At 48.0% G+C, this 273,224-nt stretch overlaps 6 protein-coding genes, 2 non-coding genes and 1 pseudogene across 20 annotated transcripts; 2 read left to right on the top strand and 7 right to left on the bottom strand.

Moving 5' to 3' along the window:
- Positions 1–13,914: 13,914 nt before the first annotated feature.
- Positions 13,915–18,929, bottom strand: RPS3 (ribosomal protein S3). Its single transcript, XM_053560274.1, has 7 exons — positions 18,850–18,929; positions 17,632–17,762; positions 17,266–17,359; positions 16,192–16,286; positions 15,402–15,589; positions 14,739–14,935; positions 13,915–13,990 (listed from the first exon to the last, which is right to left on the bottom strand). Exons 1-6 carry the CDS (start codon positions 18,877–18,879, stop codon positions 14,742–14,744), a joined length of 732 nt encoding a protein of 243 aa, XP_053416249.1. The 5' UTR covers positions 18,880–18,929; the 3' UTR covers positions 13,915–13,990; positions 14,739–14,741.
- LOC128566179 (small nucleolar RNA SNORD15) lies at positions 15,031–15,176 on the bottom strand. The gene has a single exon (XR_008374469.1). It is a non-coding gene; the product is annotated as a small nucleolar RNA SNORD15 (small nucleolar RNA).
- On the bottom strand, positions 17,917–18,065 carry LOC128566180 (small nucleolar RNA SNORD15). Its single transcript, XR_008374470.1, has one exon. It is a non-coding gene; the product is annotated as a small nucleolar RNA SNORD15 (small nucleolar RNA).
- Positions 18,930–34,236: 15,307 nt separating the features above from the next.
- LOC128564531 (uncharacterized) lies at positions 34,237–63,419 on the bottom strand. The gene is made up of 3 exons (XM_053559978.1): positions 63,104–63,419; positions 43,365–43,485; positions 34,237–34,865 (listed from the first exon to the last, which is right to left on the bottom strand). Exons 1-3 carry the CDS (start codon positions 63,417–63,419, stop codon positions 34,571–34,573), a joined length of 732 nt encoding a protein of 243 aa, XP_053415953.1. The 3' UTR covers positions 34,237–34,570.
- On the top strand, positions 43,357–43,530 carry LOC128566242 (uncharacterized; annotated as a pseudogene).
- On the top strand, positions 63,160–147,478 carry ARRB1 (arrestin beta 1). Of its 10 annotated transcripts, none has more exons than XM_053561230.1 (18): positions 63,336–63,437; positions 104,747–104,862; positions 119,811–119,841; positions 122,246–122,306; positions 125,293–125,337; positions 126,113–126,309; positions 127,085–127,144; positions 128,028–128,095; positions 130,506–130,641; positions 131,669–131,753; positions 132,203–132,275; positions 133,942–134,079; positions 135,081–135,164; positions 136,274–136,297; positions 139,023–139,093; positions 139,905–139,956; positions 141,370–141,449; positions 141,586–147,478. In XM_053561230.1, the coding sequence occupies exons 2-18, from the start codon at positions 104,843–104,845 to the stop codon at positions 141,627–141,629; spliced, it is 1,269 nt and encodes a 422-aa protein (XP_053417205.1). In that variant the 5' UTR covers positions 63,336–63,437; positions 104,747–104,842; the 3' UTR covers positions 141,630–147,478. The 10 variants fall into 10 exon arrangements, with proteins under 10 accessions (XP_053417203.1, XP_053417209.1, XP_053417206.1 ...); XM_053561229.1 differs by lacking the exon at positions 63,336–63,437 and adding an exon at positions 102,210–102,352; XM_053561228.1 differs by lacking the exon at positions 104,747–104,862 and having other exon boundaries at positions 63,160–63,437.
- Positions 147,479–156,950: 9,472 nt separating this feature from the next.
- On the bottom strand, positions 156,951–159,101 carry LOC128565038 (heterogeneous nuclear ribonucleoprotein F-like). The gene has a single exon (XM_053561241.1). The coding sequence runs from the start codon at positions 158,812–158,814 to the stop codon at positions 157,630–157,632; it is 1,185 nt and encodes a 394-aa protein (XP_053417216.1). The 5' UTR covers positions 158,815–159,101; the 3' UTR covers positions 156,951–157,629.
- Positions 159,102–168,800: 9,699 nt separating this feature from the next.
- Positions 168,801–171,637, bottom strand: TPBGL (trophoblast glycoprotein like). Its single transcript, XM_053560925.1, has one exon. The coding sequence runs from the start codon at positions 171,413–171,415 to the stop codon at positions 170,249–170,251; it is 1,167 nt and encodes a 388-aa protein (XP_053416900.1). The 5' UTR covers positions 171,416–171,637; the 3' UTR covers positions 168,801–170,248.
- A 30,540-nt stretch (positions 171,638–202,177) lies between these two features.
- SLCO2B1 (solute carrier organic anion transporter family member 2B1) lies at positions 202,178–258,977 on the bottom strand. Of its 4 annotated transcripts, none has more exons than XM_053560922.1 (14): positions 258,738–258,977; positions 242,793–242,917; positions 241,110–241,247; positions 239,308–239,470; positions 236,310–236,543; positions 235,954–236,052; positions 233,359–233,549; positions 218,714–218,816; positions 213,927–214,284; positions 210,884–211,049; positions 207,683–207,846; positions 205,440–205,504; positions 204,977–205,097; positions 202,178–204,122 (listed from the first exon to the last, which is right to left on the bottom strand). In XM_053560922.1, exons 2-14 carry the CDS (start codon positions 242,892–242,894, stop codon positions 203,945–203,947), a joined length of 2,082 nt encoding a protein of 693 aa, XP_053416897.1. In that variant the 5' UTR covers positions 242,895–242,917; positions 258,738–258,977; the 3' UTR covers positions 202,178–203,944. The 4 variants fall into 4 exon arrangements, with proteins under 4 accessions (XP_053416897.1, XP_053416898.1, XP_053416896.1 ...); XM_053560923.1 differs by having other exon boundaries at positions 258,742–258,977; XM_053560921.1 differs by lacking the exon at positions 258,738–258,977 and adding an exon at positions 246,072–246,431.
- Between the last annotated feature and the right edge of the window lie 14,247 nt (positions 258,978–273,224).

Here is a 273,224-nt window from a genome sequence, read left to right as displayed (position 1 = left end):
GGTTTCCTAACACCTAGCTTAAGAAATAGATGGGCCAGGTGCGGTGGCTCACATCTGTAATCCTAGCACTTTGGGAGACTGAGGCAGGTGGATTACTTGAGCTCTGGAGTTTGAGAGCAGTCAAGAGTAAGACCTCCTCTCTACTAAATATAGAAAAACTAGCCTGGGTTTGTGGCAGGTGCCTGTAGTCCAGCAACTTGGGAGGCTGAGGCAGGAATTTGAGGTTGCTATGAGCTATTAATGCCACAGCACTTTATCCTGAGTGACAAAGTGAGACTCTGTCTAAAAAAATAAAAAAACAGAATAGATGGTTACAAATTCCACTGTAGGCTTGAGTCTATTCCAAAACCCATCCCTTCCCACACTCCTTCCAGAGATAGTTAAATTGAGATTATTATCCTTAAATTTGAGATTATTAGCACTGACTGCTAGAAGCCAAAGCCAAAGTGGGACTCCCTAACTCATGGAAGAGGCTAAAAAAACAGAACAAAAAGTTTTGCATCTCTGAGCAGCCATAGGGTTGAGAATCAAAGCAAACTATAGGCCCAGGGTGGAGGACACTGGAGCCTCTGAGAAGCCAACCACTCTGGCTTTGCACCTTGACCTGTGAGATCCCAATGTCAGTGTGGGGCACAGGCCCCTGATGCCATTATAAGGCAAGGGTTCTAAGGGCAGCAACATAATACTGCTGGATAGGAAGGGGTGGGCTCAGGCTCAGAGGCGAGAAAGGGAAAGATGCCAAAAACAGATTCTGTGAGGCTGAGGCCCAGCCCTTCAGTGTCTGTGCCTGTGCCTAAGGCCTGGAGGAGCTGGCCAAGCCCCATCTGTGGGTTCTCTCTCATTTGTACTTAGATTGTCTTTTGAAGAGGAGCTAACTGTCTGTTTCTTGCATCTCCCTCTAGGACAGAGCCAGCCCAGCACCCCTCCCCATCTTCCAAAGCCCCAGGGCCCTGTCTGCATGGTCCCTCCAGCTGGGGCTGGCCCATCACAGCAGGCACAAAAGCCTGGGTCCCAGCTGAGCTCCAACCTGCTGATTATCCCAGATTAGGGAGTCTGTGACCATCTGGACACAGTTGATAATGGCTGCAAGGGGAGGGGAGTGGGGTAGAGGCCCAGCCCCACGGTAATGGTCAGGACAAAGCAAAGAAGGCACTGTACTACTTGCCTACCCAGGTGAAAAGGTAGGGGCAAATCCAGGGCAATCTCTGCCTGAGGACATGGGCATGTCACCTGGACTGGACATGTACTGCACTCCAGGCAGTGGCCCACTTCTCCCATGCTGACTTTTCATGCTTCCAGTGCTCTGTGCATGGACCAATATCTCTTCTGCTTTGTCTACCTGGGCACACCTGACATCTTGACCCCCAGATTGCCCACCCTCTCCTTGTGCCCCTTATCTGCTGCCCCTGGCATATGGCCAAGCCTTTACATGTGACACACCCATAGGATAATGCCCTTAAATGCAGGAAAGGTGTCAGCTTCACCTCTGTGTCCCCAAGTGCCTGGAGCAAGACCTCCCATTGGCTACACTAAATCAAACTTCCTGAACCTCTCATAATACCTGTGAGGGAGGGACTACTGCCACCCATCTGTCCCCTCCCAAATGAAGAAACAGAAACTCAGAGTTGTGAGATGAGCTGTCTAAAGTCATCAGGCTGGTGAGTGGTGGCAGAGCCAGGATTCAAACCTGGGTCCAGCTATCTCCAAAGCCAGCTCTCTCCATACTGCCTCACCCAGTCTCTATGAATCTGATCAAGTGGTGTTGAGGGTAACACAGTTGTATAGAAGGAGGAGATACCTACCACCATTTCCAACATGGGAAACCTCAGCCCTATGGAATATCATCTGTGCCTTTAGAGGCCTCCAAATATATAATGGGAGACATGGTTCATGTCTCTGATAAGTGAGGCTCACAGAACACAAGCAAAAGTGACACCTCACGTGTTCTAGACAGTTGGTTAGACTAAGAGACCATATATGAAGGTTCTCCCTGGCTCCTGGTCCACTGCTCTTTGGACCCCCACTCCTAGTGAATGGGAGACTGCTACCATTCAGCGGAACCAGACCACAAGTCCCTAGCTCTGAGCCCTTAGGCTTTCAGGTCTACCATCCTCTCCCCAGCTGAGAACACAAAGACTTAACTCATGGCATACCGTTAGAAGCCATTGGACCCAAATTTAGTTTTGGGGTTTCTTTTTAAAGTAGTTCTGTGTTTAAGCATATTTTACTACTATTCCCCCCCCCCTTTTTTTTTCAGTTTTTGGCCAGGGCCGGTGCCCTATTCCTTTGAGCCACAGCGCCATCCCCTATTCCCCCTTCTTAATGATATTCTAAAGAACAAAGAGAAAATGTATTTTTTTTTTAAGACAGAATCTCACTATGTTACCCTCAGTAGAGTGCTGTGATGTCACAGCTCACAGCAACCTCAAACTCTTGGGCTTATTAAGCAATTCTCTTGCCTCAGCCTATCAAGTAGCTGGGACTTATAGATGCCCGCCACAATGCCTGGCTATTTTTTGGTTGTAGTTGTCACTGTTGTTTGGCAGGCCCAGGCTGGGTTTGAACTTGCCAGCTCCAATGTGACTGGCACCCTAGCCACTGAACTACAGGAGCCGAGCCAATGTACTTATTTTTTTTTTTGTAGAGACAGAGTCTCACTTTATGGCCCTCAGTAGAGTGCCGTGGCCTCACACAGCTCACAGCAACCTCCAACTCCTGGGCTTAAGCGATTCTCTTGCCTCAGCCTCCCGAGTAGCTGGGACTACAGGCGCCCGCCACAACGCCCAGCTATTTTTTGGTTGCAGTTTGGCCAGGGCCAGGTTTGAACCCGCCACCCTCGGTATATGGGGCCAGCACCTTACCGACTGAGCCACAGGCACCGCCCAATGTACTTATTTTTTAAAAAACAAAATGAAAGTCATTCTGGACTTGGCGCCTGTGGCTCAAGCAGCTAAGGCACCAGCCACATACACCTGAGCTGGCGGGTTCAAATCCACCCCGGGCCCACCAAACGACGACAGCTACAACCAAAAAATAGCCGGGCATTGTGGGGGAGCCTATAGTCCCAGCTACTTGTGAGGTGGAAGCAGGAGAATCGCTTGAGCCCAGGAGTTGGAGGTTGCTGTGAGCTGTGATGCCACACACTCTACCCAGGGTGACAGGCTCTGTCTCAAAAAAAAAAAAAAAAAAAAGTCATTCTGTCTTGAAATTACCATATGGATTTACTAGATTCTTTTATAAATCTAAAACACATTTTGATATCTTGATTAACTGTATTTTTTGTATGTCTTGAAACACTTTGCTATTTCTTCTTCCTAAAAATTATCTCATATCACTCATCACTTATTCCCCAACTATAATAAGTTAAGATTAAGACAGAAAGAAAACGAAAAAATGTTATTACCTAGAAAGAAGATGCAATAGTGAAATAAACCATCACCATTATATCATCCTTCAGTTTCCTAATTGCATTTCTCAAAATACTGTGTCATCTTTCAGACATCTGGACACATTTGAGAATTCAGGACTTTTCATTTTCCAACATGACGACAAAAGAGAAGAAAATTGACAGAGGAGGGCATTTCATACTATTAGACAAATCAAAAAAGGAATGAAGGACATAGTAGCATTCTAATCTCTAAGGATGATGGTGAAATGAGTCATATAAGTAAAATCCTTTCCTGAATTTTCTCAAACCTATAAATTGGCGAGTGAACAATATATTTCTAAAGACAAAAAATAAATATGGCATTTTTATTTATTTTATTTTTATTATTTTTTTGAGACAGAGCCTCAAGCTGTTGCCCTGGGTAGTGCCGTGGCATCACAGCTCACAGCAACCTCCAACTTCTGGGCTCAAGTGAGTCTCCTGCCTCCTCCTCCCAAGTAGCTGGGACTACAGGCACCCACCACAACACCCAGCTATTTTTTTGGTTGCAGCCATCATTGTTGTTTGGTGGGCCTGGGCTGGATTCGAACCTACCAGCTCAGGTGTATGTGGCTGGTGCCTTAGCTGCTTGAGCCACAGGTGCCAAGCCATAAATATGGCATTTTTATCCAGTTAAATCATTCAACAGGAAGGCTTTTATCATACAATATTTTGTGACAAAAGCCTGGCCATCCTGTTTTGCTAAAAAGTGATATCATAATATTCTTTCATCTTTATGGTTCCTATACACCAAGATTTACTTGGTAGTTTTCAAATGGAGACACGTACACACAATTTTGTGTACAAAATTGAAGAGAAATAGATGCTATAGAAATTTTAAAAATTTGCTGCATTGGTCATTACAACTTTTTTTTTTTTTTTTTTTTGGTACAATAAGCCAGGTTACACTGATTGCAATTGTTAGGTAAAGTCCCTCTTGCAATCATGTCCTGCCCCCATAAAGTGTGACACACACCAAGGCCCCACCCACCTCCCTCCTTCCCTCTTTCTGTTTCCCCCCCCATAACCATAATTGTCATTAATTGTCCTCATATCAAAATTGAGTACATAGGATTCATGCTTCTCCATTCTTGTGATGCTTTACTAAGAATAATATCTTCCACGTCCATCCAGGTTAATACGAAGGATGTAAAGTCTCCATTTTTTTAATGGCTGAATAGTATTCCATGGTATACATATACCACAGCTTGTTAATCCATTCCTGGGTTGGTGGGCATTTGGTCATTACAACTTTTAATAAATCTTCTTTTTTTTTTTTTTAGAGACAGAGTCTCATTTTGTAGCCCTTGAGCTCTTGGGCTGAGGCAAGGAGCCCACCACAACGCCTGGCTATTTTTCTTTTTGTTGTTGTTGCAGTTTGGCTGGGGCTGGCGCCCTACTCACTGAACCACAGGCACCGCCCAACTTTTAATAAATCTAAAATGAAAATGTTTGTTAATTATGAAGCAAAAAAAATGGGCTTTCTCAACAAAATTATGAACCATTAAATTTTTATTTTGAGACAGTCTTACTCTCGTGCCCTGGGGCAGTGTCATGGCATCATAGCTCATAGCAACCTCAAACTCTTGGGCTCAAGCGATCCTCCTGCCTCAGCCCCCTGAATAGCTAGGACTATAGGCACCCACCACAATACCAGGTTTTTCTATTTTTAGTAGACATGGGGTCTTGCTCTTGCTCAGGCTCTAGCTCCTGACCTCAGGTGAACCACCTGCCTCGGCCTCCTAGAGTGCTGGGATTACAGGTGTAAGCCACAGCACCCAGCCCCATTAAATTTTTTTTAAGTGTTGCATGTTGACAAGGCAAGTGCAAAAACAAGGCAAAACAACAGAACAAGGATGAGTTAGAGCCTATTTGAGATGTATGTGAAATCTGGAATTGGTAGTTAGAAAACAAATATACTCCACATTTCACAAATGGCAGTTGATTGACATAGAAGAGAATGCCCACTGGACCTCAACAGTTAATAGTGATGATGATTTTTCTTGTATGTTGAAGGTAAGACCAGAAAGCAAAAAATCCATCTCTTTTGGTCTCCTCCTGGCAAGAAAGCAGTCCTATTGCTGTGCCTACATTCTCCCTTCCCCTTCAAAATGCAAAAGCATCCTTATTTAAAGGCCAGGGGAGCTCTACATTCTCTCTTGGCAATTGAAGATTCAAAGGGTTCAGCTCTTTAGGCTCACCAAAGGACTGCAGTCATAGGCTGATCACGGGGCAGTTGATGGCCTGCTAGTGAGGGCAGGGTGGAGCCTTAACAGCAGTGTGCCCTGCTCCATGGACAGGCTGAGCTGTTTCTACAACATAGGACTGAGCAGCAGAGGCATGGTTTCACATGTGACTGAATTTCAGAGCTACTGGGGCTCAGATTTTTATTTGTAAAACTGTAAGTTTGGTATCAGGTAAGTTGTTCCCAATCTAGGATCTCATGTTACTTCTCAAATGGGAACAGAGATCTTGAGATATTCCAAGTATTTCTCAAACCCTAAGAAAAACCATACAGTCACTCCTAAGATATATTGCATGAGTTAATTTAACTCACATAAAATGGGTTAGTAACATAATCTGTCCATATGGGTAGGCTGAAAAGATTAAAGGAGATGTTTATAGCAGGCTCAGGGCATGTAACAATTATCTTCTTTCTCACCATGGTCATGCTGTTTATGTTATAAATGTAACTTTGATTAATAATAACAAAAAAGGAATGCTTTGGTAGATAAATTATCAAAATCTGATGTCCCTGAGAAAGAAAATGTAAGAAAAACAATCTTTGGATTAGGCACAGTGGCTCACACCTATTAGCCTAGCACTCTGGGAGGCCAAAACAGAAGGATCCCTTGAGCTCCGGAGTTTAAGACCAACCTGAGCAAGAGCAAGACCCTGTCTCTACCGAAAATAGAAAAATTAGCTGGGTGTTGTGGTTGTGACAGTAGTCAGAGGTTGCTGTCTATAGCCTGGACAACAGAGTGAGATTCTGTCACCCGAAAAAAAAATCTTCAAGGTTGAAAAAAATTCACTTTCTATAATACCTAAATCCTGCTCTGATGTTGGCAGGTCCTACTTTAAAATACAACAGCTGCATTTATACATAGCAACATTGGTGCCCAGAAATAAACAACAGGTGGAAAATTGAACAAGGCACAGTAAAAGGCCAAATTCACTTCTAAAATGGGGATATTGATACCTGCCCAGCTATACCCATATCCCAGAAGCAGCAGGGTCAGGGCCCTTGCAGTTAGGATCAGGAGTATCCATTATCATGAATTTAGCTACTAATAACATCCAAGAGGATATGCTTTAGTAATAGAACAGCTAACACTCACTAAGCACTTGCTCTGCGTCAGACACTGTGCTAAGCACTCTATAGGCAGATAACCAGAGGCTCAAAGGTAACCGATGTACCTGTGTATCTGGTGCTGAATCCAGACTGTTCGGGTTGAAGAGCCGAGTTCTTAACTGTTATGTTGTAATGTCTCCAAATAGAGATAATACACTACAATACACTATACATGATAACATCAGTAGTCCCAGCTACTAGGAAGGCTGAGGCGAGAGAATCACTTGAGCCCAAGAGTTTGAGGTTGCTGTGAGTTTTGACGCCAAGGCACTGTACCAAGGGCGACAAGTGAAACCGTCTCCAAAAAAAAAAAAAAAAAAAAAAAAAAGAAGGCGGTGCCTGTGGCCCAGTGGGTAGGGCACTGGCCCCATATACCAAGGGTTGCAGGTTCAAACCCAGCTCTGGGCAAATGCAACAAAAAATAGCCGGGTGTTGTAGTGGGTGCCTGTAGTCCCAGCTACTCAGGAGGCTGAGGCAAGAGAATCCCCTAACCCCAAGAGCTGGAGGTTGCTGTGAGCTGTGACGCCACAGTACTCTACCCAGGGCAACAAAATGAGACTGTTTCTTAAAAAAAAAGAAAAAAATATATATATGTAAGAAACACAGCAGGGAACATCTCTAAAGAGGCGAACTAAGGCTGCAGCTCAGCAGCAGGAGGGGTCCTCACTTTCCTTGTTTTGCTGTATTTAATGTTTACCATGAACATGAATAAACTATTTTAAAATATATTAAAAATAAACACAAAAATCAGTATCATCTTAATTTTATTGGTTATTAGATCCTTTTTATATCTGAAGCCCTGACATAAGAAAATGATGACTCTGAAGATTTCCCATGATCCCTAGCATTCAGTCTGAGCCACCTCCTGTCTTGCAGAGGAAAAATGGGAGGGCTGGGAGTGTGCTGGTAGCTGGCAAAGTCCTCAAAGACAGTATCCCCATCTGCACATCGAAGTCCTCTTCTTGTTCCCTCTTTCGAACCGTAGAACTAGGAAGGAATAGAGGTAGTAATAGCCCTGGCTTGGATAACGCTCGTAAGAACTACAAGTAAGCAAATTGTTCCTCTCAAGGCCCAACTGGGCAAGTAGGAAATAAGGGGGAGCTCTAGCCAGGCAAGGCCCGTGAGAAAAGCCAACCCGACCCATAATAGGAAACGACATTTGAACACTTAACGTATCAGTACCTGTGTCATCATTCAATTCTCACCATGCACCTTTAAGTAATATTGTCCTACTAAGAGCTGATGAAAATTAAGATCCAGATAAGTAAAGGTTCAGTGCCAGTTAGACATAGAGTTAGAATCTTAAACCTAGGCAACAGAACTCCTAAATCTGTACTATTAACCACTCTGCCAGACTTTTTCCATAGCATGGTGCCTCAGCTTGGCAATCCCATTCAATGTAGTTAACTCTGGAGGCTTCTGACCTAAATTCAGCTGGCAGGTAGCCAGCCAGTGGCAGACTCTCACATTGAAAGCTAAAGAAAAAAATGACAAAAAAACCAAGGGACCTACCACTTACAAGCTGGTGAGAGGCACTAGGCTCAAATGAAACAAGACGGCTTATAATACATTAACACTAGACTGTGACTCAGCTTCAAGTGCAGAAGGCCATGGGAATACAAGAGACAGATCAAGAGTTTAACACAGAACCATCTAATAATTCTATGTTCCTAGTAGTGGCCAGGGTATTAACAGGTACAGCCAGCTTCTCCTAATACCTATTCATTTATTCAGTCAGCTGACCCCTTATTTTGGGCCAAGGACCAGAGATGCATAAGACCTTGGTGCTCAGACTAATTAAACAGACACAGTGCAACAGGTCAGCTGTGTTCTCCTAGAGGTTAGCCTACGGAATGGCAGATGCACTGAGTATATTCATCTATGTTCGTTGCTATAACAAAATACCAGACTGGGTTGCTTAAACGACATAAATTTATTTTCTCAGCTCTGGAAGTTCTAAGCCCAAGATCAAAAGGTGCCAAGAGGACTGGTTTCTGGTGGGTGACCTCCCTTCCTGGCTTATACAGACAGCCATCTTCTTACTGGATCTTTACATGGTCTTTTCTACGCAAGGAGAGAAATCTCTGGTGTCTCTTCCTCTTCTCATAGGACAATCCTATTGTAACAGGGCCTTTCTCTTACAAATTTATTTAGCCTTAATCACCTTCTTAAAGGCCCTATCTCTAAAATTAGTCATATTAGGTTAGGGCTTCAACATAAAACTTCGGGGATGAGACTGCAAAATAATACAACTTATTGGATCTAAGTATGGAGAATCCTCAAAGAATTCATATTAGACCTCGCATTTGATCCTGCAATCCCTGGCATCCACCCAGAAGAAAAAAAATCCTTTTACCGTAAGGGTATTTGCACTAGACTGTTCATCGCAGCTCAATTTACAACTGCCAAAATATGGAAACAACCTAAATGTCCACCAACCAAGGAATGCATTAACAAACTGTGGTATATGTATACCATAGAATACAATTCAGCCATTAAAAGATGGAGACTACATCTTTTGCATTAACCCAGATATAATTGGAACATTCTTCTTACTAAAGTATCACAAGACTAAGGAAGAATCCAATGTACTCAATTCTAATATGAAGCCAGTAGACGATCTAATACATACCCACGTAAGAGAAAAACTCAGGGGTGGCACCTGTGGCTCAGTGAGTAGGGCGCCGACCCCATATACCGAGGGTGGTAGGTTCAAACCCGGCCCCGGCCAAACTGCAACAAAAAATACCTGGGTGTTGTGGCGGGTGCCTGTAGTCTTAGCTACTGGGGAGGCTGAGGCAAGAGAAAAGAGAATCACCTAAGCCCAGGAGCTGGCGGTTGCTGTGAGTTGTGATGCCACAGCACTCTACCAAGGGCAATAAAGTGAGACTCTGTCTCTACAAAAAAAAAAAAGGAGAGAGAAAAGCTCAAATCAATTCAAGGTGGAGGTGGATGAACAAGGGAGCAGGGAGAGGGGAAAAGACTGGGGGATGGGGGTGATCCCACTTAATGAATACAATTTTAAGGGACTTTTACCTAACAAATGAAAACACTAACTTAATTCTTTGTATCCTCAGTTAACCTGAAACAATAAAGTAAAAACATAAAAAAATAATAATAACTAAGAAAAAAACCAAACTTTGAGCGGCACCTGTGGCTCAGTGGGTAAGGCGCTGGCCCCATATACCAAGGGTGGCAGGTTCAAACCCGGCCCTGGCCAAACTGCAACAAAAAATAGCCGGGTATTGTGGAGGACACCTGTAGTCCCAGCTACTCGGAAGGCTGAGGCAAGAGAATCGCCTAAGTCCAGGAGTTGGAGGTTGCTGCGATACCATGGCACTCTACCAAAGGCCATAGGGTGAGACTCCGTCTCTTAAAAAAAAAAAACAAAAAAAAACAACAACCAAACTTTAGGGAATATAATTCAATCTGCAACAGAGTGAGAGGCAGCTCAGGGAAGGCTTTGCAAAAGCAAACTTCAAGTAAGTGCTACTGGAGCCAGCCACAAGGGTATAAGCAGTATAAACAGGTATTAGTCTACAAAGGTGAGTGCTGGGAGCTCCAAGTCCTTGTTTGGTCTTTCCTTCATGGCTCTGTGGGCCAGGCTCCTGATTCACACCTGTAATCCTAGCACTTTGGGATAACCAGACAGAAAGATTGCCTGATGTCATGAATTCAGCCTGAGCAAGAGCCAGACTAATTCTACAAAATAAGGAGAAAGCCTAAATCTCTGGCTGTGCCCAGCACCACACATGAGGCTAAGTATCTATACCTGCAGGACACTGACAAGGTCAGACTGCTTCACTAAGACTCAGGAGGCCCTGGATGAATTATCTAAGAACTCTCTAACAGCAGCTGTGGTATACATTAGGGAGCGGCTGTTCCTGTGATCCAGGCCTAGCTCTAACAAAGCCATTTGATCAAGCAATAAGCACTTTAAATTCTCCCTTACCACTTAAGACAAATTAAGTTTTTAAAATGTGCAAAATTATACTGTCTAGGAGCCAATTAGTATCAAAATCAAGATTAAGTTTTGGTGGGGGCTGTGGCAGAGTGGGACATACAGAGGGACTTCTGGGGTTGCTTACATTTTTTGATGGAATGTGGTTACTTGTAGTGAGGCTCGGTGCCCATAGCACAGTGGTTATGGTGCTCACCACATGTACCAAGGCTGGCAGGTTTGAACCCGACCTGGGCCAGCTAAACGACAATTGCAACAAAAAAATAGCTGGGTGTTGTGGCGGGCACTTTTAGTCCCAGCTACTTGTAAAGCTGAGGCTAAGGTAAGAAAATCGCTTAAGCCCAAGAGTTTGAGGTTGCTGTGAGCTGTGACACCATGACACTCTACCAAAGGCTACATAGCAAGATTGTGTCTCCAAAAAAAAAAAAAAAAAAAAAGATTTATAAGACCAAACCCCTTCCCACCCTTTCTGGCTACAAGACAGTTTAGAAGTTTGGGTTTTTTTAAATGGTTACCTAGGGATGTTCACTTTGATAACTCATCAAGCTATATATTAGCAATATGCATACTTTTCTCAGTCCTAGTCCAGCAAGATCATTTCTCCCTCCCCAAGGGGCTCCTCTTCATTTCCTTTGCTATAGCACCACCTGGTGGGAAGTTAACAGCACTTTTCCCCATAGAATAAATTTGCAGTATTTGCAATTTTAAAGTGGACCAAGGTCTGCAGAAAACTCAAGAAATTTGAAAGACCATCTAACTTAATATGCGTGAATACTTGTGACTGGCTATGCCAGTACTAGATTCTAAGACCTTAGACGATCAAGTCTTAACCCAGCAATCTGTGGTTGCTCAAATTAAACTACTTTCACTACAAATAATCTTATCACAAATGTCAAACTCAGAAATAAACGCAGGAACAAAGAAATTTAGAGGCCAAGGCAGATGGACTGCCTGAGCTCAGGAGTTAGAGACCTGCCTGAGCAAGAGACATTGTCTCTAAAAACAGCCGGGTGTTGTGGCGGGCACGTTGGGAGGCTGAGGCAAGAGAATCACTTAAGCCCAAGAGTTTAAGGTTGCTGTGAGCAAAATACTAACATATTCAGTAAAATAAAAGTGCCAATAGTTTTACCTATAAAGGATAAACAAAATATAAGAAACATTTCATCAGCCTGAGAAAGGGCTCATTCCTGGAAGTGCCAGGGTGAGGGAAAACACTGGGCATTGAAGAATGTAGTTTCTATATTCTGTCTTTCATTCCCAGCCCCAAGATACTACACAGTATATAACTAACCCACTCCCTAAACCTGACAAATGAATGGGCCACTGACACATTACTTATGCCACTGGTTAGAGAATTCAGTGGAGGGGTGGCTGTAGACATGCCTGGTCTCAATTACACCAACAAAAACAGTAAGATGTCATTAAGATAGAATCACTACAAACACCAAAGTTTCTTTCAAAAAGGGGAGGGAAGACCCATCAGCAAGACAAGCTTGGAGATCTGCTACACAACATTTATAGTAGCCTTCCTTCCAGCGGGGAACTTATTCTGAGACTCCTTCCCTTCAGATACCAAAATCCTTAGATGCTCCAGTCCCATTTTATATACTTGGTGTAATTGCACAAAACCTAAGCAACATGACACTTTAAATCTCCACTAGATTACTTTTAATGTAAATGCTATGTAAATAGTTAAACTGTATTGTTTAGGGAATACAAAGGAAGTCTATGAGTTCAGTATAACCATCCACTACCTTCTCAACAGTTCCAGTCTAAAGTTGGTTGAAACCAGATTTGAAACCCTCAGATATGCAGGGCTCTTGGTATTTGCCACTAAATAAGTGTCCACCTAAAAATAGTTAAGATGGGCGCCAGCCTCATATACCGAGGGTGGCAGATTCAACCCGGCCCCAGCCAAACTGCAATAAAGAAAAAAAAAAAATAGTTGGGCATTGTGGTGGGCACCTATAGTCCCAGCTACTTGGGAGGCTGAGGCAAGAGAGTCGCCTAAGCCCAGGAGTTGGAGGTTACTGTAAGCTGTGACACTACAGCACTCTATCCAGGACGATAAAGTGAGATTGTCTCTAAGAAATAAATGAATAAAAATAAGTTAAGATGATAAATTTTATTTTGTGTTTATAATTACAATAGCTAAAAAGAGAATGGAGGCAGATGCTTTTGTCAGTGTGCTCCTAACATAATTCATTAATTCATTATTAAGCCCTTACTATGTGCAACGTCTGCCCTTCTACAGCTCAGTCTAATTGAGAAGGCAACCAGAAAATCTAACAGTATCTGCTAGGCAGTCTCTGAAGCCAGGGTTATTTCACTCACCAGGCTACATCACCACCATCATGTAGCCAGCTGTATTGGCCTCCCAGACCCGTGGCAGCTATCATTGGTGAGTCTCCTCTCTAATCAATCAGAATCTGATTTATCATTGGTTTTGTAGGATTTTTAAGCCAACCTGTCCTTCACTAGTTTTGCTGAATAAACTAAGAGTGTCCAATTTCTTATAAAATAATGGATATCAGTACAAAATACTGCAAAACATCAGAATGTGGAGCTAGCCAAAACAGTGGCTCATGTTTGCAAACCGAGCAGAATGGAGGCTCACTTGAGCCTAGGAGTTCAAGGATACATTGAGTTACGAACTCACTACTGTACTCCAGCCTGGAAAACACAAGACCCTGTGTATAAAAGAAAAAAGATTTATACTGCTTAGATACATTAACCTCTGGCCTTAAATTCAGTGGTTCAATGTGAACCACTGAATATAAAGTCTATTTACACTTTATAGACATGTCGAGGATTAAATGACTATGTACCTAAAGAACATAGTATAGTACGTACATAAAATGTGGTCATTGTGTTTACTTTTTCATGTGCAACATGGACTTCCTTATGTATAAAGAGAAAAAATATCTCAAGTATCCTTCTAAGTCTACAATCCTTGAACTACAGAACAATTAATGAAGGTATACCCCCTACTAGCTTTCAACCTTCACTATCACACATGATTATTTCTCGAGTTAACTCTGCTCAAGTCCTTGCATTCTGGCCCTTCCTCACAAATATCACAAATATGGTTAAAAACAAGAGGATAATCAGTGCTCCACAAGCCAACACAATACCCACAGTCTGAATCCTGGATATATAGTCTACTCAGCCACCTTGTCTTTGTACAAGACTTTATTAAAGGTCTTTACAGAGCAACATCCTGACTCCAGATACATCTGCCAAGGAGAACCTGAAACCAAATAAAACATGTAAGTTAAGAGAAACTTCATTTTAGTTAGCAAGTCTCTTCATTTACCAAATGGGTACACATTCCCACTCGGGGTTTACATCAAGATTAAAGAATATACACAGCACTTAGGGCACAATCAAAAAACAAAACAAAGATGTGTTGGGCGTAAGATGGTTAGTGTTAATGTTTCACAGATGCTAAAGGGAAGAGAGCTAATTACTTCCAAGGGTGCCTTGAAAATCTTGAGTGAATAAAGAATGAACAACTGGCTCAGCACCCGTAGCACAGTGGTTACAGTGCCAGCCACATACACCAAGGGTGGTGGGTTCAAACCCAGCCCGGGCCAGCTAAACAACAACTACAACAGAAAATTGCCGGGCACTCTGGTGTGTGCCTGTAGTCCCAGCTCAAGCCCCAGAGTTTGAGGTTGCTGTGAGCTGTAACACCAGGGCATTCTACCAAGGGGGACATAGTAAGACTGTCTAAAAAAAAAAAAAAAAGCAAACAACAAAGGAAAATCCCTATTTGATATATAGTAGGAAAAGAAAGAACATCTCTTAGGAGAACAAAAGGAAAACAACACAGAACTGTGGTTAAATGGGGCATAGGCTCCAGCCTGTATTCTCCAAAAAAAAAAAGGCAACCCAATTTTTATTCAAATGCTCACTAGAGTGGAAACAAGTATTCACAGAAAGGAAAATAATAGAAAGGACCCCTATTGTGCCCCAGGAGGCCCCTGCAGACTTACCTGTTATGCTGTGGGGACTGGCTGGGGCATGGCAGGCGGCTCTGGCTTCCCACCCTTCTGTTCCGAGATAGGCGTAGTAGGCAGTATCTCATCTTTGGGTTCTACAATGCTCACGTGATCAGGCAAAGGTTTCTTAGGGCCAATCTTACCAGTAGGGTCCCAAGGTAGCATGATCTTCACCTTAATGCCCAACACACCTAGAGGACAGCACAGTTTAGATATAGCTGGGTTTTCACTGGCCTCTATACACAAAAGGACAAAAGAGTTTACTCAAGTATCCTTGGGTCTGGTCCCTTCTCAGACAAATGCCTCTAAATCAATCAATGAACAGGACACTTTTGCAAAAGGAACCCATGCACAGCACCACAGAACGTGGCACTGACAAGGACCAAGAGCAGAATGTGACCTTTCTGACTCGTCATCATGTCATCACTGAAGGGTATACAGATAACCAAGACAAGAACAAACCAACTCTTGGAGTTGACTGATACCATTCTCACAGATACCATTCTCAGCAATACCATTCTCACAGATCAATCAGCTAGTACAGACATGCCTGGCTACTTCTAAGATATATGCCCTCATATACCAAGGAATCTATGGAAAACCATATCTATCTAATAAGGTACCCTCTGTTCTAATCAATCCCACTTAGCTGCTCACCCTGTCGGAGCAACACATGGCGCACAGCGGTGTCAACATAGTAGTTAACAGGGTCCCCACTGTGGATCATCAAGCCATCCACAAACTTCATGGACTTAGCCCTCTGTCCTCGGAGTTTCCCAGACACCACAACCTCGCATCCCTTGGCTCCACTCTCCATGATGAACCGCAGCACACCATAGCAGGCTCTTCAGAGAAACAAGAGACAACCACTTGAGTTATTACCAAAGAATAACCAAATTTACCCACCCACCTCACAAAGATTTAAAAAAAAAAATAAGACTTAGTCCATGCTGACTTAGTCCCCTCCACTCTCACTCTGAGGTCTGGAGGCCTGTCCCCCAGGAGTCTGGATTCTTGGGTGATTTCTTGAGGGGCATGGACAGGGCCTGGACTGCAGCTGGTCAGTGCCGATACATGATACCTGATCCTTTAATGACCAGTCTGGTCTAAGAAATTGCATTTCTCTTCCATGCCTATCATACCTAATCTTAGGTTAAGATTCTTCAAGGAATATTATGTTAAGCTCCTCCTAACCAAGTACTTTCCAACCCTGCTGAATTTAGAGTATTAGAATCACCACAGAAGGCTAATATAAAAAAACAAACCCTGATGCCAAAGCCATACTCTAGGCCAATTATATAGGCAATCCAGTGTATCAAAGCACAGGCATATGCATTTTAAAAATACTCCATGTTTTGATCCAAAAAAGGACACAACTATAGCTTCTCTGTCTTTTGGCTAGGATCAAGAATAAAAAGGTATGACGATCAAGCCTCAGGACACTTACCTCCGTACTGCAAGGCCTCCAAGGAGTTTGTAACGCAGAGATTCTGCCTGGGCAATGGCACACAGACCTCTTGTGGCTACCTTTTCAGCATAAAGCTGTAAAGGAAGCAAGACACATCCTGTTACCTTCACCACTGTTTTCAACTAAAAGCCACCACGTCATAAAAGCATCTTTTTCTACACCATCACATATAGTAACTGTATATAGTATAGTCATTACCAAAGTTTTGAGATATCAACAATCAAGAAATGTAAAGGTTGTGCAGACATAAACAAATGAAGCCCTCCCAGCAACACTAATAAGCTGAGCAAGTTGAAACTTGCCTGGGGGAATCAGAAAAGATGCTATTAGAAGTGAAATAATGGATCTTAACAGTCTGTTCTCAAAAATTTTGTATTGACCTGCGTGTATTATTTCAGTATCCCTCAAGTACTAAACCACTAATACCAGCCACACACACAGTACACAATGACATAGGGTGAACCATTTCTCATTACACTCCCACCCCTGCCTCCTTCTACAGCCACACCGAGGAGACCAATGAGGTAGCCAGTCCATCACACACATCACTTCTATACCCAAATTGAATGTAAAATCCTTTAACCATCAGACACTTGCAGAATAGTCCTGTAAAGTTAAGCCATTTGCTCATTAAAAGAACTGCAACAGGCTCAGCACCTGTGGCTCAAGCGGCTAAGGTGCCAGCCACATACACCTGAGCTGGTGGGTTCAAATCCAGCCTGAGCCCGCCAAACAATGACAGCTGCAACCAAAAAGTAGCTGGGCATTTGTGGCAGGTGCCTGTAGTCCCAGCTACTTGGAAGGTGGAGGCAAGAGAATCGCTTGAGCCCAGGAGTTGGAGGTTGCTGTGAGCTGTGATGCCACAGCACTCTACCCAGGGTGACAGCTTGAGGCTCTGTCTCAAAAAAAAAAAAAGAGAGAAATGCAACAAAATACCAGTCCATTTGTGGTATTTATTGATCATGGAATAAATAAAGTCTCCAAGGTGATGTTGAGTTTTAAAAGTACCAGTCTAAAGAGCCACTATTGCAGACATAAGCCAGAACCACTCACCTCTACACTGCCCTCTGGGAAGCCAAACCTTTTCTGAACTACAGCTGTCAGTTCCCGAATGCGTCGACCCTTCTCACCAAGAACATTCTGCGTTCTGGGGGGAAAAAGTGACAATTCACGACTCTCATAAAATATTAGATATAACTTTACATCTTGCACATACACATAGTAGCAAAATCTCATTCATCTGCCCCATATCAAGTATAAATTTTAGATGACAACCAAAGTTGAATTTTTTAAAATGCAGACTTCAATAAATTATATTCACTATGGCTAGATTCACTGCTTGTCCATTTAAGTTTATACAGAATAAACCACCTTAGTATATACAATTATAGCTGATGGCCCAGTCAAGTGAGTTTTTACCTGGTGGCTAAGATAATGATTTCTGTCCTGGTTGGTGTAACTCGGACCTCAACTCCAGAGTAGCCATCTTCAGCCAGTTCACGAGTTAGAAACTCATTCAGTTCAGCTTTGAAGATGCCATCAGCAACAAACTAACCAAAAAAGCAAAGTTGAAAATTAGGACATGGGTATAACGCTCACTTTCCAGTCCATCAGTCAAAACATCCCTCATCAAAACTCAATAATGCCAACAAAGGAAACATCATCAATGGTTTCAATAACCTTTTCCAACAAGAACAGAGCAACCCTTCTCAGACAAATGCCTCTAGGTCATCTTTAGGAAGTCACTTCAACCAGGGCCTTTTAAACTGTGGCACAGAACATGGCACAGAGTAGGCAACCTGGACAAAGGTAACACCCTCCAAGTCAGACTCGTCATCATTTCTTCATTGAAGGGTTTGCTAAAAAGAGGGATCATTTATATTCATTTACACATGCAAAACAAAAAGCTGCTCTAAAAATGGGCCATTAACACTTTATTCAGCACAGCAGGGACACTGTGCTTACAACTTAACAGTGGACTAAAAACAAGCTGTCTCAGACCAGCCAAGTACCTAACATACCTATAAGCTTACCTCTACCTTAGCTGGCAAAGCCTCACGAGAGCGCTGTACATTTAATCTTAACATTGATTTATATATATATACACAAAATGACAAATCATCTATTTCTAAAGGTAATGATTCTTACACAGTTCTCTCCACGAAACGACGAAAAAGTTAACCCCGAAGAAGCTTTCACCCCAGGTCCCAGACGTAGCAAGCAATAACCGGTAGCCTTTCAACTGAGGTCTTGGGGTCAGAAAGATGCGCCCAGACTCGACAGGTGAGGCATGAACACATGGCTACTACCCCTTCGACATATTACACGTTTACCTTTTTCTTTTGGGGGGGGCCAATAAATGCTCACGAATACCTTCTCCGGGACAGAAGAGGCGTCCCACACTATGTTTGCACTCTACTGGGAGTCCGCGGAAACCTACCGCTCCCTGGCCACACAGCGCTCATCAGGCTCGGGCCTCACGCTCAATCTATCGACATCCGCAACCCTCAGGAATGCCAAGTTGCTTAAGACGCTTCCCGGGGAAGGGCATGGAGCTGCGCGTCTCACGGCAGCACCTCGGGAAGCCCTTAACCCGCACAGTACCGCAGTGCCCTGAGCCCAGCCACAGAAGCGCACCTTCCTCTTCTTGGAGATCTGGACCGCCATCTTGCCGCCGCGCGCTGCCCAAAGGAAAGGAAGTGGCCGGTGGGCGGAAGTAGGTATAAAGGGCGCGGAGCGACGGTAGCGAGTTACGCGGCACCGACTCCTGTGTGTTTATGGGAAATGTAGTTTTTTCTTCTCCTTAAGGGAGAAGAAAGTAACGGAGAACCCCGCAGGCAGAAACAGGAAAGGAGGTCCACCAAGCCCACTTCGGAACTGCAGGGGAGTTTAGAGTCCAATTCTCATAGTTGAAAAACAAGCAATGTGGCGGCGCCGGTGCTCAGTGGGTAGGACGCCAGCCATATACACCGAGGGCTGCGGGTTCGAATCCGACCCAAGCCAGTTAAAGCAACAGGGACAACTGCAACAGAAAAAAGAGCCAGGCGTTGTGGCGGGCGCCTGTAATCCTAGCTACTCGGAGGCTGAGGCAAGAGAATCGTTTAAGCCCAAGAGTTTGAGGTTGCTGTGAACTGTGACACCACAGCACTCTACCCAGGACGATAGCTTGATTGAGACTCTGTCTCAAAAAAACAAAACAAAACAAAAAAACAGGCAATGTGAGGCGCAGAGTTGGAAATTACGGGTATGAGCTTACACAGTAACAGAAATTAACCAGCATGGAATCCGGGTCCCCACACTTTTCAGGTTTGCACTGTAATGAAATTGCTGAAAACCCTCAATGAAATCCATTTAGACTCCTGCCCCCTTCTTCCTCAATCTGTGTCCATTTCCTATTTTCCAAATGATAATAGTAATATTTAATGTTTATTTAATGTCCTAGGGACTGTTCTGCACCTTTTATATTAACTTATTTACTCCTACCAGTTTCATAAAGTCGGTTACAATTTGTAGCAGAAGTTAACGTAGTGGCTCGTGTGCTCCTAATTGCTTTTCAATTTAAAACATTTCTTTTCTGGGCGGCACCTGTGGCTCAGTGGGTAGGGCGCCAGCCCCAAATACCGAAGGTGGTGGGTTTGAACCCGGCGCCTGGCCAAACTGCAACAAAAAAATAGCCGAGTGTTTTGGCCGGGCGCCTGTAGTCCCAGCTACTCGGGTGGCGGAGGCAAGAGAATTGCCTAAGCCCAAGAGCTGGAGGTTGCTGTGAGCTGTGATGCAACAGCACTCTACCGAGGGCGACAAAGTGAAACTCTGTTTCTTAAAAAAAAAAAAAAAAAATTCCTTTCCTTTTTTTTTTTTCTTTGATTACCTATGCTTTTGGTGTCATTTCTTAGAAACTATTTCCAATCCATAAAATTGAGTTTTAAGTGTTCCTTTTTTTTTTTTTTTTTTGTAGAGACAGAGTCTCACTTTATGGCCCTCGGTAGAGTGCTGTGGCCTCACACAGCTCACAGCAACCTCCAACTCCTGGGCCCAAGCTATTCTCCTGCCTCAGCCTCCCGAGTAGCTGGGACTACAGGCGCCCGCCACAACGCCCGGCTATTTTTTGGTTGCAGTTTGGCCGGGGCCGGGTTTGAACCCGCCACCCTCGGTATATGGGGCTGGCGCCCTACCAACTGAGCCACAGGCGCCGCCCTCCTTTTTTTTTTTTTTTATTGCTTGGGATTCATTGAGGGTACAAAGAATTAGGTTACACTGATTGCATTTGTAAAGTCCCTCTTATAATGGTGTCCCACCCCCCAAGAAGTGTGCCATACACCCTTTCCCATCCTTCCCTTTCCTCACTCCCTCATTTCCCTACCCACCACTATGTATTAGATCATCTACTGCCTTCATACTGCCTTGAGTACATTGGATTCTGGCTTCTCACTCCTGTGATGCTTTACTTAAAAGAATGGGTTCCAACTCAATCCAGGTTAATACAAAAGATGTAAAGTCTCTATCTTTTTAATGGCTGAATAGTATTCCATGGTATACAGACACCACAGCTTGCTAATCCTTTCCCTTCATTTTATTATGAAAATTTTCAGGCATACAGAAAAACTGTACAGATGGCTCATGCCTGTGGTCCTGGCACTTTGGGAAGCCATGGCAGGTGGATGGCTTGAGCTCTGGGGTTCTGAGATAGCCTGAGCAAGGGCGAGACCCCATCTCTACTAAAAATGGAGCTACTAGGGAGGCTGAGGCAAGAAGGATTGCTTGAGCCCAGAAGTTTGAAGTTGTTGTGATCTATGCAGCCAAGGCACTCTGCCCAGGGTGACAGACTGAGACTTTGTTTCAAAAAAAAAAAAAAACTGTACAGATATACATCAGTTAGGTGCTGCAATTAATATTTTGCTACATTTGCTTTATCAAATATCTATTCATCCCTCTAGCCACCCACCAATGCATCTGATGCATTTCAAAGTAAGTTGCAGACATTAGTCCACTTCAACCCTAAACAATTCAACAGTTTTATTTTAAATTTGAGTAGTTTCCCCTTGTTTAAAAATCAGGATAGTTCTCTATTTCAGGTTTCTCTTAAGAATATAGAAAGATGGGAGAAGATTTTTGCAGGTTATGCTTCTGACAAAGGTCTGATAACTAGAATCTACAGAGAACTCAAACTAATCAATAAGAAAAGAATAAATAACCCCATTTCTATGTGGGCAAGAGACTTGAACAGAAACTTCTCTGATGAAGACAGGTGCATGGCCTACAAACACATGAAAAAATGCTCATCATCCTTAATCATCAGAGAAATGCAAATGAAAACCACTTTGAGATATCATCTAACTCCAGTAAGATTAGCTCACATCACAAAATCCCAAAACTACAGATGTTGGTGTGGATGTGGATAGAAGGGAACGCTTCTACACTGCTGGTGGGAATGTAAGGTAATACGACCTTTTTGGAAAGAAGTTTGGAGAACACTCGAGGAACTGAAAGAAGACCTACCATTCGATCCTGCAATTCCTCTACTAGGTATATACACAGATGATCAAAAATCATGTTACAGGGTGGCGCCTGTGGCTCAGCTGGTAGGGCGCCAGCCCTATATACCAAGGTTGGTGGGTTCAAACCCAGCCTCGGCCAAACTGCAACAAAAAAATAGCTGGGCGTTGTGGTGGGCGCCTGTAGTCCCAGCTACTCGGGAGGCTGAGTCAAAGGAATCGCCTAAGCCCAGGAGTTGGAGGTTGCTGTGAGCTGTGACACTATACCAAGGGCAATAAAGTGAGACTCTGTCTCTTAAAAAAAAAAAAACACTAAAAATAAAAATCATTTTACAAGAAAGACATTTTCACCAGAATGTTTTTTGCAGCCCAATTCATAATAGCCAACACATGGAAACAGCCCAAGTGCCCATCAACCCATGAATGGATTAACAAATTGTGGTATTTGTACACCATGGAGTACTACGCAGCCATAAAAAGGATGGAGACTTCACATCTTTTCTGTTTACCTGGATGGAGCTGGAACATATACTTCTTAGTAAAATAATCTTAAGAATGGGGAAAAAAGTATCCAATGTACTCAATACTACTATGAAATCAATACATAACCACCTACACACTCATATGAGTATCAAAACATTACCATAGTCCAGAAAGTAGAAGAGAAAAGGAGAGAGAGGGGAGGGGAGGGGGAATATGGGAGGAGGGAGGGTATTTGGGGGGACCTCACCTAATGTGCATGATGCAATGGTACATTTCAAAACTATTAAGAAATGAGTATAATTGTGATGGATTTGTTACTTAGTTCAATGTAAGAATTTCACATTGTATATCAAAGCAGTACCTTGAACCCCATAAATGCATCAATGTACAAAGTTATGATTTAATAAAAAATAATTTTAAAAAAGAATATAGAAAGATCTAGCAAATGACCAGGCTCACACATTTCTTCATGGCAGGACTCTTCATCCCTGTTAAGTGAAAAGGGGCTTTTCAATGTGCCACAGTCCTTGCAGCCTCACTCAATTATTTTTTGGTCATAGAAGCTATTGGAGTGTTTAACTCCAGCTCTAAAACAACTCTGAGGCAAAGTGACCTGTCCTGTAATCATGGAATTAACTGAGTTCTGTGGGAGCTGAGCAGAAGGACCAGGGGAAAAAGAAAAGAAGTAGATGAACAAAGAGATAGCTAGCTGATCTGTATTAAAGAGGAATTGATGATTGGCCGGGCGTGGTGGTGCATGCCTATAATCCTAGCACTCTGGGAGGACGAGGTGGGTAGATTGCCCTGAACTCACAGGTTTGAGACCAGCCTCAGATAGAGTGAGACCCTAGTTCTAAAAAAATAGCTGGGTGTTGTGGCGGGTCCCTGTAGTCCCAGTCCCAGTCCCACAGGTTCGAGACCAGCCTCAGATAGAGTGAGACCCTAGCTCTAAAAAAATAGCTGGGCGTTGTGGCGGGTCCCTGTAGTTGCAGCTACTTGGGAGGCCAAGGCAAGAGAATCCCTTGTGCCCAAGAGCTGGAGGTTGCTGTGAGCTACGATGCCACAGCACTCTACTGAGGGTGACAAAGTGAGGCTCTGTCTCAAAATAAATAGACAAATAAATAAACAAATAGGGATTGATGGATTGAGGGGGAATTGAGAATGATCCGCTAGTTTCTGACTTCAGTGGTAGATGCTTGGTGACAGCCCTCACTGGAACAGGTTTTTGTTTTTTCCTCCATCTGTCATCTCCCTCTGCCCCTCCCTCACCTCCTCACCCACCTCCATGGTCAGTGGCACAGAGTTGCTGAAACCATGAGCTGGAGAATTCGCCTGTTCATCAAACTTTTTACTGCCACTGGGCCAGACCCTAGATTCTGGCTATGATGAAGAAAACAGGCTTGGTCCAGGCTCTTACAGAGCTTACCAGGAGAAACACATAAACTGTTGCAACCTAGTGGGATGAGTGAGATGGGTGTTATGGTGGAGGTTGTACCATTGCTATAGAAGCCAGTAGGAGAGACACAATCCTGAAGGAAGTGGCATTTGACATGGGAGGCTGGCAGGGAAGAGAAAGAGCCAGCATGAAGGAAGAGTATCATAGGAAAGGGAGTAAATGACTTCTCTGTGTGTTCACTAGGGATGTGGGTGCTGCAGGAGAGTATCCAACCTTGCATGCTCCAGTCAGAATAAAGTCACAGGCACACCTCAACTGGGCTTCTAATCTTTCTCGGTGAACTGCCCCCATTTCCTCATTCCAACATGCTTCTTTTTCTCCTACAGTATCTATGATAATCTTTGTCACAGCTTGAACCCCAGAACTTCCTCCTCACTCTCAGCAATCAACCTTGCCCCCCAAACAGATTGTTCAGGGAAGAACTGCCTATAATACTATGTGTTCCTAGCCACCCTTCCCTCCTTCCTCCCAGCTTTGGAAAGAGACCTTCTTCCTGCCAAGCTCAACATCCCCTTTATATTCTGGTTTACATTTTGTTCTGCTTCTTTGAGACTTTGCTCTAGCAATAATTTGCTCCCTTTCCTGTGATACTCTTCCTTCATGCTGGCTCTTTCCCTTTCCCCCCATGTCAAATGACACTTCCTTCAGGATTGTGTTTCCCCTAGTTGCTTCTATAGCAACGGCACAACCTCCGCCATACGCTCATCTCACTTATCTCACCAGGTTGCAACGGTCTGTTTATGTGTTTCTCCCAGTAAGCTCTGTAAGAGCCTGGACCGAGCCTGTTTTCTTCATTATATCCAGAATCTAGGGTCTGGCCAGGCTCAGGCCTAGTGGCAGTAAAAGTTTGATGAGCAAACAAAGCAATGCATGGATTCTGCTTTTTAGATAAGCTACTGGTTGAATGATTTACACAAATATATTTGCCAGTGCCACATCTCATCTGAGACATTCACAAAACCAAATTGGAGACTCAAAGCCCTGGATCAGACGGTGGCAAGTTTTCTGAGGTAAATGTCATCTCTTGAGGCTCCATGGTAGCTCATGTGCTGCTCTTCCCCAGCGACATCAGGGGGTTGCCTGCCTGGGTATATCATCTTCTGATCCCAGAAGAAAGCCCATGAGGAAGACTTTGTCTCTGTCATAATGCCCCATACTTTATCTAAGACTATTATAAGAAAAAGGCATTCTGTTACTCAAAATAACACTATAAAAATAGTAGTAGTCACAATATATTGAATTCTAACTAAGAGCAAGAGCTTTGGGAGGGCCTTTATCTCTCCCTGGGTAACCAAAATATAAACAAAGTTTTATCTGTTTAGCTTAGGATGTCACAGAACGTTCTTGGAATTGTGAAGAGAGGGACCGTGTGTCTGAGAACACATACAGCTTTGTGCCCACACTTGGGCCATGCCTAGGCCCCATGAGCACCACAGACGTACTTTCCTGAAATCCCTAAAAATCTAAGGTAAGTTTTGTCCTGGGTGAATGAACACAGCCCTCAGTTTCTAAGAACAGTTCAGTTACTTGAAAACCAGTGTAGTGGAACCTTATAGAAAGCGTTTCACTTCCCTGAATCCAGCTCAAAGAGCTTGGGTGAAAAAGAGATTATTTATTTATTATTACTTTTGAGACAGAGTCTCAAGCTGTTGCTCTGGGTAGAGTGCCAGGATGTCACAGCTCAACAGCAACCTCCAATTTTGGGGCTCAATCGATCCTTTTGCCTCAGTTTTTCTATTTTAGTGGAGACAGGGTCTCTCTTTTGCTCAGGTTGGTCTTGAACTCATGAGCTCAAGCAATCCACCTGCTTCTGCCTCTCAAAGTGGTAGGCTTACAGGCGTGAGCCACCACGCCCAAGGAGAGAGAATTTAAATAGTGAGAGTGGGGGTGGGCATACTGCCTCCTGCCCTGAGTGTATGGCTTCAAGTGAGGTAGGAGGACAGAGGAGTTTCTTCTATTCACCCAGGCAGTCAAGCCTCACTTCCCTGAGGGCTTCTCATGGGGTGAGCATCTAGCTGAAATGAGTGTTCAAAGATACGTGTTTTTTCGTACTAGACTCCTGAACAAGCTAACAACTGTATCTAGTTTCCAATCAAAGAATCATGGGTCAGTGCTAATTGTGGAAGACCAGATTTATAGTACTTTGGTCTGTACCGGCCAAATGTAGAGATTGCTATTCTAGGGTAATAGTGACTGTATTTGGTTGTCACTTACTTTAGTCTCTACTGCCCCCAGCAATACAAAATGATGTCATCACATTTTCATTGATTTCATTAAAATTGATCAGTGACTCACTCTAGGCCTCAAATTGAGTCTCTGCATATAAAAAGAATGTCATAGAATAAATTTGAAAAGATTATTTAAAACTGCTTTCGTGTCATTTCTAAAAGACTCACACTTCTGAATACCCCTATTTAAAATAAAAATAAGATCCATAAGATTCATTATATGGAAGAGTGTGATAAAAGAAGCATTTCCCAGGCGGTGCCTGTGGCTCAGTGAGTAGGGCGCCGGCCCCATATGCCGAAGGTGGTGGGTTCAAACCCAGCCCCGGCCAAACTGCAACAACAAAAAAATAGCCGGGCGTTGTGGCGGGCGCCTGTAGTCCCAGCTGCTCGGGAGGCTAAGGCAAGAGGATCGCTTAAGCCCAAGAGCTGGAGGTTGCTGTGAGTCGTGTGACGCCACGGCACTCTACCGAGGGCAGTAAAGTGAGACTCTGTCTCTACAAAAAAAAAAAAAGAAGCATTTCCCATTGTGTGTGTGGAGGGTATAAATTGATGCTTCTTTTTCCGGAGTGTAGCTTAACGGTATCCAGTAAAACTGAAGATGTCGCTACCCCTTGGTCCAGCAAAATTCCTTTTTACCTACTCCAGAAAAACACTTACATAAATGTACAGGGGAGTGGGCGCAAGAATGTTCATTATAACATTATTAGTAATAGTGAAAACCAAATTATAAACAGCCAAGAAGCTTTGCAGTAGAAAAACGGTTATAGAATATTAAGCAGTGATTAAAAAGAATGTGATGGATCTATGAACTCACATGAAAAGAGCACTAAGAAATGTCATTATGTGAAAAAAGCAACTTGCAGAAAAACAATCATATTAAATAAAATAAAACATCAATATGCCTGTAAATGCATGGGAAGATATATACTGAACTGATAGATAACTAAGGTTACCTCTGGGGAACACAGCAGTATTGGGAGGGTTAAGAAGCAATTTACTCTATTGCTTGACTTTTCTTATAATGAAAACATATGCATATTCATGTAAGTGTGTGACTTGTGAAATGAAAAGAAAGAAAAAAAAAAATGCAAGAAGCCACAAACCCAGATTTCTGATCACATGACCACTTGTGATACATGTGTCTTTGCCATCAACAAGGAATCCCATAATCCTTTTTTCTGAAAGTTCAGTTTCTTAACCAGTCTGTAAATCTATACTGTTCTATACTGTTCTACACAGTCCTACTGAGCACATGAGAATAGCTAGTCCAAGTGGAAAAGTGCTATCAATGTAAAATGCACACCAGGCTTTAAAGTATAAAAAAGAATAAAAAATATCTCCTTAATAATTTTTATTTTGGTTACATGATGAAACAATAACATTTTAGATTTATTGGGCCATGAAATAAAATGTTATTAAAATTAAGGCCTGGAGGCGGCTCCTGTGGCTCAGTGAGTAGGGCGCCGGCCCCATATGCCAAGGGTGGCGGGTTCTAACCCAGCCCCGGCCAAACTGCAACAAAAAATAGCCAGGCGTCGTGGCGGGCACCTGTAATCCCAGCTGCTTGGGAGGCTGAGGCAAGAGAATTGCATAAGCCCAAGAGTTAGAGGTTGCTGTGAGACATCATGGCACTCTACCCAAGGGCAATACAGTGAGACTCTGTCTCTACCAAAAAAAAAAAAAATTAAGGCCTGGTATATGGCTCACCCCTGTTATCCCCACACTGTGGGAAACTAAGGTGACAGGATCACTTGAGGCCCAGAGTTCCAGACCAGCCTGGGCAACCTGAGCAATATAGAGAAACTCTACTTTTACAAAAAAACTTAAAAATTACCCTGTAGTCCCAACTACTTGGAAGGCTGAGGCAAGAGAATCGCTTAAGCCCAAGAGTTTGAGGTTGCTGTGAGCTGCGATGCCACAGGACTCTACCAAGGGCGACATAGTGAGATTCTGTCTCAAAAAAAAAAACATAAAAATTAGCCAGGTATAGTGGATAGTGGCATGCACCTGTAGTCCCCCTTCACCCTCAAGAGGCTGAAGCAGAAGGTTCACATAAGCCTAAGAGTTCGAGGCTACAGTGAGCTTGATTGTGCCACTGCACTCTAGTGTGGGCAACAGAGCAAGACTCTGTCTCTTAAAAAAATAAGTAAAAGAAAATATTTAAAAAAATAAAAACACAAGCTCGGCACCTATGGCTCAAGCAGCTAAGGCGCCAGCCACATACACCTGAGCTGGTGGGTTCAAATCCAGCCCAGGCCCACCAAACAACAATGACGGCTACAACCAAAAAATGGCTGGTTGGTGACATTGCGACAGGTGCCTATAGTCCCAGCTACTTGGGAGGTGGAGGCAGGAGAATCGCTTGAGCCCAGGAGTTGGAGGTTGCTGTGAGCTGTGATGCCATGGCACTCTACCCAGGGCGACAGCTTGAGGCTCTGTCTCAAAATAAATAAATAAATAAATAAATAAAAAACACAATGTACATACTTTACTTTAACCATACTTCATTGCTAAAGAATGCTAGCCATCACCTGAGCCTTCAGCAAGTCATCCTTTTGCTGGTGGAGGGTTTTGCCTCGATGATGGTGGCTGCTGACTGATCAGGGTAGTAGTTGCTGAAGGTTGGGATGACTGTGGCAATTTCTTAGAACAAGACAACTTTGAAGTTAGCCACATTGATTGATTCTGTTCATGAAAGATTTTTCTGTAGCACGTAATGGTGTTTGATAGCATTTTACTTACAGTAGAACTTACAATATTGGAGTCAGTTCCCTCAAACTCTTCCAGTGTTTTATCAACTACATTTATGTAACATTCTATGCTCTTTGTTGTCACTTCAACAATGTTCACAGCATCTTCACCAGGAGCAGACTCTATCTTAAGAAATTATTTTCTCTGCTTATCTGTAAGAAGCAGCTCTACATCATTCAAGGTCTATCATGAGACTGCAGCAATTCAGTCACATCTTCAGGCTTTACTTCTAGCTGTCCTGCTATTTCCTTTTATTTTATTTTATTTTTTTAATTAAGCCTTTTGTACATAGATCATAAATACATTTATGCCCTTTTCAGTGTGTTGATTATTTGTACAGATTGGAGTGCTTAAATCATACTAATCAGCATAGCTTTCATCTCAGTTACCCATTTATAGCATTAGGACATGTGTGTTCTACACATGATAGAACCAACTTGTACTTGCAATGTGTTCCATTGTGGTCCCCCTACTATCCCCCCACCTCTTCCCCATCCCTCCCCCTCCCCGTCCTGCTATTTCCATCACATCTACAATTACTTCCTCCACTGAAGTTTTGAACCCCTCAAAGTCATCCTTGAGGGTTGGAATCAACTTCTTCCAAACTCCTATTAATGTTGATTTTGTACGTCCTCCCATGATCACAAGTGTTCTTAATGGCATCTAGACTGGTGAATCACTTTGCCCAGATCCATTAGAGGAACCACTATCTATGGCAGCAATAGCCTTACAAAATGCAATTCTTAAATAATAAGCCTTGAAAGTGAAATGACTCCTTGATCCGCAGGCTGCAGAGTAAATATTGTGTTAGCAAGCATGAAAACAACATTAATATTCTTGCAAATCTCCAACAGAGCCCTTGTGTGACAAGGTGCCTTGTCATGAGCCATAATATTTTTATTTTTTTTTAGAGACAGAGTCTTACTTTGTTGCCCTGGGTAGAGTGCTGTAGCATCACAGCTCACAGCAACCTCCAGCTCTTGGGCTTAGGCAATTGTCTTGCCTCAGCCTCCCAAGTAGCTGGGACTACAGGTGCCCACCACAACGCCCGGCTATTTTTTTGTTGCAGTTTGGTTGGGGCCAGATTTGAACATCCCACTCTCAGTATTTGGGGCCAGTGTCTTACCCACTGAGCCACAGGCGCCACCTGAGCAGTAATTTTTTGTTGTTGTTGTTGTTGCAGTTTGGCCAGGGACGGGTTCGAACCTGCCACCCTCAGTATATGGGGCCAGTGTCCTACTCACTGAGCCACAGTGCTGCCCCGGAGCAGTAATATTTTGAAAGAAATCTTTTTCCCTGAGCAGGAGGTCGCAACAGTGGACTTAAAATGTTCAGTAAACTATGCTGTAAACAGATTTGCTGTCATTCAGGTTTTGTTCCATTTATAGAGCACAGGCAGAGTAGATTTAGCATAATTCTGAAGGGCCATAGGATTTCAGAATAGTAAATGAGCATTTGGCTTCAATTTAAAGTCAGCAGCTGCATTAGTCCCTAGTAAGAGAGTCCATTCTTTGAAATTTTGAAGCCAGGCATTGACTCAATGAAAGTCCTAGATGGCATCTTCCTGGCCTCCTTTTTTTCTTCAGAGACAACAATATTGAAATTAGGCCACTTAATAACCCTACAACAACCCTAAGTGTTCAAGTAAAAGGAAAAGCCCTATTTCTCTCACTCTAAATCAAAACCTAAATGACTGAGTTTAGGCTCTGCGCCTGTAGCACAGTGGTTATGGCGTCATCTACATACACCAAGGCTGGTGGGTTCGAACCTGGCCTGGGCCAGCTAAACAACGACAACTGCAACAAAAAATAGCCAGGTGTTGTGGTGGGTGCCTGTAGTCCCAGCTACCTGGGAGGCTGAGACAAGAGAATCGCTTAAGCCCAAGAGTTTGAGGTTGGTGTGAGCTGTGACGCCATGGCACTCTACCAAGGGCAACATGGTGAGACTCTGTTTCAAAAAATTAATGGGAATAAAAATAAAAATAAATGACTGAGTTTAGTGAAGAAGACATGTCTAAGGCCGAGATAGGCAGAAAGCTAAGCTCTTGTGCCAAACAGCAAAGCTGTGAATACAAAGGAAAAGTTCTTGAAGGGACCTAAAAGCACTACTTTAGTGAACACAGAAATGACAAGAACATGAAACATGCTGATAAGAAGAAAGTTTTAGTGGTCTGGAAAGAGCAAACTGGCCACAAAATTCCTTTAAGCCAAAAATCTTATCTGGAGGAAGGTTCTAATTCTCTTTAATTCTTTGAAGGCTGAGGGAAGTGAGGCAGCTGCAGGAAAATGTATTTGAAGCTAGCAGAAACTGAAGGAAAGAAACCATCTCTATAACACAAAAGTGCAGGGAGAGGGAGCAAGTGCTGATGGAGAAGCTGCAGCAAGTTATCCAGAAGATCTAGCTAAGAACGCTGATGCTGACGTGGTGGCCAGATTTTCCATGTAAATGAAACAGTTTTCTTTTTCCTTCTCCTCCTCCCCTCCCTGCCCCCCTCCTCTTTTTTCTCCTAATTCCCTCCCTTCTTCTTCCTGCTCTGTTACCCAGGCTGGAGTGCAATAGAACAATCATAACTCACTGTAACCTTGAACTTGACATTATGATAAACCTGGAAACTATAGATTTTTTTTGAGACTTTTTTTTTTTTTTTTGAGACAGAGTCTCAAGCTGTTGCCCTGGGTAGAGTGCTGGAGTGTCATAGCTCACAGCAAGTCCCAAATCTTGGGCTCAAGCAATCTTCATGCCTCAGTTTTTCTGTTTTTAGTAGAGACGGGTGTCACTTGGGCTCAATCAATCCACCAACCTCGGCCTCCCAAAGTGCTAGGATTACAGGCGTGAGCCACTGTGCCCAGCCTGGAAACTATACATTCTTGAGGCTGCACTCAAGCAATCCTCCCCACCTCAGCCTCCCAAGTAGGTGGGACTACTGGTGCATGAGACCTGGCTAATTCTTTAATTTTTGTACAGATGGGGTCTGGTTATGTTGCCCAAATTGGTCTGGAATTCCTGACCTCAAGTGATCCTCCCACCTCAGCTTCCCAAAGTGTTGGAATTATGGGTGAGAGTCACGATGCCCAGACTAAAAACTGCCTTTTACTGGGAGAAGATGCCGCCAAGACATTCTGCACATGGAAAGGAAGGGACATACTTTATTGATTTGAATGCGTGCAAGCAACTTGGCATTTAGGTTTACATTGATTTTCCATGCTGTTGGTTAGTGAGCCCTTGTTGACAAGTACTACTCAACATGTGGCTCACACCTCTGCTTTTGGTGGAAGACCAGAAGACACCAGTACCTTTCATTCCCATTCACACTGGGCTTTATGTGACAACAGGAAAAGAGACCATACTACTATGATGTCTGGGGCAGAGAAAGCCCCTTCTAAGGAGAAATGTGGTAATGACTGGGCCAGAGATCAGACTGACAGAATAGAAAGATATGGCCAAGGGAGGGAAAAGGCCAAAGAGATCTCAAACCTATCAGGTTTTGTCCAAGGGTGTTGAACTGGGACCTGGAGCCCAAGGACTCCCCAAAAAGGGATGGGAAGGGAAGAGCAGTCTTAGTGGCCAGGAAGGTAAGAGAAACTATCTGGACTAATCTTGAAAGGGTGTTACTGAGTCCAGGTTAAGGATGGAGAACACAGGTGGGTATCCTGAGAATATGATGTGTCTATTTTAATTTTAGAAGGCTCTCCCAAAGCTATGCAAACTGAACTCTCTGGTGGTCACAACTAGGCAACTGTAGCAACTGTGTCAATTTCTTTTCCAGATTGAATTGGGGCTCTGCTCTCCCCGGTCCTGCTGCCATTACCCCTTCAACTTGGCTACTAACCAGGTAGGCATCTTTGGCAACCCCATTCAGGGACTGAGACAGTACATAACCGGAAGCAGGGGGTGGTTCTATGGGCGTGCTCCACAGAAATGGCAGGCAGGAGGCTGGCTTCCCAGGATTTGACAAGTGAAATACACACATAAATGACTAAATTTACTGTGTGACTTCACTGAGGTGACTGGAGAACAGGAATAAGATGGTAACAAGACAGTGCCACCAAAGGCCCAGCTTCCTACCTAGAGCAAAGCCATGTGTACTGGGATGGTTACTTGGAGGCAAAGTGGAAGGCAAGAGTTAAAGACTGGCATGCAGACAATGCTGTCCAGGGAGGTCAGGAGCCAGGGCACTTTAAATGCACAAAAGATAACAACAGGCCTGGGCTATGACAGAGACAGAGAGGGCTCTTTCTTAGAGATGAGTGCTGCAGGCTTTTGTAAAGAGAAGCCATTAGAACCATTCAAACATAGTTCTCCACACTCTGACTCTACAGATTTGTAAGGCCAGGGGTAACCTCCAAGTAACCTCAGCTTAACCGAGGGCTTCCCGAGAGAAATATGAGATGTGTCTGTCTCATGGGCATTGCAGACCTCTACACAGTCACTGACTGTCAAGTACTGGGGAGAATGCGGCACAATGGATCCTGCCTTCCCTGCTGTGGGGAATGTAAATTAGCATAGTTTGGTATCCTTGTGGACCATGGATTGTCTGTACATCCCAGTCACTGGGCAATGCCACTCCTTTGTATGCAGCCTAGGGCCCTGGTCTTCAGAATGTTGTGTTCACATTCTCTCTATAAGAAGTTGAAGGACGGGGCGGCGCCTGTGGCTCAGTCAGTAAGGCGCGGGCCCCATATGCCGAAGGTGGCGGGTTCAAACCCAGCCCCGGCCAAAAAATAGCCAGGCGTTGTGGCGGGCGCCTGTAGTCCCAGCTGCTCGGGAGGCTGAGGCAAGAGAATCGCTTAAGCCCAGGAGTTGGAGGTTGCTGTGAGCTGTGTGAGGCCACGGCACTCTACCGAGGGCCATAAAGTGAGACTCTGTCTCTACAAAAAAAAAAAAAAAAAAAAGTTGAAGGACATGGTTATCTTTTGTGCATTTAAAGTTATGTTGAACCTTAACATAAGTAGAACTTTTCTCCATAAGTTTAAACAAACTTGTAAAGTCTGTAATTTCCAGAATTATCGTAATGTCAACACTTTAGAGCAGTTAGGCACTCTTCAACATGTATCTGTAGGAATATAAATGCCACAGTGATTTGATACCTGCAATCATCACTTGAAAAATACACAAGTAAGTTTTTCTTGAACAGTTACATATTTTGTATCCTTTCATTTTCTCTCTGAATTTATATTTGCATTCCACACATACCCAGCTCTGGGAATGTCTTTGTGCCTCCTGAAAAATCCAGAGTCCCAGTGGAGGTGATCAGTGACCTCTTCCCCATTCACTCCCCTTGCCCTGGTTGACAGAGTTGACTCAGGTTTGGTCTAGCTGGGTAATTTTCCAGGAAGATCCTGACCAGCAGGGTGTTTTCCCAGCCCAGTGACCTGTTGAAATTTAGTTCCTTTTTACTACCTTCGTTTACCGGTGAAAAATGGTTCAAACCAGGGGCTTGGTGTGCGGGGGCAAATAACACTCTCAAATTCATAAAGAGCTGTTAATTATAAAACAAAAATTAATTTCATATAGTAATAACTACGTTTGAGTTTGTAATGTACTAAACACTGTTCTAAATACTTTATATGCCCTCCCCTACCCCATACTCCTCATGATTCAGTTTAACCTATTGTCTTAATACTAATCCGTTTTACTAACAGGAAACTGCCTTCTGAGACCAAAAATCTAGCCCCCTAAATCCATCACTTATTAACGTCCGGGAATTTGATGGAGTAGGCAATTTCGTTTTCCAGATGTAATCGATCATAACATTTCACCAACCAGAAGCCACAGTTGGAGAAGTTAAAAGATACATGAGACATCTTAATTGTATTGAAATCTAGAACAAGAACATGCGTTAAATTCTTTATGTCAAGTGCTTTTAACGAGCTAAAATCAACACAGGATAATACGTAATGGAATAAAAGGTTTGAGACCACGAAGTGTTTCAGGATACCAAGTCCAGCTCAGTCCCATCTTTGGAAACGGGACGTCTCTAAGCCAGAGGGCAGCTTGGCAGAGGAGCCGCTAGAGGGTGGCAGAGCGCAGCGGAGCCAGGTCTGCTGCAGGCACGCAGCGGGGGTCCCGCAGCAGGAACGAACCCACTTAAAAAGGCTGGTGCAGGGACCCTTTCTGCCTGCCAAACCGTCACCGCCCAGCACGCCCAGCACGCTGCTCTTCTTCACAGGAGAGCGGGGCGGTCGCCTGGAGCTGTTCAGTGTAATCAAAAGTGAGCTGCATAACGGCCTGATTTCGAGTTGTCTACTAGCCACATAAAAAAGAAAAAGAACAAGTGATGCAAATTTTAGTAGTTTTTATCTAACTCCATGTACCCAACATGTTAATTGTTTCAACCTGTCATTAACATAGATATCATTCAGATATCTTATATTCCTTTTTCTGTGCTAAGTCTTTGAAATATGATAAGTATTTTCTATTCACTGCCCCTTTTAAGTCCGTCTAGTTAAATTTCAAGGGCTCAGTAGCCACCTGTGGCTATAGATGGTTAATTTGGGTCCAGTTAGCACCTGCTATGGGATAAAGGGTTTAGGAGGATTCTGGTAAGATTTCAGGGAGATGGTAGGTCAAGGGCTTCTCCCAGCCCTGTTCACAGCCTTGACCTCTACCCTGCCGCCCACATCTCCCACATAATGTTCTTCCAGGCCTTACTGTCTCTCTCTTCATTCCTCAGCTTACCTATCCTGGTTCAGATCAGGAAACTTTTGTGGCTCCCCTATACCTCTGCTTCCCTCTGGTCTGAGACCAGGCTGTTCAGGATTCAGGAGATTAGAGAGTTGAGACAGCTGAACTTCAGAAGACTACAGTGATTGCAAAGGCAACACCATCACCACCACCAATTGCTTTTTTTTTTTTGAGACAGAGACTTACTTTGTTGCCCGTGGAAGAGTGGCATGTCATCATAGTTCACAGCAACCTCCAACTCTTAGGCTTAAAGTGATTCTCTCCCCTCAGCCTCTCTGGTAGCTGGGATGACAGGTGCCTGCCACAATGCAAGGCTATTATTTAGAGATGGAGGTCTCTCTCTTGCTCAGGCAATCTACTTGCCTCGACCTCCCAGAGTGCTAGGATTACAGGCATGAGCCACTGTACCTGGCCAGCAATTGCAATCTTGATCTAGTTTCCCACCAGAAAGGCAGATCTGAAAAGAAGAGCAGGTTCTGGAGACTCAGGAAGTCTGGTGGGGAATCCCAGTTGTGTGACCTTGGGAAAATACTCAAAGCTCTCTATGTGTCTTAGTTTCCTCATCTGTAAAATATGGATAATAAGAGTACTTGTGCAAGAAGGATGTGAGGATTAAATGAGATACTTATAATAAGGCTTGGTACATAGTAAGAGCCAAATGATTAACTTTGAAAAATCTACACTGGCATAACTGCATTTCAACACTGAAGAACAATTATTGTTTGGCAACGTATATGACAACTGTCAGAAAGTATCCAGCCATGTGATATGAGAAATGGAGTTAACAATGGCTGGATACTTTCTGGACAACCCTCATACAAACTACTGAGATCTGGGTGTGGAGGCTTATGCCTGTAATCCCAGCACTTTGGGAGGCCAAGGTGCGAGGGCCAGGACTTTCAGACCAGCCTCGTCAACCATACCGAGATCCTATCTCTATAAAAATTAAAAAGAACTAGCCAGGCATGGTGGGACATACCTGTAGTCTCAGCTACTTGGGAGGCTGAGGTGGGAGGATCATGAACTGGGGAGTTTGAGGCTATTGTGAGCTATGTTCGCGCAACTGTACTCGAGGTTGGGAGACAGAGTGAGACCCTATCTCTGAAAAATAAATAAATAAATAAACTCTCAAGAGCTCTGTCAGTGGCTGAGCTGCCAGGACATAGGCCTGCTACTGCTCCTATCAAACCCCTTCTTGTCTATGGTGCCTGGACATGGGGCACCTTGTCTATGGGGCTGTTATGACATCACATCCTGCCACCTCCATCCAAATAAAGCCCACACCCTGCCTACTAAAAAATTTTTAACAATACAGAGAAAAACATTAATTGGTATTTTTGTTTTTTTTGAGAGACAGTCTTACTTTGTTGCACTTGGTAGAGTGCTGTGGTATCACAGTTCACAGCAACCTCAAACTCTTGGGCTCAAGTAATCCTCTTGCCTCAGCCTCCCAAGCAGCTGGGACCATAGGTGCCCACCACAATCCCTGGCTATTTTTAGAGATGGAGGTCTCACTCTTGCTCAGGCTGGTCTTGAACTCCTGAGCTCAGGCAATCCACCCTCCTCAGCCTCCCAGAGTGCCAGGACTACAAGCATGAGCCACCACATCTGGCCTTTATCAATTGTTTAAAAACTCTTTTATTATTTTTATTTTTTATTTTTTTGAGACAGAGCCTCAAGCTGTCACCCTGGGTAGAGTGCCGTGGCATCACAGCTTATAGCAACCTCCAACTCCTGGGCTCAAGCGATTCTCCTGCCTCCGCCTCCTAAGTAGCTGGGACTACAGGTGCCTGCCACAACGCCCGGCTATTTTTTTTGTTGCAGCCATCATTATTGTTTGGCAGGCCCGGGCTGGATTCGAAACCGCCAGCCTCAGTGTACATGATCTGGGCTAGGCGCCTGTGGCTCAAGTGGCAAAGGCACCAGCCACATACACCTGAGCTGGTGGGTTTGAATCCAGCCCAGGCCCGCCAAACAACAATGATGGCTGCAACCAAAAAAATAGCCAGGCGCCTATAGTCCCAGCAACTTGGGAGGTGGAGGCAGGAGAATCGCTTGAGCCCAGGAGTTGGAGGTTGCTGTGAGCTGTGATGCCACAGCACTCTACCCAGGGTGACAGCTTGAGGCTCTGTCTCAAACAAAACAAAACAAAACAAACAAACAAACCAATTTAGTCGTTTGCTAATAAACAGCTACTGCTTATTTGAGTGTCAGGTGTTTTGGTTTCTTAAACATAATTTAACACATTTAATTCCTATTTTTCACGCCTGAGGAGACAGTTCCACAGCTAGGAAGGGGCAGAGGTAAGGCTGGCTCCAGAGTCTGACTTTGCCCTGTCCCACCTCGCTATAGTGCTTTGCGTCCCATGTAAGTGATCTCCCTCAAAGCAGCCCAAGCCCCTGTGCACAGCATGGGAGAGTCCCTCCCCACCTGCCTGCCTGAAGGCTGCCTTTCCTGCCTCAGCCCCAGACCTGCCTCCATTCTGTGCACACCTATTCTCTTTTCCCCATTTAATTTTTGGCCTCTGTATCTTTGTTGATCCCTCTTCTCTGAGCACCCTTTTCTGCTTTTCATCAGCAGACTTTGTTCCTTCGCTCTTTAGGCTTCACCTCAAAAGCTCTCATCTTTGCGAAGCCCTTTCAGCCACCCCACCCTACCAGAGCTGTGCTATGCTCTGGGCTTGTGTTTCCTGGTTCTTGGTTCAGGCGTCCATCCAGACACTATGAGTGATGCTGGAATCCAGATCCTCATAACAGGGTGTCAGCTTCCTGCATGGTGACAAGGACCAGGCCCAGGCCCAAGCTGGGAAGCTTTTTCTCTTTTTTGAGACAGAGCCTCGAGCTGTTGCCCGTAGAGTGCCGTAGTATCATAGCGCACAGCAACTCCAACTCAAAATTCTCTTGCCTCAACCTCCAAAGTAGCTGGGACTACAGGTGCCTGTCACAACGCCCAGGCACTTTTTGGTTGTAGTTGTCATTGCTGTTTGGCAGGCCCGGGCTGGATTATGAACCCGCCAGCTCTGGTGTATGAGACTGGCGCTTTAGCTGCTTGAGCCACAGGCGCGGAGCCATCCAAGCTGGGAAGCTTTGATAGACCAAGGCTTGATTTCTAGCCCTCCTTTGCAGTTGCCATAAACAAAAGACTTAATTCATTGTGCTTCAGAGATGTTATGAGTGTTTTCGGAAACATGTAAAGTTCCTCACACATCTTAGATGCTTCATAAGTGGTGGCTTCTTATTATCCATGAAATTTACTGTGTTAGATTTTTCTCTGAATTAAAAAAGTAGGTAGTTTCTTGGCCAGGTGCAGGGGCTCACATGTGTAATCCTAGCACTCTGGGCGGCCAAGGAAGGTGGACTGCTTGAGCTCATGTGGATTGCTTCGAGACCAGCCTGGGCAAGAGTAAGACCCTGTCTCTACGAAAAATAATAATACTAATACCAATAATAAATAATGGAAAAACTAGCTGGGCATTATGGCTGGCACCTGTAGTCCCAGCTACTCAACAGGCTGAAGCAAGAGAATCACTTGAGCTCGGAAGTCTGACATTGCTGTGACGTATGACACCACAGCACTCTACCCAGGACACAGAGTGAGACTCTATTTAAAAAAAAAAAAAAGGATAAGGGTGGCACCTGTGGCTCAAGGAGTAGGGTGCCGCCCCATATACCAGAGGTGGCAGGTTCAAACCCAGCCCCGGCCAAAAAACTGCAAAAAAAAAGAAAGTTTCTTTATAATCATAAAATGACATAATTAGTAAATTGATATAGAAGGCAATTTGGTAATAACTTTGAACATTGTAAATACACTTGTTCTTTGATTATGCTTCTGGGAAATTATCCTACAAGTATATTCCCATAGGTAAGAAATTATAACTGCACAAGAATGTTCACTATAGCAAAACATTGAAAATTACCATAATGTCCAATACTAAGGAACTCTTTAAACAAATTGTAATATGTCCATCAGATGAGATATTATGAAATCATGGAGAAGAATGAGATGCCTCTCTGTATATTGGGATAAACCATTTTCCAGGATTAAAAAACAAAGCAAAATGCAGAACAGTATGAAAAATGCTATAGTTCATTTAAAAATGAAAGACTAGGGCGGCGCCTGTGGCTCAGTGAGTAGGGCGCCGGCCCCATATACCGAGGGTGGCGGGTTCAAACCCAGCCCCGGCCAAACTGCAACCAAAAAATAGCCGGGCGTTGTGGCGGGCGCCTGTAGTCCCAGCTGCTCGGGAAGCTGAGGCAAGAGAATCGCGTAAGCCCAAGACTTAGAGGTTGCTGTGAGCCGTGTGATGCCACGGCACTCTACCAAGGGCGGTACAGTGAGACTCTGTCTCTACAAAAAAAAAAATAAATAAAAAAAAAAATAAAAATGAAAGACTATATATGTAAGTGCTTATATATACATCGAATATCTCTGGAAGGAAATACCAGAATCTTCTTTCAGATGTAGTCCCTGAATAGGGAGGGGGCTGTAGAGCTGGGCTTCAGATCCATGGAAAGGAGATGTACTTTTCTTTTTTTTTTCTTGAGACAGAGTCTTGCTTTGTCACCCAGGCTAGAATGCAAATGGCATCAGCCTAGCTCAACTGTAACCTCAAATTCCTGGGTTCAAGCAATCCTCCTTCCTCAACCTCTGGAGTAGCTGGGACAACAGGCACCTGCCACTCTGCCCAGCTAATTTTTGTCTATTTTTAGTAGCGATGGGGTCTTGTGCTTTTTTTTTTTTTTTTTTTTTGAGACAGTCTCACTTCACAGCAACCTCCAGCTCTTGCTCTGTCTCCCAGGCTGGAGTACAGTGACGTGATCAGCTCACTGCAGCCTCAAATTTCTGGGCTCGTGATCTTCCTATTTCAGCCTCCTGAGAACTAGGATTATAGGTGTAAGTCACTACACTCAGTGGTACAGCTAATTTTACAATAATTTGGGAGTATCTAGTAGAATGCACTTGCCCTGTGATCACATGATCCCATCTTCCAGTGTCAGTTCGAAGGTAGAGCTCTGTCCCCACCATACTCAACATCAGTCCCACAGATACCTCTGCATGGGTATTGGGACCCAGGTTGCAGGCGTTAGTCGAGGGAGACTGGCCTTGGTTTATCATTTCCAAGATTTTTTTTTTTTTTTTTTGTAGAGACAGAGTCTCATTTTACCGCCCTTGGGTGGTGCCTGTGGCTCAGTGAGTAGGCGCCGGCCCCATATACTAAGGGTGGTGGGTTCAAACCCAGCCCCAGCTGAACTGCAACCAAGATTTTTTTTTTAATACCAGTAGAATATACTCATGCATTACTATATAATTCATCTAGGGATTTTTTTTTTTCACTTTATCGCCCTTGGTAGAGTGCCGTGGTGTCAAAGCTCATAACAACCTCCAACTCCTGGGCTTAGGTGATTTTGTTGCCTCAGCCTCCCAAGTAGCTGGGACTACAGGTGCCTGCCATGCATTACTATATAATTCAAAGTTAAAATTTTTTTTTTGTAGAGACAGAGTCTCACTTTATGGCCCTTGGTAGAGTGCCGTGGCCTCACACAGCTCACAGCAACCTCCAACTCCTGGGCTTAAGCGATTCTCTTGCCTCAGCCTCCTGAGCAGCTGGGACTACAGGCGCCCGCCACAACGCCCGGCTATTTTTTGGTTGCAGTTTGGCCGGGGCCGGGTTTGAACCCGCCACCCTCGGTATATGGGGCTGGCGCCTTACCGACTGAGCCACAGGCGCCACCCAAAGTTAAAAATTTTTAAAATATTTTACAGATATGGGTCTAAGGAAATGTAGAGGAAAAGAAAAAAGGACATGAGAAAAAATATATTTCTATCACCTAAGGCAACCAACTTCACATTTTGGTAATTTTTCCTCTATTATATTTTTTATGCATAGTTTTTTTGTTTGTTTGTTTTTGGTTTTTAGAGACAGAGTCTCACTTTGTCACCCTCAGTAGTGTGCTGTGGTGTCACAGCTCACAGCAACCTCCAGCTCTTGGGCTTAGGCGATTCTCTTGCCTCAGCCTCCCGAGTAGCTAGGACTATAGGCGCCCGCCACAACGCCCGGCTATTTTTTTTTGTTGTTGTTGTTGTTGCAGTTTGGCCAGGGCCAGGTTTGAACCCGCCACCCTCGGTATATGGGGCCGGCACCCTACTCACTGAGCTACAGGTGCCGCCCCTTTTATGCATAGTTTATCCCTGTGCAGTGTTGAGAAAGTACACATAATATTGTATTCTGTTTTTCCCATTAACTTCACATCTTGGCATTGGTTAACTTCTGTGACATGTCTGTGAATCTCTCTCACCTCTCTTAATGGCATGGGGCTGGAAGGCAGGAAGGCCAGGGGTATGTGGTAAAGATGGCATGGTGGGTTCCCACAGGGCAGAGCTTCTTTTTTTTTTTTTTTTTGGCCGGGGCTGGGTTTGAACCCGCCACCTCCGGCATATGGGACCGGCGCTCTACCCCTCTGAGCCACAGGCACCGCCCTGGGGCAGAGCTTCTTAAATTGCTTCCGGGTACTGTGACAACCTGGTCTGTGTAACTCATGGTCTGGCAGGGAGCTGTCCTGTGCCCTGCAGAGTGTTTAGCATCACCATTGGTCTCTACCAAGTAGCAAACCCCTCCCCAGTAGTGACAACCAAAAATGTCTCTAGGGTACAGCTAACAGATTCAGCTAGTAAAAATACAAGGCACCTGGCTGAATTTGAATTTGGATTTCAGACAAACAGCAAATACTATTTTTGTATAAGTACATCCTAAAGAATGTACTGGGTAGAGAGCATACACTGAAAAATTACTTGTTGATCTGATATTCGAACTTAACCGCCCCTTTCCTCTCCCCTCCCGTGGGGGGTAAGGGAGCACCCTCTGTTGAGAACCAGCGCCATAGGTACCAGGCTCAAAGGAGAAGGGAGGCGGCAGCAGTGGCTCTGTGGGACTTATAATCTCATCCTGGGGACAAACACAGCAGGAGGCAACAGGAGGCTCAACCCTGCTTAGACGCTGGGCAGAGGTGAGCCTCCACCTCCTGGCTCTGCTTCTCCCTCCTCCTACTCCAACGGCTCTCCTCGGGGGTGTTGGTGACCTAGTCACACTCTGTTCCCCATGGGCAGGAGTCACTAAAACCAAAGGAGCAAAGTTAGCCTCCAGCGGGCCAGCAAGGGGCTGGTAGGGCTCCTGGGGTCTGAATTCCCTGAGCAGGAAGCACACCTCTGAGCCTGGGAGAGCTTTGAGGGAAGAAGCTGGGGGCAGTGGCCAAGACTGTCGTCCTCTGCTAAGTTTGTTTGCTGAGCATTCATTGTGTGCCAACAGGTGAGTCACTGTGCTCAGGGCGGTATAGAAGTGTGGGCAGGAGGTGAGGTCTGCGCTGTCTGGGAGGGGAGACTTATGGGGTGGCCAACCTTCGGATGAGCCCAACTGCTTTGGGGAGAAGAGGGATAACCAATGGGCAGTTCGGTCAGCTCTGGACATATATGGGGTCCAAAGTACCTGACACATGCAGGGCAGATGTCAAGGGGCCACTGTGGGTCTGGGCTCAGGAGAGACAGGTGAGTAGAAGCCCTGGAGGAGGGTGAGATAGCAGGAGCTGGCAAGAGAGAGAGGGGAGGACAAGGACAGAACTGGAAGACTCTGGGTTTCAGGCAACTGGGGAGACTTAGAAGAGATGGCCAGAGAGGGGAGTGGGAGTTCTGTGGGAGAGCCAATGGGGAAGAGAGTTCTCAGGGAGTGAGCTGCAGCTCTGCTGAGTGGGCAGGTGAGGTGGTGATGGTCTCCTGGGGCCATGAGCCTCCTGTAGCTGCAGCCCCTCAGACTCAAGCAGCTAGGTGGGAATGCTAGGGACACCCTCTCCTCCAGTCAGCCTGCTCCTGCTCACTCTAGCCTGCTTGCTGTTCCTTGGATATGTCAGACGGGTACCTGCCTCAGGGCCTTTGCACTTGCTGTTGCCACTGCCTGGATGAGATCCCAATACATTCTCCTCTCTTTCAGGATTTTGTTTTTTTTAATGTTATCTGCTCCATTAGGCCTTCCCTAGCAATCAATTTAAAATAGCAACATCCTACACTTACCTGGCAGGGGAGATAAAATGATCACGAAGGTGGTTTTCCAGGGCAGCTTGTCTGGATGTGCTGACCTCTAAGATTCTCCAAATGTGAGAAACTCGACCGCATAATTTGTGGTAGCAGGGGACTGAAAAATAAAAATAAAAAATAAATAAAACAGCAACATCCCCTGCCATTATTGCCTTATACCCTTCCTCACTTATTTTTTCTCCATAACACATTTGTCACTATCCAATAAAGCCTATACTAAAATTTTCTAAGGTTTTTTTTTTGAGACAGAGTCCCACTATGTCACCCTTGGTAGAGTGCTGTGGTGTCACAGATCACAGCAACCTCCAGCTGTTGGGCTTAAGTGATTCTCTTTTCTCAGCCTCCTGAGTAGCTGGGACTACAGGTGCCCACCACAATGCCTGGCTATTTTTTGTTGCAGTTGGTCATTGTTGTTTTAGCTGGCCTGGGCTGGGTTTGAACCCACCAACTTCAATGTATGTGGGTAGCACCATAACTACTGTGCGCTATGGGCGCTGAGCCTAAAAGTCTTTTTTTTTTTTTTTTTTTTGAGACAGGGTCTCACTATGTAGCCCTTGGTAGAGTGCTGTGGCATCACAGCTCACAGCAATCTCAAACTCTTGGGCTTAAGTGATTCACTTGCCTGAACAAGTCCTTGATTTTTCTCTCACCTGTCAAAAGGACTGTTTTTGTTGGTTGGTTGGTTGGTTGGTTGGCTGGTTGGTTGGCTGGCTTTGGTTTCATACTTCTGTGTGTGTATGTTGATATTTGTCTGAGGCAACTGTTTAACTTCAGGAAACAGGACATTGTAATTCCTCTCTGAGTCCCTCAGTGAGTGCCTGAGTAGGCATTAAGGCTTCTCCCTGGCCTTCTTGGGTCCATAAGAATGAGGAGGGAGGACAAGAGTTAAAATCTGGAGCCAGACCAATCTACGTTCAAATTCTGGCCCGACAACTTAATGAGGTCTTGGGCAGCCTAGATTAAAGTTCCCTTCATCTTGTGTTCTAGTCCCAACTGTTCTTCCTGCCCCCGGTCCCCATAACCAAACACTCCAATAAAGAGAGGGAAGGAGTAAAGTCCAGAACCCATGACTCAGATTAGGCAGGAGGCAGAGCTTCCATGACGGCAGTCTGTGTGCCTAAGGCAGGGCCACCTCCTTCATCCTCATGTCATATGCTCTTTATAGCAGAACCTCGGACCTACAGCTGTAGAGTATTTCTGAGGACCTTTTGTGGCTACAGCCCCAGCCACCTTTGGCTTCTAACCTAAACTTCCTGGATTGTCTGAGAGGTCCAGATATAAATTAGAGCACTGTTTGAATATCTTTAATCCCACCTGGCACTCAAGTATCCACAGCATGTGTAACCAGGGGAGCTCTTAATAAACTTTGGTAAACAGAAACAGAAAAATACAGACGATTTCTAGACACTAGACACCTGCCTCCATGTTTATGCTAGAATAGGTGATCTCAAATTTCTATATTGACTAGACCACCAAGAAAAGGTCCTTTAACCTAAAGAAAGTGGACATAATCTTTTGACTTTAAAGAAATTAAAGATTTGAGAGAGATTGAAACAATCTCAACTTGAATGTTATCCAATGGTTATTTCTTTTTTATAAAATAAAATCAGGACTTGTTCTGTCACCCAGGCTGGCAGACAGTGGCACGATCATAGCTCACTGTAGCCTAAAACTCGTGGGCCCAAGTAATCCTCCCACCTCAGCTTCCCGAATTTAGCTAGGACTATAGACATGAGCTAACACATCCAGCTATTTTTTTTTTTTTTTAAGTATTTTGACACAGGGTCTCACTATGCCCAGGCTGGTCTGGAACTCCTTGCCTCAAGCAATCCTCCTGCCTCAGCCTCCCAAAGTGCCAGATCATAGGTGTGCCCCATCATACTTGGCTTCCAAGGGTTATTTCAAAAGACAATAGGAATTAAGAGGAGGGATTTAGCCTTCAGTCAGAAACAAAATAAGAATTGCAGATTTGGGATGGTGCCTGTATCAGTAGAGAAGGAAATTAATTCCAAATCCTTAAACTGAGGCTGTCCAAAGAGAGTGTTCCAATGTACAATACGCTTTGTTGGATCCATATTTAAACAAACCAACCGTAAAAAGGAATAAAACATGACACATGTAGAGAAATATGAAAACTGATTAGATGTTACTGATTAGCCAGATATTTTTTCTTTTTTTTTGAGACAGAGTCTCGCTCTGTAACCCTGCCTAAAGTGTAGTGGCATCATCATATTTCATGGCAACCTCCAATCTCCTAGGCTCATGAGATCCTCCTGCCTCAGCCTCCCCAGTAGCTGGGAATGCCGGTGCCAGCTACCATGCCCTGCTAATTTTTTAAAATTTTTAGTAGCAATCAGGTCTTGCTCTTGCTCAGACTGGTCTCAAATAAGATTGGACAGATCTTGATAACTGTTGAATGATGGGAACATGACATTCATTTTGCTATTTTTCTACTTCTGCATATGTGTGAATTTTTCCATAGTACAGTAAAATAAAATAAGGCCAAAAAAGAAAAAACTGGAATATTTCAAATGTTCAGATCAAGTACTTCTCTTTCCTTATATATCATCGATTGCCTAAAATCAGGCCACATTTTCCTATTTGAATCACAATTTTCTGGTACAATTTTGTGTTTTTCCTGGAGTTTCTTGGCATCTTTCCTAGTCCTTTTTGAGAGAAGAAACGTGTGTGCCTTCTTTACCGTGTGACTAAGAGCTTCTAGCTTTTTAATTGTCTATTGACTGAAATTCACTTTTTTCTTAAAAACCTTTTAAAGATATTGTTACAGGAGCCTTCTGTTTTCCTGTTCTAATTTAAATCAGGCAAATGGTTATTTTTGCCAGGTTTCTTTTCGATGTATTTCTGGGTTAGTTTTATTGTTTCTTGGCTGTTATGTGGCGTAGGTGAAGCTCTAAGGAGGCAGAGCCTGAGACAGGGATTCTGGTGAAAGTGGTCAACTGAGGGGATAATGTCAGGAGAAGAGACGGGAGGGAAGCAGGATAGGGCAGGAAAAGAAAACTAAGCTAGGGCGGCACCTGTGGCTCAAAGGAGTAGGGTGCTGGCCCCATATGCCAGAGGTGGCGGGTTCAAACCTAGCCCCAGCCAAAAACTGCAAAAATAAAATAAAATAAAATAAAATAAAATAAAGCTAAGCTAGGAAGTATTCCTGGCTGGAGACTAGCTTCAGTCTGGTCCCTCTTTGTGGCAGGGGTAGGGATTGGGGTGAAAGTGAAGGTTGAAGTGGATGGGGAGAACATCTTGTGCAGCAACTCACAGCTGCTAGACAACGTCCCAGACTGGTGAAGGGTCACTAGCACCATCCACAGCTCCAAGATGCTCCACACCTGTAATCCCAGCTCTCCACATCTGTAATCCCAGCTCTCTGTAATCCCAGCTCTCCACACCTGGCTCACACCTGTAATCCCAGCTCTCTGGGAGGCCCAGGCAGGTAGATTGTCTGAGCTCAGAAGTTCCAGACCAGCCTAAGCAAGAGCAAGAACCCTGTCTCTAAAAATAGCCAGCGTTGTGGCGGGTCCCTATATTCCCAGCTACTTGGGAGGCTGAGGCAAAGGGATAGCTTGAACCCAAGAATTTGAAGTTGGTGTAAGCTATGATGCCATGGCATTCTACTGAGGGCCGTGGAGTGAGACTCTGCTGCGAAAACAAACAAAAAACCCGAGTGTGCTCCACTCTTACCCAGAAGGCTTGTTAAAACAGAGTACTAGATCCTGCCTCTAGAGTTTCTGATTTAGCTGGTCAGGGATGGGACCTAAGCATTTGCTTTTCTAACAAGTTCCCAGATGCTGCCTCTGTAATTATATTTTGAGAATCCAAGCAGTACATTATGTCTTCCTCTTGTTTTCCGAGACTACAAACTCAAGTAATTTTTTTCAGCAAGAGCGCATGGGAGATACTTGTTATTAGTCCTCACAAGTCTATTTTGCCCCTATGCTTGTTTCATAGTTTGCAGGCTATTGTTTTATAGCTTCTAGATTCAGCGAAGACCAATCATAATTTGACTTATTCTCTTATAGATACTTTAAAAAATATATATATATATATATATATTAGTGGCTTGGTGCCTGGGGCTCAAGCGGCTAAGGCGCCAGCCACATACTCCTGAGCTGGTGGGTTCGAATCCAGCCCAGGCCGCCAAACGACAATGATGGCTGCAACCAAAAAATAGCTGGGCATTGTGGCAGGTGCAAGATACATTGTGGCAAGTATCCCAGTTACTTGGGAGGTGGAGGCAGGAGAATCACTTCAGCCCAGGAGTTGGAGGTTGCTGTGAGCTGTGATGCCACGGCACTCTACCAAGAGCAACAGCTTGAGACTCTGTCTAAAAAAAAAAGGGATGGGGGTGGTGCCTGTGGCTCAGTGAGTAGGGCGCCGGCCCCATATGCCGAGGGTGGCGGGTTCAAACCCAGCCCCGGCCAAACTGCAACAAAAAAATAGCCGGGCGTTGTGGCGGGCGCCTGTAGTGCCAGCTGCTTGGGAGGCTGAAGCAAGAGAATCGCGTAAGCCCAAGAGTTAGAGGTTGCTGTGAGCTGTGTGACGCCACGGCACTCTACCCAAGGGCGGTACAGTGAGACTCTGTCTCTACAAAAAAAAAAAAAAAAAGGGATGGGTCTCACTCTGTTGTCCAGGCTGGAGTGCAGTGGTACGATCATAGCTCACTGTAACCCTGAAGTCCTAGGCTCAGGCAACCCTCACTTCAGACTCCAGAGTAGCTGGGATGATGCCACTACAGCCAGCTTCCTTCCTCCCTCCTCTCCTCTCCTCTCTTTTCCTTTTTTTTGCGAGACAGAGTCTCAAGCTGTCACCCTGGGTAGAGTGCTGTGGCATCATAGCTCACAGCAACCTCCAACTATTGAGCTCAAGTGATCCTCTTGCCTCAGTTTTTCTATTTTTGGTGGAGATGGGGTCTCACTCTTGCTCAGGCTGGTCTCGAACCTGTGAGCTCAAGCAATCCACCCACCTTAGCCTCCCAGAGTGCTAGGATTATAGGCGTGAGCCACCTCACACGGCCTCTTTTTTTTTTTTTTTTTTTTTTAAGGAAAATCTTACTATGTTGCCCAGCTTGTCTGGAACTCTTGGCCTCAGCTTCCTGAGTCTCTGAGATTATAGGCACAAGGCATAGTATTTGGCCCTGTTTGTTTTTAATTTCCAGCAGTTGTTATGCTTTCAGAAACCTCCCGAATCTCTACATATGCTTTCTGTTTTAATACTGTTCAGCATTCAATGGGCAACTTAATCTAAAAGGCATTCTTTGGAGGCTCAGCGCCTGTAGCACAGTGGTAACATCGCCAGCCACATACACTGAGGATGGCAGGTTTGAACCCAACCCGGGCCTGCTAAACAACAACTGCAACAAAAAATAGCTGGGCGTTGTGGTGGGCGCCTGTAGTCCCAGCTATTTCCGGGCCTGAGGCAAGAGAATTGCTTAAGCGCAAGAGTTTGAGGTCGCTGTGAACTGCGACGGCACAGCACTCTACCAAGGGTGACATAGTGAGACTGTCTCAAAAAAAAGACATTCTTTGGGTTGCTCTGGGAAATTTTTTTCTATGATTTCTCTGATTATTTTCTTTCTGAACTTCTCATTAGACAGATATCAGCCTTCTTGAATTGATCCTTTATGACTCAATGTTTTTATTTAAAAAATATGTTTTTTTCTCTTTATTCTTTGAGAATTATATGACTTTTGCTTCTGGATTTTTTAAATTTTGGATAATTTTAGATGCCTAGAAAAGTTGCAAAGATATGTTTCCTTGAATGTTTGCATCTTACATGACCATGGTGCATCAAAACTAAGAAATTAGTATTTGGGGCAGCGCCTGTGGCTCAAGGAGTAGGGTGCCGGTCCCATATGCCGGAGGTGGCGGGTTCAAACCCAGCCCCGGGCAAAAAAAAAAAAGAAATTAGTATTTGTACATTACTATTAACTAAACTTCAGATTTTATTGGATTTCTTTTTTTTTTTTTTATGTTTTATTATTATTTTTTTTTTGCAGTTTTGGCCAGGGCTGGGTTTGACCCCACCACCTCTGGCATATGGGGCTGGCACCCTACCCCCTTGAGCCACAGGCACTGCCCGATTTTATTGGATTTCTTTTTTTTTTGTAGAGACAGAGTCTCACTTTATGGCCCTCGGTAAAGTGCCGTGGTGTCACACAGCTCACAGCAACCTCCAACTCCTGGGCTTAAGCGATTCTCCAGCCTCAGCCTCCCGAGTAGCTGGGACTACAGGCGCCCGCCACAATGCCCAGCTATTTTTTGGTTGCAGTTCAGCCAGGCCCGATTTTATTGGATTTCAACAGTGTTTCCACTAATGTCCTTTTCCTGTGCCAGGACCCTGTCCAGTATACCAGACTGCATTTAGTCCTCATGACTTCTTGGTCCCTTCTGTGATAGCTTCTTAGTCTTTGCTTGTTTTTATTTTGTTTTGTTTATTTTAGAGACAGAGTCTCACTTTGTCACCCAGGCTGAAGTGCTACGGCATGATCATAGTACTCTGCAACCTCAAACTCCTGAGTTCAAGAGACTGTCCTCCCTCAGCCTTCAAAGTAGCTGGGGGTATAGGTATGTGCCACCAGGCCTGGCTAACTTTTAATTTTTTTTTTTCTTCTTATTTCAGAGACAGGGTCTTGCTTTGTTGCCCAGACATGAGGTCAGTGGCATGATCATAAGCTCACAGCAACCTCAAACTCCGGGGCTCAAGTGATGCTTCTGCTTCAGTCTTCTGAGTAGCTGTGACTACTTTGTCTGTTTTTAGTAGAGACAGGGTCTCACTCTTGCTCAGGTTGGTCTTGAACTCCTGGTCTCAAGTGATCCCAAGATTACAGGTGTGAGTCACTATGTGTGACCTAATTTTTTTGTTTGTTTATAGAGAGGCATTTTGTTCCCTAGCTGGTCTTGAAATCCTGGCCTCTCAAAGTACTAAAATGACCGGCATGAGCCATTGTGCCCAGTCTAGTAACCTTGATCACTTGATTAAAGCAGTGTTTGTCAGATTTTTCCACTTTAAAGTTACTGTTTTTTCCCTTTCTGTACTCTGTTGTGTGGGAGTGAGTCACTAAGTCCAGCACATATTTAAAGGAGGAGGGCCAATTAAGCTCCATCTGGAGGGAAAAGCATCTATGTACATTATTTGGTATTCTCCTTTAAGGAAGCTTTGTCCCTGCTCCCCCATGTATTTATTTATTCAACCATTTATTTAGGTCAGTGTGGACTCACGTTTATTTATTTTATACTTTGGGCTATAATCCAATATGACATTATTTATTTTGTTTCTCATATTGTTCCAACTCTGCTGAGAGTTCTTTCAGGTTGGCTCCTGTGTCCCTTTGAGGGACAACATTGATTAGGCTATTTTCATGTAAATGTCTAAAAAAAGCTTATTGTATTGGATTTATAGATCTATTTTGGGCAAAATTACAGATTAAATATTGAGTCTCTCACACCATGAACTTGGTGGGTTTTTTTTTTTTCTCGTTTATTTAGATCTTCTTTGATTTTTACCACAGTGTTTTCTGATTTTCAGTATAAAGGTAGAAGTAAATGTTTAATTAAATTTATTCTTGAGTATTTTATGGGTTTTATGCTATTGTAAATAAATTTTTAAATCTCATTTTCATTTCTTTCTTTTCAATGTGTAGAAACACAATTGATTTTTATATATTGACTTAATTTAATTCTAGTAGTTTCTTGTATTTTCCTTAATCTTTCTTTTTTCTTTTATGAGACAAGGTTTTGTTTTGTTTTTTTGAGACAGGGTTTCACTCTGTCATCCTGACTAGAGTACAGGGGCAGATCATAGCTCACTGCAATCTCCAACTCCTGGGCTTAAGTGATCTTTTCTGCTTCATGAGTGGCTGGGACTACAGGTACACGCCATCATGCCCACATCATTTTTCAATTTTTTGTATAGACGGGATCTCACTATGTCATGCTTAGGCTAGTCTCAAATTACTGGCTGATGATCCTCAGCCTCGGCCTCTCCACGTGCTAGAATTACAGGCAGGCAGCACCGTGCCCGACTTTCCTTCATATTTTCTATGTAAACTCATATCATCTGCAAATATAGACAGCTCTACTTCTTTTTTCTTTTTTTTTTTTTTGGTTTTTGGCCGGGGCTGGGTTTGAACCCGCCATCTCCGGCATATGGGACCGGTGCCCTACTCCTTGAGCCACAGGCGCCGCCCTACTTCTTTTTTCTTAATCTTTTATTTCTTTTTATTCCTTATTGTAATGGCTAGGATCCCTGGTTTTGTGTTAACCGAAGTAGTGAGAACTGAGATTCTTTTTTTTTTTTTTGAGTCAGTGTCTAACTATGTCACCCTCAGTAAAATGCCGTGGCGTCACAGCTCACAGCAACCTCAAACTCTGGGCTTAAGCGATTCTCTTCCTCAGCCTCCCAAGGAACTGCGACTATAGGTGCCTGCTACAATGCCTGGCTATTTTTTCTTGCAGTTGTCGTTGTTTAACTGGCCCAGGCTGGGTTCGAATCCACCAGCCTCGGTGTATGTGGCTGATGCCACAACCACTGTGCTATGGGCACTGGGCCAGAACTGAGATACTTGTTTTATGTTTGATCTTATAAGGAAAGTGTTTTACTCCATTCCTGCTGTTAAAACAAAATACTTTAGTCAGGGTCATTTCTAAACAACAGAATTTTTTTGCTCACAGTTCTGGAGACGGGTAAGTCCAAGATTAAGGCATCAGCAGATGGGTGGCTCCTGTGGCTCAAAGGGGTAGGGTGCCAGCCCCATATGCCGGACGTGGCAGGTTCAAACCCAGCCCTGGCCAAACACTGCTAAAAAAAAAAAAAAAAAAAAAAGACATTAGCAGATTTTATGTCTGGTGAGGACCTGTTCCTTACGAACTCCATTTTTTTGCTGCACCCTCACAGCACAGAAGGGGTGATGAACTCCCTCATGCCTCTTTTATGGCACTAACCACTTGCTATAAGCTCCACCTCTAAATACTACTAATACTAATGAGAATTAAGTTTTCAACATAAATTTTGGAGGGACACATTCAGACTACAGCAGAAAGCATTCAATATTTCAATTTTTAAGTATCCCATTATGCTGTAGGTTTTTCGTAGTTTACTTTATTAAATTGAGTAAGTTCCTTTGTATTGCTAATGTGCTGAGTGAAAATTCTGATCATTAATGGGTGTTGAATTTTGCAAAATGCTTTTTTTTCTGATTTTGTTGAGATTAATCATATGGCTTTTCTTCTCTAATCTATAAATGTAATCAGTTAGCTACTCGGGAGGCTGAGGCAAGAGAATCGCTTAAGCCCAAGAGTTGGAGGTTGCTGTGAGCTGTGTGAGGCCACGGCACTCTACCGAGGGCGATAAAGTGAAACTCTGTCTCTACAAAAAAAAAAAAAAAAAAAAAATGTAATCAGTTACATTGATTTTAGAATTTAAGTTAACCCAATATCTTGAAATAGAATCTTCTTGGTCATAATGTATTCCCTTTATCTTATTTTATTTATTCATTTTTTTGAGACAGAGTTTCACTATGTCACCCTCGGTAGAGTGCCTTGGTGTTACAGCTCACAGCAACCTCACACTCTTGGGCTTAAGTGATTCTCTTGCCTCAGCCTCCCAAGTAGCTGGGACTACAGGCACCACCACAGTGCCCAGCTATTTTTTGTTGTTGTTATTGCAGGTGTCATTGTTGTTTAGCTGGCCTGGGATGGGTTTGAGCCTGCCAGCCTCAGTGTATGTGCTGGCGCTGTAACCATTGTGCTATGGGCACCGAGCCCAAAATGTATTCTCTTTTTCCCCTATGGCTGGATTCAATCTGTCATTTTGTTTAGTATTTTTTGCATCTGAGTTAGTGAGGAATATTTGTCTATAGTTTCATTTGGTTTTTCTTGTAATATCTTTTTTAGATTTTGGTACCAGGGTTATCCTGGCCACATAAAACAAGTTGAGAAGTGTTCCCTTCTTTATTTTCTGAATAAGTTTCTTTACGACTATAATTAATTCTCTTTTAAATCTTTTTTAGAAGCCACCATTGAAATTCTCCAGACCTGGATATTTTTTTGTGGCAAGGTTTTTGAAAATAATATCATAGGTGGTTATGAACTCAGATTTTTCTATTCTTCTTCTGTCAATTTTGTTAATTCGTGTCTTAAGGAATTTACCCATTTCATGTAGGTTGTTTAACTTATTTGTATAAAGTTGTTCATAATTTCCTCTATCATCTATTTCATGTCTATAGGATCTACATGATATTCCTGCTTTCATTCATTTTTTTTTTAGGCAAGCATGGAACAAAGTTTATTGAGGAGGAGAAAGACAGGCTTACAGAATAAGAAAGTTTACAAAGCAGGATACTTTTGACGTAGATAGCGAATGGGCCTCCATTGCCAGGGCTAGTAGGCAGAGGCCTTTCATTCTTGATATTAGTAATTTGTGATTCCTTTTAAAAAAATCAGCGTTAATAGTGATTTAATAATTTTGTTATTTTAAGGCTGGGTGCAGTGGCTCACGCCTGTAATCCTAGCCCTCTAGGCCATGGTGGGTGGTTGCCTGAGCTCACAGTTTTGAGACCAGCCTCAGCCTCAGCCTGAGCCAGAGTGAGACCCCATCTCTAAAAAATAGCCAGGTGCTGTGGCAGGTACCTGTAGTCCCAGCTACTAGGGAGGCTGAGATAAGAGGATCACTTGAGCCCAAGAGTTTGAGGTTGTTATGAACTCTGATACCATGGCACTCTACTGAGACAGACAAAATGAGACTTTGTCTCAAAAAAAAATAAATAAATTGTTATTTTGTTTTCACAGTGCCAACATTTGGTTTTGATGATTTCTCTCTCTCTTCTCTTTCTTTTTTTTCTTTTTCTTTTTTTTTGAGACAGAGACTCACTTTGTTGCCCCTGAAAAGGTTCTGGGGCATCACAGCTTACAGCAACCTCAAATTCTTAGGCTCAAGCATTTCTCTTGTCTAAGCCTCCCAAGTAGCTGGGACTACAGGTGCCTGCCACAAAGCCCGGCTATTTTTAGAGACAGGGTCTTGCTCTTGCTCAGGCTGGTGTCCAAACTGTGAGCTCAGGGCAATCCACCAGCCTTGGTCTCCCAGAGAACTAGCTGGGACTACAGATGTATGCCAGTACACTTGGTCAATTTTTATATTTTTGTAGAAATAGCAGTCTCATTATGTTGCCCAGGCTGGTCACGAAATCCTGGCCTCAAGTAATCCTCCCACCTCACTGTCCCAAACTGCTGGGATTACAGATGTGAGCCACTGTGCCTGGATATATTGTCTTGATCCTTAAGGTAGAAAGTTAAATTAATGATTTTACTTTATTTTTTTGGGGGACAGAGTCTTACTATTTTGCCCTTGCTACAGTGCTGTAGCATCACAGCTCACAGCAACCTCAAACTCTTGGGCTTAAATGATTCACTTGCTTCAGCCTCCCAAGTAGCTGGGACTACAGGTGCCCGCCACAATGCCTGGCTATTTTTTGTTACAGTTGTCATTGTTGTTTAGCTGGCCCAGGTTGGGTTTGAACCCGCCAGCCTCAGTGTATGTGGCTGGCACTATAACCACTATGCTATGGGCGCCAAGCCCAATTATAGATAATATACTCTGGTGACTCTGAATTTTTCATCTTCCTGTGGAGAGTGTTGACTTTTGTTACAGCAAGTGGTTAAATTACAGGCTAATCGCTTTTAACTTGTGGAGGCTTGATTTTATGTGTTGTTAGGGCAGATCTCCTTAAATTTTTATTAACAGTTGAAAAATATTTATTCCAGCTTAAAAATCTATTATTGGTAACGTCATATAAAGTTTTAAGTTTGCCAAATTTGGAATAAATCTTTAATAAGTTTCATCTCTGAGCTGTAAGAAGATCTCAAGTTTATTTAGTTGGTTAGTTATGTGTATGCCCACCAGTCACAAATACTCTTTTATTTTTTAACAGGTTTGTTCTGGAGGACACCTCCCTATAATGTCCTATTATAGTTATCTTCATCAATGTCAGCATTTTATGTCAAATCTGGAAAATATTCAATTTTTTTCAATGTCTTCATTTTATTACTTTTTTTTTTTTTTTTGAAACAGTTTCACTCTGTGCCACCCTGAGAAGAGTGTCATGGCTTCATAGCTCAAAGCAACTCTTGGGCTCAAATGATCCTCTTGCGTCAGTCTCCCAAGTAGGTGGGACTATAGGCGCCTGACAAAACGCCCAGCTAGTTTTTATATTTTTAGTAGAGACGGGGTGTTGCTCTTGCTTGGGCTGGTCTCAAACTCCTGATCTCAGGTGATCCACCTGCCTCACTGTGCCTGACTGACAATTTACTATCAATCCACACTTTCCCTTTCTTCACTCTTGCCCTAGGCATTTATTTGTCTTCTTTTTTCCTCCTTTTCTCCTCTTTTGCCTTTTCTACACATTTCATGTAAATAGAATTACACAACATATGAGCTTTTGTTTCTGGATTTTTCCACATAGCATAATGTTTTTGAAGGTCATCCACATCAGGGCATATATTATTATATTATATACATATTTTGTGAGACAGAGTCTCACTCTATCACCCAGGAGAGAGTGTGGTAGCCTTAGCCTCGCTGATTGCAACCTCAAACTCCTGGGCTCCAGCAATCTTCCTGCCTCAGCCTCCCCAGTGGCTGGGACTATAGGCAGCTACCACAATGCCCAGCTAATTTTTCTGTTTTTGTAGAGATAGAGTCTCTCTCTTGCTCAGGCTGGTTTAGAACTCCTGAGCTCAAGTGATCTTCCTACTTCAGCCTCCCAGAGTGCTAGGATTACAGGTGTGAGCCACCACGCTTGGCTGAGTATATATTATGATTTCATTTCTTTTTACTGTTGAGTGGCATTTAATTGTAAATATCGACAGGTTGAGTACCTCTTACACAAAATGACTGAAATCCACTAAAAAAAAAATGACTGAAACCAGAAGTGTTTTGGATTTTGGATTCTTTTAAAAATTTTGGAATATTTGCATTATACTTACTGGTTGAGCATCCCAAATACAAAAATCTGAAACCCACAATGCTCTGATGAGCATTCCCTTGAGCATCATGTTGGCTCCAAAATATAAAACTCTAAAAAGTTTTGTATTTTTAGCATTTCAGATGTTAAATTTTAGATCTGGGATGTTCAATCTGTAGCACATTTTATCTCTCCCTTTTGTCCATCCCTGTTTTTGGACATTAAGTTTCCAACTGTTGACTCTTGGGTCTATTTTGTTTTGTCAGTTAAACTTGGCCCAAAACCTTAGCCTTGAGAAATAGTCTTCACTATTAAGGATGGCACTTCTGAGGTTTCAGTGGAAAGTCTGATGTAGTCCCTATAACTTAGAGAGACCCAAACATCCAAAATTTCCCTTGTGGTTGGAAACATCTGAAATCTCTGTCTCTCTGCTCACTTCTTACAGTGTTTTACTTTTATTATTTATTTATTTATTTATTTATTGAGTTAGGGTATTGCTCTGTCACCCCAGGTGGACTGTAGTGGCATCATCATAGCTTACTGCAACCTCCAACTTTGGTGCCCAAATGTTTCTCCTGTCTCAGTCTCTTAAGTAGCTGGGACTACAGGCACAGGCAACTGCACCCAGCTAACTTCTATTTTTTGCAGAGACAAAGTATTGTTCTTGCTCAGGCTGGTCTCAAACTTCTGGCCTTAAGCAATCCTCTTGCCTTGGCGTCCCAAAGTGCTAGGATTATAGGTATAAGCCATTACAACCAGCCTCAGCTTTTTTACCAGTATTTTCCACTGGGCTTCTTGGAGTCACCTCTGTGCTTGTATGGCAAAGGGTCAGATCAGGACTTAGGAAAAGTCTATATACATATCTGGGGTCTTATCCTCTCTAGGCTTCCTTCCTTTCCAGGATATCCTCTTCAATTTCTAGCCATTCCAGCATCCCTTAATGCCATCCTCTAATATCTCAAGCAGCTTTCGGCTTCCTCAAGATTTCTGCTTGAGTTCTAGCTCTCCTGCACCACACAGATGGGGGAAGTGCCCTTAGAAGGAAAGCATAGAAAATTACAATCTTCACCCAGTGTGGTTCCCATCTTCCAAGGGTGAAATCTGCTCCCATTTGGACTGTTCTATTTGTTCTCCAGTGTTTCCAAATCCTTGTTTTTATATTTTATCCATTGTTTACATTGTTATCTGGAGGAGCCTGGAGAATAATGCTCCACCATTGTCAGAGTCAGAACCATTTTCTCCCTGTTTTAGAAAACTGATGATACTAAAGCATCCTGGGAAAGGCCTCTCTGTTAGGAAGAGCATTTGTTCCCTGGTGTTGCCTCCCCATCCTGAGCTGTTATTGCAACTTAGTTGCATTTCACAGTGAGGTGGATTCTTGAATTTTTTTGGCCGCTCAGTCTCTAAATTATTTTCTTATGTTTGGGGAATTCTCCACCCTGTGAGTCTTGGAATAAGTCAAAGCCCTCCTCCCAATATGGAAATCACAAATGCCAACTGCACAGCTTTTCAGCATCATCCTTGCTGCAAGGGCAGGAGCACATAACCTAAACTTAACCCATCAAATCTGTGGGGCAACTTTGACTCAAAGGTGTAGGGCTAGCGAAGAATTTGTCCTGGTGACAGAGGCAGCAGGGCCATATCTAGTTTTTAGGGCAGCAACAGGGCTAGGTTTGGTGCTGGCAATAGCAGGGGTATGAGTTGTGGTGCCCATGATTCATCAGTAGCTACCTGAATACCTTGCCAATACATTGTTTATATGTTTAGATCAGCCAGAATTGGTTTTTTGTTGACTACAAATGAGATCCTTGAATGGTCCACTTAGTGATAAACACCCGTAATTCCACCATAAGAATATGGGGACTGCAGAGCTTGTTAGACAAATCTAAAATAGCTCCCGCCACTTTGGGGAGCTGCCCTGTCTCTGAGCCTGCTTCCTCATGATATGTCCCATCTTCCTTTCCAGTTCTCCCCACTTCTCTGTGCTTTGGCCCCAGATCCATCCAAATTCCCCTCAAGCATTGTGCCCTTCCCTTCCTCTCTAGCTTTGCAGGTGTTGTGTGTCCTCTTCCTGGAATGTAGTTATCATTCCTCCCCTGAACTGCTGACACCGCTTTCTAAGTGGTCTTCCCCTCTGCATGCCCTCTGGCCTAGGTTCAATCCGTTCTTCACACAACAGCCAGAGTGATGTTCTCCAAATGCATGTCTGAGCGTGTCACTCTCTGCTTAGCTTCTTCATCATCTTTGGATGAAGACCAAATTCCTTACACCACCCTCCAGGCCAGCGTGGTCTGGTATCTGCCTACTGCTCCAGCTTTGTTGGAAGGTAGAAGTCTGGGTTGGGTTGTTATGAAGTGAGGTGGGCAAGTCAGGATTCAAGGATCACATTTGGGTTTCTAGTTGTGCAGAGGTAGGGAAGCTCCTTAGTTTCTGAGTTCCTAATATCTCAAAGGAACATATCAGTCAGCTTCAAGTCCCTTGTGAACAAAGAGCTGAAAACTCACCCACGCACTCACTCACATTTACACACTTTAGCCTGACATTAAATAACTCATAGCTGGGCAAAGCTCTGCATTTGAGCCCTAGCTCTACCTTTCATTTGCTATGTTCCTGGATCAGGCAGTTTCCCTCTTAAAGCTTTGTTTAAAAAGCATGAATAATATTTCTTTTCTCATTTTTTTTTTTTTTTTTGTAGAGACAGAGTTTCACTTTATCGCCCTCGGTAGAGTGCCGTGGCGTCACACAGCTCACAGAAACGTCCAACTCCTGGGCCTAGGCGATTCTCTTGCTTCAGCCTTCCGAGTAGCTGGGACTACAGGCGCCCGCCACAATGCCCAGCTATTTTTTTGTTGCAGTTTGGCCGGGGCCAGGTTTGAACCCACAACCCTCGGTATATGGGGCCAGCGCCCTGCTCACTGAGCCACAGGCGCCGTCCTCTTTTCTCATTTTTAATAAGAAATTTCTTTTATGAGTGGTAAATTTCAGACATGTGACTCGCTGGAGTTGGGATGTAGTTGGAGCTGACCATCTCCTATAAGCTTCAGTTGTAGAATCCATTCGCCATTTAGAAAAACGCCCTTGCTGGTAGCGCCCGTAGCTCAGTGGGAAGGGCACCAGCCACATACACAGAGGCTGGCGTGTTCAAACCCAGCCTGGGCCTGCTAAACAACAATGACAACTGCAAAAAAAATAGCCAGGCGTTGTGGCGGGTGCCTGTAGTCCCAGCTAATTGGGAGGCTGAAGCAAAAGAATTGCTTAAGCTCAAGAGTTTGAGGTTGCTGTGAGCTGTGACACTATGGCACTCTACGCAGGGTGACAGCTTGAGATTCTGTCTCCAAAAAGAAAGAAAAGAAAAAAGAAAAAAAAGTAAAATCCCCTTGCTGTTCAGAGGGAGGATGTATTGCAAGTGGGTTTAGGCAGGAAGGATAGAGCTCTCCAGTCCTCTCAACCATGACTTCCTTGGAGGAATGCATGGGGAGGTGGAACAAAAGGACTGGCCCAAGCCTCTGGGTCATCCTGGATGCTCCACTGTCCACTGCCAGCCCCTCAGCAGGTACTATGTGCTCTGCCTCCAAGTTCATCCTGCAGCCCTTTACTCCGTTTATGTCTCCGGCCACTACTTGAGTCCAAAACCCCATCCTGAAGGCAATGATGGGATGTCCTGCCTCTGCTCTTGTCTCATACTATGTCACCTCTATCCAACAGACAGAGTGCCTTTAAGAATATAAAAGCAGGGGGTGGCGCCTGTGGCTCAGTCGGTAGGGCGCTGGCCCCATATACCAAGGGTGGCGGGTTCAAACCTGGCTCCGGCCGAACTGCAACCAAAAAATAGCCAGGTGTTGTGGCAGGCGCCTGTAGTCCCAGCTACTCGGGAGGCTGAGGCAAGAGAATCGCTTAAGCCCAGGAGTTGGAGGTTGCTGTGAGCTGTGTGATGCCATGGCACTCTACCGAGGGCCATAAAGTGAGACTCTGTCTCTACAAAAAATAAATAAATAAATAAATAAATAAATAAAAAGAATATAAAAGCAAATGCTAGAGAAAAAAGAATAAATAAAAGCAAATGCTGTTACCCAGCCACCTTAACCCTCCCCAAACTCCTCACACCAACTACAAGCTCTGCATCCAGGCCTGCATGCCTTGTCCATACCACATCTTCTTGTCCATCCAAGCCTGGGCACACTGTCCTTGTTCCTATGCTTCTGTAGTTCCTGCTCCCTCTGTCCAGGCAGCTCTTCCCTGGACTGTCCCTTCACATCACTGGTATCCTTTTTTTTAAGACAGAGTCTCTCTTTGTCACCCTTGGTAAAGTGCCATGGAGTCATAGCTCACAGTAACCTCAAACTTTTGGGCTCAAGTGATCCTCTTGCCTCAGCCTCCCAAGTAGCTGGGACCATAGGCAGCTGCCATAATACCCAGCTGTTTTTAGAGACAGGTTTCTCACTCTTGCTCAGGCTGGTCTTGAACTTGTGAACTTAGGCAATCCACTCTCCTCAGCCTCCCAGAATGCTAGGATTACAGGTGTGAGCCACCGCACCCAGCCACATCACTGGTATCTTATCTGCAGGTCTCAGCCCAAAGCTCATCTCCTTGGAGAGCCTTTTCCTAAGTACACTAGTCTCTATCATCACATTTCATTGCTGTTGTATTTCCTCCATAACCCTCATTACTGCCTGAAATCATATTATTGATATACAAAGAGTTCTCCTCACTATTAATTTTGATTATTCAAGGAATAAGTGAGTATGTTTTCCATAGAGCTTGACAATGAAAGCTAAAATACCCTCTTAACTCCTCTTCCCCTATCCTAGCTCCCTCACTGGAATGGATACTCCATTTATCCTGCTTACCACTGATCTGTATGTTCCTAGAACCACACATGGTATATCGTGGCTGCTGAATAGAGATTAAATCAAGGGTCAGATTCTGGTTCTACTATGTATGAGTTTCCCTTTGGGGAGGGCTGGAGAAAGGCAGGTCAGAGGCCAGGGTCCAGAGGAGGTTATGGGTTTTGGGGGAATGACTTAGTTTCTTTGATTTATGAAAAAGAGAAAAGAACATTTATCTTACAGAACTGTGACCATCAAATAGCACCAGGCACACCACACACACCCTCATGACATTTACAGGCTAGTGGGGATGGATGACCCCGGCTGTTGGCTCCACAACCAACAAATCTATGCAGTGCCCGCAAATGTTAGAGGTTAAGCTCTGCTTTCCGAATTGGGCCAGGAAGACCTATGTGGGTTACCCAAAACCACCTGCTGCACCTTTCTGGATGGTTGGTTTTACTCAAAAGTAATTTAAAACATTCTTTGTATAGTAGAATAACCACAAATATTTATTGAGTAGAATGAAGAATTCACCTGAATTTTAAAATTCAGAGGCTTTGGGCACCAGTATCTCCAGAACCACTGGAGATTATCTGATTTGGTCAAGCACATGTATTGTAGGTGGGGAAACTGATGCAGAGTGTGGCAGGACCTGGCCTCTCCAACCTGGTAAGGGGTCTCTGTTGTCATCCAGGTGGACTCTAGTCTGCTCCTTTCAAGATCCCAGAAGCCCCCACCCCCGCAGAAATAGCAGGTGGTTTCTTCTCCTTCCTCTTTGGGGGAAGGGGAGCCCGAAGGCCAAGGCCGGGAGGAAGTTTCTGAGCCTTAATCCATATTCTCCTAGCTCCTAACATTGCCCAGAAGTGGACTACCCTGGCTGCCCACCAGCAACCCCCACATCAAATCTGGACATAATTATAGTAATTATACTCGGATATCTAGGTAACTGCTCAGGTCATAATTACTGGAGATCTTTACATACCCACAATAGCATCAACGTAAATGATAGCTTCTTTTCCCTTTAATATTCCAATATAGGGTTACTATCAGGGCTAATTAGCCAAATCCCAGCAGTGAGGATTTGGTAAAGACCTTACACTCTCCCACTACTTGCAAAGCAGAAAGGGACCCCAGACAAAGCAGGGTCCCAGCCAGGATTTCACAGGCCATCAGGAAGCCTGCGGAGTGGTGGACTAACATCTCCTGGGCACCTACTGTGTGCAGGTACTCAGGGGAGGCCAGTAAACACAAGCGAGTTCTTTCAACCTATGAACCATTCTACAAACTGACATTGGTATTCCCACTTTACAGGGCTGGAAATAGGTCCTGAGAGGCCTCAGCATCCAGGGTCACCCACAGCAGGCAGTGGAGCTGGGCCTGGGGCTTTCCACTGTGCTACTGGCCAGGCCATGCTCCCAGGGCCAACAGCTCTGTTCCCTTCCTAATCTCCTCTTCTCACAGCTTCCTCTTCGTGGGCTGCAGCGGGCACCTCTTCTAGCCTTCCGTCCCTCTCCCACCCTCTCAGTTCCCCAGCATCCATGCAGTCCACTGCCCCTTCGGCCCTTTCTTCCTGTCTCTTTTGGGCGGTTGGGTGTTCTCTCTCCGGAAGGGGGGGTGGTTAGGGTGGGAGAGGGTGGAGCATGGGGTGAGGGCCTTGGTCAGGCAGCCCGAGTCTCCCCAAGGAGGGGCGTCGTGGGAGCTCAGCCCCGGTCCGCAGATCTCCCCCCAACCCCCGCACACACAATGGCTGTTCTGGCGTGTGCGGGAGAGCGCGCTTGCACCCACGGCCGTGCGCACACACGCACAACTGCACAAAGACGTGCACAGTCCTCCCTCCACACAGATACATTCCTTAATAGGCCCGCGCACACAGCCGTGCGCCCTCACGTACACCACACACGCACACGGGCACTCACCCGGTAGACCCCAAATGCCGACCACCGGGCCCTGACGCGTCCCGCCGCCCTGCCGTGCGCACACGCAGACGCGCACACACAGACACACGCGTACACCCCGCACACTTCCACGCCCCTGGCCGCGTCCCGGGCGCTGCGCGGCTCCGTGCGGCTGGCTGCAAGCTAGGACCGGGGCGGGGGCGGGGGCGGCGGCGGCGGGAGCGGAGGAGGCGGAGCAGGGCCCGGGAGCGGGCTGGCCCGCGCTGCTCCTGCTGGCCGGGGATTTTCCAGCCTGGGCGCTGACGCCGCGGACCTCCCTGCGGCCTCCGCGGACCATGGGCGACAAAGGGACACGGTAAGTACGAGCGGCCGCCCGGCCTGGCGCTGGTGGGGGCGACTTGGGCGAGGGCGAGGGCGGGTCTTCCAGCCGGTGTCTTGGCTCCGCGTTCGCGATCACCCGGGGACCTGGCACCCGGCTCGTCTCGTCTCCACCCGCGGCCTCCTGTGTGGTCTCTAGCGGGGGCCATGGGTGGGGGGTACCGAGAAGGGTAGGACCCAGCCACCCTCATGTGGACCGTAGCTCTTGGCCAGGACACTTGCTCAGTGACACCCAGCACTGGCCGGCAGAGGCAGAGACGCACGGGGCAGGTTGACACACAGGCACACTAACCGGTGGGCACGCACATTCTGGGACACACACTATCAGCCGCTGGCACAGGCTCATCACACACAGTGACATGCCGTCACACACGCTCCCTGGTACACATGCATCAACCAACCCATTCTTGCTGACAGCCGGTTGGCATGCACAGGTCACACTCCAACACACACCAGCTCTAACACACCCTTAAGCCCCGTACACTGATCCACCCATACATGCTGTCACCTGCACTTAATGTAACACTCTTGCAGGCACACACACACGGTCACCCGTACTGACAGATGTGCCACCCACACAGTGGAGAACAAGGCCACACCAACACTGGTCTCCACAGACACCTCAGACTAGTGTCCACACAGAGATTGGCATCCCACAAGCTGCCAGACCTTAGGGCTGCTGACACACTCATCCAGGCCCCCCCTGGAAACACACATACACACACGTCACACAGGGTGGAGGTTCCCCCCCCCCCCCCCCCGGGGAGCCTAGGAGGAACAAGTCCCGTCCATCCACTCTGTTTCCTTTTGTGTGACCTCCTGAGGGGTGGCTGGCCAGGGACTGGTTTGAACTGAGGGTGGGGAGAGGAGCTCCTGTCTTCCTAGAGCCAGCCCTGAAAGACTCTGAAAGGGAGAATCTATGCCTCTGGAATGGGAAACTGGGACAAAAGGAGAAGGGGGCTAGGGCAGGGCAGCCCCTGGGGCAGCCCTTCAGAGGAGGCGGTCCTCAGCAGAGGCTCAGCATTGTGCCTGACTTCCCCTTGCACCCCGAGGCCCAGCAGTCCTCTCCCTGGACTCCTCACCCTTTCTGCACTCCCCCCCCCACTGTTTTCTTCCTTTACCCTCGCTCATCCTGTGTTCCACTTTTCCTCCTCCCTTCCTTCTTTCCCCTCTGCCCTCTCCTTGCTTCCAACATTTATTCACTGAGCTCCTGCTGTGTACTAGGTGTAGCTGGGGGATGAAAGGTGTGCAAGACCCAGTTCTCCCCTGAAGGTGCTAACAGACTAGAGAAAAACCATTACAGTGGTCCTCACCCTTGGGGGCTACTGATAAAGCCATTTTTCACCCACTGCCATCTGAGAGTCTCCCAGCGGAATGAGAAAGATCTTTCAGAGATTTTTTTCTATCTTCCAGGAGAAGAAACTGAGGCTCAGGGGAAAAAGGCTCTTAGTGTTTAGAAACTGCTTCCCAGCCATCCTGCCACCTCTTCCAGAATGTTAATTTTCCTCTTCCTGTGTTCTGGTAGGGGAACCAAAGGGTTAGAGAAGTCACCTGACTGGCTTAAGGTCAAGAGAAGCCTGAGGCAGGGCAGAGGCTGGTCCATATCTCTGCAGCTGGCCTTTGGGCACTGTCTGGCTCCTCATAGGCCCCAGGTTTGAGTGCCAGGACAGGTGCCCTGCTCTGTGCTGGAGGCCTGAGGGGGGAGGCAGCAGATCATGGAGCACCTGCGTGCACCTGGATGGCTAGTCTCTATTGCAGTGGCTGGACAGCACTGTGACCTAGCAGCTCTGTCCTCACCAAATGTTGACTGAGTACCTTCTGAATGCCTGGGGACTGGGAATTAAGAGATGAATGAGTCTACTTTGTCCCCCAAGGATTTAGAACCAAGCAGGTGGTTATAATGCAGGGTGACTTGTGCTGTGGAGGACATAAGCAGGAGTCCCCAACCCAGTCCCAGGTGGGGGGCATGGCAAAGGAAGCTTTCTTGGGAAGGAAGGGTCATTAGAGCCACTGAGCTTCATCTGGAAGGATGAATAAACCCAAAGGTGCAGAATGCGCGAAGGTTTGGAGGCATGAAGCAACACAAGCCGTTTCAGGGCTGGGCTGGAGATGATGGGTGGGCCTTAAAAGGTAAACACAGGCCAGTCCCCAACAGCCTGGGAATGTCAAGCTAAGTAGAAGGGATTTTCTCCTCAAGTTGATTGTGATTCAGAGAAGAGTGTGAGGCAGTGGAGGGAGGGGAGCAGATTTGCATTTCAGAGAAATGCTTTTGGCAGCAGTAAGGAGGGTGGATGGAAGGAGCAGGGCTGGAAGTGGGGAGACCAGTGAGGAGGTCACCGGCTGGGTAGAAACTTGAAAACTAAGGCTGTGAACTCTGAACTAAGGCGGCCAGGAATGGAACTGAGAAATATGCATATGGAGAAGCAGGTGGGGTCTATCAGCTTTGCTGGACCTTTATTGGGTGTCTGGTATATGTTAGGATTATATGCATAATCTCATCGGATTCTTCCAGTGATCTGGTATCTTAGGTATTGTTGTTCCCCTTTTGCAGATGAGGAAATAGACCAGGTGAGATTAAGCATTTGTCCACTTCCATTTAGCCAGCAAGCATGTGAACCCAGGCCTGTTTGCCCACAAAGCCCTCTCTGCACACTTTTGCCTGGAGGGAGGAGCCCTTGTCTGGTTTATAGTTGGCCTCCCCAGAGACCCCCCACGTTTGCTTCCTTTCTGGGCCGTGCTGTCGCTAACTCATGCAACATGAAGGATCAGATTTAGACAACAGGAGGGACTTCCTGAGAGGCAATCAGATGGAATGGAATTTCCTTTCCTGAAGATGTTTACGAACTCTTCTTTTTTTTAGGGAGAGGAGGATAGCTGTGATGGGGACGTGTAATCACCAGCTCTCCGTGAACCTTGGCCGTCATTTCTCTTGGCGGTTAAGCCCTGTGTGACCTATCTTGGCTGGAACATGGGGAAGTCCTGTGGCTTTGGCCAGGGCTGCTCCTGGGGCTGCTGGGAGTGGTAGCATCATGCCCGGCCCACTGTCTCTGATCCCTGATTACAGGCCAATCTCTGGGCTTCATACTTCTCCATGGCTCACTTCCTTCCAGGTTTGAGCCTTCTTACCTGAGGTTGAAGCTTCCCACTGACGTTGGTTCAGGGCTTCAGAATTGTGGGCTTGCAACTCCCAAGGCTTCTGACACTTTGGGGTGGTGAGAGTGGAAGAATAGTAGACTGATAGCACACCCCCCCAGCTATCCTCCACTGCTGCCAGAATGGCCATGCTGATCATCTGGGTGAGGTCTGCAGAGCTGGGAGCAGCTTGGCAGTCTACTTTAGGCTGGAAGTTAAAGAAGCAGTCTACTTTAGGCTGGAAGTTAAAGAAGCTTTATGGAGGCTTCTGCATAGATGGGTCTGGATCTTGAGGTAGGGATCAAGGTGTCAGGCAGGGGTGTGAAAGTCTTTGGTGTAAGGAGTTGGAGGTTACTGTGAGCTGTGATGCTACGGCACTCTACCCAGGGTGACAGCTTGAGGCTCTGTCTCAAAAAAAAAAAAAAAAATTGAAATGCTGAAAGTCTTTGGTGTAGAGATGGTAATTGACTTGGGGAGTGTGGATATGAAGAGAGGACTGTAAAGGGTATCTGGGGCTTTGGAGAATACCAATGCCTGGGGATGGAGAAAGAGGGAGATTCGAAGGGAGAGTTTTCTGGGAGCCAAAGAAGCAGGAAAGGAACCACAGAGGATGAGCTGGAGCAAGAGCCTTCAGATTTAGCAAGAAGGCAGGGGCTGGTGACATGAGGTTTCAGTGGAGTGGTGAGGGCAAAGCTGCATACAGGGGGCAGAGGAGAGAGGGAGAGGCCCCTGTTTTGAGCCTCTTGGAGGAAGGCTGTGAGACCCTAAGCTGGGGGCAGTGGGAGGTAGGGGCATGGGAATCTGAAGTGGTTATCCCAGCCACCTCCTTCCTCTGTCGAGTGTCCAGAGGCAGAAGGCCACTGCCCTGTGTTGTCCTTTAAGTCTCAAGCTAAGAGATGGAGGGACATTGGTGAGGTGTGAGCTGGGAAGGCAGGGGCATCTGACTCAGGTGGAGGACTTGGGTAAGGCTTTCTGGAGGAGAAGACCCCTGAGGTGAGTGCTGGAGTATGAGAAAGGCCTAGGCAGAGGAGGGTGTTCTCCACAGAAGGAAGAGCCTATGGATTTTTTCTGTAAAATTTGGCTTCAGTCAAAAGGCTGCATGCAAGGATTCAGATGGCCCCATGTGGCCCAGAGCCCACAGGTTCCCCACCTCTGGGCCTATGCTAAGTTGCAGATTCTAGGTGCAGGTGCAGTAGTGAGAAATGAGACTGTAGAGAAAGGGGCGGCCCTGGGCAGCAGGCTGTGGGTACCACAGTGAATGCATTTCAAGGTGCTTCTTATTCATTCATACCCCAGATGCGTTCATTCCCCCACCTGGAGCTCCTTGTGGTTCGGGGCTATTTCTGTTTCCTGGTCGTTGGCCCATTATCTACTGCTGGGTCTGGTTCGTGGGAGATGCTTGGCACAAGTTTGTTGAACTGGACTGAACCCTTTCCTTCCTTCTGCTATCAGCCCAGGGACTTGCTAAGTGCTGAAATTAGATCTTTCCCATTAGGGAATCCTAAGAATGAAAGCAATATTTCCCACTTTAGACCAGGTGCTTGGAGAGAGGGATGGCGTCATGACTCCTCCACCAGATTGGGAAGTGGGATGTACCATCCCTATTATAATGGGACTCCTGGGGATGGGGCCTTGTATGAGCCCTGGGATTGGAACAGGTATCCTGTCTCAGATGGTTCCTGGCACCTCTCCTCCCTCCCATGTGCAGGATGGGTCTTGTCCCAGGGGTATTTGAGTCCTAGTAGAGAGTTGGAGAATGGATGGAGTATGGGAGTATTGGGACAGGGTGGGTTTTTGTTTTGGAAACAAAGTCTCTCTTTGTTGCTGCATAGTGGCCTGGAGTCATCATAGCTCATGGCAACCTCAAATTCCTGGGCTTAAGCAATTCTTCTGCCTCAACCTCTTGAGTACCTGGGACTATAGGCACATGCTACTACGCCCAGCTAATTTTCCATTTTTTGTAGATATGGGATCTCACTCTTCCTCAGGTTGGTCTTGAACTTCTGGCCTCAAGCAATCCTCCCATCTCAGCCTCCCAGAGTGCTAGGATTACAGGCCTGATTCACTGTGCCAGACCAGGGTGGCTGTTTTGAGAGAGGAACAAAGGCCTCCGTTGTCCCAGCCCTCTTTCCCTGCCAGGGTTCCTTGACTGGGTCATCTCTCAGGAGACGCAGCTCCTCCTCCCTGGGACTGGCCCCATCTTTAGTCCTACTTCAGAGAAACTGCTTGTTCCTTCCTAGGAGACCTGGTGCCAGATGAGGCCCTTGAGAGGCCAGGGCTCAAGAGACTGGGTAGACAGGTCCTCAGAGTTCTGTGTGACCATTGATGGAGCAGAGCAGCTTTCCCTGTGCCTGGAGCTGGTTTGGGGCTGAGCTGAGCCTGGCTGAGGCCACAAGGGAGCCATGGATCTCCCTCTCTTAATTTAAAGAAATTCCAGTAAGGGGAGGCACTGTCACTGATATCAGGTCAGCAGGAGACAGGACTTAATATCTGGGCTGTTAGTGATTCACCAAGCCATGCGTGGCCCCAGATGAGGCAAGAGGTCCCTTTTATGCTGACCCTAGACCTCTGGTCCCACAATAACCCACTTATAACTCACCCCTTTCCCCCAGCCTTGTGATCAATGGGCATGGACAAGTTTGGGCAAAGGGCCAGGGGAGGGTGTTGGGTTAGGCTGCTGGGATGCACCATCTCAGGAGGGTCCCAGACACATGATTTGTGACTTTGGGGACAACATTCTCTCTCTAGTCCTGGAGTCCCATGAAAATTAAATCAGCTGCATGTGAGGCCCTTCTCCTGTGTTCTGCTAGTGAGTAGTTGGGAAGTGGGTGTCCTTTCTTCTAGGGGATTGGATAGCTCAGTCCTCTGTCACAAACCAGTGAGACTGAGACTACCAGGGAGCACGTCCCGTGTGGGGATGGGTGGTGGGTGCTGAGGGCCAGGAAGGAGTTGGCTCCTGCTTGACAACTGCTTTCTCCCATGGGATCAGGCCCTTGAACCTTGTTCCACCTCTCAGGTCCCATGTCCTAGAGTAACTGATAGGTCCTTGAAGGTTTCATTTGATTCTGCTCAGGCTGTTCTCTCCTCACTGACACCCTTCCTTCTTTTCCTTTCAAGGCTCTGCTTGGGATCACCCTCCAGGAAGCCTTCTCTGAGTCTCCAGGCTGTTCTAGGGCACACAGCCCCTTCCAGGATCTGATTAGCATAGATCAGAATCAAATTGGCATGAGATTAGGCTCTGGGAGAACCAGATTTCCTGGTTTCAAATCCCACCTCTGATACTTACTAGCTGGGTAATGTCCCTGATTATTTAACCTTTGTCTGCTGTAACTCCCTCATGTAAAATGAGATAGTAGGTTTTTATGAGGGCTGAATGAGTTAGAATAGGTAAAGCACAGAAAGTTCCTAGCACAGGGTCAGTTACATCTTAGCACATAGATGACCTTCTACTGGACCTACCTCCCTCATCTGGTTGTAAGCTTCCCCAGGGAAGGACCATGTTTGATTCACTTTTTGAGGCCCCTAAGGCCTTTACAGAAGCCTGTATTATTGATGGCTCTCAGTACTTGGTTGGTAACTTGATCCCAACAATGCCTTTCCTATCCTTCAAGGCCTGGATCACCAGTGCCTTCACTGATCTCTAAGTGCTTTGTGACATTTTTACCATCTTCTCCCTCTCTCAGCACTTGTCCCTCCCTTTTTCTTGGGTCCTGGTTATTTGCACACTTGTGATGTCCTCTTGTGCGGTCAAGAACTTCTCAAGGGTACCTGGCCTGAATCTGCTTATCCCCAGCACCTGTGTAGACCTGGCATGGCGCTGAGCTCCATAAATATTTATTTAGTCAAGGAAGCTGAACATAGGCTTTTCATTGGGAGTGGGTACATGTGGAGAGTGGGCCCTGTGGCTGGTAAAGGCAATTGGGATATAGTGCTGACTTCAAAATATCTAAAAGTAGCACAGAGTCATAGGAATTGCATTATTCTTTGTGAACTAAAGGGCAGAGGTCACTGGATGATGGTTTTACTTTGCTGTTTTCCAGTGGGAGAGTGTGTTTCTAATGACCAGAGCTACCTGGCAAGTGGATTGGTAGCACACTGCAGCCTCTGGGCCTTTGCTCCTTTTATCTTAAATGCTGTGCTAGCTCTGTCTACTTCTTCCAGTCCTACTTCCTAGGAGCCCAAGCTGGGCTCCATTCATTGTCCGTATCCTCAGGCATTTCGTGAGCCTTTCCCGGGTGTGGGCAGTGGTATGGGGATGTAGGGAGTCCCTCTTTAGGATGGATATCCGGGTTTGGCTCTAGTCTGTCCAGTGTGGTTTGACCTGGGCTGAGGAGGGGACCTTGGCTTCCAATGACCCACTAGTGATCAAGGAGCTCTTTATGCAGCTGGAGAGAACTCCCTTGGCTAGCAGAGCATAGAGCTCCCCATTGGCTCCCTACTGGGCAAGTACACAGAACCCACCTAATTACTGGGGACAGAATTCTGGGCACTGGATCCAGCAGGCTGTGGTCATAATCAGCTAATTAAACCACCCAAGAATTGCTCCTTGGCCCAGAGGAGCCCTGAGACGGGGGTGGGTGGGTGGGTGGTGAGGCTGGGAGGAGAGGTGGGAGGGGAAGCTCAGAGATGGGTCTGCAGGGGCAAAGGGGAAGGGAAGCAGGAAGCAGAGAGAGGGTAGGGAACAGGAGAGGGGCAGGCAGGCAGATGGAGAGGGGCTGTCTGTGGGGAACAGCCATGCAGGATGAATGGAAGGCAGGGGCTCTGGCCTGGGAGGCATGGACCCCCGCCTCTCCACTACCCCTATTACACTTGGGGTAAGCTGCTTTTCCTCATCATGCCTCAGTTTCTCCATATGTCAGTCAGGCTCAGATGGCTTTGCAATCTAGCTCTACTGCTCAGTTGCTAGCTCCATGGCCTTCAGCATAGGTCTTGGCTTCGGTTTTCTCACTTGGGAAATAGGTATAACATCGTCACCTACAGCATGGGGTTGCAGTGGCAGAAAGGGTAAGGATTTGATAAAAACTTATCGTTATTCACAATATAAACCCCTAAACAAAGGATCCAAGAGAGACTTCGACTTGGGTCTTCCTCTTTGCTAGAAGCTGTGCTGCTTTTTTTTGTTTGTTTGTTTCTATAGTCCTTTCTGTCTAATAAAATCCTATCTTACCACTGGGGGAAAAAAAAAACAACTTATCGTTATTCAAGACTAAGAGTGGGGGTGGTGCCTGTGGCTCAAAGGAGTAGGGTGCTGGCCCCATATGCTGGAGGTGGTGGGTTCAAACCCAGCCCTGGCCAAAAACTGCAAAAACAAAAAAAAGACTAAGAGCGGATCTCGGCTTGTCTTTGCTCCTCCCCCTCCTGTCTCCCTTCCCTTCCCTTCCTCCTCCCTCCTGTCCAGAGTTGTGCACACAGCTGGGTGCAGGGGTGGGGGTAGGGTGGGCCTGTGCCAGTGAGAGGAGGAGCTCTGAGGATGGCCAGAAGGGAAGTGAGACTGCCCAGGGCTGGTGCTGGGGCAGCTAGGCCCCCTTTCTTTCAGTCCCTCATCCATGGCAGATTCTCTGGGAGGAAGTGGGGCGAGATTGGGGAGCAGGAAGCCAGGTTGTGGAGGGAGAGCCCTTGGCACCCTAGCCTCATGCCCCTCTCCCTTACTCTTCACCCCCTGGGTGCAGAGCCCAGAGCCTGGTTTCCTGCCAAGGAAGCCAGCAGGCCACTGTTTCACACACTCAGAGAACAACAGCTTTCCTGGTTCCCAACCCCTAGCAGGAAGTGGCTGTGTGGAGCCTGGGCACTTGGAACACAGGGCCTGCCCAGGGTCTGCCAGATCTAGAGTGAAGCAGTGAAGTAGGGAAGAAAGGCGCCCCCACCCGCACTGGGCTGTGACATGCCAGGGCCTCTGACTCCAAGGAAGGTGGTTATATAACTCAGCATGACTCCCTGCTCCCTTCCTCCATTCCTCCCCAGAGGGGCCTTGGAGGAGGTGCTTTGCTCAAAATTCCTGGGCCCAGAAGGTCATGGTGCCTCTGCCTTGGGCTGGTGGTGAGCTGTGCGTGCTGCCTCACTGCAGGCCTCTGGGACTGCCTTTGAGCATTGCCTCCTCACACTCCTGGGTGCAGAGCTGCCTAGGGGAAAAGCTTCATTAGAGGAAACAGGCCTTGTCCTGAGATAATTTGTCTGCAAATTGTCCCCAGAGGGGCGGCCAGAGTAACAAATAGCCAGCATTTTACAGTTTGTTCCATTCAATACCACAAACATTTCTTCCTCCACTGAAGACAGGTCTCTCTCTGAGACAGTGGCAGGTCTTTCTCCGAGTGGTGAGGCAATTTATGGAGCAGCTCTGTCCTGTCCCCTGCCCATGATGGTGCCCTTACTGTGAGGCTGGGGCTTGGCCCTCCTGGGTGCTGTGTTGGCAGGGAACATCAGGACATGGAGCACCGCCTTCCTGGGGCCTGTGGGCTGGGTGTTTTCAGGGTTGGTTTGTACCCTACCTATTAGGCCACCATGGCCCTCCTGAGGAGGTTTTTGTGAACAAAGGCTTCTGTGAATATCTGCCTGGTCCCAGGGCTGGGCTCCTAAGGTGTGAAGAGCAAGCAGACAAGTTTCTACTCTCATCCTGCTCAGTTGTATTAGGGGAGAGGAAAGAGATGATCACAACTGCTGTCCGACAGGGAGTGATGGAATCAGTTTATAGCAGGGACAAAGCAAGTCTAGTAAGCACTGGTTAAGGGTTAGAGGCAGCTCCTCAGAAGGAGGGCTTTGGAAAGTGCATTTGATGAAGCCAGAGGTGATGCTTTCCTTGGCAGTCTCTCGGTGGCATGTGTTTTCATCCAGGACTGACTTCCTTCACCAGAGACTGTGGAACCCACTGTGTGGCAGGCACAGTGCCAGGCACTGACTTCGTTGCTATCAGTTAAGGAGTGTCTTGAGAATGCAGACTGAAAACTGCCCACTCCCCCCTTGGGCAGCCCCAGTTTGGGGTCTCTATGCTGAATGGTGATAGATACATGTCTCCCATAGTACTTTTCTATGATGAAAAGTGAAAGTTATACCACATGGCATCATAATACATACATCATGAGTGTTTTGAGTCTGAAGAGAGGAAATGGGGAAGTTGTATCAGGAGACACTGGGCTCAGCAAACCCACCATTGGAAACTTGGGTCTGCCCCGTCTACTATGCTGGAGGGCAGGGGAGTGCAAAGCTTCCCTCTAGCCCAGGAGACATTGCAGAGATCTGATGGCTGTTTCCTAAGGAACTAATGGTTGGGAAACCAAGTCTTAAGCTTCAGGGCTGTGGAGTGGCAGTTAGAGGGCATGTGCACTCGTCTCTACAGCTTGGACCACTGTCTTTGGGAACATTGAGGCCACCTGACGTGGTGGAGAGAGGCAGCAGGCTTTTGCCAGCCTCTCGGGATAATATTTTCATCCTTTCTCTGTTGTATCTGTGCTATTGAAAGTGCCCAGCAAATTAGCAGTGCTCATAAAACGGTTCATTTTATTCTGGTTCTGTATCGCCCCAGGGCAGCGAGAGAAACCTGGAGGCATTTTAACACTCAGTAAGGAGATTTTTTTTTTTTTTGTTTTGCCTCAGAACTTTTTGATATCCTAAAAATGATAAAGCTGATCACATATCATAATCAAGTGGTTTCTCACATTATGTAGAATGCTGGCTTTTCTTGTAGCGGCCACTCTGTATGGATACTTGAAACAAGCCAGCCACCTCTGATGTTCACCATTTTGTAGAAGAAACTGTGTAGTAGGAATAACATTCAAAGAACCTGACGTGGCCCCAGAATGAGCCCTGACCACCGTGTAGGCAGACTTGACTTCTTCTACCCTTGGCTTCCGTTGAGTACAGAGTTAGATGGGGGTGCGCCAAGCTCCGTGAAGAGAAGCTCCCTTCTCTCTTGGAGGCACGGTTTGGGGCATTCAGGCTGAATGTTGGTAGGTACGTCTCCCAAAGTACTTTTCTTCTTCTCATTCCACTGCCACTGGCTCATGTCAAGCCACACTTCTGGCCTGGACTGTTACAATGTTCTCTTTGTTGCTATCTCTTTTCTCAGTCTAAACCCTCCAAGCCATTCTCCTATTTGAAATTCACATCTGAGCGTATCTGCCCAGCCAGAAGACTGATCAGTGCTCCCCATCTCCTGGGGGAAATCCACATTCTTCTGGTGGCACAGAAAGCCCTTCAGGATCTATCTCCAACTTCCCTTCCACACTCGTTTCCTAGTTCTGTCCACCACACAGCCAACACCTGGAGGCAGTGACTTTTTTGGACAGTCCTCAGCACCTTTTGTACACCTCTGTGCTTTTTTTTCAAGCCGGTCTCTTTGGTTGGAATGCCCTTCCACCTTGGTCTGGTGAAATCTTCCTTATATTTTTAGGTTGTACTTAAAGACGCCTCCACGAAGTTCACTACATGCGTAGGGCACCGCTCTGGACATACAGCTTTCCTTTGACTATGCTCCCTGCCCAGGCACAGTAAATGGCTCTCCTCCATGCTGTCCAAACACCTTGCAGGCTTCCCTGGTGGTACTTTGTGTTAGAGCTGACTGCTGACATGTCATTTTCTTCTGCTGGAGGGCATATGTATATCTGACCCCTCCTGGATCCCAACTCTGGTTGGGGCTGGCACAGTGGGGGCCATAAGAGGATGGGAGATGAGTCAGGGAAGACTCCCTAGAGGAAGTGAGCCCTGAGCTGCTGACCCAAAGGAGAAGCATTCTTTCCTTCTTCTGACTTCCTTCCTGGTCTTGGAGCTGACAGAAAACAGCTGAAACTGACTTTGAAATGTATATATTTTGAATTGGGGGTTGGGATTGTCTATCCTGGAGATGATTAAATAAGGACTGAACAGAGCTCTCTTCTTCCCTCCTTTCACACATTTCCTGAATATAAAACAGGCCAGACAATGGGGCTATAAAAATGAATTAAATAAAACATGTCTTTATATTTTTCTCTTGCTTTAATACCTAAAACATGCCAGACACTGGGGCTATAAAAATGAATTAAATAAAACATGTCTTTATATTTTTCTCTTGCTTTAATGATCCTCCTGCTGGGCCCTGCCCGTTCCTCAGTCTGTCTTGTTGGATCTGAGTTCAAGTTGTGGCATGTTGCTTATAGCTCTGTGACAATGGGCAGGCCACGGCTTGTTGAGCCTTAATTTTCATACGCACACCACGAGGTGATAATATCCTCATAGGGTGGTGGCTGAACATTTGTGTGAGGTGCTGAGCAGGTGCCTTTAGTTATGGTTTCTCACTGAGTAGTAGCCACTGTGTCCAGTACATCAGTGTGCCCTTGGTGCCTTGCCAAGGACCAGGCACACAGTACATGAGGGTGATCAACCATCCCAGTTTTCCTGGGACTGTCTGAGTCCTGAATCTGAGGAAACCCTCAGCTTAATCCTGGGCAAATTGAGAATGCTGCTCACTCTGCAGCATGTTTTCCATGAAGGCTTATAGAATAAGTGTATCAATGAATGCATTGTTAGTGGAGGACGGAGGCCCTTTCTGGATGAGCAGGGCAAGCCCTGGATGGCTAGTTTGAGTGGTGTCTTATGAGTGAGGAGGTAGCCAGAGGGTCTAAAAAGCCCAGGAGGGGTCAGTGGGAGGTAGGAATGGGGCTGTCTGCTGCTTGGCAGGGTGTGAGGAAGACATGAGGCCCTGAGTCTGTAAGGCTGTTGCTTTCAAAAAGGTTTAAGGCTTCCAAGGCCATGTGTTCTTCCTCAGACACATCCAGAGACAAGGCATTAGTTGATTTCCATTTTTCCCAGGAAAGCCTGTACTGAGCCCTCAGCTGTTCCTCTGCCTGGGTGGTTGGAGGCCTCTCATTCCTCGACCCACTGTGTTCCACTGTGTCTGCCCACTGCCTTCTGGTTGTCCCCTCTAGACTGAGACAAGATGGGCAGAGGCATAGGCTAAGAGGTGGAGGAGTGGGTCTGCAAGCCTGTTCTCAGGCCCCACCCCAGAAGTTGGGTGAGGCCTCAGTTTTCCCACCTGCTTTACAGAGATGCAGCCCTTCCTCCCAGGGTATCTGTGAGATGTCACTTGTGGAAAGCCCTTTGGCATGTCTAATACATAGTAGATTGTATTTGCACAGCAAATGTCATTTGTTGCCCCCTGGGGAAAATAAAACTTGCCTTGTACACCTCCCAAGGCTGTTGTGTGGATCAAATGGGACGAGGATTGTGGGAACATTTACTGAACTGTGTCATACCCTACAAATGTTTGCAGATGGGGTTCTTAAGAGAGCTGCTTCTGCTGGCTCAGGGGTGGAGGGATCCTTGTGGGAATGTGCCCCAGGATCACACAGAAATCCAGCAGTGCTGCCCATGTGAGAAGCAGACCTCTGCGGGTGTGTCCTGGACTCAGATGAGCTCTGCTGCTTCTGAAACGGTGGCAAGAGAGAGACAGACAGATGTGGTCTGACTGCAGAGAGGGTTATGTAGCAACAGGACTCGAGAGAAGAAGAAGGAATGTCCTCCGGAGCCTCATCTGTCTGTTGGGCTGGAGGCAGGGCCTTTGTGAAGGCGGGTTGTGCTCATATCGCCTCTGGGCCCTTCCTCCAGCCCCGAGGCGGATTCACCATGAGGCTGATGCAGCTTCAGCTTCTGGCCCTTCATGCTCCAGGACCCTTTTCAAGGCCTAGCAACGTGTCCACATGCTTGGGGGTTTGTGATATTTGCAAAAAGAGCACATATATATTTTACTTTTTTTCTTTCTTTCTTTCTTTTTTTCTTTTTTTAAGATATCTGATCTATAAGCTTCAGTCCCACACCCTGGCTGTGCCTTGCTCTGTCAGCTGGTCCTTTGGGCTGTTGGTGGCACACCTGCTGCATGTCTTCAGGGAACTCTTATCCCATAGCAAGGAACTGTCATCAGTCCTCCTTGCTGAAGCAGGAGCAGCCAGTTCTGGGCCAGGCTGAGCCCGCAGCTCCACTTTCCTTGTAAATCAAAGACTTAGAAAGGCCTCTCTGAAAAAAAACAAAAAAAAAAGAAAGGCCTCTCTGGCCTCAATCTTAGTCACCTGCAAAATGGAAATAATACTTCCCTGGAAAGGTTGAAATAATGAACCACAGTTGAAACTGCCTGGTGCAGGCCCAGGCTGCTTCTGGGAGCTTGGACAATCCCGATGGAAGCTGAGTGGAGATGATGGATCAGGAGAGTCCACCCTTCCCATTGGGATATAGTCCATTCTGCTGTCCATCAGATTCACCTGCCCTGTGCCATTCCTGGTGCTAAGTGCTGGGGTACAGCTTGCTGTGGTGGAGTGATGGTGGTCAGGTGAGGAGGGTGAAAGTGGTTATAAACTGTGGAGTACAGCTCCCCAAGAACAGGGCTGTTGTAACCCGAATGAGGCCTTCTGTGGGGTAGGGAGAAGTGGGTCTGGCTGGTTGGCTAGGTGGCTGAGAAAAGCCATCTGGGTAGGCTGGACTGCTGCACCCCTCTGTAGAATCTGGGAAGGGTTAATTGAGCAGCAGCAATGTTTTACCTCCTGTCCTTCCCCAACATCAGCACCCCCTTCAGAGAGGGGAGGGAGGAGACAGCTGAGGTGGGGACTGCGAGGAATGAACTTGGGCTTTGAATGTCAGGCACCATTTCAAATCCCATCCTTACTCTTTTTTTGAGACAGAGCCTCAAGCTGTCACCCTGGGTAGAGTGCTGTGGCATCACAGCTCACAGCAACCTCCAACTCTTGGGCTCAAGCGATTCCCCTGCCTCCGCCTCCTAAGTAGCTGGCACTACAGGCACCCACCACAACACCTGGCTATTTTTTAGTTGCAGCCGTCATTGTTGTTTGGTGGGCCTGGGCTGGATTCAAACCCACCAGCTCAGGTATATGTGGCTGGTGCCTTAGCCGCTTGAGCTACAGGCGCCAAGCCTCATCCTTACTCTCGTTCTTTTTTTTTTTTCCTTTTTTTTGAGACAGAGTCTCACTGTGTCACCCTCAGTAGAGTGCTGTAGCGTCGCAGCTCACAACAACCTCAAAGTCTTGGGCTTAAGCAATTCTTTTGCTTCAGCCTCCCAAGTAGCTGGGAGGTGCCAGCCACAGCACTCAGCTGTTTTTGTTGTTGTAGTTGTCATTGTTTAGCAGGCCAGGGCCAGGTTCTTACCCACTGCTTTGGTGTGTGTGGCTGATGCCCTAACCACTGAGCTACAGGCACCAAGCCCTTCCTCTTGTTCCATCTGTAACCTAGAGACAGTTACATAATCTTTCTGAACCTTGGTTTTCTCATCTTTTTTTTTTTGGCCGGGGCTGGGTTTGAACCCGCCACCTCCGGCATATGGGACCGGCGCCCTACCCGCTGAGCCACAGGGGCCGCCCAAAGCAGAGATCAATTTTTCTTTTCTTTTTTTTTTTTTTTGTAGAGACAGAGTCTCACTTTATGTCCCTCAGTAGAGTGCCATGGCATCACACAGCTCACAGCAACCTCCAACTCCTGGGCTTAAGCGATTCTCTTGCCTCAGCCTCCCGAGTAGCTGGGACTACAGGCGCCCGCCACAACGCCCGGCTATTTTTTGGTTGCAGTTCAGCTGGGGCCGGGTTTGAACCCACCACCCTCGGTATATGGGGCCGGCGCCTTACCGACTGAGCCACAGGCGCCGCCCCGGTTTTCTCATCTTTAAAATGGGGATGATAATACCCTGTCCTCATTCCCATGGGGTTGTGGTAAGGCTGCAGTGAGGTAATGTCAGCCTTAACACAGTGCCTGGTAGCTATCGCTGCTCAGTAAATGCTCATTGCCCCTCTCTCTGCTCCCTGACCCTCATCAACTTCTGTCTTGGACTTTACCCATTTGTGCCCCTACTTTGGTGTGGGCTTTCTGGGGCAGGGAATGAGTTTTGTTCACTTATTACATTTCCCACTTCTGGCACAGTGCCCTTGAGACACCTTGAATTGGGTGGCAAGAAGCTTCACTGGTGCAAAGAAAGGAGGATTCAGTTTTCATTGGAAACTTGCTAACAACACACCTACTGTGCGCTCCTGCGGAGGACTGCTGCATGGTATCTGCCCTGCAGAGCTCAAGAGGGGCATCATAAGTGTTGCTCAGCTCCTCTAGATAAGCAACTTTACTCTTCTTTTTTTTTTTTTTCGTAGAGACAGAGTCTCACTTTTATGGCCCTCGGTAGAGTGCCGTGGCGTCACACGGCTCACAGCAACCTCCAACTCCTGGGCTTAAGCGATTCTCTTGCCTCAGCCTCCCGAGTAGGTGGGACTACAGGCGCCCGCCACAACGCCCGGCTATTTTTTGGTTGCAGTTCAGCCGGGGCCGGGTTTGAACCCACCACTCTCGGTATATGGGGCCGGCGCCTTACTGACTGAGTTTCACTGTGTCGCCTTCGGTAGAGTGATGTGGCATCACAGCTCACAGCAACCTCAAACTCTTGGGCTTAAGCAATTCTCTTGCCTTGGTCTCTGGAGTAGCTGGGACTACAGGCACCCATCACAACACCTGGCTATTTTCTGTTGCAGTTGTTATTTTTGTTTAGCAGGCCCGGGCTGGGCTCAAACCTGCCACCCTCGGTGTATGTAGCTGGCACCCTATTCGTGAGCTACAGGCCCTGAGCCACGACTTTACTCTTTTTTTTTTTTTCAGTGCACTCAGCATCCGCTGTAGTCCAATTATTATTTGGTAAGCATCTAACATCTGCCTCTCCCCCTGGAATGCAAGTGCCATAGGAGCTGTGTGGCCAGGTACTAGCACCTGACACCGGAGGCACGCAGACATTTTTGTTGAATGAATACACTTTTCTTTTCCTTTTCTGAAGTCAGGCCTTTCAGCTCAGCCACTTTTTAGTTGGGGCACCCCCCCCCCAACCTTTTCCAGCTTTAGTTGCTTTATCTTTAGAATGGGAAAAATAGCCATACTTGATAAATCAAGTGCTCAGCTAGGTCTGGAACAAGGTGATGATGCCAGCTGCTATTTTTCAAATGATCTCCAAGGGTCCTTCAGTTCTGACCTTTCTGGATCTCTCTCTGCTTCTGACTGGGAGGAGCCTGGGAGAACATTCCATTCCTAGCAGACCCTCTCTTCTGGCCTCACAATGGATTTAGAGCTCTGAGCAAACTGTTTATGTTTCCCCAGCAGAGTTTATTACCCAGCTAGGCCTTCTGCAATTAATTACCAGCAAAGCAAATAACTTGTCCCTGGGAGGCTGGGCTTGGCATAAACATTTACGTACAGCCAGGGGCCGGCCCAGGGGCTGGGCTCTTTCCTGTAGCCTTTGGAACAGAGAGAGATTAGAGGTTTAGGGTGGTGTGGGGTGGGATGGTTTTCCTGGACTCCTTCTTAGTCCTTAAGGTGTGGGGCTCATGCCTTCTCTTTCAATCTTCCTAATTACCCAACAAGTAAGAGTCCCTGTTTGCACCTGAGGAAACTGAGGCTCAGCTGAGTTAAGCAATTTGCTCAAGGGCAAGAGCATTGCCTGCACGAATGGTGGGATCTGAAGATTCTCATGGCAGCAATGTAGGTAAATGGACTAGAAAAGAGAGGCTAGAAAAAAAAAAAAGAAGAAAAGAGAGGCTAGGAGTTGGGAAATGATGAGGGGTTGTTTGTTCTTTCACTCATTCATTCCGTCAACATGTATCTGTTAAGCCCCTTGTGAAGGGAGCCCGAGTAGGCTGCAGAGACTATTAGTGACTGTTCCGGTCTACCCAGAATGCCAAAATCTCACCCAGGATGGTCCCATTAACAGGCTAATGTGTAACAGAAAGCAGTTTCATAAAAGGCCAGGAAGGTGGTGGCCTACTTGTGTCTCTAGTGGTCATAGGCACATCATCTTACACAAGGAAATGCTTGAATGGAAGCAGTCTTCACCAGGAGGGGCACTATAAGGTCATCCCACTTCTCCTCCCACCCTACAATCAGGAATTTTTAGATCCTTGATCCCTGCTTTTAGTCAAAGACAGCTCAGAGAAGGCTTGGCTCAAAGTTATACAGCAAAAAGAGATAGTGGAGATTCCTGGTAAAGTGCTCTTTCTAGAGCATTTATGTTGGAGAGGTGCAGTGACCAAGTGGCACAGGAAACCCTCACTGGCTGTCTCTCTCCCACACCCCGGTCTGTTCTGTTCTTTCTTTCTTTCTTTTTTTTTTTTTTGAGACAGAGTTTCACTTTGTCACCCTCGATAGAGTGCTACAGTGTCACAGCTCACAGCAATCTCCAGCTCTTGGGCTTAGGCAGGTCTCTTGCCTCAGCCTCCTGAGTAGCTGGGACTACAGGCACCCGCCACAATGTTCTTTTCTTTTCTTTCTTTTTTTTGAGACAGAATCTCAAGCTGTCAACCTGGGTAGAGTGCTATGGTATCATAGCTCACAGCAACCTCCAACTCTTGGGCTCAAGTGATCCTCTTGCCTCAGTTTTTCTATTTTTTTTTTAGTGGAGACAGGGTCTTGCTTTTTGCTCAGTCTGGTCTTGAACTCGTGAGCTCAAGCAGTCCACCCGCCTTGGCCTCCCAGAGTGCTAGGATTGCAGGTGTGAGCCTGGCCCCTGTCTGTTCTGATGGTCCTTCCAGCCCGCAATTCCTGTTCTACTCTGTGCAGATCTCTGGAGCCATCTGCTGGGTGGGGAAGAAAATTGAGACCCAGGGAGGAAAGGAGCTGGATGTGCTCCTGTCTGGAGCCATGTTGGGCATGGTATGCATGGCCCCTAGCCCTGGATCCTGGGGCCCTGTGGCTGGGCAGGAGCCATCCCAGAATGTGGTACTGCAGCTCCCAGCCTCTGTAGCTTCAGGCAGTAATTGAATCTGGGGCTGGGCCAGCACCCAGCCCAGAGCCCAGCACTTGGTAAGTGATGCTCAGGAAGTGAGTATCTTGTGGGAGATGAGGATTCAAGGATATAGGAAAGTCTCTCTAGTCTGGGAGCTGGGGGCTTCCGTCCAGGTCACCATCTCCACCATGAATGAACCTCAGTGTCGTCTTGTGGGGATTGGGGACAGAGCAATCATACTCACCGACAGGGTTATGGTGAGGATTAACAGGCAGCACCCGACTGTTCACAATAGTCAGGAAGTGGGAACAAGTGGTCTAAATGTCCATCAGCAGATGCATGGCTAAACAAATGGTGGTATATCCATGCCATAGAATATTATTCAGGAATTAAATGCAGATCCGTGCTATAAAGTAGATGCACCATGAAAACTTTAAGTGAAAGAACCCAGACCCAGAAAAGGTCACATATTGTATGTGAGTCTATTTATGTGAAATATCCAGAATAGATAAATCTGTAGAGACAGAAAGCAGACGCTGGTGTTTGCCAGGGTTTGCGGAGAAAGAAGAGTGGGGGGAGGGACTATACAGGGGTAAGGGCTTCACTTTGGAATGATGGAAATATGTCGGAACTAAAAATATGTTGGTTTCACACAACACTGTGAATGTACTAGATGCCACTGAATTATTCATATTTTAAATGGCAAATTTTCTGTTTTGTGAATTTTACCTCAATAAAATGGATAGCCATAATGAAAAAGGCAGCATCTGTTAGGAGAGGATGGCCTTGAGGTGAGACTTGGGTGCTGGGGGAGGCTACTGAAGGCGGGTGGCAGGGAGAGGGGACCGAAGCAGGTGACAGTGCAGGGCGGGAGGCAGTCTGGCAGAGCGATTAAGGCCAAGGTTCTAGAACCAGACAGCCAGGCTTCAAAGCTGCATGGCCTTGGGTAGGTTGTTTAACCTCTCTTTGTTTCAGTTTCCCTGTCTATAAAACAGGAGTAATAAAGTTTATTATCATGGGAATCTTAATCTTTTATTATGGAAATCTTAATGTTTTCATGAGGATTAAATGAGTTAATATTGGCAAAGTGCTTGGCACAAAGTAAGTACTGCACGCTAGCTACAGTTGTTATCACTCATTCACATTTTTATTAATTTGTTCATTTACTGCACGCCCATGCCCATGCTGAGCCAGGTCCCCGGCTGGATTGTGGGAGGGGACATATTTGTGCCTGGTCTCAGGTGCTTCCTCATGTCCTGGTAAAGGAGTCAGCTCCCTCCGTATCACGGCTGCAGCCTCCACTGTTAATGAAAATTGCTCATCACCACCAGCTTCTTCAGAGCTGCCTGAGCTGGTACAGCCTCCTCTGAGACCAGCAAGGCTCCTGTGCACTATTTGGAAATGCAATGCCTTAGCCACTGGGCCTGAGTTGGGCCTGGGGCCTTTGCTGTACTTGTGAGCATTAGCAGGGTCAGACCAGAGACCAGGGACCTGGGGTCACTGAATACACGTGAGCACTGAGGTCCAGGGAGGTGCTGGGCCACACCTGAGGGTGTAGAAGTAACAGCCAAGCCTGGTTGGGGTAGGGGCTTCGGTGGCCTCAGCCTGGACCTGTCCTTGGCATGGGCCATGGAGTTCACAAGCCTATGTTTGGGATGGGCTTAAGGTGTCATGAGAATTATATATAAAAAGCAAACTGTTTGGACTGACATTCTGGACAGCAGGGTGAGTGTTGGGGAATTCTTGTCCATCCCTCCAGCAGCCATTCAGGCTCAGATGTGACCTTAGCTGTCTTGGGCAAAAGCAATCTGATTCCAGCTGCTACCTTCCCTGCTCTGTCAACCTGTCCACACTGGCACTGCCCCCACTGCTATACTCAGTTGTCACCCTTGAACCATCATATAGCCCCCCTCAAGTACCTGTGACAACTGGCACACATACATTATCACCTGGCTACAAGTTCCCTCCCAGCAAAGTCTTTCTTGGGTCTCGTACCACAACCCCCAGAACTGCTTGAGTCTCTGCCACCTGCGTCCGTCCTTCCTTCCAACTCATTCTCCAACCATTCCTGGGACTCTAATTACTGGCTTCCCTCCCAGAGATTGTCCCTGGGGTAGACGTGGAATCAGAAAAGTCTAGGAAGGGGTTTGCTCTCTTTCTTCTTTTAAAAACAGCCACATCTGGCTCAGCGCTTGTAGCTCAGCAGCTGGGGCACCAGCCACATACACCAGAGCTGGCGGGTTCGAATCCAGCCCAGGTCCGCCAAACAACAATGACAACTACAACCAAAAAATAGCCAGGCAGGGTGGTGCCTGTGGCTCAGTGAGTAGGGCGCCGGCACCATATACCAAGGGTGGCGGGTTCAAACCTGACCCCACCCAAATTGCAACAAAAAGAATAGCTGGGCATTGTGGCAGCTACTTGGGAGGCTGAGGCAAGAGAATTGCTTAAGCCCAGGAGTTGGAGGTTGCTGTGAGCTGTGATGCCACAGCACTCTACTCAGGGCGACAGCTTGAGACTCTGTCTCAAAAAAAAAAGAGAGAAAAAAAAAACCCCAGGCACATCTGAGTGAAGACACAGCAGTTGAACCTTCCAGAACTCCACCCCTGTGGTCTCAGGAGGCAAACAAACAGGTGAAATCGCAGATGAACAGGAAAGGGGCTGGAGAGGGAGGTGGAATCAGAGGCAGGCAGACAAGCTCTCTGCATTCTCAGAGTTCCCAGACAGACTCCTATTCTTGCCCCCTGCCCCGCCCTCCTCTGCACTCACACGCAGCCAGGCCCTGAGAGCTCAGGGCACTGTGGTCAGGGAGGTCTCCTTTGGCTAGGAGGTGCATTTATTCCGCTGACCTTTGCTAATGTTTCCTCAGTGTCATCATTTAGAAAATATTTGAAACAATTTTTGGTGTTGGCCTTCTTGCTATGTGTGTTCGTGTGTTTGTATATTCACACACGATTGTGATTAAACTGTCTATAAAGTTTTGAATACTGCTTTTTTCCCTCCATTGTTTCCCATGCTTTTAACTGAGCATCTGTATTTGTTAATGACTCACATGGATTCTCCACAGTTTATTTAGCATCCCCTTATTGGGCATTTACATTATTTCCAGGTTTTTGCTGCTGTAAATGGTGTTGACATGATTTGCTTTGAAGCTCTCTGATCGCTTCCTGAAGGCAGAAGCCCGGAAGCTGCCAAGGCCCCAGGTGTGGCTTTACCCCTTCCCATCTCCCCTGCATATCTCTCTGTTTCCTTCCTGCTCAGCTGTCCTCTTTTCTTGCCTGTGGGAGGAGAGGAGGTTTCCTCCAGGGAAATCATAGTGTGAGTTGTTCCATTAATCTTTTTTTTTTTAGAGATAAAGTCTCATTTTATCACCCTTGGTAGAGTGCCCTGGCATCACAGCTCACAGCAACCTCCAGCTCTTGGGCTTAGGCGATTCTCTTGCCTCAGCCTCCCAAGTAGCTGGGACTACAGGTGCCCACCACAACACCCGGCTACGTTCCATTTATCTTTTGCTCCATAAAAAATCACCCTTAAACTTAGTAGCTCAGAACATCTATTTTATTATTGATCGTGGTTTCTGTGGGTCAGGAGTTTGGGAAGAGCTTAGCTGAGCAATTCTGTCTTAGGGTCTGTCATGTGGCTGCAGGTGGCACAGGGAGCTGGAGTGGCTGGAACATTACCTGTAGGCATCATCTCTGGAATCCGTCCACTTCTCTCATTGCTACCTCCCTCCCTGATCTGAGTCACCGCATTTCTTACCTAAATAACTAATATCAGCCAAAGCACACAGTACTTCCTGTGGGCAAGGTATTGCTCCAAGATCTTCACATTTATGAAATTGCCCTTTTAATCCTCACAACTCAAGGAGGTAGGTGCTGAAGACCTGAAGGCCTTGGCAGCTTCCAGGGTTCTGCCTTCAGGAAGTGATCAGGGAGCTTCCTCCGCTAATAAATGGCAAATTCAGGATTTGAACTCAGAGTAGTCTAGTTGAACCTGCCCCCAACTGGTCTCCCTGCTTCCACCCCAGCCTCCCTGCCCTAATATCCTCCACCCAGCAGCCAAAGTGAGGATTTTTATTTTTAAATAGTAGAGATGGTGTCTGGCTGCGTCACCCACGTTGGTCTTGAACTCCCTCCTCAGCCTCCCCAATTATTGGGACTATAGGTGTGAGCCACTGTGTCTGGCCCAAGTGAGGATGTTAGAGCATGACTTGTGTCAGCTCCCTGCCGAGACCCACCAACATCGTACTGTGGTGTCAGAGTAAAGTCCAGACCTCCTCGTGACCACATCTGGTCACACTGCCCCTGCTGGCCTCACCGGCCCAGTTCCTGCAGCACCTTTAGTGACTCTGCCTGTTCCCAGGGCTTTCCCACAGCAGGCTTGGGTTTATTTTGCCTCAATACAGCACCTTCAGGTCTTGCCCCTTTCAGAGTTTTTACTGCTGTTGCTTCAGCTCCTAGTGCAGACATCACTTCCTCAGGGAAGCCTTCCCTGACTGCTCAGGCTGGCCTGTTCCCCACCCCGGGCCCTTGAAGCATTGCACTCCGTAGCACTTACTGTCAGAGCTCCCGGTACTCTTTTATTTGATGTCTCTGTCTTGCAGGGCTGCTGCGTCGCCTACTGACAGGGACACACTGTGGTTTGTGCATTGTGGTCTGTACCATACCCACAGGAGTTGTGTATTGCAGGGCCCTGCAATCTCCTGACCAGAAAAGAAGCTTTAATTGCACTAATCTGCCTTATTCACCCTATGTCTGGTGGCCAGCAGCATCTGACATACAATAGGTGCTCAAAAAATTCTCGAACATTAATAAAAAGAGCTACCTTGTATTCCTAGGTGCCAGGCACTGTGATCGTTTAGCCTTTAAATCAACCAGATGGGGTAGGACAGGTGCTGCTGTCATTCCTGTTTACAGCTGAAGAAACAGGCTGAGTGAGGGGAGGTCATGTGACTGACACCCTCTAGAGTGGAGGTTTCAGAAAGGTGGGCTGGTTCACTAGGATAAAAATGTGAATGAAAGAAGTAACTCATGAGGGCTGCAAGGAAAAGCATAGACAAAAAATCACACCAATACAGCCTGTCTCAAATGGGGGCACAGATGTGTGTGTGAGGGAGCGAGGAAGGAGAGGAAAGGTCCCCAAACAGGAAATGAGTGGTCTGGGGTCCCACTCTCCCCCTGGGCTCCGAGCCTGGCTGCCCACCCTCCTGACCACCGCTCTGCTTCCCACGCCCACTCCACCAAATGGAGCCTGAGGACAGAGGGGCGGGGAGGGGCGCGAGCAGGGATGAGGGTGGAATTCCTACTTCTCCTGAAGGGAACAGGAGCGGAACACAGAGAACCAGGGAAGTCAAGGGGGTTGTCCAAGTCACAGAACCAGGCCTAGGCCTGGTTCCTGGAAGCTCCTCACCCCCCAGGGCTGTGAGTGTGTGCACATGGGGGGCAGGGCCAGAGATGATGCCTCCTGTTTTCTTGGCCCCTATGAATCCTTCTGTTTCCTCATCCCAGCCACCTGTCCAACCAGAGGAAAAGGCACCATGACGGCTTTATATCGGACGTAAAGGGGCTGCCAGTGTCTGACTGTCTGGAAGTCCAGAGCCACCTTCAGACAGGCGAGTGCTGCCTCCTTTGGATTCCTCCTTTCCTAGTAGACTCTGGAATTACCAAAGGCTTGGACTCCTTTCAGATCAGTTTTGATCCACAATTTTTTTTTTTTTTTTTGAGTTTCTGCTGGCTTCTGTGATGGAGCCTCCTCCACCCAAGGTCAGGTCTGGGGGCTATAAGAAGAATTGGGTCCCAGAGTGGGGTCTTTTTTTTTTTAATTTTATTTATTTATTTAGACAGAGTTTTCCTTTGTGGCCCTCGGTAGAGTGCTATGGCATCATAGCTCACAGCAACCTCCAACTCTTGGGTTTAAGGGATTCTCTTGCCTCAGCCTTCCCAGTAGCTGGGACTACAGGTGCCCACAACAATGCCTGGCTTTTTTTTTTTTTTTTTTTTTTTTTAGAGACGGAGTCTCATTTTGTTGCCCTTGGTAGAGTGCTGTAGAGTCACAGCTTACAGCAACCTTGAGCTCTTGGGCTTAGGCAATTCTCTTGCCTCAGCCTCCTGAGTAGCAGGGACTACAGGTGCCTGCCACAGCGCCCCGGCTTTTTTTGTTGTTGTTGCAGTTTGGCTGGGGCCAGGTGTGAACCCGCCACCTCTGGTATGTGGGGCCAGGGCCCTACTCACTGAGCCACAGGCACCGCCCTTTTCTTTCTTTCTTTTTCTTTTTTTTTTTTTTCAAGAGACGAGGTCTCGCTCTGGCTCAGGCTGGCAGAGTGGAGTCTTGAAGGAGGAGTAGGAGTTATCAGGTGGAGCCCACCTTCCCTTCCTCCTGGAACCCGGAGTTCTTGTGGGTGCACAGCTAGGCAGGTCTTGATGAATGATGGGCCTCCCTAACCCCTCCCCATCTCTGGCAGGGCTACCCAGCCGCCCCTAGAAACTTCCAGAGGCTTGAGCCACAGGGTCGTCATTCAGCCACCCGCTCTGGGCCACCTCAGCTTCTTTCCCTCTCTTTCTGCGCAGGTCTCAGTCTGCTGGGGGTTCTGTTTTGGTTGGAAGGAGGAGGTGGAGGAGTTTGCGTGTCTGGCTCTTTCCTCCCTTCTCATTCCTCCTCCCTTCCTCCTGCTTGCCGCTCAAGATGTTTCCTCTGCCAGCCTGGCTGCACTCCAGCCTCCCTACCTTGGGCAGGCAGCAGCCACCCTCTCCTGCCTGGGGCTTCTGTGGGCTGTAGCTGTCCCTTCCTGGTCCTTCAGGATGGGGGCATATCACCTCCCTTCCTTCTCTGTTTAAAACCCAAACCTCCTGGGAGAGGAGGCTTCAGGCCCACTCTAGGGCTGCCTCCTGCTCTTGTGGAATGCTGGCCTTATCCCAATCCCTCCGGGGGTCTTGGTTTCCTGGGGAGTTCATGGCCAAGCAGTCCCCTTGGTAGAGAGACACATAGCATGTCTTGTATTTGTTTGGTAGGAGCTTTATGCTGATTTGCCAAAAATCTTTACTCCAGGCTTGGGGGCATTGGGAGGGACCTCTCTTCTCCCAGGCAAGGCTTAGAATGTAGGATTTTCAGACCCTCAGCTGAGGTCCCACCACCCCCTGGGACTTCCTGAGGACCCTCACCAGCCCTTTCTCTGCCTGCTTCTCCTAGCAGGGGTTCATAGACATCCACACCCTGGTCTGACAGAGCTCAATCTTGGCCTTATAGCCTCAGTACCTTGTCCTGAGCCTGGAGCAGGGCAAATGCCTAAGAAATATGTGTGTTATGAAGGGCTGGAGGAGCAGCTTGGGAAAGCCGTGGAGCTGTGAGGGTGGCAAGGTGCTGAGCAAGCACTTTCCAGAGGTAGAGGTAGAGCTGAACCAGGTTTTGAAGGATGAGTAAGAGTTGGACAGATAGGCAGAGCGGGAAGGGAATTCTAGGCAGAAGGAACAGAAAGAACAGCCTGTGCACTTGGAGACAGTGTGGTGTAATCTGGTACACAGAGTACATGTGAGGAGACTCTGACCTGGTGGCGGGCACCCTGGCCTGCAGGGATGATCAGCATTAGCCCCCTTGCTACCCTGCCAGGTTTTTATGTGGCATTTCTGAGTATGGTGGGCAGGCAGGCAGTGGAAGGGGAGGATCCTAGGGTTTGCAAGGGCTCCCCAGGCCTTTGGCTGTTCAAATCTTTCCTGAGCTTAGGCTCTGCTCTCTCAGGCAAGCAGGTCACGGGACTGGAACCTTTCAGGGCCAGCTGTGGTTGAACCAGGTTCAATTCTGGTCCTCGTGATTTCCTGGCTGTGACCCTAGGTAAATTATTGGCTTCTATGTGCTACATTTGCCTCTACAATGAAGATAAGAGAACCTACCTGGCAACATTGTTATGAAAATTAAACAAAATAACTTGTATAAAGTTTTCCTTTTTCTTTCTTCCTTTCCTCTCCTTCTTAATAGGGCTGACTCTTTGAACTGAGATGTGACTACCATTTGAGGGACACTGGGCATCATCACTCCTGACAGCCCAGTTCTCAGTTTCTTTGGGCCACAGCGTCAGTATCCTCCTTAGAAACGGAATCATTAGAAGTGCCAATCCCCAGGCCCACTTTGCACCTCCTGAAGCAGAACTCTGGGGGTGGGTCCCAGCAAGCTGGGCTTTAACAAGCCTTTTAGGTTATTCTGACCCCTGATCATGTGTGAAACCCACTGCTTTAGGGGACCTGCGACCACGAGCACAGATTACCGAGGGAGGGTGCCTGACTCTGGATTAGTTGAATGCTCTCTTGTCTCTGTCTTGACATTACAACAAGGGGCCCCACATTTTCACTTCACACTGGGTCCATGAATTATGTAGCTAGTCCTTGGTGCTAGTCCCCACCCTGTCCCAGCTTTTGCTAGGTAGCTTCCAGGAAGGCGTTTCTGAGTCTCACTGTCATCATCTGTAAAACAAGGTGATAAATTTCCCCCCCTTAGAGCACTCACTGGGGTTAAATGTGATGCCTGGGTACAGCTCTTAGTGCAGGGCCTGGCACAGGCAAGTGCGGAGTGACTTTGTGAGGCTGGCTGCCAGCGCTGTGCATGCCTCTGGGAATATCATGGCAGCCAAACAGACACAGCCTTGGCTTAATGGGGCTTATGGCCTGGAACACAGATGCACACCATGAGCAGTGCTCTAAGGAAAAGTATAGGATGGGAGAGTGTCTGATGGGGAACCTTGCCTAGCTGGTTCCCTAGAGGCTTTCTGAGGAAACTTCGGGGAATAAAACTCATAGGAAGTGGATGGGAGCTGGGCGTGGAGGGGGAGATGCTATCAGGGGGGTGCAACAGCCTTACCATGTATTATTTCCAGTCATTAATATCAAGATTCTGAGGAGATTGAGGTGAGGCGAGAGGGGCTGGTGGGGAGGAGGTGGGCCAAAGGGGCTGAGGATTGATCAGAGGCTGGGCCAGGTTCTTTCCCTTCTAAAGGGCCTGATGGAAGCATTCAAGAATGGGAATGGGGCCCTCACACAGAGGCCTTCTGGAACAGTGTAGGAGTGTGGCTTTGCCAGCCACTACCACAGCGTGTTATTTAAACTCTGGAAACCTTGGCTTCCTGTACAGCAGAGTGAAACCAATCATGCTCTCTGGCTGGGCTGTTTGCAGTTTTGAGTGAGATGATTGATGAAGGGTCCAGGACAGCTCCAGCACACAGGACGTGCTCAGAGAGAGCTCCTCCATCCCTCTTCCCCTTCCATCAGTTTGGAGGTGGGGAGCCCAGTTTTGGCTTAGGAATTCCTCCAGCCTGGGCTTGCCCCTTTGGGGAAGTACTGGCCCCTTTCTTTAATTGTAAGGAAAATGAGGCTGATAATCCCTTTCCTAGAGATGATCAGACAAGATAAACAGATTTGGGGGCCAGAAGTGGTAGCTCCAGAGAGAGCCTAGTGCTCACCTCTCTGGGTGTCCTCCTCAGGCAGTCCTGCCTGGGGGTTAAATTTGATCCACCCAGCTGTATCCCTGGAGAGGGGGTATCATATTGTCCTCTAATTTGGTCTTGAAGTCTCCAGAGAGTCGCTGTAAACTCTAGCCCTGCCAGCAGAGGGCCCAGGGGAGGTGATGGTGATTAGAATGTGCCTTTCACAGAATACCCCCCCCCCCCCGCAACATGGGGTCTGTCTAACCGTGCATTATTTCCAGTTATTAATATCAAGGTTCTAAAGAGGTTGAGGTGAGGCGAGAGGGGCTGGGAGGGAGAAGGTGGGCCACAGGGGCTAAGGATTGTGACCGGATGTCTCTTTCACAGGAAACTTGTTTAACCTGGTAGATGCCCTGACTCTTGTCTGACCTATGTCCAGTTAATTTCTACGAAGATAGCCACTCTGCGGGAGAGCCCTGGGCTGAGAGGACAATTAGAATCAGGTGCGTCAGTCAGGGGAGACTCAGAGCAGACTGCACAACGCAACACATGACATGACAGAAGCAGTTCTATTCTTACAGAGAGAAGAGGGCAGAATGCTTTGCAGGGCCATGGGACATGTGCTCAGCTAGCAGGTGGGCAAGGGAGAACAAGGGACCTGTGGGCCAGAGATCTAACTGGCAGGTTTAGAGCCAGCAGGCATGGGACTCTGTGACTGAGGGCAGTCACTATGGCAGGTCTGTGCAGCGCCTGAGGGGGTGGGGTCAGTGGGGTGAGTCAGGTGGGCTGTCCCAAAGGGAGGTGGTCACAGCAGGAGGTTGCACACAGCTACCTGGATTGAGGTCACTGAGGAACTGGGAGTAATGGACATGGGCAGGGTGTCAGAGCCCTGCTTCTAGTACGAAAAAGTCTGACATATTCAAAATGGATGCCAAGGCAACAAAAATTCACTACAGGAGTGAACTTCCCACCCAGCAGTATGTGTGTGGGTGTGGAAACAGCACTAACTGGAACCCAGGCATCCCCAGTGCAGGCCCTGCTCTCTTCAGTGGTTAAGAGCCGCTTTTGTCCACTGCGGTCTCAGGTCATGTGCCAGGAGAGAAAGGCACTGTTGTTCTTTTCATTTAGAGATGGGGTCAGAGAGATTTGGTCACCCTGTCCTTTAGTGGCAGATTCCAAGATCTTTTTTTTTTTTTTTGTAGAGACAGAGTCTCACTGTACCGCCCTTGGTAGAGTGCCGTGGCATCACACGGCTCACAGCAACCTCTAAGTCTTGGGCTTACGCGATTCTCTTGCCTCAGCTTCCCGAGCAGCTGGGACTACAGGCGCCCGCCACAACGCCCGGCTATTTTTTGGTTGCAATTTGGCCGGGGCTGGGTTTGAACCCGCCACCCTCGGTATATGGGGCCGGCGCCCTACTCACTGAGCCACAGGCGCCGCCCAGATTCCAAGATCTTAACCACTTTCCTGACCTGACTCCCAAAGTGACACTGTGGGGCCTGGGGCAAGTCCTGGCTTTCTTGGGGTTTCGGTGTTGTCATGTGTGCCCTGGTGGGGTAGATGTTCTACAAGGCTCCCTCAGCTCCAGGGACCTAGGTCTGTGTTGCTGGGGGCCTGTCTGCCAGGGAGATACACCACCACACCCTGTCCCATCCAGTCTGCTGTTACCTTTGCTGTCTAGGAGATGACTGGCCTCCCAGGCCTCCTGCCATCTAAGGGAGACCCCTTGCCCACTTCCTCCTTACTCACAAGGGGGACCAGGGTGGCCAGGCCCCAAGATTTCTTCACCCTGTGTACACGAAGGCCCTGGATGTTGGGGCTTGAGTCCTATAGGAGACCCTGAAGTGGGAAGTGGGAAGGACTTTGGTGACTCCAGGAATGGACCAAGGTCAGTGTGGCTGGAGGGTATATGGGGAGGGTGGTGAGAGGTGAGGCCCGAGGGCTGAGCTGGGGCTAGATTGTGAAGGGCTTGTTGGAAGCAGTTAAAAGTTTTTAGGCTGAGGAGGAACTTGATCAGGTTTGTATCTAGAATGGTTCAGAAAATGCCTGCAACGGTTAAGATAGTGTTAGGCTGGGCAGTGCCTGTGGCTCAGTGAGTAGGGTACCGGCCCCATATACCAAGGGTGGCAGGTTCAAACCTGCCCCAGCCAAACTGCAACAACAAAAAAATAGCCAGGCCTTGTAGCGGGCGCCTATAGTCCTAGCTACTTGGGAGGCTGAGGCAAGAGAATTGCCTAAGCCCAGGAATTGGAGGTTGCTGTGAGCTGTGTGATGCCATGGCACTCTACAAAGGGTGATAAAGTGAGACTCTGTCTTGCAAAAAAAAAAAAAAAAAAAAGAGGGTGGCACCTGTGGCTCCAAGGAGTAGGGTGCTGGCCCCATATGCCAGAGGTGGTGGGTTCAAACCCAGCCCTGGCCAAAAACAGCAAAAAAAGGATAGTGTTAGTTGTGTAGGGAGTGTTCAACAGCTACTAATCATGGCTTTTGTTCTGTCGTTTGTTGTGAATAACTGGTCACTAGCTGGGAGAACTTGGGCTAGTCACTAACCCCTAGGACTCATTTTCTTTTTCTTTCTTTCTTTCTTTTTTTTTTTTTTTTTTTGAGATAGAGTCTTACTTTATCACTCTCGGTAGAGTGCCGTGGCGTCACACAGCTCACAGCAACCTCCAACTCCCGGGCTTAGGCGATTCCCTTGCCTCAGCCTCCTGAGTAGTTGCGATACAGGCGCCCGTCACAACACCTGGCTATTTTTTTGTTGCAGTTTGGCCGGGGCTGGGTTTGAACCTGCCACCCTTGGTATATGCGGCCAGCACCTTATCCACTGAGCCACAGGCTCTGCCCTGGGACTCATTTTCCTTACCAGTAATGCAGAAGAATAATGAACTTTCCTCTCAGGGATTTTATCAGGATTAGAATGAGATGAGGAGAGGATTTCATCTAATCTCAGTTAATCCTGGAGACAGTCAGCCAACCCAGCCCAGCTGCATAGCCAGGGCCCTTCCTCTGGGGCACATGCCTCTCTGCTTCTCAGGTGGGACCTGGCAAGTCTCAGTCATGGGCTCTGGATGGGCCCAGCCAACTGTCACCTCCCTGCAGGCACAAAACTTCACTTTCTTCAGTTCCCTACCCTCCTCAATTTCAGCCCTACCACTGCAGAACCCCTGCCTCCTCCTCAGACTCTGGTCTGGAAGCCCCGGCTGAGGGGCTCCCAGCCTTAAGAGCCCATGGAGAGTCCCAGGAAACCAGTGTGGTGTGGGGGGTTCCGTGCAGGACCTGAGGGTGTCATGTTCCTTCTCTGAGCCTCTGTTTCTTCATCTGCAAAATGGGAATGAGAGTGCTTGCTCCTATGCCACATCACAACAACACATATTTATTTTCTTATTGTTCTGGAGGTCAGAAATCCTAAAATGGGTTGGCAGGGCTTCTGGAAACTCCGGGGAGAATCCATTCCCTTGCCTTCTAGAAGCTGCCTTTATTCCTTGGCTCCTGGCCTCTGCCTTCACAGCAGTGTAGCATCTCCCAGGCTCTCTTTCAGGGCTGTCATCATCACATCACCTTTTCTCTCCCTGACCCTCCTACCTTTCTCTTATAAGAACCCTTGGGATTTCCTTGGGCCCACCCTGATAATGCAGGATAATCTCTCCATCTCAGGATCCTTAACCAGTCACATCTGCAGAGTCCCTTCCACCATGTGCGGCAACATATTCACTGCTCGGGGGATGGGGATGTGGGCATCTTGGGGATCATCATTCATCCTCCTGCACATACCTTGCATGGTAGTTGCGAAGATGGCATGAGACAAGGCCTGGGAAGGGCTCTAGCATAGCCCGGGATGTGGCAGTCAGTCCCCTCTTTCCTTCCTCTCCCCGGGCCACTCTCTCCCCATCTAGAAGGTAAGGCCTCTGTCAGCTCCTCAGAGTGTGCAAACAGGCAGACTGTGCCCTTGGCTGGCCAGGGGTTCACAGGAAGTGGCAGACTTGAGCCCTGCCCCTCGGACGCCCCTTCTCCTCCGAGTTCCTGGCCTGCCCTGCATTTCCCATCATTCCCAGGGATGGCTGATGGGAAAGGCTGAGCTCACCGCTCCCCCGGGAGGGCAAAGGGTGGAGGGATGAGGAGGGAGAGGCTGGTGGCAGCTACTGCAAGAGGACGGGGAGAGGAGAGGCTTGGGGAGGAGTTCACAGTGTGACAGGTCGAGGTTATCAGTGCTCAAAAGGGTGGAAGAGGGGCAGGGCCTTCCATCTGGGCCTTTGAGAGTGGTCTGCTCTTCCCCAGCTGCTGGCCCTGTCCTTCTTCTGGCTGCCCTGTCTTGGCCAGCCCCTTCTGACATGCCCTGGGGTCCCAAGGACTGTGTGTGGGGTATGTTGGGGATGAGAAGAGAGTGTCACAGACTGGCAGGCCTGAAGTGGGGAGATGCCGCTGGACAGGAATACAGGAATTGCCCTGCCCACAGTGGAAAGGGGACCATCCAGCCAGAATCCACACACCCTCCTTCTACTAAGAATCCATCACCCTTTGCCCTAGGGCTCATCATCTGTCTTCACTGAACCTCACTTTTTCTTTCTTTCTTTTTTTTTTTGAGACAGAGCCTCAAGCTGTTACCCTGTGTAGAGTGCTGTGGCATCACAGCTCATAGCAACCGCCAACTCCTGGGCTCAAGTGAGTCTCCTGCCTCCACCTCCCAAGTAGCTGGGACTACAGGCACCCACCACAATGCCCAGATATTTTTTTGTTGCAGCTGTCATTGTTGTTTGGCGGGCTGGGGCTGGATTCGAACCCACCAGCTCAGGTGTATGTGGCTGGCGCCTTGAGCCACAGGCGCTGAGCCAAATTCCTCACTTTCCTGATCTGTGTTGTCATATGTGATTACCTACATCTTTTCCTCCCTACACTGTAAGCCTCACAAAGGCAGGGTAGCCTTGTTCATCTTGTGCTGGTGCCTCCCGGTGCACTAATCTTACCATGTGCTGAGCTTAGATTATGTGCCAGGCATGTACAGACATCAACTTGTCCATTCCCCCTAATGCCCTAGAGGTAGGTTGTGTCATCCTGTTAGCCAGGTGAGGACAGGTGAGGGGTGGTGCCATGTTCAAATAGACAGAGCCATTAGTGCCAGGGTGGAAATCTAGACCCTATTCCCAATTGCTGTGCCCCACATCCCTTTCCATTTGTGCAGCTTTCCCTGGGGTGTGGGGTCAGGTGGCCTGAGTATGCAGGTTGCAGCAGGCATCGCTGCTTCTGAGGCTGTCACTCCAGATAGGTTGGTGGCTAATAAGGGGACCAATGCTGGTCCTCCTGGCAGGCTTCTCACAATCGCTCTTGGGACCATAGAAAGGAACTAGTTTGAGGAGCAGGTGGAAGGTTTGGAGGTGGGTTTGGGGGGCATTTATTACCAAGGTCCAGGGTATGGTTTGGGGGAGGGTTTGGAGATGCCCCAGAATGCTCCTCTCCCACTCACTGCCCTGTTTTGGCCGGCTTTGCCGCACCCACCTCTTCTGCAAGCCTATGTGTTCTTGGAAGTAATGGAAATGCATTTCTTAAAAATGCTCGATAATTCAGCCTTGCCCGAATAACAGGCCTTTGTCTCTGCTCAGCACTCTGGTCTCCTCAGAGCTCCTCATACCCATTATCTCCTCTCAGCCACTCAGGCTCCTCTGAGGTAACATGAACCCCACTGAGAGCCTGTGAGCCAGCTGAAGCAAGGGATAGGGACCTGTGCAAGGCCACCATCAAGTCTACTTGGTTGTGGTGGTGGTTAGTGTTATCACCACTTACAGAGCTCTTGCCATGTGTTGGGTACCCAAATGGATCACACCCACCAAGGAAGGGGGTGGGGTGGGCATCTTTAGCCTGGAGGTAGAGCGCAGCTTCTAGAGGAGCAGGGCTTAAGCCCTTTCCTCCAGGGATCCCTGCCTTGTGGGGTTGGGCCCACACCAGCTGCCTGAGCACTTTCATGCTGTCTGCCCCCTTTGTGGGGCTCTGGCCTCCCCAGGCCACCTTCTGAGAGCACAAGGAGCTGTTCAGGTAGGGAAAGAGCTTTGGGGTTGATGGACTGGCATTGCCTCCTATGAGCTGGGTGACTAGGGGCTTGTCTGATTTCCCCTCTTGGCCCCAGTTTTCACTTTTTAAAAGTGGGAATAATGCCCTTTTATCTTTATCCCTCAAGATTTAACATGATAAATATGTAAAGTACCTAGCACATGACAAATTAATAAATGACAAATCTTGAAACGATGATTGTTATGGGACTTTTTGTTTTCTAAATTTTGGGGGGGGAGGGGAGACAGAGTCTCACCTTGTTGCCCTCAGTAGAGTGCTGTGGCATCACAGTTCACAGCAACCTCCAGCTCTTGGGCTAGGGCGATTCTCTTGCCTCAGCCTCCCAAGTACCTGGGACTACAGGCGCCCGCCACAATGCCCGGCTGTTTTTGTTGCAGTTGCCACTGCTGTTTTAGCTGGCCAGGGCTGGGTTTGAACCTGTCACCCTCAGTATATGGGGCTGGCGCCCTACTCACTGAGCCACAGGTGCTGTCCTTGTTTTCTAAATTTTAATAAAATCCACCCAGTCAAAAGTTGGAAAAGAAGGCTGGGCGCATGTTGCGCAGTGGTTAGAGCGCCAGCCTCATGTGTTGGGGCTGGCGGGTTTGAACCTGGCCTAGGCCTGCTTAACAACAACAATAACAAAACCCCCCAAATCCCAAAAGTTGGAAAAGAAGAATAATTGTGACTTTAAGATCAACATGTGTTTTACATTTGTAATACTACTCTTCTGGAGACCCCCTTACATCCTAAACTATATACCACAGTATGTCCAGTAATGAACATGTTTGGTTTGGAACACACTTGACATAAGTTACATCTTTCAAAAAATATCTAATTCTTTTAAAATTCGGAAGCATTGTTATGTTTTTACTTCTCAATTTATTAAGCAGATGGTTTGAGCTGCTTCCATTTTTTATTTCCTGTTCTGGGGCTTTGGGAAAATTATTTAACCTATTTGTTTCTCAGTTTCTTTCTTCTTTTTTCTTTTCTTTTTTTTTGAGACAGAGTCTCACTTGGCCACCCCTTGGTAGAGTGCCGTGACGTTTTAGCTCACAGCACCCTCAAACTCTTGGTTTCAAGCGATCCTCTTGCTTCAGCTTTCCAAGTAGCTGGGACTACAGGTGCCCACCACAATGACCAGCTATTTTTTAGAGATGAGGGTCTAGCTCTTGCTTAGGCTGGTCTTAAACTTGTGAGCTCAGGCAGTCCACCCACGTTGGCCTCCCAAATGCTGGGATTACAGACGTGAGCCACCACGTCTGCCTGTGTCTCAGTTTCAAGTGGGGATAATAAGAGGATCTAACTTATAGGATTCTGTGTTAATGAATTAATATAGTGTGTAGGAGAGTGTTTGGCTTGTTTCAAACCTGAGCTATCAGTTATAATAATGATAATTTCTTTTTTCCTTTCTTTTCTTTTTGGAGCTAGAATGCCATGTCAGCCTTGCTCACAACAACGTCAGACTCCTGGGCTCAAGCGTTCTCCTGCCTCAGCCACTCTGGTTGCTGGGACTACAAGTGCCCCCCATCCCACATCCAGCTAATTTTTCTATTTTTGGTAGAGATGGGACCTTGCTTTTCTCAGACTGTTTTCAAACTCTTGAACTCAAGGGATCCTCCTACCTTGGCCTCCCAGAGTGCTGGAATTACAGGTGTGAGCCACCATACCCTGCCTACTAATTCTTAGTAGGAACCTATACCTGAGCTTGACATAGTGGTACCTGTCTATAGTCCTAGCTACTCATGAGGCTAAGGTGGGAGGATTGCTTGGATCTAGGTGTTCAAGGCCAGGCCAAGTGACACATGAGACCCCCATCTTGAAAAATAAAATAAATAAATAGGCTTGGCGCTTGTAGCTCAGGCAGCTAAGGCACCAGCCACATACACCAGAGCTAGCAGGTTCGAACCCAGCCCAGGCCTGCCAAACAACAATGACAACTACAACCAAAAAATAGACAGGCATTGTGGTGGGCGCTTATAGTCCCAGCTACTTGGGAGGCTGAGGCAAGAGAATTGCTTAAGCCCAGGAGTTGGAGGTTGCTGTGAGCTGTGATGCCATAGCACTCTACCCTAGGTGACAGCTTGAGGCTCTGTCTCAAAAAAATAAAAATAAATAAATAAATAAATAGAGGCCAGGTGAGGTGGCTCATGCCTATAATCCTAATATTCTGGGAGGCCGAGGTGGGTGGATTGTCTGAGCTCAGGACCTGAGCAAGAGTGAGACCCGTCTCTAAAAATAGCTGGGTGTTGTGTCAGGGACCTGTAGTCCCAGCTACTAGGGAGGCTGAGGCATGAGGATCACCTGAGCCTGAGAGTTTGAGGTTGCTGTGAGCTGTGATGCAACAGCACTCTACCGAGGGTAACAAAGTGAGACTATCTCATAAATAAATAAATAAAATAAAAAATGTTAATTTCTTTACAAAGCATATATACCCAGATTGTTACCAGTATCTAGTCACATTCTTCTTTAGTCAACATACATTCAGCTAACATTTATGTAGTGCTGGCTCTGGACTTGTCTGGGCCTTGGTCTTGGCTGGCTGGTCTGCTTTCAAATGCTGGCTCAGCGGCCCCCTGGCTGTGCCCAGTGGCCTGCATTCCCAGGCCTTGGTTTCTGCCTCTTGCTTCTGGTCCTTGGGGCCTCTGGTGAGGCTGAGCTCATAAAAGGTGTCAGCAAAACACTTTGCAGATCGATGTTGACTAATAGCAGCTCTCTGGAGCTGGTGTGAATAGGGAGGACAGTTGTGAGGCTGCTTAGACCAGATGCAGGGATGGCACCCATGGAAGGCCAGTGTTGTCCTCACAGGAAGCATAGGAACAGCCTTCTAGCCCTTCTTTTTTTTTTTTTTTTTTTTTTTTGAGACAGAGCCTCCAGCTGTCGCCCTGGGTAGAGTGCTGTGGCATCACAGCTCACAGCAACCTCCAACTCCTGGGCTCAACTGAGTCTCCTGCCTCCGCCTCCTAAGTAGCTGGGACTACAGGCGCCTGCCACAAGTCCCAGCTGTTTTTTTGGTTTCAGCCGTCATTGTTGTTTGGTGGGCCCGGGCTGGATTTGAACCTGCCAGCTCAGGTGTATGTGGCTGGTGCCTTAGCCACTTGAGCCACAGGCACTGAGCCTAGCCCTTCTTTCTGATGCTTCATGCCCCTTTAGCCAGAAGTGGGTGCTGATAGAGTTTGGCAATGGGAGAAGGAAGAGGTTTGCCCAGTTAGTGGCAGAGCCAGGCATAGAGACTCATCCAGGTGACACTCCCGGTCACATCTAGCTAGAGCAGGTGCCCACCCTGTCCTGGGTATCTTATTGTAGGGAATTCCTCAGATGCCCCATTGCCATCTCTCCTGAGGTTGCAGGCCTCTGCCCAGATATATAGCTGTCTTAAATATGGCCTGGTGGCTTCAGCTCAACTGAGGGCATGAGTTAGAAGCTGGCGTGGACCCTGGGCAAGGGAGGGCATGGGTGAGACTCCGCTGTAGTTCTGCTCCAGAGGGAAGCCCTTCTCTGTGTTTTAGACTGAGCTGAAGTCTGTTCTAGGAACTACTGTGGGGGCAGCAGGTGGGAACGATGCCCTCTGGGAGCTCCTGGTCTGATGGAGGAGACATGATTCAGCCTTCTGGAGAAAGACTCCTGTGGGGGAACGTGGGGGAACGTGGTGCCTGTTCCTGGGTACTCCCTGTGTAACAGAGGGGACATAGTCCTTTCGTCCTCTGCAGTGCCTTGTCTGGAAGGAGGCGTGGCCTTTATCCTGGAGGAGCCTCCAATCTGATGGAGGAGTCATGGCCGCTTCTCTCAGACAGACACCTATTTTAAGAGAGGAGACCCGACTTTCACCCTCAGGAAGGACCCCTGTCTGGGAGACTCACCTTGTTGTCTCATTCCAGAAGCCCCATTTTATGGCCTCCACCTTTGGGAACCCCCTCCACTTCCTGATTTGTGGGGAGCCCAGGTCTGGTAGGCAATAGCCACAGAGCAAGCTGGGCAGTTATGGACTTGGCTGCTATGGGGCAGGCAGAGGGGAAGACAGGTAGAGGGGCTCCTATAGCAAGTGAGGGTGACATGGAAGGCTTCCTGGTGGAGGTGCCTTTGTGTGACCTCTGATGGACAGGAGATACCTGGCTGTGACCAGTACCATCTGGGGATAAGGAGTAGAGGCTCCCTAGGCTAGGAAGGAAACCTGAGGGGTCACAGCAGTGCACCCCTATCTCCATGAGGGTCGGATTGCTGGTACAGAAAGGGGTCCAGGGAGACCCTAATCCTTGGGGAGGCCCCCCCCCCCGCTTGAAGGTGACAGGCAAAGTGCTTGTCATTGCATAGGCAAAGTGCTGCCAGCCCAGGGACATCCGCCCTCCATGGCCTGAGAAGCCTGGAGGAAGAGAGGAAACAGGACGCGTAGCAGGAACGCCTTTTCCTCTTCTTTGTAACTAGCCCCCCACTTGAGGCTGGGGAAGCTGATCCTGTCAGTCCTGCCGGGCTTGCCCTGGCCTGGCTGCTGCTGCCTGCAGCCCCAGCTCCAGCCTTCCTGGAGCCTCCCTCTGCCTCACGGACTGCTCTGCTCCTCGGAGGGTTTCTTAACTCCATCGAATTTCAGGGCTTGCATCTGTAAGATGGGGTAAGACTTCCCATCTGCTTCATCAAGAAGATTGTTTTTCCTCTCTTCATGGGACTGAGCTCTTCCTGTGCACCAGCCTTGGGGTTCAGCAGGGATGGAGGGCAGAGGGGCGGAACAGTGTGTGTATGTGAGTCTCTTTGGGACTTTTCTGAGGAGTCAAGGGACATCCAAGTAGAGATTACCAAGGCTGGCTGGTGTGGGGCCAGAGAAGATCTGGCTGGAGATGGAGGTTTGGACCTGCCAGCATCTGGTGGCAGCTAAAACGGTCACGTGGGTGGAGTCACCCAGGGAGCTGCTTGTCCTGGGCTCTGGGAAGGGTCAGGGTCCAGATTCAACCCTGAAGCCTTCTGAGAATTGAACATAGAACCATGCCATCATGGCCTCCAGCAGGACTGGAATGGGGTCACTGGCTTGCATACTTCTCGGGGGGAGGGTAGTATTGAGACCTTCACCTTAGTAGATTGGGCAGGAGTGTGTGGGGAAGGGTGGACCAAGAGGATGAGGAGGGAGTAGAGGTGAAGATGTTCACACATCAAAGAATGTGACTAGTCAGATCGTCTTTTTTTTTTTTTTGGAAACAGGGTCTTGCTCTGCCTAGGCTACATCATAGCTCACTGACCTCAAACTTCTGTGCTCAAATTGTCATTCTTTTGCTTATTTTTCTTTTGTTTATTTTTCAAATTATTATTCTGCTGGCTAGAGGGCTACTGTGGGAGGGTATGTGTGTGGGGTGTTTGATGCATGTGTGTCTGTGAGGTGTGTATTTGTATGTGCAGTCTCTGTGTGTGTGCGTGTGTCTGGTGTATACAGGATGTGCTTGTAGCTACATTCAGAACTTTGTTCCATGAGCCATCTATGTTGGCTGGAAACTGGGAAGAATTCACTAGGCTTGTGAATTTCCCTTCTTTACTTAGGATTACAGCCAATAGTGCACTGGTAACAGCTGGCCCGCCAGAAAACGAGGACGGTGGGGGAAGGAGTGTAGCATTTCCAATTTCTGTGGTGTAAATTCTCCCACCATAGACTTCATATTACCAAAGTAATCTCATTTATGCATGGAGTTAGGAAGAGAGATGAACAGTAGATACCATCCCCACCATGTAGTAGGTATAAATGCATTGTAAATATAGAGTAGACATAAATAACCTGAAATGTAGTAAAATAATTAGTAAGTGAGAAGCTTCGAGTTGCTCTCTGTTGCTCCAGGTGCAGTACAGTGGTGTCATCGTAACTCACAGCAACCTCAAATTCCTGGGCTCAAGAGATCCTCCTGACTCAGCCTCCTGAGTGTCTGGGATTATAGGAGCACACTATCACACCCCGTTAATTTTTCTATTTTCAGTAGAGACAGGGTCTCACTCTTGCTCAGGCTGGTCTCGAACTCCTGAGTTCAAGTGATCCTCTGACCTCAGCCTCCCAGAGTACTAGGATTACTGGCATGAGTCACCGTCCCTGGCTAGCTAATATAATTTACTTAATTGTAAGTTATATTGGAATTTCTCAGCATCAGCACTGTTAACATTTTGGGCTGGAGATGTTTTTGCTGGGGCTGGGATACTGACCTGTGCATTATGCAGGCAGTGTCCCTGGCCTTCAGCAACTGGATACCAGTATCATCTCTGCCCTGGATTGTGACAGCCCCCAATGTCTCCAAGACATTGCAAAATGTAGCCCGAACTGCAAATTCTCCCCAAGTTGAGAACCACTGGTGTTGGTTGTATTTAATAACTAGCTTACAAAATTCCTGAAAATGTGACAGTCACTATTATGAGTCTGTACAAGCCAGCTCCTGAACACCCTGGGCACCATATTTGGATAAATATAAAGCATGGATTTTTTTCCAGAAAATTCTTTCTCAGGAAATAGGTGCCACTTTAGGCCCTAGATTTTGATCCACTGACTGTAGAGAGACTCTCTCAGCTCCCTGACTGACCCACAGAGTGGGACACGAGGATCTCTTGAGCCCAGGAATTTGAGGTTGCTGTGAGCTATGAGGACACTCTCTCACACAGAGTAAGAGGCGTGGCACCATATAGGATTGATTGTGACATTTTATGAAATGTAAGAAGGGGACAAAAATAATGTTTCTGAATTAATACATGTATACTATTTTAACATGAAATGCTATTCTACATCTCTAAAATTTTCTGTATTCAAACTGGCATAAAGGAAAAAACAAACTCAAAACAAACAAGACAAGGAACCTCTACATAAAATAATGGAGTATCTTGTGTCTGGGGTGTCCTGTTCCTAAGGGGCTCCCAGCGAGGCCTCGCATCCACATGTCCTGCCCTGCTGGCAAGGCTGCTGCCTCTAACGTGCTGCTTGGCCCAGGTCCTAGTTTTCCCCAGCTTGGGGCCTGACTCTTGTTTGTTCATTTATTTTTTCATTCAGAATCTTTATTAAGCACCTAATGTGTACCAAGGAAAAAGAAATGACTGGAGGAAGACGCAGTTCCTGCTATCTGGGGCTTGCCATCTTTTCAGTTCCATGATGTCCACGAGAGAGAGGTGATGTGCAGATGTTGAGGGGATAAAGAGCAGAGGGAGGGAAAGGTGTGAATGTGTGCTGCTTGATGTGGGCCTGAAGCTAAGCAGGATACCTCTTTCCACCTTCCCACTGTGCTTTTGTTAAAAAATTATTTACTTTTGGGCGGCGCCTGTGGCTCGGTGGGTAGGGTGCTGGCCCCATATACCAAGGGTGGTGGGTTCAAACCCGGCCCCGGGCAAACTGCAACAAAAAATAGCCGGGAGTTGTGGCGGGCGCCTGTAGTCCCAGCTACTCGGGAAGCTGAGACAAGTGAATTGCCTAAGCCTAGGAGTTGGAGGTTGCTGTGAGCTGTTATGTCACAGCACTCTACCGAGGGTGATAAAGTAAGACTCTGTCTCTGAAAAAAAAAAAAAATTATTTACTTTTAATTTCAAAATATTAAGGGAGTACAGATGTTTTTGATACCTGGCTTGAGTCAAGGCTATAAATGTGTCTGTCACCTATGTAATGTTCATTGTGCCCATTGCCCTTCTCCTGCTCTCTCCTCCTCTCCCCTGCTTGATTTCCGGTGACTTTTATTTTCCTCTGTTCACTTGAATGTCCATAGGTAGTTGCAATTTATTAGAGAGCACGTGTGTTATTTGTTTTTCCATTTCTGAGATATTCGACTTAGGATAATGGTCTCTAGTTCCTTCCATATGGCTGCCAAAGGCATTAACTTATCCTTTTTATGGCTGAGTAGTACTCCATGGTATACACATTCCAAATTTTGTTAATCTGCTCATGAATTGATGGGCACTTGGGTTGATTCCACATCTTTGGAATTGTGAATTTTGCTGCAAAAAATATTTGAGTACAGGTGTTTTTTTTTTTAATTGATAAAATGACTTCTTTTCCTTTGGGTAGATACCCAATAATGTGATTATTGGATCAAATGGTGGGTCTACTTTTAATTCTTTGAGGAATCTCCATACTGTTTTCCATAGAGGTTGTACTAGTCTGCAGTCCCACCAACAGTGCATCAGTGTTCCTTTCTCTCTGCATCCATACCAGCATCTGTTGTTTGTAGACTTCTTGATTTTTTTTTGAGACAGAATCTCACTGCATCAGCCTGGGTGAAAGTGCAGTGGCATCATAGCTCACAGCAACCTCAAACTCTTGGGTTCAAATGATTCTCTTGCCTCAGCCTCCCAAGTAGCTGGAATTACAGGTGCTTGCCACAATGCCTGGTTATTTTTAGAGGCAGGGGTGTTGCTCTTGCTCAGGCTGGTCTGGAACTCCTGAGCTCAGGCAATCCACCTCCTCAGCACTTCCAGAGTGCTAAGATTGTAGGCGTGAGCCCCTGCTCTCAGCCGTTTGTAGACTTTTTTAATAAAAGCCATTCTAATAGGAGTAAGTTGATAATATCTCATTGTGCTTTTAATTTGCATTTCCCTCACGATTAGTGATGTTAAGCATTTTTCCATAAGTTTTTTTGCCATTTGTGTCTTCTTTTGAAAAATTTCTGTTCTTGTCTTTCACCCACTTTTTAATGGAGTTGTTAATTTTTTCTTGCTGATCTGTTTGAGTTCTTTGTAGATTCTAGTTACTAGCCCTTTATCAGATTTGTAGCTTGTGAATATTTTCTCCCATTCTGTAGGTTGCCTCTTTGGTCTGTTGACTATTTCTGTAGCTGTGCAGAAGCCTTTTAATATAATCAAGTCTCATTTATTTATTTTTGTTGCTACTGTAATTTCTGTTGGGGTCTTAGTCATAAATTCTTAGACCAGCGTGTAAACGAATTTTTCCTACATTCTCTTCTAGAATTTTATGGTTTCGTGTCTTACATTTAAGTCTTTTACCCATCTTGAATTAATTTTTGTGAGTGGTAAGAGACAGGGTTCTTGTTTCATTCCCTGCATGTGGCTATCCAATTTTCCCAGCACTGTTTATTGAACAGGCTCCTTTTCCCCAGTGTGCATTGTTGTCTGCTTTGTCAAACATTGGCTGTACCATTGTGCTCTTGAGGGGGGTTGTTTATTTGTGGAGTGTCTGCCTCCTTGCTGCAGAGTGTGAATGCCCTGCGGACAGGGCTCAAGGTCCTGTATCTCTTGTAGATAAGAACAGAGCTAGGTCCAGAGGTTTGAAAAATAAAAGGAAGAAATGAAAGAGTGGGAATAAGACAGATGAATGGAAAGGAAGGCATGGAGGAGGGCAGAGGAGTCAGGACAAGAGCACTTTAAGCTGATGGAATCAGGGAAGGCTTCGCGGATGAGGAGATGCTGGGAAGAGTGTGTAGGATGAGAAGGATCAAAGTTGGGAAAACTGATGGAAAGAGAGAGAGGAGCAGGGCGTGTCTTTTAGGGTTCTGGAAAGTGGAGCTCTAAACTGGGAAAAGAGCATCATAAACTGTGTTTTCCATCTGGTTCTGGGAGGGAGACAGCTAAAAAAAATTCCCGTCTCCAGTTGGGGTAACATACCCATCTCTTCCCATCCCCAGGCCCTCTCCTCTGAGCAGGGCCTGGGACAGAGCATCAACCAGGGCAGGGATGATGGTGATAATTATGGTGTCAATGGCATCAACTTCCCCGTATTGACTCCCAACTCGGTACCAAGTCTTTTCAGAGAGCTCCAACCTATGGGTGGATATCATCCCATTCTCCAGAAGAGAGAAAGTAAGGCTCAGAGAGCATTTGATGCTGGCCTGAGGTCAGTGGAGTGAGGCAGGCTCTGCTTGCTTTAGCTTCCGTGCCTGCTCAGGGAGATTGTTATTAACCTTTGGTTTTCAGATCTCCAGTTCCATAGGTTAACAGAAAATGGGCCAAGCTGCCTTAAGAAACTCTGCCCTCTGTCCATGGCCATTGGAGGCACCCTGCTTTTCTCATTCTGCACCCCGCAAGACTTTTCACAACTATGGATCATGGCCAGAAAGGTGAACACATGAACATGGGCAGGAATCCTGGGGAACTGCTGTTTACCTGGAAGCCTATGGGAAGTCCAGGCCCCAGGAGCAGCCTGACTTGACCAGACCTCCCCCTGACAGGGTCCAACCCAAGAGAGCTGAAACCTGTAGAAACTGGCGGCGATCAACTGAAGAAATATAAAGTTAGGAGTGATGGTAAAGAAAGACAAGAGACAGAGTAGAATTAAAAGCGGGAGCTCAGGGGTCCGTTGCCCGTCTTGGGATTCCAGCAATGGCACCGAGTGTTCGCTCCACTCTGCTTTCATTGGAGTCTATTTGCCCAGAGGGTAGGATGAGGGAGGGAACAAAGATGTTGGCAGTTTCTCAGATTGATCATATCAACTCCTATTGTTATTATTATTAACTTTAAGGATAGCCTTCAGAAATCTAGGGAGGTGTTAAACTCTGCTAATTCTCTGTGGAGTAAAACGCCACCTGCGTTAATCTCCTCTGAGGAATCACTGGGAGGGAGGAATTTTCCTCCCATCACCACCACAGAGGATTTTCCTCTGCGATAAGGGATACAAGCTCTTCTGCCCATATCTCAGGGCTCGAGCTACTCCCTTGATCTCTGCCCCAGGCAAGTGAAAATCTCCACAATGGGTATCTGCTTTGCTTGTTTAATGGGCAGGAAATGCCCTGGAAGATGTGTCTTCTAGGACTTGCCATAATCTCTTCTATGGCCATCACTCTCCTGAGAGTGCTCACAGACCCAGCAGGGTGTTTGTAAGCTGTATCCCCAACAGGCTAGAATTTCAGAAAAGGCAAGAAGCTTGCTAGCAATGGCTAGCTTAAATGTAAACTAGCCGACTTTTCTTTGTTCCAACTCAGTCAGCTTACATTTTAGTTTTCTTCTTTTTCTGGGGGTGCTTTCCTTTGCCAAGAATGGGGTCCTTAGTTCCCATTCTCCCAGCACTCCCCCACCCCCCACCCCTCACCCCTCAGGCCTGCCAGACACTACCCTGTGCCAAGGAAGCCAAGGTGGATTTGGGATGGATTGACAGGAGACAGGAGCATCAGAGGCCTGGTCATTCCTGTCTGACTCTGAGTGCACTGATGAATCTCTCTGAGCCTGAGTTTCCAATCCTGGCAAGACTCCTTTCCCTTGGGCTTTGAGTTCTCAATCTGGGAAATGAAGCAGGTTGTGTGTATCCCTTCAGGCTCCCCAGGCTCCGGAAATCTGTGAAATGGGGTGACATTTCCTGCCTTCCTGCCTCCTTCCCCATCCTGGGCTGTCCTGAGAAGCAGGTGCACTTATGGAGGGTAAACAGGCAGGCGACGCTGACACAGGAGGGCTTTGAGATTCTAGCAGAGCAGACAAGCCTGTACACAAATAACTCTGCAACTGGGGAGAATGTGATAAGGGCCCCAGGAACCTCTTCTCAGCCGCTGCCACCTGCTCCTTACACCTCCCTGCTCCCTGGTGGCTGTTTTCACACCCAGGAAAGTAGGTCAGAATGTAGGGTAGCTGTGTCTGAGAGTGAATGTCCCCTGCATGATCCCCACCCTACCCAGCTGAGCCATGACTGCTATCAGGGCCAGAGATGGGGAAGAGTTATGGGGTTGAGGGCATCTCAGTCCTGGCCAGTCATCCTCTGTCTCCAGCAAATGCCTACAGTTCCCTGTCATCTTCTGGAAATGGTCCATGTTCCTCAGCATGGCATTCAAAGCCTTTCACAGCCTCCTCAAGACTCCTTGCCCAGGGCCCACACATAGAGGTGTTCGTGACTCTGTGGGGGAATGAGTGGACAATTCTCTAGGACAGCATCCTCCCCAGTGCTGCTTTCAGACACTCAGGACACACTGCAGCTACACCAGACCATTTGCTATCTCCCCAGCACCCCCGCAGTTGCCCCCTCCAGGCTGTTGCCCTCAGTGCCACCACCTCTTTCCTACTTCTGTGTGTTCTTCACAATCCACCTCCTTATTGCCACTTCCCTTGAAGTCTTTCTTGACTCCCCAGACAGGACCACACAATCCTCAGGAGTGGTTAAAAGCATGGTCTCTGGAGCCAGACTGCCTGGGCTCTAGTATCTAACTGTGCCTCTTACTTACTGTGTGACCTTGGGCAAATCACTTACCCTCTCTGAGCCTCAGTTTTTGTTTTTGTTTTTTTTGTAGAGACAGAGTCTCACTTTGTCACTCTCAGTAGAGTGCAGTGGTGTCACAGCTCACAGCAACCTCCAGCTCCTGAGCTTAGGGGATCCTCCTGCCTCAGCCTCCCCAGTAGCTGGGACTACAGGCGCCTGCCACAACGCCCGGCTATTTTTTGTTGCAGTTTGGGGCTGGGGCTGGGTTTGAACCCGCCACCCTCGGTATATGGGGTTGGCGCCCTACTCATAGGCACCGCCTGAGCCTCAGTTTTTCATCTGTGAAATGATAGTGGTATCCCTTATAGGGTTGTTGGAGGAATAAATGAGTTAATATTTGTGACATACTTGGAGCAGTAACTGGCACTTAGATTCTCTCCTGCATGAATTTTTGATGTTGACTAAAGATTGAGTAAACATCAGAAGGTTTCCCCACGTTCACTGCATTCATAGGACTTTTTCCTAACATAGGTTTTCTGATAGTCAGAAAAGAATGAATTGTTACTAGTGCTCTCTCAATTTGCCAATAATGAATCCACATTCATGGATAGTCTTTGCAGTATGTGTTTTATTTTCTTTTTTTTTTGAGACAGAGTCTCAAGCTGTTGCTCTAGGTAGCGTGCCATAGTGTCATAGCTCACGGCAACCTCCAACTCTTGAATGCAAGTGATCTTCTTGTCTCAGTTTTTCTATTTTTAGTAGAGACGAGGTCTTGCTTTTTGCTCAGGCTGGTCTCAAACTCATGAGCTCAAGCAATCCATCTGCCTTGGCCTCCCAGAGTGCTAGGATTGCAGGCCCAATGTGAGGTTGAGTAAGACACGTTTTGTCTAAATGATTTCCCATAGGTGGACCATTCACGGGGTTTCTCCAGTACAAGTTTTCTGATACTGGCTTTGTGACTCTGGACAAGTTATGTAGCGTCTCAGAGTCTAGGTTTCTCCTCTGAAGAATTGGAATATTTAGATAGAATAATATTATAACATCTGTCAAGTGCTTAGTGCAGTGCCTGGTGCAGAGGGAAAGCGTAAAGTATGGTGGCTGTCATTCTGGGTGGGTTTTTCTAGTTTGGCTATACTATGGTCTTTTGCCAGGGACCCTGGATGGTTCGTGTTAGTGCCCCCAGCACCTGTCACTGGTAGGGGCTACGTGCATGTTTGGTGGGCAAGTGAATGATGAATGGGATAGTCACTGGTTAGAGTTGAACAGAGGCCTGTTTTGGGTATGTCAGCTGTGTCCCTGGCTCAGCCTGATGGTGACTGTGACCCTGAGCCTATGAAGTATTTTCTAAGGGTGATACCCATTGCTCCTGACAGCCAAACAGAAGTGTAAGGTAAAGCTGGGTGCAGTGGCTCATTCCTATAATCCTAGGACTCTGGGAGGCTGAGGCAGGTGGATCACTTGAGCTCAGGAGTTGGAGACCAGCCTCAGCAAGAGCTAGACTCTGTCTCTAAAAAAGAAACAAACAAACAAACAAAAAACAAAAACAAACTTCTTGGGCTCAAATGATCCTCTTGATTCAGCCTCCCAAGTAGCTGAGACTACCTGTGCCCACTGAGCCTTGTGGTGGGCACATGTAGTCTCAGCTGCTGGAGAGGCTGAATCAAGAGGATCACTTGAGCCCAAGAGTTTGAGGTTGCCGTGAGTTATGATGCCACGGCATTCTACCAATGGTGACAAAGTGAAGTTCTGTCTAAAAAAAAGAGAAAAAAAAAGAAGTATAGGTAAAAGAAGAAATCCTTGGACTCTGCTCACCCAGAGGTAAGGATATCACCACCACCTTTTTTTTTTTTTGAATTGTTGGGGATTCATTGAGGGTAGCCACCCTCTTTTTAAACTCCAGTCATCCTCCCTCTTGACGAATTCTCTCTTAGAGCATTCATTCAACAATATTCAACCTATACTTATTTATTGAGTACCTGCTGTATCCCAGGTGCCAGGCTATGCCCCAGGGAACAACTGGCAATTACGTGAATATCTCTACTTTCAAAACAGAGTGTAAGTCATCAGGCCATTACAAAGGGGTAGGAAATGCTGTGAATGGGGACATAGTAGGTGTGGTTTTAGGGAGACACTTGACCCAGATGTGGAGGAGTCAGGGAAGGCTCCTTTTTCTTGGAGAAAAAGGTAGGTGAGTATGATACAGCAGGCCTGGGGAGGAATCTCAGGATCAGAGATGTGGAGACTCTTGCATCAAAGCATTCAGAATTAAGGATCCAAATTTTCTCTATTTCACTTAACTGTTTTTTCTTCAGACTCTCCTTTCTCCAAGACTTGAGACATATGTTGTTATGGAAGCCCATGCATCTTTTTAAAGTAATGTATGTTCATTGTACAACATGGAAAAACAAGAGCTGTAAAGAAGTGGGTGGGTGGCGGGTGGTGACCGTGGCTCAGTGAGTAGGGTGCCAGCCCCATATATCAAGGGAGGCGGGTTCGAACCCGGCCCCAGCCAAACTGCAACAAAAACATAGCTGAGCATTGTGGTGGGCGCCTGTGGTCCCAGCTACTTGGGAGGCTGAGGCAGGAGAATCGCCTAAGCCCAAGAGCTGGAGGTTGCTGTGAGCTGTGACACCACAGCACTCTACCAACAAAGTGAGACGGTGTCTCTTAAAAAAAAAAAAAAGTGGGTAGGTGACAGGAGTCTTCTGCAACCCCTGTGAATATTTGCTTTACCTTAGTTTAAAAAAACTGACATATAAATTACAAATCATAATATTCACCCTTTTACTGAAAATTCAGTAGTTTTTAGTATATTCACAAGGTTGTATAGCTATCACCACTATCTGATTCCAAAACATTTCATTACATACAAAAGAAACACTGAACCCATTTGCAGTCACTCCCCATCTCATCCTCCCATCAGTTCCTGGGAACTACCCTTCTACTTTCTAGCTCTATTAATTAGCCTATTCTGAAGATTTCATGTAAGTGGAATTAGACAATATGTGGCCTTGTTTTTGTGTCTGGCTTAATTTACTTAGCGTAATGTTTTCAAGGCTCATCTATGTTGTAGCATGAATTCATTCCATTTTATGGCTGGCTAATATCTCATTGTATGTATATACCACATTAAAAATACATTCATCAGTGGATAGACATTTAGGTGTTATCATTTCACTCTTTATGACTATTTTGAAAAATACTGCTGCAAATATTTATGTATAAGTTTTTGGGTGGATGGGTTTTCGGTTCTCTTGTGTATATACCTAGGAGCGAAGTTGATGGGTCACATGTTAATTTTATGTTTAACTTTTAGAGAAACTGGCAGATAGTTTTCCAAAGTGGTTGCACCACTTTATGTTCTCACCAGCAATGTAGGAGGGTTCCGGTGTCTCTCCATTTTTATCAGCACTTGTTATTGTTCTTTTCTATTATAGTCTTCGTAGTGTCTTAATGGATGTGAAGTGTCTCATTATGGTTTTGATTTGCATTTACCTGATGATTGATGATGTTGAACCTCTTTTCTTGTGTTTATTGGCCATTTATGTATCTTCTTTGGAACAATGCCTATTCAAATAAATCCGTTGCCCATTTTTATTCTTTTTTTTGAGACTGAGTCTCACTCTGTTGCCCTAGGCTCGAGTGCTGCGATATCATATCTCACAGCAGCCTCAAACTCCTGGGCTCAAGTGATCTTCTTGTCTCAGCCTCCTGAGAAGCTGAGACTGCAGGCCTGCAGACATCCAGCTAATTTTTCTATTTTTAGTAGAGACAGGGTCTTGCTGTTGCTCAGGCTGGTCTTAAACTCCTCAACTCAAGCAATCCACTTGCCTTGGCCTCCAAGAATGCTAAGATTACAGGTGTGAGCCACTGCTCTTGGCCAGTGCCCATTTTTAAATGGGTCATTTCCCTAGTTGTTGAATTTTAATTGTTCTTTATGTATCTTGGCTACTAGACTCTAAACAGACACATGATTTAAATATATTTTCTCCATTTCATGGGTTGTCTTTTCATTTTTCGTTTCTTTTTTTTTTATTTTCTGAGACAGAGTCTCACTTATCACCCTTGGTAGAGTGCTGTGGTCTCATAGCTCACAGCAACCTCAAACTCTTGGGCTCAAGTGATCTTCTTGCCCTAGCCTCCCAAGCTGTTACTACAAGCACCTGCCACAATACCCAGCTATTTTTTTTTTTTTAATTGTTGGAGATTCATTGATTCTGTAACAAGAAACAAGGTTACACTGATTACATTTGTTAGGTAAAGTCCCCCTTACAATTGTATCTTTCCCCAAAAGACCAGCTGTTTTTTTTAAGAGACGGCTTCTGGCTCTTGCTCAGACTGGTCTTGAACCTGTGGGCTCAGGGCAATCCACCTACTTGACCTCCCAGAGTGCCAGAATTATAGGCATGAGCCACTGAACCCAGCCTCTTTTCATTTTCTTGATAGTGAACTTTGAAGCACAAATGTTTTTTTTTTTTTTTTTTTTTTTCCCTTTTGAGAGAGGATTGTCTTCTGTTGCCCAGGTTAGAGTGCAATGGCATGATGATAGCTCACGGCAACCTCAAGTCATCCTCCCATTTCTGCCTCTCAAAGTGCTAATTACTGGCATGAGCCACCATGCCCAGCCTTATGTTTTCTTCTAGTATTTTTTTAATTGTAGTTTTTACATGTAGGTCTTTGGTCCATTTGGGTTAATTTTTGTAGATGGTGTGAGGTAGGGGTCTAACTTCATTCTTGTGCATATGGATATCCAGTTGTCCCAGGTCATTTATCTTTTTTTTTTTTTTTTGGTAGAGATCGGGGTCTCACTATGTTACCCATAGTAGTCCTAAATTTGTTGGCTCAAGTGATTGATCCTCCTGCCTTGGCCTTCCAAAGTATTGAGATTACAAGCATGAGCCACCACACCCAGCCCCAACATTATTTGTTGAAAGACTGCTCTTTTTCCCATTGACTTGTCTTTGTGTCTTTATCAAAAATCAATTGACCATAAATACATGGGTTTATTTCTGGACTCCCTATTCTGTTCCTTTGATCATATGTCTATCTTTATGCCTGTACCACACAGTCTTGATTACTATAATATTGTAGTAAATTTTCAAATTGGAAAGTGTAAGTCCTCCAACTTGGTTCTTTTTCAAGATTGTTTTGGCTATTCTGGATCCCTTGCATTTCCTTGGGAATTTTTGGATCAGCTTTTAATTTTTCTGCAAAAAAAAGTCATCTGTGATTTTGATAGAGATTACATTAAATTCATAGATCAATTAGGGAGCTCTTGCCATCTTAAAAACATAGCCATCTCATCTTTTCTTTTGGGTGTTTATTGAGTATAAAGTTGAGTTCAAGATAAATGTACTGTTCTAATTCCAGACTTATTCTGCTTAATATTCTATGATAGGCATTTCCCTGTGTTATGAAAGAAGCAAGCTTAATTTCAGTGCTACATAGTAGTCCATTATGTAGCGGTGCCATATAGAATTACAAACTCTTATTTTGGGTTATCTGTCTTGGAAGGTACTTCATGTGGATCTGCTGTGGTGTAGACCTCTCCCTGATTGGCACAAAGGGACACTAGGAGTACTGATAGTTCATAGAAAAGCAACAGAACATTAGTGTCAAAATTGACCAACAAGTACCCCATGCTGAGATGGGGGATGGGGCTCGATGGAGAAGCCAATATTCTGATTAATAGAGAGTTGACTTATCTGTCTTCTTGGCAGAACACTCTGAATAGATGAAATGAGAAATCATCATCCCACAAAGTGCACAGACACTGGTAGGCATGTTTGGTTTAGGTATGTTTTTCTAGAACAGTTGATTTTAAACATTTTTAAATTTGCAGCATAATTCATTTTTCACTGTAACTAAGCACATACGCGTTCACCTAAAACAAAAGTTTCACTATGTAACATTCACTTTTTGTATTGGCCAGGAGAAGCTGGTTTGCTGCAGTGACAAACAACCTCAAAACCTTAGTGGCTCAAGAGTTTTCTTCTCTCTTATGCTACACATCTATCAGGTAGTGGGTAAGCCCTGGTATTTAGGTTGGTGGAGGCTTTCCCATCCAGATCATTGCTGGTTTCAGTGCTAGAGGAAAGAGAATAAAGTAGGCAAAAGAATAGCCTCCCCCCCAAGACATCTACATCCTAATCCTTGGAAACGGAATCTGTTATGTTACACAACAGAGGGTAATGGTGGTGGGTGCATATGGAATTAAAGTTGTTAATCAACTGACCTTGAAATAGGGAGATTGTTCCATATTATCCAGATGGGCCCCAGTGTAAACCCCAGGGTCTTTGAAAGTGGAAGAGAGAAACCGAAGAGGTCATTAGTGATGCAATATGGTAAGAACCCAGCCAGCTCTTGCTGGTGTTGAAGGTGGAGGCAGGAACCATTAGCCAACGAATGCCGGTGGCCCATAGAAGCTGGAAAGGGCAGGGAAGCAGATCCATCCCAAGAGGCTCCAGAAAGGGACACAGCCCTGCTGATACCTTGATTTTAGACCAGGGAGGCCTATTTTGTGCTTCTGAACTACAGAACTTTAAGATAGTACATTTGTGTTGTTTTAGGACACTAAGTTTGTGATAATTTGTCATAGCAGCTCATAGAAACTAATACAGAGAGCCTGGGGAATCAAGCATCAGCACTTAAATGCATCTGCCTGGAAGCGATACGTGGCACTTCTGCTCATATTTTGTTGGCTAGAGCGAGGCACATGGGCATGCCTAACTTCATGTTATTGGAGAAGTTTGATACTCCCATACACCCAGCCTTAGAGGGAAACTGAATATTGGTAAATATAATAATAATATCTATTGTAGCTTTGCTACCTGCAGTGCATGCTTACGTTTTCTATTCCATTCTGTTCCATTTCATTCGAAACCAAAAAATCCTTTTAAGTTGATTTCAAGATCAGCTTCTGTGTTCTGACTCCTAGTTTGGAAATGGCTGCCCCACAGACGCTTTTTTGCCCAGGCCTCATGGACCACAGGATACACCAGGTGTGTGACACACCTAGGCATAGCTGATTGGCCCAGGTGTGGGACACATGACCGAAGATGACCAATCACATTCCTCTCCTGGGAATTTGGAATTGGGCCATTCAGCCAGTTAGCAGTGGGAAGCTAGCGTAGAAACAGGGTTGGAGTGAAAGTCACATGGCAAGCCAAAAGGATGGAGGAGCAGAAAAGCCCTGAGTAAGTAAAGGGAGCTGGTCTACAGAGACGATGGAGCAGCCACGCAGACAGCAGTGCAGCTGGAAGGATATGCAGCCCCAGAAGGAGAGGTGGCAAGAGCACCCAACCGCCTGAGATTGGATGGCTTCCTTGGTGCTGGCTCCAGCCCCCACACGTCCTGCCTGCTTGTCCTTCCCGTGAGATTTTTAGCTCTTTATGGTGACCCTTCCCCTTTTGTCTTGAGCTACCCTGGGGCTCCAGGAGGTTGCTGTTCCTTGCCTCCAGTGAGCATTCATCATCCAGAACCCTGCTGGTGTTTCTCTTATGAGCACCCAGCTGTGGCTCTGAGGACCAGGCTGTGGGGCATACATGGGGCAGGATGGGGTAGGGTGGAGTGGTGAGTTAAACCTCTCCTCCCACAACCTGGAAGTCTGGCTTTGACCGCCGGCTGGGGTGTTTGTATTTGCTCTTCAGAGTGGACAGGCAGAGGCATCTGTGTGGTGCTACTCAAGCGGGGGTCCTGGTCAACTGGGAATACCCCACAGGGCCTCTTTTCTGAGACTGTTTGGACCAGGAACCAATGGAGTTGTTTCCAGGAGGCCTTGGTAGTGTGGTGGGAAGGATGTGGGCTATGGAGACAGGCAGACCACAGTTTGCCTCTGTCAGCCTCAATTTCCTCATCTCTGAAATGGGATTGTTTTAAGAAGCAGCGGCATTATAGGAAAAATACTTAAAGTCGGGAATAGGGCGTAACATGCTCTCAGCTATCCTTGTTTAAGGAAGCCATCAGCGTCCCTGGTTCCTGAAGGAGGTGGCCCCAGTGCTGATTAATTAAGTTAGTGGCAGGTCATTCTCCACTGCTGGTCTGTGCTTCCTGCCCCTTGACACCCTCCCCTCTCCTGTCCTGTTTCCCCTCTGCTATTATTCCTGATGTTGATAAAAACACTTGCTTTATCCAACCACAGCAGGACTGCAGATAAAGCACCCAGCCTCTGGGGGCAGGCAGACAGAATTGCTTCTGAATCCTGACTGAGCCCGTTGCTTGCTGTATGTTCCTGGGCAGACAATTGTATCTCTCTGAGACTTGAGTTAATTATCTGGAAGATGGGGTGTATGTACCCATGTCACAGTGGTGCTATGAGAAATACTTAGCCACTGAACAAATGGTAGTTCCACCTCCCTTCCTCCCTTCTTGAATATCCTTCCTCCCCGCCCGGCCACAGTACCCTCCAGAATGGGTTTCCCTGACTCAGTTATTTGTGGCCTCAGGTATCTGTGGCTTTCCTTTCCCTCAGGCCCTGGGCTCTTGGGGCTTTTAGAAGCAACCTGAGGCCCTGCGGCCTGTGCCGCTTCCCAGGTCTCTTCTGCAAGTCCAGCCTCATCTTGGGGGCTACTTGTTCAAACCTGTGATCTTTTTCTCACTTTAGCCATTATCACCAATCAGCCAACAGTAACATCTTCACACTCCAAACACTGATAAATATGAGGAGGAGAAAAGCTTGGGCCTCCTAGGGGAGGACTGGGGAGGGATGTGTCAGGCTCTTCTTTACAAGCCATGCTCAGACCTGTAAGTGGTCCCTGGGGCCCCCAGAAGTGAGGAAACAGGCTGGGGCTGTGGAGGCAGCACAGAGCCACCAGCCACTCGCCTTCCTGGGGGATTGGGGAGTAGCTGTGTCTGTTGCTTCTGTCTCGGACCTCAGCACCTTGCCCACTGGGATGCCTGCTAGAGGTCCTGCTCCAGGAGATTGGGTGGCAGACATCCCGCTCAGCCTCACTGGGCCCGTGCCATCTCTTTGTTTATGGCTGTTCCTCTCTCCTCTCTTTTTTTCATCCCTCATTCCATCTCTTATTTTTACATGTCCAGGACCTGTGTCACTGTCCTCCCCTCTCTTCTCCCTCATCTCTGGGGCTCTGTCTTTTTCACTTCTTTTTCTCCCTCTTCTAACTCTGACTGTGTGAGGTTCTGGGGCTAGATGATAGGGTTAGCTGAGGGGTCTCCAGATCTCAGTCCTGGCTGGGCGTAGAGGGCATGAGGAGCTGGGGAGGGAAAGTGAGCACTTTTCAGAACCCTGGGGACTGTGTCTTGGCCTGGCTATGTGTCCAGGGCTCTGGTACGTGACCACAGGCATATCCCCTTCCTTTCTCAGTCAAGTAAGACAGTTGATTCCTTCACTAATTCATTCATTCTATTAGTGAATGAATATTCAGCTATTCAATTAATATTAATTGAGTGTTTGCTACCTGCCATTCGTTAACACATACCTATTGAACAATTAAGTGTGCTGTGCTGAGAGGTTGGGATAGATACATCAGTAGACAAGAGGGACAAAGATCCCTGCATGTGGAGGAAAATGTTAGCAGAGAAAAACTAGAGCCAGAGAAGGATTGGGGGGGCAGGGGCAGGTTGGACCATCAAACGAGGCAGTGGTGCTGGGTGAGTGTGTGTCTGGGGGAGAGTGTCCCGGGAAGGGATCTGCCTGAGCAAAGGCCCTGGGGTAGGACTTGTCTTGCTATTTTTGGAGAACCTGGGATGTGACCTGGAAGACAGAGGAGGCAAGGGCAGCTTGGCTTCGTAGCACACCAGGTTTTCTCTGTGCTTAAGCTCAGGAACTAGCACTTGGGAAGACTCCCTTGCTTGCCCTGTGAGGATTAGACTCTGTTGCTCACCCAGGGGAGCTATGATGGCAGCAATGGTGGCTTAGTGGTAGAGGTGGTAAGCTGGGCACTGTTCCATGCTCAGCACTTGCGTGGTGCCTTTTGGCCACTCTGGGCCCCTGGGCATGATACATGGACCCTGGCCTCACCTTTCTTTCTCTCCACAGAGTGTTCAAGAAGGCCAGTCCGAATGGAAAGGTGAGTCTATAATAGCCTGATGGGCTCCTACCTGACCCCAGGCTCTTGGGACCACAGAAGAAAAGCATATCTCCTGACATGTACAGCTCCCTGGGGGAGGGGGCAGATGCTGTTCCTCATCTGAGAGGGACACAGCTCACTCTTTAGGGGCCCTTGATCTCAAGGGGGAGGCTCTCAGGAAACTTCCTGTGAGTGGGGAGGTATAACCCCTCTGCACTTTGGGGCCTCCCAGCCTGGTGTAGGGGGAGACATGAATGTGATAGAGGATGAGCTAATCCGTAAGAACCGAGAGCTCGAGGTGAGTGAGTCCCTGGTACAGGAAGACCCCAGCATATATCTTCATCACCTTGTTATCCAGGGAAGCACCCAGGGCCTGTCCCTGTTTCTTTCTTCCACAGGCCCAGACTCCCTCCTTCTCCCCTCTCAGTTCAGCACGTAGATTATTATTCCACGCCAGGTCTGGCCAAGCCTGGTGGGGACTGGGACAGGGTGTGCTGAGATGAGTCAGGCAGAGCCCTTGCCACTCACAATGGATCGTTTCACTATGAAATGGCAAGGGTGAGATGCCAGGTAGCAGAGCCTACAGGCCCAGCCTGGGTGCTCAGTGACAGCTCGTTCCAGGAGGGATGCATTTCCAGGCAAGGGAAGGTGGAAAAGGGCATTTCTGGCAGGAACATAAAATTGCCAGTTCAGAGGGGTCCCAAGCAGCTGGGCCTCAGAGTGCCAAGAGAGAGGCAGAGGGAGTGGGTGCTGAGGCTGGGAGGCTTCAGGGCCGGTCTCAAGGAGGCTGGGGCCAGGCTTAGGAGTATGGACCCCTGGCCTGGGTTGGCAGACAGTCCCACATCCCCTGCTGTGCCTGCAGCAGATACCATCATCCTGTCCTGCAGGGCGGTGTTCTTGCTTACACTCCTTCCCAGCCTGGGACCGGGGCAGCCCTGCCAGTCTTTCAGAATTGGTTCTTGGAATGAAACTCATTGTCATCCTTATCTCTGCCCACCCAGGAGCCAAGGGTTTTCAAATGGAAGTAGCACGGTTGGATTTGCATTTTAGGGTGACAAGTCTGGATAAGGAAAGGGCTGGAGTGCATGAGGCTGCTTGCAGCAGAGTGTGAACTGGCCAGTGTGGACATTTAGGCAGGAGTGGCTGTGGGAGGTGGGGTGGGGACAGTTTTGGGAAATTTGGTGGAGATAGAGCCATTGGGATTAGGGATTGCTGAGAAGCAGGGAGCATCTAAGATGACACTGTGAATGGATTTGACTTGAAGCCACTGGAATTCTAGCCTGGGGCTCTTCCCTGCTGGCTGACTACTGAGTGGGCACCAGCTCCCCAGTGCCTCACTGCCTCAGAAAACAAGCCCTCCTGCTCAAAAATGATAACTGTGTGAGGGGATGCATTTGTTAATAGCTAGTGTTAACCTATCCATAGTGTATATATACTTTAAAACCTTGCGTTGTACGTAATAAATAATATGATTTTATACGTCCATTTTAAAAAAGCAAATTAGCCGGGTGCAATGGCTTATGACTATAATCCTAGTACTCTGGGAGGCTGAGGTGGGTGGGTTGTCTGAGCTCAGGAGTTCAGGACCAGCCTGAGCTAGAATGAGACCCTGTCCCTAAAAAAAAAAAAAATGTAGCCAGGCGTTGTGGCGGGAACCTTTAGTCCCAGCTAATTGGGAGGTTGAGGCAAGAGAATCACTTGAGCCCAAGAGTTTGAGGTTGATGTGAGCTATGACACCATAGCACTCTACCCAGGGTGACAAAGTGAGACACTGTCTCAAATAAGTTAATTAATTAATTAATATTTTTAAAAAGAAAGAAAACAAGGCCTCATGTAAGTAGATTGCTACCAGGCTACAAGGTGTGGGGGGACCAATTGCAGGATGCGGTGTGGTTGTTCAGAGCCCCTGAGGGCTCTGCCTGGGGAGCCCTCACCCTCTCTGAGACGCCAACACTCCTGCTCAGCCAACTTCCCTGCTGCCACTGCTGTACCCTTGGTGATGCTTGGCGGCACTGATCTCGCTAGGCCTCAGCATCTTCATCTGTAAAACAGAAGTAATTATGACTCCTTCCTAGGTCTTTGGGAGGAGAGATGCTTTTAAAATTTTATAAGGATTTGCTATTCTTGGGTGGCGCCTGTGGCGCAACGGGTAGGGCGCCGGTCCCATATGCTGGAGGTGGCGGGTTCAAGCCCAGCCCCGGCCAAAAATAAAAAAAAAAAAAAAAAAAAAAAAAAGGATTTGCTATTCTTAGTGCTAGGGCTGGGTCCAAGTCCAGTTACGATTTTGATGAGGATTAGGAATGGGTCTAGGAGTTTCAGGGGCAGCTCCCAGGGTTTCCTCTAGGCAGGGGACTGTGTCCTCCTGGCCCTTGCTGCTAACATGCCATGTTCCTGTCCTCCCCAGCTCACCGTGTACCTGGGAAAACGGGACTTTGTGGATCACATCGACCTCGTGGACCCTGTGGGTGAGTCCATGGAAGGCAGGTGGAGGATGAGGGGAAGGCTGGGCTGGCTAAGCCTCCTAAGAATAGCCCTCAGGTCTTCAGGGGGGTCTGGTGCCAGGAATGGGGCCTGTGTGGCTTCCTGCCTTAGGCAGCAAGCATTTACTGGGCAGATCCTTTCCAATGCATGGGAGGATTGTATGCTTGTGGGAAGATGTCCAGATGCTGATAAGGAGGATAAGGATGATGATGGTGGCAGCCCCCACTTTCCGTAAGGCTTGTCATCCAGGAGATGGGGGTGGGGGAAGCTATACTTGCTATCCATGCTTTACAGACAAGGAGAATGAGACACGGAGAGGCTCAGTGGCTTGTGCCAGGTCACACAGCTAGTAGGTAGAGGAAATGGAGGCACAAGCCTTCCTGGGGCTTGTGAAATGGAGGCTGTCCTCATCAATGCAGGAATCTTGCCAGAGGCTGGACTATGGCTGAAGGCACCTTCCAAGTTCTTGTTCAAGTTCAGGGGCTCACAGCCTCTGCATCTTGACAGTTTGGATTGGATAACTCTGTTGGTGGTGCCCATCCTATATGTTTTAGGATGTACAACAGCATCCCTGGCCACCACCCAGTCCCTCTGCCTCCAGACATGACAATCATGTGTTTAGATATTGCCAAATGTTCCCTTGGTGGGGGGGAAATGACCTCTGTTTATGAATCCTCATTGGGAGAGCCTTGGTCTCATTGCCTCTTCCCCTGAGTGTTTGAGAGAGAGAGGCCCAAACTTACCCCTGTTTTATAAATGGGCACAGTGAGGACCAGAGAGGATAAGTGGCTTTTTTAAGGGGAATATGAATAAACCAAAGTGAGGCCAAAGGAGGCGATAGGTTGGAAGAATGGAGACTAGAAATTGCATGACGCCAAGTCCAGGTACAGAAATTGGGAGGGGTTGCTTGGGGAAAAAGTTCCAGAGAATATGGCCTCTCTTATCACATCCCTGGGATCTGTCCCGAGGCCTGGGAGCTGCAGAGATCTGAGTGGTCCCGGACCCGAGAGAGAGAGCACAGCGGTGGATTTCAGCCCACTTGGAGGAGGATCTTGGAGATGCTGGGGCAGGAGACTAAGGGGCTGTGAACTGCAGCACAGCCAGCTTCACCCTTGCTGTGTGGCCTACAGCAGAGCGACCCCACGCCTCTCTAGCCCTGTCTCCCAATGCTCAGAGTTCCTCTGTGATTTGTATCTTCTCCCTGAACCGGCCCTTAGAGGCAGTGAGCAGGCAAATGGTTCAAGTGCTTCAAGTTGTGGTCCAGTAGGTGGAGGCCAGGGCTGTCCGAGCTCACTAGCCTACTGAAGGCCGCAGCAGAGGCGGCTGGAGGCTGGGAGGAGGCGGGAGCAGGAGGAAGCCAGCTCCTCAAAACACATGCGGTCATATACCCCTGGGAGCTGGGCATACCCCTGTGCATATGCCCCGAGGAGCTGTTCGGCCAGTGTCCTCAGAGCACCTAATTTGTGCCAGGCCTTGTGCTTGAGCCCTGGGTATGCCAGAGAGTTCTGGGGCGTTGTCCAGAGGTGACCAGGTGACTCACGGTGAGAAGTGCTTTTTCCATCATGGCATGGCCTGAAGGATTGATCTGATTATACCCTCCCTGTGCTCAACTATTCCTCCTCAGACCTGCACACAAGCCCAAGCCTCTGGCCTGGCAACCGGGACATTTACGATCAGGCCTGACCCTCCTTTCCGCTGGCCTGCAGAATCTGTTCTCCCCGGCCCCATGCTAGTCCCACTGCCTGCTGTGGCCTACCTCTGAGTCATGTGATCGACAACCCTCACTTGTCCCCTGAGCCCTGCTCCAGCTTCCCTCTCCCATGGAGCTTCCCGTGATAGTGAGTACCTTTTCTGGGACTCCCTCTCCACAGACTTTCCACTGAGGCTTGGTGCCTGTGCAGGGTGTGGCACAGAGGAGGTGCTCACCATAAAAGGAAGAGGCATGGTCAGGCTCTGGGAACAGGTTGGCCACACCCCTGACCAGCTGTCCCTGGCACCTGCCCAGGACTGGGGTTGCACTGGGACCTCTACAGGCATTTACTCCCAGGCAAAGCCTCTGAGATTCCTGAGAGGTTGTCTGGGGCAGCATGGGAGGGGGTGTGGTGGGCAGAGTGTGGGAAGAGAGAAGGGGAGAGAGGTTTGGCCAGCAATGGCATGGTGGTGCCAGGCAGGGGATGACCCCTGAGCCAATTTCTGGCCTTTGGGGTGCTGGGCAGAGATGTCCTTTGTGTCCAGCTGGACTCTGCTCCTGAGGGCAGGGCTCAAGGCACTGGGCCACATTTCATGGTGCTCACAAGGGCCAAGCACCGCCTAAGGGCTTTACACATCTGACCCATTTTACTCATGTGCATATATGACCCATCAGTCCTCACAGGATCCCCTCAGGTGGATACTGCAGGTCACAGCCCCTGACTCACACATTCCGAATCCGAAAGCTCTGAAACCTAACATTATTTCTAAGTGTGGTGCAGAATTCGTTCACTGGCAAGCCTGACCTGAACTGATGTGAGCTGTTTATGCCTTATCTAATTAGCCACTTGGCGAGAATATTTGCATTCCCCTGTGGAAGTGTGAATGGCTTCAGTAGTGGGGTGCAGGTCCTGCACTCCAGAATATCTGGAACATGTGCCATATTGCCTCTCTACAATTTGAAACTTTTAAGTAAGGGGTTTTCAACCTTATTATTATTCTTATCCCGGCACAAAGAAATAGACATTAAGTAACGTGCTGACAGTCCCCAGCTGGATCTGCGGGGCTGGCCTGGGGTGGGAGTGGGTGGAATGGCGAGCGTAGGCCCTGCCACCCCCGGGTGCTGGCCTTCCCATTTCTGTCAGGATGCTTTGAGATGGACAGATGATTAGGCTTGGATTTGAGTTTGTTTGGGAGGTCAAGTTGGGTGCGTTTGCTTGGGGCTCAGGGGGTTGGGAGGTCAAGTTGGGTGTGTCTGCTCACTTTCTGTCCTTCCTGCAGATGGTGTGGTGCTGGTGGATCCTGAGTATCTCAAAGAGAGGAGAGGTAGGCTGTGGCCCCCACCCCCAGCCTGTCAGGGGACCTCCTCCCCCACAGTCCTCCAGCACAGGGTCTCCCTGCCTCCCACTGGTTCCCCTGAAAGCCCCAACAATACCACAGTAGGTGCCCTTGCCTCTCAGCCCAGGGTAGCCCTGCCCCAGGCACACTTTGGGAGAATGTTCTTAAATGCCCAAGCACTTTTGACATTACTATGTCATGACTGTGGCCAGGCTGGGGATGCCAACAGGGCAGGAGTTAGAGTCCCATTTTACAGAAGAGAATACTGATACAGAAGGTCAAGGGATTATCCACGGTCAGCAGGAAGACAGGACGGGGGGTGGGGTGGGGGGCTGAGACAAGACTCATACCTTAAGGAGATCACTCAGCAGCCTCCATCTCCCTGCTCCTTTTCCAGGCCCCCTGGCCCCCATCCCAGGCCTACCAGCCTACTGCAGCCCCCACCACACCTGTCAGACCATTTCCCTGGCTTTCCACGCAGTGCAGAGTGCAGGTCTCAAGAGGGGGTTGGGGGAAGGGAGGTGGGGAGTAGAACTCGCCCAGTAGGAAGTCCCACCTTGTCCCAGGGGCCAGGCCATAGGCACCTCTTCTAGCTCCCAGCTATTCAATACCAGCTCCTCCAAAGGCAGACAGTGCAGCATCTCTGGGACCTTTGCACAGGCCTGTGGCTGCCCTTCGGGCCAGTCTTAGGGCTGTGGCTGGTGCTCTGGGGGGCTTATTTGCTGCTCTCCAGGCACCTCCTCAGTGCCTCTGCTCCCCACAGTCTACGTGACACTGACCTGCGCCTTCCGCTATGGCCGGGAGGACCTGGATGTCCTGGGCCTGACCTTTCGCAAGGACCTCTTTGTGGCCAACGTGCAGTCCTTCCCACCAGCTCCCGAAGACAAGAAGCCCCTGACGCGGCTGCAGGAGCGCCTCATCAAGAAACTGGGCGAGCATGCCTACCCTTTCACCTTTGAGGTCAGGGACCACTATCCATGGGATTCATTTCAGAAGTGCCACCTCTGGGTGGGGTGGTAAAGGTCAGCTGATCCACATCACCCAGTTCCCCAATGTGTGCTGGGACCCAGGGCACTGTCACTTATGCTACCTGGCAAGTGTCTTCCATGGCTTCACTAACAAATGACTACACAGACTTGATAACAAGTAAATGTATTAATCAAAACAACACAAATTTATGATCTTACAGTTCTGGAGGTCAGAAGTCCAAAAACATGTTTCACTGGGCTAAAATCTAGGACTTTGTTTCTCTGGAGACCCTTGGGAGTCCGTTTCCTTGCCTTTTCCAGCTTCACATCATTGGCTCGTGGCCCCTTCCTCCATCTTCAAAGCCGGCAGCAGCCAGTTGAAGCTTTCTCCTGCCCCGTCCCTCTGGCCTGGATGCTTCTGCTTCCTGCTTCCAGTGCTATGACCTACGTGGTTATACTGGGCCAAGATCATCCAGGATAGTCTACCTATCTCAAAGTCCTTAACTTAATCATATATGCAAAGTCCCTTTTGTCATGGAAGGTAACACAGTCCCACAGGTTAGGAAGTGACATCTTTGGGAGGCCATTATTCTGGCTACCGGAGTAGACATCACAGAAAGATTGTTTTTAGGCACTGCTATGAGGACTGGGCTGGGCTAATCTCTTTTACCCCTGGTCTGAGGGATATGCAGGGTGGCAGGGTGCGAGACTTGGGGAGGATCAGTGGTAGATGTGACAGGTGGTTTATTCTCCCTTCTTCTTTACAGATCCCTCCAAACCTCCCATGCTCTGTGACGTTACAGCCGGGGCCTGAAGACACAGGGAAGGTAGGTCACCCCATGGAGACCATCTCTCTAGGTCCAGGACTCTTTTGTTCCCAGTTTTCTGCTTTCTCCCTGGGAGGTGCAGACAGAGACAGGCCTGCCCTCCCTGTGTCTCCACAGTGCCCTGTGTCTTTGTGTCTAGGCCGGGCTGATCCCACCACAGACAGTCGGTTTCTTTTCAGACAGGCCCCCACATTCGAGATCACATCACTCGCACAGTCAGTGATGGTCTGGACTGGCTCTCCTGAGTCACTTTCACTGGCTGTAGTATTAACTGCAACAGGACAAAAATGTTCTGAGAACCTACACCTGGCCTCACATTACCCCCAGCAACATTGTATGGAGGTGCAATTATCACCATTTCACAGATGAGGAAACTAAGACTTGGAGAGAAGTGACACCAGCAGCGTCCCAGGCCCCAGGTCTCTGAGCCCCATTTCCTCTTTGGCAAAGTGGAGATAACAGGATGTGCCTCCTTGTGTTGTCAGAGGGTCAAGTGAGGCTGAAGCAACCTGCCCAGCACAGCGTGCATACAGTAGGCGCTCCCAGTCTTCCCAGGTGCCTGCTGCTGTTTCTGAGTGGCTGCCAGGGCGAGGATGGCCACCCCGACTGAGGCGGGAGTCCAGAGAGTAGAGCCCCGTTAAGTTAGTTTGGGAGCTCCAGTGTTGTGGGCAGTTGAGCAGCTCGGTCACAGAAGGATGCACCACGGAGGGTGGCGATCCAGGGCTGGGCTGAGTGCAAGGGCTTTGGGGTCCAAATGGGGGACTGGGCTGTGGGAGCTTAGGGTTCCTATCCAGCTTCCTCATTTGTGGACCAAGAGGGTGGGCTGGCCGTGCTGTGGACCCTGCCTCTCCAAGACCCTGTGTTCAGTGCCCACTTCCCCCAGGCCTGTGGTGTGGACTATGAAGTCAAAGCCTTCTGCGCCGAGAACCTGGAGGAGAAGATTCACAAGCGGTGAGCAGGCGCCAGGCGTGGGTGTGGGCTGCTTGCTGGGCGAGGGAGGGAGACAGGATGGGCCAGGTCCCAAGAGGAGATTAGTGACAATTCCTGGAACTGTGAGAGGAGGGATGGCACATTCCATCTTCGGGAGCTTTCAGCGGCACTTTACAAGGCTGGTGGGTCACCGAGAGCTTCCTAGAGAGGCAGCTTTGGCTGCCCTGGCTCAGCATCTTTGCTTCCTCCTTCATCTCCCTGCCTCTAGTCTCCCCCCTCCATATCTTCTTTTATTTTGCTTTGGAACAAACCCTAAATTCAGCTCGTGTCATGCAGTGAGCAGGATGTTTCCTGGCCATCCCCATTTCCTGGTCTTTCTCCTGGGAGGTGATCAGCAGGAGCTGAGGGATGTCAGCGTAGTCTTCTAAGCAAGGATGGCAGTAGAGATAGTGAACTCAGCCAGGGGAGAGAGGGGAGGGGTTAGGGGAGGCGTCCTCCTAGGAAGGCACAGGCCCCAGCAGACAGAGACCCCAGGCTGGTAGCCGGAAACTGCTGGCCCTGACTTCTCATGCCTGCCCTGCTTGGGGTCAGGCCCTGGCGATCTCTGCCTCCTCTCCTTGAGTGGCTGACCTCAGGCCCACCTCTTATGTTCTGTGTCCTGAGGCACAGTTCCCAGGAGAGGCTGGCTGAGGGTACAGCAGCCTTTTTAGGGACTGGGCTTATTGGCCACCTGGTGAGTTTAGAGTGTATTGCAGGCATTTCCCCATCTGCCGCCTCCTTAACCTATGTGTGTGGACAGGACCTTTCTTTCTTGCTTCTCTGTCCCTCATTTCCTCTTAAGAACTGAGATCCAGGGAGAAGAGGGTGTCGTGGGCTGTGGGAGGGGGCTTAATCTGAACGGGGAAGAGGAGGCAATATTGAGAGCCATCATCCTCATTCCACTAACACCAATGGGCCATTTTAAATCCACACCAAAGAGGGTTTTTTGTTGTTTGGCTTTTTTTTTTTGACAGGGTCTCACTCTGTTGCCCCAGGCTAGAGTGCTGTGGCATCAGCCTAGCTCACAGCAACCTCAGACTCCTGGACTCAAGCAGTCCTCCTGCCTCAGTCTCCTGAGTAGCTGGGACTACAGGCTCCTGCCATAATGCCTGGTTTATTTTTCTACTTCTTGTAGAGATGGGGTCTTGTTCTTTGCTCAGACTATTCTTGAACTCACCAGCTCAAATGATCCTTCTTCCTTGGCCTCCCAGAGTGCTAGGATTATAGGCCTGAGCCATAGTGCCCAGTTATTAATAGTTATAAATAGTAATAATGACTATCATTACAGTAATAATGACTGGCTGTCATCTATCAAGGGCCTATTAGGTGCCAGATATTGTTCAGAGTACTGGGCATGCATGAACTAATTTAATCCTTATAAACCACCCAAAGAGGTAGGTCCTGCTGTTGTCACCATTTATAGATGAGGGAACCGAGGCAGAGACAGGTGAATTTACTCAAGGTCATAGTTAGTAGGAGGAGAGCCAGGAGGGAGTGGAGGCAGCCTTTCTGAGGTACGGGGCTGTGGGCACATGCAGCCTGCTACGGATACTGCCTCCCCAAGTGCTCAACCCTAGCCAGGCCCTCCTGTCCTCATTTTCCCCCCGAGTCCCTGCCATCTTCACTGAGTTCTCCTCTTCACTGGCCCACAGCCCACAGCCCCTCACTGAACCCCAGTACCACCCTTAGCCCCCATTTCCTCCTGTTCTCTCTGCATATTTTCACTTACTAGATACCTGACAGGTATGTACTATGGCAGGCACTGTCATAGGTGCTAAGAACAGAGCCATGAATAATTTAGACAAAACATTCTGTCCTTAAAAAGCTTATGCTAGGGCGGCGCCTGTGGCTCAGTGACCAGGGCGCCGGCCCCATATACCGAGGGTGGCAGGTTCAAACCCAGCCCCGGCCAAACTGCTGCAAAAAAATAGCCGGGCGTTGTGGCGGGTGCCTGTAGTCCCAGCTGCTTGAGAGGCTGAGGCAGGAGAATCGCCTAAGCCCAGGAGTTGGAGGTTGCTGTGAGCTGTGTGATGCCATGGCACTCTACCGAGGGCAATAAAGTGAAACTCTGTCTCTACAAAAAAAACAAACAAACAAAAAAAAGCTTACGCTATTCTGTGACATCGGGAAGCAGGGAATGAAAATGTGGTCCCTTTTCTACCACCCTCCTGAGTACCAAGATGAAGTGCAGACACAGGGTTTGGAAGGATGGAGTGGGACCAGCTGGTGACAAGGCTCCTACTCAACCTCTGTAGTTTGGCTGGAGGCTGAGATGATGGGGGGGAGAGGAACCATGGTAGTCTCTTGAGCAGGAGAATGAGATGAAGGCTGCAAGGAAAGAGGATGAAGGCTGGTGACTCTGGTCATCTTTCACTCCTCCCATCTCCATTAGGAATTCTGTGCGTCTGGTCATCCGGAAGGTTCAGTATGCCCCAGAGAGGCCTGGCCCCCAGCCCACAGCTGAGACCACCAGGCAGTTCCTCATGTCGGACAAGCCCTTGCACTTAGAGGCCTCCCTGGACAAGGAGGTAGGAAGCTCAGATTTGACTGCTCTACCAGGGCCGGACCTCAGATCCCAGTTTTCCCCTGGGCTTTGGGGACTCCTCAGGAAGGAGCTTCTAACCTAGCCTGAGGCCCACAGGGCTCCGGGACTCTGGGACCTCTGTAGGGGGATTTGGAGAAGCACCTTGGGGCCTCAGAGAGTGGCAGAGGGGGCATGAACATGAAGGTTGACTTCAGAAGGGAGCAGTGTGCCCTCCTGAAGGGTTCTGGCCATCTCTCCACTGCCCTCTGTTCCTCCACCAACTGCCTGCCTCAGGCTAAGTGGCAAAAATCAAGTAGGTCAGTAGAAGAGGGGAGAGAGGCAGCCTGGGATCTCCTACCACAACCCTGCCAGACCCTGTGCTATCAGGTAACAGATGCTGCAGGAGGAAGGGACCCCTCCTTAAGCTTCAAATCAAAACCAGCTGACTGATGCCTGTTGTGAGCGCAGGCTGGTCCCTCCTTGAGGTGTGAGCACCTTTATCCTTCTCGGGGCACAGCTGACGGCAAGTGCCTGGGACACGATGCAAGTGAGGCCCTTGGGGAGGATTCAGAGTTGGTTCCCCAGAGAGCCCATTACCCCTTCCTCACCTTCCCCTGCTTCCTCTGGACCCTTCTTCTGGGGGCAGATCCTGGAGCCGGCAGAGACTCGAGACATTACCTAGTCCAACCCTTTCATTGAACAGAGGGAGAAACTGAGGCTTAGGAAACCTGCCCATGTCACACCACTAACATCATTGTTATTGCTGTTACCATCATTCTTACTGGTGGCTGAGCCAGCACTGGAGCAGTTATCTTTCAAGTGTCCCACGGAGAACTGAGGGCTAATACACCTGGTGGCATAGTGCCTGCCACCTTAGCATCAGTGAGAAGTGGATGATTAACTTGGGGAAAATGGCAGAACAGCCAAGGTTTGGGGAACCCCAGGAGATTTGTGTGGGGCCTTTCCTCCCTCTACTTTCCCTAGAACTTGGGCATCTTCCCAGCCATCCCCTTGTTTCTTATGCCTCCCAGATCTATTACCACGGAGAACCCATCAGCGTCAACGTTCATGTCACCAACAACACCAACAAGACAGTAAAGAAGATCAAGATCTCAGGTAGCCCAGGAAGAGGGTCAGCTTGGGGCAGGCCAGAGGGAGTCCTCCCAGGGCTTGGGGGTAGCTGAGGGTCTCCCCTTGTTAACAGCCTTGTAAATAACTACTGAAGCCCAGGCCTGCTCTGAGCCAAAGGATAAGGCTTTTGAGGCTGGTAACACAGGCTGCTTTTTGGCCAGGTGTTGAGTTTGCTGTTTAAGCCACCTTTTCAGTTTCCTGGGCTCTGAGCAAAGCTGTCCTGAGAAGCTTTGGGAAAACTTTTGGTTATAGAAGGGAATGGTGTGTTTGGATCTACCCTTTGGGTAGAGGCTGGGTGGTCTCCTGCAGAAGTGCTTCCTGGTGGCCTCTGGCTATTGTCTGGGGCTGGACATCCCCAATGTGGGGAACCCTAAGATGCTCTGTGGGGGTTGCATCCCTGGCTCATAGCGCCTCAATCCCCTCTCCGTCCCTAGTGCGACAGTATGCGGACATCTGCCTTTTCAACACAGCTCAGTACAAGTGCCCTGTGGCCATGGAAGAGGCTGAGTAAGTGAGCACAAGCCTGGCCTTGAACATGGGGAATTGGGTGGGAAAAAGAGAAGCTATGGGTCCTATCACAGGCCCAGGTGGTTCTTCTCCATCTGGCAGAAGGTCTGGGCTTCAGACTTCTTGCCAGTCAGATGGCAAGGTTCTGAAGAACCTTTTAGAAATCATCCACCTGATTTAGCTACAGGAAAGTACATGCTACAGTCAAGAAAAAGATGCTATAAAGAGAACAGCAAAACAAGAACTGATAAATGTAAGGGGGCAGGGGGTGTGGACAGAAAGCAATTATACTGTGCCTGAAACCTGGGTTGAAGGGTGATACTGTGTTCTGAGCTTCCTGGTAGCCAAGGCAAAGAGGGTAAAGCACTGGATACACCACTTTTCTTATCTGATAAAGGAGTAATCATTGGGATGCTGAGAATAATTATACACACATATTAAAAAATCTAGGCTTGAGGAGAGCTACTATGGTTGGGCTTGAATAGAACTTTGTCCCAACCTAGTTGGCCTAAGTTAAGAGGAGAGATCTCAAGCAAAACATCGTTATTTACCTAAGGGAAATAGAGGCTCCCTTTAGAATACACACATTTTTTTTTTCATTGTCCTGCAAAGAATTTTGTGGGAGCAGTTGCATTTTATGTAATTTTACATGTATGTGTATATACTTACATATAATTTAAATCAGTATTTTTTGCAACTTAAAAACATTTTTTAAAATATACTACATGGTCTTTGAGATAGTTTAATGTCCTATAGGTGAACATGCCATGATCAGAACAAACATCCCCACATTATTAGACATTTCTTATATCCACTGCTGATTTAAAATACAGTCAGGACCATGAGGTGTAGATTTCTGGTGAGGGTCAGGGACAAGGGCATAAAGTGACGTGATCTAGAGATAGGGTAACATAAACTCCTCAGAGTGGAAAATCCCAAACCCTGAAGATGGTTCTAGCATCTGCATAACAGCAACATTGATGACTGAGGAGACCTTCACTCTCCTAGACTTGTTTACTTCTCAGGAAGCCCTACGGGGTGAGATGTAGGGCCAGCCCTACATGCTGCTGTCCCAATATGTAAATGAGGAAGTCGGTCAGAGAGATGTGACTTGCTCAGCCTCAGAGATACCAAGTCTCAAAGTGGGGGCTTGAACCCAAGTAGTGTGGGTCAGGGCTTGCATGCTGGCTGCCACATGCCAGCTATCTCATTGAAAAGGTAGATGGGGGACAGAGCAAACCCCAAAACCAAATAGTTGACATTCCCTACCCATGATGGACTGATATGTGATAAAGTGTGTAAAGTTTCAACGGCAGAACCTAGGTGATGGGCATATGGGTGGCTGGTAGCTTCATTCATGCTCTGCACCTAGCTGTCATTTTTAAACTAAGTGCGCTACTTAGCACTGCACTGTTAGACTAGGATAGTTTGTTTCCTGCAGAGCATCCCAGTCAGTAATGCTGGTGTAGAGTACGGGTGCACCTCTTCTGGGTGACAGTGGTCTTCCTGCCAGAGCCAGGCCTGCCCAAGTGGTTCCTGTGATTAGGGGACAGGTAGGGAGAGAGAGGCTTGGAGCAGGGCCAGGCTAGATGTCCTGTAGGTTGAGATGAGGGCCAGGGCTGGCTCTGGGGAGGGCCATCTTCACACATGCTTCCCTTCTTCCCAGCGACACAGTGGCACCCAGCTCCACGTTCTGCAAGGTCTACACGCTGACTCCCTTCCTGGCCAACAACCGGGAGAAGCGGGGTCTCGCCCTGGATGGGAAACTCAAGCATGAAGACACGAACTTGGCCTCCAGCACCCTGTGAGGACCCACCCCCTGCTCCCAGGCTCCTGTGCCCACCACCCCCATGGGTCCACAACCTCCTTGGTCCCACCAGTAGAGGACAAGACTCAGGCTACTCCTCCTCAGGCTTGTCCAGAGCTTCAGGAGTATGACCTGTGAGGATGGCTGCCCCTACTCCCACTCCTAAGCATGGTTGACCGGGAGAAGGAGGTGCATCACTAGTGTGACTGGCTGAGGCGGTGCTGGGTTCTGCCTGCTTGCTCAGGAGCAGGCAGCCTAGAAGGGCTTCCTGAAAGAGGCAGCAGCTCCTGACCTACCGTCTTCACCTAATGGGGTGTGTCCTGAGGCTCCTGGAGGATGAACAGGAGGGGATTGGGGAGTCTGGAGAGACCAGGGTGAATTTGTCTAGACCCAACACAGGATGCCCCTTAAAGCCAGGGATCCCAGGGCATCTGGTCATTCCTGCCCGATACATCCTAGGCCACCCCACTAGGAAGAGCCCTAGGGATATAAAGCCCTTCAGTGGGCTATGGGCCTGCCTCTGCAGCACTCTTGCAAGCAGCCCCCAACTCGGACCAGCTCTCTCCAGCCCTGCACAGGCTCCTGCCTCCCTCCAAGCCTTTACCTTCTTCTCCACGCTGGCACAAACCCTGCCTGTCTTCAGCACCCGGCTGAGGCACCACCTCGTGAGAGAAGTCCCTTCCAGATTGCCCTCACCCCATCCCAGCTGCCCTTACCCTGGCTGAACTCCCAGAGCAGCCCTTTCTGCTGTGGCTTGCTGAGCACAAAATCCTTGTTGACAGAAGGACCCAGGCGAGGTCACTGGCCCAGGCAAGGAGAGGGGCCTTGTGGGTCTCACAATTTGGAACCCAGGGCTCTCTGAGGGCACAGCTCACCTTCCTCCCTTCCACCAGGCCCAGGGTGGGACACACACGGCAGAGGGATGGAGGCCGCTGCCCCATGCTGGTATCTAGCCCACCAGCGAACCCCTGAACCTGCTCTCCTGTGTCGCCTTGCAGGCTGAGGGAAGGAGCCAACCGCGAGATCCTGGGGATTATTGTTTCCTACAAAGTGAAAGTGAAGCTGGTGGTGTCTCGGGGCGGGTGAGTGTCTAGCCTGGTCCCAAACCCCTGAGTGTGGAGGGGAGTGGCTCTGAAGACCCTCACAGCCGACCCCACTCTGCCTATTTGCCCACCCTCCCAGCTGCATCCACCTCCAGAGGAGTTTCCTGCCCCAACTCTTCCTCCTTCCTGCTCCTGTCTCTCCTCTCCACTGGGGTCTGAGCCTGCATGGAGGGGTGGCCATGCCTGGGGGATGTGCCCCTCATCACACCTGGGGCCACAGCACCCACCTCCACTCATGCTGATTTGGGTGGAAATAGCTAAAGGGGCTTAGAATCCCAGAGCTGGACTGGAATTTGCTAGTTGGTCTGAATCTCCCATTTTATAGATGGCAAAACAGAAGTCCGAACACTTCCCCAAACATTTCCTAAAATCTCCTCCCCTAACCTCAGGCCACGAGCTGGGTGCTGGGGTCACAGCAGCACACCAGACATGTTCCCTTCCCAGGAGCATAGTTTGGTGAAGACTCAGGAAAAACTCCCATGTTTCCCCATATATCGGGTCTACCTGTTATAAACCTAGAATTTCTAATTAGTCAGAGGGATTGTTTTCTAATTTAGTTTATACATTTCTATAAAAAGATTAAAAAGCTAAATGATGTTAGACATTGAAGCCCCTTTATTATTAGAATAATGCCTTTTTGAAGGTGGCAGTAATACCTTATTGTAGGACATCTCAAAATTGTAAATTCTAAATCGAGTGTCTTGTGACCTTGAAGGACCCGAAGTCTTCCATGTTCTTGGTAACCTGGAGTTCTCCCTTTTGGCATTAGATAGCCCCAGCTCCCACCAGGCTCCCCTGGGGAAGGTGGTACCTGGGGTTAGTTTTTACACTCCGTTTAAAGATGAGGATCCTGGGGCTCAGGGGGTGTGCTGAGCTGGGCCTAAATCTTAGTACCCCTTGGCAGGGCTAAATGTCACTTCAGTGGACCCCGGAATGAGCAGCAGAGCTGTGCAGGGGGTGGGTGGGAGTGTGTCCCGTGGGTCTTCTCTGTCCAGGGGCAGCAGAAGTGGTGAATGAATGTGCTTTCTGTTTTCTTCCTCTCTGAACTCTCTCCTGACCACTTCTCCTGCCTCCTCTGACCCACCCAGGCTGCTGGGAGATCTTGCATCCAGGTAAAGTCCCTTCCTTCGACCTGGTTGACTCACCTTCCTGGAGGGCCCGGTGACCACTGGCCCGACTGAGCAGAATCACAGGGCACTGGGTGGAAGGAATCCTAGCAGTCATTTCAGATTGCCAGGCTCAGGTGTGTGCTGGGGAGACAGTCTTTCCTGAAAACACCTCACCTTGCTCTTTCATCCCACTGAAGTGACAGGGACCTTTACAGACAGCAAAGACCAATTGCATTGAAGAGTGGTGCTCCAAGAGAGCTGTCTAAGTTATTTGTCACCTGACACAGTGTATTTTGGAGAAGTGCAGTATTCGTGACTTAAATGTCCATATATGGATAATTAACTGTTGGCCAGGTGTTGTCAACGATGTCCTCTTTTGTAGACAAGGCTCCCTTGTAGCCAGCTGGATGGACTCACATTCCCAAAGTGCACGTGCCACAAACACAGCAGTGTGGCCTTTTCCAGTCACACGCTGGCCGTGTTACTCATCCTAAGAAATTAACTCAATTCAATTCGTTTGATGTAATTCAGCAAAAATTTCCTGAACCCAGACTTATGCCCAGGCTTGTGCTGGGAGCCAAAGTCCCAGAGAGGAATCTGGCCTGTGCCCTCATCACCCATGGTCTGGTTAAGGTCTGGATTCTTCCACTCGTATCCTGCATGGCCTTAGTGAAGGATGGCAAACCCGGTCTTCCTCTAGCTTCTGTTCTGATGGCTACTCTCCCAAATGAACCTATAGAAGCAATCCCCTTTGGAAGCAAAAAAAAAAAAAAGAAAAAGAAGGATTTAAAAAAAACCCAAATCGTTTTGACAGCCTTATGAAAGCCCCATGTTCCCATGGGGAAGTGATTCTGACGGGCTCATTTTCACCCAGCTGTGAACTGCATCATCTCTCAGAAGTTCCAGGGGTTCCGGAAGGCAGGCATTGTTATTCCCTTCTTCCAGGAGAACTCAGCGAAACTCAGAGATACAGAGTGCCCTGCTCCTCCAGCCAGTGGTGGGGCAGATGGCACACCTCTTTCTAGTCATGTAGCTTGTGCATCTTTCCAGTCTCTTGAGCCTCCTCAGCTGGGCCCTGGGCAACAAGATCAGTGGGCTGTGGCTTGTGCCTGGAGGTGCTCACAGCTGGAGATGCCACCCCAAGCCGGAGGAGCCTTCAGGGCCTCTTTTGTTAGTCTCCTTTCTGACACTATTCCCTGTGTTTAGGGTGTGGATTATGGAACCAGAATCCTTTTTTACTTACTATTAATAGCTATGTGACCTTGGGCAAGATTGTTTTTTTTTTAGAGACAGAGTCTCACTTTGTCCACTTCGGTAGAGTGCTGTGGCATCATAGCTCACAGCAACCTCCAACTCCTGGGCTCAAGCGATTCTCTTGCCTCAGCCTCCCCAGTAGCTGACTATAGGTGTCCACACAATGCCTGGCTATTTTTTTTTTTTTTTTTTTGAGACAGAACCTCAAGCTGTTGCCCTGGGTAGAGCGCTGTGGCATCACAGCTCACAGCAACCTCCAACTCCTAGGCTCAAGTGATTCTCCTGCCTCTGCCTCCCAAGTAGCTAGAACTACAGGTTTCCACCACAACGCCTGACTATTTTTTTTGTTTTGGTTGTAGCCATCGTTGTTTGGTGGGCCCGGGCTGGATTCGAACCCACCAGCTTAGGTTTATGTGGCTGGCTCCTTAGCCGCTTGAGCCATAGGTGCTGAACCAATGCCTGGCTATTTTTAGGGATGGTCTCGCTCTTGTTCAGGCTGGTCTTGAACATGTTAGCTCAGGGCAATCCACCAGCCTTGGCCTCCCAGAGTGCTAGGATTACAGGTGTGAGCCACCGCGCCTGGCCTGGGCAAGATATTTTATTTTTTATTTATTTATTTTTATATTCTTTGGGATTCACTGAAGGTACAAAGAATTAGGTTACAATGATTGCATTTATTAGATACAGTCCATCTTCTAATTGTGTCCCACCCCCAATAGGTGTGCCGTATACTGTGACTCCCAACCCCCTACTCTCCTCCCCTTGGGCAAGATATTTTAATCTTCTCATGCCTCAGTTTCCCAGTCGGTACACTGGGGATAACCATAGGTTTGTTGTGAGGATTAAATGAGTTACTCTAGGGAGGGGGTTTACCACAGTCCTTGGCACAGAGTCAGCACCACATCTGTGTCTGCTCTTGGTCAATCAGGGTCAGAGGCAGAGAAAACCCATCAGAAATACCGACGGGGGCCAGTTCTTCCGCATCGCCCTTCCCCTGCAAACCCACAAGGCTGGAGAGGGTGAACAGCCTCGGGCCCTCGGGCCCGTCCCACTTCAACTTGGCTAGGATGACCTCAGCAGTGCTTCCTCCAGTCTGAGCACCTTTATAGAAGTCTCCTGGAAGTGTTGGGAGATGAGATAGAGTGAGGGTGGGAGGGGTTCCAACCGGGGTCCAGGGCACTCCTGGGTCCACCTGATGGCCACAGTGCACACTGCCCTGGGGCAGTCCTTTCCCAACCCTGTGCCTCCTCCTAGCACTCAGGAATCCGGTGATCCTTTCCATTTCTTTTTGGAGCCAGAAGATGAGGTCTTCTCATTTAACTCCCAGACAGAGGCCGAGCTGGGGCTAGAGGCCACATCTCAGACCTCTTTCATCTGATTCATAAGCCCTCCCTTGTCCTCACACTGATAGGGCACTGAGTCTCACAGTCTGAGATTCATCTCCAGCCTCACCAGCTCTGGGTCTCTGTTTCAGTGACGTGGCTGTGGAACTGCCCTTCACCCTAATGCACCCCAAGCCCAAAGAGGAACCCCCACATCGGGAAGGTAAGCAGACTCTGGTACACTAGGGCAGAGGTTCTCCACCACTGCCGTGTTACCCTGTTACCCCACCTCCCTCTGGGTTAGCCTTCAGCCAGTATCACCTTTTTCTCAGGTCCCCAGATGTTTTGTGGGTCTCAAACTCCTATTTGCTTCTGACCCCACTTGGAGGCAGTGAGGCCTGGCTCCTGTCCTCCATGGGAGGGGAGGTAGGCGTGGAGGAAGGAGCTTCTACCTTGCCCTGGGCATGGGCTGGGTTCTGTTTGGAAGTTGGGGAAGGTACTATGTGGAAAAAATGACCCCCTCCCCCCAACACCCCTTTTCCATATTTTTTACAAGTGATAGCAGATTGGTCACATTTCATTGAATCTAAGATTGTTTTCATTGTAAAAGATAACATTATGGTATGTACCAATAAGAGAGAAGAATGCTTTTACAGTTAAACTATGAAATACCATTGGTGGCAAAGCATACTCCAAGTTCAGGGATGTTAAAATGTGAAAAAGTTAACTAGGAGTTGTCCTAGATTTAAAGAAAGGCATGCATGCAAAAAATTAATCTAAGTCATGTTGGAGACCTGTCAAAAGGAGCAGGGGGCCAGAGGTTTCTCTGCTGTTCTAGGCCTGCACCCTGCTCCCTGCCTTTAAGATGATTTTTGGTGTTTCAAGACCAAGGATGAGCTACCTTCTTTACTCCCCTTTTCCTTCGCCTTCCTCATCTTAGCCTGGTTGTCCCTGGGTGGGAGCCTGTGCCCACCACCCCCATCCCAGTGCCCTCACTAACCCCTGGGCTCCCTGCCCGCCCGCCCTGTGTTTAGTTCCAGAGAACGAAGCGCCAGTAGATACCAATCTCATAGAACTTGACACAAAGTAAGCCAAACCCTGCCTCCCTGCCTGCAGATGTCTGGGGGTGGGGGGTGGAGGCATGGGTGGGCAGGGTGGAGGGGTTATTTGCATATATGCTTATTAACCCCTGAAGAACTGCTGGTCTAACCCCATCTGCTGAGAGCTGCCTCTGTTCGCCTCTTCAGCAACCTGTTTGCCTGCATGTGACGTGAAGGACCCTCCATGCCTGTTCCTCTTCCTCCTGCCTTGGTGGGGTCTGTCTTCTTCCCTTGTCCTTGCACGTCCATCTATCAGTCCGTTTGTCCATCCACAGCGTCTGCTCGGCTCACAGGGCTGCTTGGTGGCCCTGGGCTTGGCTCTCCCGCCTCACCCATGCCCAACCAGTGGAATCAGGCTGTGGGGTGGTCAAGGGTCTAGGGAGCTCGTTGCTTCTGATTCCTGAGGACCAACCGATGTGGATTGCCCAGCAGTCAAAGGCCATCGTGTCACCGGACAGTGGCGAGAGGGGGAGGATCTGGGCCGGCAGTATGAACCACCTCCAGGTCCAAAGCACACTTCCCTTGTCCCCCAGCAGAAATCTGGGGTGTGGGGTTTCAAGTCACCCCATGAGGACTCCCATATACTGGCTGAACCCTGTGGGGTAGGGGACCTGGGTGGGCCCTACCTGGTCCTAAGTGGATGTGTGTTTTAGTTGAAGGGAGCTCACTGTTCTTAGAAGCAGTCCTTAGTCCTGAAATCCTACCCAGGCCACCCCTTTCCCCAAGCACCTGTCCTCAGCTCCCTATTTAGATTTGCCATCTTCCTACCCTAACCCTCTCCTGTCCAGGGTTTCCTGGGCAAGAACGTGAGCTGACACCTGTGAGAAAGGCTCCTTATGGCCTTTTCTTCCTCTAAGCCAGTGGTTCTCAACCTTCCTAATGCCGCAAACCTTTAATACAGTTAAAAGGGGTCTCGACCCACAGGTTGAGAACCGCTGCTCTAAGCCAACTCAACTCCTTTCTGTCCAGCAACAGGAATGCTTCCTGAGGGTAGTTTTTTGGGTGTGTAGGGTTTTCTGGCTTGTTCTTGGGTGATTTGAATATGCTGTGAAACCACTGGTGGCCTGGCCTCTCCCAGTGGGAATTATTCCCTCCTTGGCTACAGAGCCACACTGATCCCTGCAATTCCTCAAGAACCAGGTGGCTTTTCTAGTGTGTAGGCATGCAAGTTAAATTTATGTCCTCCTTTGGCATTTTCACAGTCCAAATGTGACTGTCCCTACTGCCACAGGTGGGCATCCAGATGTGGCAGCCTGGCAGGCCATTCTGCCTGCGGTCTGCCCCAGAAGCCAGAGACGTCAGAGAGGGTGTTCTCTCCCGGGCCCCGGCCAGACTTCTGGATGTGCCTACTCTCCCTACCCCTGCAAACACACCATGTTTTCTTTGTCTCTCCCACCAGTGATGACGACATTGTATTTGAGGACTTTGCCCGCCAGAGACTGAAAGGCATGAAGGATGACAAGGAAGACGATGAGGATGGTACTGGCTCTCCACAGCTCAACGACAGATAGACGGGGCCGGCCCTCCCTGCGGGCAGCTCCAGGGCCCCTCTCATGCACTAGGATGCTTATTCGTCTTCTTCCTGTCTGGTTTCTCCTCCCCTTTGTTCTTCCAGTTTCTACCAGGGGGCCCCAGAGGTCTTCTTCCAGGTCACGGTGATGGACCTCTGGCCTCAGGATTGGCCCCACATGATCATGCCAACAGGACCACAAAGCACCACCTTCACCCCACCTCTGCAGTCACCTCTCAACTCCCCACATGTTCATGCTGACTCCCAGAAAGGCCACCATGGCTCTGGCCTTGGAATTTGACATGATATGGGGAGCAAACGGGAGGATGGGGCATGGGGCTTGGCGGGTGGGGATGAGAGCTCAAGACACATGAGAAATGTCCATAGTCCCAGGTGATTAACACAGTCCGGCAGCTAAAAGATGATGGCATCGAGGGCCACCTCCTTCTAGCCGGGCGGGGTAGACTTGTGGATAGATTCTCAATGCCTTTTTGCAGTTTGGACCCACCAAAGACCTCTCCCCTTCCACTCTCATCCCCACCCCTGGCCCTCTCTGTCTGGTAGTGACATTACTGAAGGTTCATAGACTCCAGGAATAGAGAAAAGCAACTGGACTGACTTTCTTACCAGCAGTTACCTAGACTAAACCAAGCTGTGTGAACTAGCCCAGGTATATTTTGGTATTGTCAGGAAGTGACACCTTAGCTACCTTGTATTTTATGTGTGTGGACCTCTTTATATAAGCAGAAAGAAAGAGAGAGGAAGGGGGTCCTCAGCGAGTCCCACCCCCCCACCGTCCCCCGCAAAGTGAGCTCCTGAGGCGGTTTCCTGAGGGTGCTCTCCTGAGGGCTGACCTTTGTCTCTTCCTCCTTTGTGGACTTAACATGATCATGCAGGAGGCAAAGCTGGAGGTCGAGGGGGCTGGGGCCTTGGTCAAGCTTCTTCCCTTCTCTGGGTGCCAGTTCTCTGGCAAACCAAGGGGGTTGACCAGATGGCCACAAAGGGCCCTCCCAGCTCTGGCCTCAGATGTAAACACAAGAGCCTTCAGTCTGGTGATGGAGCCAGAGACGCTGCCTCCAGAGGGGATTCCCTGGGCCTCGTAGGTGATTAGGCCCTAAGAGCCCGTGGCCCAGCAGAAGAGCCTTGATGTTGGGCCATGGCCGTAACTGGCATGAGCTGCTCTGCCCTCCAGCCTGAGTTTTACAAAGAGGGATAGGCTTGGGTGAGGGCTGGTGATAGGGCCTGCAGGGGCTCACAGCCACCTGTGAATGTGGATATCTTGAGGTTTACCAAGCAAATATATTGACTAGCAGGGCAAGGAGATCTCTCCTTGATGTCTGTTCCCTTCCATCTTTGTTCCATACTTGCCTGAAAAGGGAGACAACAAAATTTTATTATACAAAGTTGGATCTCAACCCTTTTCAGTCCAGCACCTCTGGGGGTGCACTGTGCAACCATTTTCCATGGTAAAATTACCTAGTCCACAAACCTAGCACTGTACCTTCTGAAACTCAAGGGAACCCTCTCCGGGTCGGAACCAAGTCTCCTGGGGACAGACACACTCCTCTGGGGTCCTAGCTGAGGTGCCCCAGGCATCCACATACTACCAGTGCTTGCTGGGCAGTTTGCACCTCATCTGGACAGCTGTGGACTTGATGAAATGCTAGAACAGCGCAGGGCAAGCATATGTTCTCCAGGGTCTTCTTCCAAAACCTTAGGGGTTGACATAAGACCCTTTGGGGTGACCACCGTCCTGCAAACCTTTTCTCCCATTCCTGAAACAGGCATGCAAATCTGTCAGACCACATTCTTAAGTTTCCTCCACCTCAACATCACACTCACCTTTTGACTTGAGCCCCATGATATGTAGCCAATTTCTCCAGCTTCAGGAAAGCATCAGGATTGTACAAGCGCACTGGCCAAGTTTAGTTGAAGTCAACCTAACCCTCCTTTGCTGACATCTTCTCTGCTCTAGGCTAAGCACTGGACACACAAGGATGAGTCAGTCCAAGCCCCTGTCCTCAGGAAGCTCATGGTCAGGAGAAAGTTATGGGGGGAGTAGTAGGGGCCATTGCCTTCAGGGTTCCGTGCCTGCTGTTAGTCCATATAGTGCCTTGACATCAGTAGAAAACAGGGCCCTTTTCAGGTGGATTCAGACCCACAGCAGACTGGACAGCTTTGTGAGTGGCACATAGGATTTGGGTACCACTTGTCCCTTGGCCAGACGCCCTCCTACACAGCCATGTGCTGCAATCATGAGGGACACACAGGCTTGAGTGTTTCCTTCCACCTCTTCCTGCAGAGGATGGCCTAGATCACCTTTCCAGACTTCTGGCAGGCTCTAGACCAGCAGTTCTCAGCCTGTGGGTCGCGACCCACAGGAACTGTATTAAAGGGTCGCGGCATTAGGAAGGTTGAGAGCCATTGATCTAGACACCATCCCAGCCCTCCAAAGCATGACTGATTCCCTGAGGGGCCCCTCTTCATTCTGGAGTCAGCCTGTCCAGGTGAGACTTTTGAGTAAACAAGGGGTTGGGGAGCCTCAGGCGCCAGGCCACAGTGTTGGCTGTTTCTGTGCCAAGTGCCGACTGGGCAGCCCTGCAGTGGGACTTTCAGCACACCATGTGGATGGCACATAGATGCTAGTCTGGGCAGGAAAGATGAGCATTCCTTGGGTGGCCCCCTAAGCAGGGGGCCCATTGCAGCCAAGAGAAGAGTTCAGTTCCCATGAAGGTAAGGACTGAGTTGTTGGCTAGACCCCACAGGCCGCCTCAGCCCCACAGCCCTGCAAGGCTAACATGGGCTCATTTGGGGTACTGATTCAGCTGGTAGAGATTCCGACAAGCTGGTTCCCACATGATGTAGTGAAAAGAAAATTGTCTTGGAAGTCCTCAGTGCCACCTCTCAGTCCTAGCTGTCACCAACCAGCTGGGTGGCCTTGAGCAAGTTATTCAACTTCCTGGACTTAGTTTTCCTAACTGTAAAACTAGGGGCAGTAATCCCTCCCCTGCCTGACCCAAGAAATAGCTATGAGGTCCTGATGAGATAAAAGTTGGTGGCCTGTGCTCTGTAAGTTGCAAATGGCTGCACAGATGTGGCCGTGCACCTGCAGGAGCATGGCCTAAGGTCACACAGGAAGTTTGCTGTATGCTGAGCCCTCTTCTCACCTGTCATCTCTTGCCTGCTTTCTCACTTAGGCAGATGTCAACCAGAATGAGATGCAGCCAAATTGGCTTTGATGAAGCAGTAGAGAGGGAAATTTAGACACTATTCAGGAATATAATACCCAAGAATAGTCACTCCAACAACCAGGACCAGAGGTAAGGCATGGTTAGTGTCAGTGATTGGGAGAGGGGAGTATCTTGAACCCGCCCAGACCTTGTGTCACCACATCCCCCACCCCCAGACACCACGGAAACCAAGAAGCTTTGGCTGTGACCTCAAGTTAAAGAGAACCGCCAGCCCCTAGGCCCAGGAAGTGGAACCATTCCATCAAAGAAACACAAGGGTGGGCAGTACCTGTGGCTCAAAGGAGTAGAGCGCTGGTCCCATATGCTGGATGTGGTGGGTTCAAACCCAGCCCTGGCCAAAAACTGCAAAAAAAAGAAAAGAAAAAGAAAAAAAACCCAAGGGTGAGAGGAGATAGAAATTGCCTGCTCTTTCCCTTCAAGGTATAAGGCCCCATCCCCAACCACCATAGCTGCTGCTTGCTGACATTGGAAGGGCTTTGGACCTAGGGAAAATCGAGGCCTCTTGGTCTGAGAGCTGGGCCCAGCTGACTCATTCCCTAGTGGTCTCAGCAGCCCAGAGAGTTAGCTTCTCTCCTGCCAGTTGCCAGGGACTGGACATCCTCCACCCATCCAAGAGGAAGGGGTTAGGCTCCAGTCTTAAACTTTTTAGAGTCTCACGGACATGAGCCTATGTCTGTTCTGATAGGTTTCTTTTTAAACTCAATAAGGACCAAAAGATTCCTCTGAGCCTCATCTATACCCCACCTCTACCACTTCTGCACAGGGTCAAAGAGAGGCTCTGGTGAAGGGAGAACAGCCTCTCCTCATCACTCTCCCAAGTTGTCACTCCAAAAGGGAGCTCAAAGCACAGGTCCCTGGGACCCATGACTGTAGACACTGACACAGTGGTTTTCAAACCAGGTGCTGTGGAACCCCTGGAATTCCACAGAGCTTAGTCAGGGTCTGCTAAGGTGGGAAGATGGGGTGGAGGCAAAGGATAGATCTCCCCATTCCCACTTCCACCGAAACAACTCTGATTTTATCTGTCTTCCTGATTAAGGCTTCACTTTCAAAATTTCTTTTATAAGAAAAACTTCAAACCACCATTCTGAGGTTTGATTTTAGACCAGCAAGCACAGGTTCTATTCTTGCTTTTCACGTTGGAATGGCTCTGGCATTCCAGTGCAAAGGGTTTTTGTATTGGAATTTGGGTCCCAGACCCAGGCTCGAGCTTCTGCTTAGACACACACATGCATGTTCACACTGCACTTTGGATGCCTTTTCTAGCCAACCTACCCTGACACTCTGGCCTGGGCCTGACCTGGGCAGGGGCCTGGTGCTCAGTGCGGATGGGTCTTGACTCCAACAGTGGCCCACACAACATGGGGAACCATGGAACCAGGAAACAGGCCCCCTTAGACTTGTATCTATACTCCTAGGTGGCACCCATGTCCCTGGCCCATGCTTGAGGGACAAAGAAGGAGCAGAGTGATGGGGGGAGATGTTTTTGTCTTTTCTCACAGCCGGATGGATGGGAATCCAGGTCCACATAAAAGACAGGTTCAGCGAGGACTTTATGGGAAATGCTCCTCTCTTGAGGGCAGGATTTCCCCAGAAACTGTTTTGTTTTTTGAGATGAAATTTCACTCTGTTGCCTAGGCTAGAGTTTTGTGGTGTCACAGCAACCTCAAACTCCTGGGTCCGAGCAATCCTGTTGCCTCAGCCTCCTGAGTAAGTGGGACTACAGGCACCTGCCACTGTGCCGGCTAGTTTTTTCTATTTATAGTAGAGATGGGGTCTCGCTTTTGCTCAGGCTGGTCTCAAACTCTCGAGCTCAAGCAGTCCACCTGCCTCGGCCTCCCAGAGTGCTAGGATTGCAGGCATGAGCCACTGCACCCAGCCTCCAGAGACCTTTTAAGCAGCAAGTTTCCCTCGAGTAACTTCATGTGATTCTGTCCTCACATTTGTGAACAACCAGGAGTGTGCACAACAGGAGGCTCTTGTGGCTCCTGCTGCTCCCTGAACTCTGTCCTCTGCCCAGATCCCTCAGCAGGAACCATTAGCAGGTGAGCCCTTTAGGTGAGACCCAGACTAGTCCTTTGCACAAAATCCTGCCTAGGTGCCCCTACCTCAGGCAATCTAGGTGAAAACATGAAGCTCAGGGCACAGCAAGCCACATGACATGGAGGAAAGAATGCTGACTGGTATTTTACTTTCAGCCTCAGTGTGCTCCAGGGACCTCGTTGGCCTGAGTTTTCCCATGTGTAAATTAGGGCTAGTGCCAGGCTCTTCCCACCTCCCAGGCATTATTGCAAGTGGGTATGAAAGGTGGTCATGGGAGGTGTTGGCATATGAGAGGCTGCTGCCTCACAAACTCAAGGTGAGGTCCCGGCCTGCTCTGTAGATCAGAAGAAGACTCAGGGACGCGTGTAGGATGATGTGCCGTCTTCATCTTCCTGGGCATCTCTGCCTGGCATTAAGGTCCAGCCACATGCTATGGAGCCTGCTGCTTCCTAGGTGATGGGAGCCCACAGGTGTGTGTCCTGGGCACGGGGAGTGAGGGATGACGGGGATGGGTCTCCAGGTCTGTGGCCCTTCTGTCAAGTGGTTATTTAGTGACACTCTCATTCCCAGACCACCTGCCAGGTTTATCTGTTGTACCTGTGGCATTCCTTATTATGTCAGATAAGTTATTATCGTTTATTCAACTCTAACAGGACAAATGAACAAAAGAACCATAAGTAGGAGACTATTAAAGATCTTTTGTGACAGAGGATTGTGTCTCTGTTTTCATTTCTACCTCAGAAGCCCATGGCAGGATACAGACCAAGAAATGCTTTCCTAGACTGGCAGGCAGGTCCTGAGGCGGGGTTAGATGTTCTCTTGTCTGTGGCCCCAATTCCAACCCTGTCCTTGCCACCACCTTTGGGAGGCTGCCAAGAATTTCTGTTCCTCTCCTGCCAATTTTAGCAGTTTGAGCTTGCGAAGTTGTTGAACCTCTGATGGCTCTCAGACAGCTGGATTTCATGACCTGTGGTGTGCTTCTGGTGTGAAGCCTCTGTCTTTTCTCTTTGGCACCGCTGACTACATCAGTTGGAGTCCTCACTCTAAGCCCAGCCCTGGTTCTTATTCAGTTCTCATCTCCTGCTCTGCTGGGTCCTCTTGAAGTCACTTCCATTTTTTTAAGACATACTTGCCACCTAGTCTAACAGAACATATGGGAGGAGTAGGGATATGGGTGAGGAAGAGTTAATTTTTTTTTTTTTTTTTGTAGAGACAGAGTTGTCTCACTCTATCGCCCTCTATAGAGTGCTGGGGCGTCACACGGCTCACAGCAACCTCCAGCTCTTGGGCTTAGACAATTCTCTTGTCTCAGCCTCCCGAGTAGCTGGGACTACAGGCGCCCACCACAATGCCTGGCTATTTTTTTTGTTGCAGTTTGGATGGGGCTGGGTTTGAAACCACCACCCTTAGTATATGGGGCCGGTGCCTTACCCACTGAGCCACAGGTGCCACCTGAAGTGTCAATGTTCTAATAATAATGTACTATATTAATATAGAAGGAAGAAGTCATTGAATATAAGATGACTTTCCCAGAAAATTACATGTAAAAAACATTAGTTTTTGCATTTCTATAAAATAATGTACAACTTAGATCAGACCATTGACCTCCTGGTTGCCCAGAAAGTAGTCTGTTTCCTTTGATGCTCCCTTCAGCCAGAGTAGGGCAGTAAGAAGACATTGACATTTCAGTCAGGAGACTTTGACATTTAAAGCAGGAGCTAGAGCTATTATTCTGCTGTCCTCCCACATGGATTACATCCATGTAATCCCAGTCCAAGAGTGTATGCCAGCAGCAGGAATGTAAGTGCAGCAAAGGTAATTAAAATGTTGGAAGAAATGAAAGGGCAGAGGAGAGGCGGGGCAATCCAAAGATCAGGTACAACACGAAACCAGTGTCACTCCTAAGGACAAGGAGAGGGGTGGTGTTACCCCAGCTGAGGAACCAGTTCAGCCCAGCAGGGATATGAGAGAGAGGGTATCAAAGGAAGCCAGAATCACAGAAGCAGCAGCTGTTGCTGGGAATGCTGCCCAAAACTGAGAGCGTGGGAGAAACACACTGGCTTCTCCTGTTCGCCTGCCCTCCAATTTCATGCCTCCTATTGGCAGAGTCTAATTAAAAGTGAATTTTTGAGGAATGTGGGGAAATGTAGTTTGCAATGGTCAGGGCCCTGCAGAACAGAGCAAGGGGATTAGATCTGAGGACAAATAGTCAAATGGCCAGCACTTCTTTAATGTTCTCCTTTAAAAAATAGGAATGGTCACATTGGCTTGGTTATCACAATTTAGGAGGAGTGCCCTGGCATCTTCACAGGATTCTAACCAAGGGAGAGAGATTTGCCGTTTCCTTTTTTTTTTTTTCAGTTTTTCTCCTGCTATCGCTGTCTTCCTTGTGCTTTGGAGCTTCATTTCTCTTAGCTTTTTAAAATGCCAGTAAATCGGTCAGGTGTGGTGGCTCACGCCTGTAATCCTAGCACTCAGGGAGGCTGAGGCTGGTGAATTGCCTGAGCTCAAGAGTTCAAAATGATTTGAGGAGAAGGAAAGAGTAATTTATTATCCTGCTGGTAAAGAAGGAAAATGTCAGACCATTATTTCAAAATTCAAATTCCTGATTCTGTGCAGAAGAACAGAGCTTTTAAAGTTTTGATTAATCCCACAATCCCATCTGAGATAGTCTGGCCCCAAGGAGTTATCTCCTGTGGCACAAAGAACAAAAGATATTCCCCTGCCCCTCCTGAGCACTGGCCTGAGGTAGGGATGTAGGCTTTCTTCTCAAAAAAGGGAAGAGGGTTTTGAAGAGACAGAAAACAGTTTTACCCTTTTGCTTTTAAGGCCAGTCTCTCCGTGTTTTTTTTTTTTTTTTGAAACAGAGTCTCATTATGTTGCCCTCGGTAGAGTGCTGTGGCATCACAGCTCACAGCAACCTCCAACTCTAGGGCTTAAGTGATTCTCTTGCCTCAGCCTCCCAATAACTGGGACTACAGGTGCCCACCACAACACCTGCTTTTTTTTTTATTATTGTTGTTCCAGTTGTCATTATTATTTTAGCTGTCCTGGGCCGGGTTTGAACCCACCAGCCTAGGTGTATGTGGCCCACTGAGCTACAGGCGCTGCAGGGGCCATTCTCTCTGTTACGTTTTGACCTAATTTACATTATAGAATATTTTCTCTTAAAACAATGAAAAATGGACGGTGCCTGTGGCTCAGTGGGTAGAGCGCTGGACCCATATACCAAGGGTGACAGGTTTGAACCCGGCCCTGGCCAAACTGCAACAACAACAAAAAAGTATCTGGGCATTGTGGCAGGTGCCTGTAGCCCCAGCTACTTGGGAGGCTGAGGCAAAACAATGAAATATTCAATCTTTTTAAGTGTATATGGCACCAAGAAGAACCATAAAAACCATCTTAACAAATTTAAAATAATTTAAATCATAAAGAAATTTTCTCTGATCATAATAGAATTAAACTAGAATTCAATGACAGAAAGTTTTCTGGAAAATTTGCAAATATTTGGAAATTAAGTAACACATATTTAAATGGGCCAAAGAGGCAATCACGAGGGAAATTAGAAAATACTGTGAATTAAATGAAAAGGAGAACAAATATCTAATTATGAGATGCAGCTAAAGAAGTGCTGATCTCAATAGATAAGGCACTGGACAAAACTCAACATCTATTCATGATTAAAAAAACAAACAACTTTCAGAAATCTTTCTTAATCTGAAAAAGAGTATCTATAAAAAACTTACATCTAACATAGGAGATAATGGTGAGAGACTGAATACTTTTCCTCTAAGACTGGGAACTAGACAAGGATGACTACTCTCACCCCTATTTAGCATTATCCTGGAGGTCCTAGTTAGTGAAACAAAGCAAGTTAAAGATACAAAGCCTTACTGAATTAAAGGAAAAAATAAAATTTTCTCTACTTATAGACATCTTTATTATGTATTTTGAAAACCCCAAGAAATCTACAAAAGAGCTACTATAAATAATATGTGAGTTTGGATAAGTTGCAAGAAACACAATTAATATACAAAAATTAGTGTACTTCTGTATCATAAAATTTGAAATTGAAATTTAAAAGATGATGGCATTTATAACACTACCCAAAACTGAAATACTTAGTTATAAACCTAACAAAATATGTGCATGATCTCTATGCCGAAAAGTAAAAAATACTGATGAAAGAAATCAAAATAGACCTAAATAAACTGAGAACTATAACGTGTTCACAGGTCAGAAGATTCGGTATTGTTATGATATCAATCCTCCTTAAATGACAAGAGATTCAGTACAATTCAAATCAGGACTTCTGCAGGATTGTTTTTATAGATACAGACAAGCTGATTCTAAAATTTATATAGAAAGGTAAAGAAACTAAAATGGCCAAGAAGTTTTTTAAAAGAAGAAAGTTGGAGGTTTCTGCTACCTGACCTCAACACTTACTATCAGTCATGACAGTGTGATAGTAGTGAAAAAATAGACACCTACATCAATGAAACAGAATTGGGAATCCAGAAATATATTTGCATACATGTATCAATGGTCAACTGATTTTCAACAGGCACAAAGGCAATTCAATTGATGGTTTCAACGAATACTGTTGGTGAAAATGTGGCGGAACTGGAACTCTGAAACACTGCTAGTGGGAATGCAAAATGGTACAGACACTAGAAAATAATTTGGAAATTTCTTATAACTTTAAGCATACTACTGGCTCAGTGCCCAAGAATTTGAGGTTGCTGTGAGCTGTGATGCCACGACACTCTACCCAGGGTGACATAGTGAGACTCTGTCTCAAAAAAAAAATTAAGCATACTGAGGTGGGAGGGTTTCTTGAGGCCTGGCATTTAAGACTAGCTTGGGCAATGTCTCTTGAAAAAAAATTTAAACATTTAACTATACGGTTTAGAAATTCTACTCCCAAAAGAAATAAAAAGTGACATTCCTTAAAAAATCTGCATATGGGGTGGCGCCTGTGGCTCAGTCGGTAAGGCGCCGGCCCCATATACCGAGGGTGGAGGGTTCAAACCCGGCCCCGGCCAAACTGCAACCAAAAAATAGCCGGGTGTTGTGGCGGGCGCCTGTAGTCCCAGCTACTCGGGAGGCTGAGGCAAGAGGATCGCTTAAGCCCAGGAGTTGGAGGTTGCTGTGAGCTGTGTGAGGCCATGGCACTCTACTGAGGGCCATAAAGTGTGACTCTATCTCTATAAAAAAAAAAATCTGCATATGAATGTTTATAGTGGTTATATTCATAATTGTAAAAAACTAGAAACAACCCAAATGGTCTTTAACTATTGAATAGATTAACTATTGTACACCCATACAAAGGAATACTCGTCAGCAATAAAAATGAACAAACTACAACAGTGCTGACAACAACGTGGAAGAGTCTCTCACGTATTATGCTTAATGAAAGAAGTCAAACATAAAAGGGCAAATATTTTATGTATGACTTATATGACATTCTGGCACCTGGAAAGGCAAAACTATGGGGACAGAAAACCCACTAAGTTGCCAGTGACTGGAGTTGGGAGGAAGAGAGACAAAAGGAGAGATTTTGAAGGGATGATGGAATGGTTCTTTATTTCAAGTGTCAAAACGTACAGAACTATAGGCCAAAAAGAAATGGATTTTTACTCTTTATAAATTTCAATAGAAAAGAAAAAGAAGAAATGGAACAAGGCTAGCTTGCAACTGCAAGCAACACTAATTGGGCACATACCATTTGCTGGAGCTTATGCTGACCAAGAAAACACTGAAATAAATAAGAAAATCCCTTTCCTAATCTCTTTCCTCAAATTGCTCACAGATCTATAGGGAGGTAAGGCATGAGGACAGAGATTCGGAATCGCTGCTGAGGAATACTGCAGATGGGCCTGACACATAGTCACAGTGCGCCATAGGGCACTAGAGAGGGTTTTTCATATTCGGCTGGGGTTGCTGAGATGGGGAATTAAGCAGACTTCCTACAGGAAGAAATTCTTGAACTGAATTTGGAAGGGTAAAAGAAATTAGGTAGGTAAGGAGGGGCTGTGGAAATTCCAGATAGAGGGGACAGCACATGGGGAGGCTCAGAGGCTAAGAAAACCTGGAGCCGTCAGGAAACTGTAAGGACATTGGTGTGGCTGGGGTGAAGGGCACTGGAAGAGCTGGCAGGAGGTTGGACTAGGGAGTGAGGGGTTACACATAATCCATCCAAAGAGCTTGATTTTTATCCAGAAGAAAACGGGACAGGTTTGGGCAGGGCAGCGAGAGGAAACAGATTCATACATTTTCATTGCCGCATGTCTGCACCAGATCAGAAGCTCCCCTAGGAGAGAAGCTGGACCCAGTGCAAAGGACGGACCAGAGGAGAAACTGCAGCCAGGGGGACAAGGGAGGAAACTGGGACAGGGATCCAATGAGAGGTGTAGAGGCTGGGACCAGGTATGTATGGAGAATAAGGATAGATAGGCCAGGCGTGTAGGAGCAGCACAGCCAGCACGTGCCTCTCATCTGATGTTGGAATCTTTTTTTTAAATTTTATTTTATTATTAAATCATAGCTGTGTACATTAATGCGATCATGGGGCACCATCCACTGGTTTTATAAACCATTTGACATATTTTCATCACACTGGTTAACATAGCCTTGCTGACATTTTCTTAGTTATCGTGTTAAGACATTTATATTCTACATTTACTAAGTTTCACAGGTACCCTTGTAAGATGCACCGCAGGTGTAATCCCACCAATCACCCTCCCTCTGCCCCCCTCCCCCCTCCCTCTCCTCCCTCACCCCTTTCCCCATATGCTTAGGTTATAACTGGGTTATAGTTTTCATATGAAAGGCATAAATTAGTTTCATAGTAGGGCTGAAACTAATCTTCCATTCTTGAGATACTCTGCTAAGAAGAATATGTTCCAGCTCCATCCATGTAAACATGAAAGAGGTAAAGTCTCCATCTTTCTTTAAGGCTGCATAATATTCCATGGTGTACATATACTGTAATTTATTAATCCATTCATGGATCGATGGGCACTTGGGCTTTTTCCATGACGTAGCAATTATGAATTGGGCTGCAATAAACATTCTGGTACAAATATCTTTGTTATAATGTGATTTTTGGTCTTCTGGGTATATACCTAGTAGAGGAATTATAGGATTGAATGGCAGATCTATTTTTAGATCTCTAAGTGTTCTCCAAACATCTTTCCAAAAGGAATGTATTAATTTGCATTCCCACCAGCAGTGTAGAAGTGTTCCCTTTTCTCCACATCCACGCCAACATCTCTGGTTTTGAGATTTTGTGATATGGGCTAATCTTACTGGAGTTAGATGATATCTCAAAGTAGTTTTGATTTGCATTTCTCTGATGATTAAGGGTGATGAGCATTTTTTCTTATGTCTGTAGGCCATGCACCTGTCTTCTTCAGAGAAGTTTCTCTTCAAGTCCCTTGCCCAGCCTGAGATGGAATTACTTGTTCTTTTCTTGCTTATACATTTAAGTTCTCTGTGGATTCTGGTTATTAAACCTTTGTCGGAGAGATAAACTGCAAATATCTTCTCCCATTCTGAGGGCTGTCTGCTTGCTTTACTTACTGTGTTCTTGGCTGTGCAGAAGCTTTTTAGTTTGATCAAGTCCCAATAGTGTATTTTTGAAGCTGCTTCAATTGCCTGGGGGGGGGTCCTCCTCATAAAATATTCGCCCAGACCGATTTCTTCAAGAGTTTTCCCTGCACTTTCTTCTAGTAGTTTTATAGTTTCATGTCTTAAGTTTAAATCTTTAATTCAGTGAGAGTCTATCTTAGTTAATGGTGAAAGGTGTGGGTCAAGTTTCAGTCTTCTACAGGTTGCCAGCCAGTTCACCCAGCACCATTTGTTAAATAGGGAATCTTTTCCCCACTGAATGTTTTTAATTGGCTTGTCAAAGATCAAATAACGGTAAGTAGCTGAATTCATCTCTTGGTTCTCTATTCTGTTCCATACATCTACCTCTCTGTTTTTGTGCCAATACCATGCTGTTTTGATCACTATCGATTTATAGTACAGTCTGAGGTCCGGTAGCATGATTCCTCCTGCTTTGTTTTTATTTCTGAGTAATGTCTTGGCTATTCGAGGTTTTTTCTGATTCCATATAAAACGAAGTATTATTTTTTCAAGATCTTTAAAGTATGACAGTGGAGCTTTAGTAGAGATTGCATTAAAATTGTATATTACTTTGGGTAATATGGACATTTTAACAATGTTGATTCTTCCCAGCCATGAGCATGGTATGCTTTTCCATTTGTTAACATTTTAGCTATTTCTTGTCTTAGAGTTTAATAGTTCTCTTTATAGAGATCTTTCACGTCCTTTGTTAGATAAACTCCCAAATATGTCATCTTCTTTGGCACTACTATGAATGGAATAGAGTCCTTCACTGTTTTTTCAGCTTGACTATTGTTGGTATATATAAAGGCTACCAATTTATGAATGTTGATTTTGTAACCTGAGACGCTGCTGTATTCCTTGATCACTTCTAAGAGTTTTGTAGTAGAATCCCTGGTGTTTTCCAGATATACAATCATATCATCTGCGAAGAGCAAAAGTTTGATCTCTTTTGACTCTAAAGGGATACCCTTGATCGCCTTTTCTTCCCTAATTGAGGTGGCTAAAACTTCCATTACAATGTTAAAGAGCAGTGGAGACAATGGGCAGCCTTGTCTGGTTCCTGATCTGAGTGGAAATGATTTCAGCTTAACTCCATTCAATACAATATTGGCTGTGGGTTTGCTGTAGATGGCCTCTATCAGTTTAAGAAATGTCCCTTCTATACCAATTTTCTTAAATGTTCTGATCATGAAGAGATGCTGGATATTATCAAAAGCTTTTTCTGTATCAATTGAGAGAATCATATGTTCTTTGTTTTTTAATTTGTTTATGTGCTGAATTATATTTATAGATTTACGTATATTGAACCAACCTTGAGACCCTAAGATAAAATTGACTTGGTCATGATGTATAATTTGTTTGATGTGTTGCTGGATTCTGTTTGTTGGGATCTTGTTGAATATTTTTGCATCTATATTCATTACTGATATTGGTCTATAATTTTCTTTTCTTGTTGGGTCTTTTCCTGGTTTGGGGATCAGGGTGATGTCTGCTTCATAGAACATGTTGGGTAGTCTTCCTTCTTTTTCTATATTTTGGAACAGTTTTAGTAATATAGGTACTAGTTCTTCTTTAAAGGTTTGGTAGAATTCTGACATGAAGCCATCTGGTCCCAGGCTTTTCTTTTTAGGGAGATTTTGTATGGTTGATGCTATTTCATAACTCGATATGGGCCTGTTCAACATTTCCACTGGATTCTGGCTAAGTCTTGGAAGGTGACGTGCTTCCAAGTATTGGTCAATTTCCTTCAGATTTTCATATTTCTGAGAATAAAGTTTCTTGTAATATTCATTAAGGATTTTTTTAATTTCTGAGGAGTCTGTTGTTACTTTTTCTTTGTCATTTCTGAATGATGAGATTAGAGATTTTACTCTTTTTTTCCTGGTTAGGTTAGCCAAAGGTTTATCTATTTTATTGATCTTTTCAAAAAACCAACTTTTTGATTTATTGATCTGTTGTATAATTCTTTTGTTTTCAATTTCATTTAATTCTGCTCTAATTTTTGTTATTTCTTTTCTTCTACTGGGTTTGGGGTTGGAATGTTCTTCCTTTTCCAGTTGCTTGAGATGTCCCATTAAGTTGTTACCTTCCTCTCTTTCTGTTCTCTTGAGGAAGGCTTGCAGTGCTATAAATTTCCCTTTTAGGACTGCCTTTGCGGTATCCCAGAGTTTCTGGTAATTCGTGTCTTCATTGTTGTTTTGTTCCAAAAATTTGACAATTTCCTTCTTAATCTCATCTCTGACCCAGCTATAGTTCACCATAAGGTTATTTAACTTCATGTTTTTGTATGACTATGCAGATTCCTGTTGTTACCGAGTTCAACTTTTATTCCATGGTGGTTTGAGAAGATGCAAGGAATAATTTTTAGCCTTTAAACTTACTGAGGTTAAACTTGTGACCTAAGATGTGATCGATTTTGGGGTATGTTCCATGGGCTGATGAGAAGTACGTGTATTCAGTTTTGTTGAGATGAAATGTTCTGTAGATGTCTGCTAAATCCAAATGTTGGATGGTTAGGTTTAAATCTAAAATTTCTTTTTTTTTGTGGAAAAATCTTTATTTTAAGAAAAAAAATTAGTTAACAAAAAAATTTAATAAATTTCACTTAGCAAAATACACCCAAAAGGAAATCACAGTACAAAGGAAGTTTTAAGTCAAGGCCTCACCAATTCCTACAGTATTAGTATTGTGTCTCAATTCTCAAAACTAACTCTTAAAAAGCTTAAACTTAACCTAAAAGATTTTAAATTAAAATAAACTACAATGAACATGAGAAATATTTCTTTTTGAATCAGGTAGCTAGCACCTTTGAGTTTTCCAAAAAAGCACGTCTCCCCAGTGTGTTCACTGTGATGTGGTAGAAAAAGGTCCATATTTAACATACTTAAACTACTTAAACTCAGATAACATCACTCTAAAGTATACTACCAAAATGTTAATTGGGAAAAGCTGAAAATAGTTTTAGTTTACTCAATATCACATGCTAGAAGAAAAGTTTGCATGAGAAAACACTGAAGAGGTAATTTTTTTAATCCAGATTTCACAAACTCATGGTGCAAAATGGGTCCCCACAGCTTCCTCTAGAGTTATAACTGCTCTTCATTGCTTGTTGGCTGCCTGTGAAAATTTGATTGAAAAAAACTTAAATGTTTTTTTAAAACTAGTCGTACCCACCCATGCTCTTCTGCCCACTGTAGCCAGCCCCATAGCAGCCACTCACTCACTGGCTCTCCAGCCCACTGTAAGTGGCCTGGGCTGCTGACACCCCCATGCCTTGCATCACCTGGCTGCTGTATGCCCCATTGCTGGCCCCTGTTGTTGAATTCAAGAAGAGCTCTATGTATCTGTTCTGCATGTTAGCCCTGTCTTTCGACATTGCTGCCACAGCCTCTTTGTGAGTGGCAAACTCTACATCTGCTTTGCCAGTCACTCTTCCATCTGGGCCAATCTCAATATGCACTCTCACGGGGTTGAGTGGAGAGAATAAATTGTAAATGTCATTCTCGGTCACTTTGTATGGCAGCCCCCTCATGTGGACGCAGTGCCCAGTGGTGCTCTGCACTGCGAACTCACCATCTCCATATCTGTGGTCATACATCTCAGAGAGATAGTAGCTGAGGTCTCTCCCAAATAGGTCAGTGGTGAAGCTGTAGCCGTCACTGAGGCCTCTGTACTCTTCATAGCCACTGTAGCCTGCACTGTAGGCACCAGGCCACATCCTATCCAGGCCAGCTTGCTTCACAATGCCAATGTATCTCCAAGCTGTGCCAGGGCGGTCATAGGGCCCTGGCCACTGCACAGACATGAACTTTAGAGGGGGATCTGAGTATGACCTAACTTCCTCCTGACTGCTCTTGAACACTTCTATATACCTGTGTCCTATCCTCTCCTTGTGCTTCCCCAGAGCCTTCTCAGCTAACTCCTGGGAGGCAAACTGCACAAAAGCTTCCCCTGTTATCTTGCCCTCGGGGTCCACAGGTAATGTGATCCCATTTGGCAGGATTTCCAACCCTGAGAAGAACTGGACAATTTCTTCCTTTGTGCATCCAAATGGGAGTCCTCGAAGACGGATGAAGCCATCGTTGGCGCTGTCAGCACTGTTGGGACCTCTGTGCTTCAACACCCAATCCATCTCGGTTCTGTGGGACTTGAACACCTCGATGTACCAGTGTCCCATGCTTTCCCTGTCTTTTTTAAGGGCCATTTTTACATCATCTTCTGATTCAAGTTCAACAAAAGCCTCACCACTCTGCCTGCCCTCTCTAGTGTAGATGAAGTGGACACCTGCGGTCCCACCATGAATCGTGCAGTTGGAGAGGAAGTTCTGCACGTCCTCAATAGAGCAGGACCAGGGTAGGCCACGGAGCTTGACCACAAAACCTTCACCTCCCTCGGGGCCCAGCATGATGGACACTTGGTAGGGCAGATGTCAGACAACCTTGGGCACTGGTTTGTTTTTTTGTTGTTGTTGTTTTTTATTTTTTGGTGGCTTAAAGAACTTTGGATGCCTTCAGTGGGAGACACTTCCCATAAGTGACAGATTGTCCACGGAGTTGAGCAGAACAGATTTCTATTAAACAGCAAGGCTTACAGCTCAAGGCCCTCAAATTCCACCCGAAGCTTAACAATGCAGAGAGATCCGAGGGAAGTCCAGGTGCATCTTTTTGTTCTTAACCTGAAACAGAAATTCAAGTGGCCAAGGGCAAATGCTTTCTGCGAGACTGGAAACCCAGCCGTGTGGCTGCGCGTGTTTTGGCGTGAAGCACCAAAGAAGTTGTGAGACAAACTGCATGCCCGTGGCCTCCACCTGGCGAATGCCCCAGCCGGCAGGAAGGTCCTAAATCTAAAATTTCTTTGCTCAGCTTCTTATTGGAGGATCTATCCAACACTGCCAAAGGAGTGTTAAAATCTCCAACTATTATGGAGCCAGAGGAAATCAAGTTGCTCATATCTGTTAGAGTTTCTCTTATAAATTAAGGCGCATTGTGGTTGGGTGCATAAATGTTAATAATTGAAATCTCATCATATTGAGTATTACCCTTAACAAATATGAAGTGACCATTCTTATCCTTCCTTACTTTCATTGGTTTAAAGCCAATTGTATCTGCAAATAGAATTGCAACACCTGCTTTTTCCTGATTACTATTTGCCTGAAATATGGATGACCATCCTTTCACACTGAGTCTATATTTATCTTTTAAGGTAAGATGTGATTCTTGTTTGCAGCAAATATCTGACCTGAGTTTTTATGTCCAGTCAGCCAACCTGTGCCTCTTTAGAGGACAGTTAAAGCCATTCACATTAATGGAGAATATTGATAACTCTGGTAAAATTTGGGGTATCGAGTTTTTTGAAAATCCAGTGGACATTTTTAATCCTTTCGCCAATGTGGAAGTCGGAGTTTGATCAAAAGTTTCTGAGTGAGTTTACTTTTGTGGTAGAGGATTGGGCTGGTCATTATGGAGGATAGGTTTGAGAATATCCTGAAGAGCTGGTTTGGTTATGACAAATTTCTTCAACATGTAAATGTCATTAAAGTGTTTAATTTCTCCATCATAAATGAAACTCAGTTTAGCTGGATACAGGATCCAGGGTTGAAAGTTATTTGTTTTAGGAGATTAAAAGTTGATGACCACCTTCTTCTGGCTTGAAAAGTTTCAGCAGATACTCGGGAGGTTGAGGCAAGAGAATTGCTTAAGCCCAGGAGTTGGAGGTTGCTGTGAGCTGTGTGAGGCCACAGCACTCTACCGAGGGCCATAAAGTGAGACTCTGCCTCTACAAAAAAAAAAAAAGAAAAAGAAAAATTTCAGCAGAGAGATCTTCAGTCATTCTAATATCCTGCCCTTTGTAGGTAATGGTTTTCTTACGTCTGGCTGCTTTTCAGAATTTTCTCCTTTATATTAACTTTAGTGAAGTTAATTATGATGTGCCTAGGGGATGTCTTATTCTGGGTAAGTTGTGCTGGGGTTCTGAAACTGTCTGTTATCTGAATTTCATAATCTCTTGGCATGTCTGGAAAATTCTCTTTCATAATTTCATGGAGAAGGGCCTCTGTGCCTTGCAAAGCCACTTCATTGCTTTCAGGGATTCCAATGAGGCAGGTATTAGCCTTCTTCGAATTATCCCAGAGCTCTCTGAGAGAATGATCTGTTTTTGCTCTCCATTTCTCTTCCTCTTTGAGAGTTTGGGAGCATTCAAAAGCTTTTTCTTCAATGTCAGAAATCCTTTCTTCTGCTTGCTCCACTCTGTTACTGAGGGATTCTACTGTATTTTTCAGATCTTTGAGGACTACAAATTCTTGCTTCAGGGTGTCAAAATCTTTGGTGGTTTTGTCTTTAAATTTGTTGAATTCTTAAGACAACTTTTGAATTTCTCCTCGAATTTCTAATTCCAACTTTTGAATTGCTCCTTGAATTTCTAATTCCAAATTTTCCTCCATTCTATTAATCTTGTTTGCAATCCAAATTCTGATTTGATTTCTGACATCTCAGCCATCTGTTTATGAAAGGGATCTTCAGTTGCATCTGCCATATCCTTCCTTGGAGGGGTTGACCTACTCTGGTTATTCATGTTATCAGAGTTCTCCCACTGATTATTTTACACTGTTTGACTTTTCCCCTGGAGCTTTGCCGAGGACCCATACAGTGCTCCCGCCTGAGAAACTGGGGAGCTGTTTGGTGTGGTGGGACTAAGTGGCTCTGTCTTGTTTTCAGCTGTTCTCTGTCCAACCCTAGTGAAACAGTTACTCTGGGTTGAAGTCTCAGCTGTGGAGAAATACCAGCAATTAAGTCACCCCATCCCCCACAGGCAACAATTGGAAAAGGAAAATCAAGCCTTCCTACAACCACACACCCAGGGCACCACTTGGATAGTCCTCGGGCGATTGGCTCAGTTCAAAAGGTCCAAATCAATTGTCTCAGTCAGCACCTGTCTCAGGTGGAAGAGTTTAAAAGGTCTCTGGCAACTAGATCATGGGGGTCTGCTGACAACTCAAATATGACTTGCTCCGGTGCTCCATGAGGTCAGAAGAACCCACCCAGAAAACAGATTAGTCTGAGAAGGTTGATGCCTCCTTTCCCACCTTGCACCTCTGTCACACCCAGTCACTGATAACCCCACAGGGCTGTGACCCAGTTGCCTCCAATGAGCAGATACTCCAGGGGTTTGCATCTGCCTGAATCACAAGGAAATCTATGTCACCTCAGCCAGGCCGCTGCTCTCTGCCTCTATCCAGCAGGGGGAAGCGAAGCCTGACAACCTCGGGCACTTGATGGAGGCTGGGGGTGTTCACTCAGTTCCAGCCCCACCCCTGATTGATGTTACTGACAGAACAGAACAACTTTGCAGAATTTGTTTCTGTCCTGGCTAAATTCCCCTGCAAAAGAGAAGCTGTGTTGAGTTCACACAACCTGCACCTCAGGCCCTGTCTTTTGTCTAGGCTTATGATGCCCTGAGGGCCGAGTGCATCTTAGGCTCAGTAAAGCAGTCCTCTGGGTCAGCCCTGCCCTGGGAGTCAGCTGGCACTGTGTATGCATTTTCTAGTCCCCAGCACTCCACCCAGGCTGGTACCACCTCAGGCAAACTCTTTACTCATGGGGTCTGTGTTTCCATCCCAGATCTGTTCTGCTGGTGGTTGCCACCTGAGAAGATGCCCGGCCTCCTCTGGTTGCCCAGAGAGACAGGGGGTGTGACTCCAGAATATCCAGGGGTGAGCCCTATTGTTGCCAAAAACGGCTGCTGCTCTGCACCTCGGGGCACGGCCACTCTGGCATGGTTCCTCTCAGCCACCTCTCCTCTCCTCACTCCTGTGCAGCAGAATCAGCATTGACCAGCAGCTGTCCAGCCTTGTCCACACCCCTCGAGAAATCACCCAAGAATCTGGACTCCTGGGGGACAGGCCTCCAGACCTCAGAGTGAGAGTGGAGGGGAGTGCTGGGAGCTCAGAATTGCAGGTAGAGAATATATACAGTTTTACACAGTTTTATGCCTGGCTGGAGAGCGCCATGGTACCCTAGTAGGGGAAGTAGGTCTAGTTTTTAGAGGGTCTCTCCCGTGGAGTATAATGGGAGGACTTTTGAACTCTGCTTGTTTGTTTATGGGGTACTCTGAGCCATTCTCATGGGGGAGGGGACTCCCATCCACTTGGTGATGGGTTTTGTACCTTTTGTTTGTATCCTTGGGGTTGCAGCTCACATCAGCTGGGTTGATTGCAGTTCTTCAACCTTCTCTCTTGGTGCAGCTCTAATCCTCCAGGTGGAAGAGTTTAAAAGGTCTCTGGCAACTAGATCAGGGGGGTCTGCTAAATTTCTGTCCTTTAACCCTCCTTCTGGATGGGAGCCTCTGTGGAAAGCTGGCTTCAGTCAGCCATCTTGTCTCCGCCCCCTGATGCTGGAATATTTGGTCGCAGCCCTGTTGCACTTGCTATTTATTCTGCCTGAAATAATCTTTCCCAGGCTCTTTACATAACTCGTTCCTTATCATTTAGGGCAGGTCACCTCACAGGGTCTTCCACGACTTCCCTATTCAGAGGAGAGCACTCCCTGTCCCTCACTCTCATGTCACTCTGTTTATTTCCCTCATAAGAAGTAATTTGCTTATTTATTTTCTTGTTTGTGGCTTAAGAATGTGGCTGTGGAGCAGATCCTGAGTTATAAGCCAAACTTAGCCTCTAATGAAGCATGAGACTTTGAGCAAATTATTCATTTCTATGTGCCTTATTTTTCTCATCTGTAAGGGAGGATAATGAAATCTACTTCATAGACCCTTCATCAGGATAAAATGGGTTAACATATATGAAGTGCCTAGGACAATCCCTGGCCCACAGCAAACTATATAAATATTAGTTATTAGTAGTAGTATTTATTTTCTTTTTAGAGACAGTTTCTCACTATGTCACCCTCAGTAGAGTGCCATGGCTTCACAGCTCACAGCAACCTCCAACTCTTGGGCTTAGGCAATTCTCTTGCCTCAGCCTCCCGAGTAGCTAGGACTACAGGCGCCCGCCACAATGCCTGGCTATTTTTTGTTGCAGTTTGGCTGGCACCAGGTTCGAACCCACCACCCTTGGTATATGGGGCCGGCGCCCTACTCACTGAGCTACAGGTGCCGCCCCTATTATTATTGTTTAATAAGCCAGAGACTTTGTCAGTTTTCCTCAAAATGCATCCCCAGCTTCTTCCTGGCACAGTGCTTGGCACATAGTACGCATTTAAATACTATTTGTCAAACAGATCGTTGACTAAGGAAAGGAAGGAACTTCACCATCTCTGCCAGCAGAGGGAGCCCATGTGCAAAGAAAGGTTAAAGCTGGTCCTGCTTCAACACGGATCTGCTAACAGCTTCCCGTGCAGATCATGGTGCAAGGAAGCCAATGGTGGGCACTGACCAGAGGAAGTCCTGCACAAGTATTCCAAATGCAAGCTGAGAAAGCTGGCATTATATTAAAAAGCCAAAGTTTGGAAGCCAATACTAAACTGTGTTTTGCACAATCACATATTCTAAAACTGCATTTTCTTTCTATTTACTAACTTTGTAGGACAAAGGAACTGGCCATGCAGGCATCATACATCACTGCAATGATGTATGTTTAATGAAGGGAAAGGCTATGGAAGTTAAAGGAAGTGTGCATCCAACGTGCAGTGAGGGAGGCCACAGCTTCCTGTGTGATGCCTCTTCCCCTGTGTGTTGTATTTCTGCAGGGATAGGGCTGGGGAAAGGCTCACAAATCTCTCCACATCATGACTGGGTGCCTAAAAGTGGACTGGGCCCAGCCGCTGTCCTGGAGGGAGCTTCTGCTCTGTTGCAGACAAGAGACAAGAAAACCAGTCAGTGCATATAAAGATGTGGGTGGTGCAGCAGTGGGAGAAAGAGTGACGTCAGGAAGGCTGAGGGGACTCTAAGCTGTCTTGAGTGCTATATATGTGGAGAAGGCATCAGGCAGTGAGTACTATGTGAGCAAAGGCACGGGCGCATCAAATAGCTGGGCTCAGGGCAGCGCCTGTGGCTCAGTGAGTAGGGCACTGGCCCCATATACTGAGGGTGGCAGGTTCAAACCCAGCTCCGGCCAAACTGCAACAACAACAAAAAAAGCAGTTGGGTATTGTGGCGGGCGCCTGTAGTCCCAGCTGCTCAGGAGGCTGAGGCAAGAGAATCACATAAGCCCAAGAGCTGGAGGTTGCTGTGAGCCGCGTGTGACGCCACGGCACTCTACCGAGGGCGGTACAGTGAGACTCTGTCTCTACAAAAAAAAACAAAAACAAATAGCTGGGCTCAGTTACTAAAACAGAGCAATTTGGTATGGCTAGAGGACAGGGGTGTATTAGTTATCTGGTGCTGTTAGACTAGCTGGCCTAGCCTGATAATCTAGCACTTTTTCTTTTCTCCTCCAGGTTGTGTCAAAAGTCAGTAGAGTCCTGGGCCCACCAAGCTGGTACAGTATCAGTTCATTTTCACCCCAATGGAATTACTAATAGGGGCTTTTTTCACTCTACCCTAAAGTTTGCCAGTCTGGGTGATCATCTTAGTTAAGGCCTCCCCAGGCCCCTGTGCATTAGAATCACAGTGACCCTGCATGGTCACTGTCTTGGCCGAGGACAGGAGCAGGTTCATTGATGTGAACCTCACTTGCTCAACAAGTGCTCAGCAGAGAACAGAGGCTCAGAAAGTTTAATACCTAGGGATCCAGGATGTAGAGGTCCAGAACAAGCCCCTTTCTCCTCTCAGGGCAGGGAGACATGAGTCCTGGCAGGGTTGAGCTAGATGCTAGAGGAGATTTCTGAAGACAGGTGGGAGCTGCCAGTGGAGACTGAAGAATCCTCCCATCCCTCTATTGCTCACTTCTTTTTTTTTCATCTCCAGGATGCCACAGGTTTGGGTCTGGCTCCTGGAGGCAGTGACTATAGGGTTGAGTTAGGAGGCAGAGTGACCCTACCAGATACTCAGACTGGGGGCATCCTGGCCTCTGGATCTGCTCCTGACAATCTGTGTGACCTGCATGGGCTCCTGTGCTCTCTGGGTCTCAGTTTCCCCACTCATCCATGAAGGGTTAGTGGTCTACACGGGCCTGGTTAATCCCTGGTAAATTGCCTTGTGGCAGTGCTGAGGGAAGGGGATGGGAGTGGTGAGGTAGGGGTGAAGGGGTGCAGGAGGGGACTCTGAAGGCAGCCAAGTGCATTATCACAGGAATATTAACTGCCCCCATCACTTCTCCCAGTCTGGGAAAGGCCATGTCCATAAATTAGGGCCAAGAGTCTGCCAGGAAGAGACTTAATGAAGAAGGAGATGAATTTCACGGAGAGCAGGCAGTGTTTCCAGAGGTCATAAGTCCAGCTCCAGCCTGGAGCCAGAAGGGCAGGGGCATCCATGGCCAAGTGTCAGGCTGGGCCAGGAAGACAATAGCCTACTAAATATCCAGCCCCTGGCACCAGCAGTGTCTCAACTAGTATTTCCGACTGATTAAGGCCAAGTGATATGGCAAGTAGGGGGCTGAATTCAGACTCAAACCCAGTCCTCTGGACTCTAGGTAGGCCCTCCCTCCCTGGTTCCCACTCCAGGTCTGAGGAGTGTGAACAGGCAAGGGAGCATTGCAGTGGAAGGCTTCTCGGGAAGACATTTTTGAAAGGTGGTTTCGCAAAGTTCACAGGGTCACAGAACCCTGAGAAGTCTGCCATGTTTCTTCAAGTGTGCAGCTGGTTTCCTGTCTACCACATCCCTGACAGTTACATGCACACCTTTCCTCTTGGCTCCTGCTCTCTATCGTGACTGCTCTTAAAGGGACATCCTAGAGGTAGACTTTTCCCTCTGCCTCTCAGTCCCTGCAGTCCCTAGGCCTTTAGGGCCCTACTCATCTCACACTTCCAGCAGTATTCAGTATGATTAGGGGAGGAGGCTGCTCATTCAGTGGGACTTTGGCACTTCTTTTTGTTTTTTTTTGAGACAGTGTCTCACTATGTCACCCTCAGTACAGTGATGTGGTGTCACAGCTCACAGCAACCTCAAACTCTTGGGCTTAAGCGATTCTCTTGCCTCAGTCTCCCAAGTAGCTGGGACTACAGACACCTGCCACAACACCCAGCTATTTTTTGTTGTTGGGATTGTCATTGTTGTTTAGTAGGCCTGGGCCGGGTTCGAACCCACCAGCCCTGGTGTATTTGGCTGACACCCTAACAACTGAGCTACAGGCACCAAGCTGTGACTTCGGCACTTCTGAGAGAGGGTGGGAAATGGATGGTGGTATTAGGGATTCAGAGAGGAGCCAGCCAGATCCCCTCCCTCACCTATTCCAGAAGATCTCTTCTGGGCTCCCATACCTTCCCTCATCCCTCTGCCCATCTGGCCTCCCATGGGCACATCTTAGGTCTGATTTCTCTGTGTCTTCCACGCCAACATAGGACCTGGCACAAAGAGGACGGGCAGAAGGAAGGAAACACCAGGTTATACAAGTGGGAGACACATCGCAGCTCCCCTGATCCGCATCACACCTCTCTACTTCCCTGATTCTTCCTCTGAGGGCAGAGTCCTGCCCACTCCAAATACATCCCAAGCAGGGTGTATTTTCCTACCTGGCCCCAGCCATTGCTGGCTTCTCTAATACTCAGACTAACAAGATCTTCCTGCCTCTAGGCCAGTGGTTCTCAACCTTCCTAATGCCTCCAAATGCTGTGACCCTTTAATATAGTTCCTCATGTTGTGGTGACCCCCAACCATAAAATTATTTTTGTTGCTACTTCATAACTGTCATTTTGCTACTGTTATGAATCGTAATTTAAATATCCAATATGCAGGATGTATTTTCATTGTTACAAAGGGGTCACGACCCCCAGGTTTAGAACTGCTTCTCTAGGCCTTTGCAGAAGTTGATACTTCTCTGTTCTGAAAACTCCTAGTCATCCTTCAAAACCCAGCTCAAATGTGACTTCCTCTAATGTGACTTCTGTTGGCTGGATCAGGGGCCCTTACTCTGAGATTTCATGATTTCCTGGAGTTTCTTTTCTCTAGGCCTTGTTTATTCTATTAAATGTGATGGAATTATATTAGGTAAAGCCTGAATGACTTGCTATTTGTGAAAGAGGCAAGGATGGGGGCCCTGGGACCCTGTCAATAGTTCCAAAAAGCCAAAGGTCACTGACAAACTGCAAGGAGGATGGCAGCCCAGAGGTGACAATGTATGTTAAGGTTAAACATCAACTGGTATACAGTAGGCACTCAATTAGTTGATTTTTTATTATTACTGATTGGATATTTAGCTTAGCAGTATTTCTCATATAAAAACCTCAAAGATTTTTGCTGACAATAAGCCCACAGGTAATAGCATGTTTTATTTACCAGGACTCACTGTGGTCTTACTCTGCATGTCTTTCAAACAGGGGAGGTTCTCTGTAGTGACATAGTTCTCTAACCTGTGGCAAACAGACCATCACTATTTCGTCTGAGGGGGCTGATGGTCATTGACAGATGGGAATGCTTTCAGAGTAAATTTAATCCCTTCTCACGAGGAATGACTGGGAGAAAGGGTAGGGAATTTTCTGGGAGAAGGCAATTTGCTCCCAGGAGGCAGTAAGCTCCCCATCATGAGTGATGTTCCCTGTTGAGACAGCTTAGGAGGCTTCCAACATTACCTCTGAGGTCCTTTTCAATGTTTAGAAGGCACAAATTCTAGAATTATGTGGCCCTAAGATTCTAAAATGCCAGAATTCTAGACTTCTCCATGGTTCTAGAACTCTGTGACTCTGAATGCAAAATAGTCCCACCTGGGGACCTGAGGCCCCACTGGCCCAGAACCCACCTGTCCCCTTGCTCCACATATTTCAAGGAGTCATTTTATCCACACCCCCATGTCCAGACCGCTTCTCTCGGGTGTGCAGTTCTTACCCTCTAGCCAGGAGACTGTGGTGTGACAGAGGACATGGGGAGTATTAGGTAATTCATCAGAGGGATGATCCCAAAGCAGGAAATGACTCCTCCTCTTTCCTGTCTGAATAATTGCCTCTCACTCTCTATAAATGAATTTGCTTCCCATAGCCTTGTCTGTGGTTAGTCAGTCTAACTACATCCCCACCCCCACTCTCACCCCAAAGATGTAGAGGAAGCATCTGATGTCATCTTGGCTGTGCATAACCCCATCCCTGAGGATAAAAAGCACACTGGCTTCGACAGCAACATCGTCCCAATGGGAAGTCCCTCCATGTGTCTAGCTTTAACCCTGCTATGTGAAGTCAGAGCTCCTATCTTCTCTTGAAGTCTAGGAGGACACATCACCACTGTTCCACCTCAGGGAGGTCCAAAATGCCCTCCCATGTGTCCCTTCCCAACCCATCAGTGCCCCAAGGCCATCAGGAATGACACGGCACCACTTAACAAAAGCAGAATATCTGAGATTATTGCAGACTTTATAGAAAACTGCCCAAGGGACATCCAGAGTTTTGGGGTAGGGGAAGGCAGGCCTCAAGCCAATAAAGGAGGGCGATTTCCTGTGTGCAGAGACAACACAGGCCAGCCGTTCTGCCTGATCTAGGGGGTGGGGAGTCAGGGAGAGGTGACCCCTCCCCACTCACCAATTGTGCTTTGGGACCATGCAGAAGGCAGGGTGCTGAGACTCTGGCCCTGAATCAGGAGGCTTTGTGCCTGAGGCAGGAGGCAAGACCCCCTTCTCTTTCAGAAGGCATATGGGGTGGGGTCATGGTGGCAAAGAATCCCCAGCGGAGAAGAACCACAGTATGTAGGAGAGAGCATGGAGAAATTGGTGAGCAGCAGCTCCTCGCCCTTCAGGGCCGCTCCCTGCCCCTCTGAGGCCACAATGGACAGGAGACCCTGGTCCAGAGGCTCCACCTTCCCACCCACACACTCAGGACTCTCCTTCCCCACAGGCTCTGCCAGTAAGCACTAGGGTTGCTTGGCACCTGCACCTGTGGCGCAGACTTGAGAGCTCATCCTTGGAGGAAGGAGGGGTGAGCATATCCCAGGGCTGGCTTTCTCACTGGACCTTGACTAGTGAGCAGCAGGGGTGGGTCCTAAGTGCACATACTGGGTATGCAGAGTCAAGAGCCTAAGGCTTGGGCAGGGGCATGAAACTCAGACTGGCAAAGAGCTGAGAGTCTGAGATTAAGGACAAACTCAAAAAGTATTGGGAGGTCAGAACCTGGGTGGAAAGGGCTGAGGGCTGGCTCCACACTAAGGCTAGAATGGGATGTGCTTGTCCCTGGGGTAGATAGACTAGGAGCTGAGGCCCATGTCTGGATCAAGGAAGGGAAGGGCCTGAGCCAGTGCTGGGGGGGGGGGAGAGGAGAGTGATGAGGGGTATGAAGTATGTCCGCAGAAGGGGGGAGGGTGCCCGAATTTAAGAGCCCAAGGATGTCGGTCTCCGTGCAGAGTGGAAGGCTCAGAGCTCTGGAATGGGAAAAGGCTCAAAGTCCACAAAAACCTTCAGACAGGGGCGCTCTGCCTCTGAGACCAGACTGGTATGGAAGGGCCCGTAAGCCCCGGGAGGGGAGCTGAGGGATCCAAGCTGGAAATGGGCTTCAGCGCAGTCTACTGTTGGGGTCAAAGCTTTCGCATTGGAGGGCAGACGGAGTCTCTGAGAGAGTCTTAAAACTCATGGTCCAGAAGGGATGTTTCAGAACCGAGACTGGGCAGGAAGGATTCTGGAACCAGAAGGGATGTCTCTGGGTCTGTGACCGTGGGAGCTCTCAGAAGCGGGGGGTGGGGGTGGGTACAGCTTAGGGCTTCAGTCAGTTCTAGGAGCTCCAAGCTCGCGGGTGTCCCCTCTCCATGGCTTCAGGCCAGGCAGCCCCGGTAAGGTCATCAGCTGGCAGGGGCAGCCCGCAGCCCCCGGGAGGCGAAGCTCAGAGGCCCGAGCCTGGGGACGTGGCGCGGGAGCCGGCGGGCGCGGCCGGGGCCGGCGCGCGGCGCGGGTCGGCGTCCTGCTCGTAGCGGTAGTGGTAGCCCTCCATCTGGTCCCGGCAGGCCTCGCGCAAGTTGCGCATCCAGCGCTGGATGCCGCGGCGATTTAAGTAGAGCACCATGAGGAAGATGAGACCGATCAGCGCCAGTACCAGGCCGAAGAAGACGTAGGAAGCCTCTAGCTCTGGGCCCGCGGCTTCCGCTTCTTCCCCGCGACCGTCGACGTTGCGGTCCGCGCAGTGCAGCCGCGCCTCGTCCAGGTCCAGCAGCGGCCGGTTGTGCAGCGTCCGCGGGGCGGCGCAGCGGAGGCGCCGCGCGTCGGGTACGCGCTCCGTGGCGTTACGCAGCCAGGCCAGCAGGGGGCGCACGGCGCAGCCGCAGCGCAGGGGGTTGTCGGCGAGCAGCAGGCGCGGCCCGGGGAGGTCGTCCGAGCGCCCAAGCGCACGCAGCTCGTCGGGGCCCAGGCCCGCCAGCGCATTGAGCCGGGCATCCAGCTGCTCCAGGCGCGCCAGGCGCAGCGCGGCGGGCGGCAGGCGGCTCAGCCCGTTGCCCGCCAGGCCCAGGAGGCGCAGCTCGTCCAGCGGGGCGAGCGCCGCGTCCAGTGAGTCCAGCAGCATCGGGCCGCCCCGCGCCAGCGCGTGGTTGAGTTGCAGAGATCGCAGCGCGGGCAGCCTGCGAAAGGCGCTGCCGCCCAAGGCGCGCAGCGGGTTGTGGCTCAGGTCGAGCGCTGCCAGGCTGGGCAGTCCGTCGAAGGCTCCATCCTCCACCACCTCGATGTTATTGTGCGTGAGGCGCAGCGCGGTCAGCAGCGGCAGGCGCACGGCCGCCGCCGCCTCCTCCCCGTCCGCGTCCCCGCCGGCGAAGGCGGCCGCGCGCAGCACAGTGAGGTTGGCGCCCACGATGGTGAGGTTGCGCGCTTCGGGCGGCACGTCCCGCGGCGGCTGCCTGAGCTCCGCGCCCGACGCGCAACGCAACAGAAGCGTGGGGCCGACGAAGCAGTAGCACTGGAAGGGACAGGGTGCAGCGGGCGGGCTCAGCGCCGCCGCCACGAGCAGCAGCCCCGGCAGCAGCGGTCCCCAGAGCTCCGGCTGTCCCGCGCGCGGGGCCATCGCGGCGGTCCCCGCATCCAGAGTCCCGGCCGCTGCGCTCACCAGTGAGTTGGGAGCGCCTGGTGAGAGGCGCGGGTGGGGCAAGTCCTTGACCTGGAGCGGCTGGCAATCTCTGTCGGTCTGTCTGCTGTCTCTAAAGTCCGAGGTCCCTTCACTTTCCTGGCTGGGGTGAGAGGAGTTAGGCAGGGAGCGGAGCCCCCGCCCCCGGTGCCCTCCTCGCTCTGCGCGCCGGCCTCCGACTTCCGCGGCCGCTCGGGCTCGGAGCCGAGTGGGCAGGGTTTGCCTCCCCCCTCCTTTTCCTCCCCCAGCGGAGTCTGGGCGCCCAGCTCACCGAGGGAGGTGGGGTGGGCGGCTCCCAAGAAACAGAGCTTTCGGCTGCTGTGCTTTCTCGCCCCTTCTCTGACTCCAGGGCCGCTGAGAAGTTTGGCCCCAGAGGCTCTGACTTGCTTCTCTCCCACCTTCTCCCCCCATCCCCTAGGATTAAGCTGGTTCCTTCCTCCTGCCTCTCGTGTGGGGCGGGGCCGACTGGAGAGAGCAGGCAGGTGGGGCAGCGCCGCGAAAATTTAGGAGGAATTTAGAGCGGGCACCTACCCGAGGAGGCAGGGATGAAGGGTAGGTTGAGAAAGTTACTCATTTTTCAGTCTCTTTCTAATCGTTGTGATCAGGGAAAAGAGAGAGAAAGTGAGAGAAGACTGGAAAATCCCCAGCATCGGCCTTCTTTCTAATCTGCGACCCCAGTTCTGTTGTACCCGGCTGGGTCGCCACCCTGCAGATCCTATGGGACTAGCCTTTTCTGGATCCCATCCTTATCCCCTAGAGAAGTCTGTGCCCCCCGTCCTTCCCCCAACCCTCTGGCTACCCTGCCTCTGCTAGTTCTCCCCTCTGCTTTCCTCCACCTGGCTAGACTCCTCTCTCATGCACTCTGCTGGCCATGGGGACTGTGTGTGTGTGTAGGTAGTGATTCAGCTCTCCGCTTTCCCTCCCTGCCCAGCACCTCGGTACCCCACTAGGCCTCTGGGGTTCCATTAGACACCGTCAACCAGTCCCGGCCCCAGCACCACCACCCCTCCAGGATTCCCCACCTGTAATGGTGAATGAGGTGGGAGACTTCAGGGCTCCAGAGGTTGGAAGAACAGGAGCAGATTTTGCAGCATGGAGTGGGGGTCTCAGAAGGGGCCAGGACTGAAGTAGGAGCTGTTTATAGATGTGTTTTGTTCTGGATTTTTTTTTTCCAGAACTGGGAAGCTCCAGACCTGATTTAAAGAGACAGGCTCGAGAGAAGGGAGCATTCCTGGCCTTAGCATGAATTATTAAGACTGGAGAGGCTGACACTTGATCCGCAGGCCATTCGTGTATCAGCAGAGCTGGTTGGGATAGAGGCTCCCCGCCCTTTCTCTAAGAATCAGTCTCTTTCTCCTGAATTGGTAACATGGTTGAGTTGATTCCTTCCCTGAGGTTATATTTAACAGATAGACCAACAGGGATCAATACCACTTAAGGAGAAGGGGCAGACCCTGCAGTGGCCTGGGTCTTGGGCAAGGACCAACATTGAAGACCCAGGCTGGTAATAGAGGGGTCCCCAGCCTTCCCCTCCCCCTGCCTTTTCTCTTCCTGCCCACCCTCCAGCTCTCCCACTATTAGTAGGAGAGGACTGTAACTTCCACATGCAGGATTGGACATGTCTGTACAGATGTGCACATGAGATGTACATGTAAAGGCCCCTGGACACGAACAGACCTTGGTGTGTCTACGTGTGATCACACAGACTCGTGCTTACTTGGATGGGTATACACATGTATGGGAAGGCCTATATAAGCTTATGCACGGTTCCAGGCAGGCTTAGGTGGAAATATGTGTAGACTCATTCATACATGTGCATACATCATAGGTTTGAGTGAGTCCTGGTTTGTGTTCATGGATTCAATAAGCACTTACATACTTGAATATGCACATGCTTGGACTTGTGAGGATTCCTGGGTGCATTTTCAGAGGGGCAAGCTTACAGACCCCTGCATGTAGTAAGCGCATGCATCCAGATATTGGCCACATACTAGGAGCCCACAACTGCCCTGCACCATGCCTTGGTCTCCAAGTTCTTGGAGGTAAAGTTCTTGGAGGTAAAAAGCTAGTGGTATCTTTTCTCACATGGGTACAAGTGCTCAAACGTATGCTGTTGCAGTTGGCCCTTAGTGGTTGCACTTCCTTTAACACTGGCCCATGCAACTACAAGCCCCAGCTCTGACATCTCCCTTGGTGGGACACACGAGGTCCTCACTCTTATATTTCCAGTACAGAGACTTGTGAAAGAGAGCGTGCAGTAGATATCTGTGGATGAGTGAGTGAATGAATGAATGAACAGAGTAGTCTCTTTTCCCTGTTCTGCATAGAGACCCTCAGTCTCCAGCCCCTGAAGAATCAGAGATGGTTACCAAGGCCAGAGCTTCCTCCCCAGGCCCCAGTGGTGGCTGGGTTCTAATTGGCTGATGAACCCCTGGGAAAGGGCAGGGCAGAAGGCATCCCTGATAGGGGGTGACACCTCAGTTGGAAAAAGAGGCACAGAGAGAACCTAGAATCATCAGATACCAGAGAACACAGCAAATGTATTTTGTTTTTGGACAAATGGGGAAACTGAAGCCAGAGAGTCAAGGACTTGTCCCAAAGATAGTAGTGGACAGGGTTTAGCCTAGCAACCTGGCCCTAGGGTCCTTGCCCAGGGCTCTGTCCAAAATGGTGGGCTGCATTAGAGAGGGTTCTTCTCCACAGAGAAATCTCATTATAACCCCAGGAAGCTGAGCCAGAAGTGAGTGCCAGCTTTGGTTTGGTGTGACCTCAGACTTCTCTCTCCATCTTAGGCTGCTGTTGACTTCCTCGTCTGTAAAGTGGGTAGACTTCTGAATTCCTGTTCTTCCTACTCTTCTCAAGGCTGTTGTGATAAAGTGATTTGAAGGGTCTGGAGGTCTAGCACCCATGCTGGCACCTATCCATGCGACCCTTGATAGGGTATAGCCTTTTTCTGGTTCTAATTAGCTCCCAGGTCATTTTGCCCTATTCCATAACTGTCCCTTTCCCCCCATACAGCAAATTCATGCTAGATATTAACAAAATGAGCCTGCACATGCTTGTCTGTATGTATGGCCTCCACTCAGCCTCCTCCCCTTTCTCCTCACTTTGTGTAGGTGTTTCCTTCTAAGCTCTAGGTTTGTATGTAGGGGGGTGGTCTCTGTTCTCTGGAAGGACAGCCTTCTCTGTCTGGGAGTTGTCTGTGTTCAATAAATGCACATCTCTTGAGTCGGAGGTGGTGTGTTTTTTCTCCGATGCATCCAGTATATCTTTCCTTGGACTGTTTTGCCCCACCGTAGCAAACCTTGACTGTTTCTCCAGTCCACTCGGCTGTTGCTCAGGGTTCAGTGTGAGTTTTTCCTCCTCCAAGAAGCCCTTGTGACTGACTTTTCCATCCTTTTAACTTCATTTAGCAATCAAAGGGTTTGACTCCCCTTACCCTCTTGACTGTCAGGGACTTAGGCTCAGGACTGGTCTTATTAGCACACAGCTCAAGTCTCAGTACAGAGAAAGCACAGGGAATATTTACTGAATGAAGTAATGATTTAAAAATCTCTGGCTCCTTCCTCCCCTCCCTATAATGGGATCTTGGTGAGGATCCCTGTCTATGCGTGATACCAAGAGCCAACTACCCAGAAAGGTTAAGTGCTTTCCCCAAGGTTGCACAGCTGACTGGGACCTGAGCCCAACAGGAGCTCAGGTTTCTTGCTCATCTCCTTTGCTGCAGCCCTCCCTGTCCTAGGATCCCTCTCTCCTGGGAGTGTGACTGGGTCAAATCCCAGGGGAGCCTGTGGGCAAAGAGCTCAATCCCTCAGGGTTTCCTTAGGACTTAAAGCAAGCAAGGCACGCCATCCCCACCCAGGCAGTGTGATCACCTGCCCAGACTCCAGATGACGCTCCCCCATGTCAGCCATGCTGGACCTCAGTTCTTGAATTTATGACCCCACTAGGCCCTAGAGGCCCTCTCTGAGCTTCTCAAGCTGTTGTCCCCACCCTATGCCTCCTTTACTTGGCCCCTTTTCTCCTGGCACAGACTGCTCTCTTTAAGTTCCACTGAGCCTTGGTAGGGAGCACAGAGAGGTTCCCTGAGGTCATCCAGTAGCTAGCCCCTTCCCCATCAAGTTTCAGCTCCATTTCGTCATCAGAATTGTGTCAATATTACTAAAGTTCCTGGATAAGTCTCTGCCTTTTCAGACCTGTTTCCCTGTCTGCAAACTGTGCGTGTATGTGTGCGCATGCGTGCATGTGTGTGTGTGTGGGGGGGTGTGTGTGCATGTGTGTGTGCATACAGGATGGTCTTGGAGGGCCTTTTAGACCTGTGCCCCTTGGCTTTTTAGGGATGGGGGTGGAGAGAGGATAGTAGTAATACTGTAATTTGCCAAGTTGATGCCCCCACCTTCTCAATGTCTGACCTTGAACTTGGCTTCACCCCAGGTAAGGTCCTAGTTGCCCTGCTATAAAGAGGTTGCAGGGCAGTCTGGGGTCCTTCTGGGTTGGCTACCGTAGCATCCTGTGACCCAGGCTCCCTTTGTCCTTATGCTGCTTCCCTTTTCCTCTGTTCTCCCTTCTTCCCAGGCAAATGGAGGAGCAGCCAGGCAGGCCTAGCATGATGAAACTCAGTCATTAGGCAGTGGGGGAGGGTTCTCCTCTTGCAGGACTTCCTCACCAGCAGGGAGGGGAAAGGCGTGACTGTGGGCTTTGCTATTTCCCTTTCTTACTCCCCCCTCTCCTTCCCCCACCACCATCAGACACAGGAAAATCCATAGGCCCAAGATTCATTTTCTCCGTTGAGTCAGCAGAGGCTAGTTCTGCTTCTGAGGGACAAGCAACTGGCTTTTAAATAACTCTCTGATATTTAATACCCTCCTCCTCCACTCTGCGGCCTGGGCCTCTGGGGGAGCGCTAGAATAAAAGAGCTGGATGAGTTCTCTGAAAGTCTTCCTGCCCCCACTTCAGTCCTTCCTACCCTCAGGTCATCAAAAAAGATGATTCCTTACTACATTTGTACCATGCTTTATAGTGTATAAGTCATTTCCTAGGCCAGGTTTCTTATCCCAGTTTAGAATAGAAACTGAAGTTTAGAAAAAGGTAGAGACCCCACTTGACTTTTGGTCTTGGTCTGACGGGCTTTGCGACTGTGAGCAGGACCCTTTCCCTCTCCAGGTTTCCGTTTCCTCACCTGTGGTACAAGGCAGTTCAGCCAGTGGACTGCTGCTAGTCTTACTAGCCGTAAAATGTCATGCTTTGCTATGCTAGTCTAGATCTCCTTCCCTAAAAAAGCCACTCTGTTTCTACATTCCCTTTCAGGGAGAAGCTAAAGGGCATACCAGACTGAGGCTCAAGGTCAGGTAGGGTCTGGCCCCAGGGTTCTATTTGGTTCAGCCATGGATAGGAGTGGGTGGGGAGAAAGAGGGAGGAGCAGAGTTAGACCCCTCCCCTCCCCTCCTCTTTTCTTCTTTCTTTTGCAGATAGAGGTCAAGATAGACCAAAGGCAGTAACCTATTGAATATTGGTTCCCTTAAAACTCAGAATCTCAGCAGCTGTGGATGTAGTTCAATGAAGTGAGAGTAAAACCCTCTTCCTCCACTGTACCAGGGCCCAGGCTCCTGATGATGGAAGTTAGTGGGCTCAATTCCCCTGGCTTTGCCACTGTTCTCACCATTCAGAAGACAGGGGTCTCTGGGAGTGCTGGGAAGTTAAGAACTATGCTTGGGGTCACCCCGGATTAATGATGGAACATTAATTCCATCCTATGGGATGGTGTTCCTGGCCTATGCGGGGGACCTATGGTCTAGGTCCCTGGCCCCCAACTTGATGCACATGCCACTACCCTGATCCAGGCAGGAAGTTGGGTGTGGAGGGATTTGGGTAGGAGAGGCAGGTAGGTTCCTGCTCAGGTCTGGGGGTGACCTTTGCCTGACTTCATTAGCCTTATCTTGGCTCCTCATGCTCTTCTTCAGCTGTGCTGAATCTTCTACTTCTAGAATCACAGAATCTTGTAATGAAAAACATTGGAATTCTAAGAACCACAGACTCAGCCATAGAACATGGTCTTTTTGAATCAGAGCTTTGACTCTTATGGTGTTGGTAATATGAATGGTGATGAATGAGACACTTAGAGCTTGTGGTAGGTTGTGATGTTAATGGTCCTACATGAATCTTGCCTATCTGAATCCATACTTTTAAATGCTGTCTCTCCGCACACCAACTTGGGCTTGGTCATGTGACTTCCTTTGGCTAATGAGATAGCAGCAACTGTGATGCAAGCAGAGGATTAAAAAGTGCTTGTGGGGCAGTGCCTGTGGTTCAGTGAGTAGGGCACTGATCCCATGTACTGAAGGTGGCGGGTTTGAACCGAGCCCCGGCCAACCTGCAACAACAACAGCAAAAAGCGGCTGGATGTTGTACAGGCGCCTGTAGTCCCAGCTACTCAGGAGGCTGAGGCAAGAGAATTGCCTAAGCCCAAGAGCTAGAGGTTGCTGTGAGCTGTGATGCCATGGTACTCTACTGACGGTGACAAAGTGAGACTTAGTCTCTAAGAAAAAAAGTGCTTGTGACCTGAAATAAAAATAAATATAAAAATGCTTATGAAGTGGGGCTCCCCTGAAATCACTATGTGTAGAAGCACAAATAAGCATCTTAGAGGAAGAGACCAGAAATGAGCCTTCCCAGTGAAACCTTCTAGACCAGGGGTCCTCAAACTGTGGCCCACCGGCCACATGAGGCGGTGATTGTAGTTGTTCCCATTTTGTTTTTTTACTTCAAAATAAGATATGTGCAGTGTGCATAGTAATTTGTTCATAGTTTTTTTTTAAACTATAGTCCGGCCCTCCAGTGGTCTGAGGAACAGTGAATTGGCCCCCTGTTTAAAAAGTTTGAGGACGCCTGTTCTGGACCAAACAGGTCCCAGATGATCTTGTGCCAGGCTGCAGCTGCCTGAGTGACCCCAGATGAGACCAACAGAACTGCCCAGCTGACTTGAGCCTGGCTGATTCACAGATTGTGAACGAATAAAGTGGTAGTTGTTCTAAGCCACTAAATTTTGGGGTAGTTTGTTAGGCAGAGCCCTAGAGTTAGAATTACAGAATCTTGATCATAAATTTCATCTTCCCTGATAATCACAGCATCATAGAATTCTAGAACCAGAAACCAGAACCACTGATGTAGAATCTGAGGAATAAAGGAGTCCTGAACTCACTGTCCTTAACTCCCACCCAGTGCTACCCTCTCCTTTCATTCACAGACAAGTTGATCCACTCACCCTCTGTCAACACTGGGCCCTCACCCCACCCACAGGTGTCCCTTATTCTTCAGTATTCTGTTCCATGTGTCACACAGTCTCCTTTCCTGTGCTGACCCTCAGCTGGCTTCTCAATCTCTTCCTTCTACCCTAGGAAGCCTTCACCTCCTAAACCTTCACGTATTGATCTGCTTGTTCTGCTCCCAAGAGTTAAATGTGGACTTGGTGGAAATTTGTCTTTTGTATTTAGCCCAGTTCCTAGCACAGTGCCTGGCACAGAGCATATCTTGAGGAAAATAACCAGCACTATCATAACAAAACTCTTTTTCTCACCTCTTCGTGCCCCAACAATGGGCAATCCTCGATCTGTCCATGGTGCTGAATGTCTTTATACTTTTTTTCCACTGTCTGAATCAGAAGAGCTACTTCCCAAGGTAGGGATTCTTTCCCCCATATACAGATCATTGGCCTGGATGTCAAATGCAAAATAATATGTGTAATAATTAGGATTAGGTTCAACTATTATGCATCAGAATACCCCAAATAATAAATGACATAGAAATAGAAGTTTGTTTTTTATCTCACAATACAAAGTCCAGAATGTGGGGATCCAGACTCTGAATGATCTCTCCACAGTCAAGATGACCCTACAATTCTCCTCGCTGCCCTCTCTGCCTTCCTGAGCATGTAGTCCTCATGGTTATAGTCCAAAGCCTTCTAGACCATCAGCCATTACATCAGATAGGAGATGGAGGAAATAGATAAATAAAGGTTCCCCTCCCCTTTAATAAGACACTTTTCATAATTACATTCACCATTTTCCCTTACATAGCCACACATAACTAGCTTCAAGGGGCTAGTGAGATAATGTACCCAGCAAAAAGTATGGTCCTTGTTCCTGAGGAGGCAGAATAAATAACTATCGAAAAGCAACTACCAGTCTCTGATACTAGTAATGGAACAGAGATGTTGATGGTGACAGTGACTGTGGTATTGATAATAATGGCAATGGTAATAGTGGGGATGGTGATGTTGGTGGGGGTAACCATGGTGATAACTGTAGTGATGGTGATGAAGAAGGAAGTAATGGTGAGGATGATGATGAATGAAGCTGGTGATCAGTATAAGCCTAGATCCAGGAGCACACACTCACTTAAGCATCAGCCTGGACTGGAAGAATACCAGGAGATGGGCCTGGTGACTACAAAGTGTCTGAGTCTTGGGGCCCGCTCCAAGACATTTAAGAGATTTTTGTCACTTACGATGCTTTGCAGTTAATCAGCCACAAGCCTCCTGCCTTCTTGTGTCTAAGTAACTCCCAGCAGAACATGAATCAGATTCCCCGAATAAAGGCTAGAAATAACTCCGGAATGAAAACTTTAAGCCTTAGGGAGGGGAAGCAGGAAGGGCAATATTAGACTTCCACTTATTAAACAATAAACGCTGATGGCATTTGTTGTTACTATAGTCAAGGAAAGCTTTAATACACAGAGAAACACATGGACACACAGCTTTAGAAATAGAGACAAATTTATTATAAAAATAGAAAACAAGGGGAATGCGGGAGTCATGGTGTATGACACACATTTTGGGGGCAGGGCACAATTATAAGAGGGACTTTATCTAATAAATGCATCAGTGTAACCTAATTCTTTGTACCCTCAATGAATCCCAAACAATAAAAAAAAAAAAGTGAGTTACAGATATGCAGAAAGAAACAGGCCCACCATCAGAGACCCACAGGTACACACTTGTCTTACAAGGATGCATCAGGCCAACCTCTCTCCCGGGAGATACACAAGTCACCCAGCCATCTAATTCTAAAGGATAATTTATATGTTACTGCCTGGGCCCCCTGCACTGAAGATAGCCAGGAGCCAGACACAATAGAGATGAGGGCTCAGAGTGAGTAGCCAATCAGAGAAGGAGGTGGTCTGACTTTCCTGCTCCTCGCTTCTGGAGTGAGATTGCACCAGGGCACCATGGCCTGCCCCATGTGCTGTTGCTGAAGGTGACCAGAAGGATGGGGATTGGGTAGGAGGGGGTGTGTCCTCCAGGAAGTCTTCCCCCAGGGGCCCAAGGACACACCTGGAATCCATTAGCAGAGGGGCCATCAGGCAGCAGGCTCTGGCTCCAGGTGAAGAAGGCGTGATGAGAACATGTGGCAGCCTCCTGCTTGCTGGAGCTGGAGCTGGAGCATGGAGGACACCTTGGTACTGTCTAGTTCCAGCATCTACTTCTGGCACCTACCTAGAATGCAGAGTAACCCACAGTGCAGGCCTTGGAACTCACATCCCAAACTTTCGGTGAATCCACCTCCAGTTCACCTCCCAAACCTTTGACACCAGATTCCCAACCTTTACAGTGACACTCTTCTTCCAAAAAGCCTTCCTGATGCCTCCTTTGCCCCCCACAAAGTTTCTTTCTCCACTTCTGCTCAGAGTTCCTATTGCCCCAATCTGCCCACCATTTCTATGGATCTGTGCTTCTTTGGGAGAGGCAGCCCTGCCTGGCTACAGCCGCCACGACCTTCCTCTTTGCCCAGATGGAGCAGCCTCGTTTCACTGCAGTTGTGTTCTTCCTTAGTGGTTGAAGATGTTTGAGTCCCACCTTGGGTATCAAGCCCCCCCACCATTGCTGCTAATACTTGGCCTTGTACATTTCCTGTACATCACTGACTGTATATTTCCCACCACTGGAGTGCTTGAGCCCCTAAAGACCCTGTCCTCTGCAGGAAGACCATCTATTGTCACCAGCCGAGGCCTGTTACCCCAGAGCCTCTTGGCCCTTTCCAGCCTCAGGTTGGCCATTTACCAGGATGATCTTTGGCTGGCTTCCTTCAGTGGGTCTGATTTTAGGACTCTGGATTTCCTTGACTATGTACCAAAATGATAGAGCAAGCATGCAACCCCAGGTGGGGTTGGAATAGCTTTCCCCCACCCCATAAGGCTGTGATATCCCTGGGGATCTCTGAGCTCATCACTCAGCAGAAGGCTGTGAGTGGGCAGGAAGGCCTTGCTGGCTAGCCAGCACATTGATTATTGGCCTCCCCACGTATTTCTGGACGTAGGATAGGGACCTCAGAACAGATAGATGGCTAGCAGACTGAGTAGGCAAGAAGTCCCCTGTTGGGGCAACCCCAAATTCTGGATCTCAGCAACCCCATGGCACAGCCAGTAAAGACATCTCTGACCCATCCTTAGCACAAGTCCTGGCTAGGGGAGGGGCTTTAGCTTTGCCCTGACAGTGTGGCCCCATCCCTGCCCTGGGGAAGGAAAAATGAAGCCAGTTGGAAGTTCAGAAAAGGAAAGGCTAAAAAGGAGCCCACAATTGGCACTAATTAGCCACTGGGAGAGAGAAAAAGGAGGTCAAAGGACTGAGTCTACTGAAAGAAAGCATCTGGCAGGCAAAGCCTGACTGGTCCTCACCCCCCACCGCCTGGCATGAGCTTGGCCACACACAGGCCCATCTGACACTGCCTCAGTGCTGGGGGCAGGGCTCCTCTACCCACAGTCCCCATCCTGGTCAAAGGGAAGAGGGGGAGGGCAGGCAGGCAGACATGGCTGAGTACCCACTGTGTGCAGGAGACTGAGATGAGAGCTTTACATGCAGGACTGTATAATTCTCACAGTGGCCCTGAAATGGAAATACCTTAGCCCTAATTTTAAAATACAGAAGTGGACACTCAGGTTAAACCGTTGATCCAAGATCACACAGTTTTACAGGGGTTGAGTAGGGGGTCCAGCTCAGGCTGTGCACTGTAGCCTGTGTTCTTGATGCTGTGAATGAGTGCTTGGAGTGCAGAGCCCTTGCCTGCCCTGTGCTGGCTATCTGTGTCCCCAGCACTTAGGCCAGGGAGGATCGGGCACATGGCAAGTGCTGAGAAGAGCTGCAGAGCATGACAGGCAGGAGAGGACCCCCCAAAAGGGAGACAGAGGGATAATGGAGGTGCTGCAGAGGCAGAGAGATTCAGGTCACTCCCATCCCTGGGACAGCATGCAGGGGACTCCTGGGGAAGCTTTCTTGGGGCTCAAGACAAATGCCCAGCCATGGGGGAAGATAAGGGAAGAAGAAGCCTGGAAACGGTGTATTTCTTCTCCCCTCTTTGCCACCCCCCAGATGGTTAAACTGAGGCCAAAAACAAAATGAAGAACCTTCAGTTCTTGCTGGAGCAAAGCCACCCCTGCTGGAGCCTGGGCAGATCACCAGCAGGCAATCTGGGCCAGAGCCAGGCCATGGTCCCGAGTACAGGGGTGCTGGGGAGGAGAGGCTCAGGGCAGGGCCACTGTGGGCACGGTGCCCCTCCATATAGGCTGGACCTTCTGGCAAGGCCAAGTGCCCCTAACAAAGGAGAGAGGCAGCAGGGCAGAGGTAGGGAAGTGGGCCAGGCAGATTTCATGCAGTGGCTGTTTCAGTCTTCACACCAACCCTCTGAAAGGTGGTGATTCTTTGTCTTCATTTTAAAGATGAGCTAAGAGGTGCAAAGAGGGTAAGTAACTTGCCTAAGGTCACAGATGATTAGGAGGCAGGCTGGGATTCTGCCCCTGGCTGTTTGGCTCCAGGCCTGCTCTTAATCGTGATCTCCCTAGAGCAGCCACAAGAAGCTTTACCCATGTGCACCCACCAGCAATTAAGGGCTGCTTGGTACTGTGAAAAATGCCGGTGGAGTGTGTCTGATTAGGCTCATCAGTGCCCAGCATGGGACACGTGTGTTTTCAAGATAGATCACCATTATCCTTGGCTGAAGAATTGCATGGGGTTTTCAAATTACAAATTATTCCTGCTGGATTTCATTATGTTTCCTCTTGTACTGGCTTTTTGTTTTCTTGATAATCTTAGAAAACTTTGAAAGTCATGGTCAGCCAAGTTTATTTTCTAGGTCTTAAAATATACAGCTAAGCTTTTATTAAGACACAATGTTGTTATTTTTTTTTAAACATGACATTTGACTCAATATAACAAGACAGCAATTATTTGAATTTGACCATTCCACATTTACAAAGGAGACAGAAGAGGACAGACTTATCTTCCTATAGAAAACCTTCATTCATTCAGAAAGCAAATCTCTTGTGCTAGAGAGAGCTTCTCACTAAACTGTTTTCAGCCAACAGCCTATTGCTGTAGGCAGGTAGCCTGTGTTGATTTGATCAATTCTAATTGGGATTTTTCACTGATTACTGAAAATTCTTCAAAGTTATCAGCATTAACAAAGAGCAGAAAATGAATGATTTATATCTATATCGTTAAGAAAAGAAAAAAAATGTAGGGATCACCAAAGACCCAGCCTGGGTTTACTTAAAAGAAGTCCAGCTAATCTCTGTCTTCACCCTGGAAGAACTCACGTTGTGATAGATCTGGGGTCTGTGGGGGTTGTGAGAATCTTGATTTCAAAAAGGCAATTGGAACATCTCCTAAGGTTCTTTTATGGCCAGTCAGAGGTGGGATCAAATAGTGATACCGAGGAGAAATAGTGATACCTAGCTGCCTGGACAGGGGTGGAAGAGAAAGGATTAGTGAATCAATGGCACCACTGGGGGAGATGAGTGCCTGGCTTCGGGCTTGGTCCTCCATGTTTTCTTGCTCAGTCTGATGTTATTTGGAAAGATTTGGATAAGACCACATAGGTGCAAAATGTGCATATTGAATCCGAGGGAGAGAAACTAATTATGTTAGATGACTGGGTTTCAAAATGATCTGGGTTAACTTGACCTGTAGGTGACAGCCATAGATTCAAGTTCATGGAGCTAAATCCCATGTTCCCACTGGGCTCAAAGGTTGGGGTGGTGGAGAGGAGCAGGAAGTGCTGAGCACACACGGGATGCCACACCCTAGGGTAAGCTATCTCACTTGTGAAAACCCTAAGTGGAGGATGCTGTTCTCATTTTATACAGGAAGAAACTGAAGTCTGGAGAAGCTCGGGTCACATAGGAAGAGACTATTGGGGCTTAGATCCAAACCAAGCCTCATCAGACTCCTAGGTCCACACTTCACAAAGAGATGGGATGAAGAAATAATAGCTTAATATCAGTTTATGTGAAAAGAAAACAAAATACACATCTGTCTGATACTAGTCCCAAATTGGTATGCTGAGGAGGTGAGGAGGCTGTGCTTGGCCTGAGGCTTGAGCTGGATGGCTTGTCTGGGTAGGCAGAGTATACCAGCCTGGAGGCCCAGGTAGGAGCAGAGCTGAGGGAGGGAGTTTGCCAAGAAGTTGGCCAGAAGTAAAAGAAGAGAGCAGAAGGTGAGTGGGAGTTCTGGAAGGCATCTGGGAGCCAGGCAGGGATGCGCCTCTGGGTTGCTGGGAGGTTCCGGGACCTTGGCTTCTGAACATGCCCGTTACTTTGTAACCCCCCATCGTGTCCTGCAGCTGTTCCTTCAAGTGAGAAGGGCTAGAGACTGGTGTCCAGGGCAGTGAACATGTGAAGAACAGATGTCCTGGGAGTCTTTTGGAAGAAGAAAAGAGGACAGCCCAAGTCTTTGTGCCCGTGGGAGAGACCACGTGAATAGCACTTCATGTACAAAGTGTTATTCAAGGCCAGGTGGGCTGGAGATGAGAGGTCAGGAGATGGAGAAAGAGGCTGGGGAGATGCAACTGGCACCATCAGCAAAGGTCAGGCCCTGCTGCCTTGTTAATCTTTCTAACCTTTAGCCTAAAGTCAAGGAGAGGCCAGTGGAGGCTTTTAAGCAGAAAGGTGACACAATTTTATCTGCATTTTGGAAGGATCACTCTCACTGTATGACTGAAGGGGGCGGAGGCTTGCAGGAGTACATGGAGAAACAAGGGGGCTTGGGCTCGTGGTTGCATGGAGGTGGGGAGCAGTGGGTGGTCTCAGATACTCTAGGCTTGATGGCTGGCCGGCTGCCTGTGAGGGCTAGGGAACAGATGGATCCTGGGTCTCTGGGATGTGAAGGGTAGGATGTTTGGTGAGAGAGGAAGGCACCAGGTGTGAGGTGGACAGAGAGGGTGGATCCTGCGCAGTCCCGATGAGTTAGAGATGCTGAATGGATAATTGGATATTTAAGTCCAGAGTTTGTTAGCCTTGTCAGGGCTGGAGATCCAAAGCTGGGATTTGTCTGTGTTTAGTGGGTAACTGAAGCTACAGGCCCACCACATCTGTTTATCCAGGGCCCGCCTCAGTCCATCACCTATTCTGGGAAGCCATCCCTGACCCCTGCCCCACCCCAAGGCCATCATCCCAGAGACCCTCTGGCTCCCACTACTTCTCCATCACAACTTGTGGCCAGTGTCTCTCTCCTCCCACCAAGATGGTGAGCTCCTGGAGGGCAGGTTCCCAGCACAGGCCCTGGCTCAGAGAGGACATGGGTGACAGTGTGAGAACTGATGCGTGCAAGGACTATCAGGGGAGGAGGCTGCCAGAGGGGACTTAGTTCTTGTCCCAGTAGGCACAAGAGTGGGGGCTGTACAGCCCATGGGGGAGAAGAGGAGATGCCTATATTCAGCAGGTATCCTCTGAGGACCACTCAGTCCTGGATTCGAGTTTTCCAGGATCTGAGTCACCACCCCTAGGGAGGAAGAATATCATTTCCACCTGTCTCTGAGTCCAGAGTCACTCTGTTGCCACCTCCTCCTCTGGAGCAGTTTCTAGAGGCCGTGCTGGTCTGGGCTGCTGGGGCTGGCTGCCGGCGCTGCCCAGCCTCCTCAACCTCAGCCTTGGCCTGGGCCCTCCTCCCCACCTCCCTATCCCCCCACCCCCATCAGCCAGCTCTCCTTTGCCCCACTGCATACCTTATTGCAGCAGCATGGCTGCAAGAGCCAAGTGGGCCTCAGCCTGGAGATTCCAGGAGCTCAGAAGGAAAGGAATGTACCTGGAAGAGAAGGGGAAGGGGCAGACTGGTGCAGAAGCTGGAAAGACAGAGGGAAAAATGTGGGGGAGGAGGAGGAGACACGGAGTATGTCACTGCTGGACTGGAAGGCCTTTGAGATTACCCAGCTCCCTCATTTTGCCTGGGAAAAAACTAAGCAGAGAAGGGGAGTGATCACAGAGTATGCACAGGCCAGAGAAGCCTCCTTGTACTTGGAGAGGGAAGAAAAGGGAGGAGGATGGGGAGGCCATGTCGTGACAGTGCAGGGGGAAAGGGGACTAGGGGCTTGTGACTCAGACAAGAGGGACACAGAAGGCACCTCAGAGGGGACTGCAACTCACATGATTGAGCAATCTCACCCCATTTTCAACCAGGAAAGTGAACCTTGAAGCCTGGGAAATGAGAGGGAAAACCAGCCTCAAGAGGACTCCAGCCTCAGTGTAGGAGGGTTGGATAACATACACATTGTTACAAAAGGCAGGCACACTGGGTGCTCCCACCCTGGCTTCCAATAGTCAGCCTGAGATGACTATGGTTATTGTGACCAACGTCAGCTATGCCAACTCTGCCAGCAAAATGCTGCAGAAGATGCCAGGCTGCCCCAGAAAACTCAGCCCTTCCTTAACCACCTTAGGATCTGCCTGTGAGAACTTGAAAGGACCAAGCCATGTCAGTACTATCACTGGGTTAGTATCATTCTTATGTGTGGTTTTTTGAGGGTTTTTTTTTTTGTTTGTTTGTTTTTTGAGACAGAGCCTCAAGCTGTCGCCCTGGGTAGAGTGCTGTGGCATCACAAATCACAGCAACCTCCAACTCCTGGACCCAAGCGATTCTCTTGCCTCAGCCTACCAAGCAGCTGGGACTACAGGCGCCCGCCACAACACCCAGCTATTTTTTGGTTGTAGTTGTCATTGTTGTTTGGCAGGCCCAGGCTGGATTTGAACCCGCCAGCTCTGGTATTTGTGGCTGGTGCCTTAGCCACTTGAGCTACAGGTGCCAAGCCTTGTGTGGTTTTAAAATAAAATGTATTTGACTGTTTTGGAGGAGTGAGTTCACTATAGAAAATTAGAAAAGTAAAGTTGAAAGAAAAATAAACACACTCATAGTCCCACCATCTAAAGACTTTTTTGACAAATATCCTTCCAGCCTTTTTTTCTATGTACATTTTCTTCATAATTGTGGTAATGCTGCTATAATCTTTAAAACCCTTTTGCTTTATTTTTATTTATGCTTACTAAGGCCAAGTATGCTCTTTGTTAAAAAAAAAAAAAAAGTCAAGTACCAAAAAAAACTAAAAGCAGGGAAAAAAAAAACTTTTTATGACCCCATTATCCCATCAAGCGTTCTAGTGAAGATATTGGAATTTATTTATGTTTATTTATTTTTGAGACAGAGTCTCACTCAGTCTCACCCTGGGTAGAGTGCCATGGTGTCATAGCTCACAGCAGCTTCAAACTCTTGGGCTCTTTCCTCAGCCTCCTGAGTAGCTGGGACTACAGGTACTCCCCTCCACCACAGTACCTGGCTAATTTTTCTTTTTCTTTCTTTATCGCCCTTGGTAGAGTGCTGTAACATCACAGCTCACAGCAACCTCCAACTCCTGGGGGCTTAGGCAATTCTCTTGCCTCAGCCTCCCGAGTAGTTGGGACTACAGGTGCCCACCACAATGCCTGGCTATTTTTTGTTACAGTTTGGCCAGGGCCGGGTTCAAACCCCCCACCCTCGGTATATGGGGCCCACACCCTATACCTACATCTGAGCCACAGGTGCCGCCCTAATTTTTCTATTTTTAGTAGAGATGGGGACTTGTTCTTGCTCAGGCTGGTCTCAAAAGTCCTGAGCTCAAGCAATCCACCTGCCTTGACCTAGGATTATAGGCATGAGCCCCTGCCCTCAGCCAACATTGGGATATTTGCTTTTAGTCATTTTTCTATGCCCCACACTTTTTCTTTTAATGTGTACAAGTGCTTTTTGTGTGTTCACAGTCTGGGAGGCAGTATAAAGTATTGATTAACAACAACAACAAAATGCCCACCTGTGTTTGAGTCCTAGCTCCATCACTTAACCAGCTGAGTGACTTTGGGAATGTTATTTCACCTCTATTATCCTCAATTTCCTCAGGTATAAAATGGGATTAATTCTGATCTAGTTTATAGAGTTGCATTGGAAATTTGTATATATAAAACTACTGGCAATGAGTCCAGCACCTAGTGGGTCCTCAATAAAGGTGAAGTGGACATTTGTCACATTTTTTTACTGCACAGGAATAAACCATTACTTTGTATTTTGAGTAAATCTCCTGCTAGATGAGTCGTTGAAGAAACTAGGATCCCACTTCCCACTTCAAAGTTGGTAGTTTGGCCAACTGGGTGCCTGTCTCAGCATTTGAAGTGAGAATTAGGCTAGGAAGCAGCTTCACTAGAATTCATCTGTGCTTGTGTCATGCATCAGTTTGGGTGATGTTCAGATGTCAAGGGCATGTTGGTGGAGGCATTGGGACCAGCTGTTCCTATAACATAAACTTGGCTGTGAATCCAACTGCCCATATTTAGTTCTCCAGCTTTCTCATCCATTCTGAGCTGACTGGTGCAACTGCCAATAAGTTGGTTTAGCCTGAGTCTGTTTCTGTTGCTTGCAACAACAAAAGTTAGCTCTTAAATCTTTTTCGCCATAGAATATATTTGAAGCACTAACTTCAATTCCCAGCCCAAGTTTTCATGCAGGAAAGTCCTGTCTTTGCTAGAAGTGTTATGTTTAGGACAGGCCTTCTGGAGAAAGAACAGGATAACCCTCAGGTCCGTGCCTCCCTGCTTGGCCCTGAGCCAGCCTGGGAAGAGAAGATATTCAGAGAGAGCTGCTGAAGGAAATAATGAAGCAGGGAAGGGAACAGGGGAGGGAGGAGTAGAAGGAGGATTTCCATATAACGAAGAAAGCTCCCACAGGGCAAGCACTTGTGTGTGGTCCGCTTGAATTCCTAAGGCTCTTGGGTTCCCACTTGATGAATCCTGTAATTTGAGCAATCTGAAAGAGTTGCAACTCATTTTCCCTTTCTGACCTCGAATCCTCTGTGTTTCTCAGAGGATGGCACTGCCTAAGACAGAATTCTGAGCACCATCTAAGACCCTTCCCACCAGGACATTCAATCCTGGTGAGTCCTCTCTCTAAACACCTCCCAGTCCATGCCTTCCCTATCCCCAGGATACAGTTCATCCCTTCTCTCTGTGTGTTTTTGTTACCATAACATAGGCCAGTTAAGTGTCAGGAGCAGGCTCTAGAGGCTGGCTCCCCATTGATGAGCAAGACTACTTTTGTGGATATCTTAGTTCTCAAGCAAGAGCTCCAGACAGGCCTATCCAAGCACCAGAGCTCTAGAAACACTCCAATCCCAGCTTGGAGCGGGGAAATATTTGTGTGCTTTCCTAGAACTCCTGAGGGTGGGGCAGTGCCCAGTTGGGTCATCTCTGTCTTCCCACTGCTGCCCCATCCCAGTTCCAGCACAGGGCCTGGTGTCTGTCTGTGCCCAGGAATGATCAATGTGAATTGATCAGACTCTGGGATCCTTGCTGCGGTCTTTTGGCATGCCATCAAAGAGATCCCTGGACCCAACTACCTCTCCTGCCTTATCTCCCTCATCCCTGCCTATGCTCTGTGCTCCATCCACAAGAACTGTCCATAATCCCTGAATGTGTGCCAAGCTATCTCACCTACCATGCCATTGTACACACTGTTCGCTCTTCCCTCAACCAGGTCAGCCTGATGAACTCCCCCTAATCCATCCTTCTTATAAGGCTCCGAGTGCAAGTGCTGCCTCCTCTGGGGAGCCTTCTGCAACTGGCCCTGCCTGGGAGGCCTCCCTCGGGCATGGCTCTCTCCGTGCCCTGCCCATACAGAGCTCGATTATGCTACTTGGCCCAGAGTGTTTTGAGTATGTGTCCCTCCATTAGGCAGTGCTTCTGAAGGAACTGGGTCTGTTTCTTCCTGTACCTCCAGTGCCCAGCTGATACCTGGCATAGAGGGAGTGCCAGGATACAGTAATTTCCTCTCTACCAAAATACCCACCACTTAGAGGCTGAAGGTGCAGCTGGATAGGTAGCAGGGCCTTGAATGCCAGGCTAAGGAGAGGGCCTTGGCTAGATTTGCATTGTTGAATGATACTGGTGACTGGGATACCCTCATTTGGGGAAAGGATAGTGATTTTTCAATTTGGATCTCTTCCAGTCCAGAGAACAAGGGGTTAGTTGTCAGCAAGAAGATGGAAGATAGGCCTGCAATCACCACTGCCTCCTCACCTGGGCCCCCTTTCTTCTTCTGTATTCACTCTCAAATCCTGGAGTCCCTCTCCCATGGCTCGGGGTGTGGGATCTACCCCCACTACTCAAGAGCCAAGTCCAAATCTCAATCCCCTGTTATGTAAGTGAATTATCTGCTATCCCCAACCAATGCCAGCCAGACCTCCTCCTCCTCTTAATTGATTTAATCTTCTCATACCAGGGAGTGGGGCCGGGTTGGGGAGATGGCATTGATCACAAGCCAACACATCAGTTATGTAGGCTCATTAATTACAGGGAATCTGGGTCATGGATTGGCTCTGAGTGGTTCTGATCCTCCTCCTCCCCAGTCTATGAAAGGACATTTTCAGCAATTACTCATTCCTCAAGCCCCCCAACCTACATGTAGAGAAAGTTGAGGGTTCAAAGACCCTATATGTCTCTAAGATCTCTCAACACCTCAGCTCTGGACAGAAGTTCCTTGGATTCCAGTCTGGGAACAAGATACAGATAAACCTGATTTATTGTGGAATGAAGAGATGAACAGATGATTTAATCTTAGGGTGGGAAGAGGCCTTAATTTACTTTCCACATAAGTCTCTTCCCTTATGGAGGATGTCCGGACTGTACTTGGATATGGGCTCACTTCCAGAGGAGAATAGCCCTTCCCTTGGGTAATGACTCCACCTGGGAGAAAGTCCTTTCTCACGTTTAGCTGGGACACCAGCCCTGTGACTTCCCCCTGGGACCCAGCTCTGCCACTGAGGCCATAGGGCATGCTTCAGGACAGCCAGCCAGATCCTGGGATGTGGGATTGTCACCTCCAAGTTTGCTCTTCTCCAGAACGAACATTTCTGGTTCTTTCACTAGTTCCCCATTTGGTGGACTCCGTAGATTGCCCCTTACTGTTTCTCTGTGTAGGTCTTTGAGTTCATTTGTGTTACTGTAACAGAATGCCTGAAACTGGGTGTTTATAAAGAAGAAAGATTTATTTCTTATATTTCTGTAGACTGAGAGGTCTAAGATCAAGGGCCCCACATCTGGTGATGATCTTCGTGCTGTGTCATTCCATGGCAGAAGACAAAAGGGCAAGGGAGGGGAGGGAGAGGGAGAGAATGCAAAAGAGGGCATGCTTTTATAGCAAACCCATTCTGGAGATGATGAACCCACTCCTGCAATAACAACATTAATCTATTCATGAGGGCAGAACCCTCATGACCTAATCACCTTTTAAAGGCCCTGCTTCTCAACGTTGTTGCCTTGGGGATTGCACTTTCAACACACGAACTTTGGAGGAAACATTCAAACCATAGCAGTGCACAAGCTATGGATACCATCATCCCTTCAGATGTACAGACCGCAGAACAGACTCCAGGGCAGCGTGAACAGCTCAGGGTAGGACAGGACCATCACTCTTTTGATATTGTTATTGATACAGCCTGAAATAAACTGAGATCTTTGGGGCCTTAGCACACTTTTGATTCAGCTTAAGCACAGCTAACTTCCAGAGTAATTTTTCAGGCACTAGCAATGGGAAGACTCCATGAAAAAGACCTTTGTGATGTTAGGAACATCTCCATTTTTCCCCCAGTAATTCTCTCTACCTACCCTGACATTTATCTTTCCATTCAATAGTGCAATTACCCACATAGCTATCCAACTATATAATCATCCACTCACCAGCTCCACTGTCCACCTAATACCTTTCCATTCATGTGTCCATAGATTAATTCGTGCACTTCTTCACCCGTCCATCCACCCACCCATCTACCAATCCATTTACTTTTTATACGTTTTTGTTTTTCTTCTTTTTTGAGACAGAGTCTCACTCTTTTTCCCAGGCTTGGCAAGGGTAGAGTGCCTTGGTGTCAGCCTAGCTCACAATAGCTTCAAACTCCTGGGTTCAAGCAATTCTTCTGTCTCAGCCTTCCAATTAGCTGGGACAACAGGCACCTGCCACAATGCCTGGATAATTTTTCTATTTTTAGTAGAGATGGGGGTGTCACTCTTGCTTAGGCTGGTCTTGAACTCCTAGCTTAAGGGCTCTTCCTGCCTCAGCCTCCCATAGTGCTAGGATTACAAGCTTGAGCCATTGCATCTGGCCAACTTTTCATACATTTACCATCCTCCTATCCAATCATGTACTTCTCTCTCTGTCCATCCATCCATTCACCTACTAATCCACTATTAATATGTCAACTCACCCATCCACACACACATCTCTTCATCTGCCCTCCCTTCCAGTCACCCGTACATCTCTATCCATTCATCCATCCATCCATCCATTGCTTACAGAGCAATCTGTGTTGAGTATTCTGAGAGATTCAAAACCAAATAAAGTCTCTCTCCCTGCCCCTTCTTAGAGGAGGGGATAGCAGTAGATAAAGAATATATTGTTAAATACTATAACACAGGAACAAAGAAAATGTTTGGAAATTCAGAGGAATAAGAAGTGGTTTCTGAATGAGGTTATTGATGCCTTCCTGGTAGGGGAGGCATTTGGTTTGGGCCTTGATTGAATAGCAGCATTTGGACTTCCACAGGTGCATTGGAAATAATTCCACATAAGAGAAGCAGCACATCAAAGACACAGTGCCTAGAGAGAAGATTCAAGTCTTATTCTTTATAACTCTGCCAAAGTGCCTGGTAGAGAGCTGGGCACAATTTAGAAACCTAATACATATTTGGTGATTGGTATTGTCCATTCTCCCCTTCTCTGACAGGGGCACCCCCAACACTTGATCATGATAAGAGTCCACTCTTTCTCTAAAAGAAGATTCTATAGTTGACTTATTGAATGGCCTGGAGCAAGTAAGAAAACCTTACGAGGCTTCTCTGAGTTGGGGGGTGATTCCTGTCTGTGTCAGATAGTCCTTTTTCTCTAACCTTAATTATTCATGACATGCTCTCCCTTCTCTTCAAATGTATCAGCATTTCCACATATCTTAAATGTTATTTTCACATTTAACACAATCTTATGTGTTTTTAACTTTCTCAGCCTCCATCCCTAGGCAAGAAAGTCTGTGATGTGAATGAAGTAAGTTCTATACAGGGGCAATAACATTAGAGTAGAAGCCTAGAGCTATGAATTCAAGCCCAGCTTTGCCATAAACTTGCTGTGTGACCTTAAGCAAGTTCCTTTCCCTCTCTGTTTTAAACATTTCCCTCCATAGATTATTATCACTGAACACAGCATTTGAGATTGTTTATGCCAATATCCTCTTCCTGCAAAGGGAAAAACAGGCTCAGAAAGAAGGTTTACATGACTTGCTCTAGGTAATATGTAGATGAGTGGCAAAGCCAGGACTAAATTCCAAATTTCCTGACTTCCAGCTTAGGGATTTCTTTATCCAACTACCACATTTCAGTTTTTATTTGCAGCCTCTATATGTCTCAGGGAGAGCCTCCTCTCCCACCTCCATTCCCCAGGAGGAAACATATGAGTTTTCCAGTGTGCTGGCTGTGTGCTACTGATTCATGTCTGGGTGGGGGCTGGGAAGGCAGTATTTAAGAGCAAGTATTCCCAGCCTGACAGAGTTAATTATGTTCATCAGGAAGGGAGAAGAGAAAGGAACAAGGCGCTCTGGTTATCTACTGGGCTTAATCAAATTGAGAAACGAGGAAATCCATCACCCAGAGGCTGAGGGAGTTGGAGAGCTTTGCTTCCGCTGGCTCCACGTCCTGTAATGGGTTGGGCGCTGTCCAAGGTGCTGACATCTTCACTTACTGCTCTGAGTTGCTAGGAGGAGTTGGGAGAGACCCACTCCTGGCCAAGAAATAGCAGCTCTCAAGAGAGGGCCCAGGATAGACCATGGGAAGGTCTGGATATGTTGGGAGGGGCTTGAGTGCCTACTCTGCCTCCCGAGTCTTCCCTTTTCCAGTTTTTGTCTGTTTGCTGTAGGAAAAATATCACTTTTTATGGTCAGAGTCCTAGGTGGGGACTGAGAAAATACACAGAGAGAGGAAAACCCTAGACTCCTTGCTGCCAGAGAGAAGCCCCAAGTCCGAGTATAGAGAGCCAGTCCTTGGCCCTGGGGACTTCTGCATCTTGTGAGTTAATGTGGCTTCTGCTTTTATGAAATTCTCAGTCCAACAACACAGACATAAACTTGCTTCTGGGAATTTATGGATCTGATAGAGGAACATTACCTCTAACTATAACTCAAGTACAATGTAAGGGAAGCATGGCCCATATCTACATGGAGCCTCCAGTCTGATGGAGAAGACACAGCTTCCTGTGGAAAACTCGCCAGTCTGGTTGAGGAGACCAGAGGGCAATCTCACATATAATGAGGGAGATAAAATAGTCAGATAAGTTACAGTGTGCACAATAACCAACTGAAGAGCTCAGATATTCACATTTCGGACTCAGATTAAGGTTATTGGTGTTAGATATTTAGTGGAAAGCTTCCTGGTAGAGGTGACTTTGAGTTGAGTTTAAAGAAAAGCAAGATATTAGGCCCCTTGAAACTGTGACCATGTCTTCTTATTCCTTTATATAACCTTTTGAAATAGGTAAAAGCCAGGTCATAGTAAGGCTCTTGTTTAATGAACAATCACCAACAGGTAGAGTGAATGTACCCACTTATTTGGTCGGTAGACAGCAGGGTGTGGCTGGGGTAGGGATCAGGGAGGATGGTTGGAATGGAGAGTGTGAGGCTGGTTGCGGGGATGATGGTAGAATGATAAGGTGGGCAGAGGGAGTAGCCCAATCTGTTCCCAGGCCGCTGAAGCACAGCATTAGGAGTGACTCCCTCGTTTCTGGAACTAGTGAGAGATATGTTATTGAATCTTGAATTGTTAAAGTTACAGACTATTAAATTATGAAATCATAGATTGCTCAGCTTGTAGAGCCACACAATTATGGAAAGTTACGAGTATGAAAATCATAGCCATCTTAGCAGGGCAGAGCCACAGAGTATAGAACTGTAGAATGTTAGAGCCAAAGAGCCAAAAATCCATATCATACCATCTTAAAATCCAAGAATCTCAGTGTTAAAAAGGAAAACAAAACACAACAGTTTATTGATCCCCTTTATTGTACCAGTTATAGTGCTGGGAATATTCTTTTTTAATTATTTATTTTTTTTTTTGAGACAGAGTCTCACTATATCGCCTTGGGTAGAGTACATGGCATCCCAGCTCACAGCAATCTCAAACTCTTGGATGCCACTCAGTCGTCTTGCTATCATAGAATGGGAGATGCCTGGGCCTCAGCCTCTTGAGTAGCTGGCACTACAGGTGCCCACCACAACGCCCAGCTATATTTTGTTGCAGTTGTCTTTTTGTTTAGCAGGCCCGGGCCAGGCTCAAACCCACCAGCCTCAATGTATGTGGCTGGCGCCCTACTCACTGAGCTACAGGCGCCAAACCAGGAATATTCTTATATGTTATCCTATTTAATTCCTACCATAAGTCTCAATGTAGTGCTTCTGACAAAAGTTTATCAAACACAGCCTTGCGTAACCTTCACTACAGGGAAGTCATTACATCTTGGCATAGCTCTACTCCCTGCCAAATGGCAGCTAGAAAGTTCTCCCTTATATAAGTTTCACTCTGTCTCTCTGTAGTGCTCCCACACTGGTCCAGTTCATGTCCCCTGAGCTATGCTGAGCAAGTCTAATCTCCCACTCACATGACAGCTTTCAGATGGCTAAAGACAGTCCTTGTTTCTTTCTTCTCTAAGCTAAGCTGGTTTGTTGATTATATAGCTAGAAATGGGACACCAAATCAAAGAATATTAGAGTTGAAGAGGCCCTTAGAGGTCACCTTGCCCAAAGAGTTCCTCTCACTGCTAGGCATTATGGTCAGGAGTCTAGAACTGGGGGAGAGACAAAGCTGAATTTGGAATTCAGAGATCCAGCAGTACCTTGTTGTATAACTTTGGGAGTATTACCTCATTCTCTGGGCCTCAATCTCCTTAGCCCTAAAGAAAAGAGAATAATAATACCAACAGAACAGAGTTATTGTGAAGATTGAACCAGATAATGCAAGGGAAGCTCTTAGCTGAGTGCTTGGCACACAGTGGACAGTCAATAAATATTAGCTACATTTATTGGAGGACTGGAGGGTCAGGGACAAAGATCACAGAACAACTCAGGCAGAGCTTGGGTTAGATCAAGAATTCCTGCCACCCAGCCCAGGGCCTTTTGCCATTCCAATCTTCCCTCTATATTCCTTGATAAAAGGAAATAACCTCAGAGGGAACTAATAAATCATTTAGGACACAGGGAAGAGGTCACTTACTTTAGAGTAGCTTAAACCTTTTGTTTCCTTAACAAGGAGGTCAGAGGAAGGTGGTACCAGGATTGGTCTTCTGACTTAGCAGTATCTCTGGCAACCCAGGCATCTCCCATTCTATGATAGCAAGACGACTGAGTGGCATCAAGCACCATGTCCTCTCCAGCAGGAAGAAAGGGCACAGTAGCAAAAAGGGTCTTCTCTTCTCATGCCATTCTTTTATCCATGAGGGAAGCTTTACCAAAAAAAAAAACACCCACTTACATGTTATTGACCAAAATGAGGTCAAATGCCTACTCACTGGTGAAAGAAAAGGCATTCCATTGCTGGCTTGGATCATCCTTCTGGCTGGGCACCTTGCTACTGGAAGGAGAAAGTGGGGATTTGCTGTGTGAAGGCAACCATAGTGGCCTACCATACTCACCTTTGGTCTTCTCTCTGAATCAGCTTCCCCTCTCTGCTCCACCTCTGCCAGGAAGTCTTCCCTGGTTTATACTCCTTTGTTTATACACTCTCTTCTACTATGTAATTGAGCACTGCTTAATTCAAATTACATTCCACTATTCATTTATTCTCATCTTTTCATGTCCAAATCTTATCTTTTCAGCCAGGCTGCAATCATACTGAGAGTAATAGCAACTAATAATAATTACCTATTGTGTGCCAGGCATTGGTCTGGGTGCTTATGGTAGCCAGTTTCTGAATGGGTCCCAATGACTCACACCTCCTGCTAGTCACACCCTTTGGTATCCCCCTCCCACATTATATCAGAGTTAGTCTGTGTGACCAAAAGAATATAGAAAAAGTTATGGTATGTTACTACCAGGCTTAGAATATAAAAGACACGATGGCTTCCATCTTGGTAGTATATATTCTCCTTGGGTCATTCATTCTAGAGGAAAGAAACTGCCTTGTTATGAGCAACCTCACGTATAAGCCCATGTAAAAAGGAACCAAAGATTTTTGCCAATTTCCAGCAAGGAATGGAGGTCTAATGACAACCACAGTGAGCTTAGAAAAGGACCCTCCAGCCACAGCTGAGCCTTCTGATGACCACAGCCCTGCCTGATGCATTAGAGATGCTCAGCTGGCATCTACCAGTTAACCCACTTGTAGCTTCTGGATCCTCAGAAAATGCATGAAATAATAAATATTTGTTGTTTCAATTTGCTAAATTTTGGGAAAATTTATTACTCAGCAATGGGTAATTACTATAGTGCTACTTCATCACATTAAATTCTCACAAGTCTGACCGGTGAAGTTTGTTTCTTTCTTTTACAGGTGAGAAAACCAAGGCTCAGATGAGCACAGTGGCTTCCCACATCCTATAAATGGCAGAGCTGGGATTGGTACCCCTGTCTATTGAATTTCAAAGCAGTGAAGACCTCATTCTGTTTTCTCAGCTGGAATGTCTCCACCTCCAAAGTGAAGGTTGCAGAAATGGGGGCATTCTCTGATGTATTTTCTATCCCCCCACCTTTTTTCATTTCAACCACATTAGTCAGCATCTACCTCTATTGTATATGTGATTCAAGGACAAGTTGATTTATTAGAAACAAGATGGGAACATTAGGAGGGGAATATCTGGGCTCTTAAATGACCTTGGGCAAGTTCTACCCCTTTCTGGTCCTCAATTTCTTTATCTACTGCATGGGAATGATAATCCTTTTTCTGCCTTCCTCACCAGGAAACCATGAGGATCAAGCAGGAAGGGACTTTGTAAAATGTCAAGTGCTGCGAAAGGTCTGAGTAAGGAGCATCTGGCCTAGGGCTCTTAGTTCCATATAGCCAGCCCTGTACTATGGTAAGGGCTCCATCTCCACTCCCACCAGAGCTAGTAGGCTCAGGATACAGAGGACACCGAGTGGCAATGAGAGCTCCGACCCACTTCCTCAGCCTCATCCCCATTGTCCTCTCTCTCCAGCCCCTCGGAACTAGTGGAAATTTCCCAAGCCTGCCAGAAACTGTCTGTATGCTGAGCCTTTATCTGTGCAATTTCTTCTGCCTGGACATACTTCCCAACTTCTCCACCTGGTGTATTCCTACTCATCTTTCAAGAGTCAGCTTAAATGTCCCACTTCTATGATGCCTCTCCTGACCTGGCTCAAGGCCTTCTGCTTCTCTTGCCTATTGCACCAGCCTCCTCCCTGAGCTCTTGGCCTTTCCCTTCCCTACTCAAACCCTCCATGCTGCAGCCAGCAGCCTTTCTAAAATATAAATCTTGTCATGTCACTCTCTGCTTAAAATAAAAAGTACCTGATCAATGGAATAACTCATCAATCAATGCTTCAAGGCTTCTCCCCTTGTCTTCAGAAAGGCATCCAAAGTCTTGATCTGGAACTCAACCTTGGCCCCTGTTGGTCTCTCCAGCCTTAGCAGTCCATTCTTCTGATGGCCCTGCACACGGCCTGCTCCAGCCACATTGCTCTTGTCGCTCTATCTCAGACACACCTCACTATCTTTGTTCATCCTGTTGTTTCTCCTGCCCATTCCCATCTTCCCCACTTGGGGAAATCCTGCCCATTTTTTAAGGCCAGCTCTGCTTTTATCTTCTCTGGGAAACCTTCCCTGATGGTTCCAGGGAGAGTGTGTGGCTTCCTCTTCCCTCTTCTATATGACAGCTCATGCTTTTGTTACTATTGGTCACTTTGTGAACACTGGGAGTTGCCTGACAGTAGAGACTATATCTGTCACGATTGTGTCCCCAGCAGTGCCAGCACAAGGCACAGGGCAGACATGTAAGATATGTTGTTCAAGTGAGTGGCTGAATGAATGAATGGAAGGATGGATGGGTGGCTGGTTAGAGAACTCATTCTGGAACCATCACTTCTTTGCCAGCCCCAGCACTGCCATTTTCTCAGGGTAGACCCATTTTATAGCCAACAGGGAAGCAGAAAGGAAGGAACTGCTCTGGAAGGGAGAAAGAAAATCAATAAAAATGTAAATCTGGTTGAGAAAAGCTGTCCCAAGCTGGCTGTGGGTAGAGATAAGACTAGGCCATCTAAGCCCCAGCTGACAGCGGGGAGAGATTAGGGGACAATGGAGCTGTGGCCAGAGCAGGGCAGGGGGTGTGCCTCCTCCCTCCGTCATCACCATCCCTCCCACCACAATGTTCTTTGTGTTCATTAAATTCTTTCTGGGACAGGAGAAAGGTAAGGAAATTTACAAATGCTGATCAGGCGCAGTGCCTGTAAGTGAGTATATTGTAATTACTTGGTCCTCACAACTTCTGGGAGACAGAAGTTAGGCAAGATCAGTATCACTTTACAGGAGACAAAACACGGGTGCAGAGAAGTTAAATTATTTGTTCATGGTCACACAATGAATAAGTGGCAGAATCAAGATTTGATCCTAAATCTGGTTGACTCTGCAGCTCTGATCTTTTCCCTCCATTAGGGGTTTTTGACCTGGGCTCCTGGGCTCCTAGCCCTACACCCAGGCTTCGGATGGTCTTCAACTCCTGAAATTATATGCACAATTGTGCATATGTGTCTGTATATATTTTTTTAAATGGAAAGTCTATGTCTTTTATGAGATTCTCAGGGTGGTTGTTACTTCTCCCACTTGCCTGTACCACACTGACTCCCTGGAGGTGGCCTTTGGAGCTGGGCCTGGAAGATCAGGTAGAACTTTATGAAAAGGGGATGGAGAGACACACAGAGAGATGGAGTAAAGCAATCTAGGGAGAGGGAGCAACACAGCAAAGGTACGTGAATGGGTAAGAATTCAGCACATCTGGGTAATGATGAGGGCGCCAAGTGTTCTCTCTCCTCATCCGTCCGTGTGCCAGTCATGGCTCCTGGCTCCCTGCTGCTGAGGGGCATCTGCCTGCCCTGGGACTTCCCAGCATGGGTCTACAGGCAGAAAAACAACTCAGGACCGGCACCGGGATGTCAGTTCTGGTCTAGTTCTATCCTATGCTGGCTTTACCACCAGCAGAATCTAGGCTGGAGACTTAATGCCTTCTCCCAACTCCCTGGTAAAGGGTGAGAAGAAAGTGAGCTCGCTGACCAAAGGCCCACAGCTCCTCATTGACAGGAGACTAGCATGTATTAGGGGAGAGGGGATCCCTGGCCCTGACTGCCCCAACCCCCCTTGGCTCTCAGCCCCATGTCTCTCTTGTGGTGACTCCTGAGTCGCCTCATCCTGGCCAGGTCAGAGGCTGTAAGCACAAAGTCCTTATCTTCTCCTTCAGATCTCAGCTCAGCCCAGAGGCAGACTCATGAGGTGGATGTTGCTTGAGCACCAGGGCTCCTCCCCATAGGGGCAGACCTTAGCTGGGTGTTTATATTCTCACATTTCTTTTGAAATTTAGAAAGATAAGACATTTTAACTACAATCAAGATTTCTATTTCTTTCCACTCCAACTTCCTCTGTGTCCCAGTTTTTCTTTACATGAGCTAGATGGAGTAGCCATGGGCACTTCTGAGATCTAACCAAGACAGAGTTGAGTTGTGGGGAATTGATTTCATTTGGGCTCACTGGGATGTGTTTATGTGTTTCTCAGTTACCTCTGTGTATAAATTATGGGAAGTTATCTCTGTGTAAAGAAAGGCTTCTACAGATATGCTTGCCCACTACTTGACTCAGAGTTGTGACATGGAAGTGTCCTATGCAGAGGTCACATCATGATGTGAATGTGTTTTATGCCACCTGGTCCAGGAAGTATATGAGCGATATAGAAGCCACAGGAGAAATAAGGTTTGAAATGCACAGATCCAGAAGCCAGTCTCTAGGAATTTCCTCTAATCACCAACGGGGAAAAATGTGTTTTAGACGTGTGCAAGGAAGTTAGTTAATAAAAATATCATTCTATTTTTCTAGATCGTGTGATATATGTTTTATTTTCTCATCATATTTGTTTTCTTATCTAATTTTGTATTTTTTTAAAGAGGGCTTCCCAAATTGTATAATCTTCAGTTCATACAAGATCCAATTCTGGATTCACTATTTATTTTCTCTGTGATCTTGGGAAATGTCACTTATCCTTTCTGAGCTGGTTTCCTTGTCTATAAAATGTGAATGACAGTTTGGATAGGTTAGGACTAAAAAAGCCTCATGACCTTAACCCATTTCTTAAACTGTTACTAGAGGAAGTTTCTCAGCCAAATAAAAATTAGACCAGAATATAAGATATGGAAAGAGGTAATATACAAGAAATAATGGTGAGCAATGAATCCAGTAAAGCTTAAATCTAAATAACTGAAAATAATGTGGTTGTTGCAGACCTCTAATGCAGTTTATAAGGAAAGGATTTTTGTAATAGAAGAGACATTATGGAAGAACAAATTTAATAATAAGCTGTATCTACAATTCAGAGTATTTCTGCAAAACCTGGGGAAACAGGAGGGAAGGGAAAGGAACAGAAATGTACTGAAAGCCTCATCTAGTTGGAGGAGACATTGAAATTCTTGACATTGATAAATACAGGCTCAGATATTTGTTAAATATTTACTGGTATTAATCGGTAGAATAAAAAGTAAATTAGAGCTTCTGTATCCCTCTCTTCTTTCATGTGGGAAAGCCTTAAAGCCCTAGACCGGGACCTCCTAGAAGGCCAGAGCCATGTATGCCCCACCCCCATGTCGCTCCCAGGCTCCAGCGCAAGGGCTGGGCTTAGCCTTCTGCAAGTTGCTGTTAGTAGTTCCCTGTCAACTGCTTCCTGGCAGGTCTCAGCCAGGTGGATATGATGGCAGGAGAATAGGCTGGGAACAGAGCAGGAAACTCTCTTATCTTCCCAGGGAAATGAGCAGGCCAGATAAGACTGGTCATAAAACAAGAGGAACCCTAACTTAGAAAAGGATTATCTCATTCAGACCCAAGCAAGCTACAGAATCGCTCAAGAAAACTTGGATGTCACAGAATGAGACATTATCTACATAGCCATTATCTACACAACTTAGGAAAGGATTGTCTCATTCAGACCCAAGCAAGCTATAGAATCGCTCATGAAAACTTGGGTGTCACAGAATGAGACATTATCTACACAGCCCCAGGCAAGAGGGAGGAAATGGAGAAATTAGGGATTTGTTCACAAATCACCAAGGTCACAGTGACTTTGGTGGCCCCTAGTCACCTTTCTGAAATCTTGGCAATGTGAGTGTGTGTTCGGTCTCAAGTTGGAAAATACCCAAGTGTGGGCCTGGGTCTCCCTCCCCACTCTAGGGCCCCTAAGGCAGGTGCTAGGCCTCATCTTTAAACTGTGGCTCCTTGAGGACAAGAGCTGGGACTTCCTGAGTCACAGGTGAGGCTCTCCCCCCTAGCCAATGCTCCTTGGGGTCCCCACACTAACCTCCTGAAGGGCGGTTTAAGTCTGGATGTTCCTAGTGTGAGGCCAGTTCCTTCCTCCCTGAGGGGCTCCCCTTCAAGTCCAGCTCAGGGTTCTGCCTCCAGGGGGCACCAAATGGACACGTCTTGAAAGCTGCCTGGAGTTGGGGAGAAGACCTGAGTCTATCCTGACCACACAGATAGTCAAAGCTAAACATACCTGAAAACTGGCAAGGTCATCACCACCTGACAGGAGGTGGCTGAGGCTCAGAGAGCGCTCTGGGGTGAGTGACATAGCTGGGCTGGGGTCCAATGTGGAGGGCAGCCTGGCCTACTATGGTCCACTTCCCTCTCCTGGGACCTAGAGGAAAGGTATGCAGTCCTTTTGTCCAGGAAAGCCTGGTTCCAGTTCAGCTGGCTATCTAGGGGAGCACGGAGGAAGACCCTCTTGCTTCAGAAATGCCCAAGAGAAGCATTTCTTTGTGAGTGGCTTGCCTGAAGTCACACAGCCATTTAGTGGAGGAGCCAAAATTGCAACACGGGGCTCCTTTGGAATCTTGGGCAAAGAGCCCAGAAGGAGGTGCCACTGTGACAGCCAATTTTGGCCAGGTGGAGCCCTGGGACAGCTGCTCACACTCTGGAATCTTCTGTCTTCTTTGGCCCTGATGCCAACAGTTGCTGCTCTAAGCTAGAGCTGCATATGGCTCCCTTGGTCTTTGACTCTTTATTCTGCTGCCTCAGGATGGCCAAAACTAAGGCGAAGCAGACCAGGGAGCCTGTCTTGAAGAAGAACTGGAGGCCGATGAACCTGGGGAAAGAACAAGGGACCTTGGAACTCAGGAGGGGGAGGGGCTTTGCAGAAAGAGCCCTGGGCAGCTTCCTTGCCCTGTCGTGGACTGCTGTGTGGCCTGTGCTGGCCCTGCTTCTCTCCGAACCTCTCTGAGGGATCAGGGGACCTGACAAGTGCAGCTTTGGATTGCCCCTCCAGCTACTAGAAAAGAATATTCCCTCTCCTCTCTTTGTTTAACACACCAAGGCCTTCAAGAACTTTTCCTTTGCTAGGAAGACCCCCTGGACAGTCCAAACCCACAGGAATTATGCTCTTCCCAGAGCTGGAGGTGACCAGGTCCTGGCCCTCAGTTCTGCTAGCCCAGCCTCTCCACATCCAGCCCAGACCAGTGGCCTTGGTGCCTCGAGGTGCCTCTGAGTTCCCCAAGTTACAGATGGGAAGACTGAGCCCCAGACAAGGTAAGTCCCATAATGGGGAGATAGAGCCAGGCCTGGAACCCCGCACTTTCACCCCAACCCCCAGCCTCTAGTCCCTCTCAAGCGGGCTGCTCCCCTGATTGTCCCTGAGTTCCTGCATAGACTCTGCAACCAGACAGCTTGGGGTCAAGGCCCAGCGTTGCCAGTTTTTGCTGTGTAACCTTGGACACATAACTTTAACTCTCAGTTTCCGTATCTAGACAAGGGAAAGACAATGTATATATATATATATATATATATATAATTACAGGATTTGTGAGCTCGGCACTGGCTACAGCACCTGTCACCCAGTAGGTGGACTTAAACGGGACCTTCCCCTCAGCTGGTACCCTACCAGACCTGGGGTCCTCAGAGCATTCCCAGAACCGTTCCCACATTCTCTGGCCCAGGCCTCACCGGTTTCGGAGCAAGTCATGGTCGTAGTAGCGGCAGACAGCTCGATGCCCACAGCGTTGGGCCCAGTGCACACAAGTGGTGTCAATGGCACTGCCGTGGATCACTGGGCTGGGCATCCAGGCTGGGGAAAGAGGGGCTTAGGGGTCAACGGAGGCCACATTCCCGCCCCACCCCCTCCCTGGCATGTGCAACTAGGGGATCTGGGCACCTGGATCTTGGCTCAGAAGTCTTTGGCCCTCAAGCCCACCCCTATCCCTGTACCCAAAGTGGCCTCTTGACAGGCTATACAGCCTCTGCTCACACACTGCCTCGTGGAGAGCTGGTCGGGTCTGTCACCCCATGTGCTTGAGAGCCCTAAGGTGAGGGACTGGGTCCCTGTTCTGCATATGCACCCCAGGCCTGGCACACAGTCGCCATTTGGATCCCCTTCACCACCACCAATGGTTCCAAGCAGACTATTTACCTAAAACTCTCAGAAGCATGAACTGGATGCCCACGGCCAGAGTCTTGTCTTCTTTCTTCACTCCTCTAATAAGCAGACACGTGGCACCATGAGGGTGGAGGTTCCAGCCACCATGCAGCAGTGTGGAGGGGCTCTCCCCATGCCCTTCTCTCTCACCACCCAGCACCAGCCTTCCTCTTTGTCAAACATCTGGTCTGGGGGGCTCAGAAATGCCCAACACAGCAAACCACCAAATTGGTTTCTTGTGTGGATGAGCAAAGAAAGTCCTGGAGAGTTGGGCATTTCTGAGCCCCCCAGATCAGACCTGCACCCATCTCCTTTTAGTGAAGAGCCTGGTCCCTTTGCACCAGGCACACCCACTGACCATCAGGGTCCTGTGTGACCTCCAATGTTCTTAGTCCTGGACACTGCCCCTCTCTCCCCATACCTGGTCCCACCAAATCTTCCTCTTTTTCCTACACTTAGCAAGACCTGGATCTTGGATTGCCAGACACTCCCTCCTGCTTCCTCTATCACTGTAATGCCCCAGCCTGGGATCCTCTGGCTCTTCCTAAATAACACCAGTGGCTGGCCTTGACTGTGGGCTCAGTAATTCTATACTGTAGCCCACACACCCCTATGAGCTAGGTCTATCTATCATTAGCCCCATTTTACAGATAAGGAAACTGACTTATATTAAATGACTTGGCCAAAATCCCATGGCTGATGGTGTCAGAGCCAGAATCTGTGCAGCCCAGAGCCTGTGTTCTCTACTTCTCTTAGGTCACCTGTCGGGGCATTCGATTCCTCTTCTCTCTCTCTCTCTTATGTCTTCTAATATTTGTGAGGGGCTCCATCCCCTATCTAATTTCCTACAACGTAGATAGTGAATAAAATAATCCCAGCAAAGGGAAAATTGGAATTATCTTGCTCTGAGGTCCTCATGATATTGTGAAATATATATTGGGTCTTCCTGGCATGCACCTCCTTTAAAGTGATAAGTGCCTTTGTATGCTAATGAAGTGACTAACGCTGGCAGCCCCTAAGTAACAGGATGGGGACCTGTCACCAGAGGGACCAAGGGAGGCTTAGAGGGTTCAGACTTTTAGCCCCAACCCCAACCTCTAGGGAGAGGAAAGGGGCTAAAGTTTGATCGCCAATGGCCAGTGAGTTAATCAATCATGCCTGCGTGATGGAGCTTTATTAAAAACCTGAAGGACTGAGTCTGGAAGTTTCTGGAGAGCCACACATGAAGGCTCCTGGAAGCTAGTGCACCTAGGGAGGGCCTGGGAGCTCCGCCCACATGCCTCACCACACACATCTCTTCATCTGTGTCCTTTGTAATATGTTTTATAATAAACCAATAAATGTGAGTAGGTGTTACCCTGAGTTCCAAGAGCTGCTCTAGAAAATTAATCATACTCAAGGCAGGGGTCAGGGAAACCGAACTTATAGCCAGTTGGTCAGAAGCACAGGTAAAACAAATTGGGGCTTGTGACTGGCAGAAGTTGGGGACAACTTTGTAAGACTGAGCCCTCAACCTATGGGATCTGATACTATCTTCAGGTAAATGGTGTTGGAAATGAATTGGTGTGTCTACTGCAGAATGGATTTCTTAGTGTGTGTAAAAATACCCCTATACTTCTGTGCTGAATGTTGAGTGAGAGAATAGAAAAAAAAACCCCTACCCCAGAAGACCCTGACTTTGGACTCAAATGACAATATGTCCAGTCCAGTAGGTACTCTCAGGACAAAGGTTAGAAAGTCCTTGGATCAAAAACCAGTGCTCAGCATTCGGAATCATGGACCACGCTGATGTAGCTTCGTTTCCCAGCTGCACTTCCTGCGTCTCATCTATTGCATGAAGGGTGGGGGTGGAGAGTCCACTTCTTCCTCACAGTATAATGCTCTCTCTCAGGGAGGCCAGGACAGGGCCTGAGGTATGGCCTTCCTTCCCATGGGCAGGTAGATGCCTTGGCTCTGGGCTAGGCCACCAGTACCATTCCACCTAACACTAGCCATGGGACTGAGGCAGTTCCTGAACTTCTCTGAGCCTCAGTTTTCTTATCTGCATGATGGGGGAGACAGCCTCACCTCAGCAGGCTGCCATGTGGATGAAGACAGGCCAGTGAGGGCTTACTCTGTGGCGGGGACCAGGACACACAAGTGGCCTCCTTCCTCAAACTCTTCCTCAGAATTCCTTGTCCTGCCTGTGGTTAAGGACCTCTTAGTGTCTACCGGCCCTGCCCAACCCCCACCTTCACCTTATGATGAGCATGAAGGAGGGTGTGTGGGTGGCACCGGCCAGTGCCGCACCCAGGCTGACCAGGAGCATGAAGGGCAGCACCAGGTGGCTGCAGGCTGAGTTGCAGGAGCCCGCTGGCACAGGGCCACCCCCTACCACACAGCTGCAGTTGGTGTAGAAAACCTAGGGAGGTAAGAGCGGGGGAGAAGAACCTTCAGGAGCCTCCAAGGGCAGGCAGCTAGCCAATGCCTGAGGCCCGGGAAGGCTTGTGAAAGGCCCAGGGGCCCAGAGCCTGCTGGTATCTGTAACTTCTGATCCGCTGGCTGAGTCAGGACAGCTTGAGGAGCTAGGCAGGTACCCAGACATCGGCTGTGTCCACACAAATTGGGCTGCTCCTGGGCTGAGGCTTTTTGCAGGAGAGGAAATTACAGAGAGAAAGAGGGAGGGACCCAGAAGAGCATCACTCCCTAAACACTACACACTAACTGCAGGGAAAATGTCCCCAGGCTGGGCCTCCAGTGTGTTTGATCCCAGCCTACATTCACACTCCTTAGGTAGCCTGGAAAACCTCCAGCCAAAAAAATTAAATTAAAAAAAAAAGAAGTGATCTCTGGCAGCCAGGGCCCTCCGGCACCTGATGGGAGTGAGGCCAAGTCAAGAAGCCTGGGCCTTGCTTTTCTTCCCCACAGACTGGAGCTTCCACGGGGGGCACAGTGGTTGGGAAGCCCTGAACGGGGTGCAGGGAGCCTTGGAAGGATTTTAAGCAAAAGAGGGATGAGACCTGATAGTACAGAAGCTGGGGCACGGAGGAGGGACTGGGTTGGGGAGTGGTGTTGGAAGTGTGTGGAGAAGAGTTTGGACTTGAAGTTACTTAGGACATGGGATTAGGGAAGGCCGGGTGGTGGGGGGAGAGAACACGTAGGCTCGGGGGACTGGATGCTCTCTCTATGTTCTGGCAGAGCTGACATGCAGGCCAGGCTGTGCTGCCATGGGCGTGATCTTTTCAGTACGCCCCGTTTTAAACTGCAGGAAAAGTCCAGACCTCCAACTGAAGGCGAGAGACATGGTGGAGGAGGAAGGCGCTCAGGCAAGGTTACTGGAAGGAGATCCTGCCCTGTTTCTTTTAGAAGCAGAAGCTTGCTGGGAGAGATGGAAAGGCTAGAGACCTTCCTCTTGGGCTTTTCCTGACATTTCAGTCACATTCATGTAATTCCACAGCTGGAAGTTCTTATAAATGACTTCACTCTCTGAGTCTCACTCCCCTGGGACATCTCACTCCCCACGCCATGACCACCCACCTCCCCATCACACCTGGGTCACTCTCTCATTGACGAGGCATTACAGAGCACAGCTGTGCTGGGCACCGAGCCACCCATCCCTTAGCTCACCATGAGCCGGAGGAAGCAGATATATCAAGGCCCAATTCCAGGCCAGTGTGACAGTCCCTGAGTGCTGGCCTGGTCTCAGCTGCACCCTCCTCCAAATACTGTTCCCAAGCCCAAGCCTCTGTGATGTTCCAAAGAGGGGGCTGGGCTGGGAGGCCAGAGCCCTGGGGTCCAGATCTAGCTCTGCTACTGACACTTTGGGCAATGCCTGGCCCGTGCTTGGGACTCCATTTCTCATCTGTCTAATGGACAGGAGTGTATATTAGTGCTTAAAATGTCCTAGGCACGGTGCTCCATGCTTTTCCTGGTTAACACTGTGTGGCTCTTCATTTACTATTTAATGAATTCATCTGGCACAGTGTCTGCTGTCAGTAGGCACTTAGTAATATCATACCCATTTTACAGACCAGGAAACTGAGGCACAGGTTAGATCATTTGCCTGAGGTAACAGAGCCAGTTAGAGGCAGAACAGGGATTTGAACTGGGTGATCTGACCTGTGTGTTCAGGGATCCATATCCACAGGCCTGCCAGGGATCCTGCCCCACCCACCAGGGCCTGGGGGCCTCTGGAAAGGCTCTCAGGGAGATCAAATTCGGTCAGAACAGTGAACACAAAGAGGTGCAAAAGGCTGGGGTTGTGATTATTCCAAATGCCAACAGTTTACACAGCCTACGCAGGGCCTGGCTGGCTTCTGCAGGACCACCAACCATCAGTAGGCACTCCACTCTGCACCAGCTGGGGTGGCCAAGGTCTGTCTCTGGAGGAGCCTGGGGCTCAGGTGCTGGTACTAGCTTAAGGGCAGGGATTCTGCAAGATGGACAGGGGAGAATTCTGGAGAGAGGAGGATGTTGTCATATAATAACGACCAGCCTGACACTCCCTCCTCCACATTTTACTACAGCCCAGGGGCCTGTGAAGGTGGATATTCTCCCCTTTGTCATTTGGGGGGACCCAGAGAAGGGGGATCCAGCTTGTCTCAGTGGCCTTCAAAGGTTCACACAGAATGCACTGCTGCTGATCACACAGCCCTCATTTCCCCACTGGGCTGCTTGGCTCTGAATCCTCAGCTCCTGGCTGGGAGGCCTTTGGTGGAGGTTTGTTGACTGACTGACAGACTGAATGGGCTTGTTGTGTCAGCCTCCTCACTGGTCTCTATGTCCTATCCTGTACTCTGCCTCAAGTGCCACTTGCCTGCTTAAAATTAGTCCACGGCTCCCCACTGCTTTCCAGGTTAAGTCCCTACTCTTGGCCTGGCATTCAAGGCCCTTCTTTTGTCTGGGCCTTGCTTTCCCTCCATGAACCCTTCTGATCCTGCTCTAACTAGTTCTTTGTAGTTTCTTGTGTGTGCATGTACATGTGTACCTGTGTGTCTGTGCGTGTATTTGCATTCTTGCAAATCTCTGCTTATGCTGCTCCCCATACTGGAAAGCCCTTCTCTCCCAACTCCTAGTTTACCTACTCATCCTTGAAGGTCTGGCACAAATGCTACCTCCTATGAAGCCTTCTGGGATGCTCCCAGGTGGGACAGGCTCCTTCCATCCCTGCAGGTACTTGGCACCTCTTCCCCTGCCTATCCACACCCTGGCCAATTCCTGTGAGTTATTTCCTTTCGCATCTTCCCTGGGTAGACAGCTGGGGGCCAGATCTGGTTCACCACCATGCCCTGGGTCTGGGCTGGCAATGAAAGCTTATTGAGAGAATAGTGTTCTACATCTGCCAACAGAAGGAGACAGACAGACAGACACAGAGCAAAGAAAGCCAAGAGAGTGAGGATATTCAGAGGTGGAGGGCGTGGCAGGGAAGGGCAGAAGTTGCTTCTGGAGGCCTGACTCACCTGGCTTTCATCCTGAGCCTCCCGGACTACCCGGCCTGTGCAGCCTGCATGGCATGGGGTGATGTATTCCACGTGAGCACTGGAGTCACACACAGGGTTAAAGTCATCCGATGGGCAGGAGCAGGGCTCCATGCAGTCTGGAAATAGCCCTGGCCTGGGCTGAGCACTGGTGGGAGAGAAGGCCACAGGATTGGCCTGGCTCTTCTCCCTCTGGCCACAGTGGGGCCCCCTCAGCCCTGCTAGCCCAGCTCCCCACCCTAAGAACAATAGCCAGAGATTGTAGCTCCACGCAGACATCCTCTACCGCCAGGGCTGCCTCATGAGGCATAGCAGCGAAATCTGAAACCCTCACACTGGAGGGATATAAGCAGGGAGAAGGGCTGGAAGCTCAGGAGGCCTCCCAAGGGTAACTCCTCCAGCCCCTGTATCCTCTGAGTCTTTGAACTTCTTCTCCAGGAAACACACGATAAGTTCCTCCCAGAATCAATGAGATGGATTGCTTCCTTTTCTCAGAAAATCAGAGCTATGACTATGGACCCAATCAGGAGACCTGATCACCGGTGGGATCGCCTACCTATTCTGGCCTCTGTCTGGGCCTCAGTGTCTCTGCCTGTCAGCTGGGCTGGGGTTTTGTCTTCCCCATTGCCATGCTGCTGCCGGGGCACGGTTTAGTCCCACCTGCCTCCCTCCTGAGGGCCTGCTCCCAAATTCCAGGGGTGTCCTTGCTCCAGGGCAAAGTGGGATACACAGGGGTGGGAGGTCAGTGAGAAGCTGAGTCTAAGGGAGCAGGAGGGGACAGAGAGGTGGCCCCTGGGACTCAGAGTACAACCTGGCTTCATGCTAGGAGCATGGCACACCTACCAGGAGGCAGAGGCTCACGGAGGCTGGTGCTTGGTTCAGGGTCCCACAGGGCCAAAGGCCAGGCTATGGAGGAGGAGGCCAGAGGGGGAAGCTGGAGGGTGTGGGTAGAGGCCCAGGCAGGCTTAGTGAAATTTCCATGGCATGGCAAAGAGGGCTGGCAGGGGCAGGAGAGACGGTCTATAGATAGGGTGTGGGGTGGGAACGGGGTTTATGGGCAAAGGTGAGCTCCTTTCCCTCCCCAAGGTAGAGGGTCTTCCTGTGAATGGAGGGGAAGATCACCAGCCACACAGTCCTTCCTTCCTCCCCTGCCAGACAGTCTGACACTGACTTGTGTGTCTGACATTGTCTTGACATGTCTCCTATGAGGGTGGCAGGGAGACAGGTTGGCACTGTCTGAGCCAAGGCCCATCAAGAGGCTGTGCCAGGGGATTCTGCCATGGAGAGGCACTTCCCAGGACACTCTGCAAGCAGCTGAAAGGCTGAGCAGGTGAGAGCTGGGACGCTCTTCCTTTGTCCCTGCTTTGTCATTGACCATTGGAGTAGGCTGCTTCACCCCTGTCCAAGCTGTGTGGGTGACTTTACCTCGCTGAGCCTCACTATTCTCATCTGTAAAATGGGGCCTGGCCCCAACACAGAGATCCCATGGAGGTTCAAAGAGAGAGAGATAGAATACAGGAAGGCTGGGTGGGGCACTGGGCACTCGGGAGACCCTCAGCAATTGCAGCTGCAAACTTCGTTAGTTGAAAAGCTCTCCTCAATTTGCTGAATCGGACCCAAAAGGCTTCTTCAGTGAATTAGAAGACAGAATTCAGTAAATAAATTGCAAGAATATAGGTGAAAGCACAGGTAAGATGAGATGTCATGGCCAAAGAGTGAGAGGGGGAAGAGAGATGGGCATGTTGGATGTACCGGCTTTTTCCTCATTCACCTCTTTTAACATCGTGGTCAAATGCCCATTTACTTTTTACTGTAAAAGTCATTTGAAAATTGTGGCTCCCTCCTCAGAAGAGAGGCTTCCTGAGGGCATGGCTAAAGCCCTCACAGCAATGCCTAGATCAGGGCTGTGCACACAGAAGGCCTCAGTGCAGAAAGCAGAGTTGCCCCACCCTCACCCCAATTTGGGAAAAGGAGTCAGGACAGGAAAGGAAAGGAGGGGAGGGAAAGAGTTGGGAGAGGGCAGTGAGGGTGGGATCTGGGACAGACAGGGGACAGCCTGGGTCCTCCTTGGCCTTGAGCTGACCTCCCCACCGCCACACGGAAGGAACTCCAGGTGAGGACAGTTGACACCTGGGTGATGGCAGGAGGCGTCAAGGAAGAGGTGGGTACAGAGGAAGCTGGGGAATTCTAGCTGGGTGTTGGGCTAACCTAAGCCTGGAATAGTTTCCAGGAAAAAATGAAATCATTTCTGGAAAACAGGCAGGGATGTAACTTCCAACATCCTCTCCAAGAAGTCTCCCAAGGGGAAAGAACGAGAGTGTGTTTTTTGTGTGTGAGTGTGTGTGTGTGTGTGTGAGAGAGAGAGAGAGAGAGAGAGAGAGATGGTTGTGGGGGCAGGAAAGTGGGAGGGAGCTAAGCCTCAGCAGCCTGGAGTGGCCCTCACAGATGTGGAAAAAGAATTCTGAAATGTTAGGGTCATGGAACAACTAAAAAGTCAGAGGTCTGCAGTCCACCCCCTTCCCAGTGCCCCTCTGCAGTTTCCCTGAGAGGGTGTCCAGCCCCGGCTCACCCCCTCTCCCACCCTGCTCCTGGGGCAGTCTGTGTCATCATCTGGCTGAGCTGGGTCGTGCTTTCTGTGATGTGGTCTCCATCCAACCCTTGCAGGACCTAGAGGACTTAGCCACTCTGGAGATACCATGGCACAAGTGGCTTTGGCCTGTCTCAGCCTGGAGCCTGGAGGAGGAGGGAAGGGAGATGTAGGAGGTCCCCATCCTCCAAGAGGAAGGCCCCAGGCCTTAGCTTTTCTGCCCTTAGAGTCCTATGTTAGTATTCAGGTACCCCTTCTAGGGGTGCCTGACACCTTCACTGGAACCTTCCAGAGCATCCCATTGCTTAACTCGAATAGAAAGGTGAGGACATGGTGCCACAGGGGAGCTGAGGTTGGAGCCACTGACCTGGCTCCTGCCTGAAACCCCTGTCTTCCCCTGGCCCGCCCTGCACATCTCACCCTGGCTCATGCACTCACCCAGGCTGGCGGGGAATGCCTGCAATCTGGTGGGTAGGGCAGCCCATGAAGAAAAGAGGCAGGCCAAGGAGGAGGCAGAACAGCGAGCCCAGCAGGCAAAGGAAGCTGCTGCGCATGGGCCCCAGGCGGAGGCGCTTGACCAAAACACCGCCCACCACGATGCCCACGATGGCCAAAGGGAAGGTGCAGCTGCCGATGAGCAGGTTGGCGTAGGAGGCGGTGACCGAGAACTGGCGCTCCAAGAACTTCGGCAGGAAGGTGGCCATGCCTGCCACCATAGAAGACAGGCACACCTGGGACAGTACTACCAGCAAGAAGATGGGGTGGCTCAGGGTCCGCAGCAGCACCCTGGGGAAGACTGTTGGGCACGTGCAGAGACGGTCAGAACAGGTGGCCAGCCACAGCATCCGTTACTGCCTCCCCCCAGACCCCACCGAGACCGTTCCATTTCTTCCATCCCATCCCACTTAATTGTGTTATAGTCAATTCCACACTTGACCTCTTTTGGTTTAATTCTACTCTATTTTTGAAATTCCATTTCGTTGAGTTAGACTTCATTTTTGATATGTGGCCTGATCATAGCTCACTGCAACCTCAAACTCCTGAGCAAGCAATCTTCCTGCCTCAGCCTCCCAAGTAGCTGGGAGTGCAGGCACCCACCAAGATGCTCAGCTAATTTTTCCATTTTTAGTAGCTATAGGGTTTTGCTCTTGCTCAAGCTGGTCTTGAACTCCTGGGGATTCAAGGGTTCTCCTGCCTCAGCCTCCCAGAGTGCTAGGATTACAGGCCTGAGCCATGCTGCTCAACTTTATTTTCCCATTCAACTCTATTTGATTCCTTATAGTTCTATTTCATGTTATACTGTTATCTATTTCATCCATCCATTTTTTTTTTATTCTTCTTATCTATTCCTTTTCTTTACTCAGCCTGTCTTGCTATAGTTCTTTCCAGGCCAATGCAGGCTTTTGTCCTCCCTTCTGTGTCCCCAGCGCAGACCCTCACCTCCCCACATGTCCCCATCCCTAGTTGGTGTTTCTCCACAGCACATCACCTAACACACTGCACCTTACTCATCTTACTCATCTAGCTGTGCCGTTGCCGCTCCACCAGACTGTAAGCTTCCTTCAGAGCAGGGGGTTTTGTCTGTTGTATTATTTGCTGAATCTCCAGAGCCCAGGGCATAGTAGTCACTCAATAAATATTTGTGGAATGAATGAATAGATGTACAGACTAATACATGATCAAATGTCAAAATGTCTGGGGTGGAATCTAAGACCTCCAAAGAAGGAGAAATCTGGGCAGGCCTGGTGCTGGGAGGCCTCGCGGAGGTAGGACTTAAATAATGTGGGATCTGGAGAGGTGGAGCCGGAAACGAAAGGAATTCCAAGCAGGGTAAAAGTTTGGGGACAGGAATAGAAGTGAGTGTTCTGGCAGTGGGGTCCTCCCTGGTCTCCTGCTAGCCCTAAAACAGGTTGTTCATGGGTTGCCCTCATTGCAAGTCTGCTAAGTTGAAGGGCACAGAAGGGTGGGTATGTCCCCTCCTCTCTGGGCTTTTGTGCTCTCATCACTAGAGGCAGCCCAGGTGATATCTCAGAGCACCTTCTGTTCTGACATTTGCAAACCTCTGTCCACTAACAACACAAGATGGAGAGGCGTGCATCTGCCTGCAGTCAGTGAGATGGAGGTTAGAGGTGAGGTGTGGGGCGGGGGAGAGGAGGAAAGGCCTTCCCAAGCTGGGTTGGTGCAAAAAGAAGGTGCTGGAGGTACTCTGGGCCAGGTGGAGGTTCCCTTTTGTTCCTGCAACAGCAGGACAGGACCTCAGATGTGTGAGATTTGTGTCTGTCCCCAGAGCATGGCCAAGCCACTTAGTTCCCTATCCCTGGGCCAGGCCAGAAGCTATTTCCTTGGGAGCCAGAAAATAAAGACAGACAGTCCAGAAGGGATGGATGGGGCTATGGTTGTGGAATTCCCCCTCCTTTATAACCCAGGCCTGCTTTGTGCCCGGGGTCCCAGCGCATGCACTCAATGTAAGCAGCCAGCAGGCAGCCAGCATTTGCAGTGGGGAGTTGTAAAGCTGGCCCTTGCCCAGGTAGCTGCTCCAGCCCCACTTCTGGCCATGAGCTGCTCAGGGCATCTGAGGCCCTGTAAGAGCCATGGAATTTCAATCTTCTTGACCTAAGTTATACAGGTTCCTTCAATGCATGGCGTGGCCCAGAGAGGGGCAGGGACTCACCCAAGTTCACCCAGAGAGGCTAGAGCAAGGCCAAGAGTTCCCAGGATCCTTTGACTCCCAGTACAAGGACTGCTCCCCCTTTCTGCCCCTCCCCCATTCCTGTGCCTCTCCAGCTGCCCGACTCCAGAGGACTCCATCCCGCTGTTCCCATCCCATCTCCTGCACTAAGCACTGCAGTGCACTTGTGCCCATCCTTCATCCCTCCTCAGCATCCACAGCCTGCCTCCAGAACAGATGGAAAATTCCTGGAGGAGAAGAGCTATGCCTTTCACTCAGATGGGGCCAGCTGAGGGGAGTTCCAGGGCCTGTCTCCAGCTCCGAGGCAGATCTTCCCCATGGGAGCAGGTCTTCCCTCAGCTCAGTACAATGTCTCTGACAAGTGAGACAATCAGACAAGACAGGGCCTCCCTCCTGATGAGGAAGACACAGCCCTCCTCAAATAGGACAGGTCTTTGTTCAGTTTAGGGACTGTTAGGGGTTTCCCTTAACTCAAAGACAGTTAAGTCTTCCCCATTAGATAGAGAACCTCTTCATTTCAGGGGCTGTGTCTCTCCCATCAGACTGGGACCTTTTCTACCCTAGAGGTCAGGTCCCTTCCATCGGACAAGATAGGTTATCCCTTCATTCATGAACTATGTATCTTGCATCAGGGAGACTGTGTCCCCCATCTGATAGAGGCCTTCCCCCATTCAGGGGCTACTTTTCCCTATGAGTTTAGGGTTCTTTGGCTGGGTGTGGTGGTTCATGTCTGTAATCCTAGGTCTGGGAGGTGAAGGTGGGTGGATCGCTTGAGCTCAGGAGTTTGAGACTAGCCTGAGCAGGAGCAAGACCTTGTCTCTTCTAAAAATAGAAAAAAACAGCTGGGTGTTGCGGCATATACCTGTAGTCCCAGCTGCTTGGGAGGCTGAGGCAAGAGGATTGCTCAAGCCCAGGAGTTTGAGGTTGCTGTGAGCTATGATGCCATGGCACTCTACCCAGGGCACAGAGTGAGACTCTGTCTCAAAAAAAAAAAAGAATTTAGGGTTCCTCCAGCTGAGGGACCAGGACCATGATGTTTCCTCCTCCCTGTGACTCCTCCATGGTCCCCCATGGTCCCAGGAAGTCAAGGCCAGGTCTTAGGGTCAGCCTAGCCCCTGTGAAGCTCAGCAGAAGCAGGTTGGCTAACTACCCACAGGGCTTGTGAACAGCCCTGCCTGGGCCCTGTCGAGGCTCATGTTAAAGCTGAAACCACCAGAAATAATCTGGCCTAGAATACTCACTCTAGCATCCAATTTCGGCAATTGACCCCAGCTTCCCTCTGGGCAGGAGCCAAAGCAGTGATTAACAAGCAGTTCCATGGCGCAGTGTGCTAGGGCCTTCTAGCAGCTGGGGGTGACCTGAGGCTAGTGAGTCCAGGCCCCTGCCCCAGAGTCCAAGCCCTCTCTTTCTCTGGGAATGCTGAGGAACCCAGGGAGATTACTGTTATCCTAACATCAAGTCTTGGGAAGCTCTTCCTCAAAATTGACCTAATCCTTCCTTTTGCAAAGGTAGTCAGTGAGAAATTAAGTCCTGCTAAACCACAGGCAGCTCAATTTACTGTCCTTGGACATGCTCAGGATAGTAACAGTAGAGTAGGAGTCATAATAGACAGAATTATACCTTACATAGGTATCGTGTTTGTAATAGTATACAGAGCTTTCCATGCATCAACCCATGTGATTCTCTACTAGTCCTTGAGTGAGCCAGAGCAACCCAGTCTTCCAGATGAGGAAACTCGGGTTAGAGAAGGAAAGCAACTCCCATAAGATGGGGCACTGGTCAGCTGACTTACCACAAGTGTTCTACAAGTGCTTGGCACACAGCAGGGCACTCACTTGATATTCACAGGACTGGAATCTTTAGATGGGACAGCCTAGTGACAATGTTTACTCTAGTTACCTACAGATTGAGTTTGTAGTCTCAGGATCATAGCCACATGGACCTTAGATCATTGAGTGTACTGTACAGATGGAGAAACTGAGGCCCAGAGAGAAGCAAGGACCCAGAACAAAAGCCCAGGTGCCTGGATTTTAGCCTACAACTCCTTCCACTTTTGCCCAGGCTGGGAATTTAACAATTTCCTGGGGGCCTCCCATTTGCAGGCATGGAGTTGGTGGGATGAAAGGAAGGAAGGCTCATACATGAGCATTCAGCAGAGGTGATGACCTTCAGGAGCATAGTGCTCAGGGGATGGGCTGGATATGGCACAGATTGGAGCTGATATAGAAGCCTAAGCATTCTAAGAGCCCATAGAAGGGAGGGAAGCAGCCTTGTTGGCCAGGAGAGACCTTTTGGAAGAAAGTGAGGCTCTAGAGGGAGACTGACCTGGAGGGACAGGGAAGATTTTGATAGATAGCAATAAAATCTGTTGTTCCAGGCAGAGAGGATTTCATGAGCAAAGGCTCACAAAGAGTTTATGGTGCTCATGAGGTTCCTGTGGGTGGAGAAGATGAATCGAGAACAGCGGGCAGGATCCTGTGTAGCGTCCTTGGCTTCTCTGGCTCTGCCTCCCCCAACCTGGCCAGAGCTCACTTACCTCTGATGAACTGGATCACAGTCAGGTCTGGTGCAATCTGTGCTAAGCCATTCTGCTTCTCTGGGGACTCTCCAGGGCTCTTCTCAGAGGGGGGCTCCTTATCCTGGGGAAACACACAACCAAGGGCAGTCAGCTAGATGCCAGGGGTCCTGCTCAGAGAGTGCCACAGGTGGGGGCTGTCTCGTCAGGAGCAGTGGGGCCCACGGTGTCCATTTACTTTCGGCTATATAGGTATGCAGCATGTGGATCTGAAAGAATCACCCTCACCAGCCTCCACGTAACCCATTGTCATCACCATCCTTAAGATTGGAATAATCGCCTTCATCATCATGATTATTTCTATCACCTTAAGTATCACCCCCATTCACATCGCCAATATCATCATGACTAAATGACTAATTGAGTAAGGTGATTGTTATCACTGTCTCTGTCACTGTCACCACCAGCAGCACCACTATCACTGTTATCCCAGTCGCCTGACCCTTCAGAATCACCACCACCGTCATGATTATCAGAATCATTGGTATCATTATTACTGTGTCTGACATCGTCATTATCCCTACCACTGTCTTCACCAATGTCAGTGTCACCAACCTCATCTCCTTCACCACTACCACCATCACCAAACCACCACTGTCACCAATCCCATCACCACCCCATCATCAAAATCTCCATTACTGACATCGGTATCATTGTTATTGCTAACATCAGCGTCGCCTAGTTCATTGGCACAATTATCATCAGTGTTGCTGTCAGCATCCGCATAGCATCCTTACCACTCTCACTGTTCCCATTACCATCACCAACATGGTGACCACCTCACCTCTATCTTCAGTTATCATGTCACTCCCAACTGTCATCACCTGGAGAGTCACCAGGAGCAAGAGCCTCTAGTGAGCTATACCTACAAACAGGCTGGGGTGGTTTGGGGCACCAGGCCCATCTTGTTCTAGACCAGTGGTTCTCAACCTTCCTAATGCCGTGACCCTTTAATACAGTTCCTCATGTTGTGGTGACCCCCAGCCATGGATTAAAGGGTCGTGGCATTAGGAAGGTTGAGAAACACTATTCTAGACTATCTGCTGGGACAGAAAGGGAACCATACTGAGGAGGTAACAGACAATAGCCCCTCTTCTTAAATAAACAAGATCATACTCACAGGACATGCTTAGCTCTGAGCCCACAGTATGAGGATGCCCACTGTCACCCTGAGTGAGGATGGCCTATGTGAAACTCCTGAAGAAGAGGTCTACTTTTCTTTTCTTTCGTCTTCTTCTTTTTCTTTTTTTTTTTTTTTAAGACAGTCTTGCTTTGTTACCCAGGCTGATGGACAAGGTGTACTCATAGCTACTACAGTCACATAGCACCATTCCCAGCTTATTTTTTTCTTATTTTTTATAGAAAAATATAAGGGTCTCACTATGTTGCCCAGGCTGGTCTCAAACTCCTGGCCTCAAGTGATCCTCCTACCTCAGTCTCCCAAAATGTTAGGATTATAGGATTACAGTGAGCCACTGCACCTGGCCTAGGAGAGGTATTTTATACTGGGGAAGAGAAGACTTGGTGTGTGTGATGGGGGCTGGTGCGAGGGGGTATACAATCACCTTCTTCTGATTGTCAGAAAGAAGGAAGGAAATGATAAGTAATGGTTATTGCCTACTGAGTACTTACTACACTCCAGGCACTGTTCTAATGACCAATGCATAACTTACTGAAACCTCATAACAACCTTCTGATGTAGGTACCTTTATAATCCCTGTTTTCAGGTAATGAAATTGGGACAGAGATAAAAAATAACTTTTTTTTTTGGTGACAGAGTCTGACTCTGTCGCCCCAGGTTAGAGTATTGTGGCATCAGCCTAACTAACAGCAACCTCAAACTCCTGGGTTCAAGTGAACTTCCTGCCTCAGCCTCTTCAATAGCTGGGACTATAGGTGCCCACCACGACACCCCCCTAGTTTTTCCATTTTTAGTAGCTATGGGGTCTCACTATTGTTCAGGCCGGTCTCGAACTCCTGAGCTCAAGTAATCCAGTCACCTTGACCTCCCCGAGTGCTAGGATTGCAGGCATGAGCCACTGTGCCCGACCTAATATAAAATAACTTGCCTCAAGTGGCATAACAAGCAAGTGTTCAGCTAGGCTCTGAACCCACAAAGCCTAACCCCAGAGCCTGAGAGCACTTTGCTGGTCCCCACCAAGTGCCCAGGGTGTTATCTGCATTCCTCTGACACAAAAATGCTGTGCGACAGGTACCATTACTGTGCACATTTCAGATGAGGAAACTAAGTCTTGGAGAAGTTGCTGCCAGCAGGGGGTCATTCAACTATAAGTGATCACGTGGGGTGCAATTCAGTCACACTCTTCTATGCAGGCATTGTGCCGGAATTAGACGCAATGAATTCCACAGAAGAAGACTTAAACTCAGGGTAAATGGCAGTTTGGAAGCAGCTGCCCTGGGAGGGAGTGAGTCTCCTGTAGGTAAGAGAGTGTAGGCATAGGCTGGAGGCCATCGGGAAGGCTGGTTGGGGCTGCAGAGCTCACCTGGGCTGCTGTGGTTCTGGCTCCTCTCCCCTTGTTGCCTGCGAGGTCCCTACAGGGCTCATGCTTTAGTCGGGACCTGACACACTCTATTTCTTCTTCTCCCATCTTGTTTTTCTTTCTTTCTTTTATAGCGATGAGGCCCCACTAGTTGTCCAGGCTGGTCTCAACTCTGGGCTTCAAGTGATCCCCCTTATTTTTCTTAGGGAATCTCAAGAGGCAAACACTGGATTTCCCCCTATTTCAGAACCACCACACTGGCCCCCACAGAGGGGGGAGTTTTGGAGCTTCTTCCTCCCAGCTCCCTGGTGTCCGCTGACCAGGGCTGCCTGGTCTCAGCTGAGTGGTTCATTCAAATGTTAATTTATGTGTGTTTGCTCCCCTGGGCTTTTCCCTTTCTATTCTCTCCCATCTTTCCAGCAGGGAGCAGGTTCTGGGTTTCTCCTCCTCAGCAGAGGTTCATGGCAGGCAGGAAGCAGTGATTGGGTTGCAAGATTGTCTTTCCTGCCTTTTGTCTCCAAAGCTTGAGTGCACTGAAAAAATTCCACTGGGTGATGTAAGGAGTGTGAGGAGAGAGGGAGGCCTCTGAGGATGAGGGGAAGGGAATGCCTTCTTTACAACTAAAAACTAGAAATGCAGGTAGAGCAGGGACCAAGCAGTCTGTGGGTTCCGAGAGCAGCTGAGAGCTTTACCCTCTAACATGGAGAACAAGGAAACAATTTGCTTACAAGAAGCAGGGTGCACGCTGACCTAGCGGAGGCTGGGCTCCCGTGTTCCCAACCACACCAAGATCCTTTCCCAGCATGTTAAGGGGCCTGCATGGGCCAGGATGGCAGGTGGACATCACTGACCAGGCTGGCCTGATACTGCTGTTTGCTGGGTGGTAGTGGGGTTGGACCACCCCCCACACTCCGTGCCTGGACACAGTACAAGTGAAGCCACCTTTACAGACTGATGAAGGGGTACAAGGCGAGAACTAGAGTAAGGGCCCCAAACCCTGTAAAAGAATAGGCTTAACTAAAATAATGATACTAATTAGCCACTGTCCCCTTGTTTGCCTGATAATAGTCACTGTTCTCTTGTTTACTTCCCTATACTTACTGGTAGAGGTAAAGATTCTGAACTTTTCTCTGTAGAAAGCATCACGTGTTCAGAACCAAGGTCGTTTTCAGATATCTTCCAGTTCCTGCACTCCAGTGGATTGACTGACCCACCCAGGCCAAGGAACTCACTCAACTGGTCTTGGACCCCCCCACTCAAGGAGCTAGGTTCCAGGGATTGGCTGGCCCACCCAGACAGCTGGCCCATGCCAAAGACTGATGATTCCGCCAGAAAACAGCCGATTAGCAGACCCTGCTCACCTAATCTGCTGCCCACTAAACTGTCTTTAAAAACCCTGTCCCCAGCCCCCCCAAAAAACACCCTGTTCCCTGGGCAGTGCCTGTAGCTCAGTGGGTGGGGCGCCAGCCACATACACTGAGCCTGGCCGGTTTAAACCCAGCCTGGGCCAGGTTAACAACAATGACAACTGCAACAACAGCAACAACAACAACAACAACAAAATAGCAGGCGTTGTGACAGGCGCCTGTAGTCCTAGCTACTTAGAAGGCTGAGACAAGAGAATTGTTTAAGTCCAAGAGTTTGAGGTTCCCGTGAGCTGTGACATACAGCATTCTACAGAGGACGACATAGAAAAACTCTGTCTCAAAAAACAAAACAAAAAACCAACAAAAACCCCTGGTACCCTTGCTGGGCGCTGTGGCTCATGCCTGTAATCCCACACTTGGGAGGCCAAGGCAGGGTGGTGATGGATTGCTCACAGGTTTGCGACCAGCCTGAGCCACAGTGAGACCTTGTCTCTCAAAATAGCCAGGCATTGTGGCGGACGCCTATAGTCCCAGCTACTTGGGAAGCTGAGGCAAGAGAATCACTTAAGCTCAGGAGTTTGAGGTTGCTGTGAGCTGTGATGCCACAGTACTCTACCAATGGGGACAAGTGAAATTCTGTCTCAAGGAAAAAAAAAAACCCCTGTCTCCCCAATTCTCAGTCAGGTGGATTTGAGAAATTTGTCCTATCTCCCTGATTAGCACTTTGTGGAATAAACTCTTCCCCTCTGTAAACCCTGCTGTCTCCGGACTGTGGCTTTCTCTTGGGCAGGGGGCAGATGTACCTGGCCGGGCGACAACATAAGACTTCAGGACTTTGGCCTCACCTCAGTGGGAGAGCCCTGAGAAAGGCGGAGGATAAATTTCCCAAAGATCTGGCATGATGGACATTCAGAGTAGAAACTAAGTTGATTTTTAGGGAAAATAAAGAATATCCATTTCATATACACGGAGGGCTGAGTCAAACCTTGTCTAGTCTTTACCTCCACTACTGGACTCTGAGCTCTGCAAAAGCAGGAATCATGTTCTCTGTTGAAACTCAGGTGCCTTAGCACAGGGCCCAGGGTGAAACTGTGGGTATCTGATAAACATCTATTAAAAGAAGAGGTGCAAGAGATGGCTGTCACCAGCCATGCGTGCAGCCAGTGCCAGGCTCCTGGAAGAAAAATGAGGACATCAAGAGGAGCTGCCAGGGAACTCTGGGGCTGCTAATGGTTCTGAGACAAAGGTTCCTGTGGAGCACCACAGGGGTTAGCAGAACTGAGATTCTAGGACCACACCAGTGTGTGGGCTGGTGGCTACCTGTGTACAAGCCTGCTCCAACTTCACTGACCTGCAAAGGTAGGAAGCTTACGCTCTTCCACACGTTGAGCACACAAACCTGAGGTCAACACCACATGACTAGAGAGTGACTGAACTCAGATCTGAGGCCAAGCTTGCCTGAGTAGAATACTCACGGTTTATCCACTAAGTCCTATCAGCCAGGAGCAGCCTTGGCAGAATTAGGAGGCACCATTGCAGGGGGGATTTGAAGGGGCCTCAGATCCCTCCATTTAAGTCTTATTTCTTTGGGTAAGGCACCCTGGGCCTTATAGCTGCACTGTCTGATGTGGCTCTAAGCGCTTGAAATATGGCTAGTCCAAATTGAGATACCCATAAGTGAAAAATACACATTGCATTTTGAGGGCTTAGTATAATTTAAAAAGACCGAAAAAAGGCTTGGTACGGTGGCTCACACCTGTAATTCCAGCCCTTGGGAGGCCAAAACAGGTGGATTGCCTGAGCTCACAGGTTTGAGACCAGCCTGAGTCAGAGCAAGACCCCGTCTCTAAAATATAGCCGGGCATTGTGGCAGGCACCTGTAGTCTCAGCTACTTGGGAGGCTGAGGCAAGTGGATCACTTGAACCCAACAGTTTGAGTTTGTTATGAGCTGATACGCCATAGCATTCTACCAAGGGTGACCAAGTGAGACTCTGTTTCAAAAAAAAAAAGGACTGAAAAATATTTCATCATTTATAAGAATTTTAGTGTATAATAAATATGTGGTTTAATGACAGTTAAGGTCATGGGGGCGGGGGAGGAAAAGCAGAGAGAGGGAAGGAGGGAGAGGGTGGGGCTTTGGTGTGTGCCACACCTTCTGGGGGCAAGACATGATTGCAAGAGGGACTTTACCTAACAAATGCAACCTGGCTTATTGTACCCTCAATGAATCCCCAACAATAAAAAAAAAGAGAAAAAATAACAATAAATAAATTAATCTGTGGTTTACATAAAACAGATTATTAAAATTAATTTCTTTTACCCCTGAATGTGGCTACTAGAAAATTTGGAATTATATACATGGCTCACATGATATTTCTTTTGCATGTAGTGCTTTAAAGAGAATTAGGGACTCTCCCTGCTCCTTCCTCAGTCCCAGCCAAGCTCTAGGAAGAGTAGTATCTGGGGAAAATGCAACAGTTGTGGGAAGGGCCTGGGTAAGTGAGGGAGAGGATGTGAGGGGTGTCGCTTACCCCGGCAAGAAGGAGGAGAGGCTGGGGATAGACCTAACTTCCCCAAATACCTTACCAGGGACGGACAGACTCACCCCTTAGAGATAAGCCGAGTCTTTTGAGTTTTCTGCCTGGGTTCCTTGTCCTCATGTAAATGGCAAAAACAACCACAGTAAAAAAGAAAAAACTCACAATGTCATCTGCTCCATGTGGTCTCCACTGCACTTTCACATCCACCATGTCATTTCATTCCCACCACAGTCTATCTGGTGCAGGGATTGATATTGGATCTATTTTACAGAAGAGAAAACTGAGGCCCAAAAGAACAGGTGTTACTCAGAGAGTAATTGGCAAAGCAGGCTCTCAAACCCAGGTCCTCTGGTCATCTTGTCTCACTCTGTCACCTGCTGTGTAAAAGGATATGGGATTTGGTGACAGGAGGGGAGGGACATACTTTCAGGGCCTGGGTGGTCAGAGAAGGCATTCAGGGAGAAGTGAGCTGTGAGATTTGGATAGACAGAAAGGGAGAAGTGATTTTTTTTTCTTTTTTTTTTTTTTTTAATGAGACAGGTTCTCCCTCTGTTGCTCAAGGCTAGAGTGCAGTGTAGCTAGGACTATAGGCTTACATCACTATGCCCAGCTAATTTTTTTAATTTTTTGTAGATAGGGTCTTGTTATGTTGCCCAGGCTGGTCTTGAACTCCTGACCTTAAGCAATCCTCCAGACTTGGCCTCCCAAAGTGCTAGAATTACAGGTATGAGCCATTCCACCAAGCCTGGAGAGGAGATTGGAAGCACAGCACATGTATGAACAAAAGCACAGTGGTGAGAACTAGTGTGTAAGATGCAGGGGGGATAAGAGACGGACAGAGCCAAACCAGGCTCAGAGATTTGAGCTTTATCTTGTGGGTATCAGGAGCCCTAATTGTCCTGAGCTCCTGTCCCCTGTGTTCTCCAAGGATTTCTGCCACTCATCACTAATCTGGGTTAAGGACTGCTGACTAATAGCAAGTTCCCAAAACAGGAAGATTGTCCTCTGTTGAGGGGAGAGCTTAGTGTCCAACTCATCTAGGCTGCGGTTTACCCAGGTCAGCAGGCCTGGGTTGAAGGGGCCAATGGAACTTCCTCTCTTGGGGCTCTGTGCTGACTGCTGCAAACCTATAGGACAGCAGTTCTCACTCTGTGGGTCGCAACCCACAGGAACTGTATTAAAGGACTGTGGCATTAGGAAGGTTAAGAACCACTGCTATAGGACATGGCATGATGTGTGTGGCTCAGCCCAGGGAAGGCCCTACTCTCTGCTACCCAGAAGCTATCCTCGGAGGGATCTGAGTTAGTAGAAGGCTCTGTCCTGGCACTGCATGCCCAGTCCCATGGAATGAGTGCAAACTCTGGCAGGTAATATGGAACTCTCCATACACCCTCAGTTTCCATCACATACCTTCAAGTGAAGCAGCCACGGGGATGGGAGTAACAGCTAAAATTTCTACCCACTTCCCCGCACGAGAGATAGTGATTTTTAGCAGAGTGGAGATCTGAACTTCTAAATGAAACATGCTGAGGAATGAAATAAGCTTCTGGCTTTCTTTGAATGAGACTCATGTAACTGCCTCTTTTCCCTTTGGCTACCTGAAATCTCAAAACCAAATAAATGAGCACTTGGGAGGTCGAGGCAGGTGGATTGCCTGAGCTCACAGGTTCAAGACCAGCCTGAGCCAGAGCAAGACCTCATCTCTAAAAATAGCCGGTGTTGTAGTGGCCCCCTATAGTCCTAGCTACTTGGGAGGATGAGGCAAGAGAATCGCTTAAGTCAAGGAGTTTGAGGTTGCTGTGAGCTATGATGCCATGGCACTCTACCAAGGGCGACAAGTGAGACTCTGTCTCAAAAACAAAACCAAAAAACCCCAAATAAATGGCTCAGCTATATCAACCGAATTAATCTTCATGGCCACGCATCTACATATTTCACTCTCAGCTCTGTTCATTGTTTGCTCTTACTTGTAGTTTTCTTGCTCCTTAGTCCCAGTTGGTGTTTGATTCATTGATTCAGTACAAGTCCTAGAATGAGTTTTCCTGGCTTTGAATCCCAGCTCTCCCATTTACTAGCCATGTGACTCAAGTCCCTTAGGTATAAAATGAAGGTAATAAACGTACCTACTTTCACATGAGGATGAAATGAGATAGCACACACAAAGGTCTTAGAACCCTGAATGGTGCAAAGTAATAAATGCCCGTCTAATTGCTACTACTTTACTAGTCCTGGACCTGGGTTTGGTGTGCACTGTCTTAAACCTATAAAAAAAGCATAGAAGAACCACAGTGAGTTATCACCTGTTATCATGGCTGTTATTAAAAAGGTGAAAGATAAGTGTTGGTAAGGATATGGAGAAAAGGGAAGCCTTACATACTGTTGTTTGGGGTGTAAATTAGTACAGCCACTATGGAGAACAGTATGGTGGGATACATATGCTCAAGTCACATTTGACTTCCGGAATCACAAGAGATACAAGATAATAAACATTATCAGTATATATTATTACCATTTTAATACAGGTCTTTTCTTTCTTAAAAGGTGTATACATATTTTTGGCACCTCTGTATATGAAAAGGAAAGGAAAGCAGTACGTCGAGAGATACTTGCACGTCCATGTTCACTGCAGCACCATTTACAATAGTCAAGCTATGGAATCAACCTGAGTATTCATCAATGGAAGAACAGATAAAGAAAATGTGGTAGGACTCAGTGCCCATAGCACAGCAGTTACGGTGCCAGCCACATACACCAAGGCTGGCGGGTTCAAACCCAGGCCAGACCAGCTAAATAACAGTGACAACTGCAAGAAAAAATAGCTGGGCATTGTGGCGGGCACCTGGAGTCTCAGCTACTTGGGAGGCTAAGGCAGGAGAATTACTTAAGCCCAAGAGTTTGAAGTTGCTGTGAGCTGTGACGCCATAGCACTCTACCAAGGGTGACATAGTAAGACTCTGCCTCAAAAAAAGAAAGAAAGAAAATGTGATAGGTATACACAATGGAATAGCACTCAACCTGCTTTTCTTTTTTTGTAGAGACAGAGTGTCACTCTATGGCCCTCAGCAGAGTGCTGTGCGTCACACTGCTCACAGCAACCTCCTCCTCCTGGGCTTAGGCGATTCTCCTGCCTCAGCCTCCTGAGTAGCTGGGACTACAGGCGCCCGCCACAACGCCCAGCTATTTTTTTGTTGCAGTTCCACCGGGGCTGGGTTTGAACCTGCCACCCTTGGTATATGGGGCCGGCACCCTACTCACTGAGCCACAGCCACCAGCCGCCACCCTCAACCTGTTTTTTTTTTTTAAAGGAAATCTTGTCATTTACAACAATATGAACGAACCTGGAGGACCTTATGCTAAATGAAGTAAGTCAGGCACAGAAAGATAAATACTGTATGATCTCTTCTATACGTATAATCTTAAAAATTGCCAGAGGTTGGGTAGGGAAGGGACTGGGGTGATGTTGATCAAAGGATACAAAATCTCCAGTAGACAGGAAGAATAAGTTCAAGTGATTTATAGCACATAGAATGACTACAGTTACTAACAATATATTGTATACCTGAAAATCACTAAGAGAGTAGACAATAAGTGTGCTCACTACAAAAATGATAGGTATACGAGGTAATGCATGTGTTAGATAGCTTGATTTAGGCATTCCACAGGTATGTCAAAACACCATGTTGTATGCCATAAATATATAGAGTTTTACTTGTCAATTAAAAATTTTGAAAAAATAAATTTAGAAAAACATATAAGGAAGATACTAGAAAAAAAAGGCAATTTGTTTCCATTCAGATCTGGCTGGATCTGGGAAAGATGATAAGAATAAGCACTCCTGTTTCCTGAGCCTGCGTGTCTGGCATTGAATCACTCACCTCACCACTTTGCCTCATTTCATTCTTATAAAAACCCCAGGATGTAGATGTTCGGTTATATCCATTTTGTAGATTTCAGAATTAGTAAGTAGCAGAGCCAGGCCAGTATGGTGCAGACGGCACATGTCTAACCCCCACCATAGCTGGCCCTATCCCCGCCACTGCAGGATGCCTCAGACACCAAGGAAACGCGAGTGGGATCTCATGGGCCAGATCAGCTATCTTTCATCTCTCTCTTTAGCCTCAGTCTGTTCCTCTGTCAAATGGGGATATTGAACTAGATTAGCTGATTTTCAGCAACAGAACATTTTTCCCGACTGAAATCTCATTCTAAACACTGGCATAAAAATGCATAAAAGCAGAACTATTACTCTGATGAAAGTGAGTGTGTGTGTTTGTCTGTGTTTACAGGGGTGAAAGGCCCTGAGCCCTTGGGGTTCTTGAAAACCACTCAAGCAGATCACCCCAAAGTGGCCTCCAGCCCTAATGTCTGAGGAAGCTCTGTCTATTGAGGGAGGAGGCTCTCCTCAGCACTTTGGGTCCAGATCCTGGCTTTATACAGACAAATGTAGGGACCATAGGTGCTGGACAAGTTCTAGGCATGTCCTTGACTCTCTGTGGACCTCCATCCCTCCATCTGTGAGATGGAGTGAGGGTTGAACTGTGTAATCTCTCAAGCCCTTTAACTGTAGAGAATGGAGCTCAGAAGCCCTGGACTGCCAGGGATGGGGAAGGACGTAGGAGGGTTCCCCAGCTAGAAGAAAGGGGTCTAGAGGTGGTGCCTGCAAGGAAGGAACACAAGGGACAGAAAAATACCTGCACTACCTCAGAATTCACAGAGATTCAGTGGGAACACAAGTCCCAGGGAATGGGGCCCTTCTAGTTGGGCAAATCCCGATAAAGCAGCCCTAAGCCCTGGTGTTGAAAGACCATTGCCACCTCCCACTCTTGTCCCCACCCCTGACCATTCTCCCGAAGAAGTGCATGGAGGCTAATGACTGATAGGCAGCAGACTTCACAGGCTTACAGACTCTTAGCCAAAATGTAGTCATACAGAAATGTGAATCTGGGGAGTCTCAGGCCATCCGGGAAGAGAATCTTAGAATAATAGAGCACAGTCCTTAGGAATCTCTATTAGGAACACAGAACTTTAAGACCATATAATTTTAGAATCTCAAACTCTCAGAGACATCTCAGAAATGAAAGACACATATGAAGCAAGGGAAAGTAACAGAGTCAGGTGCTCCGAGGCTGGGCAGGGGCAGGGATCTGGATGGAAGAGGCCTCTCTGCCAGGAAGTAGCTGGCTGGGACCCTCCCAGGCCCTGACTCAGCCCCAAGGAGTGGTTCTCACAAAACCCAGTGGACATGGGGAACACAAGAAGGTTGCTGGCTACATGGGGACACCACTGCCCCAGTAACAAAGGATCTATCAGGGAGCCCCAGGAGGCCACCTTTACTCTGCAGGCCCTGCAGAGCCGTCCGCCAGGCGTCCTAGGGTCTGACAAGACCATACAGATAGGCCAATTATAGATGGGGAGACTAAGGCCCAGCGAGAGGCTGGGCAGTCCTGTCCTGGATCACTCGTAGGAGGGTGTCTGGGTGGTTATCTGAGCTCTAAGAGATGCAGGGACAGAGCCCAGTGTGACACCCCCCCCCATTGTCTTCTCTGTAGGGACCGTTAATTGTCCCTGTCCCTCAGAGGAGAACCCCATAGTCGCGGGAGAAACCACGACTATGTTACCAGTTATCCCTTTGCACCTGGCCTTCCTTCACTATCCCAGAGCTCCTTGGGACAGGAACTGTGGGATGCACCTCTCTGTCCTTCTATAACAATGCTCATGTACTGCTCCAGTGATAGGGAGCCATTTAGAAGTGACAGCACGAACCTGTCAGGGCTGACAGACCTTGTCCAATCTGCTTCCCATTGTACAGATAAGGAGACTGAGGCCAGAGACCTGTTCTGGGTCATGTAATTCTTATACACTGCCATCTCCTGAATATTTTTTAAACCTGCATTTACTTCTAGAAGGGTATTTAGGAAACCCCTGAGCCTTGAGACTGGGAGGGGATGCCTAGAGAGACTTCAGAAATAGCCCCCTCCCTTCATTTTCTCCCCTTCCCACCCCACCTTTCCTATAGAAGATACACATCCTCTATCCAGGTATCTGGATTTCTGGCAGCAGATTCTGCCTCACTGAGCCTTTCCTCCTGGCCCATCCCCCTGCCTGTCAGTGGCTCTAACTGGCCAGACCAGCCAGGTTACCGTAAGCAGACCCAGTTAAGGCAGCCTCAAGGAGGCAGAGGAACAATTCCTCCCACATCAATATTTATTGCCTGAGAGCTGCTGGAAGCAGATCATCATGTTCTCAGCCCTCAGTTCTTTAAAAAGAACCTCTCACCCCCTCCCCTCCCATTTCCCATCCCCAGTGTGCTGACAGAATGAATCCAGACAGTCAGACAGGTTCACAGTCAGGGAGCCAGGGTTTCAAGGCATTACTGAGACACAGCTCTTACAATCTGAATCTCTGAATTCTAGCAGCTTTGACTCAAGGAATCATGCATTCTCAGAACCTGAGGTGCCTAGACTATTGCTCCAGGAATCTCAGCTCAGCATTTTATACAGCAACTTGGAATAGAGCAGTGATTTGCTGCTAAAAGCCACTCAGCAGCCACGTAACTGACCTCAGCTCAGTCTTCCGCTCGCAACCTTTGCTTCTTCCGCCCGTTCCACCCCATCACCCACATGGTGCTGTACTGTGCCTGCACTCAGGACCCAGCTACCAGCAGGCCAGGCTCTCTTCTTCCTCTATGCTGACTCTCAATTCCCAGAACTCTTCGTCAAGTTCCAGGAATTGCATCTCAACCAAATTTCGACCTGAGTAGGCAGAACCAGGAAGGACTATCCGTGGTTCCAAACTGTCTTCCTCCCTGAAGCTGGTTTCAGCAGCCAGCACCTGCTTTTCTTGCCTCTGAGCCAGCTGCACCCAATCCCAGCAGCCCATCACTGCCTCTAGGACATCCTTTAGCAGAGCGGCACCTAACTCTGAGCAGGCCCATGCTCCTGTGGGACTGGGACTCCTGTGCACCCCCAACCCCTCACCACCAGTGCACTGCTTCCTGCCTGGACCGTTGTCAGAGCCACCTTATCAGGCTCCCTAACCTCAGCCTGTCTCTCACATTATAGCAACATGTTCAAATATTTCAACCTGCTGCAGTAAAGAGAAATTTTCTTGGTATGAAATAGTCAACAGGATTTTTATAAATTGTCTTTTTGAAAGGAGAATTACTTAGCAACAAGTAATTTATGATTGTGATTTCTTAACAACCACCTCCTATACTTGGGGAAAAAGGAAATCTAATGCACAAATTTTCAGAATGTAACGAAATGCGTATGAGTATTAAAGAAAAATTAATGGAGTTTCTATTAGTGACATACAATTAAACTTAAAAGAAACTATTTCTATTTTATTATTTTCTTTTTAATTCGGAGCCAGTTTATTGTTTTTCAGGCCATAGACAACTTGAAGACCCTTGCCCTGGAATCATCAATCCTGGCCAATGCCTCACATGGTCCTGCCCCCTCCTCCCAGCTTTGTGACCTTGGGCAAATCCTCCCTACCTCTTCTGAGCTGAGCAGAGGATTAGATAACCATCTCTGGAGCATCAGACCCATTGCTATTACTTGCCATGAGTCTCTGTCTTCACCAGATATGCCCACTGTGATTCTAGTGTCCAGCCTGGAGCCTGACCTCAAGAGATATTCAGAACATGTTTGTCCCCTTCACTGTCCTTGAAAGGTTCATTTCTAAGCCAAATCATTTTGCCCAGGCTGTTTCTATTTCCACCCTCTCCTTCTCAAGCTTCTGCACACTCTTCAAAACCCAGCTCAAAACCTTTTCTTCACAGAATTATTCCCAGACCGTCCCATCCATCCTTCAAGTTCTTAGCATTCCTACAGCAAATTCAGAATTTACAAAACCTTGCAATGGCAAGCCCAGAGGCGGTCATGTGGTAGTGGGTGTGAGGGGTGTAAACTCAGACAGGCATGGGTTCTCATCCCAGCACTGCCTTTGCTGGCTTTGTGACCTTGGATAAGTCACTTCCATCTCTGGCTCCTGACCTCTTCTGCTTGGAAGGGGCAGGTATTATTGTCTTATTCCCATACAGGGCTGTGGAAGGGTGTCATGGAGCCCTGCGGGGATCAGCTTGTTAAAATGTGGAGAACAGGGCCTGAGGCATGAAGTGTAATGCTGCAAAGGAGGACAGTGGGTGGGACAGGAGCCTGGACTAGGTAGGGTAGGGGATGTGGAGGGGGCTTACCTTGTTGACAGGTGAGGCTGTAATAGCTGAGACCTTTTGACGGAAGTGAAGCTCATGCTTCTCCTTAGGCATCTCCCTGGGGAAGAAGAAGTAGGGGATGGCAGCCAGGGCCACCAAGCCAGCAGAGATGAGGAAGCCCAGCCACCAGGCACCCACCCAGCGGGGGTCCTTTCTGGTCAGGTTGATACCACCTGAAAGAGAAGACCAAGGTGACATTAGGGTCAGAGTAGGCAGTCACTTCTAAGCCACCCCTCAGGACTGGCCTCTGAAGCATGAGGCAGCCCAAGCTGGGAGCCAGGAGATCTGAGTTCTAGTCCTGGCCCTCCCAGTTGTCTTGTGTGACCCTTCCTGGGGTTGGCTTCTTCAAGTACTAAGGCAATGGACCTTGTGGTCAAGGTCATGGACTTGGGAAAGGGAAAGCTAGTTCTGAATGCCATTATTGACTTATACCCCTGGGCAGCTACTTGACCTCTTTTTGCCTCCATTTCTTCTTCTGTGAAATACAGGTAGTAATATTTCTTACATCATAAGGTTGTTGTAAAAAGACAGAAACTAGGGGCAGCGCCTGTGGCTCAAGGAGTAGGGCGCCAGCCCCATATACTGGGGGCAGCAGGTTCGAACCTGGCCCCAGCCAAAACTGCAAAAAAAAGATAGTGGGCAGTGCCTGTGGCTCAAAGGAGTAGGGCACCGGCTTCATATGCTGGAGGTGGTGGGTTCGAACCCAGCCCCTGCTAAAAACTGCAAAAAAAAAGATAGAAACTAACACTTGGAAAGCACTCAGAAGAGTATGTTCTATACAGGTGTCTCCTCCTCCTTCTTCTTACCACTGTTGTACACAGCAATTATTATTAAATTAACCATTAGGGCTACTGTTGTGGTTCTGAGACCTGCATGATGCTTAATATCCCCAGGGAGGCTTATCAAAAGTACTTGACCTTAGAATGACCATGGGGTAGGGCATAAAGGTGACCAAGGAACTGGTACCTTTAATGAGTTATCCAGGAGATTTGGATCCCCCAACAGGTTTAATTAGGACTAGATTATCCCAGGTGTACCTCCTGTCGAGTCTTCAAATCTCCCAGCAAATGTCTGCCATCAAGGCTGAGCTGGGTACATTCTCCCCCCCCGTCTCCACAGCATCTATAAACACTTCCTAAACAAGCAGATGCATGATAACGCCAACTCCTTGTGCAGAGCTGGTTCCCGGGTGCTTGATCCTGAGCTCCTCCTGGGTAGTGACCGGAATACACTGTTGGCACTCAACAATGTGTCCATAGAATGGGAAGGGGTTTGGCTTTTGCACTGATTAGACTTGATTTCCTCCTTCATTTGTCATCTCCCCTGCCCCTGTGCCAAGCTGGTGGGGTGGCTCACAGCTGCACCTCACCAACTCCTCCACTACTCAAATGCCTGTCTGTGCCTGCAGCAGGCATCATCCACCCATCCTATGAAATCCCCTGTAAAGAAAAATGACGTGGGAGGTGGCACATGGGCCCACAGAAACACTGCGTCTGCCTGTGGAGATGCCCCGCCTGCCAGGGTGATGTCAAGAGTGTCAGAAAACATGTCCCCTTCCACTGAGCTGAGGTGTCTGGGAAACCTAGAGAATCCCTGGCTCCCTAGGGGACAGAAGAGTTGCAACTAAAGCCCAGTCTTAGCACCCTCTTATAGAAGGGATGAGGGGCAGAGTTTTCCCTACTGACTGTTGCACAGAGCTGTGCAGACTTGTCCTGCTGGAGGTGTCTATGGACAAAAGCTGGAGAACAGGAAGCAGCATCTGCACATTCATCCAGCCACACCAGGGTCACCTGAGCTAGTCAGGGCCTGCTGGAAAGTCTCCAGGCAGAAAGGACTTCGGAGTGGCTGAAGGCACACCTGGAGGTTCAGCACTGCTTGGTATGACAAGCAGGCAGCTGAGAAGCTGCAGCGACATGTTCTGACGTGAATCTCCTCCTGGCCCCTCAGACCAAGCTTCAGTCCCACTCATTGGCCTACTCTAACCAGCAGCTAGGTAAGTCCTACTTGTCAGCCCACTCTAACCAACAGCTAACCACCATTTCCCAAGAGGTGCCCTTGGCAGTTTCCTAGACTCTGAGGTAGTCAGAATAAGAAGTGTTCTCAGAAGTCATCCGGAATGTCCCATCTGAGTAAGGCACAAGGTAACACATTGAGTCACTAAATCCTGTTCCAGAAGTTCTCTGCCATGTGCCATTGTCCTCTCAGCTTTACCTGAGTCTTGTTTTTCCCTAAAGACAGGAGCTCCCTACGGGCTAAGAGAGTATGTTCTTCTGTCACCCCACAGCATGTGGAAGGTGGGACAGGGTGATGACTCCTAATAATAGCAGTAACAGCAATCACAACTCCTCATCTGAGGGCACTCTATAGTTTATCTCTACCATATCACTGACACCGACTATAGCTTTGGGAGATAGGCAGGACAGAGGTTATCTCAAAGATAAGAGAGCTGAGGCTCAGGGAGGTTAAGGGGCATGTCCAAGGTCAGTGGTGCTACTAGAATTTGAGCTTTGGTGCCCTGGATCTGTGTCTCTATGAGACCAGCAGTTAGCTAGTGTCTGTGTGTCCCGGGGGACTCACCTTCTGGCATCCGGTCAATGTCCACATAAAGGCGTAACATGAGGCCACCCAGCCCATAGGCCATGCCTGGCCCCATCGTGGTCACTGCAAACAGGATGCCTGTAACACAAAGCCTAGGTCAGGCCCCTCCGGCCCTGTCTTCCCTTAGCAGATCAATGCCTGCCTGGTCTTAGATGAGAACAACACTGCTTCCCCCCAGTCTGGGCTGGAGAACTGTCCAGGGCTTCTCCAGACCTCTACCGGCCAGGTAGGGCAGAGGTCAGGGACTCCCATGCTCATCCCCCACCCTGGGCCTCTTTTCCTCCTACATGAGCCTGGCCTGATCCTCAGAGGTCAAGGGGTGCACAAGCCCTTACCGAGGTAGAGGGGCGAGTTTCTGTTGTGGGCAAAGTCATCGATGTAGGAGATGCCGAAGGGCTGAATGGGCACAGTGCCCACGCCAAGCAGGGTCTGCGCCATGAACATTATTCCCACCACAGTCATGTGCCGGACCTCTGTGTAGCTCGAACAGCTGCTGTTGGAGGGGGCTAGTGTTGGGGCCGAGGTTGTGGGAAGGCACAGGGAACCTTCGAAGTCCTCTGGCGTATCCTCTGAGAGATGATGATGAAAAACAAGAGGACAGTAGCTAAGATTTAAATAGCACCTACTGGATGGAAGGTACTATTCTAAGTGCTGTGTACATAAATCATTTCATTCCCACAATAAACCTCACGGAAATGTGCTCTCAATACCCCCATTTCACAGGTGAGGAAACTGGTGCTCGGACTGCAACGCAAGGGATTGGAGCCAGTATTGGAACCCGGATGGTTGGGCTTCAGAGTCCATGCTCTTAAACGGCCCTATGCTACCTTTCAGGCCAGAGACATTTAAAAACACCATGGCAACTTGGGTGGGGTGAGGCAGTCAATGGAGGTAGAGTTTGAACTGGATCCAGAAGAACAAATGTGATTTCCTAGAGAGGGAGGAGAGGGGTGTTCCAGGGAGAGGTCACAGTATGGGCAAAACCCAGGGCTTTGAAAGGGCACCGTGTTGGTAGGATGAGAAGCTCAGAATACCTAGATCACAAAGTGTGAGGGCAAGGCCAGCGCTAAAGGCAGGGTCTGGCAGGGGTGGGAAGGGTCTGGTGGCTGGGGCTGGATCTGGTGGAGGGCTATGGAGCCCTCCCTCACTTTAGGGAGGGTTCAGTGTCAGCTTGGGACACAGATAGAGTGCAGAAAATAATTTCTTAAATTAGTATCAGACATTTGTTCCCTGAGGCTCACCAATATTTGGTGAGCAAACTTGAGGAGACCCACGCACTATTATTAGCCCTAACATGTGTGTAGAAGTGGCCTTTCTCTGTGGCCCTCCATTTACAGAGTAGGGACTCTGAGCTGTGTCAGCCCAGCCCACAGTGCCGCTCCACCAGGAGCCTTGTGAACCAAGGTCAGGAACCCAGACTTAGTCCTTCAAGTGAGGCGGCCTGGGCCTTGGCTTCTTAATTTCTCAAATGAATCTTCTAGAACAACATTCTCCAGAGATAAGGAATTCAGAGGCAGAATAATTCAGTAGATAAGAGCAGGGACTCCAGGGCAGGGCTGTAGGAGGGTGCCTTAGTTCTACTGGTGGTGGGCCTGGGCGCTCTTCCCCTCTCTGAGACTCAGGAGTTGTTAACTTTACCAGTGGTGAGTGGCGAGCGCGGCCTGCCCTTTGCCTACTAGATGTTACATACAATGACTATTAGAGATCGTGTCTGCCTTTTTCACCCCACTGTCCCCAGGGCCTCTCAGAGGGCCTGGCACAGAATAGGCCTTAAATATTAGATGCAGAATGAATGAATAAAAAAGTCTGGAGTGCTAGAGCAGACTGAGGGCTTGGAGACCCATTCTTTGGGCCAGTGTGAAGACTGAGGCTCAGACAGCCCAAGGACTTGGGTCTCAGGGAGCCTATGGCAGAGGATGTTGCATGCAATGAGGATGAAGAAGAACATGTGTGATCCTGCCTAAAATTCTGGGCAAGGAAATGTGGGGCAGTAGTCCTTTTGGTCTTGCAAGTGGTCCTCTTGACAAGTCTCCACCTAGGCCTAGACAACCACTCTGCATTCTTCACGCATGCTCTGCGCTCCCCTTCCCTACCTCTGCAGCCCACCCCACCCCCTCCGCACTGCCTTCCTTCTCTCTGAGCTGCCTCTGATTTGCCATCTCCTCTAGCTCCTTCCAGTGTCCTTCCTCTCCTCGGGGCTCTGATGGCTCCCTCTGCCACCTCCTCAGGGACTGGGCTCTCTATCTCGTAACAAAGTAGCCCGTGCTCATGCCAGTCCCACACTCTACTGAGTCATGTCTGCTTCATCCTTCCATCCCCTGGTCCTGGCACATAGGGAGCTCCAGAGGCATGAGCTGGTGGGAGGGGGAGGGAGGAAGGATGCTCTCTGACAGCTCATCTCCTGGGAAGTCTTCCCTGATGCCAGTCTAGGGTGGTGTGGGCACAGGGCCCACCTCTGTGCTTCCCTCACACAATTGACACACTGGGAGTTTTGTTTGTCTTTGTGTCCTCTCCCAGATTGGGAGCTCCCTGAAGGCAAGGACTGAGTCTCCCTCAGAGCGTCCGGCACAAAATAGGCAGCATTAAGGGTTTGCTGGGTGGACCATTGCCTAGATGGATAGATAAATGGGAAAGTGAATGCATGGATGGAGGGGTGAATGGATGAATGGGTGGATAGGTGGGTGGGTGGATAGATGAATGAATGAATAGGTAAAGGGAGGAGTAGATGGGTGGATGGATGGGTGATGTAGGAGAGGGAAGAAAGAAATGAAGTGAATGCTCAGGTTGCCTGGGTCATACTCTAAGGGACAGGCATCCATATGTCAAGTAAGCCCTCAACAAAATCCCACTGGGCTGAATATAGTTTCACTATTCTTGTTTAAAATTCTTCCATTTTTTTTATTTGTTCATTCACTCCTACATTCTTTCTTTCATCCATGTCTTGGCATTTTGTGAGAATGAAATGCATGAATACACAATGATGTGCTCAGAGCAGTGTCTGGCGCACAGTAAATACTATATGATACTGTTTTTATCATTCTGCATTCATTTCCTAAGGAACTAACTACTACATGCCAGACCCTAAATAGGATGTGTTATAAATATACTCCCACCTCAAAAAACAAAACAAAACAATGACATACAAGCAGGTCCTCATCAAGAGAAGCCCTATCCTGGATCCTACCCTACTCCCCAAGTTCATCAGAGAGAACCAGAAGGGGCTCTGGGATGCTGGGGCTCATCCCGCCTGATGAGGTCTATGGATGGCCCAGTGCACAGTGCCCCAGGGCAGCTTCTCACAGTCCTCTCTTGCCTGCTACCTCCCGCTCTTACCAGGGCTGGCGTGGTCATAGCGGTATGGCTCCGAGATGAAGTGGGGCAGAGTCATGAGCAGGCCTGCCAGGGCCACAAGGACAGCCCCACAGCCGATCAGTCGGGGCCGGTGTACCCGGCTGCCAAAGTAGCTCACAAACACAATCAAAGCCGTGTTCCCCACCTGTACAGGGACAAGGAAACTCATTAAAGTAGAGCAGAACCCAGAGCTGGGGACTGTACTATCTTTGTCTCCATTGCTAACCTCAGTGTTACCATCTGTAGAATGGACTGAATAAGAAACATCTGAGTCCCTCTTATAAATAGATTCTGGTTCCTCCTAGGGAGGGCTCCACTGCCCCAGTACGGGAGAGAAATGAGGGCAGAATGGAAAAAGCTAGAAGTTCAATTTCACATTGGAACACAGGTTGCACCCTGTGTTAGAACATGGAAGAGGGTGGGCAGTCAAGGAAAGGCATTTTGAGTTTCAGGCACATCACGAATGAGAGAAATAAATTTTAAAAACTCTGAAGTCAGAGGATCAAGGGTTAGAATGTTGAGCCTTAGGATCACAATCCTAGGATATGGGTGCTGGAGGGGGCTTGAGAGCTTGCACGGCAGGGGCACAATCTGGGGGTGCATCTGCTCTGTGGCTTCCTGGCTGGGGACTCAGGTGAGCCTCAGGCTCCTCCCTGGGGGAGGAGAGCAATGTCAGCAGAGGGGTCGGATGGGGACTGACCCTGGGAAAGATAAGCATGCCCCATTTGTCAAATGGAACAGGCGGCCTAAAGACCCAGAGTGATGTTCCTGGGGTCCCAGAGCAAGGTAAGGACTTCCCTTCCCACCTCTGAGGCCTGAAGGCAAGTGCTGAGAAGCACCCGGGCAAGCCTTGGGTTGGGAGGAATATGACACACTACCCAGGGAGAGAGAATTTCACAAAAATCTGCCCAGGGCTGGGGAAAAAGACAGCTTCCTGTTCTGCTGGGTAAGAACATCTGGGGCACAGCTGGACTCTGATCTCCAAATCCACCCAAAGCAGCTCATCTACTTCTCTGCTTGGATGTGGGCCCTGCAGGCCTGCAGATTCCTGGGCAATTCTGAGGACAGACACTTCATGGTGTCCCTCCCTCCCCCAACCCCAAGGTTGGCAGGAGCTGTCCTTGAAGTAACTTAAGTCTCCTCACTACAGTTTTTTTGTTTGTTTGTTTTGAGACAGAGTCTCATTCTGTTACCCCAGGCTAGAGTGCTGTTCTGTCACAGCTCACAGCAACCTCAAACCCCTGGGTTCAGGTGATCCTCCTACCTCAGCTTCCTGAGTAGGTGCCCACCACAAAGCCTGCTTAACTTTTCTATTTTTAGTAGCGATGGGGTCTCACTCTTGCTCAGGCTGCTCGAACTCCTGAGCTTAAGGGGTCCTCCTACCTCAGCCTATCAGAGTGCTAGGATTACAGGCGTGAGCCACTGTGCTCAGCCGACTACTATTAAAGTGACTTTCTTTGATTCCTTTCTAGACAAGGCGATAGCTGCGTACCTGTAAAGGCAAAGGAAGCAAAGGGAGAGGGGGTGGTTGTGGGGACCCTGGGTAGCACTGAGACATGCCACATCCCAAGTAGAGTGCTTCCAAGGGGAGGATCGTCAGGTCTTAGAAGACAGTTGCAAATGTTCCAAGGTTTGGGGGTTTGGGGTTAGGGGGTGTGATAGGAGTTGCCCAAGGACACCAGGAAGAGAAGGGTTTATGGCAGTAAAGTGAGGGGTGGTTGGCAGGAGGTGGGGGTGCAAGTCGTCCCCAGTGTCCACCTCTGTCCCTGGGCCAGGGCCAGTACCTCGTTGAAGGCAGCCAATAGCCCCGAAGTCTGGCTGGAGAGGCCGAAGCGCTTCTCCACCGTGGAGATGGAGCTCTTGAGGTAGCCAGAGATCATGAGCTGCGCCAGCTGCAGCAGACCGTGGCACAGGACGAAGAGCTGTTGGGGAGACGCAATGGGCAGAGGTGCAGGGGGACAGCGGGGGGACAGGGAGGGGAAGGTGGGGAAAGAGAGGGAGACCGAGGTGACAAGAGGAGCAAGGGATAGCAGTGGAGGAAACAGAGCCAGAGGAGACCCACACAGGAGAGACAGGGAGGCGGAGTGACGAACAAGAGAAGAGAGAGCGTTCAAAGAAGACAGAGGGACAGGGAGAGAGGCAGAGAGAGAAACAGAAACAGAAAGGCAGACAGGGAGAGAGAAGAGAGTCTGTTATTGGAGAAGCCAGCCCATGGCTTCTCACACAGCTCTCCCCGGGACCTGGGGGGCTACCAGAGAGTCCCACGACTGAGAGGAGGTCTTCACAGGGCCAGGAGTGGTAGGAGCCCTCTCGGGCCCTCAGAACTCCCCCTGGGATGGACTGGCCCTTCTTCACTGTTCCACCACACTACACACTGGGTCCCCAAGCTGCCCACCCCCACCTGCCCCAAACACCCCAGCCTGCCTGTAGTCTTCCTCCTACAAAAACTGTCAGAAGGAAAAATATGCTTGAAGAATTTTCCTGAGAAGGAAAATTTGCTTTAAGAATTAAAAAACAGTATTTATGCCAGAGCTTAAATACACTCTGTTTCTCTGAGTCTTGGTTTCCTTATCTGTACAATGAGGACAATGGTGGTGCCTCCCAGGATTGTTTCAAGAACTAAGTAGGAAGCGGAAGCAGAGTGCGGTGGCTCACACCTGTAATCCCAGCCCTTTGGGAGGCTGAGGCAGGTCGAATGCTTGAGCTCAGGAGTTTGAGACCAGCCTGAGCAGGAGCGAAACTTGGTCTCTACTAAAAATAGAAAAACTAGCTGGATGTCATAGCCGGCGCCTGTAGTCCCAGCTACTCGGGAGGCTGAGGCATGAGAATCACTTGAGCCCAACAGTTTGAGGTTGTTGTGAGCTATAAAACCACAGCACTCTACTTAGGGGACAGAGTGAGACTCTGTCTCAAAAAAATAAAATAAAATAAAAAAAGAACCAAGTAGGATGGTGTGTGAGGCACAGGGCCTGGTGCCCAGTAGGATGCTTACGGGACCCCCCCACTATTCAAACAGGTTCAGGGCACTTCTCTACTTTTCTAGGAAAGCCAGAAACAGGGGACTCATCCCCAGAGCAGCCCCTCTCCTCTCTGGAAGGAGGGAATATGTACTGAGCACTTTCCATGTGCCTGAAACCCAGCTGGGTGCTTTTATGGGTCATCCTTTTGATCCTCACAGCTTCCCATTCTACAGGCAAGGAAACCAAGGCTCAGAGAAGGGCTTGCTTGACATTACACAGGCCAGTATGTGGATGCTCTTCTCATGGTAACTATGGCACCCTGCAATTACAGGAAGCTGAGCTCCTTCAAAGGCAGCTCCCAGGGTCTCCTGAGCTCACTGTCAGTGGAAACCCCTGAAGTCCAATCCCAGGAGACTCCACCCCTCCAGATACCAACCCCCACATAGGGTGCCACCTCAATTCTGCCCGGCTCAGAGGCCCCTGCCCTGGCCAGTCCTGGAGAGGTACCTTGATGCTGTGGAACACACTTGGCTGCAAGTCCTGAGCTGGGCTGGCTTTTCTAGGTGTGTCTTCTGTGCCCACCATGGCCTTGGTTTCCTTGTCTGGCATCTGGGGCTTCTCACCCTCTGACCCTGAGGGAGACATCCAGGTGGTGAGAGTGGAGATGGAATCCCAGAGGATGGCCCTGACCCAGCAGCCTACACCTCAGAACCAAAGTGTTTCAGGGGAAGAGATCTTAGTGGTTGGGCAGAACCTGATAGTCAAAACACCTTTGGCCTTCCTGACTCCTAGATCGCAGTGACAGAAAGGATCTTCCAAGGAGGTGAGTGTTCCATGTGCCCCCGCTGGCCAAATCACCTGTGTCATACCTTCACTGTGCTCCAGCATAAACCTCCCTCCCAGGGAGAAGCTGCTGCCTTCCCCTCACAACAAACCTGCAAGCAGTGACCTCAGCAGTAGGGTTTAGCCGTACACAGTCTCTCAGCCCCCCTTGGGGCTACAGTCATGAGATAGCCATGGTCTTGGGGACCAAGTCTGGGCCTATATGTGTCTGGTTCAGTCTAGAATCGGGGGTCTGGGGCCAGGTGCAGGGCCAAGGCTCGGTCCATAGTCAAGGAATAGAGGCTTTTCCTAGGTGTGTTCGGAACAGATACCAACCCTCACATAGGGTGCTACCCACGTGTAATCACAGAGCTAACCAATCCCCAAATCATACCATCAAACCACATTGCTGGTCGAGCAGAAGAGACCTCAGAGCTCATCCTGTGTAACACCCCCCTGGACAAATAGAGGCACAGGGGGGTGAAGACTCTGGAGGCAGAGCTGTCTTGGCCCCTATTAGGCATGTGGGCACTCCTCTCACAGTAACCATGGTAACCTTGCCAGTATCCCACTCCCTGCAGTCAGTGGAAACTGAGCTCCTTTAGGGTCAGTTTTAGAGCTCAGAGGGTTTCCTGAGCTCACTGTCTGTGGGGACCATGGAAGTCATATCCTAGGAGACTCCACCCCTCCATTTAGATGGGAACCACCTGCCAGACCTCCCTAGCCTTCCTCCCCTCCTGGGGCGCCACTTCCTGCCGGAAGCCTTCTTCATTGTTTCACGTTCCTCTCACGGGGGCAGGAGTTTCCCCTCACTCAACAAGCTCCTTCTGGAGCCTGAAAACTGACCTAAGGAGTCCTCTGACCCAGGGGACACTCTCACTCCATCTCCAGGCCTGGAAGGCAAACTTGGGGAGGGGGCCACAGAGTCCTAAACTGCCCCGAGTAGTGCTGTGCTCCTCATAAAAGGCACCTGGAAACCTGAGGACTTTTAAAATTGAGATATAACGCACGTGCCATGCAATCTGTCCTTTTTTTGGCTAAGTGCCTGTGGCTCAAGTGGCTAAGGCACCAGGCACATACACCTGAGCTGGTGGGTTCGAATCCAGCCCGGGCCCACCAAACAATGACAGCTGCAACCAAAAAAATAGCCAGGCGTTGTGGTGGGTGCCTGTAGTCCCAGCTACTTGGGAGGCAGAGGCAAGAGAATCGCTTGAGCCCAGGAATTAGAGGTGGCTGTGAGCTGTGATGCGACAGCACTCTACCCAGGGCGAAAGCTTGAGGCTCTGTCTCAAAAAAAAAAAAAAAAAAAAACCTGTCCTTTTAAAATACACAATCCAGAGGTTTTCAGACATTCACAAAGCTATACTACCATAACCAGTATTCAAGGCTAGAACATTTTCATCCCCCCCACAAGAAGTCCGTACCATTAGGGGTCACCTCCCCTTCCTCCCTCCTCCCAGCTCCTGGCAACCACCAATCTGCTTTCTGTTTCCATAGACTCGCCCAGAGTGCATGTCTCATATAAAGGAAATCCATAATATGTGCTCTTGTTTTTTAAATTTTTTTAAAATGTGCTCATTTGTGACTGACTTCTTTCAATTAACGTCATGTTGTCAAGGTTCATTCGTGTTGTAGCATGCATTAGTACTTCATCCTTTTTTATGAATGAATAATATTCCATTGCATGAATATATCACATTTACTTTATCCATTCATCAGCTGGCAGATATTTGGGTTATTTCAGGTATTATGAACATTTAGGTACAAATTTTTATGTAGACATGTTTTCAACTCACTTGGGTATATATGTACAAATGGAATTGCTGGATCTCATGGTAATTCTACATTTAAATCTTTGAGGAACTGCCAAACTATTTTCCACAGTAGCTGCATTTACAGTCCCACCCGCAGGGTATGATCATTCCAATTCTCTGCAGCTTTGTTTTTACTTGTTATCGTCTGTCTCTTCAATTATAGCCAGCCTAGGAGGGTGAAATGGTATCTCAGCGCAGTTTTGATTTGCATTTCCCTAATGACAATGATGTCAAGCATGTTTTCATGTGCTTATTGGCCATTTGTATATTTTCTTTGGAGAAATGTCTACATAAACAGCTTAAGGAATTTGACTGAGGAGGTGGAAGTGAAGATAGCTGGGGAGGAGTCCCTTTAGGGGGACTCAGGAAACAAGGAGATATTGTAATAAAACCGCCTTTGATAGGGAAAGGAAGAGGGGTTGGCCTAGGGAAGGGGATTGGCGGGGAGAACCTGCAGGGGTCCACTTTGAAGGCAAAGAGGAAGTAAGGTGGTTCAAAGCACAGGCGCCCAGTAGCGAAGGAGGGGCCGCTTATGAGCTGCCCAGCTGCTCTGGCCTAAACTCTGGGCTACATGCTTTCCACCACTTGCTCATGAGCCCTCCCCACAGCTCCATACTGATGGTGCTTTATTATCTCTATTCTTCTGATAAGGACACCCAGGCTCAGAGGAACCAGCTCTGCTGGCTAAGTTGGTTCAGCCCAGGTGTCAAACCCACCATTCGCCCCATGCTCCTCCTGGTCTGGGTCTGATGAGGGGGAGAAGTACAATGCTCTTCACTGTCTTGGCCCATCCAAACCTAGCCAGGCCACCTTGTAGAAAGCAGCGCTGCCCCACCAAGGGGCCAGGCCAACCAGGGTTGGAGCTGAGTGGGGGAGGGCAGAAGTCACTGACCTGCAGCTCCTGCTCTGAAGGAAGCCCAGGGAATGGATGGGGAGAGGGCCAGAAGGTCAGTGGGCCAGATCAGAACATGGGGCTCCCCAGCTATAGGCCAGATCCTGGACCCTTGGCTTGGCTTCCTGGGCACATCAGAGGCATCTTCTCTGTGCTCCAAACTTAGGTAGCCCTAAGTTCTGACCCCTACCCTCTCGCCTACCCACTCCCAGAGCCTGCTCACCTCCTCAGGTGAGCTCCTACTCCAGCCAACCTCACCTCTGGTTCTCCCTGAATCTTCCATCTCAGCCTCTTCTGCCAAGGCTCAAGGCCTTCCTGAGATAATTTTTCCTTTAGAGATATACCAGTTTCTGGAGGGCAGAGTCCACAGCCTGTACTTCTTGGCAGGGGAGGAAAGTACCGCTGTGGCTCAGAGCAGCAGTCATGTGGTGGTGGTCAGTCCACTGCCCAGTAGGCCTGGTCAGGCAGGCTGTCTGTCCCCTCCAAGCCCTTCCTGTGGGTTGGGGGCCCTACCCAGGAGCTGGCAGGAAACCATCCGACTCCCAGACTGAGGACAGAACTGGGCTGTGTGTCCTCCTCACATGGAAGGCCACTGAGGCCCTTCCCTGTTCTGTGAGGCCTTTATCAGGGGCAAGGCCTGAAAGGAGGAGGGGACAGCTGTGGGAGTAAACCTGGGCTGGGCTGGCCATCGCCTGTGGGGATGAGGGGCGGGGCAGAGGGCCAGGCCCTACTTTAAAAAAAAAGTCCCTTTCTCTCCTAGGTAGGCAGCTAGGTTTTGGGGTCCCAGGTAAGCCAGTGGTTCCAAGGGCTGGGAGCCCACAGCGGGAGCTGGCGGACAATAGGTCTGTGTGCCTGCCTGTCTGTTGGTCAGTTACTGGCTGGTCATTCATACGGGCACACCAAGTCCATCTGCTTGTAAGCCAGCCAGTCAGTGGTCTGGTGTTTTCTGGGAAACCTGTCTGTTCAGGCTGTCAGTCAGCTATCTCCCTTGCAGGTCTTCACAAAGACAGTCATGAAATTGCCTTAAAAGTCTGTCTGCCAGAAACCCTTTTTCCCCCCAGGTATCTGCTCAGTCAGATATTCCTTCCATAGGCTACCTGTGGGCAGGAATCAGCATTCTTCATGCCAACTGAGTCTGGGGGATGAGGGGCAGAGTTTCAGAGACCAACCTGACAGGGAGGACTACCTTCCTCTGCTTGTTCTTTGCTGAAAGGCTCAGGCTTCTGTCTCCCTGAGCCACCTCCTTGCTGCAAAGAGCAAGTCTCAGGGAAATGTGGGGCTGAGTATAGGCCTTAAGTCCTCACATCTGAGTTGGAATCCTAGCTCTGCCGTAAGCCCACTGGGTGGGCCTGAACACACCTCTGAATCTTTCTGAGCCTCAATTTCTCCATTTCTAAGGTGAAGATAACAGGATCTACTAGTGGGGTTCAAGACATGTTACCCTAAAATACTGTACCATGGCATTTGAGAAAATAGCAGAAGCAGGTCATAAAACCTAGGAAGGTCACTATTTGACCTTTATACAGGGATACCTACCCTGTATCCCTGAAGCAGGTCATAAGAATAATTCTCCCTGTATTGAAGAAAAGGAACATTCTTGGCTATGAAGACACAGGACCCAGAAAAGAATCTGAACAGTGGGAGGCGCCTGTGGCTCAGCGAGTAGGATGCTGGCCCCATATACCGAGGGTGGCAGCTTCAAACCCACCCCAAGCCAAACCGCAACAAAAAAATAGTCGGGCGCCTGTAGTCCTAGCTACTCGGGAAGCTAAGGCAAGAGAATCGCCTAAGCCCAGGAGTTGGAGGTTGCTGTGATCAGTGTGACGCCGCAGCACTCTACCGAGGGCGATAAAGTGAGACTCTATCGCTACAAAAAAAAAAAAAAAGAATCTGAACAGAGGTCTCGCTAAGTTCCCCCTGGTTTACTACCATTAGATTCTACCCTGTTGGTCCAGTCACACTTCTCCACACTGTATGCTTCATCAAACTTAGCAGAAAGTACACAGGTTTCTCTGATTTGAAGGGGTCTTCATTTCTGAAGTCGGCCATGGCATGGAAAACTTTTATTAAGTAAATATGCATGCTTTTCTCCTGTTAATATGTCTTTTTATTATAGGGGCCTCAGCCATGAACTGCAATGGATGAGGAAAGAAATATCTTCTCATACACGACGTCAAGGATGTTAGGTCTCTAGGGCACCTGGTCCTGTGCTTGGTACACAGCAAGTCCCTGCCAAGGGCCATCACTCTCCCCTTTCCTGATAAATCTTCAAACAACTCTGAGGCAACAAGGCCCAATTGGACCTGTCCCCTTCCACACACATCTAGTCCTCCTCCAAGCAGACCCCTCCATTCTGATGTCACCAGCCATCCATCTCTGCCTCATCTCTCTCTCATCCAAGCCCCAGACAATTACAGGACCTGAGGAACTGAACCCCCTCTCTCCAGGATACTCAATGATGCAAGTTTGAAGCCCCCTGCCATATGCAGGGACTATAATCCCTCCTTCCCAGTGCAGAAAGCATCTACTGAGAACCAAAACCATCCACCCCCACATTCAGCCTGGCCTAAAACCCCAAACCACACCTTATGGTCTGCATTCACATGACCTTGCTATTTCACTGTCTTCAACAACAATTTTTTCCTCTTCCCGGGCTGTCTACCCCCAACTGCATCGTTTATTTGTTCATTGCAGGAACTTCTGAAAGACCAATTAACTTTTCCAGGGAAATAAAGTGTTGTTCTCAGATTCTTTGACTTCTCTTCACAACACCCTCGTCTTGCTGCTTCTACCAATCCTGAACTGTTGTGTAGAAGTTTTTACCCAATTCTAATCAAATCTCCCCCTACCTACCACCTACTCTGCACTGAAGGGCTTCAAAACAAACTTCCAATTCTTCATAAACTCTGACTTTCCCGTGGGACTGCCAAAGCTTTGAGCAGCAGTGATTTCCTTTATCCCAGAGAGTAATGACCTTTGCCTCTCAGACACACTGTGGTGGTCATATCTGGGAAGCCCCAGCATTGAAACAGCCCGTAGTAGGTGCTCAGTGAATGTTACATGCTTCCCTGCCAGGCAGCCATCCTCCATCAGCTGTCTGTTCTCCTGCCACAGACATCTGCCTTCTTCCAGACTTGCTTTGTGCCGGTGGCAAGCATTGCCACATCTAGAACCAGAGAATGGGGCTAACGTTCAACAGTGAAGGGCTGGGGGAGGGAAGTCAACCAAGCATCCTCAGATCCACCTTCATCTCACACAGAAGTAGCCAGCCCTGAACAGCCTGCAGATTGTCAGGTGTGGGGATCAGATGTGAGGTCCCCATGTTTCCTGGTTCTTGGTTCCTGGTACCCAGTCAATAGAACAAATGAGCAGACCAAGAAGATGCAAGCAAGCAAAGTGCCAAAGTTTATTAAAGCATAGAATGTTCAAATGTTCCAAAGATGGAATGAGTTTAGCCCTGCAAGTCGGGGAGACCCTCAGTTTAATAAGATTTCTTGCCCTTATGCTGATTCTCTAATTCTATGTTAAGTGGGGGGTAGAATATTATGGTTTTTCTTGGGCAAAGGTGGAGAATTCCTAGAGAGGTGAACCTTCCCCTTTTCTGTCCTTGTATGGCAATTTCTGGGGGTTGCTATGACACTTATAAACTGTCATGGTGCAGGTAGGTGTGATTTTTACTATGCTAATGGGGTTAGGTCACTTAAGGACATTGCTACCTCAACTATGTACATTCTCCAAAGACCTTCTTTTGTAGCCTTGATCATAACTCTATTCTGTGGCCTTTCTATCCCTTTCTGGTTGCTTGGTTGGTCCTTGGAGACCCCTTGACACATCACCTCTTCCTCTTGGAAGCCCCCTTCTGGTCATTTTGTTCCTCCTAGTAGACAAAACAGCTAACGGCATCTATTTCTCAACAGAAACTCCTAGACAAAGCATCTCTTCCTCCTCTTCCTTATTCCTACTTAATAGGATGGAGGAGTTTGTCCTGGGCATGTTCTTAGGGGAAGCAGGTGCTTGATTTAGACGTGCACCACCATGCACAGGGCTAGGCTGGGCATCCTTCCTCCTCACAACATTCTAGGGTGCTGCTGTGACTCTCCGAGGGATGAGAAACGGGGTCTCCTAGAGAAGTGACTTTTCTAGGGTCTGGGGTTGGAGAAAGTAAATGGCAAACCCTGGGCTGGAACCCAGATCTGCCTGACTCCTGGGCCCCCAATAGCAACCACAAGATGGTGGCTGCAACAACAGCAAAGGCAGTCCCTGTGTAGACATGTCTTATTATGGCCTGGCTTCCCTCCTATGAATTGTCAAAGATGGCCATTTGGGAATAGTCTGTCATTGTACCAGTATGTCCTTCAGCTAGTGTTTAGGCCCAGAACTGATACTCCAAAATATGGCACTTTGGCATGCTGAACTGAAGAAGTCTCAAGGTTCCTCGGCCTTCCTCTCCACCTTCTCTCCCTAAGCACAGGATGAAGTTGAAGTTCCTTTATCTGCTTAAGATCAAGGCCAGTCAAGGAGAAGAATGTAACAGCACCTGAAAAGCCCCTAGCACAAGGTAACATACAAGTAAATCTCGGTTCTCTGATCCACTCATTCTCCTCTGATCCTCTCAACAGAATTCTTCTCTCCCATCCCACAACCTGTTTTGCCATGATGGTATATAAGCTTCTAAACCCCATCAGGGGCTGGGTTTCTGCTCTACGATTTCCCCTGTACATGTTAATGAAATTCATATGCCTTTTCTCCAATTAATCTGCCTTTGGTGAGTCAGTTTTTCAGCAAAACTTCAGATAATGAAGGGGAAATTTCTCTTGCCCCTACCCTAGTCAGTCAAGTTCACTGGTTGGTCAATTCCCTCTTCTAATGGCCTAGGAGAGCACAGATGGACAAGGGCCGGGAAAGAGAAAGGGTAAGAAAGAAACATGGCTCCCCTGTTCCTGCCACTGTCCTCACCAGCTGCCTTAGTGTGATGATGGTCCAGGAATCACAACCAAGGCCTACCTTTGAACTTTCAAGAGAAATAAGGCTACAGGCGCTGAGAAATGCAGACAGAGCCTGGGAGAGTTCTCACACCCTGAAGGCAACTAATTCCAAGTCAGCCACCTGGAGGAGGATGGCTGGGAACGCTTTCTCTCCAGAATGTGCCAGCGTTTCCCTCAGCAGAGAATGAGACCAGGGACAACTCAGACCCGGTGTCCCCTTGTGCCAGCAGTTAGATCCCTCCAAGCCTCTGTAAAAAACAGGAATAATGATGCTTACCTGTCAAGTCTGCATAAGGGTCATAGGGATAACGAATGCCCATTGTCAGCCCAGGGGCTTCACAAGTGCCAGCTTTGTCATCCAGTGACCCAAACTCACCAGGGAGTCTATTTCTATGTCTGGCCACCAGGCCTTAAAATAATTACTCTCCTTCCTGTGGGAGGCTCAGCCCCACCAACTCCTGATCCTGGAAACAGCACAGACCCTCTGGTATGCTTCCCTCCACCACTCCTGGTCCCTCCCCGACCCTGTCCCTGCCCTGGCCCTGCCACAGTCCTCACCAGCTGCAATGAGACACGTGTCTTTGTTTTCTCTGAATAATTTTCCTGTGCTAGGGAAGGAAAGACCTCTCTTCCATACCCTCCCCCACACTGTGCCAGGGCCATTAAAGGACCCTGTGGAGGCAAAATACAAGGCAGAGGTTACAACTAGAAGACCCTGGCCCCAAACCCCCTGAATGGCGCCTTCTGGAGTTCTCCTGGCTGAAGGCACATCTGGCCCTTGGACCTGTTTTGGGAGCTTGTACAATGCTTGCTTGCTAAGTGTTTTAAGTCAGATGCCAACACTTAAAAATCCAAGAAATTTTACATAAAACTCCAGATTTTGTTTTTTGTTTTTTGTCTGTTTGTTTGTTTTTCTTGAAAGATCAGCAGATCTGACACCACTGAGCCCACATTCCCACGTAGCAGGACTCAGCTGGTCCAAGGAGCTAGGCCGGCACATGGCAGTTCATCCTGTTGGAGTCTCACTGGTGTGACTGCTCAGCCCTCCTCCTGAGCTTTGGGCCTACTTGCCTGTGGGCCTACCCATCCACGACCTCCAGTGACACTGAGCTTGGAGGGTCCACTGCACAGGAAAGCAGGCCTATTTAGGCACTTTAAGGGGTGAGGGAATGGGGACAGAGGGTGCCAGGACTTGCTCAGGGTCACTGCAGCTGGGACATAACTGGTGCTTGGCTGGTTTTAGAAGGAAGAATGAAGATTCATTCCACACACTGTGACAGTTCCTGGAGCCAGTCCACTGGACATTCAGAGGCAAGCAGCCCCAGGCCTGCCCTAGGGGAGCTCCCAGGGTGTGTATGGGAGGCTGCAGCAGACTCTGAGCACAGAATCACAGTGATGGGTGCTCGGTGCTGTGATACGGGGAGTGTGAAGACTGGAAACGCAGCAGTAAAGCCCTAGGCTAAACTGGAACATTCTGGAAGGCTATCCTGAAGAAAGAAGAATCTGAGAAAAGGACATAAATATGAAAGTGAAAGATTGTTCAGGGACAATAGTTTGATAAGGCTGGAGCACTAAGATGGAGGCAGGAGGTGAGGCTGGGGAAGGAGGAGGGGCCAGGCTGTGACAAACCTTAAATACCAGCCTGAAGTTCAGGCTTTGTCCCAGGACATGGAGGAGGTCGTATATGGCCCTCTGGGAAGAACACCATGACTGTGGGGGAGAGTAGGGAAGCCAGGCTGGTGGCAGAGGCTGGAAAGAGGCAGGAGTGAGGTCCAGGGGAGTGAATGGTAGTGGGGCTGGCCGGGTAGTGGCATTGGGGATGGACAGTCATGAGTAGGGAGAGGGGTCCCCAAGGCCAGGCAGAAAATCAGCTGTGGGGATTGGGAACTAAAATGAAATCTATTTTTATTTTTTTTGAGACAGAGCCTCAAGCTGTCACCCTGGGTAGAGTGCTGTGGCCTCACAGCTCACAGCAACCTCCAACTCTCGGGCTCAAGCGATTCTCTTGCCTCCACCTCCCAGGTAGCTGGGACTACAGGTGCCTGCCGCAATGCCTGGCTATTTTTTGGTTGCAGCCGTCATTGTTGTTTGGCGGGCCCAGGCTGGATTTGAACTCGCTAGCTCAGGTGTATGTGGCTGGCGCCTTAGCTGCTTGAGCCACAGGTGCCGAGCCTAAAATTAAATCTTAAGGCTCCTCCTAGAGGCTGACTGACTGGACCTCCTCTTGGCCATGGGGATTCCCTAAAACTGAGTTGTTAACTACAAGAAAGGAGATCAGACAGACCCCATCAAGCCCCCCTCCCTTCTTTTTTTTGAGACAGAGTCTCACTTTGTTGCCCTCAATAGAGTGCCGTGGTGTCAGAACTCACAGCAACCTCCGACTCTTGGGCTTAGGTGATTCTCTTGCTTCATGAGTAGCTGGGACTATAGGCACCTGCCACAACACCCAGCTACTTTTTGTTGTAGTTGTCCCTGCTATTTTAGCTGGCCGGGGTCGAGTTTGAACCCGCCACCCTTGGTATATGGGGCCGGCGCCCTACCCACTGAGCCATAGGCACTACCCCCCCCACTTCTTAGACATGTCCTTTGAGACTCAGTAACAGGCCAAAGGCTAGATAAGAACTACCTGCTGAATTTCAATAAACATTACAAACCACTTGACTGGCCTTAAGTCAAATAGTTTGTCTCTGATTAACAGATCCTGATCTTTAACTCAAGTGTTCCTTTTCTCTGACTCTTGGTCTATTAGACAAAAGCCCAACTTTCAGCCGATTGTCAACTGAAGAACCTTCAAATCCACCTATAACCGGTAAGTCTCCCCCACCTTGGGATGTCCCACCTTTTTTTGCCAAACCAATGTACATATGCCTTCTGTCCTTCCATGTATAGATTTATGACTTTACCTGTAATTCCTGTCTCCCTGAAAGGTATAAAGCCAACTTTTTATAACCCCTCAACAGTGAATTTACTTGCTGAAGGCAGCTTGGGTGTGGTTGTAGGCCATGGTTATCAAATTTGAGGCATAGAGGCACAGCTTTCCCTTTGGGTGCACCATAATTTTATGTTTGTTTATACATTTATTTATTTTTGTTTTGTTTTAGAGATAGGGTCCCTCTCTGTCATCCAGGTTGGAGTACGGTGGTGCAGCCTCAAGCTCCTGGATTCAAGTGATCCTCCTGCCTCAGCCTTCTGAGTAGCTGGGAGTACAAGTACCATCCAGGATGCCCAGCTGATTTTTACTTATTTGTAGAGACCGGGTCTCACCGTGTTGACCAGGGTATTCTTGAACTCCTGTCCTCAAGCAATTTTCCTATCTTGACCTCCCAAAATGCTAGGATTACAGGCATGAGCCACCATGCCAGGGCACAGGTATACTATTATTAAAATCTAGGATCATAGGGTGGTGTGAATTCAACATTGGATATGGTAGCTGAAAGGGGTAAATTCCCCCAGGCCTGGAGCAAAGCCTGGGAGGCCATAGGCTCCAGGAGAGAGGAAAAGGGCTAGAGACGGAGCTCTGTGAGTCTGGGAGGTATGTGTAGATAGGAGATCACAGAAACTGCAAGTGGCCAAAGTTGCCCAGCGAGAGTAAATCCCCACCTGTGCCCCAACTGAGGAGAGAGGCACAAAAGGTTGGGTTCCAGGCACCAAGGGGGTGTCACTGGAAAAGTCACTAGCATCCAGCACTAACATGTCTGAGAAGGGAAATATTCCCAGCAACAGATATTGAGCAATTTAATCGCTCCAGATGATATCAGACACTTCTGCCAGAGGTGTTGGGCTGAGAGGCGCCAGCCCCAGGGCAGAGAGCCCCTGCCGCACACCCCTCCTATGGGGCTTCCCTTATGCCCTCAGCCTGCTGATCCTTGGTCCTGCAGCCCAAATCAACCATCTTTCCCTCTATAGAAACCCCTCCCAGGCTGATTTCCTCAGCCCTTCTCTGGGCTGTAGCACCTGATCTCTCGGCTTTCATTATCTGTGTGTCTCTAATTCAGCCCGATTAGATAGTAAACTCCCCCAGGCCAGAGGTCATCCTGGCCTCCTGTCCTGATGGAACATGTTAAGTCCCTGCTGAAACCCTCTGTGTCAAAAGACTTTGGATTCAAATATTTGTTTAGCCATATTGTATCTGTGTGACCTTGGCAGCTTATTTAGCCTCGCTAAGCCTCATTTTCCTTCTCTGTAAATGAGAGATAGTGCCTCAAAGCATGTTGGGTAGGATTAGAGGGAAACACCCTTTGCTTGGTACACTGGGGCCCTCAACAAGGGTGTGCCCCACCCCCACTGCCTGCTCCTGGCCTCATCTGCAAAGGACGCCCACCCCTGGTGAACATTATTCTCTGGCCTCTACAGATTCTTGCCATTCCCCAGATTCATCATGTTCTTTTCCACCTCTAAGCCTTTGCACATGCTGTACTCTCAGCCTGGAGTGTCATTCCTCCCCAGCAAACCACTTATCTTTCAAGGCCTGGCCCAGCTTAAGAACATGATTATTGAGTGGAGCTAAACTGAATGAGGGAGAAGAGAAGGCTGGGCATGGGGCTGTGGGAGGGGGTTGCCACGGTGGGCCTGGTGGGATAGGGGCTGTGTGAGGCCCTGAGCACTTCAGCTCCCAGTTCGACCTAGCCCAGCAGGGGGCAGCCGGGAGTCTCCAGGCTTTGACCTTGGCTGTCGTTTTAGGGAAATTCCTTCTAGCAGGACCCTTGGGTGGTCTGTTGAGAGGACAATAGTATGTTTGAGGTCCAGCTGTTGTGGCCTTCCAGCTGTTGCTTCTTGAGGAAGATGTGGCAGGGTCGGGGAGAGGGCCAGGCAGTTTCTGGTAGTTTCCAAGCTGGGTCAGGGACTCCATGCTGGGACTTTCTGTTCCCAGTTCTGGCCCTGGCTAGATCCATGATGACCTTAAAAACAGTGACTACAGCCTGGGGGTGGGGGGATGAGCCCTGAGCCTATGGGGGCGGGGGGGCCTCAGACCAGTCTCCTTAGGCCTAAAACCAGGAGCCTGAGGATTAGTGATACGCAGCTATTGGCCCAAGGCCACACTGCCTTTCTTTCCGTATAGTCCCAGTGCCCTCTCTGGGCTTAAACTGGCCCCTTAAGAGGCCCATATTGTTCCATTTCACTCTATATCATTAATCTCCAGTCCTCCAAATACAAGGGAATCCAGATAATTGTCTTAAAGCTGTTTTGGCACCAGAGACCCAGGGGTTTAGAGAGGGACTAGGGCAAGTTCCTTACAGATCCAGCCCCCTTCAGCTCGTGTTCACCAGGCACAAGCTGGACGCATTGGAGTCTTTAGTACAGACTTGTTAGAAAAGAGGGGCAAGGGGGGTGGCGCCTGTGGCTCAAGGAGTAGGGCGCCGGTCCCATATGCCGGAGGTGGCGGGTTCAAACCCAGCCCCAGCCAAAAACAAAAAAAAAAAAAAAAAAAGAAAAGAGGGGCAAGGGAAGGCAAGAAAAGGCCCTTACTGGAGTACAGGGCTTGACTTTGAGCTCTGGCTCTGTACTGACTAGCTGCATGGTCTTGAGCAATAACTGGACTCCTCTGAGCCTTAGTTTCCTCACTTATAAAATGCACATCACAGTACTTTGTACTCACAAGAGTGCTGCATGCATGAGCAGAGCTGTTACGGATATTCCTGGGACCCAGATTCTCTAGGCCACCAAAGCACAGCCACTGCCCCCCTCTCATTGCCTCTTGGACCCCATCAACTTCTTTGGCTAAATTTCCCATGACATTCCCTGGTAACCCGCTGCTCCAACTGCACTGGCAGCTCACTGTCCTCACATACACATTGCCAGGTACAATCACTTCTCCAAGCATTTGCAATGCTCTTTCCTCCTCTGGAATACTCATCCTGTGTGGGGTCTGTGAAAGGGAAGAGAAAGCCCAAAGACAATGGCACAGACAGGAAAGTGCTTTGGTGTCAGGCAGACCTGGATTCTGGCTTCCACTCTGCTTCTTACTTGTTAGGTGACCTTGGGCTAGTCACTTGCCCTCTGTGAATGTCTGTTTCCTCACCTACTAAAAAAGGGTGAATATGTTTCCCTGAATTCTCATAAAGCTAGTGATGCAGAGCTGAGATCTGAATCCGAGGTTCTTCCCCTTGCCCCTCCTATGTGCCCTAGAATAGTTCACATTTGGACGCAGAAGAGCTGGAGGCAGCAACAGCAAGAACACTGGAAACAAGGCAGGATGAACCACAAATAGAGGGTAGAACAGCATATGGGAGCTAGCAGGAGCCGTTACCTCCAGCTAGGAGAATCAGGAAGGCTTCCTGGAGGAGTTGGCAGTTGGAGTTGAAGAACAATGCAAATTTCACCAGAATGGGACGTGGGCAGGGCCTTCCTGAGCAAAGTGCAGAGGTAGGAAAGTGGGGTCTCTGAATCACACTGTGCAAATGGCCTGTCCTTGCACAGACAGAGATGCTCTGCCTGTTGCCTATGGGCACATGGAAGGTTGATGGAGGGGCTCTGCTAGAGCCAGAGCTGATCCTCACTCCTCTCTGGTGTCTGCCCCTGGCTGGGACAACTGTCCCCTTTCTCTTGGTGAGCTGGGCCTGGGACTCTTCCAGGCTCCAGACTGCAGGCTCCATATCCTACCCCTCCCTGTGTTCCCACATCCCTCAATGCCACATGAGCCTGGCCACAGCCCAGGATGGGTCTAGGAAGCAAGGCTAGGGTAGAGTGGCTTCTGGTGGTCCCAGGTACAGATGCTGGGGTCAGTGTCCTATATGTGTGGAAGGTCAGGGGGATAGTAGAGAATAGTCCAGAGGTTGGCCCCTTAGGGCCAAGAAAAATAGTCATGAGAGGTAGTGGGGGCTGAGGGACAGGAGCAGTACATCCGTACATCCATAGTTTCTAGCTACTTCCCACCCAACCCTCCCATCCAATACCAAGCCAAGGCCGACCAGGAATTTGCTTTCTCCATGGCCCTTCCATCCCACCCCACCTCAAACCAACCCAACCCAAATCTGACCTCATTCTCATCTGTTTTGTGGGGCCCCCGGAGAGAAAGCTTCCACCCCACCCTTCCTGCCATAATAGTCCCCAAGCTGTGGCTGTGTCCTCCTGGAGTCCCTGTGGCTGCAGCCCAGCCAACCTTAGTATTCTAAGAATCCCTTTTTCCCCAGTGCCCACAAGCAAGCCCAGCCTTGCCTCTGAGGACAACATAGCCAGGGCAGGAAGACAGGTGGGAGGGAGGCCAGAGGTGAGTGCCGCAGGGCGTCCAGCCCAGTTCCTCCCTATCTAAAGACTCTTTATTTCTTCCAACACCCATCTCCAGCCAGGCCTTCATCCCAGAAACACTGCCCCAACACATGGCGTGTCCCTGTCACCCTTGAACCTGGGCTTCAAGACATCTCCCCTCTGGATTCCTCGCCACCCCACAGCCAGCCCATGTAGGTCTCTGCCGCCGGCCTCTCTGAAGCCCTTTCTCTCCCGTGGTCTGCTCCTCTCCGGCCCCTTCTGGCTCTCATTCTCACTCCTGCTTCTCCTTGTCACTCCAGGGTTGCTCCCCTCCCTTTTCCCTGCATTCTCCTGCTGACACATGTTGAAATTTGTCTTTATTTGTGGCTCCATCCCTCTCTCCAGCTCTGAGACCTGTCACGGCACTGTCTCTTACCACACTTCTTTCTCTCTCTCTGTTCTCCTCTGTTTCCCTCAGAGAGTGGAAATAGGGCTTGGTGATGGTTGGGTCTGTCTTTCTCTTGTTCTCTACATCTCTGACCCATCAGGGAGGTTTGACCCTTTCGACTCCTCTGATCACTCATTCAACACACCTACACATGGCTCCAGCCACGTGCCTGGCTCTCTGAAGATTGCTGTTAGACCCCGTCCCACCCCTGTACACCTACTTTGGCTCTACAGCATTGCTATTGCCTCTAAGAATGTGACCCCAGGTTCCCTCCAGATGCCCCTTTCTTACTTCATCCAAACTTACCTACCCTGGATCCCACGCCTAGGCTGTGCTGTCGCGAGTCCCAGCGCCTAATTAAATCTCAGGCCCTGAAGCTCAGCAGGGCAAAGGGTGCAGGCTTACCAGGAACTCCCGGAGGAGGCAGCAGGTCAGCCACAGCAGGGGATGCAAAGGCACAGACTCCAGGCACTGGGTCAGTGCTTCTTGGTCCACACTGGACAGCACCCCTGTCTAGGTTTGGGCTAGGAGTCCTGCTCCAAGTCAGCCCCAAACTCCAAGTGCCTGTCTCCCTGGTAACTTGCTGCTTCTGTCTCTCTGCCCTGGCTCCAGAGCTATGTAGGAGGTTGGGTTGGTTTCGGTCCAGCCTCCCGCGGGAGGAAGCTGCGCCCGCCTCCCCGTGGCCCCGGCTCTGCCTGTTCCCTTCTCCGCCTTTCCTTTGGCTATTTCCTCCTGCTCTGTGAGCAGTGGAGAGGCGGGGGTCCCAGGGGATGCTGATGGGCCACCCCAAGCCCCAGGGTTATTCAGCCCTGATCCTTCTATCTGCTCACTGCACTCCATTTTCTTTTCTTTTCTTTCCCCTCCATTTTTAGTAGAGATGGGGTTTCCCTCTTGCTCAGGCTGAACTCCTGAGCTCATGGGGTTCTCCTGTCTCTGCCTCCTAAAGTGCTAGGATTATAGTAATGAGTCACTGTGCCCGCCAGTACTTCCATTTTCAATCTGAGCTCCTTCTCCTGCCGAGCCCTTGTTCCCCCCACAGGACGTCTGTCTCATCATGAGCCCTGTGGAAAGCCCTTGTTTCCCCACGGAGCCGTTGTCCTCCTTCACTGAGCCATTGTCCCTTTAATCCCTCACCCCCTCTCAGCAAACACCCTATTTCCTCTCTGAGCCCCAAGGATCCAGAGCGAGGAGGATCAGGAGGGTCGCTGTCCACGGGGAATCACAGTGGCCAGCCTGCCTAGGGGAGCCCAAGCAGAAGCTCTGCCAGTTACAGCTGCCTAGGTGGAGGGAGGGAGGAGGGCATCCACAGAGTTTTCTAGGCTTTAGAGCCAGACAGACCTGAATCCCATCGCAGCTGTCATTGGCTGGTCAACACCAATTCCCTATAAAGAGGAGACAAGAATCCTCCTTCGCAGAGCTATTATGGAAGTTTTGTCAGTGAGGAGTCTAAGCCTGAAGCTCAGAGCAGGGAGTGGCAGAGGTGGGCCCAGAACTAAACCCGTTTGCCCTTCCCAGCACTTTCACATGTGAGGTCCCACTGGGCTCTCTCATCTGTCCTAGAGGTCAGGTATTTACTCCCCCATTTTATGGATGAGGCACTGGGTCTTGGTAACTTGCCAGAGATCACCTAGTTGGTAGGTGTCCGGGCCATGCTGTTAGGTTTAGTGGGCCTAGACTAAGACGGAAAGGTGCCAGGCCTAGGCTATAACGGAAAAATAACAGTTAACTCCTGGCAAATTTCCAGATTGCAAGGTTTCAACAACAACAAAAAAATGAAATAAATCTAGTTCACTCCCAAAATAGATGGGAAAGTACTAATTAATTTCTTGCTTCAAGTTCACTTCAAGTTTCTTGCTTGGCTAACTCCCTGGGAAACAGACCAACTGTTCCTGGACTGACTTTTAAACAATACCAGGTGGGGAAAATACTGAAACTAAGATGTATAGGGGAAAATATTAAAACAAAAATGTATGGCTAACTAACAACAAAATTCTGCTTCTATACAATGCTTGCTGCTACCCTACCCAGATACACCTGGCCAGTCTGCTAACCAGGATACAGACCAAGCCTTAAAAACCCGACCCCTTAAGCACTTGAGGCTGCCCTCAGAAACCCCGTGTTAGGACACTGAGGCAGTCGCCAGCCAGCTCTTCAATAAAAGGACTCCTCTTTAAATTTAACTTGTTTAGCAGTGTGGTCTTTGTGGAACTCCTGGAATGCCTTGAACCTTCCCCCACCACCAAGCTGTTGACTCTGAGGAAGACCTCTGGTTTCCCCAAATCCAAGATGCAGCAGTGAACCTGACCCCAGCACCCTATGGCAGGAATAAAGTCTTTACCTGAAATGGGGATGAAAACTGGAGTCTAACTTTTGAGGTGCAAAAGTTAGAATTTTCTGTCTTTCTCTGTTATTCATGCAATAACAGAGAAGCACATATCAGCCCCACTTGCTATATGAGGGTGCCAGTAGCAAGTTTGAAATAACCACAGATCTCCTGAGCATTTAGAAGGCACTCAGTGGATACTTCTTACATGAGTGAATGAGTCTTTGCAAAATCAGAAATGTGAACGTGTTAGCACTGCCCTGGGAAAAGTCAGTTGTTGGCTTGGACAGAAAGATCAGACCCTGATCTTACTTGAGAAAACCAAAACTGGGTCTCTCTCCAAATCCTTCAGACTAAAGTCAGCATTGTGAGTCCTCACAGTGATTGGCAGAGATGCAACCTCTCAGACGCCAAGTGGCAGGTACACAGAGAGAGGAAATGTCCCTTTAGACCAGTGATTTTTAACTGGTATGCTGTGGACACTGGTGTACCATGAAAAAATTTTAAGTTCGTTAATTATTTTTGAAAGAAGTTCAAAGCATAGTAAATATATTATTTTTTACTTTTTTTATTAAAGTAAAGTTTTATTGGTTAACAGAATTAATTAGAAATGAAAAGCCAAAGTGATAGTTTTAACTTTAAAAGTTTGGTCAATATACAAAGGACCTGCTGAGATGAAAGACAAAAAGGAAGATGATGTTCCTAGTCAGTTAACTGGTTAAAACATTGGTAGCGGGCAGCGCCTGTGGCTCAACTGGGTAGGGCACCAGCCCCATATTCTGGAGGTGGCGGGTTCAAACCCAGCCCTGGCCAAAAACTGAAAAAAAAAAAACAAAAAACATTGGTAGCTGTGATAATAGCTTTGAGAACCAACCAAAGAATTGACTGAAGTTATTTGTCATGTAACATCCTAAAAAAAAAAAAAGTGTATCTTTTCTTCCTCAAATGAAGAAACAGTGTGTCTCTGTATTCAGAACAAATTCAGAAGTGACTTAAAGCAATAGGAATAGGAATTGAGGCTAAAGTTTAGGAAGAAAACACCATAAAACAATAAATTGGTAACAAAGATACTTTAGGATTCTCAGGTTTATGGGCTATGTACTAGTTCATATGTAGAAGTTTCAAAGATGTGTGTGTGTGAGAGAGAGAGAGAGAATCTTCTGTACAAAATAGCTTCAATTGTCCTGCTTCAAATATGAATGATTCTCGTGTTCGAATAAAGGTAGCTTAGTACCTAACACATAATAGACATTTACAAAATAGTTTATTTCTTCTTATCCCTATTTTCTACTTAAATCTATTATCTATATGTTATCTGTAATAAGCAGGTTGAAGTTAATAAAAAGGACAATTAATAAACTACATGAAAATTTAAAAAGTTAAATGTATTAATTAAAACGTTACCAGTTGAAGTGAAAAACATTTTCTTGTTTACTCATCAAAAATACATATTATAACTAAAGAGTGAGCTATTTGCCATGTTCATAAAGTATCTTCTTTGATTTGGATTAACTTCACTTGCTAGCAAGAGGATGAAGGTGTAGGGTTTCTTAAAATGGTGTGCATCTCCTACACAATTCGAAATATTGAGTCTGTAGAACTTCAGATCAACTGTTGGTTCAGATAGACTCAAAAGAGGATGTCGACCTTTCCTCCACTCCACCCGACCCCTGTGGATGATGTAACATACTCTACCATGCTCACATAGTTTTAATCAGAAGAGAGCAGCAAATGCTCATTTATCCAGAATTCCCAGGGTGAGAAAAAGTGAGGCCAAGCTATCTCCTTTTCTTTTTTTATTTTTTCTTTATTTATTTTTTGAAACAGTGTCTCAGGCTGTTGCGCTGGGTAAAGTGCTGTGGCATCACAGCTCACAGCAACCACAAACTCCTAGGCTTAAGCAATTCTCTTGCCTCAGCCTCCCAAGTAGCTGGGACTACAGGCGCCTGCCACAAGGCCCAGCTATTTTTTTGTTGTTGCTGTTGTCATTGTTGTTTTCAGCTGGCCCGGGCTGGGCTCGAACCCGCCAGCCTCAGTGTATGTGGCCGGCGCCCTACCCACTGAGCTATGGGTGCCGCCTAAGCTGTCTCTTTTAGTGAAGTCAATTGACTGCAGAGGCCACATCAGGAAAGCTGCTTGGACACTACCACAGTTCCTTTTCTTTCTGTATGCAATTAATTATCTTCCACAGCTTTGCCTGCTTGAGCCCTGTATCTTCTTTTCCCCTTCCTGAATACCAGAGAAAGGTAGTTTCCCCCCAAGGGCTCATGACTCTGTCTGAGGAGACCACATCATGGTGACTTCCATATATCTACTTAATCTTCCACTTAGGCATTCTGTGTCCTCTCTAAGCTTTGTTTAAAGGAAACTTTGTTGAGAGATGGTTCTTGAATCAAGATGCCACAAATAATGATTCCGTTGTTATAGTTAAGTATCTGTTCTGGTGGCACCATCCCAAACTAATAAAATCTCTGGGGTGGGCCTAGGTAGAGCATCAGGTATTGTCAGAGGTCCCCAGATGATTCCAATATTCATCCATGGCTGAGAACCACTGTGAACTTTTTAAAGAATTCTATGTGGGTCTCAATCCAGCCACATCAAATGTGAGTCCCTCTTTACTCTTTCTTTCTTTTTTTTTTTGATCAACATAATGTAAGTATGCTGCAGAAGTTTAACTATAGGTTCAAGTGGGCTGTGAGATTAAAAAGGTTGATAAACACTGCTTTAGACTTTTTGAAAGCTCTGCAACTCCCCATATTTGCCCCAGAGATGGAAGAAGTTCTAGGTTCGAAATGGGATGGGTATGGAGGGAGACCAGCTTGACTGGCTAAGTCTGTCTGGGTGATAAGACAACAGCCATCAAGATGAAGGGAGGAAGGGGAGCAGAGGGCAAACCTGAAATCCCCAGAGTTTTCTGGACTGAGGACTGAGTGTGGGGCCTTGGAGCCAGAAAGAACATGGGCCCACAGGGCCTGGCATATACAGTACCCTCCACCCTCAGCAGTTTTCATTTATTACCTTAACCTCCCCAGGATGGCAAAACTGGTCTAAGAATATCGCTGAGCTCAGAGCTGTGGAACTGGAGCAAGAGTGAGGTATCCAGGAGCCTCTGGGACTCAGGCTAACAGGTCTTCACCCTGGCTCCTGGGTTAATCCTGCAGGGACGTCCCACTGTGAGTAGCCCAGGCTTGAGGTCTGACCATAGCAGTTTGCACCTTGGCTTTGCCACTTGCCAGCATGTGGTGTTTGCCACGCCCTGGGCATTTTACAAAATGCCATGTTGTGTGTGGATCTCAACACCATCTGCAGATTCTCACAGTTTGCAAAACTTGATGCCTTTTTTTAGAGTCCTGGGCTGTTGGCAAAGCCTGGCATAGTCTGCCAAACTCTGCAGTTTCCAAGGCCCCTAATGTCTGCAGAGCATGTCTCATGCTAAGCCTGATGCTGTTTCTAAAACTGTGGGCTGTTTGCAGAACCCAAGCCCTTTTCCACTTTAAGTCAACCCACTTAGGAAAATATCTTTTTGTAAACCAGGCAAAATAGGAGACTTTTCACTTTATAGAACTATCTGCTTTTAGGCATAAGGGGAAAATGCTAAGCTCCAGATTAGAGACCTCAATTCTGACTCCAGTTCTGCCACAGCCCTGTGAGACTTTGGACAAATCCTTTGTCCTGTCTGGGTCTTGGTCTTCCCATCTGTTAAATGGACATCATGACATGAAACCACACATCTTTAGGACTGTCCTGAGGATCACAGTGAGATTGCCCAGAAGATGGGGGGGGGGGGTTGGGAAGTGGGGAGAAGGGGAAGAGTGACCAGAGGCTTTTTCCTGTAAAAGGCTATAACCTGCTTCCTCAGCATCTTTGCTCCCACTTCCCCCTGGCCTGGCAGCCAGGGAACGGATATCTATAAATGAGCCCTTGACTCTGCAGACAAGTGAAGTCCTAGATCACAGCCTGTGCCTTCCCCACCCCCAGATGCTGCCTTGGGGCCAGACCCCTACCTTTAGGACACTTCCATGCGTGGCTCAATGACTCTACCTGAGGAAGGCAATGCCATATTTATTTCACTCATGAGGACACTACCCCTCAAAGAGGCTGATGTGACTTTCCCATGGCTACACGTTGAGCGGCAGGACATAAACTCTCCAAGGGCAAGGATAGACAAATGGTACTTTATGATGATCCACTTCCACTTAATTAACAGTAATTAGTAAAGGAAATACACTTAGGTGAAACATGTTTTCCTATTCTCTCTTGAACGTGAAATATACCTGTAATTCTTTTTTTTTTTGCAGTTTTTTGGCAGGGGCTGGGTTTGAACCTGCCACCTCTGGCATATGGGGCTGGTGCCCTATTCCTTTGAGCCACAGGCGCCGCCTTACCTGTAATTCTTTTAGGCAAGGAACATGAAACTCATTTAATTCAACTCCTCTTTTCCTCAGATTGGAAGACTGAGACCTAGAGAGTGTGGTGACCCCAGGAGAGTCGCTGTCTGAGAAACAGGCCCCATCCTGCCAAGGCTTCCAGGCTTTTCCTCTCTCTCTCTCTTTTTTTTTTTTTTTGTTTGAGACAGACTCACTATGTCGCCCTCAGTAGAGTGCCTTAGCATCATAGCTTACAGCAACCTCAAACTCTTAGGCCTAAGAGATTCTCTTGCCTCAGCCTCCCAAGTAGCTGAAACTATAGGCGCCTGCCACAATTCTCAGATATCTTTTGTTTGTAGTTGTCATTGTTGTTTTTAGCAGGCCCGGGCCGGGTTTGAACCTGCTGGCCCCAGTATATGTGGCTGGCGCCCTACCCACTGAGCTATGGGTGCCGCGCCTTTCCCTCTCTTTGTTGGCATGGCTCCTCCATTAGAACACGGCTCATCTCTGACCCAGGCCAGGTGTGTACCCAGTGGGTGTCCAGGTTGGGCAGCGCTACCCACCTTGACTCAACACAGCCACTGGCCCACCCAGCCATGTACAGCCCATGCCATGCTCCCTCAGGTTCCTTCCTTCCTCCAACAACTCCTTTGGGAAGCTGCCTTCCCCCTACTGGAGGCTCCTTTGCTCCAGCAGTGGCCCTGCCCTGTGCCCAGTTGCCCCTCTATCCCATGAGACCCTCTCTCTAGCCTGGAGAGAATATGTACTACAGTGGAAACTGTGCAGCCTGTTCCCAGCAAGAGTGAGTTTGGACATCAGAAGTTCACTCCTGACCTAGAAGGAAGCTCTCTGAGGCTGTCTCCTCATCTTTAAAAGAGGGCTGATTAGAGACCTCCTGGCAGGACTTGTGCCCTGTCTTCTCCTTGGTATATGCACAGCTTCTCTCTCCTGGGAGACACTGTGGGCCTTGGTGGGGCTGGGCCTTTGCCCTCTCTGGTCCTCAGTGCCTTTGTCTGTGAAATCCCTTCCCAGGGCTGTCATAAGGCTCAGATGAGTCGCTGGATGGACCAGCAATTGTTAAATTCAGAGAGCTGGGCAAACACAAGGTATTATTGCTATGTCAATGGTGGTGATGGGGATGACTCTCGTAATTCTAGGAGCAGAGGATGAGGAGGGAGTAAATCATGACAGGTTGGTGCCAGGTCAGTTTGATCTGAATGACAAGCCCATGGGGATTAATCATGGGGAAAGCCCCTGGAGGTGGTAGGGAGCTCAGGGGCAAAACGGGCTCAGCAGGCAGGCCAGGGCTCGTGAGCAGCCATGGTTCAGCAGGTGCTGCAGAACTGTGCCCTTTCACAGGCCTCCAGACTAGGCACTGGCAGCCCACAGTCCCTAGCCCTGGCTCAGCCACCTACATGCTGCCATTGGTTAGGTCCCATTCTCTGCCTGGTCCTCAGTTTCCTTATTATGAAATGGTTTTTGCCAGCCAGGCGCAGTGGTTCACACCTGTAGTCCCAGCTACTCGGGAGGCTGAGGCAAGAGAATCTCTTGAGCCCAAGAGTTTGAGGTTGCTGTGAGCTGTGATGCCACAGCACTCTACCAAGGGTGACCGAGTGAGACTCTGTCTCAAAAAAAAATCCATTTCCTTCCTTCAGTGTTCTCTTTGTCTTTGTCCTCGTCGACATGGTGGGCTGTTCAGCAGACAGAATTTAAAAATGCTGTCGAGCTGTGCAACTATTCACAAATTTCACTTCCAACAGAAGCACAGTGCACCGTTGTCAAAAACTGAAAACAGACTGGCATACTCCACCCCCAAAATCTCTCACCAAGCAGCCTTGTGCGGGAGGGCTGCAGTCAGGTGGGGAGGTTAGAACTAAATCCATGAGCACAGCAGCCCTCAGTTTAGCCCTTATGGTTTACACATGTTCTAACTGTGCTGGTCAATCTGGGAGGATTATTTTGTTGAAACTTATTTTATCCTTAATTTTTTTTTTTTTTTTTGAGACAGAGCCTCAAGCTGTCGCCCTGGGTAGAATTCTATGGCATCACAGCTCACGGCAACCTCCAACTCCTAGGCTTAAGTGATTCTCTTGCCTCAGTCTCCCAAGTAGCTGGGACTACAGGCACCCACCACAATGCCTGGCTATTTTTTGGTTGTAGTTGTCATTGTTGTTTGGCAGGCCTGGGCTGGATTCAAACCCACCAGCTCTGGTGTATGTGGCTGGTGCCTTAGCCTCTTGAACTACAGGTAATGGGCCAGTATTCTTTAGTATTTTAAGTATGTTCATTTTAAAATAAAAGTAAAAAGATGAACAAAAAATATATTAACAAAAATAAAAGGATTTGGCGGTGCCCGTAGCTCAGTGGGTACAGCAATGGCCACATACACCCAGGCTGGTGGGTTCGAACTTGGCCTGGGCCTGCTAAACAACAACGATGGCAATAACAACAACAAAAAATAGCAGGGCATTGTGGGGGGTGCCTTAGTCCCCAGCTACTTAGGAGGCTGAGGCAAAAGAATCACTAAAGCCTAAGAGTTTGAGGTTGCTCTGAGCTGTGATGCCATGGCACTCTACCAAGGGCAGCATAGTGAAACTTGGTCTCAAAAAAAAAAGAAGAAGAAGAAGAAAAGAAAAAAGAAAAGGATTTGTTCTGTAAAATTTGGATCCAGTCAGTAGGCCACACTTAAGGACCTAGAAAGCCACATATGGCCCAAAGCCTACAGGTTCCCCTTGCTCTTGGTTTAGCATAATATTAGAAGGAGAGAATTAAGAAAAATGCCAACTAATATCCTCTGAATCAAAAAGCACTGATGAAAACAAGTTAGAACAGAGGCAAGTTAGGGGGTCCTGCCCTGGCACAGACTTGCACCCATGTCAGATAGAGTCCTCCTGGCCACAACCACAACGTTGTCACCAGAGTTGCTATGGAGAAGCACTGTCTGTGGGACAGCTGCCCCCATTCACCGGGCCTTCTGCCTCCATTCACCGGGCCTTCTGCCTTCCCCATCCCCAGACTCATGACCCCATCAGGGGAGGAAGTGACTCATCTTCCTCAGCAACTGTCAAAAACTCTGCCCCAGCCCCAGCCCCAGCCCCAGAAACGACTCTTGGGCAGTAGCAGACTGAAGCTTTCTAGAGCTCCCCGCCATGCAGTGCTGCTGACTTACCTTCCAGAGCAGTTTCCTCAAGAGGAGAAAACAACAGCAATGGCGGAATACCTATCACTCACCTACCAGGCACTGTGCAGAGCAACACATTTACTCAGCCCATCCTTCAGAGACATGAAGAATTGGGTCCCAATTAGGAAAGATGAAAAAGGTCTGGAGATGGATGGTGGTGGTGATAGTCACACAGCAGTGTGAATGTTTTATGCTTAACGCCACTGAACTAACTGTACACTTAAAGATGGTTGAGAAGGCGACTTTATGTTATGTGAATTAAGTGGCACAGCTACCAAGTGGAGAGGCCAACAGTCACACCCAAGCAGTCCTGCCCCAGAGCCTTGCTCTTAGTGGCCCCCACAATGCCTCACTCACAAGTGAGGATGTGACCTGCACGCCATGTGGTGCACAGAGGGAATGGGCTGTCGATGGCAGGCTGGGAAATTGGGGCAGGGTTTTATGCAGACAGGGGCATGGTTGGGTTTAAGGGTTAGAAAGTTCCCTCTGGCTCACAGGAAGATGGGAGGGGGGTGAGACAGGTAGTGGGGAGGAGGCTGGGCATGGCCAAGGCAAGAGATCCTGGTAGCCAAGATCAGTGCAGCAGTGGCGGGGTGGAGAGGAGGGGGTGGATTGGAGGGACACGTGAAGTGGGGAATGGACAGGAAGTGGGCAGGAAATGGCCCCTTACTTCAGCCTCCTGACTGTGGTCCCCCAAGTGCCCCCCCCCTTCTCCCTAACAGGAGTTTGGGAGGAAATAAGCCTCCTCTCTGGCCCCCAGGGGGCAGTATTGCAAAGTCTTCAGGGAGCTGGGGCTCTTGTCCCAACTGTCCCCAGCTGGGGTAGATATGTCCTCCCATACTCCCCCTCAACTTCCTCCCCTCTCTCACCCCCATTCCCACTCCCTCATCTCCCCTCCCAGCCTCTGCTGCACCCCCTGTGTCCTCTCTCCCAGGAGACTAATTATTAATAACTATAACCCCACACTTGACACTTTATGAATCAGTGGTACAGCCATTAGCTCTTGTCATCCTACCAAAAGACAGGAGCAAAGACTTTTTTTTTTTTTTTGAGACAGAGTCTAACTCTGTCACCCTGGGTAGAGTGCCACGGCATCATAGCTCACAGTAACCTCAAACTCCTGGGCTCAAGAGATTCTCTTGCCTCAGCCTCCGAAGTAGCTGGGACTACAGGTGCCTGCCACAGTGCCCAGCTATTTTTAGAGATGATGTCTCCCTCTTGCTCAGGCTGGTCTGGAACCTGTGAGTTTAGACAATCTACCTGCCCTGGCCTCCCAGAGTGCTAGGATTATAGGTGTGAGCCACTGAGCCTGGCTAGATTTTTATTATTTATTTATTTTTTTAGACAGAGTCTCAAGCTGTGGCCCTGGGTAGAGTACTATGACATCATAGCTCATAGCAACCTCCAACTCAGACTCAAGCAATCCTCTTGCCTCAGATTTTCTATTTTTAGTAGAGACAGGGTCTCACTCTTGCTCAGGCTGGTCTTGAACTCGTGAGACCAGCAATCCACCCACCTTGACTTCCCAGAGTGCTAGAATTAAAGGCGTGAGCTGCTGTGACCAGCCAAGGAAACAGATTATTTTTTAAATTTATTTATTTTTATTGTTAAATCATAGCTGTGTACATTAGTGCAATCAAGGGGTACAATGTGCTTGTTTCATATACAATCTGAAATATTCTCATCAAACTGTTCAACGTAGCCTTCATGGCATTTTCTTAGTTACTGTATGCAGGCATTTGTATTCTGCATTTAGTAAGTTTCGCCTGTAGCCATTCTAAGATGCACCGTAGGTGTGGCCCCACCCGTTACTCTCCCTCCACCAAAACATCCCCCCTCCCTTCCCCTTCCTTGGCCCTTTCCCCATAGTCTTGTGCTATAGTTGGGTTATAGCCTTCATGTGAAAGCTATAATTTAGCTTCATAGTAGGGCTGAGTACATTGGATACCTTTTCTTCCATTCCTGAGATACTTTGCTAAGAAGAATACGTTCTAGCTCCATCCATGTAAACATGAAAGAGGTACAGTCTCCATCTTCCTTTAAGGCTGCATAATATTCCATGGTATACATGTACCACAATTTGCTAGTCCATTCGTGGGTCAATGGACACTTGGGCTTCTACCACGACTTAGCAATTATGAACTGGGCTGCAATAAACATTCTGGTACAGATGTCTTTGTTATATTGTGACTTTTGGTCTTCTGGGTATAAACCTAGTAAAGGAATTACAGGATTGAATGGCAGGTCTATCTACAGGTCTCTAAGTATTCTCCAAACATCCTTCCAGAAGGAACGTATTAGTGTGCATTCCCACCAGCAGTGTACAAGTGTGCCCTTTTCTCCACATCCACGCCAACATCTCTGGTTTTGGGATTTTGTTATGTGGGCTACTCTTACTGGGGTTAGGTGATATCGCAAAGTAGTTTTGATTTGCATTTCTCTGATGATTAAGGATGATAAGCTTGTATTCATGTGTTTTTAGATCATGCATCTGCTTCTTTAGAGAAGTTTCTCTTCAAGTCCTTTGCCCACCCTGAGATGGGATCACGTGTTCTTTTCTTGCTAATACATTTCTCTGTAGATTCTGGTTATTAGACCTTTATCGGAGGTATAACCTGCAAATATTTTCTCCCATTCTGAGGGCTGTCTGCTTGCTTTACTTACTGTGTTCTTGGCTGTGCAGAAGCTTTTTAGTTTGATCAGATCCCAGTAGTGTATTTTTGATACTGCTTCAATTGCCTGGGGAGTCCTCCTCATAAAATATTCACCCAGGCCAATTCTTTCAAGAGTTTTCCCTGCACTTTCTTCAAGTATTTTTATAGTTTCATGTCTTAAGTTTAAATCTTTTATCCAGTGAGAGTCTGTCTTAGTTAATGGGGAAAGGTGTGGGTCCAGTTTCAATCTTCTACAGGTTGCCAGCCAGTTCACCCAGCACCATTTGTTAAATAGGGAATCTTTTCCCCACTGAATGTTTTTAATTGGCTTGTCAAAGATCAAATAATGGTAAGTAGCTGGATTCATCTCTTGGTTCTCTATTCTGTTCCAGACATCTACCTCTCTGTTTTTGTGCCAATACCATGCTGTTTTGATCACTATCGATTTATAGTACAGTTTCAGGTCTGGTAGTGTGATTCCTCCTGCTTTGTTTTTATTGCTGAGTAGTGTTTTGGCTATTTGAGGTTTTTCTGATTCCATATGAAACGAAGTGTTATTTTTTCAAGATCTTGAAAATATGACAATGGAGCTTTAATAGGAATTGCATTAAAATTATATATTGCTTTGGGTAGTATAGACATTTTAACAATGTTGATTCTTCCCAGCCATGAGCATGGTATGTTTTTCCATCTGTTAACATCTTCAGCTATTTCTTTTCTTAAAGTTTCATAGTTATCTTTGTAGAGATCTTTCACATCCTTTGTTAGGTATACTCCCAAATATTTCATCTTCTTTAACACTACTGCAAAAGGAATAGAGTCCTTGACTGTTCGGCTTGGTTATTGTTGGTATATATAAAGGCTACAGATTTATGGGTGTTGATTTTGTAGCCTGAGACATTGCTGTATTCCTTGATCACTTCTAAAAGTTTTGTAGTAGAATCCCTAGTGTTCTCCAGATATACGATCATAACATCTGCCAAGAGTGAAAGTTTGATCTTTTCTGACCCTATGTGGATACCCTTGATTGCCTTTTCTTCCCTAATTGCAATGGCTAAAACTTCCATTACAATGTTAAAGAGCAATGGAGACAATGGGCAACCTTGCCTGGTTCCTGATCTAAGTGGAAATGATTTCAATTTAACTCCATTCAATATGATATTGGCTGTGGGTTTGCTGTAGATGGCCTCTATCAGTTTAAGAAATGTCCCTTTTATACCGATTTTCTTAAGTAGTCTGATCATGAAGGGATGCTGGATATTATCAAAAGCTTTTTCTGCATCGATTGAAAGAATCATATGGTCCTTATTTTTTAGTTTGTTTATGTGTTGAATTACATTTATAGATTTACGTGTATTGAACCAGCCTTGAGACCCTGGGATAAATCCCACTTGGTCATTGGTGTATAATTTTTTTGATGTGTTGTTGGATTTGTTTGTTAGGATCTTATTGCGTATTTCAGCATCAATATTCATTAGTGATATTGATCTATAATTTTCTTTTCCTGTTGGGTCTTTCCCTGGTTTGGGGATCAAGATGATGTTTGCTTCGTAGAATGTGTTGGGTAATATTCCTTCTTTTTCTATATTTTGGAAGAGGTTTAGTAATATAGGTACTAGTTCTTCTTTAAAGCTTTAGTAGAATTTTGACATAAAGCCATCTGGTCCTGGGCTTTTCTTTTTTAGGGAGATTTTGTATAGTTGATGCTATTTTAGAACTTGATATAGGCCTGTTCAACATTTCCACTTCATTCTGGCTAAGTCTTGGTAGGTGGCGTACTTCCAGGTACTGGTTGATTTCTTTCAGATTTTCATATTTCTGAGAGTAGAGTTTCTTATAGTATTCGTTAAGGATTTTTTAAATTTCTGAGTGGTCTGTTGTTATTTCATCATTACCATTTCTGATTGATGAAATTAGAAATTTTACTCTTTTTTTCCTGGTTAGATTGGCCAAAGGTTTATCTATTTTATTGATCTTTTCAAAAAACCAATTTTAGGATTTATTGATCTGTTGTATAACTCTTTTGTTTTCAATTTCATTTAGTTCTGCTCTGATTTTGGTTATTTCTTTTCTTCTGCTGGGTTTGGGGTTGGAGTGTTCTTCCTTCTCCAGTTGCTTGAGATGTCCCATTAAGTTATTAACTTCCTCTCTTTCCATTTTCTTGAGGAAGGTTTGCAGTGCTATAAATTTCCCTCTTAGGACTGCCTTTGCAGTATCCCAGAGGTTCTGGTAATTCATGTCTTGATTGTTGTTTTGTTCCCAAAATTT

Source organism: Nycticebus coucang, chromosome 14 (genome assembly GCF_027406575.1).
Source record: "Nycticebus coucang isolate mNycCou1 chromosome 14, mNycCou1.pri, whole genome shotgun sequence".
Lineage (NCBI taxonomy): Eukaryota > Metazoa > Chordata > Mammalia > Primates > Lorisidae > Nycticebus > Nycticebus coucang.
The sequence above is the reverse complement of the archived record's forward strand: the minus strand, read 5'-3'. Positions and strand labels throughout refer to the sequence as shown.

What these genes read in the sequence shown, in the direction of transcription:
- RPS3 (XM_053560274.1), bottom strand. Translation starts at nt 18,879, where the DNA reads ATGGCGGTCCAGATCTCCAAGAAGAGGAAG. An exon ending in ATCATTATCTTAGCCACCAG is followed by an intron (nt 17,360 to 17,631) that starts GTAAAAACTCAC and finishes TTTTCCCCCCAG; the next exon opens with AACGCAGAATGTTCTTGGTG. An exon ending in CCATGTGTTGCTCCGACAGG is followed by an intron (nt 14,936 to 15,401) that starts GTGAGCAGCTAA and finishes GCTGTCCTCTAG; the next exon opens with GTGTGTTGGGCATTAAGGTG.
- ARRB1 (XM_053561228.1), top strand. Translation starts at nt 63,418, where the DNA reads ATGGGCGACAAAGGGACACG. An exon ending in AACTTGGCCTCCAGCACCCT is followed by an intron (nt 134,080 to 135,080) that starts GTGAGGACCCAC and finishes GTCGCCTTGCAG; the next exon opens with GCTGAGGGAAGGAGCCAACC. An exon ending in CAAGGAAGACGATGAGGATG is followed by an intron (nt 141,450 to 141,585) that starts GTACTGGCTCTC and finishes TTGTTCTTCCAG; the next exon opens with TTTCTACCAGGGGGCCCCAG.
- LOC128564531 (XM_053559978.1), bottom strand. Translation starts at nt 63,419, where the DNA reads ATGGTCCGCGGAGGCCGCAGGGAGGTCCGCGGCGTCAGCGCCCAGGCT. An exon ending in CGGCATTTGGGGTCTACCGG is followed by an intron (nt 43,486 to 63,103) that starts GTGAGTGCCCGT and finishes TTTATTTTTCAG; the next exon opens with TCCCCTGCTACCACAAATTA. An exon ending in CATTTTATCTCCCCTGCCAG is followed by an intron (nt 34,866 to 43,364) that starts GTAAGTGTAGGA and finishes TGTGGCTAGTAG; the next exon opens with ACAACTCGAAATCAGGCCGT.
- LOC128565038 (XM_053561241.1), bottom strand. Translation starts at nt 158,814, where the DNA reads ATGCTGGGCCCCGAGGGAGGTGAAGGTTTTGTGGTCAAGCTCCGTGGC.
- TPBGL (XM_053560925.1), bottom strand. Translation starts at nt 171,415, where the DNA reads ATGGCCCCGCGCGCGGGACAGCCGGAGCTCTGGGGACCGCTGCTGCCG.
- SLCO2B1 (XM_053560921.1), bottom strand. Translation starts at nt 246,096, where the DNA reads ATGGAAGATTCAGGGAGAACCAGAG. An exon ending in CTATGACCACGCCAGCCCTG is followed by an intron (nt 236,544 to 239,307) that starts GTAAGAGCGGGA and finishes ATCATCTCTCAG; the next exon opens with AGGATACGCCAGAGGACTTC. An exon ending in CAGCCTCACCTGTCAACAAG is followed by an intron (nt 218,817 to 233,358) that starts GTAAGCCCCCTC and finishes GTGTTTCCCCAG; the next exon opens with GATAAGGAGCCCCCCTCTGA.